Source organism: Podarcis gaigeae, assembly GCF_964106915.1.
Source record: "Podarcis gaigeae genome assembly, chromosome: 14".
NCBI classification, from domain to species: Eukaryota; Metazoa; Chordata; class Lepidosauria; order Squamata; family Lacertidae; genus Podarcis; species Podarcis gaigeae.
The window spans coordinates 17,925,834-18,189,762 of NC_139690.1; the positions used below are offsets into that span (position 1 = coordinate 17,925,834).

The window sequence follows — 263,929 nt, forward strand, 5'->3', positions numbered from 1 at the left end:
AACAAAAGTAAATAAAATAAATAAATAAATAAATAAAATAACAAAAAATAAAAAATAAAAAACGGTAACAAATGTAATAACATCCACAAACAAAGAAAATTATACATAAAGCCATACCACGTCCATAGTGGGATTTTCCCATGTTGTTAAGCCAGCTCAGCCAGACACTGGACTCAGCTACATTAGTAAAAACAACAACACAATTATCATTTTAAATGCAAAATAAACATGCAACACCAGATGCCACTCTAGAGCACAAAACTTTTCTATGCGATTTTACATAGAGCTTCTTTTTCCTTTGTTATAATGATTTGACTTGTGACTTATTTATAGTAGTTTTTCCTGTGTGTAGATCCACCCACTGGGCTGGCTGGGCAGGGGACCATGCTGGAGACGAGGGTGCATAGGGCTCTGCAACTGTTCTGGGCAAATCTCAGATTCTGAACCCTATCGGGCTGAGGCAGCTCTGGAATGGCTCAGGTCAGGTCAGGTCCGCCTGGAGCAATCCAGGTCTGTCAAAAGGGAGGTGATGCAGCAGCAAGGAGGAGAAAAGGCAAGAGAAATATGGCAGCTTACCTGCAGCTCCTTCTCCCACACTCTCCCAACTGCATGTTTAATTTGTTTTTAAGTCCCCAATTAAGCAGTGTGAAAGGTCCCAATTCAGTTCAGGGCTCAGGGAAAGGCTGGCCAGGCCTCAAATTGGATTGAGGATGCTCTAAAGTGCTGGACTAGGTCCAGATCAAACTGAAGTAGGGCTCTGCTCAGCCCTAGTGTGTAACCTTTTTCCCCATGAGCCACATGTTTAGTTAAAAAAAAAACAACCTCTTCCAATAGCACCTGACTTGGCTCAAAGATACCAGGTCAATTCTGTGTCCAGGGCAGCTGTCTACCAGCTCCATCTGGTACGCAGGCTGAGACCCTACCTGCCCGCAGACTGTCTCGCCAGAGTGGTGCATGCTCTGGTTATCTCCCGCTTGGACTACTGCAATGCGCTCTACGTGGGGCTCTACCTTTGAAGGTGACCCAGAAACTACAACTAATCCAGAATGCAGCTGCAATACTGGTGACTGGGTGTGGCCACCAAGACCATATAGCACTGGCCCTGAAAGACCGACATTGGCTCCCAGTATGTTTTGGCTCCCAGTATGTTTTCGAGCTCTGACCTTTAAAGCCCTAAACGGCCTCAGCCCAGTATATCTGAAGGAGCATCTCCACCCCATCATTCAGACCGGACATCGAGGTCCAGCTCTGAGAGCCTTCTGGTGGTTCCCTCCCTGCGAGAAGGGAACCAGGCAGAGGGCCTTCTTGGTAGTGGTGCCCGCCCTGTGGAGCCCCCTCCCATCAGATGTCAAGGAAATAAACAACGATTTGACTTTTAGAAAACATCTGAAGGCACCCCTGTTTAGGGAAGTTTTTAATGTTTAATGTTTTATTCTGTTTTTAATCTGTTGGGAGTCGCACAGAGTGGCTGGGGAAACCCAGCCAGATGGGAGTATAAAGAATAAATTATTATTATTGTTATTATTGTTGAAAACGGCCAAGCTCCACAATTTCACATCAATCTGGGGAGGAGGGATGGGAAAATCAGGCACTTTTGGTTTCTCTGAGTTTCTGGTTTTTCCAATAATATTTCCCTTTGTGTGTTATTTTAACAACATACGCATTTGTATGCATACTTTACCCTGGTATATGCTTTTTTGCACACATCACTTGGCTGGAGAACTGCACTACAAAATTCAGAAATGCGCAAATTTCAAAGGATGGGTGTATTTCAGTTCGTCTGCTGTTTTGGGAAGTGTGCATCAGGTAAGTTCACCTTAAAATGAAAACTGAACCAGATTTCACCCCTATCACTAGCTTCAAACTAGAGAATGCTTAGATGAGAAGTCCAATTTTTTTTGGAGGGGACTTGAACATTATTGGGGGGGGCTGTCTAGTGTGGCTAATGCTTGCCAAAATACAGGAAAATAGGATCAGAGGTTTTTGTTTGGGGCACCTTTAAACTTCTATTCGTGATGATCTAAAAGAGATTAGATATTCCCTGTAGAAATGCACCACTCTGGCATTATAATGTTATGGTGAGCTTAGAGACATTGCTTTTGCTCTTAGCAGACATTTGTCTGCAGCATTTAAAAAATAATATTGTGTGGATTACTATGAAACACTTTGAAGGTCCCAGTTTCTAGTTATTTTGCATTGTGCAAATCCCATTACATAATTGACAAACCCAAATGCCTCCAAGGCACCCCACTTCAGCTTGGGATTCATCTGAATTCAATGCACAACCTTATTAAATATGTTTTTCATCTCAGTGCATGCATTCCTGAAGGTATCTTTTCCTAAAATATGCATTTTGATACATTTATTGAGCTGAGAAGTGTGTTGCACAATTCAGAAAAGAGCAAAATCTGAAGGGTTCTGATCTGCCACATACCGTATTGGCCCGAATATAAGCCTCACTTTTTCCCCAGATTCTGACCGTGAAAAGTTAAAGTGCGGCTTACATTCGCAACCTTACAGTATGCAGCCAGAAGCGCAGGGCAAACAGCGCCAGGAGCACTGCAAAGCGGTGTCTGCCCTGTGCATAGTCCCCCATCCTCTCCCCCAAGGCTGGGAGGGGAGAGAGCGAGGAAGGGGATAGGCCACTGGCAATGCAGTGTGGCTCCTCCCCGGCCAGTATGCAGCCAGGAGCAGTGAGGAATTATATTAGGGTTATATTAGGGTTTTTTCCCCCTTTTTTTCTTTTAGCACCTCCAATTTTAAAGGTGTGGCTGATTTTTGGGTGCAGCTTATATTCGGGCCAATACAATACCTGAAGGGGAGTCTCCATCCACATTGTTTAGCTCAGACACTGAGGTCCAGCTCCAAGGGCCTTCTGGCGGTTCCCTGCCTGCGAGAAATGAAGTTACAGTGAACCAGGCATAGGGCCTTCTCGGCGGTGGTGCCTGTCCTGTGGAATGCTCTCCCATCAGATGTAAAGGAAATACAGTGGTACCTCGGGTTAAGAACTTAATTCGTTCTGGAGGTCCGTTCTTAACCTGAAACTGTTCTTAACCTGAAGCACCACTTTAGCTAATGGGGCCTCCCGCATGATTTCTGTTCTCATCCTGAAGCAAAGTTCTTAACCCGAGGTACTATTTCTAGGTTAGCAGAGTCTGTAACCTGTAGCATCTGTCACCCGAGGTACCACTGTAAACAACTATCTGACTTTTAGAAGACATCTGAAGTTAGCCCTGTTTGGGGAAGTTTTTTATGTTTGATGTTTTATCGTGCTTTTAATATTCTGTTGGGAGCCTTCCAAAGTGGCTGGGGAAACCCAGACAGACAGACTGGGTATAAATAAATTATTATTATTATTAGTCTGGAAGGTATGGACCAGGTCCATTCACATCTGAATCCACAGGAAGTGAATTCCTCCAGCGCTTGAAGCTGGGTGTCAGGGAGGGGCAGGATGCTGACAGGTGAGCACCAGGAGAAGGAGGGCTGGAGCCTGACTCAGAAGAGGGGGCCAGTGGTTTGTGGAGCCGTGTACCATCTAGGAGGCAAGAATCAGAGGCAGGGAAAGCTTCAAAGCTTGAGAAAGAGGAGGAAGAGGTAGGAGTTGCAAGTGAAGGGCCGGGTGCTTCCCCACCCTCTCCTGCACGACTGTCTCCCAGAACCAGGAGAGAATTGAAGGAGGGGAGACCAGAGGCAGTTTCCAGGCAGGTGAAGTCTCCAGCTACATATGGGAAGGTACATTAACTGGTGGAGGGAGAATGGTACCCGGCTGCTGCTACTGCTCCATACAGCCCAGACCTGGGAGTAGCTGCCTAGATGCTAGACTGATGTATGTGCATATCCAGAGCTGTAGAAGCTACTGTGCAAGTTTGATCTTTGACAATAAAGAGTGAAGTCTCTGCTATGTGCATTCCTTTGGCTGGAGGTGCCCTTGACACTGGGGGTGGCAAAAGGGGGTCCCATCAGGTGAGAAGAGGGGTGGTTGTGAAGAAAGTGCAGATATCCCCTTTGCCTCGTGAGCCATGGAAGCGGAATCTTCAACAAATAAACAGTATTCAAAAGCTGGTGATTGACACAAGTGACTGAATCCATCCTTATCTTTTTGTGTACCGTGCAACCCAAAACAAGATTAAAATTGTCTGTTTGTATTATTCTGAAATTCAAGAATGCTCTTCCATATTTATTTATTTCAATCTAATTTGGGCAACTCGTTTTCTTTTAATGCGATTGTTCACCTCAAATTCTGATGACAATCAGTGGTGACAAATGTTTATTCTCTTGCCTACAGGAAACCCATCTCCATAAAGGAAATCATCATACATTACTGATGAGAATAAACTGCTTTCAAACACCCGTTTGTTTTAGCCAAACTGGATTGGAATCACAAGGACAGGAGCTCTGTTTTAAACATCCCTAGATGTGCTGTTGAAGCACATCCAACAGGGATAGCCTTGTGCATGGTACAAGAATCATCATAGGACCCAGGACCCTCAGATTAAACTGAACGTTTGAATATTCAGGACAGACAAAAGGAAGCAAATATTCACATAGTACATACCGGTAATTATCTTCTTCTTCTTCTTCGGCGATCACTCGTAGCTGAGTATGATCATCTTCCATAAACACAGGTTGTGGTTCGAGGACCCGATCCCCGCGCAGTGGAATGAAACCACACGGACACGTGATATAAGGTTAATGGGCAAGAAAAGGCCACAATTTTATTGATTACAGCAAGTGAAAAGGTATTGGCTTAGGCATTGGATTACGTCAGTTGACTCCACCCACTCGGAGAGGGGGGAGTCTAAAAGGGGGATTTATTCGCCAGTAGGTGGAGCCTGTTGATGCTAATCCAACTATAAGCTCTCCCCTTTTTTCACCGAGGGAAAACTCCCCTGGGGAGCCCCAACAAACGTCCCACTGTCTCCAGCAACTCTGGAGAAATACTGCCGAACCCGCTGCTTAAAATGCACCCATCAGCTGTTCAGCGGGAGGCTTAAAAGTAGCGGGCGGATAAACGGTAGCGGCCACGTGGGCTAAGGCAAACGGAGTAAGAGGGGTAAGCTAATAAGAGAAGAGGTAAGCAGGTTTTGCGGTAGTATTAATAACGCTGCTGCAGCAGGGCGCAGGGAATAGCAAATAAACACACACTCCCCCAGCACACACAGTGGCGAAACCAAAATCGGACTGCTTGCACACGTGCGCGAAATGAGCGGGGCTAGACAGAAAGGGATAATTTGTAACTAGGCACTAGGAGTGGGGGGGGAATAGCAGATAGCAGATTTGGAAATATAAAATTAGGAACCCCTTGCTTAACAACCGAACACTAAAGGTGGGGGGGAAATAGGAAAGGTAGCCCAACGAAAAGTAAACTGAAGCAAGTTACAACCAAGCAAAGATCCAAAAACTCTCCCAGTACTCCAATCACAAAGAATTAGCTCCGATAGCAATAAAACAGCCACCTCACTCCAAGCCTTGAGAAATACTTCCCTGGCTTCTGCAGACAGCAACGAGGGTAGACCTGTTGACTCGCGACGGGACGACGAAGAGTGAGGCCGCGTGGCTGGCGCAGCAGCGATTTATGCTGCCGTCCACGCCCCTTCCAAGGCACCTGGTTGGGTTCCTGCCAGTGGGCGTGGTACACCAGCCAGGTGAGTGGGAGGCAGGAGGCTAACGCCCCCTGCTTGAGGCGGGGATGGGCTCCCGCCCACAACCCCTCCCCTCTTTTGCAGGAGGAGAGTATTTTTAAAAGTGAGTCCATAAGTGACTCTGGAGGCCAATTCTGGATTCACACATCCTTCCTTCCATAGCGGGGACACAGGTTTCTGGGTGGGAGTTGATCATGATGAGGGTTTGCCAAGCGTGCCTTCCTCTTAGCACATTTCTCCCTTTCATCCTGAGTTCAAGCATCTTCAAAACTCATGACAGCTTTGGTAGAGGCTGTTCTCCAACTGGAGTGCTGGCAGGCCAGTGTTTCCCAGTTGTCAGTGTTTATGCTACATTTTTTTAGATTTGCCTTGAGAGAGTCTTTGAACCTCTTTTCTTGACCACCAGCATTACGCTTACCATTTTTAAGTTCGAAATAGAGTAGCTGCTTTGGAAGATGATAATCAGGCATCTGCACAACATGACCAGTCCAACGAAGTTGATGTTGAAGAATCATCGCTTCAACACTGGTGACCTTTGCTTCTTCCAGTACACTGGCATTAGTTCGCCTGTCTTCCCAGGTGATGTGTAATTGCCAAACATAAGATGTAGTTGATTGTCACCAACTTGGGATAACAATTACAATAATAATTTTATTATTTATACCCCACCCATCTGGCTAGGTTCCCCCAGGCACTCTGGGCAGCTTCCAGCACATATGCAAACATAATAAAACATCAAACATTAGAAACTTCCCGATACAAGGCTGCCTTCAGATGTCTTAAAAAGTTTCCAGATGACCTGTCTATTAGACATTCATCCTGATTTGTTTGCAGGGAGGTTATATGATATTGTGTTGCAGTATTCTTTTCCCATACTTTCCAAGGCATTTCCCCATCACAGTTCTTATTCCAAAACGTCTGGATGAGGTGGGAGCAACTTTCATTAGGCAAGCTGAATTCCCCACCTCACATCCCACCACAAAATAGGAACTAGCCTTCATGGCTGCACACTCCGTCCTGGACCCTGAATTCCAGTTGTTGGGGAGCAGAAGTGGGGAGATGGTTGTTGCACTTGTATCCTGCTTGTGAATTTCCTGTAGGGTTAGGTTTTGGCCACTGTAAGAACAGGACGCTGGGCTAGACGGGCATTCGGTCTGATCCAGCCAGGCCCTTGTTGTGTTCTTAGACCATCTTAGTGTCATAATACAGTCAGACGTAGAGCTGGTGCCCTCTGAGAACTGGTTTCGGGAGGGCGGAAAAGGAGGACGGTACATTTCTTCATTTCCAGAACACAGAAGAGGCTTGCTGGATCAGACCAGACATATAATTAGGCCATGCAAAGGGAAGGAGGGTACTTTTCACCATATGTGGTGGACATCTAGACTGGTAAAGACTTCCTGGGAAATGATATACAATGAATTAAATAAAATGTTTAAAAATACATTTTTTTTAAAAAAAAAGAAGCCTTTCTGTTAGGAATAATTGTTGAAAACATACCAAGAGAGGATCAAAGACTTTTTATGTATGCAACGACGGCAGCGAGAATGTTACTAGCCCAGAGATGGAAGGAAGGAGAAATACCAACAAAAGAAGAATGGCAGACGAAACTGATGGAGTATGCAGAGGTGGCGAAACTGACGGGGAAGATCAGAAATCAGGAAGATCAAATATTTTTAAAAGACTGGAGTAAATTCTTAATTTATTTAAAAGACCACTGTAAACAGTTAAAATAATTGGCAGGGATGTAATGACACTTGTAATGTGAAATTAACTGTGGTAATTATGGTAATGTAACAGGTGGTTAAGGGTAAAAGATGCAGAAAATTTAATCTTAAATATAGAACCCATGTGGGGAGGGAAGGAGGTCTGAAGGTTCAAAAGAACCTTTTATTTTAATGTTTGAAATGGTTAAAGTTAAAATGTGTAAAATTGTGTAAAACCAATTGAAAATATTATATAAAAAACTACATGTACAGTGGTACCTCTGGATGCGAACGGGATCTGTTCCGGAGCCCCGTACGCATCCAGAGTAGAATGCAACTTGTGTCTGTGCATGCGTGGGTCGCGATTCACCGCTTCTGCGCATGTACATGACGTCATTTTGAGAGTCTGCGCATGCGCGAGCGGTGAAACCCGGAAGTAACGTGTTCCGTTACTTCTGGTTCACCGCAGAGCATAACCTGAAAACGCTCAACCTGAAGCGACTTCAACCCGAGCTATGACTGTATAACTAGGTCAGCGTTCTATTCCCACATTAGTGAAGCATCCCACAAACAGGGAGCCACCACTGAGAAGGCCTGTTTTCATGTTGCTGCCTTCTTCACCTCTCTTGGAGGTGGCACCTGGAGAAGACCCTAAAATTATGAAGGCAGGGTCCAGGTGGGTTCATATGGGGAGGGACAGTCCTTGAGGTATTGGGGTCCTGACCCGCATAAGGCTTTAGAGGCCCAAACTCCTGTTCCCCTTACAAGCAGACAGGGAGTCCCCCTGCAAGGACAACATGAGGTAGAAGAGTCAGTAAAGTTAAAAGTGATCAAAGCCAAGGATACCAGCATACCTCTGTAGGCATGAACAGGCCAAGAGTTACCTTTTTAACTTTGAGACTCCCCCCCCCCCGCAAGTTTATTAAATCAAAGCAAATTAAGCAGGTCGTTCAAGCCAACAACTCATTTCACTCTGTGGAATAAGCGGATTATGTGCACCGTATTTTTGTCTTCCTATATAAGACAAGCATTCTAAGGGCCCAAAAAAGTTGGCACAAAATGTCGCCAGGGCAATTAGGTTGTCTCTCTGCTGGCTCTCTGACAGATCTCAAGGTGTCTGTCTTGAGCTGAAAAGGACTTTCTTGATAAGGATAACTAGAGTTGCTTACAGAATCGACTTCAACCTGATTCCAGCCTGAATTTTGCAGTTTTGCATTTGTGACATCATTTCCAGATAGGAACTTGATGATTCAGAATCCATTTGGATTCTGAATATTTCTTAGAATTTTCTTCCAGGTTAGAATGTTGAAATAAATGTTTTGTTTATTTAATTTCCCCTTCGTTTACTATGGATGGGTTGATTATTATCATATAATTGTATTATTTAGCAAAATGACAATATGGGGCAATGGTGTAATTTGAAGAGAATGCAGACCCAACAACATCTGAGGGGCACAGGAGAGCAACACAGTCCTGAATACATTCTTGCCCCAAGGATCTTGAAAGAAGGGATTTTCCGAGTTACAGCCTCTTTTAAGCTCACTGTTTCTTGCATGGGAATACTGTGATAATGCAATTGTGGGATACACACACATGTACTTTTATGGAATTTGCACATGAGCAGAATTCCACCACCTATGTTCCAAAATCTAACTCCCTAACTAATCAATAACACTGATCTGTTTCCTCAAATGGTTTAACCTGAAGCATGAAAATATCCTCCTGTTATAGAAAGGAAAGGCACACATGATCAGTTCAGAATTGTGATTAATCAGTCAAAATTGTGATTAACCAGTCAAACATTCTATTGCATCAACAAAGGTACTGGCAGGTACAGAAGCTCTCACGGAGAAATTAAATTCATCTCGAGAGTACTACAGGTGTACACACAAATGACCAAAACATACCCCGTTTATGTGTCAGCAACTCCTTTGTCAACCACTGTCCCGAGGGTAACATTGCCACCTCATATGTAGTGTTTTACATTTCCCCAAATGAAAGTCATGTGCTAATACAGTGGTACCTCTGGTTACGTACTTAATTCGTTCTGGAGGTCCATTCTTAACCTGAAACTGTTCTTAATTCGAGGTACCACTTTAGCTAATGGGGCCTCCCACTGCCGCTGCGCCACTGCCGCATGATTTCTGTTCTCATCCTGAAGCAAAGTTCTTAATCAGAGGTAATATTTCTGGGTTAGCGGAGTCTGTAACCTGAAGCGCCTGTAACCTGAAGTGCCTGTAACCTGAGGTACCACTGTACAGGAGAAAATAAAATGGCCTACTCAATGACATCATTGGGGGTGGATGTCTAAACCTGCCCCCAGCTCCTGTTGATTTGGGCTGAAGGTTAATCAACTGTGGCCAAGATTACAATCCATTTACTGTGTCCTGTGAGAACTAAGATATATCTCTTTGTATAGCCATATGTAAGTAAATCGCTTTATTGTTGTACTAGCCAAAGGCCATGACAAATCGAAAAGCAGAACACAAGGATGGGATGCATTAAATACAACTGGGGCCGTCAAGCCATAGCCATATTGGTTGAATGGACGGCAAATCTCTAGGCTCACAAGTATTTTTCAATGTTGCTTCTTAGCCCCATCCAGCTTTAGCATGTGGCCTCCAGAAGAGAATGTGGCCCCCACGCTGCCCCCACTCTAGATGTTTCAGGGGGGAGAAGGAGCTTATTGTGATGACAGCTTCCTCTCTGTCTCTTTCTTTCATTCAATGTTTAAGAAACGGCACCCATGGAAGCTGCAGCAGCTCTTTAAAAAGAAGTTGAAAACTGTTGTGGGGTAGAAGTGAGCCAGAGCATAGCTCCAGTCACAGTGTCCCTCCTTAGTTCTCCACCAAATGCCTATGGAGTGATATATATATGCACCTAAACAGCATTATGTCATAAAATGAGCACTGACATAACGAAAGCACTCATAACGATGACATCCGGAATGAATCTCGCCTAAATATTTTATGGCTTCCCCTTTGAGTTATGAACTTCTTATATACGAAACAGCCAAAGAGTCTATAAATCATCCTGACCTGTCGTAATTTTGGGGGAAAAAGAAGTGGGGGGAAAAAAAATTTAAAAATTGGAGAAAACTTAACTTGTAAATTAACAAATCACTTTGTCATCTGGCCAGTACGTCTATGTCGATGAAAGGTGAGCCATTCATTTAAGTCTGATATTATATTAATTTTGACGTTGTATGTCATCGTTGCGCTACTTTTTACAGCTTCTGGCTTAATGGAACGAAACAACTTGGAGGATCTGGCTGTTTGTCACAGTTGGCATCTATGCATGACCTGCCCAAAGTGAGCGCTTGGCAATGCACTTTGTAATTCATTGAGGTAGTTGTCGATAAACATTTGCTTTGGAAGAGCGATGCACCACAGAGAAGGCCGACGGGAGCAGGGGACGTGTGACCATCAGGCTGCAATTGGTATAAATTACATACCGTAGAAAAGATAAATCCTGACTAGAGACGCTCAGCAGCAATATCTGCTCTATGACATATCAAACGCCAAGTCGCTCTGCAGACCTTGGAAAATTACAGATTATGTTATTTACAGTTCTCTCGCAGAGAGTCTTTGGTGACACCAGAACAAGCTATAATGAATAAAATTCCAGAAAATGCTCCGTTACAAGGAAGGCTTGGGTCAATTTGAGGTTTGCATACAATGGAACGAAAGAGGTAACAAAATACCACTGTTTCCCATTCAGGTTCTGAAGCCTGAAAGGACAGCGGAAAGGGTCAGGCAGGTTTCTTTGTAATATAATTACTTTGGCTGGCCAGTTAAGTACAGTTGTACCTTGGAAGTTGAACGGAATCCTTTCCGGAAGTCTGTTCGACTTCCAAAACATTTGAAAACCAAGGCCTGCGTCCTGGCCACCAGGCCTCCATAAGTTGGTTTTCACCATAAAAATGACGTCGTCCGATTCACTCGAAAATGGTGACGAACAGCTACAAATTGCCCCTGCAGCATTTGGCAGTGCAATTGCCACGTTTCCCAGTAGGTCAAAAAAGGAGCCCTCAGTGCCATGACCTGCAAATGGTGACAAACACCTTTAAATGGTGACAAACACCTGCAAATTGCCCCTGGGACATTTGCGGTGGAAACGCAGGTAGGCCACAAAACAAGCCCTCTAAGGTAAGGACGCTGAGGGCTCATTTTTTTTTGGCCTACCTGGAAACGCAGCGTTTGCACCAACAAACGTTGCAGTGGGCAATTTGCAGTTGGTCGGCACCATTTCCTAGTGAATCGGAGGACGTCGGATTTTGGCGAAAACCGAGACAGAGCACCGAGGGCTCATTTTTTGGCTTACCTGGAAATGTGGCACTTGTACCGCCAAACATTGCATGGGGTTTACGGTGCCAATCATCTAACATCTTCTGATTCACTCGAAAACGGTGCCAAACACCAACAAATTGCCCCTTCCAATATTTGGCGGTGCAAAAGCTGCTCTTTCAGCTTGACGAGAAAATGAGAGCCCTCGGCATCCTTACCTTGAGGCTCGTTGACATAATGAACAGTATCGGCATTTAGGCACAAGCTGCCTTTCGGGATTTTCTGCCCAGATTCTCCAAATGTAGGGAACACGTGGAAATGTAAACACCATCTCCCTCGTTTAGTCTCTCACTAGATTGCTTTGCATAACTTCCTAAGACAGTGACAGAGAATGTGTTGGATGCCACCTACCTACCTGGAGGCAGTATGCAAATTATTTCATTCTGTGAGCTCTCTGCTCAAATCAGAAAAGGCATGAGGAGTTCCCCAGTTCTATTCCATTATTATCCTCTGGTTTGCTCTGCTGGGCGTTCCACTCCTGCATTCTGGTTTACATGTTCTAAACTAAATTCCTGAACTGGAGCACATAGAGTTTCCTGCAGTGCTTGAGCACCCTGCCACGATGATCTAACTAGATTTCTGGGTACCAAAGGCAGAGCCTTTTTGAAGTGGCACCACACCTTTGTGCATACCCCGTCACCAGGTCAGGCCCAAGATATGTTGCTGCCTGCAGCAGAGGACTAAATGGTGGGTTCACAATTCAATGTGCAGAACATTGGTGAATCTTATTAGATAAGTCGGAATGGGACACTGTACCTGAAGGCAGCAAACTATCTTAGGATGTGCAGAGCAAGCTAGCTGGGAGGGATTCTGGGGGAAACTATTGCCATCCCTGGCATTGTCCTCCTGAGGCCGTTGTCTCACTCTGCCAATGAGCTGCCCTGCTCTTTCCACTACTGGCACGGTTGGCAGCAAAACCAAGCAAACAAAAAAGTCCCAAGTGAAAAAGGAAAGACTCACACGTGGTACTGCCAGATATGTGGTAAATGTGCTGGCAATGATGCTCTTCTCAGCAGCTACCTCTTGGCTGCTGCTGTTGTCCCCACATTATGTTGGAAGCTGAGGGTGTACATAGAGTTAAGAGAAAGTGGGGGACCTCCAGGCGCCTAAACTGTCGCTGTCTCTTTGGTCTCTGTGCTGACTTATCCACTGATGGCAAAGTGATGTGTTAAGCTGGATACTCTCTCACTTCTGCCTCGCCTCTCATGCTTTCTCTGGATCTCAAGTCAGGAGGTATCTTCTGACAGTGAAGGAGCAATCAGGGCTTCTTTCTTTCACCACCAAGTTAGTCAGCTGTTACTGCAGAATTCTGTCCTACAAAGAATGTACTGTAAGTAGGTACATGTAAGGTAAAGGGCAAAGGACCAGCTGAATTCAACTATGGGGTTGCGACGCTCATTTCACTTTCAGGCCGAGGGAGCCGGCGTTTGTCCACAGACAGCCTTCTGGGTCATGTGGCTAGCAAGACAAAACCGCTTCTGGCGCAACGGGACAACGGAACAGAAGCCAGAGCACATGGAAACACCATTTATTTATTTTAGTTTTTATTTCTTCAATTTATACACCGTCCTATACCTGGAGGTCTCAGGGCAGTTCACAAACAAGACCACAACATATAAAATCAAACCAAAAACAATAACCTAATAAAAAAACCCAAAAAAAGAGCCACATTCTAAAAGGGTGTTGGATGTCAATAAGATCAACCCAAGGCCTGGTTAAAAAGGAACGTTTTTGCCTGGTGCCTAAAGGTGTATAGTGAAGGCGCCTGGCAAACGTCCCTGGGGAGAGCATTCCACAGATGGGGAGCCACTGCAGAGAAGACCCCGTTCTCGTGTTGCCACCCCTCCGGACCTCTTGACGAGACGGCACACCAAGGAGGGCTTCGGAAGATGATCTCAGGGTCCAGGTAGGTTCATATGGGATTTACGTTCCTGCCACAGAGGTGCCTATTTATCTACTTGCACTGGTATGCTTTCGAACTGCTAGGTTGGCAGGAACTGGGGCAGAGCAATGGGAGCTCAGCCCATCATGCATATTCGAAATGCCAACCTTATGACTGGCAAGCCCAAGAGGCTCGGTGGTTTAGACCAGAGCCCATCCTGTTAAGTATAATTGCTTAATTGACAATGAAATGGTGAATGCCTATGTCTATTGCTGAAAAAGGTTTAATGTGGGGAAATTTCCCTGGAGTATACCGAGTCTCTCTGAGCTCCTCAACAGGTTGAAAATTCACTGTTAGTTGTTCTCTGGTAGCTAATATGTGAGTGTTTCACTTTACGCCACATGGGAAGCAGTTGAAGTGGAATCTCACCATCATGGAAGTGGGGTGGCTGAGTCTTTGTTCTCAGGCTTTGTGGGAGTAAAGATGTGTAAATGACCCTCTCTGTTGAGTAAATACAGCTCCAGGCAGAATGGAGACAGCAAGGAGAGCAGACCTCTGATTTTAGATCTGTTTGGAGTATTTCATACGTTTTAAGAAGCTGAGACTTTGCTGGACTGGCACATGATCTTATGGATATTTTGGGTGTATCATTTACTGTTTTTTGTCCCGTTTTGAAGAAAGTTCTGCAAGTAAAGCTATAATTAAACTTATGGGCCCCGACAATGTTTCTCTTCTTTTCTCTTTTTTATGCTCACAGTTGCTTCAAGATACACAATATTAATGTCTGCACTATGTCCTTCTTATAAGAAGCCTCAGCTTTCTTGTTTTATGCAAAGTCTCTTCCAGTTGAAGGTGTGCTCCAAGCAAGGATTCATTTCACTAAAATTAGCATATGGAGTTCTGCATGCAACAGCAGAATTAACACAATACGGTCGTACCTTGGTTTTTGAACAGCCTAGTTCTCAAAGTTTTGGATCTCGAATGATCGAAACCCAGAAGTGACTGTTCCGGTTTTTGAATGTTCTTTTGGAAGCTGAACATCCGACGTGGCTTCCGCAGCTTCCGATTGGCTGCAGGAGCTTCCTTCAGCCAATCAGAAGCCGTGCTTCTGTTTTTGAATGCTTTGGAAGTCAAATGGACTTCGGGAACGGATTCTGTTCGGCTTACAAGGCATGACTGTACCAAGTCAGCTCAGAGACGGGGGTGTGGGGTGTGGAAGAGAATGATGAGTTGAGGAGCTGCCCCCCTCCTCAATTGCCTTGGAAGATTAGCTGAAATGCCTCCACAATTCTCAGCCACTCAATGAAGGGGTATGTGTCTGTATATGCAGGGATGTTCATGCTCAGAACTAGCTTCTCCCACTACAGCTAGTCTCAGTCTTTTCATGTTCACTATAGCAATCCTGCACTCTTTAAATATAAATCGCTTGGCTAGCGTGGTGCCATTTCCCTGTAGTTTGTCAAGATTTATATCACATTTTAACATTCCACATTCTGTCCTGAATTGACCGATTTTTCAGTATTCTATAATAATCTCTCCAGGAAATGGCGATTACCTCTGCCTGCTTCCCTGCTGTTCCTCTGAAAATGCTGCCCCACCCTCCATTCTACTGCTGCTGTAGAGAAGGGAAGAAAATCCCATATAAGGCCCTGTTGACTTCCTTGCTTTCTCTTACTTCCTCTTATGTTTATTTTTTAATCATTTTGTTCACTTGTTTATTTAGATGCAACCCCTCCAAATACTCCAGGCAGGTTGCAAATCTTTGATTAAAAACCTTCCAAAAAACTAAGCACCACTAAAAACAAGATCCAAAAATCAAACTAATGGCAGATAGTGACAACATAACCTAGCTAGATGATTTAAAAACAAAACAAAACCTCAGAGACTGTGTGCAAGTAACTAGGCTTCTCTTCACTACCTTTTGGGAAATGAAAAGGAAGGAGCCCAGAATCCATCTTCCCTAGGTCAGTCCATAGCCTTGGGGCAAATGCAGAAAAGGCCCTGCTCTGTCTCAATTTTATTAGTGGGTGAAGTGTCAGGGTGGGGCCCTCTCCAAGCACACTGCTTGAGCCCTCCCTATCCTTCTTGTTTAGCACCATGGGACGTGACAATAACAAATTAAAGGTTTTTGGAATAAGTTTCAGATGACCTTTCCCTCGCAAAGAATCACCTGTAACTAAAGGTTTTGCGTCAATGCACACATTTTGCATGCAGAATGTCTCAGGTTCAATCTCTGGCATCTCCTGTTGAAAGAATCCAATTGTGCTGGGCCCGGGGGTAACCCGAGAATCGGGTCCAGAATTTGAAGCTTCTGCTGGGAAGAAGGGTTTGGATTTGATATCCCGCTTTATCACTACCCTAAGGAGTCTCAAAGCGGCTCACAATCTCCTTTCCCTTCCTCCCTCACAACAAACACTCTGTGAGGTGAGTGGGGCTGAGAGACTTCAAAGAAGTGTGACTAGCCCAAGGTCACCCAGCAGCTGCATGTGGAGGAGCAGGGAAGCGAACCCGGTTCACCAGATTACGAGTCCACCGCTCTTAACCACTACACCACACTGGCTCTCATGGGAGACAGTCCGACAGGGCGAAGGCGGGATACGAGGCAGGAAACCAGGCAAGGACAGGTACAGGATCTCAGGCAGGATCTAGAATACACAATGTTGCTCCCACAACCTGGGGCACGGTCCGACAACCTTTTATCTTTGTCAGGGTAACGGCCGGTCCTGATCCCCCGAAGGCGAGCACTCCTCCTGCGAGTACTCAGGTCTCTCCTTCTCTCAGACCTTAGTCTCTGCAGCTCGGGAGACGTCGGTGGGTTACTAGACCCAGGGGCCGCCTCAGCCTCCCCTGACCCAACCAGTAGTGGAGCAGCTGTAAATGATGGCTCAGAGGAAGGCAACGAGGCAATCCCCGCATCTGGAGCCAGGGCAGACTCAGGCCCCTGACTCGGCCCAGCTGGTGTTTGTTGCAGGGGAACCTGTGCAGACTGGGACTCTTCAGGACCAGGCCCCAGACTTGGTTCAGATGATGCCTGAGGCAAAGGATCCGGTGCAGATGGAGTCTCCTCTGGTTCCAAGTCCGAGCTCAAGTCCCAGGCCATCACACCGATAAGAGGAGATATAAAAGATCTCTACCTGAGGGCCTGGAGAGCTGTTGCCTATCAGAGTGGGGACTACTGGTTTACATGGACAGATAGGCTGACCTAGGAGGAGGCAGCTTCCTATGTCCTCACTAGAGGCAGAGGAATTTGTCACTTTTGTTTCTCATGTTTCCAGACTTAAATTTAGTTCTCTGCATTTCCACATCAGCTTAGTGGTTTTTTTAAAAAAATAAGTCTTTGTAATTCATCAACATTTTAGTACAAATTTTCCCCGATTGCAATTTTGCCAAATAGACACTGTTCTGCAAAGCATTTTTTTCCTTAATAAAATGCAATGTTGTATCTTACTTTCACTAATATATGCATTTTAACGCACAATTTAGTACATGCATTTTTGTGTGTATTGCCTGGGGGGACAACTGCGTTGCAAAATTCAGAGAAGAGGGATTTTGAAAGGGTCGTGTTTCCGTTTGCAGATGTGCAAATTGGGTAAGTTCTGCACTCATCCTCCATAATGCTCCTTTGACACTGCAGTGCTTAGAGTGGGTACCAAACATAATAATTAAAAATGCTGCCATTGTTTCTGCATTTAGAAGAAGGTCACTGCACCACTGCTTTTTTTTTAAATTCCCAGAACTGAAATTTGCACACAGTTCAAAATGGCACAAGGAGTTTTGCTTTGTCTCCCTAAAGAAATGGTTGTATGTGTGCGGGACGTGTGTGTGTGTGTGTTTCTTCCCACTAAGGAGATTGTCTCTGCTTAGTAATTACAAAATAGAAATGTCACTGCTGTCAAATGAGATAATACACCTCACGCATCAAGACACACACTGCTTAAAAATCAAAATGAGTAGAATAAAGAGGCTGCCGGGTGAATATGCATTGATTAAATTTACAGGCATTAATCACTTTGAATCAAAACTGAATCCCGTCAAGGAGGTGGTAAATGTGCAGGGAGAGATCAAAAAAATGGAAATGATCCCCCAACAAGGCTGTATTCAAATCACTACTGGGAACAGCTTTGAAAGTCACTTTGTTCAAGATCAGCCTGGGCTTTAATTTCATGTCCTTTATAATAGGAAACCCAGCTGGTGAGTGCCAGGGAAACCCCTGGGGTTTCCAGAAGTAGAAAAATATTTTTTAAAAAACAAAAGCAAAATGGCGGCGGGGGGGGGGGTTACAGGCACAAGGGTTGACTGAGGCACTCCACATCCCCTCAAATATTAACTTCAGATGAAAATAGGGACATATTCTACATCACAGCCCCTGCACATCCTCCTCAGAGCCAAGCGATCGCAACAGTCCTTTTTTATGACCCTCCTCAGCGAGAGGTCAAGAGAGCAGGCCATTTCTGTGATTGCTCCCTGCCTGTGAATGCTATCCAAATACATCCCTCTTTTCCCAGGCCTTTGGCTCATTAAACACTCTATGGCCTTTTAGACTGGATGGGGTAGGTGGGTATTGTTTTGTTTGTTGCTGTGGTATGTATTTTTGCGTTATTTTATTGTAAACTGCCCTGTGCTCCTCAGATGTCTAGAAATGTAATTAATTGATTAAAGCAGCTTCTAGACTGCTTAATTTTTTAAAAAAAATATTAAAAGATATTTATTAAAGTTTCAAAAAAGGTTACAAAATAAGAAAAAGAAGAAAAACAAGAAAAAAAACAAAGTACAGAAAAATAAAAAAACAGTTAAAAACAAATCAATTTTTTCATGTTTTGCCTTTCATTTGCTTGTTTCCCAGACCTCCTCACACCTCCCTTTTTTGTATTCCAGTTCAGTTAGTTAATTCAGCAAATCCTTTCCCTCCTTGTTTTTATCTTAATCCTTTACCTTGATGTATTATCACTTTGTATTCTCACCTAATAACAATCCATTTTTACATACTCCTTTATAACATTGCTGCTAAAACCACTTAACTTCATTCTAACATTCATTAATTTTGCAGTATTTATGTAAGTAATCTTTAAATTTCTTCCAATCTTCTTCCACCGACTCTTCTCCCTGGTCTCGGATTCTGCCAGTCATTTCCGCCAGTTCCATATAGTCCATGACCTTCATCTGCCATTCTTCCAGGGTGGTTAGATCTTGTGTCTTCCAATACTTTGCAATGAGTATTCTTGCTGCTGTTGTAGCATACATAAAGAAAGTTCTATCCTTCTTTAACACCAATTGGCCGACCATGCCCAGGAGAAAGGCCTCTGGTTTCTTCAGGAAGGTATATTTAAATACATTTTTCATTTCATTATAGATCATCTCCCTTAATCTTTGGGCACGTCCACCAGCAGTGAAAGAATGTGCCTTCATTTTCTTTACATTTCCAACATTTATTATCGGGCAAATGATAGATTTTTGCAAGCTTGACTGGTGTCATGTACCACCTGTATATCATTTTCATAATATTCTCTCTTAAGGCATTACATGCCGTAAATTTCATACCTGTGGTCCATAACTGTTCCCAGTCAGACAACATAATGTTATGTCCAACATCTTGTGCCCATTTTATCATAGCAGATTTCACCGTTTCATCCTGAGTGTTACATTTCAACAGCAAGTTATACATTCTTGATAATATCTTAGTTTTGGGATCTAACAGTTCTGTTTCCAATTTTGATTTTTCCACCCGGAAACCAATTTTCTTGTCCAAATTGTAAGCCTCCCTTATTTGATAATAATGAAGCCAATCTCGCACTTTGTCTTTTAGTTTCTCAAAGCTCTGCAATTTCAATTTATCTCCTTCTTGTTCCAAGATCTCCCAATATTTCGGCCATTTGGCCTCCATATTGAGCTTTTCCTGAGCCTTTGCTTCCATCGGTGATAACCACCTAATTTTTTTTTATTATACTAATTAATCTCTGCCTCAGTGTTCCTCATCTGTATAGTGGGTATATGTTTTCTAGTTGCCACTCCCCAGCACAAGGCTCCCTGAAGAGTGACAGCACATCATCAAGTAATGTACGAGAAGGACCATTGCTCAGTGCCAAGAGAATCTGCTTTGCTTGCAGAAGGCCCCAGGCTCAGTTTCCAGGTCTGGCACCCCCATCTTGAAACCTTGGGGAGCTGGTCCCAGTTACTGCAGGCAATACTGAACGAGGTGGACCAAGGATCTGTCTCATTGTAATGCACTGTCTTCTGTTACTATGGGGGCATTGCTACAAAGGAATGAGTTTGGTGGCAGTGATAGGAGCCCCATGCACTGGCTAGCCACTCATCTAGGTGAACAGAAAAAGCAGCTTTGTGTGTGTGTGTGTGTGTGTGTGTGTGTGTGTGAGAGAGAGAGAGAGAGAGAGAGAGAGAGAACGCTCCTTATGCTATTAGTAGGTCCATTCCTACCAAGGGAATGGGGAAACTTGAGTTATACTGTTCACAGGTTGCAGTCGTATAATAATAATAATAATAATAATAATAATAATAATAATAATACAGTTGTACCTTGGTTTTCGAACAGCTTAGATCCCGAACGTTTTGGCTCCCGAAGGTAGCAAACCCGGAAGTGCCTGTTACGGTTGGCGAACTATATTTGGAAGCCGAACGTCCGACGGGGCTTCCATGGTTTCCTGCAGCCAATCAGAAGCTGCGATTTGGTTTTTGAACTTTTTGGAAGTCAGATGGACTTCCAGAACGGATTCCGTTTGACTTACAAGGTACGACTGTAGTAGTAATAGTAGTAGTAGTTAGTAGTCGTAGTAGTAGTAATAATAATAATAATAATAATAATAATAATACACAATGGCAACTCGGTTAGACTTATTTCCAAGTAGACAGACACCCACGGGGCTGCTCTGCAAGTTCTTTTGCATTTGGATGAAGCCGCAGTTGTAGACAAGAGCCAGGATTTGGCATCATGATTTATTGCATCCGTCCCACCGCTGAATCCGATTTGCACACATGCCTCTGCAAAATGCTCACTTTGGCAGCCATCCCGTTTCCACCCCAGCCCGTCAGCCCCACCTCAACTGCAAATATAGCTAAGGACATCAACAGCCGGTGGAATTTGCAACATTGAGTTAACTGTCTCATCCATCTCCCTCACTATATTTTCATATCTTGTCCTGGGGTTCTTCTGCTCCTACCTCCTCTTTCTTCTTTGTAAATGTGTTTGGGGGGGGGGGAGCATTTGTAAAATATTTGTCAAAAGAGCAAAAAAACAAAAAACAAAAGGCCAGTGGGCACAGATAATAATATTTGTTCCCCATCAACGATGTACTTGAATGTACAAGTGGAGGCGGAAAGAAAAATGGAGCTTACAGCTACATTTCAACAAAAACAGAAAGACAAAAAGGAATAGGCGAAGGAAACAAAAGGTGCATCTGAATAAATGCTGTTGGGCTCACTGCACTAGACAATTAAAGCCGTATCAGAACACTTTAAGCAGTTACAGTGGTACCTCGGGTTACAGACGCTTCAGGTTACAGACTCCCCTAACCCAGAAATAGTACCTCGGTTACGAACTTTGCTTCAGGATGAGAACAGAAATCGTGTGACGGTGGCACAGCAGCAGCGGGAGGCCCCATTAGCTAAAGTGGTGCTTTAGGTTAAGAACAGTTTCAGGTTCAGAACGGACCTCCGGAGCAAATTAAGTATGTAACCAGAGGTACCACTGTATGGCTTCCCCCAAAGAATCCTGGGAACTGTAGTTTGTTAAGGGTCCCGAGAATTGTTAGGATGAAACCCTGTTCCCCTCATGAATCTACACTTCTCAGAGTCCGCTGGGATTGAGGATTGCTAGACACACACCCCTCAATCTGTTGCAGAAAACACAACTGTATGGAGGGACCTTAAAGACCCTTCCTTTAAGGAAACCTGTGTTTCTTTCAATGCATTATTGCATATTGCTTTATTTGGAAGAAGTTGTTTATTTTAAAGTTATTGTGACTCTTTATATAGGATCTGCTTGTTGCTATTCATGTTTGATGTTTTATTATTGTTGTTGTGTGTGCTGGAAGCCACCCAGAGTGGCTGGGGCATTATTATTATTATTATTATTATTATTATTATTATTATTATTAATTCAGGTACTGTTGAACCACAACTCCCATCAGCCCCAGCTAGCATGACAAGTGATAATGGGAGTCTTAGTCGTAGGATGGCCATGATGCTACTTTTAAGGTGGGCGTTTACACAACTTCCTGTTAGTCATACCTTTCAATGCATTTTCCCATCACTTTCCAAACCAAAGTATTACTACTACTACTACTACTACTACTACTACTACTACTACACACAGTATAAAGGTAAAGGAAAAGGGACCATTAGGTCCAGTCGTTACCGACTCTGGGGTTGCGGCGCTCATCTCGCTTTATTGGCCGAGGGAGCCGGCGTACAGCTTCCGGGTCATGTGGCCAGCATGACTAAGCCGCTTCTGACGAACCAGAGCAGCGCACGGAAAGGCCGTTTACCTTCCCGCCGGAGTGGTACCTATTTATCTACTTGCACTTTGACGTGCTTTTGAACTGCTAGGTTGGCAGGCACAGGGACCGAGCAACGGGAGCTCACCCCGTAGCGGGGATTCGAACCGCCAACCTTCTGATTGGCACGTCCTAGGCTCAGTGGTTTAACCCACAGCGCCACGCACGTCCTTACACACAGTATACAGGGTGGATTTAGGATAGCGGGACTGGTTCAGGCGCACTGTGCATGGAGCCTCAGGGGCAGCACAACTATGAAGTAGAATGGAAGGCGAGAGGCAGGGGGACACATTTTGGTGTTGCACAGGGCGTCACTGAGATTTGAGACTCCAAAGGCCACCTCTGCAGTACACTGTATAGATTCAAGGGGATCTGTTGAGCTAAGGCAGCAGTGTGCATTCATCTACTTTAAATGCATAAACCTGGTAGGTTTATGGAGCTCATTGTTAACTAAAGTGCTTGTACCCAATTCAAAGGCAGCTCCTTTTTCATTTCCCTCTGTATAGCATAAGAATCTTGGTGCTTCCCTGCAGAATGCATTTCTTTCACTTCCTTTTTAAACCAAATCCCTTAATAATCAACATTTTTGAAAAACCCTCTTAATTAATAGAGTTGCTAAAAGCCACTCCGGCACACGGAGCAAAACACAACAAGAGACATTAGTTTGGCGGAAATGTAATAATGCAATCACACACAAATTACAGCGTGGCTAGAAATTATAAGCCGCAGCTGGTTTCAATTTGTTGTTTTGACCTTTAACTGAAAAATGAATTTTAATTGGCAATTGGCTTTGACAATGTGTTTGGTTTCCAAAGCAATATCGGAACGCAACGGTTAAGTGGTTTAAATAATTGAGGTTCAGCCTAGTCTAATCTTTTGAGGTTCAGTTTAGATCTTGAGCAGGGGGCGAAACCCTTTTTCCTGCGGTCTTTCCGACGAGAGGCGCTCTCAGAACAAGGTAAACAGCATGGCAGTTAGGTCTTTAGGCATAAGAGAAGGGACTGGATTGGCATTTAGTGGAAGAAGGGCCAGAGCATGGTTTGGGTTCAATGGTTGGCCAACAATATAAGAAACGTCAAAAATGCTTTGTCAAAACCCAGTAAGCTTGCCCCACACTCCCACCATAAATGTACGCAGCCCAAAAATGTTAGGCTACACCAGGGTTTCCCAAATTTGGGTCTCCAGTGGTTTCTGGGCTACAATTCCCACCATCCCTGACTGCTGGTTCTGCTAGCTAGGAATGATGGGAGTTGTGGTCCAACAAAGCGTGTTCTCACTAATAGAGAGCATGTGTTACGGTGGGGTCTAGCAGGCCACCCCACTGTTGCTGGGCTGATCTGTTTGGATGGCCACAGGCTGTGATTGGGTACTTGTGTTTCTGGGGAGAATTTGATGTATCCAATTTCTGGGTTGGGCTAAAAGGTTTTAAATACTGGGCACGCAGCTCTGAGCATCCTCTTTTGCTGCGTGCATTGGATCACCCGCCCACCCTCCCTGAAATGGGGATTTTGCGCTTGACCTTGCTATGCCTGTCATGGAGTCACCTACTTTTGGGGCAGGGGCCTGGTAGGAATTTTGTCCATTTGGCCAATTGGCTGGAGCCATTTGGTTTTTGCCTACTGCGTAGCAAATCGTCACAACTTGTAAGGTTTGCGCTTAGGCATTGGTTAAAAAATTGGTTGGTGGAGGGGTAAGTGCCTACCCCTTCAATGCAGGTGTTGCAAGGGAATTCCGTTAAAGGAATCCGGGGTCTCTGCCATGTTTTTGTCCAAGTCCCTGGCATCGGGCTTGGGCTGCGCAAGGCCTCTGGGAGCATGCGGGGAGAGGTGAGGGTCTGGTGCCCAGCTTTCTCCCCAATATTGTTTTTCCTGACTGGCTTCCCCTGGAATCCAGGTCAGTTCTGTCCCTGAGCGGGGGGACAGATAGTCGGAACCAATGCCTAAGCAACCACTCACAGTTATGTATTTAAATAAAGTTGTGGCCAAAATTATGCCAAAAACCTTAAACAAAAATTACGTGTGATGTGTGAGTTATTGGGGTGGCTTGGGGATCTCAACATGCAACAGCTGGAGATTCAGCTGGGCTACATCGTTCATACACCAATTCCTGTCTTCCATCTTCCACCCCGCATGGTGTCAACTGAAGTAGGTTCACTTCACCCTGCTGCATGGCAGGGATGCTGCTGCTGCCATATTTTGGGTTTTTCCTCAGGTTCTAACTCGTATCTGGAGTCATCCTGGCAAAAGAAAAAAGAAGAAACAGCACAGCACAGCAAAACAAGCAGGCAGCAGCAACCACACAAGGAAAACAGCCATTTTTCTTCTCCTCCCCTCCCTTCTCGTCTTCCTACGGAGTGAAATGCTTCCCTAGTGACACAGTTTGAAGTGCGGACCAGGGTGTTTTGCACCACAGCTGTTCCTTTGACTTTTTATCTTGCATTGTGATTTCTTTTTCTCCTTTTCAAAGGCCTCACTACAAAGAAGTCTATGTAAACTAATGAGAAAAATATTACATCCCCCATCGTCGGGGAAGAGTGACAAACCGATCCCATTATTTTTTTTGCGGACTCCAGTCTCCCACTCCCAGCGCACACTTTCTCTGCATTCCTGAGCAAAATGGAATGATTTTATTACCCGTGTTCCGCATGAGTTCCAGGATCTCATCAGTTTCTGAAATGCTACCACACGGCCTTCTCGGGAACATAGATTAACCTGCCTTTTGCTTCAAGAGGGGGAATAATGAATACATTTTTCCCCTTTGGCAAACACAGAGTTTTAAGGCCATTTGGTAGAAGACCTGTAGTATTTATAAAATGTGAATGCTTGTTGGCTTTAAGCAAAGCCTAGCCAGTTCAGGGTCTGAAGGCCATTCCATGAATTATTTCAGGGAGAGGTCAATGTGGTGCTTTTGATATGTTGCAGATGATAATTCCCATCAGCCTCAGCAGAGTCAATTGTCAGGGATGATAGGACTTGTAGTTCATAATGATGGGAGCGTTATAGTCCATAAGGCCTGGAGGGCACCATGTTGATTACTATGGCTGTGAATACCCCACCTGTTTTGATTTGGGGCCTCTTCTGGTGCTTCAAAGTGGCCTCGATTTAACCTGGAATGATTCAGGACCGCCCCAACCTGAATCCAAACTCCGAATCAGACAATGCATTTTTTCCCCCTTCCATTTTCTATGCTGGTCTGTAACCAAAATAAAGTTTGATACCACATTCTCCTCCATTCTGCTTTTATCCACTATGGTTTTATGCCATGAACTGCAGTCTGTAAGGTCAACTAGGGTATGGAAGATGAGAGAGGGATGGGTGCAATGCTCTATTAATTTTCTGCATTTAAGGTCTTATGCTCTTATACTCAGGTGATGATGATGGTGATGATGATAAAGACTCTCCTCCCTGGAAGAGAGGGGAGTGGTTGTGGGCGGGAGCCCGAGCTCCGCCCCTAGCAGGGGGGTGTTAGCCCCGTTTCCTCCACTCACTTGGCTGGCGCCCACGCCCCTCGGCAGGCACCCAACCAGGTGCCTCCGAGGGGGCGTTTACAGCAACCTTTATGCTGTGGCGCCAGCCCCTCCTCAGCCTCATTGTCCTCTCTGTCGTCTCGTCGCGAGTCACCCACCCTCCACTCCCTTTGAGCTCAGGGTCTTAGTTCACTGGCCTTGCTATGGACCTTAGGTTGGTTGCCCTGGTTGTCCAGGGGGCCTGGTAGGAATTTTTCCATTTGGCATTAGGCTTTTTGGTTTTTTCGCCTACCTCGTAGCAACCGTCACAACCTTTGTGGTATTGGTGGGTAGGTTAGGCATTGGAATAATGTGTTGTGGTGTGTCGAAGGGCTAGGTGTGGCCATCGCCTATGCCTTCAATTTTTGGGTATTCCGTTAAAGGAATCTGGCGGTCGTGTACTCTGTCCGATGCCTGCTTGGCGGGAGGCCATGGCACGACCCTCGGTGACATGAGTGGAGAGCCTATAGTTGGATTAGCATCAACAGGCTCCACCTACTGGTGAATAAACCCCCTTGTTTTAGACATCCAATGCCTAAGCCAATACCTTTTCACTGCTTTAATCAATAAAGTTGTGGCCTTTTCTTGCCCATTAACCTTATATCACGTGTCCTTGTGTATTCATTCCACATTGCGGGGGTCGGGTCCTTGAACCACAATTTTATTATTTATACCCCGCCCATCTGGCTGGGTTTCCCCAGCCACTCTGAGCGGCTCCCAACAAAACACTAAAAACAGAACAAACAAAACACTAAAAGCAAAACACTAAAAACATCAAACATTATAAACTTCCCTAAGCAGGGCTGCCTTCAGATGTCTTCTAAAAGTCAGATGGTTGTTTATTTCCTTGACATCTGATGAGAGGGTGCCACTACCGAGAAGGCCCTCTGTCTGGTTCCCTGTAACCTCACTTCTCACAGGGTGGGAACTACCAGATAAATATAATGATAGATATAAATAAATATAAATAAAATAAAAGAGGATCAGAGATAAGAAAGCTCATTTGATCTGAAAATTTTTGTTTATGCTACAATACAGATTAAGGAGAAATAATTCACACTGAAGCATGCTTTCAGGTTCAATGAAAATCAGATAATCAGAAACATTAGCATTAGTTTTTTTAAAAAAGTAGACAAACTTTATTTTTAAAAAACAGCTTTTCCAGCCTTCTTGTGAAAAATTTCAAATCACATCATGAAAATTAATTCTTGTGGTAATGTTTGATTCAATACTTAGCCTGGACAAATCCACAAGACATTGCTGAGACATTGTAAACCTTAAATGATTCTTAAATGGCTTAGATCTGCTAAATGACCTCTCCCCAGAAGCTACTGTTGCTGGAATTTTTAATAGTATTCTTAGGATGACACAAACAATTGGAAACAGATCACCAAGTCTGTACTCTGTTAACAAGTTCAGATCTAATGGCTTTAACTGTGCATTTACAACATTTGCTTTACGTACGGAGGGTAAATGTTGCGTTTCTTTTCCAAAATCATCACCATTAAGGTCAGCAGGATATTGCTCTGATAAAGATTTCCTCACTTTCAAACATGGTGAGAGATAAGTATCTCAAACGAAAGATTGTTTTCTGCTGTGGAGTCTACTATTTCTGCAAAGTACTTCGCAGGTTGCCCCTCAAGCAAAATGTGTTGTTTCACAAGATTCGAGGATTCTGAAATAAATTCATTTTGTGAGTCAGGCGACAGATAATGAACTCAAGTCATTCCTTTTCCGTGACTCCTCTGCACTTAGCACCTGTTCCAGTTTAGGGAAGTTTTTAATGTTTGATAGCTTATTGTGTTTTTAATATCCTGTTGGAAGCTGCCCAGAGTGGCTGGGGAGACCCAGCCAGATGGACGGGGTATTATTATTATTATTATTATTATTATTATTATTATTATTATTATTATTCCTGACGGATGGGGCCTCACCTGGAGAGCAGTTCAATGAGTCCTAAATGTGTTGGGATAAACCATTAAATACTAGGCCATCTTCTCCCAAGAAGAATACAACATTTGATGATTCTTCTAAGATGATGTCAATTCCTGTCTCAGACAGCAGGTACCTTTCTAGTACCCACCAAGCTAAGTAACAGTCTGTGACTATTACCTTTTTCATGTTTTGGGATCCTGTAGGAATGCTTCTGCTGCTTCCCATTAGAATCCCTTGTTGTTGTTGTTTAGTCGTTTAGTCATGTCTGACTCTTTGTGACTCTACGGACCAGAGCACGGCAGGCACTCCTGTCTTCCACTGCCTCCCGCAGTTTGGCCAAACTCATGCTGGTAGCTTCAAGAACACTATCCGACAAAGACAACAGGCATTAGAATCCCAGTCTTCGGCAAATATCAGTGCAGATGTAGAGGCAGAAGTGCTAGTATTGACTGTTTGGTATCAAAACAATTGACGTGGAAAGCAATATAAGGCTATATCCATTGACTTCAGGCAAGCCACTGTGTTAAATGTACTTCTCCATTAGTGCTTTGAAATTTCAGTATGTATTTGCAGCGGCACTGTTGAGATGTGACTAGCCCTTTTATCTGCTGTAACATACTTCATGCTATAACTGATCTCCCTCTGTTCAACTTTAAAAATGCTCTCCGGGCTTCACCATTCTTTCTGTCAGGTTCAGCTTTGTTTGTAATCAATATTACAAATGTAAGTAAAAATCACAGCACCTAGCTGTGCTTGCTTGCTCAAAACAACAACAATGCAGCAAGAGAGCCCCTGAAAACTTTGCCTTGTTGCAAGTTGGCCAAAATAACTTGAGTTGTGCTTTAAAATTCTCCGTTCATTATATCTGAGCAACACCGTTTCTCAGATTAACCAATAATTCCAAATTAACAGAACAGAGATGAAAAATTATCCAGTTTTAACAGGGCCAGATTTAGGTTTGAGGAGGCCCCAAGCTACTGAAGATCATGGGGCCTTTTATATGTCCAGCTGTCCTTTGTCAACAAAAAATTGCCACTGTTGAGTATATGCTATATGGTAATTTATGGACCTAATAGGTATCTAAAGCCATTTTATTTGTTTTCTATCTTATATTTTGGAAATGTACATCCTTGGGGTTCTTTTTCTTTGAATTTTTTTGGGCCCCCAAGAGCGTAGGTCCCTAAGCTATAGCTTGTTTAGCTTATATGTAAATCCGGCACTGAGTCTTAATAAAGCAGAGCACTATGAGACGTCGTTGGTGTGTTGAGTGTAGAGTTTGGTTTTTGTTTTTATTATACCTTTACAAATAAAATTTGAATCAATGCAACTACTAACTATCTGCTCATCCTTAGGAGAGTTGTTTGGAAAAGATAATTTAACCAGATGTAGTCAGCACATCATTTGTTCATGATAGTAATGGTGGTAATGAGCTGTTTCACCCTCCTCTGCTTAAAGGGGGGGGCACAGGCAGTGCTGACACCTGCTGCCCTTCACTCTGTCCCCTCTTAGGTTGGGTGCATCGCCCACAAGAGAGGCAAGGCAATCCCACCTTTTCATCTCGCCTACTTCTGTTCTCTTTCACTGCCTCTCTGGAATGCCCATAGGAGAAGTACGCAGGGGCACGGTGTCAAACGAGGAAGCAGACTTACAGAAAATGTACCGTATTTTTCGCTCTATAAGAAGACCTTTTCCCTCCTAAAAAGTAAGGGGAGATGTGTGTGCGTCTTATGGAGCGAATGCAGGCTGCGCAGCTATCCCAGAAGCCAGAACAGTGAAAGGGAACGCTGCGCAGCGCTCCCTCTCGCTGTTCTAGCTTCTGGGCTTAGTCGCGCACAGCCTCTTCAGGGCAGGGGGAGCCTTTATCCCGCTGCCCTGAAGAGGTTGTGCAGCTATCCCAGAAGCCAGAAGAGCAAGAGGGGTTGGTGTGCACCGATCCCCCTTGCTCTTCTGGCTTCGGGGATGGCCACGCAAAGCCTCTCCTTGCTGTCTGACTGCTTTGGATTGCTTGGTGTGGATCTGATCCAATCTTGGGCTGCCTCAACCCACTCTGTCCAAATTCTGGGTCAATTCTGTTCAGGATCTGGGATTCGGCCAAAGCACAGCCCTATTGATGACCCAGTTTTCCATTAAGGTTACATTCAACAGTGAACTGCAGTCGCTTCTTGCTCTCCGATAAATGTAACTGCATGACTAAATTGTTACTAGGCACATTGTCTCATTGACACACTATGTTTTAGGTTTACACTTCTTTTTTTAAAAAAAATATATTGCTTGTTTTAAGCATTCACAGACAGGACAGGAAACCAAAAGCTGCAACGTGGAATGCTTCTCTTCATTGTTACAGCCAGCTAGTCAATGCCGCCATCTATGAGACTCAAATCCAACCCAACCCACCCCAACAATCCTGTAGCCACCGAGGATGGTCAGTCCTCATTGGGCAGTTTGGGGGGATTTTTAAATGTAGTTTTATAAATCTCCTCAAGCCCAGGGCTTTTTTTCTCTTTTCCAGCCAGAATGAGCCAGAACTCAGCTCTGGCACCTCTCAGGTGTGCGCTGTTGCCATTCTAAGAGAACGAGGGAGAGGTTCGTGGTGAGTCCCAGCACCTCTTTTTCTAGAAAAATAGCACTGCTTATACATAAGGACATAACTGTCATGCTGTTTACCACTCCTTGTTTAGAGAGTTTCTCTCACTAGAAAGACCAGAGGGAAAAGTGTTTCACTCCCCGCTCAAGGTCTAAATCATTACAGTGGTACCTCGGGTTACAGACGCTTCAGGTTGCATACGCTTCAGGTTACAGACTCCACTAACCCAGAAATAGTACCTCGGGTTAAGAACTTTGCTTCAGGATAAGAACAGAAATTGCACGGTGGTGGCGCAGCGGCAGCGGAAGGCCTGATTAGCTAAAGTGGTACCTCAGGTTAAGAACAGTTTCAGGTTCAGAACGGACCTTCAGAATGAATTAAGTTCCTAACCTGAGGTACCACTGTATTTCCCAAACTTGGGTCTCCAACTGTTTTGAGACTACAATTCCCATCATCCCTGACCACTGGTCCAGCTAGGTAGGGGTGGATGGAGGGAGTTGTAGTCCAAAAATAGCTGGAGGAGACCCAAGTTTGGGAAACATTGGTCTAAATTAAGAGAATTCCTGGTGAGTTTCGGCTCCTCTTTTTCTAGAAAGATAGCAATGCTCAAGCCTACATATACCTTCCTCTTTTGTGTCATTTTGACTTCATAAGCAGCGGCACTCACACCTGAACATGAGAAACAGAGAGAATGCTATATTTCTTTACAGCTTTATTGCCTCCCCCCAAGTGGTTCACAAAATGCCAATACACTTATCAACAAAGAAAGGATTAATACAGCATAATAGGGAAGCATGACAGAAAAACAACAACAGATAAACTCATCAGTCCCAACAAAGCCCAGGTGATATTTTTAAAAACACACTAAAAAGATAAGGGACTGCACCAGGTAAGCTTTCCTGGGTATTATGAAAGATGGAGACAAACTACTCCTTCGCTTTCTCTGTGCCGTGCAGAATATTATACACCTCTATCATTTCAAGAACTTCAAAGCTGAGAACTAGTGCTTGATTTGATGTTTTTCTCCTCTCTCCCAATCAATTTTCCTTTTCTGTTGTGTCTTTTGTATTGTAACCCTGAGGGCAAGGACTATCTTATTACTGGAGACTCTGGCTAAACATCAGGAAGAACTCTCTGGCAGTAAGAGCTGTTTGACGGTGGAACAGATTCTCCTTCTGTGGAGGTTTTTAAGCAGAGATTGGATGGCCACCTGTCATCCATGACTTAGTTGAGATTCCTGCATTGCAGGGAGTTGCGACTAGATAACCCTCAGCATCCCTTCCGACTCAGCAATTCTATGATTCTGTGATTCTATGATTGTTAAGAGCCATTTTTAGTTGAAGAGCGGGATAAAAATGCTTCATATCAACTGAGAAATAATGTTTTGAACTAAGAGAAATGGCCCAAGAAATAAAGAACACCAGAATTGTCCAATTCCCCCTGCTTCTGCCCTTTCTAAAACAATCACACATAAATTCATGTCCTGTCATCACAATAGCATATTGCCTGTGTCGTTTCAAAACTGTGAATCCCACCTCCTTGCCAAAATGCTTATCTTTCCCCCTTCATTCCTCAATAAACCATAACAGAAACTAAGCCAAACATACCCCACTGTTTTGCTACTTGGGCCAGGAACGGCAGGAACCAAGGAAAACATTGGCAAGTTTAATTAAAAACTTAGCTATGTGGTTTGGAGTGAGCCATAATAGTGCAGATAGCATTGCAATAACCCTTTCCCATATTAAATATGGCTTCAATATTGTTCAACAGAGAGTAGGGCATTAGCACAAGTAATCATCCCTGCCCAGTCAGGGTTAAGGGGAATTTGCTATAGCTAGAAAGGTTGTTTATATAATATTTCTTATATTTAACTTAATACCATTTCAACACCGCCCTTTGGCCCAATGTACAAGACAGAATTAAAATCGGGGGGGGGGGGGAGAGAGAAATAAAATAAAAAATCAAATCACACTGAAAGACAACAATTAAAAGCAGCAGCTACAATTGTACACATACACACAAATACAAATACAAATAACAGATAAGAGCACAAAGGAATTTCCACCCAAACAGACAGGACAATTGGAAAATGAAAATGTGTGATCAAATCTAAAGGCACATACAGTCGTACCTCGGCTCCCGAATGCCTTGGGAGTCGAGCGTTCTGGCTCCCAAATGATCGAAAACCGGAAGTGAGTGTTCCGGTTTTTTAACATCTTTTCGGAAGTCAAACATCTGATGGGGCTTCCACGGCTCCCGATTGGCTGCAGGAACTTGTGCTTAAAGATTTGGCTAAGTTCATGAAGATTTCAGAAAGTTTTGCTGATTTTCACAGCCAAAGGATAATCGTGACAAAGGCAAAGTTAGAAGCTTGTTAGCAGTCTTGTTGATTCTCAAGCCCCTATTTGCTTTCGATGTGGCAAAATAATGTTAGGGCAGGAGTGGGGAAATTTTGGCCTTCCAGATCTTGCTGAATCACAGCTTCAATTAGCCTGAGCAAGCATGGCCAATGGCCAAGGCTGATGGAAAATCTAGCTCAGCAACAACTGGGAGGCTAAAGGCTCCCAACACCTGTGTTAGGCAGGTTTGTGGGAAGCCCCTCAAAACCCTTCCCTCACCTGGGTTCTCCACAACAAGTCCTCTCCACAGCTGCTTTTCCTGCCAACCCAGGGAACTCATTTGGAAACTAAAGTATGACAAAGCTATAATTTGGTTTGCTATCCCCTTGCAGGCAATTACATGGCTTTAAGAAGGAAAAACCTCAGTAAATATTATGCCATAGAACCAGTGAGATGTGTTACTGAGAAGCTTGGTTCGGCTAGAACTCTGCACGTCCCCTGGAATTATGTAGCTATTTTGGCTGCGATATGAGCAATTAGTGTGGTGCCACTGCAAAGCAACAAAGCAGCATTTGTCTAAACTGGAAAATCTCCTTTAGCAGCTAGGCGTGGGATTGCACAGCAACATCAGTTGAAATGTGTGTGTGTGTGTGTGTGTGTGTGTGTGTGTGTGTGTATTGCCCAATTACACCCTGGAACTCTGCCATATTTAATGGAAGTATTTACCTCTCTTGAAGTATGGATTAACTCTGGCAAGAACAAGAGGCTTCCTTCCAGCAAGCATCTTCCACTAGCAATCAAATGGAGTCTAAATTTCCATTTTCTTCAATGTGGGGAACTTTGGCCACTTGGATCAGTGTCCTAATTAGCTAAGGAACCATCCATGACCATTCAGTTATTCTGTATTGTTATGCTTGCTGACAGTTTACCTGTGTCCATGGGCCAATGTCTCTTCCAGGCATATCGCCAACATTATTATCTATTGTCTTAGTTCTAATGCCCGTCAGGAAGATTCTTTCCTATAAATGAGAATCTCAGGGGTCCCCAAAAATGCGCACCTCATGAGTTTAATGCTTGGTAGGCTGCTCCACATTTTCCTTCAAGCCTGCTTTACTCCATAGATGAATCTCTCTGCCCCCCCCCCCAATAATCTTTATTAGTTTTCCGGTTACATACTCCACATACACATAATGTGTTGCATTTTACATTTATACTTGCTCCTAAGCGCTGACTTCCCTCCTTCCTTCTTCTGGTTTTTTATATCACATATAATTTTATCGCATTATTTTCATCCATTTTGTATATTGTTATTCATTTTCCATATTTGTCCATAGTATATCCATAAACAAATAAATCCTCCTGTTTATACAATTCTTGTTGCCTGTATTCATTTACAACTACTGTTAGTTATATTAATCTCCTTATACATTTTGCTTCTTATTCTTTTCATTATCCATCACTTTTCTTAATCTTTCCCGTTATGAGGTTTATTTCCAATTCTACTGGTTTCACTATTTCATCTTATCTTTCCTATATACGACATAATTTTTTCCCATTCTTTTTCAAATGTTTCCTTGTCCTGTTGTCTAATTTTCCCAGTTAATTTGGCTATTTCTGCATATTCCATTACCTTCTGTTGCCATTCTTCTACTGTTGGTATTTGTGGTGTTTCCAGACCTGGGCTAGGAGTAACCTTGCCGCTGTTGTTGCATATAAAAACAATTTCTGGTCGTTCTTGATTCCATGCATGACTCTCTTTAACTTAGCTAGATCCCTTCTCCTTGCTTCTCAGGTACGGTTGTTATTTTCTTCCAATTAGTCAGGGCCCTTGCAGAAATTACAAGCCAGGAAAGCTCTTTGGATTTCTGAACCACATTAAAAAGGGTTTGAAGGAACCTAGAACAGGAATCTAGTTATGGTTCAAGGCCAACCTATTCCTGGTCGCTTCATCCTGGCCTAAGGCTGTATATTTCTTTCTGAAAACAGAGGCAGCTGGGGCTGATTCTCTCTGGTGGAGGAACCAGCCACCCAAACAATTGAACTGCTGGCAAGAATCTATATATAGCCTCAACCTTGCACCCACAGATCATGGTGAAATTTTGGGAAGGGCTTCTTTTTGCACTCCCTTCCTGGTGATCATTAGCATCTCGCTTCTCTCTCCTACGCTTACTTATCTCAGTCTCAAAATGTTGCTGTCTTTCAATCCTTGCATTATCCAAACCAACATCTGAATTCAAGCATCGAGTGCTGGTTCTACAGAATCCATCTCACTGCATGTGTGGCAATTCTCCATCCTCCGATTGTTTCTATCACTACATTAGTAACTGTTCCAAGTATAAGTATACGGGTCACACACCTGGTTTTGGGTAGCCTGTGCAATAGCTTGCAACAACTACCCATCTCCCTGTTTTATGCTGCTGTACTGGCACTTCAAGCTTCAAAGCCGATTTACACAAAATGACAGACAATGAGTAACTAAATCTTTTATTTGCATTTATCTCGACATTTGTTGATTCTTGCCAAATCCTTCAAGTAATCAAGACAGTATTGGTAATTCTAAATTAATACTAACATATTGCAATAGCCACTGTGGCGTGAGACTGTCTCCAAATTCAAGATCCCCAAACATGATGTAATATATGGGTTCCTGTTTTTGTGTGTACAGAGAAACATTAAATCAGTTAACAAAGGTTTCCTAATCATCAACACTAAAATTCTACTCTGCAGGTCTTTTAGACTGGCAATTACAGGAATGCCCTTTAAAAAGTATCTCATCAATCATTTCTGCAGTGCTTCGTAACTGCCAGACGACCTTCTTGGGAGGTAGAACACAATTTAGAATGACTTTAGCTTTTATACTTGTTTCATGACAATAGAAAGGAAAATAACCCTATGTTCTAGCAGTGCATGGAAGCAACTACTCTAACAATGCGCTATCCAAATGAAAACACAACCAGATATTTTCAAAAGGCTGGAATGTACAAGAAAATCATGCGTGCATCTACTAACAAAATAATTACGCTGCAAGGAGACCCCTCTATAATGTTCAGAGGGGAAATGGATTTTAAAAGTCTCTTAAATGAAACTGCACTGAAAAAGCCAAATCACAAAGCAGGAGTTCAGATTCTGTTCCAAATAGGATAGGTGGGTTGGAGAACTTTAAATGGCAATGCTGGGATCTCAGTTTAGCTGTGCTGTTTTTTAATAACAAAAAAATCCCTTCCATTTGTGTCTTGCTGACAAATGGGTGTGCGTGAGTAGTTCAGAGAATGCAAGAAGCTTACAGTAACTGGGCTTTTGCTGCCTTTCTGCAGCAGTCCATGCCATGCAAGGTACTCTGTTATCTCTGTGTCTAGCAGATAGTGTATTCTGTGTATATCATGGTGGAGGGACTTTGTGGAAGCATCTCTCAACTCCCTATGCTTCGACTGGCTCCATTCATGCCTGGCTGACATGAGAGTGGGAATTCGCAGTGCTACCAAGGACACTTGGGTACGGATGGTACAGTTGCTTGTCGTGTGCTTTAGAGTACTTCTGTTTTCTCCTCACCTTCTGCACTAGAAATGCATAGTATCCCAACGTATGTCCCCTCCAGACCGTCCTCATATTGTGCATTCATGATGACTTGTGTGCATGATGGTATCAGAGAAGTTGTCCGCAATTCCGCTGTCGATACTGTTTGAGAACCGCTTCGTTTGCAATTAGTGCATGTCCTGTAGCTCCCTGCTAAAATCCTGTAACGTTTATGCTACAAATGTTCGGGGGTGGAGGGGTTGTCCCACTTTTGTTGGATTACAGCACAACGAGTGTCCCTCCAGGCAGTAATAATGTGATAACAGGGAAGCATCGCAGAATGATGCTTATAAATCCACTATTAATGATGCACCTATTATTGCATCAATGGCATGTTGCAGAACACAGCCACACACACAAAACACCAGCATCACATTGATGATGGCTGTTGGCTTGCTGTACCCATAGGACTACCAAAGCCAGGTTAATAATAATTGATTGCTACAATTATATGCTGATGTTGGGGGAGGATCTCCCTTAGGATGAAAGCCAAATTGTCCCATAAAGCGTCGCCCTAAGAGACAGCTTAACAACACACCAGAGGCCTACGGCTTATTCACATTTGTGGATTAAACTTTTAAGATGGTTGTCAGGAGTATTTCCACATCAACACACAAGATAAATATGCTGATGGTTTGTCTGCATTTTAAGGAAGACTCCTGAATCAGCTGCCTACTTTGGCTGTGGCAATGCAGCGCTCTCTAGTGGAAAGTTATGCTGTTGACATTCTGCTCGGAAAATACCTCTTAAACTCATAAGCAAGATTGCCAGCTCTCACAAGTACTACCCAACTGGATCGCTGAGACGCGGATTCAAGTTCACCAAAGCTTATTCCACAGTAGGTTTGTTAGCTTTTTAAGGAACCCCCGAGCCATTTTGTGAAAGGTTATTGCAGTCCCAAAGAGCAGGGTGTTTCAGACTTACAGTCCTAACCATGGTTTAGCAAAATGTGAACAAACATAAAGAAGCCTTGAGATAACGTGCTTTCGCCCTCTACCCTGGATGTGAAACAAACTATGATGTGCCATTTCATCCTATTAAGCGCAAATCCTTGTTCTGAGGCTCAGACTCAATGCCAAACTCTAATATGCCTCAAACCAGGATGAGAGACAGGTATGCAAAAAAAGAGGGTGTGCATCATTCCAAGGCTCCTATTCATTTGTCCACACAAACCGTGGATTGCCATTATGTTTGAGCCACCTTGCAGCCTGTGGGACCCTGGACCAATGAAGAGCGCTCCACTGTGATTTGGAAATACAACTAACTGCCAGTGGGAAACAATTGTGACTGTATCTCCACCACTAAAAGTACCTGCAAATAGAAGCAGCACAGACCACATTTTCTTGCTCCTCTGCAATTTATTTGCATGTAAGGTTCCCATATTAACAAAGTGAACGTAGTGTCTTCTGTTGTTATTTATTTGCTGTATTGTACTATTCATTTTTAAGATGTCAAATACTGGGAGGTGCCTTGCAAGAATTAAAAAGCAATCAAACCTAGGCCCTATCTATAGGTTCAGGTTCTGAGCAGATGAGGAGGCAGTGATGGAAGAGACAGTAGACTTAGCGCACTTGCAGAGATTTCTTCAATATTCTGTAGCACCACATATTCCAGTTTCCCAGTATCTTTGCCTATGTCTCCTGTATTTTGCTCCACTTCCCCCTTGCCCTTCTCTGACATTAATTACGTTTTAACAAGGTTTGCCCTTTAAGCTTGACAGTCTATTCCCGTTTTGGAACTCATTACCTATTGGGTTCAGAGCCTGAAGGCTTGTGATGGTGGATCAGGTGCTCTTTGAAAGGATCCAAAAAAAGGTTATGGGACAAAATAGCCAAGTTACGCTCACTGCTAGAATTCCTCAAAGTGCTCAAGCAAATGGCAAGGATGCTGTCCATACAGAATGTAATTCATTGACTCATCACTGAGTCCTCTGACTACTGTGCCAGCCGATGTGTCATGGCTCTTCAGTATCCCTGGGAAAGAAGTTAGAGCAGGAAAGCAGAATTAACTGCTGATTTAACAGTACCATATGCAAGGCTGGGAAGGAAATGTATGCAGGCACAACCACAGTCGCTATACCATATAAGCTTTCCAGAGGTCTCTGGGCTGGAGCAAGTGCAATGCATTGGAGCTGGAAGCAAGAAAGAACCCAGAGTAGGGTTTTGCAGCTAGAAGTTGGCTGCACTTTTAGGTGCTGTGCTCACAAGGGACAGGAAATGGGTTTAGCTAAGGCTGCCATATGCCTGGAATTTCCCATACATATCCGGACACAACTTTTGTGTCTGGATTTTCACTTAATGAAATATGGCAACCCTAGTTTAGCACAACCCTTCATGGTAACCCAAGAGTTGCCAATTATCCTACAGGACTCAGCTCAAAGGTTTTGATTTTATCATTTGAAGTCCTACACCTCTGTTTTTGGGATGCAGCTGGTGCTGTGGTCTAAACCACAGAGCCTAGGGCTTGCCAATCAGAAGGTCAGCGGTTCGAATCCCGACGACGGGGTGAGCTCCCGTTGCTCGGTCCCTGCTCCTGCCATCCTAGCAGTTCAAAAGCATGTCAAAGTGCAAGTAGATAAATAGGTACTGCTCCGGTGGGAAGGTAAATGGCGTTTCCGTGCGCTGCTCTGGTTCGACGGAAGTGGCTTAGTCATGCTGGCCACATGACCCAGAAGCTACACACCGGCTCCCTCGGCCACTAAAGCAAGATGAACGTCGCATCCCCAGAGTCGTCACGACTGGACCTAACTGTCAGGGGTCCCTTTACCTTTACCTTATCTCTGTTTTTAAGTTTTAATGTTTCACTGTGCTTATTGTTTCAAAATGCTTTCGATGGTTCTTAAATATTTAAAAAATGGGTCCCTCTAACTTCGTTTTGTATCACTGAAGTGCTTGCCCTAAACGGCCTCAGCCCAGTATCCCTGAAGGAGCATCTCCACCCCCACCGTTCAGTCCGGACACTGAGATCTAGCACCGAGGGCCTTCTGGTGGTTCCATCACTGCAAGAAGTGAAGTTACAGGGAACCAGGCAGAGGGCATAGAGGACCATGAGACACAGACATTTTTCTAACACTAACTGGTCAATAACATCCTTCCTAAAAAGGTAAAGGGACCCCTGACCATTAGGTCCAGTTGTGGCCGACTCTGGGGTTGTGGTGCTCATCTTGCTTTATTGGCCGAGGGAGCCGGAGTACAGCTTCTGGGTCATGTGGCCAGCATGACTAAGCCGCTTCTGGCGAACCAGAGCAGCACACGGAAACATCGTTTACCTTCCCGCCAGAGCGGTACCTATTTATCTACTTGCCCTTTGACGTGATTTCAAACTGCTAGGTGGACAGGAGCAGGGACCGAGCAACAGGAGCTCACCCCATTGCAGGGATTCGAACCACCGACCTTCTGATCAGCAAGTCCTAGGCTCTGTGGTTGAACCCACAGCACTACCTGCATCCAACATCCTTCCTAGCAGGAGGCAAAAGGGTAAAAAGCTCCTCATGTCAGTAAAATAACCTGCTTTAGGAAATCGCCTGGACTGGCAAAGGATGGATAAGCAGCTGCCATTAAGATAACAGGCATGGGTTGGTAAAAGATACGGCAACACGAAATCAGCCTCTGAGAGTGACCAACTCACCTAGTCTCCTCTTCCTCTACCACTTCTTGTGACTCTCCCTTTGCTAAGGATTTTGCGCAGTTCTTCAGCAGGCTCCAGCACTCGGGCATCTGTTGGCTAATTGTGGACAGCCGCTGCAAGCTGGCAATGAGACAAAGACAGAGATTCCATCTCCCTGGGCTCCTGCCTGAGCCCACTTTGCCATGCCTCATTCACTCAGTGCCAGATGGTTAAGCGATAAGGAGTTAAGTCAAAATGGTGCTCCCCAGCACTGTAAGTAAGGCTTATCCTTCGTAGTTCTCACTTTCAAGTTCTCAAAGTGATTCACATTCGTTCATTTTTATAACAGCCACATAAAAGTAAGTGATCGGGACAAATGTAAAAACGAGACATATAAAAACTTTTATAAATAATGCAATTAATCCTCATCACCTCCTCGTACCATTTTAACTGGTTTTGGTTGTTTCATATTATTGTTGCATTGGTTTTAACATGCTGTCAACCACCTAGAGGACACAATTGGATAAGTAGTATAAAAGCATGAGTAAATAAAATTACTATTACTATTATTATTATTATTAATTCAAATTATATCTTTCATCTCAAAGGAGACCAGGATGGCAGTTTAGGCCAGTTTAGCGCTCAGAATAGGGAATACTCAGGATAAGGAAAGGTTTCATGGTTCTCATCTGTGTGGATCATGTTGTACTGCCATCTGATGACATTACAAACAAATTGCACCCTGTGGAACGCATCACAAAAAATGTAGTATGCAATCTTCCCTGAAATTGGGGCTTGATACATAGTTTATCCAAGGAGATCACAAGTCTTCTCTACTGCACCCAAAATATACAATTCAAAAGTATTGAACTGTCAGGGCAGGTACTGATCTATAGGCATATGGCTGCTATTAAATCTGTAAATCTTGGGACCTGGGGTACACCACGTTGCTCCATTAACAGTGGCCACTATCCTGTGGATTGTTTATTTCATTTATGAATTGCTTCCCCTGAAACATCCTGAAGCAATTAACATCAGTTTTTACATCAGCGATAAAAACGTTTATGAAAACAATTTCAAGTCCAGTGCAAAGAAAGGCTGGGATAAAAGTATCCACATAAAAGGCTTGTTGGGAACAGAAGGTCTCCAAGAGGCACCCAAAAGTCAATAGAGACAGCACTTGTTGGACATTGAATGGGAGAGAGGGCAGGTGTTGTTGCCACACTATAAGCCTAAATCCCAGAATGGGCATCCTGATTATATGGTATCTGCCCTCCTGGAGACTGGTGAAGCAACTGGTTGGGTATGTGATGGGTGAGATTATATTCCAGGTATCCTGGGCCCCAAGATGTGTATAGATGTGCATGCCAATATCAGCACCTTGAACTCAGCTTGAACAGAATATATGTTTTCCTTATGTCCTTGGTGCTATGCCAGAGGAGAGTTGGGATGCTGATCTCTCCAGAGAACATTCCTGCTCCGGTCCCCTGTCGCAATCACATGAGCAAAAATGGCTCGCCAGCTCCAGGTCTTTTTCCGATTCAAGAAACTTACCTATCTTTTAGGAAGATGTTACAGCGCTTGTCCCAGGGTAGGACTACGGCTAAGGCTTCGGGTGGCTCTTCGGCTTTCAGGGCAAAAGCTTCCATGAATGGGTAAGTCGTGAAGTCAAAGATGAAAATAGTTTCAGTTTGCTGCTTGACCCCTGTGGGCAGAAAGAAAACAGCTTGCTAAGAGAGAAATACACACACACACAAGTTGGGATGGGCACTATTTTTCTCTTTTGGGGGCTGTACTCCCGTGGGAGAAATTTGTTAGGAGTCGCAAGCCACTAATGTGTTATTGTTTTTAAATCACATACAGTCGTGCCTTGGAAGTTGAACAGCTCAGCTCCCGAATGTTTTGGCTCCTGAACGTCGCAAACCAGGAAATGACTGTTCCAGTTTGCAAACTATTTTTGGAAACCGAACATCCGACGGGGTGTCCGCGGCTTCCAATTGGCTGCAGGAGCTTCCTGCTACCAATCAGAAGCCGTGCTTGGGCTTCCAAACGTTTTGGAAGTCAAATGGACTTCCGGTACAGATTCCATTTGACTTCCAAGGTATGACTGTATTCTACTGTTGAAAGTAATTTGAGTCTTTGTGGTTGACAGTGACAAACAGACAAACTCATTCATTCATTCATTGATACAATAGGCTTATCAGCTTGGCAGAGTGGTTCTTGGTTCTTGCCTCCAGGTGCAAGCAACAAAGTTTAATAAATAGGACCAGGAAACTTCTAGAGAGGAGGGAAGACACAGGGAGATTCCACATTAAACAGCGGGTGTGCTGGATCACTGCAGTAGGATATCTGAAAGTCCGCTGCCTGCTAATTGATACATTTCTCCCTTGGAGATTCCCTCAACTAAAAGGAACCTGATAAGAACTGGATAGAACCATGCGGGGGCGGGCAGGCTTTTTCGTGTCACTTACAAATGTGACGCTCACTTTCACTTCCCGTGGACCAAAAAAGCCCAGCAGTCTCAAAGTGAGCACATTTTGCATACAGAAGGCCCCAGATTCAATCCCTAGCATCTCCTATTGAAAGGATCAGGTAGCCAATAATAAGAAAGGCCTTTGCCTAAGACTCAGGAGAGTCGTTGCAAGTCAGAGAAGACCCTGCTGGACTAGATGGGTCAGGGGTTTAACGGTATATGCCACCTTCATTTGTTCATGAGGTTACAACAGTGGGAACTGTTAATTAGCCAGGAATTAGACCAGAAAGGAAGTCACTCAGCTTGTAAATTGCTGCATGCAAGCTTCATTGCCTCAGAAACAGGGTGGGAGGGCTACTTGCAATTTGACTGGAAATATTATGAACTACAATCTTGCACATGCATGGCATGAGTCTTCCATCGAGAGATGGGGAACCTGTGGCCTTTGAGATGCCATTGCCCTACAATTCTCAGCAGTCCTGGCTAGTTGGGGCTAATGAAAGTTCAGGCCTTGAACTATATGGTCAAAGGCAGCTGGAGCTGGGCTTGGTGCATGCTCACTGTTGAACCAAATGGGCCACATTTCAGCTAAAACCACTGACTTGGCAATCTAATTTCTCCTACGTAACCTGGCGGCAAGGCAATGGGGCCGCACAGGAAATTTTACATACCACAACAGTCTACAGTGCAGATACAAAGCAAAAAAAGTTGCAAATTTTGGAAGGGTGGGTTCTGTAATTACAGAAGTTTTAGTAGAAGCATCTGGTTGGCCACTGTAAGAACTGGATCCTGAACTCAATGGGCACATTGGCCTGATCTAGAAGGCTTGCTTTATGTTCTTAAACTGATTTTTGTGAACCACCAATCAATTAAAAAATTATTCAAAAACTCCAAATCGCCAAAAGAGAGGAAATACTTCAGCAAAAGAGGACTAAAGAAAGCAAAGATTTTCAAATGCTAATTGAGAGAGAGAGGTGCAAATCTAGAAGCAATTACTGTGATTTAAATAGAAATATATTGCATCATATCAGGGAAGACTCTGGGCAAGTGACCTGTGTCCTTGCTCTGTTTCCTGTTCAAGTGTTAACCACTATTGGGCAGCTTCAAAGCTCCTGCCCTCACTTCTTCTGTTTTTACCATTAACCAAACTTTAATTGGGCAGCCTTCCAAATAGAGGACTCCCTCAAGTTGAGGTCTGACCTCTGAAAAGTAGGGCACATGGCCACCCCATCTGTCTATCAGATCTTGGCCTTCTTCCCATATGTGTGTTGTGATATATAAAGTGGTACCTCAGGTTAAGTACTTAATTGGTTCTGGAGGTCCGTTCTTAACCTGAAACTGTTCTTAACCTGAAGCACCACTTTAGCTAATGGGGCCTCCTGCTGCCGCTGCGCCGCCGGAGCATGATTTCTGTTCTCATCCTGAAGCAAAGTTCTTAACCCAAGGTACTATTTATGGGTTAGCAGAGTCTGTAACCTGAAGCGTATGTAACCTGAGGTACCACTGTACTAGAGATTCCTGAAGAAAACATAAGCAATCCTTTTCTTTTAAACAGGACGTTAGAAAAATAGAATGGTAGAAGTGGGGGAAGGGAAAAGGAGAGAGGGCATGATGATAATTAAATAAAATAATAATAATAATAATAATAATAATAATAATAATAATAATAATAATAATAATTTTATTATTTATACCCTGCCCATCTGGCTCGGTTTCCCCAGCCACTCTGGGCAGCTCTCAACAGAACACTAAAAGCAGAATAAAACTTCAAACACTAAAAAGTTCCCTAAACAGGGCTGCCAAACAGTATTATGTTCTCCAGCCTCAATTCCCCCATCTTCCCAGGTCAGAGGAAGACTCAGTGGGAGGAGGCATCGCCCAAGAAGCAACTTTCCTTCTGCCCTCATAGAGTTCAGATTGTGTGACTCTTTACTTAACTCCTCAGACTCAGTTGCATAATAGGGGTTGGTGGCTGCTGAATCGGACAACAGCCCTTTTGAGAAACACTGACAAGCACCTCAGAGGTAGCAAGTTATCTGCAGGTCCAGACTAGTCAGCCTCCACCACAGGGCCTCAGCATGCTACTGAAATACAGTGGAACCACGGCTTAAGTACTTAATTCGTTCCGGAGGTCTGTTCTTAACCTGAAACTGTTCTTAACCTGAAGCACCACTTTAGCTAATGGGGCCTCCTGCTGCCACCGCACCGCCGGAGCGCGATTTCTGTTCTCATCCTGAAGCAAAGTTCTTAACCTGAGGTACTATTTCTGGGTTAGCAGAGTCTGTAACCTGAAGCGTATGTAACACGAAGCGTATGTAACCCGAGGTACCACTGTAACAGCTCTCCTTGGGCAAGTTTCAGCCGGCATCTGCCACAGCTACCTGTCCAGGGTCCTGAAAGGCCATGCTTTGCCTTGCCTGTTGTAATCCTGCATGGTCTCTTTTAACTTTGCCCTATCAGATGCGGCCCTGCAATGCCAGTAAGTCCCTTGCTTTAATCCATCATCTCCTGGATTGAGCCAAGCTAGGGCACAACAAGCAGGCATCTTAAAGAGTTCTCTGTGATGCTGCAGGGACCACAATAGAAAGACATTTGCTAACCACCTGAGGCATGTTATGGGGTCTTCCCACTTCAGGGGAAGGGCTTGAATGCCTTCAAGTGCTATTTCTGAGTTTTGAGTGCCTGCTCCCTTTTGTATCTAGGAGATCCTACCTTGGAGCAGCAAGTATTGGCCCTGAGTATCCACAGAAAAAACGGGCTGCCAGGAAGTTGCCACCTTGTAGGAGGGAGGCATGATGAACTGGGAAATATAATCTTCTGTGGTGGTGTCCATCAGAATGACCATGCCATCCCAGAAAAAAAGCAGCACCTGGAATAATGAAAGTTCATCACTTATGACAGAAACCCTCCTAATGAGCTGATAGTGTTTCCATAGCTACTTTGTTGGATGGGATCAGCAGTGGGTCTTGGCTTTTTCCCAGGTAGGTTATGTTTCACATTCGCAGGCACAGCTGAGCAGAAGATTTTTTCAGGATTTTAACAGTGCAACGTAACAGGGCCAAAGCCTACCAGTCTGACTTCTTCCTTCCCTCAAAATCCAGAGGATGAAAGATGTAGGGCTAGGCAGAAGTACAAATCCCACTTCAGCCAAAAATGTATTAACTGATGCTGAGAAAACTCAGTTTCTTAGCCTCAGTTCTCCACATGGAGAGAAAAGCAGTTCAACTCAATATAAACTGTAGACAGATGATCACTACTGTTGTTGGACTGGACAGCCCCTGTTAGGGCTACTGACCTTTTGGTTTTGTGTGCTTTTAAGTATACAAGCATAGTTTATGTGGATAGTGGGGAGTTTTTTAAGTCTGACAACTACTCTAGGCCCCAGTTTAGATGTGCTATGGCTGCCCACAGACTTCTATGGGCTAGCTGTCTATACAGCATCCATACTCTACCCACAAGAAATTGTAAGTCTTAACTGAAAATTTCATGCCCAGATACCTTAATCTTGGCGTGTTAATCTAACTAAAACAGTATCTCCTCTCTCCCCACCCCCCACCGGCCACCCGCAATACTGCTTTCACAATTCTGGTATTCAGAAGATGCAGAAGACATTATGGGAGGTAATCAGAAAACACTCACTGTATCAGGTAAGGAAGAAATGGTTGCTATAGCAGTGATGGTCTGATTGGGAGTCTCAGGCCTAAGAAAGAAACCCAAGTTTGTGTTACTCTTTGTGCATTTCTTCTTTGGGCATCTTGCGGAGAAAGCACATCAGTGAGAGCAGAGAGGTGGATTCACATAACTATTCTGGGGAAATGGTTTGGTTTTGCTTCATATTGCAAATGAGGCCAACAGAGTGTTCTACAATGTTCAAAAGTCATTGCTTCCAGCAGACATAGCCTGATGTGTTCTTTTATTTTATTATCATTTTTAAACAACACAAGTCTCAGATTTCCACTTTGGTTTCATTTCTCAAAAAACAAACACCCCCCCCCCCAAAAAAAACACACTATGTTGTCAGTCAGGATTGCTGGGTGAAATCCTGAGAATATATCAGGAACTTCCTCTAAATGCTTTAAAACTCTAGGAGTGGAGGTATTCATTTTAATTAATGAGAAACTGGACTTCCACATTTCACCCAGTTCCTTGGCCTTCAGGATTATCTTGTTAGAGGTCACTTAGTTTATCTGCACCTGCCTTTACCTACTTATGCTCTGTTTCCCTAACAATACCCCCTTGTATCCCAAGTGGCCTTCCCTTGTCCCTCTGGGTGGTATTTTCCAGCCACAACTATGAATTCCAACTCCCAATAATCTCTTGGAACCAGAGTAGTCCCAGCCAACTCCAATAAAAAGAGGACTAGAAAATGAAGTACCCTCTTCTTCCGGGAAGTACAGGAGTGGAAGACAAGGTATGCAGCCCTATTTGTCTTTGGAAGGCCTGGGCTAAAGAGTCCTCTCAATAGGAGAACCTCTCCCACCCTTCAAACAAGGTTCTGGGTCTGTAAACAGCCAGGATCCTGCCTCATCCGTACCCCAGCAGCTTGGTGTCAAATTCTTTGGCCCCCGATGTAATCATGTGGAGAGACCCATCTGTGCACAACACCAGAAGCTTCACTTTGGTGCTCGCAAGAACTTCACTGGAGCCAGGCGCTTTCTCGCAGAGTGAGGGTAAACCTGGCATGAACTGGATGCTTCGTATAACGTATCCATCCGGGAGCACAGTCACAGACAATGGGAACCCTAGGAAAGCATAAACATCACAGAGGGAGAACAGGAATGACAGCAGGATTCTCCTGGCCAAGGTAAGACTGATGGTTTCTACTAGACTGGCTGATAGGTGGGTGGGTGTGACCTGACAGCATCCATTCTTCACATCTGAGAGCCACACTTACCCAATGCTTGGATTTTGCAATTTGCTGGCCAGCCCACATCTATCACATGCTGTAGCATATTAGAAGATGTGTTTCTTTATATTTCTTAGTTTACCCACTTGTTTCCAGGCACAATTCAAAGTGCAAGGTTTTATTTATTTAAAGTGTTTTTTTATCCTGCTCTTAAGCTAAAAAGGCTCCCAGAGTGGCTGGCTTATCGTTACATGAGATTGGTAAAAACAAGAAGGGTGCTCACCTACAGTCTAATAATCTAAAATACATGATACGAAAGGGAAAAGAAAACTAACAAAGCCATGCACCAATTCTTAAAGTTACACAGGAGTTATTATAGTGGCTAGCGGGAATGGAAACAGTTCAGGGAGAAGAGAAATCAAACGAAGCTGGTCTCCTGTCAGAGCTGATGGAATGGCCCTGTTTTTCCCCTCATGCTGCTGAAGCCTGACCTACAAATCCTTAAGCAACCTGGATCCAGAGTACTTGGAGGTTCATGGCTGTTGCGTGTTTAGACCTTTAAACCTCCTCCTTAAATTAATTCAGACAAGACTCAAATTTTGGTTTGGTTTTTGGCAGAATTTAGGCCACAACTTTATTGATTGCAGCAAGTGACTGGTTGCATAGGCTCTGGTTCAACTAGCTCCCTACACCATTGCAGGTAGCGCTGACCCAGGGCACCAGCATAAGTCAGCCAAGGGTGAACACCTGGATAAGTGGAAAGCCAGGAACAGGCTATCTCCGCCACCCAAATGCTCCCCTGGACTGAGGCACGGGCACAACCCGCTCACAGGGGTTGACCAAACCATTGAGTCCCTGAATTCCTTTAACGGAATACCCTTCACATAGGGATGGCGAGAGCATTCTCCCATCCCTATCACCTGAACCAGAGCCTATCCGCAACCTTACGCTGTGACTATTTGCTATGCGGCAGGCAAAATCCAAATGGCAACAGCCAATCAGCCAAGTGGGGAAATTCCTGCTGTGCTCCTGTCTCAATGACAGACGACAAACAACGGCATAGCAAGGTTAAGCACACAAGCCCTAAATATAGGGAGAGGTGGGCGGGTGTTCCGATGAACGCACCGAAAGAGGAAGCTCTGGGTCACATGCATAGGTATATATAGGTCCCTTGATCCGTTTAGCCTGCGTCCCATTGGCCTGACTGAACCCTACATTAAGGAACCTACCAATCGGGTGTTGTGGCTATCCAAGCGTACCCACCCACAATACAGGGTTAGGTTGCCAGGTCTCCCTGCAACATGTGCCCTCTTTAAGGGAGGACCCCATTTACCACATGGATTGGTCCAATCATTAAGATCTTTGGACACCATGCTCAGGGTGCCACCACCACCAGGACGTTTTTGGTTGTGGTACCTCATTTCTGGAACCCCCCTTTTTTTAATTCACCAAGTGCCTTTGCTTATGGTTCGCGAGGGAATAGCCCCATGGCAATCTCATGAAAGCTGGCAAGGAAAAAGCTCACCAATAGATTTTTCCCAAACCGTAATAGTTCCATCTTCACAAGCAAAAGCCAGGTAACAGGAGCAAGGTGTGACAGCTGAGTACATGAGTGGAGAGGCACAGGGCCAAACTATGTCCGGTTTTGGATCAGAATCTGGAAAGGAATGAAAGAGCTTATGAATGATGGGGCCTGCAGGAAGGAAAGAGACAGTGCCTTTTGCTTAGTGCTACCCTTCATTTATGCAGATTGAACATATAGAAGAAGAGAGGAAGAAGAATGTATGGTACATTTAAAGAAGACTGGAAAACATTTACTGAATATCTGGAAAATAACTGTATGCAACTGAAAATGCTGGCAGCATTAAGATAAATTCAACAGAGTAAATAATTTTTGGTGGATGTAAAATGGAAAACTCATTTGAATGCTTATAGTAAAATATGCAGGGATGTATGATATGTAAAATGAACCATGGAAAGAGAAGAAGGGATGCCATTGTATATTTTAAAGTTTGTAAAATGTTTATTTGGAAATGTAAAATTAAAAATTTAATAAAAATATTATAAATAAAAGAATCCAGCCTCCTATGAGTTGCTATTTGCCCCTACATCTTTTTTCACACTGAGGGGGTACCCTGCCCATCTGACTAGGTTGTCCCAGCCGCTCTGGGTGGCTTCCAAAAGAATATACAAAACACAACAGTATGCCACCACCAAGAAGGCCCTCTGCCTGGTTCCCTGTAACCTCCCTTCCCGCAATGAGGGAACCACCAGAAGGCCCTCCGAGCTGGACTTCAGTGTCCAGGCTAAATGATGGTGGGGTGGGTGAGAGGTTCCTTCAAGTACACAGGGCCGAACGGCTATTGTGGACCCTCTTACATCAGGCCAAGGGTCAGAACTACACTGCCACACAGATTAGGCTTATGCCAAAACTGGCATCTCTGAACAGCAATATTGTATCATGGGAACACTAGACATTACAGTGGAGAAAGCAGCAAGGGGATGGGAGCCCACAAGTGGCAGGAGTAGGAGGCCGAAGCTCAGCTTAAAAATGCCACAGTTCCGTTGCAGATATGACGAGAAGAGTCTTTCTGGGATGGATCATGAGGAGGTTTGACAATGCACATAAAATTGCAGCTGTTACTTGCACACTGCATTACCAATTTTCTCCTTTGCTGGGCGACTGAGAAAGTAGTAGCAGAGGTTGTGGCTCCTGCTCCAGTGAATGCTGAGAGCAATGGGCATATCTGGAGAACAAGAGAAAGAGAAGGAAATAAATAAAGGGCCAACAGGGAAGATAGGCACTTCAGAACCCCAGCAGCTCCCCTCTCCCCAATTCTGGGAGCAAAATGAGAAAGCCAAAAACAGAGGTGGGTGGGCCATGCAAATTTCAAATCCCAGACACAAAGTTCCAGGTTCCCCACCTAGTTTTGTTCAGGCTTGCCTCTCTAATTCTGCAGAAGGAACTTCCGCAGTACAATTACCTGGCTCAGCTCTGAATTCGGTTCCAACAGGCAAAGTGCGGCCAGGCAAGTGAAAATGGAACATAGCATTGCTGAAATGGTGGCCAGGGGCGGGGAGGAGGGAGAGAGAGAGAGAAAGAGAGAGAATAAATCATTTTAAAACATATAGGATATATATAAAGGTTCGGGGGGGGGGGAGAGATAGTCAATGACACTGGTATAAGTAATGTTTGTGCTAAACCACCACAAAAAGCAACAACAAACATTGCAATGTGACTTCCTGTTAAAGTATACATTATACTAGGCGCTGCCACCCCTGCTCACTCCACATGTCCGGCCACCTACCTGCCAACCCCCACACCTGGCCACCTCCTCCTGCCTAATAATAATAATAATAATAATAATAATAATAATAATAATAATTTATTTATACCCTGCCCATCTGGCTGGGTTTCCCCAGCTACCCTGGGCGGCTTCCAACAAAATATTAAAAATACAATAAAACATCAGGCATTAATAACTTCTCTAAAACAGGGCTGCCTTCAGATGTCTTCTAAAAGTCAGGCGGTTGTTTATTTCCTTGACATCTGATGGGAGGGCGTTTCACAGGCAGGCGCCACTATTGAGAAGGCCCTCTGCCTGGTTCCCTGTAACCTCACTTCTCGCAGGGAGGAAAGCACGAGAAGGCCCTTGGAGCTGGACCTCAGGCTGAACGATGGGGGTGGAGACGCTCCTTCAGGTATACTGGGCCAAGGCCATTTAGGGCTTTAAAGGTCAGCACCAACTCTTTGAATTGTGCTCAGAAACGTACTGGGAGCCAATGTAGCTCTTTCAAGACTGGTGTTACGTGGTTCCGGCAGCCACTTCCAGTCACCAGTCTAGATGCCTTTGCATCTGACCAAACCCCATTCCTTTTACACCTTACCCACCACCTCACCTATCCCCCTCACAGCTCAACCCACTTCTCCTCACACATTTTAAAGAAGGGGGAGGCACTTCAGAGAGTAGTTTTCTGAAGCGTCTCCCTCCCTACATTAAACTACGCTGCAGCTGCATTTAACAGAAGGGGAAGGCACTTCACAGACTGGGTTGCCATACTGTTCTGTGAATCATCTCCCCCCGCCCCTCCGTTAAATGGCTCACCTGGGCTGCCGGCTGCCTGCACTTCTCACTCACCTGCATGCCGTCCCGCTGGAGCTGGTGTGGCCACTATCAGCAGCCACGTGAACTGCAGCGTGACGACAGCCTTACATTCCTATGTATATAGAAAGAAATCAAGCCACTGATTAATATATTGTCCCATGAACCCAGGGTGGGTTAGAGGTGAATCTTTCCAGCTTTACTACTGCAGCAGAAATAAACTCTGGGGGTCTTGCTGCTCCCAGGAGCATGAGAAGGATGGAAGATTAAAGTAAATGTTAGATGTAATCCAACCCCCCCCCCCCACTCACCAGGGTTTCTCCTCCTTGATCTCTAGCTCATCTTCTGTCTCCAGATACTGTTGGAAAGTGCTGCTAAATATTGCCTCCTGCCGCTCCCATTGGCTTTCCTTGAGCATATGGTTGTATCCCAAGCCAATCACACTGCCATCATCGCTCTTCATTAAGGCTTCATAAGGATGCTTAAATGTGCTTGCTGAGTTTAAATGTATACAAGACAGTGTTAGAATCGGTCATGGAGTCCTTGCCTTGAAGAATCCTTGTCTGATACGCAGCAGGAGCCAGTCACAAAGGGCTACGTCATGTCCTACTAGCCTAGACAGGAAACCTGTTGCAAATTTGCACATTGTATTCTCACTGGTCATTTTTTAGAGAGAGAATCCTCCCCTCCTAATGGCCTTTAATCAGGGAAGGAGAAACAGTAGGCATCAACTGAAAACATTCTATTTTCTTTCGGTGCACTAAATGTTGTTCAGTATAGAAGACCGGGTTCTGCAGGGATTGCAAAGACAGACCAGCTCTGGGCTCTGATGGCCTCTGCTGGTCAATGCTGGTAGTGCTCTCCATTTCTGACAAAGGAAACACTCCCTGTTAATGGTGGAAGAGGCACTTGAGAAAGTTGGAGGAAGTGCATGAAAAGTCTTAATATTTATGTCCCCACCTCCTGCAGGCTAAGGAGGTGCCATGAACATGCCTTGACAAACAACACGCACACCCCAAGTTCCCATTTCATTCCAACTCCCCTTGCTATTTTATTTTTTTAGATTGTGTGCCTGGAGGCGGGGGCTTTCTTTAAAAAATAAAAATAAAACTGTACCACTCCAAACATGCTTTACTTATCCTTTGTGTAAAGAAGGTGGACAGAAAGAACTTTTTCTCCCTCTCTCACCATACTAGAACCTGCAATCAGCCCATGAAATTGAACAGTAGTAGTACATTCAGAATGGACAAAAGGAAGTATTTCTTCAGTGTGCAAGGATAAGATAATGAAATTTGAATGACCATCCACAGAAATTGCTTTAGAAGGGGGTTGGACAAATACATGGAGAGCATCAGTGGCAACTAGTCACAATGGCAAAATTCAAATCCCAGGACCAGAGACAGCATGCCACTGAACACCAATTTCTGGAGAACCACTGCAGGAGAGGGTTGTTCTATTTATGTACATTTTAGTTGGTCCTAATACATGCATTTATCATACTATTTTTACATTTTGTATTTTTACTGTTGCACTATTTCAACAAAACACAGAAACAGAAAAGACAGGTAAACAGAAGAAGGTAAGGAGAGTTCATACGTGCAAATGGTTTGGGTGATCTGATCTTCAGCAACAGAACAGGGGGAATCAGCCTCGATTCAAGCCTGCTTAGAAGCACTTGAGGATCCTGTAATGAAGCAGAGAGGCAATTCTAAACAATTCCACTTCCAGAGTCCACTTCCCATCTCGCCCCATACACCGAGATTTTCCGAAGCCAAGCAATTTCTGGCTATCCTCTTTGGAATGTTAACCAATCACTTGATACGAAGACTGGGGGACCTCCTCTATCCTACAAGAAAAGTGGCTGGACTCCAAAAATAGTGCATGTGTCTCATAGCGCCACTCCAGGTCCAAGACACAGGACAATGCATGGTATAAGCGTTGCACTCATCTAAAGCAAAAATAGGAGCCAGAAATTAAGGCTGCAAAGTCCAAACCAGCCCTGTAATGGCTGCTGGCTGCCCCCCCCCAAGTTGTCAACCAAGAAGCAATAATGGTGTAAAGGAGTAGCATTTAGGAATATGATCTTCAAGTTTGTTGCAATTCTGCCTGTCTCAGAGCAGATAAATGGCTAATTCTTTCATAAGAGGCTTCCTTTACAGATAAGCTGCAGTGGGAATTGGCCGACTTCCACCTTGCGTGGTCTACTAATTTTGTTTACTAGCATTTCTGCTAGTAAACAGGGTTGTGTGTTGAGTCCCCTGCTCTATACTCTCTATACGTATGATTGTACAGCCATTTATTCCAGCAACAAAATCATCAAGTTTGCTGATGACACTACGGTGGTGGGGCTCATTTCAGGAGGGGATGAGTCCGCCTATCGGGACGAGGTGGAGCGGCTTTGTGCTTGGTGTGGAGAGAACAATCTGGCTCTTAATACGACTAAGACCAAGGAATTGGTGGTGGATTACAGGAAAAAAAAGGCGGACATTCAGCCCTTGTATATCAACGGGGAACGGGTGGAGAGGGTGGCAGAATTCAGGTTTTTGGGAGTGACTATCGATCAGGGCATGACTTGGAGCGCAAATACCACTGCTCTGGTGAAGAAGGCCCAGCAGAGAATTTATTTCCTCAGACTTTTAAAGAAGAACAATCTGAGTGAGAGACTGCTGGTGTCCTTCTACCGAGGCTCCATAGAGAGCATTCTCACATACTGTATTTGTGCCTGGTTCTCCAGCTGTACAGCTAGGAAGAGGAAGGTGCTCCAGAAGGTCATAACCACAGCCCAAAGGATTATTGGTCATCCCCTCCCATCTTTGGAAGAACTGTACGGTTCCCGTTGTCTTAGGAAAGCAAACAATATCCTGCAGGATGCATCTCACCCGGGACACAGTCTGTTTGTACTACTGCCTTCTGGCAGGAGATACAGAAACATCAAGTCAAGGACAAATAGACTGAAAAATAGTTTCTATCCAAGAGCTGTGGCCTTCTTAAATGCAGTAACTCGATAGTGTGACCTGGGAGTTTGATGGGTGTGGGTGTGGGTGTGGCTGGAATGTGGTTTGTTTGGTTGTTGTTGTTGTTTTGCTTTTGTTGTTTTTAAGGGATGGCATCCAATTTCGTCGCACTTGTGCAATGTTGCACTTGTGTAATGACAATAAAGAATCTATCTATCTATCTATCTATCTATCTATTCTGTGATCCGGCGATGTGTGTTGTGTTTTTCAAACAAGATGGCATGTTCAGAATCTCTCAATAGTTATGGCATAACTCATCTGTGTTAAAGGACCCTGATCACATCAACCAATACCCTTCACTTCAAGAACAGTTATATTGAAGAATGTTTTTGCTCAGCTACCAGCCAGGCCTCCGGACTTCAAAGGCCACATTCCAAAGGCTCTGAGCAACACGCAGAGATTAAGCAGCAGTAAGAGAAAGCTGGAAACTCAAGAGCTTTCCTTCAGTGTGCTTAAATAAAGTCCACTCAGGATCTTTGCAGCTAAAAGCAGTTTTTATTTACAGCAGAACTATCCATTATCTATCACAGCGAACAGCATCGTGAAAACACGTCCTCTCTGCTCAAAAGCGAAAGTAGAGAGAAAGAACAAAAGCTGGAGACTCTCAGAAATGACGCATAGTCTCCCCCCTCCCAAATTGTAGGCAGGGCGTAAACTCTGAGCTGTTTAACCCTGTAAGCTCAGGTTCTCCTCACATATATCACCTTAACAGTCATGGTTTCCTCCAAATAATGCTAGGAACTGTAAAAAAAGGTAAAGGTAAAGGACCCCTGGACGGTTAAGTCCAGTCAAAGGCGACTATGGGGTTGCAGCGCTCATCTCGCTTTCAGGCCGAGGGAGCCAGCATTTGTCCACCGACAGCTTTCCAGGTCATGTGGCCAGCAACATTCTGGCGCAACAGGACACTGTGATGGAAACCAGAGCGCACAGAAATGTCATTTGCTTTCCTGCCGCAGCGCTACCTATTTATCTACCGGCGTGCTTTTGAACTGCTAGGTTGGCAGGAGCTGGGACAGAGCAGCGGGAGTTCATCCCATCACGGGGATTCGAACCGCCAACCCTTCAGATCAGTGAGCCCAAGAGGCTCAGTGGTTTAGACCACTGTTAGACTACTTACCACCTCTTCAGCAACCAGTCCTTGGATTTCCGGAGCCTTCTTCTACAGAACCAGAAAAGGCAGCAATTATTATATACACACTGGAGTCCCTATAACATACAATGTGATCCAGGATACCCCAATTTCACCTAGGACCACTGCAGCGCCCTCAGCTCAACAAACCTTTAAGACATGCTGAGTCCTGCTCCCAGTGAAAGAAAAGGAAAACACACAGGGAGCAGGTGGTAATTCCTCCTTGAAAGAGGAGGAAATGGGGAACATGCAAGCCCATTTCTGAAAGGTTTGCTTGTGCTAACGTTACAAATGAAGGGGCAACACATTCATGGGTTTGTGGATCTCAGCATTGGTTTATCTGTTATTTTATCTGCACACCAGTCGAAGAGAAATATTTTTTGATCAAGTGGTTCATACAAATAAATAATTTCCAGGCATGCCTATCCACGATAGAAAGACTACTTGCTCATGAGAAGAGAACTCTGAAACATTGTCATTTGGCTTCACTGAATAAGTTTTTCTCTGAAAAAGTTTGGAACGTACACCTGTGTATAAATGGTATCGGGACAGAATTAACTAAAGACAAAACTCTCTTGAAGAACTACAGTGGAAATAGGGCACCCATTTCCCTTCAAATGATGTTGGACTCAGTAATGTTCATTACTGAGTTATTTGCAGATCACTCTCCTTCCCAGGCTGAGAGGGAAAATGGCGAAAACAGGATATTCAATGGGACGGTGTGATTTTTGCAGCTGCTTTTAAAGTTGCAAAACAGTGAAGCACGGGACGGAGCAATGGGGAATTTCTGAAACAACAATGGGATATTAGCTCTGCCCAAGGCATGATGGAGAACAGCAACAACTGGAAAAAGATAGATATAATATTTTACAAGGACAGGATAATTGCCACACACAGGAAGAACAAGGATATAGTTTGAATGCTTCACCTGCACGTTTATAAATCATTTGATGTGTTGATACGAATGGAAGTCGTTAACATTGCTATTTTGACTGTAGTGTAATTGAAATTAATAAGATTTTTGGAATGCAGAAATAAAGTAAACCATCAATTCTAGAATGCGGGGGGGCACCTAAATTACATAATTTGGCACCTGAATGATTGCTATTAGTAATTATATTATAATTTTGCCTTGTTATAATGAGGCTATTATTGGATTGTTGTAACTGAAAACTAATAAAAATTATTATCAAATTATGTCAGACTAAAACTCCCATCGTCCCTGAACATTGGTCATGCTGACTGATGGAAGTTGGAGTCCAACAACATTTGGAAGGCCACATTCATTCATTTATTCATGTGTTCATTCATTCATTCATTCATTCTAATGACAATTGAAAGGTCATGGAGGGGAGGGGCTAGATATGATCCATAGGAATTACATTTTTTTTATCCACCTCTACCCCAGCCTTCTCTGGCAGGGTTGCCTGGTTAACTTTCATGTCCTTGGTGTTTGCTGGAGTTGTAAGTGCGACATTCTGGGCATTTTCTGTCTCTTTTAGCCAAGAATCCTTAGGCAATCGGTAGATCTCCAGCCAAGCCTCCGAGCTGCCTGCTGTGAGGAAACAGAAGAAAACAGATGAAGCAATGGGGAATGAGAAGAAAGGTCTCTTAGTCAAGCAATCTTTCTAGTTTTGCTCCCTCAAAGGCAAATTCATGCTTACTCTTGGCCACTTATACATAGTATGTCGGGAGATACATATATATATATATATAGGCATGTAAGTGGCTCTTAAAGTTTCGAAGCATATGAGGAAGGGGGAGGAATCTTACCAAAACACACAAAAAGTCAAACACATTCAAAGTATCCATTACCCAATATCTGAAAGCATCCTATTTAGAAACCTCAAACCCTATTGAGAAAGTTTCCATGTCAGTGCCATAGCCTGGATTGTGTCACAAAAAAACTCTGCAACTAAGTTATGCAATATGCTGATGCAGTTACTTGCCAAAATTCTGGTCCTTTACCATCCAGATTGATTTATTCTTTTTGTGATAAAGTTCATACACGTAAATACATTCTACAAATATACCCAACAGTATAAAAAAAAACTATGCTGAGGATCAGAAACCCCTACGGTTTGATAAGGGGTGTTTTCTAAAGCTCTTTGAGGATGCTTCTCCTAATAGTTTTATATTAGCAGCGTCGTATATTCTCAGTGAAAGCCAAAGGAAATGGAATCGACCTCTGTAGGGAACAGAAACAACTTCCTCACCTTATGCTTGACTGACTTACAGTGCAACCCTATACATGTCTACTCAGAAGTAAGCCCCACTGAGTTTAACGGCGCTTACTCCCAGTAAGTGGATACAGGATTGCAGCCTTCAGGAATTAACAAGAAAGGCCCGTTGTATCCATATACCAGAGGTAGGGCCTTATTGGTGGTGACCCTATATCTCTGGAACGTCCTTTCTAGAGAATTCTATGAAGGCCCTTTCTCTAACTGGTCTTCAGTTAGACCTACCAGCCGCCAGTGTGGTGGGACAGAACCACCCCCCCCAAACAGCAGCATTGTTGCAGCTTGCCTTGAAGGGGCTGAGGCAGGGCAGAACTGAGTTTAAGCATGTGCAGATGTACCAGTGAGATCCCCAGATTGCTTAGAAACTTAATAATAATAATAATAATAATAATAATAATAATAATAATGCCCTTTCACATTGATTTTATGCAGGCGCCATATGTTTTAATTCAGCAGCAGGGAACCTGTGGCCCCCCATATGTTGTTGGACTTCAACTTACATTAACTCCAACCAGTGTGGCCAATAGCCAGGGATGTAAAGCGTTGTAGTCCAAGAACATCTGAAGGCCACCAGTCCCTTCCTCATATTTTAATTGATGAGGCTTTTTTATTGAGATGTACAGTATTGTGATTATAATGCCTATTTTTGTAAGCTATCTTCTGAGGACTTGGTTCCTTTTTATTTATTTTTTTAAAAGCTATAAATATGCATTTGAAAAGTTACTTGTCTGCGGAGGGTGGTCTGGATTTTTTATTTGGAAGATTAGACCGAGTGGGTGCAGTATCACAAAATGAACTACCCAAAACACATCGTGGTAAAAAGAGAGATTCCAAAGGGAAACCTGAAGGATAAAAAAAAATAAAAAGTGCCACACTCCAGCCCGCAGGTTGCAACTTGTCTGGCTAAGTTTGACAAATGTGGAGACTTGCCTTGCAGCAGAAAGCCTGCATAATCAGCCCCGCGAGAGAGTTCCAGTGCAACACATGTATTTCGCTTACTAATATCTTCCTGCCAAAAAAGAGATAAGAAGATGGTAAATATATATTCTGAAATTAGAGTGGGCTGAGCTTGTGGAAGCAGGAATGCCAAGCAGGGAAACCTGATCTGGCAGGTTTGTTGCAAAAGCTCTTTTGTCATTTATGTGTTTGACTCTGAGCACACCACCTACCATTAGAAGACTCTGATGAGGAAACCTTGATGTTCTGCCAGGAAAATGCACTATAAAACATACGTGGCTTTATCACATTCATCATTGCCTCCAGAGTTCAATAGACGTAACTCATTTTAACAGTTGGACTTGGCTGCAGATAAGGACTGTACAGTGGGGAAAGCTGTGCCTATTGATTTTCCGCCTGCTGCTGGACGGTTGTTGAACGCAGAGGACCTCATCCGGGAAGAAAGCTGGCATCGACAGGAAGGTGGACCATCAAAACACTCAGCCCACAAGTGACAGTTCTATGCAGGTAATGCAGAGTATAGGCTGGCTGCAAGAGGCTTGGAAGGATACGTAGAGTCAGGGCTGACACATCCAGTTTTGCTGCTTGAAGCAAAATGAAAAAGCAGCACCCCACCCTCTCCACTGCTAGTGGAGAAGCTAGCCAGCGCCGATTTCTGGTGAGATCTCTCACACTCTGCCAGATCTTTCAAAATTTCAGCAAAAACTTGCCAGAAATTGACAGCGGAGGCAATGGGGTGAGACTTTCTGCTGACCGAAGTGGCTGCTTCATCTTGCCTTGTAGGTGGGGCAGCCCTGAGTATAGCAGATATGTAAAACCTTGAAGCAGCACCAGTCGGGACTTTTAGCATGCATGCATAAAGTCAACAATAACTGCTGACATAGTCCAACCAAAATTAAGTCCCATTAATATTTACAGGAGAGGATATGCTAATGGTTCAATTTTATACAAACATACTAAGTAGCAAGCAACAACAACAAAAAATCCTTCCAGTAGCACCTTAGAGACCAACTAAGTTTGTTACTGGTATGAGCTTTCGTGTGCATGCACACTTCTTCAGATACACTGAAACAGAAGTTACCAGACCCTTATATATAGTGTGAGGGTGGGGAGGGGTATTACTCAGAAGGGTGGTGGGAATGGGTGATTGGGTGATAGGTGTGGTAAACCTGTTGGCGACTGTTAAGGACTGCAATTGGTCTTACAGGAAAAAGCAAGGGGTGAGATGGCTAAAAATAGCTTTATCGTGTATGTACCATGTAGCAAGCCCTCCTGTTCACAGTCAGACCTATTTTGGAGTAAAGATGCATAGGAATGAGTCATGCATCGCTTCCACTGGCATCTGTGAGACTTCTTATGGTTTAAGTTTGGCCACTGTCGGTCATTCACATTTAACCTCATTTTACATTCAGACCGAGCCAAAGCATGTTTACTCAGATGGCCTACTGAGTGAAATGGGACTTGTTTCCAAGTACCGTAATTTTCGCTCTATAACACGCAGATTTTTTCTCCTAAAAAGTAAGGGGAAATGTCTGTGCGTGTTATTGAGCGAATGTGTGGTCCCTGGAGCTGACTGGCCCGAGCGCAGGGGCAAAAATCAGGCAAAAATAAGATCGCGCAGGCGGAGGGAAGGCGGAAACTGCTGCTTTCCTGCATTCTGCCTCAGGGTCTTACTGCCCACCCACTTCTGTTTCTGTTGCTGCGTTTGCTCAAACTCAACAAAGAGCAGGGAATCCCCTGCCCTCCTGGCAAGCAGAGGGTTAAGGAAAGAATCACGTCCTTCCTTTTAATTCTTTCTTAGTCACACTGCGAGCAGGCTCTCCGTGCTCTAGGGACTTGCAGGCAGTCTAAAAACATGCAGGTGGGAGAGATAGAGAGGGCTGGCTTGGGTGGGTGGGGGAAAACTTTTGCGTTCCTTTCCTCCCTCCTGTTAAACCCCTCTCCTGCATTGTTAGCCAGCTGCTTCTCCGCATGCAGGAGAGACATGCAGGTGAGAGAGAGAGGGAGGGCTGGCTTGGGGGGGAACTTTTGCCTTCCTTTCCTCCCTCCCATTAAACCCCTCCCCTGCATTCTTAGCCAGCTGCTTTTCCGCACACCCCTCTCGTGCTCCTTGTCCCTTCTGTGTTTTTCCTTCCCTCCCCATTTAAAACATGGTGACAAAGCACAGATCCACATGGATCCTCAGGATTTTTGCATTGGGTCACCCCAAATTCACCATCAGATCACATTACATGTCCATGGCTACAGCCTGTACCAAAAAAATCACGCACCCACTGTTGCCTGGGGCTGCAATGGTGCAAAAACGTGGTTACAAAGCATGGATCCACATGGATCCTCAGGATTTTTGCATTGGGTCACCCCAAATTCACCATTAGATAACATTACATGTCCATGGCTATAGCCTGCACCAAAAAAAATCACACACCCACTGTTGCCTGGGGCCACAATGGTGCAAAAACGTGGTTACAAAGCACAGATCCACATGGATCCTCAGGATTTTTGCATTGGGTCACCCCAAATTCACCGTCAAATCACATGTCTGTGGCCACAGCATGAAGCACAAAAATGATACATCCACCGTTTCATTCAGAATTTTTTTTTTCTTGTTTTCCTCCTCTAAAAACTATGTGCGTGTTATGGTCAGGTGCGTGTTATAGAGCGAAAAATACGGTAAGCATGCAGAAAGTTGGGGCACTGTTATAGAAATAAACACCTCTGAAAGTATAGGTCTTACTCCCAAGTAAAGCATGTTTGTTATCAGGCTGTATATCACATGCTATGGGGGGAAAGATGTGTGTGTGTGTGTGTGTGTGTGTGTGTGTGTGTGTGAATAATTATACATAAGGGTGGATGGAAGTGCCTTTCTACTTAGAATTGCACCAATATGGGTACTGCACAATGGATTTGGGTAACTGGGTTTTCCAAAACTGAGATTCAGATAACCAGTAGCTATAAGAGATAGATATATAGTGGGGACTCACCACTTCATTTATGGCTTTTATAGACAGCAGATTCTCCTTGAAAAAGTAAAAAAGACGTGCAATACCTGGAACACAACAACAGAAGAAACTGCACTAGGATACCTTTTTTTTCATGTTCATTAGCACATCAGGTTTCCTCATTTCCATTATCCATTAAATGACAAGTCTTATAAATGATCAGTTTTCCCTTTGGAGAGCTCTGAGGGGTGCAAATACTAATTCCTGCTCATCCATGAAGTTCGCTAGTGACCTTGGGCCAGCTACTATCTTGTAGCCTAACCTACCTCATAGAGTTGTGATGAGGGTAAAATAGAAGCGGGAGAATCATGGATGCTGTGCCTTGAGTGCCCTGAAGTAAAGGCGAGATATAACATCTGCATAGCTGAGGAGAAGCCCTGCTCCTTTGAACCCTAGCATCTCATGCTACCAGGCTTGCTGCTTACCTGTGACCATCTCTTACCTGTGACCATCAGCAGTCCAGCAAGTCAACAACTGGAGAAGCAATAGCAAAAGGGGGGGGGGTTATATAGCAAAGGGATCGCTGTAAGTGGCAGAGAATCTGCTCTGCATGCAGAAGGTCCCAGGTTCTATCCCTGGCAACAGTTGAGATTAACTTATCTAAGTTAGCCATGGTCATTCCCCTCAGTGGGTTTACTCTGAGCAGGACTAACATTGGCTATGATCCAATAGAGATGGTGCTGGTTTGAAACACAATGGAAAGGACAGGTGCTGTCATACTAAAATCCCAATTCCAACATAGTAGGGAACAGGCCTCCTGATGAGATGGTATCTGCAGTTTCATAAGGGAAGAAACATTATTTCAGTTATCCTGGTCCCAAGTTGTATAGCGATTTCTGCACCAAAACCCGCACCCTGAACTTAGCTTAGCAGCTAACTGGCAGCCAGTGCAATTCTTCCAACAGCAGGGGAACATGCTGGTGGTATCCTGTCCCAAGTTCAGCGGCTGTATTTGCACCAGACGAACTTCAAGGACAACCCTACATAGAAAGCACTGCAATGAATTGCAGTAATCCAGCTGGGAGGTTACTACAGCATGGAAAAGAGTAATTATGCTATCTTGGTAAAAGGGAATCCTAGCCACTGAGGTCACCTGAGCCTCCAGTCACAGAAATAAATCCAGGAGCACCTCAGGGGAAGTATATATCTACAGTAGGCAATTGATCAATTATCCAGACTGGAATTGGTCAGGCAGTGCACCTCCATCTTGCCAAGATTCAGATTCAATTTGCTGACCCTCCTCCAGCCTACCATCAAGCCCAGGTGCTGGCCCCTGGCTTACACAGCTTTCCTAAATGAGATGATACACACAAAAAATAGAGCTGGGCATCATCAGCGTACTCATCACACCTTATTCTCTTATTTGAAAAAGAGAGTGGTTGCTAGCGTGGGGGCAGTTTCTTGCAAAATCCGAGTCATGCACCAGTTCTGGCACAGAACTGGCTGAATGTGGGTATCCAAGTAGCAGGACAACTCAGACATATGACTACAGAGCTGCTTCAGTTGCCAAAATTAAGTTGAAAAAGACAATAAACAACATCGTCTCAGGCAGAACTCGTGCTTCTTAGTTGTCATTAAAGCACTGGGAGGTTTTCAGAATTACAACCATGCAACGAGAAAAGGCATGGGGCCACTATGTCATTCCATGCAAGCCACTTTCTTCCTTTAGTTCTCCCTTCTGTAAAATAGAAACAATACAGATCCCTCTCACAGGGTTGATGGGACAAACATAACAGAGGCCTGAGGTCCTCATAAGACAGGTAGGATAGAAAATAGTGTAGAAAATATAATTAATTTGCAAATGGGTGTTAAATATACTTACCCAGCTCATCCACTGAACCAATGAGATAGGAGCTACTGCCAAAGTTTGAAACCTTGATGGCACAAATCTCAACGTTGGCTGCCTCCCAAGCACATACCTTCTCGCATGTGGGCTTTTCACATGTGGGTATGCTGAAGACAGATAGTCCCATAGAAAAGCCAATGAAGATGAATTCTCCAGCAGCTACCATGCAGTTTGCCCTTCCCTCAACCTGAGAATATGGAAAGTGAAGAAAGCACAATGCCCAGCTCAGCAATTAATCCCATTGCATGCATTAATGCACTGCTGATAAGTATTAGTGTTATTTTCAATGCTGCCATATTAATAACCACACTAGCCATTTTGCACACATGTAAGTAGCCTGTTAAATAACCACCACAGTCTGTGCTTACTGCAGTTCATTTCCCTCTTACCTCACCATCCCACCCACTAACAATCATGTGTATATATGCCTACCACCACAGAAAAACACTTCATACATATGGTGAAGTGGATCCTAGTCCACAAAAGCTTATGCCATAATAACTTTGTTAGCCTTTAAGGTGCCTCAAGACTCTTTGTTATATCCTACTGAATTCATTGAGGAGCTACTGCTAAGTAAGAACTACTCATCCCACAATTTGCCCAGGAATGAGTACCTGGAATTCAGATGAAGGTGAGTACTTTGGGGGCGGAAGCTTCGGCTGCCTGGTTTCCTGTAATGGTTGCGGCCCCTCAACAATTTCCCAGGTCCGCTCAAGCAAAAGATTCACCAGTTTATTGATCATCCGATAAGGCTGAGGCAAAGAATCAAGGTACTCATATGGATCTTTCAAGTATATGTCCTCCTCTTCGTCTTTCTTAATCCAGTCCTTTTCAGTGGGTGAAGGGATGTCCAGGGGCTGCTTCCGGAGGAAGACGGGCATTTTTGTGCCACTTCTATTGTCCCTCTACAAGCAGTTTCGGATATTAAGAAAGCCCTGTAGTAAAATATAATCTGATTATTGATCAGGTATTTCCCCCCACTCAAAAGCAGTTCATTATATTTTGAGAAGCAATACCTGCTTCACACCACGACAACCAAAAGGGAGAGCGAGGACAGCACTATGGTGCTGAGGTCCAGCATTTGGGCTTCCCATAGGCATCAAGTTAGCCACTATGAGAACAAGACGCCTAACTAAATGGGCCTTTCATCTGATCCAGCATAGCTCTTCTTATATTCCGCTCTACCAGAATGGAATTCAGTGTGTCTGTGTTCCTCACTAGAAAGCAAATATGCCCATGACTCCTCAGAAGTAAAGTTCAGGAGAGTCTTGCTTGATAAAACAGATAAAACAGCACTCTCCTACTAGGGATCCCCAGCAGATGTTATTCAAAGGCATGCTGTCTCCAACACTAGACTAATAACTTTATCGTCCAAATGGAAACTCACTGGGTGAAATCCTGGATCAGTTGCTTTCCCTTAGCTTACCAGTGTTTCCCAACCCTGGGCCTCCAGCTGTTTTATAATCACCTTATACACTAAAGGGCTCCAGAGAGTGTAGATGGTTCCTCCTCCCAGTTGAATCTGCACAACCACCCTATGAGGTAGATTACACTGGTTGTGCCTGTGTAAGCAGCCCAAGGTCACACAACGAGCTTTATGGGTACGTGAGGGATTTGAACCTGGATCTCGCTGGACCTAGTGTCATAATAAGAATTATTATTATTATTTATTTGTATCCCATGTATCTCACTGAGTTGCCTCAGCCACTCTGGGCAGCTTCCAACATATATAAAAACAAAATAAAACATTAAACATTAAAAAAAAACCTTCCCTATACAGGGATGTCTTCTAAAGGTGTTTTACACACACACACACACACACACACACACACACACAGAGAGAGAGAGAGAGAGAGAGAGCGCTTTTTTTCCCTTAAAAATGTTTAGGGGTACTCTCATTTTGACACAAGAAAATCCCCATTTTATAGTTCAAATTGGGAAAATTAAATACAGTAAATGGACAAAAGTACAAAGATTCACAAAATGTTTAGGGGTTTGTGTCCCCCCCCAGAAAAAGTACTGTAATATGTAATTTATACTTTTCAGATTTATACATTTTCACTGATTTCAAAACTTGACTTCCTCCCCCGACTTCTGCAGTTCCTTAAATTTATTTTTAACATCTTCTGCATATCCACATTAACTTAATTTGTTCATTTATTCATCTTCTTTAAATATATACACTTATGAAACTTCAGGTTATTGCAATAATCCCGCCCATGTTTTTAATCTCTTTACAATTTATCTGTAAATATTCGATAAACCATTCTAATGGTTATATAGTTCATCATCTCCACTCTTACTCTCAAACCAACTGGCCCCATTAAAAAAAAAGTGCATGTGAGAAAGATAAATGCGTGTGTGTGTATAGATACACACACACACACACACACACACACACGGTGCTGAGCTCCAGAGACATGTTAATGATTTCACAATAACAAATCACAACCCCTTACTCCGCTTTCCAAGCCCCAACCCCGCACCTATACACGTGTACACACACGCGCGCACACACACAAAAAAAGCCCCCTGCACCTGTTTCCGGAAGTTGACACGTTGCCATAGTAACCCAGACCCGGAAGGAAGGAAGGGCGGCCGTTTTTGAGGGGCTGGGCGATCTACGGGCGGGGAGGCGGGGATAACTCTGACCACGCCCACTCCCCGAGAGCCAGCTGATCGCACAGGTGGCGCGTTGCGGGAAGTTCCGTGTCGGGGTTCCGAGCTGCTTGGCCGCCGTCCGGCGTGGGGTTTGCCGCCGCCTTTGCAAATGGAAGCGTTTGTGCACTTCACCAACCAGACCCAGGGTCGGGATCGGCTCTTTCGGTGAGGGGGGAAGGAAAGAGGCGAGTGGGTGGGCGGGCGGGCTGAATGGCAGGTGTCCTCCAAGTTTTGTTTTAGCTTTATTTTGCATTTATTGCTAAAGGCACTTTTAAGGCGATGTTCAGATAGAGTTGTCGATTTCGCAAGCCTTTCCCACCACACCAAAAACAGAGAGAGAGAGAGAAGCAATTGTGTAATCCTATATACTCGCCGTGCTTTTTTTCTAAAAGTTTAGGGGTACTCATTTGGACTCAAGAAAATCACCATTTTAGAGTTCAAATCGGGGGGAAATAAATACAGTAAATGGACAAAAGTACAAAGATTCACAAAATGTTTGGGGGTATGTGTACCCCCAGGAAAAAAAGCACTGTATGCTCGGTAGTAAAAGGTAAAGGTAAAGGTACCCCTGCCCGTATGGGCCAGTCTTGCCAGACTCTAGGGTTGTGCACTCATCTCACTCTATAGGCCAGGAGCCAGCGCTGTCCGCAGACACTTCCAGGTCACGTGGCCAGTGTGACAAGCTGCATCTGGCGAGCCAGCGCAGCACACGGAACGCCGTTTACCTTCCCGCTGGTAAGCGGTCCCTATTTATCTACTTGCACCTGGAGGTGCTTTTGAACTGCTAGGTTGGCAGGCGTTGGGACCGAACGATGGGAGCGCATCCCGCCGCGGGGATTCGAACCGCCGATCATGCGATCGGCAAGTCCTAGGCGCTGAGGTTTTACCCACAGCACCACCCGCGCCCCTATGCTCGGTAGTAGCTCCCGTTAAACTCAGAAGGACTTACTCCCTGGTAAATTAGGTTGTAGGATCTCTGCCTTAAGTATTGCATACAACTTCATAGAAATGAAATGCAACTCTCTGAACCAGGCATAGGCAAACTCCACCCTCCAGATGTTTGGGGACTACAACTCCCATGATCTGACCAGTGGTCAGGGATGATGAGCGTTGTAGTCCCAAAACATCTGGAGGGTCGAGTTTGCCTATGCCTGCTCTAAACCATAAAGGGTGTCCCCTGCCTGAAACCCTGGAGAGGCTGCTACCAGTCCGAGTAGACAGTAGATTATTATAGAATCATAGAGTTGGAAGGGAACCCGAGGATCATCTAGCCCAACCCCCTACAATGCATGGTGCCTTCGTTCCATATCTTTAGGTGCCAGCCAAAAATATTCCTCTTTTCCTAGGCCTTTGGCAAATTTAACAATCTGTGGTCCACAGCTGTCCCTGGGTAGGTTCAAACTGCCAACCTTCTGGTTAACAGCCAGACCCATTGTGCCAACATACTGAGCTTGATGGGTCAGTGGTCTGACTCATAGAACAAACATAAAATACTGCCTTCTACTGAGTGTAACACTGGAGCTAGGAAAACTGAGGTTCAAATCAAGTCTCCACCCCCGTCATTCAGCCCAGATACTGAGGTCCAGCTCCGAGGGCCTTCTGGCGGTTCCCTCCCTGCAAGAAGTGAGGTTACAGGGAACCAGACAGAGGGCCTTCTCGGTGGTGGCACCCGCCCTGTGGAAAGCCCTCCCACCAGATGTCAAGGAAATAAACAACTCTCTGACTTTTAGAAGACATCTGACTTTTAGAAGACATCTCTTCCCTAAACAGGCAGCCCTGTTTAGGGAAGTTTTTAATGTTTGATGTTTTATTGTGTTGGATATTCTGTTGGGAAGCTCCCAGAGTGGCTGGCGAAACCCAGCCAGATGGGCAGGGTATTAATAATAATAATAATATCAACATGAAGCTCACTGGGTGACTTTGGGCCAATCATTAGTTCTCAGCCTAGCCTATCTCATTGGGCTTTTGTGAGGATAAAAATTAGGCATGTATTGTCTGAGCTTCAGGAGGCGGAAGTGGCTTATAAAAGAAATTGATTATAATTACTTTTGAAACTGCGGTGCTCTTGTCAGCAGCAGTTTAATCTGGAGCAATGAACAGCTGATCTCTCAATCTCTCTTCTGTGAAAACCCAATCATGTGAGGACCAGCAAAGCTAGTTATGTTTAGCCTGGAGAAGAGAAGTATTCACATATCTGAAGGGCTGTCGTGCAGAAGATTTGGCAGACTTGTTGTCTGTTGCCCTGTGTGGTGGATGACCCTTGCTCTGAAAAGCGTGGTCAAAATTAAAGGGTTCAGGAACTCAGACCAGACCGAATTTCATCAAATCATGCACAGACTTTACTGAAACAAAACTCTACAAGAGAGGATGGGGAAGCAAATCTGTTATGATTGCATGGAAACCACAACCAACTATTCTTCAAAATTCACACTCCTTTGATTTTTGCGAGGCTGGTCTCCCGATAGAAAATGTACACATCAATGCATATATCGGAGGAAAGTGTGCATGAAAATACATTCATTGGTGAAAGTAACACATAAGCATGCAATGCAGTGGTACCTCAGGTTAAGTACTTAATTCGTTCCTGAGGTCCGTTCTGAACCTGAAACTGTTCTTAACCTGAAGCACCACTTTAGCTAAGGGGGCCTCCTGCTGCCGCCGCACCACCGGAGCACAATTTCTGTTCTCATCCTGAAGCAAAGTTCTTAACCCGAGGTACTATTTCTGGATTAGCGGAGTCTGTAACCTGAAGCGTATGTAACCCGAGGTACCGCTGTATATTGGTGGGGGAGGGAACCGCTTGCAAAGATGTGTGTCTTGGTTGGAACGGCATACAAAAACAGGTAAAATTCACGTGGAAAATACTGGTGGATTTTTATGAGGATTAAAAAACAAAAAAAACAGCCACAAATTTCCAGAGAAATGTGGAGGACTCAACCTAAGGCTGGAAAAATGAGAAAGTTAATAGAAGTCAAAAAGGACAGGTTCATCCATCCCTAGTAGTGCTAGACAAACAGGAATGCAGCAGATGTGCAAAGCAGGCAGAGGGAGAATGCTGCCTCACTTAGTCATAACTCAGTAATGGGGCAAATTCTTTGCACACAGAAGATGCTGGATTCAGGCCTTGGTATCTTCAGGAAGTGCTGTAAAGATGCTCCTGTCTGAAATTCTGTAGAGCTGGTGCCAGGCAGCCTTTGCCAACCTGACGCCCTCCAGATATTTGGGAGGAAACCACAGTCCCTGGCTTAGAGTCGCACCTCAATTGGGGGCCATGGTTTGTTTTCTAAACAGTCCAGAAAGGCATGTCTACGGCACACATTAACCTTGGTTTAGCATGATGTGTGAACTGGGCCAGACTTTAGGAAAGAAATGGGAGTTAGGGAGATGCTTGCTTGCTCCAAGCCAACACATTTCAAGAATACCTGCTCTTACTCTTGGGTGTTTGCTAATAATATATATTTTTAATTTATATATTTTGATTCATTTACATACCACTTAATCATTTCTAGGTGCTGGACATAAAAAAAAAACAACCCACAGAAAATGGGTCAATAAAACAATACAAAGTTAGAAGGAAACCAAAGACCACCTTTCAATGCTTGCTGGAACAACAAGCCTATAACCAATAACCGTGTGTCTGAGGTTGAGCAAGGAGGCTGGCTGTTTGATCTCAATTGGGAAGGAGTTCCACAGGCACTGAAAGAATGGCTTCTAAAAGTTATGAGCCATGGGATACCATCAAGGGACTCCACAAAGATCACAATGAATGGGTCATGATATAAGGGACCAGGCTTAATAGACCCTGGACCCATATGAGCAACCAGTGTAAGTTTTTAATCACCAATGCTGTGTACTGGTGGTAGTCTGTCCTCATCAAACGCAGCATTTTGCACTAGCTGGAATTTCCGGATCAGCCACAATGGTCGCCCCACACACAGCATGTTGCAGTAATGGATTCTTGATTATAGTCCTTGTGTGCATGTTCACATTGCTTGAGTTGCCTCCTAAACCAGGAAACATAATTGTGTGCGTAAGGATATTTTGTGAGCAGTCGCTCCGAGGAAAAGGATAGTTCTGCCCCTTTGATGCTTCTGCCTTAATTTAATTGTGGGAGAGACAGTCCTGTCCCTCTGCTTTTGCCTGTGATGTGAATTGGGTTCTCCGTGTTTTTCCTCCCCATTCCAGAGCAACTCAATATGCATGCATGCTGCTTAGCTATATGTTAGAGCATAAGACCAGCCGAGAGGAAGTGATAATGAAGCTCAAAAACCTGGAGGCGAGCATGCGCTCCGGCCGCAAGTGTAAGTATGTTTTCTTATAAGAGAGAGAGAGAGGCACGTCTTTTGTAGGCATAATCTGGGCATGGGGAGCAGAAAAAAGGACCAGTTGCAAATGCACAAAAGCAATATATAATTGAAACAGATCACAAATGATGATGAAAACAGTAGAGCCTGTGTTGCTGCACTTGAGCTAGTTTGGAGTCCTGTTAATTGAAATGAGAAGAGCACATGCTTATAATTCTTCATCAGATCTATCCAAAATGGTCTGTTGTAGGGGTGGGGGACCTTTGAAAGCCCAAGGTCCACATTCCCTTCTGGGCAACTTTATGGGGGCCACATGGCAGTGGCGGGAGGGGCTAGAGGCAAAATGTATGTAAATGTATGTATGTAAATGTTATCTTTGTACCATAAGCTAGTTGGTACACACCCACACAACCCCACTCCAGCCAGCCAAGCACAAGGCATTATCAGAGTTCAAGGACACGTTCCAGACAGGCAAAAACAACCAGGGTGGGGGTGCAAATCAGGACCAGTGAGGGGTGTGGTCTGGGGACAGTATCAAAGGCTAAATAGAAAATTTTGGAGGACTGCATTCAGCCAATGGGCCTGAGATCAAACACAACAGAGGTTTTTGCAAGGTTTTTTTAAATTAAGTAATTTGCATTAATTATACGTGTGATTTCATTGAAGTAGACATGAATGGACATAGTGACTCAGGCTGCATTTCATCCACCCTTATACCTGGAAATGCTCCATTTGAGGAGGACATGCTTGCAAATAAAATCCTATACATCCTCCTTTGCTTTTGCACAGTTTCAGCATGTCACCTTAATTGGCTTTTAATAAATAAATTGCTCAACATGTAAGTAAGCAGTGTACACTGGGCGGGGGGGGGGGGAGCCAAGTGGTTGAAATAGTTTTAAAACCCATGACTGATTCCCAAGGGCAGATCTTGCCTGTTAGCTTCCTTCTAAAACTGTGTGGGAAAGGGGGATGCTGTACTCGCCTTGAAAATTTGCCCTGTTCCAGAGATCTGAGCCCAATTCTTCCTTATCTTATCTCCTCCAATATCCAGCGTTATCTGGGTGGGCTGTTGGTACCCAGTGTGAGGTATATTGATGGATCTTGGATTAAGTTCCTGTACCAGAAGCATCCATGTCTGTTGACTGGGTGATGAGGTTTGAGGGTTTTGTTGTTGTTTTCAATCAAACAGTGTATAACTTTTATGAAATAGGAAAACAAAAAATGAAAGCTGCTCTATCATTTGCTTGTTGTTGACAAGTCCACTTACCGTACCTTTAACAGTCAGGCGGCTTTTCGGCCTAGCCTCATCCCCATTCACAATCTGACAGTGACGGCTTGGTGGGGAGTGCCAAGCCAGCAAGTGTGGTCTCCTGGAGGATAAATTGAGGCCTGCCCAGCCTCTTCACCTTGTTCTCCTCGGCGGAATACTTTTTGTGCAATAGGTGTGCAAGTCTACCCATCTCATCACCTTTTGTATTGCTGAAGCCATGTAGTAAATCTGTTTTGTTTTTAAGTACTCTTCTGGTTCGCCAGAAGTGGCTTAGTCATGCTGGCCACATGACCCGGAAGCTGTACGCCGGCTCCCTCGGCCAATAAAGCGAGATGAGCACCGCAACCCCAGAGTCGGCCACGACTGGACCTAATGGTCAGGGGTACCTTTACCTTTACTTTACTCTTCTAAAGACCCTAACTTGCATTATGTGTTGCTGTTATATATTGTTTGCTTGCCTGCAACCATATCCAAGAAGCTGATATTTAGAAGACCGTAGAACCCTGTCCATCCAGCCAAATGATGGAGTGTAATTGGGATAATAAATGCGATTAACTCCAGCCAGTTCCAGGTGGGATTTTGTGGGTGGGATTCACTCGCAAACCAGCAAATTCAAGATGTGCAGTTAAAGTGGATTTGGCACTCTTGTGCAACCAGCTGGCTTCATGTGTGTGTGTTTTTGTAAGCACTTTCCTTACACATATGTACATTCACACAAACACACACACACAAACAAGATACATATATTTGTGGTAAGGAAAGTAATGGGAAAATCCCCTGAAAAGTGGGGGGGGGGGAGAGATAATTGCTTTACATTATGTCGTACAGTCACCCCCACAAAAACATCAGAATCAGTGAACGGTGGCTGTCGTATAATCTCCTGTGCAAACTTTGAGCAAACAAATTGGGATGAAAGCTCAGTAAACAGGCTGTCTGGAAACAAGGCCTTTCTAACAATTGTGGGTTTTCTTGCAGTATTCAGGCTTGGTAACATGCTGCATGCCTTCGTTTCGGCCAGACACGCCTCCCAGTTGCCAGATTTGGTTCCCTGCTGCTGCCTGACTGCCTCCAACCTCAACCGTGTCCTGTACTTCATGTGCGACACTGTCTTGTGGGTGAAGAGCGTGGGGCTCATCTCGGATATCAACAAGAAGAAGTGGCGCAGCCGGGCGACCAAATACTACTACTATTCCCTGCTGATAAACCTGGTCAACGACTTGTATGAGCTCTGCTGGCGCATGGAGCAAGCCGCACGGAAAGAGAAGCTTCAAGGGGACTCATCTCGGCTCCAGAGCTTAACTTCTCTGGCAACTAGTGGCCTGCAGCCATTTCTCCTCCTCCTCTACATCACACTGAAAAAACATCCTCCTTTGCTTCTGGACACGGTGAAGAACCTTTGCGATCTCTCTAGTCCGTTGGACGTGCTGGGAATCTACAAAACCAATCCCGGAATCATCGGGCTCTGTGGCCTTATCTCCTCCTTGGTGGGGATCCTCACCATCGCCGTCCCACAATTGAGACTGAAGCATTGACTTTTGACACTTCCCTGATGGCTTCCATTTTGCAGAGCAGTCCTTTGGATATCAAGCCCAATTGGGTGGGCTTCCTCTGTCCTGTCAGTGGACTTGTTCTCTGCCACTGCCTTCGTTTCCACCTCTTTCCTCATATGATTTTGCCGCCCTTCGATGGGAGAAGGCATCAATCAGTGATGGCATCAGAAAGAGTGTGCCGGATTTATGTACAAGCTAAACAAGCTATAGCTTAGGGCCCCACTCTCTTGGGGCCCCAAAAAAATTTAAAGGAAAAAAAACCACTGGGTGTACTTTGATAAAATACATACTTTGTTATGTGCAAATGGCTTTAAATACCTATTAGGTCCATAAATTAACATATAGCATCTATTCGGCACAAAAAACAGCGACAATTTGTTGTTGACAAAGGACAGCTGGTCATATAAAAGTCCCCATTACCTTCAGTAGCTTAGGGCCTCATCAAACCGAACGAATGTGAAATTGTACAGTCAAGATTTGGGTCTGAATGTAGAAAAAAATGGCCCGTGGCCCTCAAGAGACTAAAAGCTATGAAATTAAGCCATATTTGTATGACTTGGGACAGGGTGGAATCCTTTTCTTGGTGCCTTTTAATCTTGCATATTGGGAATTTTTTAACGGTGTTTATATTATAAGAGATTTTAACTTATGCTAATATTTTGAATATGTTGTAAGTTGCTTTGTGACCTTTTTCTGCAATGAGCAACTAACAAGTTTAATAACATGAATTTTAAAGAGCACCCATCACCTTGAATATCACATTATCTGGAATAAAAGCTGCTATACTGTACTTTCATTTTTTCCAGAAAAAAAAGAAAAGCAATTGCAAAATTCTGAGTTTGAATTTGAGTCTTGTGTTTGGTTTGCACATGGTAGGTGAAAAAAGTCACTGATAGAGAAATTGGTGTTTGTTCCTTTCTAAAAAGGGAATACAAGAATGGAGCCTTGCAATGTGTACTTCACTGTTCAGCTATAAAACTTCACCCGGCTGCTGGCTTTGCAGCCTAACCAGACCTTAAGAGGAATGAATTCCTGTGGAATCTCTCAAGAACAATCCGATTCAGCAAGATGTCTGTCAGTCTCCAGATTGTCACATCAAAAAGCAGATCCCCTGCTGCTTCCAATTTTTTATTGCTTCTTGTAAAACCATCTTAGAGGACATTTCAGCCTTCTTTCAGCTTTGCAACATACATTCAAAGGTGGTTGGAACTGAATAATGTAGGTCCGCCTTTCTCAACCTTGAGTTCCCAGATCTTGTTGGACTACAACTCCCATCATCCCTCCCCACTGGTCCTGCTAGCTACAGATGATGGGAGTTGTAGTCCAACAAGATCTGGGGACCCAAAGTTGTGTAAGGCTACTTTAGGTGGTAAAATGTGGTTTAAGCACCAGCTCACCCCTATGAATTCAGGCCTTGGAACAGGGATGGAGAACCTGTGGTCTTCCAGATGTTCTTGAACTACAACTTCCATCACAGCTGACCAATGACCATGTTTGCTGGGTCTGATGGGAGTTGGAGTCCAGCAACATCTGGAGGGGCCACAGGTTCCCCATCCTAAGTGTTCTGCAGCTTCATTGATAAACCGTGACGTGGCACCTAGCAGCGCTCCTGTGAAGCTCTTGAATTTTAAAGCCTATTCTTCAGCTGTTTATATTCCACTATTTGAGTTTAGCAGGTCTCACTTCATCCATCTCACAGACCTAATTGCAGGCAAGAATGTGTAGGACGGCAGTGTTGTACAATAAGATGAGTCAATCAAGTGTTCTGCTCTTGTCTCAAACAGAACAAGAGAACGGTATAACAGCCAGTGTTTGCATGTTGGATGGGAAAGAAGCAGCACATCATTCATTTGAATAGTTCCCTTCACATGAAAGGACCATGGCTCAGTAGAAGAGCGTCTGCCTTGCATGCAGAAGGTTGCAGGTTCAATCCCCAGTACCTCCAGGTAAAGGTAAAGGGACCCCTGACCATTAGGTCCAGTCGTGACCGACTCTGGGGTTGCGGCGCTCATCTCGCTTTATTGGCCGAGGGAGCCGGCGTACAGCTTCCGGGTCATGTGGCCAGCATGACTAAGCCACTTCTGGAGAACCTTCCTGCCGGAGCGGTACCTATTTGTCTACTTGCACTTTGATGTGCTTTCAAACTGCTAGGTTGGCAGGAGTAGGGACCAAGCAACGGGAGCTCACCTTGTCGCGAGGATTCAAACCACCGACCTTCTGATCGGCAAGTCCTAGGCTCTGTGGTTTAACCCACAGCGCCACCCGCATCCCTTTCTCTGGGTAGGGTTGGGATAAAACTCCCTGGCTGAGACCTGCAGCTTCTTCTGGTGTTCCTGTAAACTTAGCTGGCGAGCACTGGCAGAATTGTAGGCAAGGAGAGACAGACAGTGAAGAGGTAATTCCCATCTGCTTGGCATGAAATTTATTCCAGTCCCAAATGTCTCCCTGAGGAAGGACATGTTCTGAACCATATTGAGCCCAGAATCAATTTTGTTTTCAGCCCCTAGTTTATTTTATCCATTTGCCTGCCATTTGTACTTTCCCGGTTTTGCAGCCGGTTGTCTGACAGGATTTTAGCCAAAAGGGAGAAACGAGAGAGAGGTGACAGCTTGCCCTGGTGAACTCTGAAATGCAGAGCATCTTCAGGGGAAAAGATTAAGGGTACAACCCCTCCCCACACTCCAAAAGATGAAGAAGCAGCCCATGGAGGGCTGAGAATGCTCAATGGCCATACAATACTGACCAACGGTTCAATGGGAATGGAATAACAAGAGGGAGGAAATGGGCAGGGCTGGCAGAAATGCTGAACAGGAGCCCTCAACCCTGCACTTGACACTTCCTTAATGGCAGTCCTAAAGATACAATCACCCACAACGCTTTGATCTTATGGTAGCTATTTTAAATCAGAAATAGCCAGTGCGCTTTCTTTTTTTCTTTAAAGAAATGTTTAGGGGTACTCTCATTTTGACTCAAGAAAATCACCATTTTATAGTTCAAATCGGAGGGAATAAATACAGTGGTACCTTGGTTTGCAGCCATTTTGGGTTACAACCACATCAAACCCTGAAGTGTGTGTCCCTTTTTTTGGATTACAACCTATTTTTTGGATTGCAAGCCATTTTTATTTTTTTAGGGGGAGGCCCCATTGGCGAAAGTGCACCTTGGGTTACAACCTGTTTTGGTTTACAACCAGACCTCCGGAACAGATTACGGTTGTAAACCAAGGTATCGCTGTACAGAGAATGGACAAAAGAACAAAGATTCACACAATGTTTTAGGGTATGCATACCCTTGAGTCTCTTCCCACCCCCTAAAAAAAGCACTGGAAATAGCTATCCTGTGTGGGTCTATGGGTGGGAGTGTGAAAGTGTAACAAGGTGGCGAATAGGTGCTACAGTGGTACCTCGGGTTAAGTACTTAATTTGTTCCGGAGGTCCGTTCTTAACCTGAAACTGTTCTTAACCTGAAACACCACTTTAGCTAACGGGGCCTCCTGCTGCTGCTGTGCTGCCAGAGCACGATTTCTATTCTCATCCTGAAGCAAAGTTCTTAACCTGAAGCACTATTTCTGGGTTAGCGGAGTCTGTAACCTGAAGTGTATGTAACCCGAGGTACCACTGTACTTGCTTCACCTGCAAGTTCAACTGCAAAGGCAGGAGTTAGGGGTGCTGTGCATTTTCTTTCTATGCATGTGTTTCGTTGGGCTGAAAACCAAGTGGTCTGATTTAACCCCATTTCAGTCTAGGACAAGGAGCACTTGTGCTGTGGGATGGTGGCTGGTATCTCTCTCTCTTTTTTTCTCTCAAGTCATCTATGCCAAGCAGAGTGCCAAGAACCCAGCCCACTGTTGGGGAGCAACTGCTGCACTTTGGACTTCTGTCTGCGGAGAGGAATGATTAATTCCCAGACCTAAGGAAATAATTTCCACTTGGTTGCAGCAGCTTTGCTTCTTCACCTATATTTGTGGCAACAATGGATTTGAGGGAGGAGGAGGAGGAGGAGGAGAAAGCCATGCAGAGACACGGGCTGGTTTGAAGGGCCAGTTGACGCTGGAAATAAAGTCTAGGCCCTGTTGCCAAATTGCTTGGTCTGAGACCACTGGTGGTGATTTAGGGTCCCATCTGCACTATGCATTTAAAGCAATATCATACCACTTGAAACAGTTTTGGCTTCCCTGCAAAAAACTGGGGACTGTAGTTCGTTATGGATTCTGGAGAACTGGTAAGATACCCCTATTCTCTCAGAGCTACCATTTGCAGTGTGATTTAACAATCCATTTCCCCAGGAAACTCTGGGAACTGGAGCTATAGGAGGGCAGTAGGAGGTCTTCCTACCAGTTCTCAGAACCTGGAGCAAACTACATTCCCCAGGATTTTGAGAGGGAAGAAGCCATGGCTGTTTAAAGTGGTATACAAATAGAAACACTGGCTAGAGCATGTGCTTCTGAAGACAGCTTTGTTTAGGGAAGTTTTTAGCATCTGATGTTTTATTGTATTTTTAATATTTTGTTGGAAGCCGCCCAGAGTTGCTGGGGAAACCCAGCCAGATGGGCAGGGAATAAATTATTATTATTATTTTCTCCAGTGCCTATACTATTCATATTAGCCTCATCTCCCAACTACTCCATAAGTACCCAGGGCACACAGGATGTCATCCCATCATCCCTAGCTAAGAGGACCAGTGGTCAGGAATCATGGAAATTGTAGTCCCAAAACATCTGGAGGGCTGAGTTTGCCTATGCCTGGTTTGGATGAATCCCCAGCAGGGCTGGCAGCCCAACAGCAAGAGCAGGGCTCAGATCCGCCGCCTGAAGCAAATGGTTTCACCTTGCCTTATGCATTGCCTACCCCTGTGCACAACAGCAGCAATATACCGTATTTTTTGCTCTATAAGACTCACTTTTTCCCTCCCAAAAAGTAAGGGGAAATGTGTGTGCATCTTATGGAGCAAATGCAGGCTGCGCAGCTATCCCAGAAGCCAGAACAGCTGCTTTCACTGCGCAGCGATCCCTCTTGCTGTTCTGGCTTCTGAGATTCAGAATATTTTTTTTCTTGTTTTCCTCCTCCAAAAACTAGGTGCGTCTTGTGGTCTGGTGCGTCTTATAGAGCGAAAAATACGGTAATTCAGCTCTTACTACTCCTACATATATTCATAATCACACTGTCAGCCGTTGATATATTACAAGGCACAATTAGAATGCAATTTGAGCTTCAGGTGCTTATGGAATGTAACCAAAAATGTACACATTAACTTAAGCACTTTTTAAGCAAGGAAGCCAGAGACAAAAAGATATCCCAGAAGGGAAACTGGCAGCGCACCCCCCTGAAAGCACCTGATTTTTTAAAAAAATGTTTAGGTGCTTTCTGAAGATCTGGAGACTCTGACCCAAAGGGATATAATTTGTCCCTTTGGTTGTGTGATTTGCCTCTTGCAGAATTGGCCATTTGAAGATCACAGTTGGGCAATGTTTCGGGCATCCGCCTGAGTTTTACAGAATCCAAGGAGGCTCTTTTGCCCAATTTCCACAGCAGCTTGGCAAGACCCCTGACCCTATTAGCTGGAAGGTGGGGCTTGCTTGAGTTACTGTCTGGGGCAAGACTTGTCTCTGCCAGAGTTGAGACAGCACTGCTGCACGTTCTCCACTTCTGGCACCTTGCTAAAGGCGGTTTGACTTGTGAAGCCGGTGAGTAACGTTCTAATTTAGTTATTGCAAAAAGACTCCTATATAGTGAAGATGCTGATATATGTGACTTCTGGAGACTCTTTCCTGGAGCCATGTAGATTAAGGCTGCAATCTTTTCAGGCTCCCCAGAGGCATCTGGTGGTCCACTATGAAAACAGGATACTGGACCATATGTGGCTGCGGTCTGATCCAGCAGAATCGTCTTACTTTCCTATGCTCAGATGCATCTTTTTATTTAGATATTCAACTAAAATAAAATAAAAAGATGTTTGAGAACTTAGCCTGTCACAAATTCAGCACTGAGTGGTTAAAAAAAGAAAAGAAAGGTAAAATGTTGATTGTATCAAAATTCAGGAAGGAAGCAAAAATTGTGAGCAGGAATGGGTGAGAATTTTTTATTCGCTTTGCATTGCATTTCACTTATTGAAATAACATGCAAAACGAAACACAGCTTTCCTTCAGCGTTCTCACTGCTCTGTATTTTGCAGTGCAAGTAATGGTTGCAAAAAATACATCTATTAAGGTAGAATTAAAATGTATGTGTTTTGTAATTGTTGTTATATATTGGAAATAAGTAAAGCTATATATATTTATTTTTAAAAAGAAAGAAATGAACAAACCTGTCCCTCCCCAAGGGCTGCTTTTGATTCTATTAACAGGGAATAACTGCGACTTTAAATTTCTTAATGCAAATGTAATGTGTCTTGAGAGCATGAGAAAAAAATAAACTGTGTTTCCCACATTGTTTGAGGGATAATTGCACGTTTATTGCATGTGTAATTATATGTAAAGATCCCCAAGACAGCTGTTTTCCTTATTGAGTCCTGGCACCCAAAGCCGCTTTTCCTGTGTCAGGGTTGAAGTTCCAGGATTGTACAAGCTTAGACTCTTCTGAGGGCTTCCTAAGAAACCACACGGGAAGAATCTCTTGCCTATGCGCTGCGGATTAATTTGTTCTTTGCACTTTAGTTTACAGGCTAATGCAATGATGGCAGCCAAAAGCAAGCAGCTAATGCAGAACGGAACCCCTAAGGTAAGTGCGTGGGCAGAAATCAAGACGGAGAAACTTGTTCCCTAAAGTGAGAGGATTTATGACGGCTCAGTGCATTTTGAAACACAGGCTCCTTCAGAAGCAACCTTGAACTTTCAAAGTCTGCAGACTGATTGAAGCAGCTTCCACAAATGTTGCTGCTGGCCTGACAAAGCTCCAGTCACTTGTGGGACAATTGTTGTTCCTAAACTGCCCTCAGACGCAGGTGGCACTGTGGGTTAAACCACAGAGCCTAGGACTTGCCGATCAGAAGGTTGGCGGTTCGAATCCCTGCGACGGCGAGAGCTCCCGTTGCTCGGTCCCTGCTCCTGCCAACCTACCAGTTCAAAAGCATGTCAAAATGCAAGTAGATAAATAGGTACCACTCCAGCGGGAAGGTATACAGCGTTTCCGTGTGCTGCTCTGATTTGTCAGAAGCGGCTTAGTCCTGCTGGCCACATGAGCCAGAAGCTGTAAGCCAGCTCCCTCGGCCAATTAAGCGAGATGAGTGCCACAACCCCAGAGTCGGCCACGACTGGAGTTAATGGGGTCCCTTTACCTTTACCTTTTAAACTGCCCTCAACCTTCTACATTCATTCATTCATTCATTCATTGTGTTTACTGTATTGGCCCAAATATAAGCCGCACCCGAATATAAGCCACAAATTAAGGGAGGGGGAGAGAGAGAAAAATAATAATACCCAAATAGAAGCCACTTTATTCATTGCTGCTCCTGGCTGCATACTTGGGGTGGCGGGAGCCATGCTGTGTTGCCGGCGGCCTTTCCCCTTCCTCGCTCTCTCCCTTCCCGGCCTTGGGGGAAAGGATGGGAGACTACATGCGGGGCGGGCGCCGCTTTGCTGAGCTCCTGGCACTGTTTGCCCAGCGCTCCTGGATGCATACATCAAGGTCGCAAATATAAGCCGCACTTTAACTTTTCACGGTTGGAATTTGGGGAGGAATGAGGCTTATATTCAGGTCAATACTATATTTACTGCCTTTTCTCCAAGCAGAGTATATGACTGCTTCACAACAACCCTGTGAGGTAGGCCAGGATGAGTGTTTGAGGAACTGAACCTGGAAGCCTTCCCAGTCTTAGTCCCTTACCTTCCTTCCCCAACAGGGAAATAATAGTGCATTGCAGAGGGTCTTGCACCTACCGGTGGTCAATTCAGCATGCAGCAACCTCCAGAAGGCATATTCCGTCACCAAAGAAGTTCATCCCCTGATGGCGTCCGTGTGCGGGGCTTATGAGCGAGGCCTCCAGAATGCCGGCTCCATAGCTGCATCGAGCGTGAAGCCTGTGGTAAAGAAGCTGGAACCTCAACGTAAGTCAAAAGTGGGGGATCTCTGGCCTGGGGGGGGCAAATGTGGCTCTCCAGGCATCTCTATCTGGCCCCTGGAACTCTCCCTCAGCCACACCCACAGCTTTGCACCCTGACGCTTCTTGCCTGGCTGTCATTTGGCCTTGAACCTTTCTAACACCCCTTGCTTGGTTGGGTAGAGGATGGAGAGGAGTGTATGGTTGGGTGTAGAAACTAGCCCTGCTGTACAAAGGGGGAAGGGACGCGGGTGGTGCTGTGGGTTAAACCACAGAGCCTAGGACTTGCTGATCAGAAGGTCAGTGGTTCGAATCCCCACGACAGGGTGAGCTCCCGTTGCTCGGTCCCTGCTCCTGCCAACCTAGCAGTTCGAAAGCACGTCAAAGTGCAAGTAGATAAATAGGTACCGCTCTGGCGGGAAGGTAAACGGCGTTTCCGTGCGCTACTCTGGTTCGCCAGAAGTGGCTTAGTCATGCTGGCCACATGACCCGGAAGCTGTACGCCGGCTCCCTTGGCCAATAAAGCGAGATGAGCGCCACAACCCCAGAGACGGCCACGACTGGACCTAATGGTCAGGGGTCCCTTTACCTTTTACAAAGGTGAAATTTACATTCACATCATCACCCATTTTTGCTTCTGGCCTTTTCCACCACCAGGATGTGGCCCTTGGAAGGTTACCCTGGAGGGAACTTGGCCCTCAGGCAGAAAAGTGTTCCCCATCCCTTATGTAAATACTGTATTGTTTGAGGGATGGAAATGACACAAAGGAAACAAGTGCATTTGTTTAATTCCTGGCCTGGATTGGCCCCATACATTCTCAGGCGGATAATGGGACCACAAAATCCTGTGTGGGTTCACCATGACAAGGCCAGGGAAAGGGAAATATGGTGCCATGACAGAAGCCAACAGGAATGGCAGTTGAATCCAGTTTCCACAATGGTGAGGGAGTAGCTTCCTCCACTGTAACTAAGGGCAGCAAGCCCACAAATTTTGCTGCCTGGGTTAGAGAAGCAGTGATACACATGTGCGCAGACAAACATCTGCTCAAATCAAGGTGCATAAGTTTCAGCTAAGTTTCTTTTGAGGGAAAATGTCCCACAAGCACCTCTCCACATGTCTGACACTAAAACACACACAAATGCTAAATGAAATAAACATTTCTCTCCTTTCATGACTCCCAAAATCAGCAGCCAGAGGCATTTGCCCCTCTGTACCTAATGATAGGGCCAGCTCTGTACCGGCTCTGTTGGCTCAGCTATAATGCTTTTGGAGGAAATGTGTTATGGAAGGTCAGGCAGCAGAGCAGAAGGATTGTGCTTTTCACTTCCCTCTATTCATTATAAAATTAGATCTTCCCCTGCCACCTTGCTTTGTACATGAACCAGGAAAACACATGATAAAACAAAGATGGCTTCTCTGCCACATGTTTCTTATATAGCTCTGAGGATGTGGAAGGAAGACCCTGGGAATGAGGAATTGTGTGCAGGGTCTCCGTCCAACTACAACACACACACCTGCTTTGTGCTTTCAACTTTAACATGCAAGTATGAGATATAGGAAGGGACGCGGGTGGCGCTGTGGGTTAAACCACAGAGCCTAGGACTTGCTGATCAGAAGGTCGGTGGTTCGAATCCCCGCAACGGGGTGAGCTCCTGTTGCTCGGTCCCTGCTCCTGCCAACCTAGCAGTCCGAAAGGACGTCAAAGTGCAAGTAGATAAATAGGTACCTCTCTGGCGGGAAGGTAAACGGCATTTCCGTGCGCTGCTCTGGTTCGCCACATGCTGGCCACATGACCCAGAAGCTGTACGCCGGCTCCCTCGGCCAGTAAAGCGAGATGACTGCCGCAACCCCAGAGTCGGCCACGACTGAACCTAATGGTCAGGGGTCCCTTTACCTTTATGAGATATAGCAATTATACCCAGGCACCCCAGTCAAACAAAAGCCTCCTATTCACAGTATGCAACAGACCCTCCAAATGTTCCTATTTTCCAGGGATGTCCCAGTTTCTGATTTGATCCCGGAATATCCCAGGTTTTCTTAGGATGTCTCTATTTTCATTGGAGACATGTTGGAAGGTATGGAGTTATTCAACTCCCAAGCCATCTCAAGGCAATCCTATATAGGGAAGGTGTTTTTAAATGTTAAATGTTTTATTACGTTTTTATATATGCTGGAAGCTGCAGGGAGTAGCTGGGGCAACCCAGTAAGATGTGTGGGGTGTAAACAGTAAAATTATCTTTATGGAATGGGACGTCCCTGTTTTCATTGGAGAAATGTTGGAGGGTATGATGCAGAGATGGAGAATTTGGATGTTGGACTTGGAATCTGGCTTGTTTGGAAATCGTTCTGCATGTGTGTTCTGCATGGACTGATTGAATCAAACAATTTACAGCTTGCTCCTTCTGCCTGGCTCTGCCCTAGAACTGTGTTAGTATCTGTATCCTCTTTGATTCAGTTGCAGCAGCCAACATCCTGACTTGTCGAGGTCTGGACCATTTGGAACAGAAGATTCCTGCCCTCAACCAGCCAGTGGAGAAAGTAAGTTATGAGACTGCTTTGCTGGATGAGGCCTAAAGTATAGGTAAAAATGTAGAAAGCCAGCTCATTCAAATGTTGTTAAGATGCACCTCTTTGTCCAGACTTTGACAGTTAAGATATTTTGTTATGCACGACCCAGTTCTTTTTTTGCCAAATGGTTTTTATTCATTCTCCAAATTTTAACCAATCAATACCAAATTACATCAAATTTACTACATTTTCCCCCCAAATATGATGACCTCCCATTCTTCTTCCTAGATGTGTCCCTACTTCTCCCTATTTACTGCTTTTTCCCCCATTCTTATTTGTTTGTTTGTTTATACTTTTCAAGTTTATACATTTCACTCGTTTTATACATTTACAATTATTTTGACATTTCAAAACTTGACTTCCCCCTCTTTCTGCAGTTCCTTAAATTTGTTTTTAATACTTTCTGCATATCCAAATTACCATATTTTTTGCTACGTAAGACTCACTTTTTTCCTTTTAAAAACTAAGAGGAAATGTCTGTGCGTCTTATGGAGTGAATGTGGGGCCCCTGGAACTAAATTGCCGGAGTGTGGCACGCTCCTGAGCTGCTCGTTGGGGCTGGCAGGGGAAACCCAGGCTTCCCCCTCCAGCCCTGGGAGCAGCAGGCAGGCTGGGCTCAGATGCCCTATGCTCCTGAGCAGCTCTGGGGCAGCCTGCGAAGCCAGAACAGCTACAGGGAGCGCTGTGCAGTGCTCCCTCTAGTTGTTCTAGCTTCTGCCTAGCTTCATCCCGCTGCCCTGCGGAGGCTTCGCGTGGCTATCCCTGGCTTTTGCGGGCGGTGCGTCTAATAGAGTGAAAAATACGGTGACTTGATTTACTCATTTGTTCATCTTCTTAAATATATACTCTTATAAAACTGCAGGTTATTACAATAATCCTGCCAATTTTTTATCGGTTTATAATTTAAATATTCAATACTGTAAACAATTTCCATTCTTTTGTATATAAAAAATTGTTATCTTGATTTCTTCTTATTCTGGTAAGTTTTGCCATTTTTGCATATTCCATAAGTTTTTGTATCCATTCTTCCTTTGCTGGGACTTCTGCTTCTTTCCATCTGGGGACAAGTAACATTCTTGCCACTGTAATTGCGTACATGAATAAGTTTCTATACATTTTAGGTAGTTCTGTCCCTATAATTTCCTATTTACTGCTTTATATTCCAATTCACATTTCAACCCTTATATCTAATCTTGAACTTCACATCTTCCAATTTAATTCTTTCTCCTTCTCCCTCAGCTATCTAGTTTTCAATTCCTGCCTGTATTCTTAGCAATATCTGATACAGCAAAAGCAAAAACAAATGAGGTCTCCCAGTTCCTTGCCTCTCCCCCTTAAATCTTTACTTGTTGTTTCTGTACTAATTCTTTCTTTGTTTTAATCTTGCATGTGTGTAGATCTGGGATGCACTTCTTCAGTTGAATCTATTCTGTTGTGTTTCGGCCATTATAAGAGTTCTGTGTTTTACCTTTATAACTGTAATAGTTTTATTTGATTTCATAACAGTATACATTATGTTGTTGTAACCTGCCCTGAAACATTATAGTGACAGACAGGTAAGCACCCTTTTTAAAAAAAGTAAAATAACATTCTTCTTTCTCTGTTATCTCCTTCTGCTTTAGGTTACATCTGATCTAAAGGACTCCATCGTAACTTACATGCAAAGTGCTATGCGCTCAGTTATGCACACCTTGGACCGAGTCATGGGACTGGGTGTCAAAAGCTGCAAGCAGCCCAAGGGTAGCTTGAGGGACGCAGCAGAATATGCCAGGACCAGTCGAGTGAGCCAGCTGGCTGAAGCTGGAGTAGACGCGGCCATTGGCAAACTGGAGAAGCTGGTGGACTTCTTCTTACCAAAAGCTGAGCACGAGTCAGGTTAGTTAGTACCGGGACAGACTTTGGTAATCTTTCGTAATACGGCGCCCTGTGCCAAGCCAAAATTTGAGATCTTCTCAATTAGAGATCTTCTCAGACTTGCAACTTGCAATGCCCTGTGTGGGGAAACTGTCTACACCACTCTAAATCCAGCGCTGATTAGTACCATTGCAGTGGTACCTATGGTTACGAACTTAATTCGTTCCGGAGGTCCGTTCTTAACCTGAAACTGTTATTAATCTGAGGTACCACTTTAGCTAATGGGGACTCCTGCTGCCACCGCATGATTTCTGATCCCATCCTGAGGTAAAGTTCTCAAGCCGAGGTACTACTTCCAGGTTAGCAGAGTCTGTAACCTGAGGTGTTTGTAACCTGAGGTACCACTGTACCTGATTTTGTGGGTGGGTCATAGGGTTGCCCTATTTTGAAGAGCAAAAAAGAGGACGCGTTTGCCAACTTCTACTTTGAACTATGGATCACTAGGATGATTCTCATTTTACATGCCCCTGAAAAAGAGGACATGTCTTAGAAAAAAGAGGACATATGGCAACCCTAGCTGTTGTTAGGTCGCAGATATGCCAAAAGAGAACAAAGCAGCCCCGCTGTTGCAAGAACGGAGATGGTGGATTTGTGGTGGATTGTCTACCCATCTTCCTCAATGTTGCCAATCCCCAAATAGAAACAAAAAAACTGCTTTCTACTGTTTAGAAAGTCCACCTAGCTTGCAACGACTTTCACTAGGGGTTCAGGCAGGGCTGTCTCCCAGCCCTACCTGTAGATGTCAGGAACTGAACCGGAGATCTTCTGCATGCAAGGCAGATGCTCTTATCACTGGGCTACAGCCCTTTCCTACTACGCATCGCATATGGGAATTCAGTAATTACCACAAGGTGGCAGTGGAGATGCTTCTGTTTCCAGTACTCGGGGTACTTCATGGAACTATTTGGATTCAAACCACAGTTTATTATTTCTTTTTAACAGAAACTCATACTGCAAATTGCTTAACATGTCCCATCTGAAATTAATAAAAAGAACTGAGGTAAAATGGCCATTCAGACAGAGTATTATTAGCTGAAATTACATGCACCATTTTTTCTTCTTAGCAGCAAGTCATTAGGTCATTAGGTAAAGGATTAAACCCTTAAACTAATTAAAAACTAGGAGTTGTGTCCAATATTATCACTTGGATGATGTAAAGGTCTTTGATTCTAGTGGAACCTCCTATCAGCAGAATGGGGAAGGCAGGCAATGTTTGCATATTCATTCTCCCCTCTGCACCCCCCTTCACCCCCCTTTCCTCCAACCTGCTCCAGAGAGGGGGAGTTTACCCTTCAGGGCATCATGGGAGTTGGCATAGGGCTGTAGAGGGGAGGGTGAATCTGGAAAAATGGCCGCCCTCCATGTTCCACTGATGGGAACCTCCACAGAAACAATGGAACCTTTCTTCCAATACAAGGACATCATTGGTTTCAAGACAATCCCTTATAACTGGACACCAAAACAGACATTCATGATTAACCAGCAGCATATTATCTAAATTATTTTTAACATGAGTTGTTTTTAAAACTGTGGGTGACAGTAAGGATGCGGGATAAATTTTGTTTCCATTCACATTTAATGATGAACCTACCTAATTCACACTTTCTGAAACAATACTATGGTCTCTGCCACAACAAATACACTTTTGACAACATCTACAACAGACTTTTTGCAGGAAGGAAAGTGACTGGTAAATGCACTAAAAAAAAGTGTGAGATAAACAATTTGTTGATGGAAAGATGTAGAACTTCCAAGCAAACAAATAAAGATGGATGCTCAGTAAAGAATGGACATATTCTAACCACTATGGAACTTTGTGCAAAAAACAGATTGTCCAAAGGGAGCTAGAGGGAATGAGAGTGTATGCCCTATGCCAGTTTTTATGTGAACTGCCCTAAAAAGCTGGGGGAATTAATGAATGGGCAAGATTATGCAGATGTCATTCATTGATCAGTTCATTAAAACTAGTCTGATGGATTGGTTAACTATGCAACCTTATGCATGTCTAGCTAGAAGTCAATTCTTTCAAGTTCAATAGGACTTATTCTGAAGAAAGTGTGTGTAGGATTGCAGCCTAAAATTTCTTTAACCTTACTTTAAAACTGTCACCTTTGACAGCTATTGTGGAAATGTAAGGTGTAGCTTATACTCACTCCAAACTGTCTTGCCATTCTATTTAATTTTTGAGAAAGCAGGCTTGAGTCTGCTACTTGAAAGAAAATTGAAGCAGAAAGAGGAGAGATTATCTTACTTATATTTATAAAGATGGAACTAAAAAGAGAATGTGGGTTTTTCAGTCATCAGCTGCCTATAACCTGGCCTGTTTATTAGTAGGTAAAGGACCCCTGGATGGTTAAGTCCAGTCAAAGGTGACTATGGGGTTGTGGCGCTCATCTTGCTTTCAGGCCGAGGGAGCTGGCGTTTGTCCACAGACAGCTTTCTGGGTCATGTGGCCAGCATGACGAAACCGCTTCTGGCACAACGGGACACCATGACCGAAGCCAGAGCACACGGAAATGCTGTTTACCTTCCTGCCGCAGCAGTACCTATTTATCTACTTGCACTGGTGTGCTTTTGAACTGCTAGGTTGGCAGGAGCTGGGACAGAGCAACGGGAGCTCACCCCATCTCAGGGTTTCGAACCGCCAGCCTTCGAATTGGCAAGCCCAAGAGGCTCAGTGGTTTAGACCACAGCGCCACCATGGTTCCCGTTTATTAGTAGGGATGCTCTGATGTCTTAGAACGTGCAGAGGCATTTAACCTCTTTGTCTAATATCGCTGCTCTTGCTCCTTGATTGCATGTATATTCTCATCTCCCCACATTTTTCTTCTCTAGTACACAAGCCTCCGGGGAGGTGTGAGTCGAGCACCTTTGGGAGGATAAGATCTTTAGCTGTTACTGCTTTCCACCGTGCATACAAAAAGACCACCCTAAACATCCAGCACGTAAGAGACAAAGGGCAGGATTTGGCAACATGGATCCCAGGTCTGGTAAGTGTCTCTGCCTGGAATTCCCTTGGCTAAAATGAGCATGGCTGTTGTACCAAGTGCTGGATTAGCACGTAAAAGTTTAATTTAGGGCTTAGCATGTAATAGTTTAATTTAGGGCTTAACTACACATTCATTTTCTATTTTAAGCATCACTCATAATAACTTTCCCCATGGCTCCCACTGTTTTAGGACCGTTTTTGAATTCCCTGCCCAAAATTAAACGAGCCATCGTCAGGACATAGTCGTAAAAATCGTAACGCCTTTGTTTCTTTAGACCATATTTCCTTCTCAGTTCTTAATGCTCTCACTGTGCTCATGAGGACTGGAAACATAAAAATAAAGTAAACAGACAAGAAGTAAACAGAAATGCCATGAAGCCCATCTGGTGCATGTCAAGCGTGGAACTTTAAGAAAGAACCAAACCACTCAGAACTTACTATTATTATTATTATTATTATTATTATTATTATTATTATTGTTGTTGTTGTTGTTGTTGTTGTTGTTATTTTACTGCTCATCCTAGTATCACAGGACGGTTTACAATATAAGAATACAAAAATATGCAACATAATAACAAACAAACAAAATAACCCATCCACACACAGTTCAAAGGGCCATAGTTTGGTCCTTGGTCTCTTTTGGAGATGCTTTCTGGCAAGAGTAACATCAGGAGATTCTGAGGGCCTGATAGAGAGGCCTGGGGACCCTGGGCCTTAGCTTCTCCACCCTTGGTCTAACCATTGCACTACATTATTGGCCTACATAGACAAATAATTTGACCTATGTTCCTAAGTAAGCCAATTCCTAACTCTGTTCATAATTTATTTTTAGGATTATATAATAGTTTCCTGTGTTTCCTTTTAATGTGGGGTTCTGATCTCCAGTAAAGACTTTATCTCTGAGCACTAGGTTCACAAATGAAGATGAAAAGGCTGGTTTATTTTTAACTGGCTCTGTATTGATTCATGACTTTGATTAACATCCTTCCTAAAGCCATGAACTCTCCCTCGTGGAGTCATGGGAGCATGGGTTTTGAACAGGAGGAGGAAGACACACAAATTATCCCCCTTGGTACCTCCTTTCCAACATCCTGTTGAGTTTGTGCCTGGGAACCATCACATAGCTACTTCCCCTCCCAAGACCTTCTTTCCCCTCACTCCCCATGTATGTCTCCCATGGACTGGGTCCTCCTGGCTCCAGTCCCAATATAGAGAGATGTCTTGGGTGCCCAAGATTAAGCAGAACATGTTGTGGTTCCCTTGAGCTGGGATTTGCATGTGCAGCTTCTGGAGGAAGCTACCAAATACTCTGAAGAGTGTTTTCACTCTTGAGAGCTCATGTGATGTAGTAGTTTAGGACTGCAAAGAGGGAAACCTGGGTTCAATTTGCCCCTCTGCCGCACTCAGTTGATGGGCTTAGGCAGTGGGGTTTTTTATAGTTCAAATCAGGGAAAATAAATACAGAAAATGGACAAAAGTACAAAGAACATGTGTTACCTCATATTACACAGCTGCCAGCTCACAGTAACTTCCACATTGGCATGAGGTTGTGTGCACTAGCATCTTCCCGATTCCTCTGCTTGCTGTTGGTGTCTGTCGCCAGATGTCGTCCTTTCAAAAACCTTGAATTTACATACACTTGAAGGCTCAAAGGAGGGCCTACCAGTTTTATAAACATTAAGTTGGCTACAGAGTTTAAATGCAATGAAGCTCTTGTTGGAGTCAGTATTAAATTCATCTGAGAGAAGCCACATTCACATTCACTTGTTGAAATTGGGGTGTTCTTGTTTATGTTTAAAAGAGGCATAAGAGGTGATGGAATCTTCTTTTCTGAAAAGTACTCTCGAAAACCCTTTAGGATTTATCTAACAAGAAGTCCAAATCTGTCACACCAGTTCATTATTTCTGTTTCGCCAAAGGTTAAAGGAGGATTATCTGGCCAAGTTTTACAATCCAACACGGGGTAGCAATGGAACAGATGATTCACCGTGCTAGAGAAGAAACTAAAATTTTTAACATTTTTAGTTTCTTCTCCCGTTAGCTTCACAACATGTTTAGGGGTATGCGTACCCCCAGGGGGAAAATCACTGGACTTAGGTCACTTGCTATCTCTTAGCCTAATCTACTTTACAAGGTTGATGAGAAGATAAAGTAGAGTGGCCACATGACCTACTTTATAGAGGAAACTCCTCTATTTGAAGGTCTGCATGTTTTTAGGAGTCTTCTGTTTGAAGGGCTGCCCAAGCCAAGCTGGGTTAAAAGATAAAGAACTCTAAGAAGGGAGAGCAGGAGGGATCTTGAAGTTCACAAAAACATCGGTCACCTGGGCACATGTTTTCCCTATTGAGGTGAGGTGTATTGTATTCCTACATAAGATACAGTACTTAACCACCAACCTTTGTACCTGGTGACCTTTTCCTGTAGCATGAGTCATACTGGGAGGTGGGGAACAACTCCTTTTAGCTGCTCTGGTGGGGTAGTGAAATGCTTAAAAGTGAATAATGTGTAGCAAATTATTTTATTTATGGAAAGTGTTCATTATGAGTACATAAAAGCTTTCAAATATAAAAATAACTCTTCGTATTCAATTTATACATTTGTGACTCTAACAATTTATAGACAGTTAAAACACAGAGAGACACCTGAGCTTGATGATGGGGTTCTAGATGCTTGAATGAGGTGTGTTTGCCAGCCAGGGATAGCTCAGTTGGTAGAGCATGAGACTCAGGTCCATGAATTTGAGTCCCATGTTGGGCAACTTTCCTTCATTGCAGAGGGTTGGATTAGATGATCCTTGTGGTCGCTTCCAACTCTACAATTCTATGATTCTCTGATTTCTACACTTACACCAATACATAGAAATCACTGGCCCTGTCAGGGGACTGACATCGGAACAGGGGAGGTAAGCAGGGGGGCTGTTGGGATACAGAGAGCCTCCGAAACTCCTGAGGAGCAGGTCCTCTTCCAGCGGTGGGAAAAGCCACACCTCCAGTGGAGAAGAGAGGGAAGGGGCCAGCCAAGTGAGGAAAGGGCTCAAGGATGCTGCTGAGAGCCCCAGCGCCTCACCTCGCCAGGCTGGCCAGGAGGGATGCACACCACTTCCGTCGCCCAGCTTGCGCAGAGGGGTGAAACGCAAGGAGGGGAGGAGGAGGCTTGGGGTGCCAAAGTTCTTATGTTGGGGGAGAAGCCGGAAGGGGCCATTCCCGGATTCTGCAAGTGACTAAGATGGCATGAACTTTGTAGATCTGCACTGTAAATAGTTTGCACAATTGTTATTGTTTAGTCGTTTAGTTGTGTCCAACTCTTCGAGACCCCATGGACCAGAGCACGCCAGGCACTCCTGTCTTCCACTGCCTCCCGCAGTTTGGTCAAACACATGCTGGTAGTTTCGAGAACACTGTCCAACCATCTTGTCCTCTGTTGTCCCCTTCTCCTTGGGCCCTCCATCTTTCCCAACATCAGGGTCTTTTCCAGGGAGTCTTCTCTTTTCATGAGGTGGCCAAAGTATTGGAGCCTCCGCTTCAGGATCTGTCCTTCCAGTAAGCACTCAGGGCTGATTTCCTTCAGAATGGATAGGTTTGATCTTCTTGCAGTCCATGGGACTCACAATAAAACCTGTAAAAGACAGGTCGGAGTCCTGCCTGGTTACTCATGAGCAACCACCATCAGCGTCTGACAGACCCTTTGAAATTTGGACTTTGAGGTGCCCAAAGTGACAAGGAAATCATTTCTCACCCATGTCCAATTAATTTTAATCCGCATGCCTTCTTTGGGCCTGGAAACGCATGGACTCTTCACCATCTTCTTCTGTGCAGGTTGTCTTGGCCCGACAGAGCTCAAAGAAGGTCCTGAAGATCATCACTGGTGTTCAGAGCGCAGAAACTGGCTGGCTAAGCAAGAAGGTTCAGAAGGTGCCAAAGAAAGAGGAGGAAACCAAGAAAGATGACACTGCGAGAAAGGTACAACTTTTGAAATCATTATTCTTAGACTATGTGCCTGGTGCGTGTGTGGAACATAAATCAATGACAGAAACCATCCTTTGCACGCAGACCATCCCAGATTCAATCCTTGCCATGTCCAGGTGGGCCTGTAGGAAACCGCATAGAAAAATGTGTTTAAGATAAATTTGCACTAAAATACTAATGAGTTTTCATGGGGAATATTTTTAAGCACAAAATGCTGCAGATATGTGGTGGATTGAATTTAATGTTGGGAAAACGAGAAACTTAGAGAGCTGAAATGAACAGATCCTTCCACCCTTACATAGAATAATTACTCCCCACCAAGACTTTCATCTTTCTTAAAAGAAAACCTCAGGGACAAAGAAGAGTAGTTTTTAGTTTTATGCAAAAGGGGAGCAGCTTTCCAAATCTTTCAAACTCCCGTGTTCACAGAGAAAACTTAAAATGTGGAGATATATGATATCCACCAGAGTTCTGTTCTGCACTGGAGAAGCAGAGTTAGCTTTTTAGGAGATTAGCTTTGGCATGTAAATAAATGGTGTTAACCTGTTGAATCCAGCTGTTTTGGGTTTGAGGTAGCCAGGCATTTTGCTTTTTTCCTCCATTGGGTGCAACTGGGGGAGTCAAACCAGAGGCCAAATTTCCACAGGAAATTCATCCTCTATCCAAACAGCCAGGGGAAGGAAATGGCGGGAGCTCTTTCCCAAGGGGACATGGCATTAAAAAGCCACACACGGGGTCTTTGATTATATCAAAGACCCTGGAAATTCTGATGTTATTACTATTATGACCTCTGTTCAGTGTTGGGGACTTTCATGAAAACTTAATTTTACAATTTTTCCATTGTCCTAAATTGATGGAGCTCTGATTTGACATGTTTACCCAGAGAAAATTGAATGTGCCACTGTGTATTGGGAGCAGAAGGGTTGGGATGTGGGAGAAATGTGATTTTATTTTTGTTTGCATTTTAATGAAAAACTACCTAATTCACCCTTCTGCAAACCCAGGATGTGAGCTGACACACAGTTATGCTTTTAAATTTGTACTGCTCCGAATTCTGCAATTCAGTTTGACAACAAACCAATATGTACAAAAACGCACATATTGAGCGGAAACGTGTGTAAAAATGCATAGGTTAGTGGAAACAGCATACAAGAATGCATTGTAGCACGAAGAAATGCTTGAAAAAATGTGCATATTACTCAAAACAGAATTAAGAAATGTGTTGGTCAAGAGAAGTTTGCACAGAAATGCTAGAACATTTTCAAATTACCGCAGAAACATGGTAATATTGGGAAAATGTGAAACTGAGAGAAATTAAAATTGCCAGAATTCTCCATCCCTAGTGGTGGGAGAGATTCTGTGGGAGAGAAGCCATCACTTCCCCTAAAGTATGTGAGATCACACCAGCCAGGGCAAAGAGTTGGTGAGGGGAATAATTTTATTTGTAGCACACCCTGACCTGGTTCAGCCTTAAAAAAAAAGAAGTTTAAATCCTCATTGATACTAACTGGGTCCCGTTGACACTAGTTTTTCATCCTTCTTGTGGTTATGTCAGGGGTACAGTAGAGTTTGGGATCCATCAGATCCAAGATGTTCTCAGATTCACATAAGGCTCACCCTGCTTCTGGTCCTATTGCTCCACAAACCAGACCTAACGATGCTTAGCACCCTTAACAAACTACAGTTCCCAGGATTCTATGGGGAACTGGTGACCCGGAAACTACAACTAATCGAGAACGCAGCAGCTAGACTGGTGACTGGGAGTGGTCACCGAGGCCACATAACACCAGTCCTGAAAGACCTACATTGGCTCCCAGTATGTTTCTGAGCACATTTCAAAATGTTGGTGCTGACTTTTAAAGCCCTAAATGGCCTCTGCCCAGTATACCAGAAGGAGCATCTCCACCCCCATCAAACAGCCCAGATACTGAAGTCCACCTCTGGGAGCCTTCTGGCAGTTCCCTCCCTGTGAGAAGGGAGGTTGCAGGGAACCAGACAGAGGGCCTTCTCGGTAGTGGTGCCCACCCTGTGGAACACCCTCCCATCAGATGTCAAGGAAATAAACAACTATCTGACTTTTAGAAGACATCTGAAAACAGCCCTGTTTAGGGAAGTTTTTAATGTTTGATGTTTTATAGTGTTTTTAGTATTCTGTTGGGAGCTGCCCAGAGTGGCTGAGGAGGCCCAGCCAGATGGGTGGGGTGTCAATATAGTAGTAGTAGTAGTATTTAAAGTGATATGAAACCACTTCAAATGAATGGTGCAGATGTGGACATGGGTACTCATATGGGAAAGTCATGCTTGCTCAACCAAGATCCTTGGCTTTATTTTCTGCTTCTAGACAGCAAAGCAAGTTGAGGCACAGAGCTTGGTGGGCAGTGTGTCTCAGAACCTGCAGACGTCGTGCTTCTCCATTGCCTCAAGGGTGAAGGATGCCCCTGCTACTGTCTGGAATGCGGCTGGGCAGCTTCTGCAGGTTTCTCCACAGAGGGCCATGTCTGAGGCAGGAGACAAAGTGGACCTGTTGAAAGAGACCTTTCATAATATCACAGGCAACCTGCTGGGAACATTCTCCTCCTATGTACCTGTAAGTCACATCTCCCTCCTGTAGGATGAGAGGTGGAGTGGTGGGCATATTTGGAGTTTGGATCTGCGTAATTGGAGTGGGGGGTGTTGCAGCTTGAATTTTCATGAACCATTTGCCTATGCACAAACTAGCTTGTCATTTAGAATGGGGAGGCGAAATCCGATTCATTTCACATTTCAAAGTGGACCTACCTCTAACTGGCATTTTTCCAAAGCAATGTGTGAACCAAAACACAACCATCATTTGAAGTTTGAAACCCTCCGAATGTTGCAATGCAGCTCTCCAGCCAGGTAATAGGTACAAAAATGCAGATAAATGCATCTATAGCACACAGCAATGGCGTATATTACACGTACAAAAACGTATCAGGGGAAATTGCTTTGCCAAAATGTGTATACTAGGCAAAATTGCGTACAAAAAATTCTTTGGGGAGACATTTGTGCGAAAATGCTGATAAATTTTCATGAGGAATTCTGTTTGTTTAAAAAAATACAGATTGATGTGGTAACATGGAGAACTGAATTGAAGAATGAGAAACTGAAATTGATATAGTCACCATTCTCCATCCATCTCTCTTTCACAAACACAAATACACACAGACACAGACTTGCTGGTTGCCTTAGGTCTTTTCCCTCTGTGCCCAGGCCACATGGGAGTAGCTTTCCTGTGATTCTACCCTATGTGGATGTAAATACCACAACCACCTGGATGTAGCTCATTGAATGGGTCTTTCCCACGCTGCTGACACACACACACCCTCTTTGGGCCAGGGACATACTGGGCAGAAAGGCACTGCTCATGCAGGTGCAATGGTCATGCACATACAGCACAATGCCAAAAGTTGAACTGTAGGATGTGGCCTATATCTGTGTGGGCTGCAGCCTTTGCAGAGATCTCTAAAGCAGTGGTGGGGAACCTGTACCCTACAGATCTTGTTGTACTTCAGCTCCCATCAGCCTCAGTCAGCATGGCCAGTGGTCAAGGGTGATAGGAGCTGTAGTCCACCAAAATCTGGAGGGCCACACTTCCTCACTCCTGCTCAGAGGCCACACCTGTTGTTGGCATCAGTAGCGTGCCCCAGTATCGTAAGTGTTGGGAAACTGTATACGTGCAGCTACTCACACAGAGTCAATTAAGGTTTGGCAGATAGCCAGAAGGCAATCTGATGGAGTAAGTCTGCCTGGTGATAACAGAGACATGGAGACAACTCCCTCATTGGTGAAGCTCTCTCAAGGGAGTGATAATTAATGGCCTACTAACTGGGAGTTCAGCGTTCAGAGGTTTAGAGTTCTGTGTGTCAATGTAGGAGTTGTGAGTAGTGTATGAGAGAGCTAACAAAAGATCTGTGTTCTGTTCCTGTAAATAAAGGTAAAGGTAAAGGTACCCCTGCCCGTACGGGCCAGTCGTGTCCGACTCTGGGGTTGCGCGCCCATCTCGCTTAAGAGGCGGGGACCAGCGCTGTCCAAAGACACTTGCGGGTCACGTGGCCAGCGTGACAAGCTGCATCTGGCGAGCCAGCGCAGCACACGGAAACGCCATTTACCTTCCCGCTAGTAAGCGGTCCCTATTTATCTACTTGCACCCAGGGGTGCTTTCGAACTGCTAGGTTGGCAGGCGCTGGGACCGAGCAACGGGAGCGCACCCCGCCGCAGGGATTCAAACCGCCGACCTGACGATCGGCAAGTCCTAGGCGTTGAGGTTTTACCCACCGCGCCACCCGCGTCCCCGTTCCTGTAAATAGTCCACTGTATATAATACACACCTAACTACAAGTTCCTGGTTCCTGCTTCATCTATCCTGTCTGCAGCCAAGTTGCCAATTGCTTCCATGGATTCTGCGTGTACTCTGCTAGGTCTCGCTAAGGTCCTGCAACTAGTCAGAAAGTTGCGAAACACCAATAGGTTTTGCCAGTAGTAAGAATGTTTGTTCTGTCGTAAGTGCTTGAACCCATCCTGCAGAAACCAATCTCCAAAGGTTGAGTTGGGAGGAATTTCCTGAAAAATTATAGGGTCTGGGTTTACCCATCCAAAATTCACACCTCTCTCTCTTTCTCTCTTTCCATATCCACTCTCTCCCACCCCTGGTTTAGCTTCCAAAGATCTCGGTGAAGCAAGAGGAGACTGCAAGCGTGCCCGTGGCTAATTCTGAATCAAGTCAAGACCAGGAAGCTACCCAGCCTGTGAGCACAGATGCTGAGGAGGAGAAGAGGGGGCTGGCGTATCAGCTCCTAGGAATTCGGCGGTCTAGCCGAGGTCATCATCCCCTCTCCTTCCTCAATCTTGATGAGCCCCTTCCTCCCCAGCCAGCCCCCTCCCAACTTCGGAGCCCAGCCTTTGAAGCTGAGTATGCAGGATCCCGCAAATCTGCCTTCTCCCCTTACAAGAATTGGGCTGGCAGCAGGAGATTGAGTGAAGGGCTGTGCCGCCCCAGTTCGCAGGTTGTGTACACCAGGGCTCATACAAGCCTCTATAGCACCACGTTCAAGAAAGACTAAGCCAATAGCCCAAACCCTCTGCTTAATATCTTGTTCAGTCTCTTGAGTCTACTGCCCCTGCTGGCTTTGCAAGCTGTATAACATTAGAATATATCAGGTAGAGCCTGACCTCCTCAAAAAGAACATTGTGGGGTGAGGAACTGACTCAACCCCTAGGAGTGTGTGATCAGGATAAGGACCACAGTATGTGAGGCTAGTAACCCATTTCCCCACACCAGAGAAAAAATATTCTCCTCCAAACCTTCTATTCCTCAGCCAGTGATGAAGAGAAATAGCTTTGACAATTTTTATCAGGGCCACAACCTGAGGAGTTATGTGTTATCACTCCACATTGTGTCACAGTCCTAATCTTGTATTTAAAACAAACAAACAAACAAAACAAACCTCCAGACATGTTAAATCAGGAATGGGGAATCTGTGACCCTCTGGTAGGGATGGGTGACTCTATCAATTTCATTTCTCTCGGGGGATTTTTAGTTCCGTATTAGTTTTCAATTTTTCTTTTTTTAAAAAAAAACCTTGTGAAAATTAATCGGCATTTCAGGGCCAATTTCTCTTAACAAATGCATGATTTTTGCCTAATATGCACATTTCTGCCAAGGAATTTTCCCAAATATAATGCATTTTTGTAAGCTAATTTCACTAACATATGCATTTCTAGGACCACTTTACCCAAGCACATGCATTTTTTGAACACTCTAATTGGCTGGAGAACGACACAGCAAAGTTTGCAGATGTGCAAATCTCAAGGGACGGCTTAGTTTTGGCTCACGTGTTGTTTAGGAAAGTGTGAATAAGGCATGTTAACCTTTAAATGCGAACTGAATTTAATTTCTCCCCATTCTTACCCTCTTGAGTTTTGTTGGACACCAAGTTCCATCAGCCGCAGCTAGCACAGTCAGTGGTCATGAATGATGAACATTGGAGGGCCACACATTCCTCAGCCCTGCCAAATGCATTGACATGCTTAACATAATGTCTTGTTTGACCTTAAGAACCATAGCTAAAGACAACCTTCCTTACTTGGTTGGGCTACTTACATTCCCAGTTGGGGCTTTAAATGAATGGCAAATCAGTGATTTCCTCCTAGCTGACAGAAACATAGAACCATAGAATTGTAGGGTTGGAAGGGACTACAAAGGTCATCTAGTCCAATCTCTTACAATGCAGGGATATTTTGCCCAAATGTGGGGCTCAAAGCTACAACCCTGAGATTAAGAGCCTCATTCTCTACCAAACTGAGCTATCCCTGGTCAGCAAACACACCTCCTTCGAGCATCTAAAACCCCACCCTCAAGCTCATGTGTGTCTGTGTGTTTTTAGTGTCTATGAATTGTTAGTGTCAGAAATGTATAATATGAACACTTATTTGGAAGCTTTTATCTACTTTCCATAAATAAAATAATTTGCTACGCATTATTCCCTTTTAAGCATTTCACTACCCTATCAGAGCGGCTAAAAGGAGAGAGAGAGACAGAGAGAGAGAGAGAGTTTTCTGTTTTACAATTTAAAGTACTCATTTTTACATCCTTAAAATATCCATGACTTCCCTTCTTCTCGTTCCATGGTTCATTTCACAATCCCTGCATATTTTACAGAAACTATACCATTCAGCGTTCCATTATTACATCCATCATAACTTATTTACACTGTTGAATTTAACTTAATGCTGCCAGCGTTTTCAGCTGTACACAGTTATTTTCCATGTATTCAATAAACATTTTCCAATCTTCTCTAAACATGTGTTCTTCTTGTTCTCTTATTCTGTTCCACTGTTGAGCAGCTCTTTCAGTCAGAAAGTTCTTCCTGGTGTTTAGTCAAAACATCCTTTCTTGTAACTTGGGTCAGGTCCTACACTCTTGAGCAGTGGCATAGGAAGAGGGGTGCGGGCAGCCTTGGGTGTCATCACTGAGGGGGGAGACAAAAAATGACTCCCTCACCCACCGCATGCCAGTGGCGTAGCATGGGAGGTGCAGGGGGGGCCGGCCGCACCGGGCGCAACATCTGGGGGGGCGCATTCGCACTCGCAGCTCTCTGCCCCTACTAAAATCCACGGGTTAGGGGGCACAAATTACTTGCCTTGCCCCGGCTGCTGACAACCCACGCTACGCCACTGCCGCATGCCCCTTCCTACACCACTGCAGGAGCACTCTCCCCTCGAGTGATTTCCAAAAACCAGAAGCATTGCTGCCTCCAACTTTGCAGGCAGAGCACAGCCTTTATGGCTAGTAGCCTTTGACAGCCCACTCCTCTCCATCTTCCTTACCTGCTCGCTTTGGTACAGTAAGTCTTCACGGAACCGGGAGAGTCCCAGCGCAGCCAGCTGGGAAGAAAGCGAGGCTCCCCCTGGAGGCCAAGAGGGCTGGTGGGGATCTTCCTGACAGGTGTCAGCCGCCTGGAAGGTTTCCAAGGCTTGATTGGGTTGAAATGGGCTGAGGCTGCTTGGGACAGGTTTCCACGAGGGCTTTTCTGGTATTGTCGAGGGCGGTGTGGGAGTGAGTTAATACTCCCCCCCCCCCAATTTTTTTTATTGATTTTCACAAAATTATAAACAAACAGACAAACAAACAAACAAACAAACATAAATCATAACCTTATTAAAATTGCACTTATTAACGTTGTTAAATGACTTCCTCGCTTTCCCTTGGTTGAATTTCAATGCATATCCTTTTAACGGTTTTCCAAATCAGAGTTCTTATAAACTTAACGTAATCATTTAACATCCTTATATCTTCTCATTTCAAAATTAAACATATTAAACATCACTTAACTAGCATAAATTCCTAAGACAATCTGATACCTGCAAGCATTTCCAATTAGTTTAACTTAACAAATTTAACTAAATAATCGTTAAATTTTGTCCATTCTTCCTGATACTCCTCCTCCTTCTGGTCACGGACTCTACCGGTTAGGTTGGCTAGCTCGAAAAAATCCATCATCTTCGAGTGAGTTAATACTTTTTGCTGGGTCTGCGTTGCTCTGGGTTTTATGACTGCATGGTGGAAGCCGCTTTTGGAGGCTCGTTGCCCTAAAAAGCGGCTTTTGAATCTCTGCAGAAAGCCATAAACCCACCATCCAGCCGCATTTCTTCCCTTCTCCATAAGCAGGCTGCATTCCTCTCGCCACCATCAGCATACGTCCAGCCACAGTCCAGCCACTGGCTCCTATGGTAGGGAGCAAGAGCAATGGGGGGAGGGCTCAGGGAACTGAGGGGAAAGAGTTTGGTGATCCACACAGGTGAGCATGAAGGCAGAGGCATAGCTAGGTGAGGCAGGGGGGTACTGGGAGTCACACCACGGGGCCTGCAGCGTGCCTGAGCCATCTCTTGCAGGGGTGCAATTAGTGCCAGCACCGTCCGTTAAGAGTTTGGGTGTAATCTTCGACACCTCCCTTTCCATGGAGGTGCAGATTGCAGCTATAACAAAGGCGGGATTTTTTCATCTCCACCAAGCTAAGCAGTTGGCTCCTTATCTCTCTCTCCCTGACCTAGCCACTGTGATCCACGCGACGGTCACCTCCAGACTGGATTATTGTAACTCGCTCTATGTGGGGCTGCCCTTGAGACTGCTCCAGAAACTCCAGTGGGTGCAGAATGCCGTGGCGAGACTCCTTACGGGGTCCTCACTGCGAGATCACATTCACCCAGTGCTATACTAGCTGCACTGGCTCCTGGTGGAGTACAGGATCAGGTTTAAGGTGCTGGTTTTAACCTTTAAAGCCCTATACAGCCTAGGACCCTCGTACCTATGGGACCGCCTCTCCTGGTATGTCCCACAGAGGAATTTACGGTCTTCAAACAAAAACATCTTGAAGGTCCCAGGCCACAGAGAAGTTAGGCTGGCCTCAACCAGAGCCAGGGCTTTTTCGGCTGTGGCTCCGATCTGGTGGAACGCTCTGACACAAGAGACTAGGGCCCTGCGGCACTTGACATCTTTCCGCAGGGCCTGCAAGACAGAGTTGTTCCACCAGGCCTTTGGCCAGGGCACAGCCTGACTCCCTCCTTTGGCAATCTTCACAGAACTCTAGCCCAATGGTTTGAATTAATTTTATAATGAAATGATTTTAGAATGTTGTATTATTTTATTGTTAGCCGCCCTGAGCCCGGCTTCGGCTGGAGATGGCGGGATATAAATAAAATTTATTATTTATTATAATAAGAAATTTGCACTTGCAACTATATCTTATTTTTCCTTCTTTTAATCATTTCAATGTGTGTGTGGGGGGGGTGACAAGAAATTTTCCACACCGCGTACCACCTGACCTTGCTACACCACTGCCAGAGAGGAGTGACTGATGGAGATGATGGACTATGTCAAAATGGCGGAATTGACTGGGAAAATCATAGACCAGGAAGAGAAAAAATTCAAGAAAGAATGGGAAGACATTATAATGTATTTAAGAGAACACTGTAAACAACTAAAAACTTTGGCAGGATTAGAGTAATACTTGTAAGGTACAAAATACAATGGAAAAATGGTTAATAATATTTCTAACAAGATAGAGAAAATAGGATAAGCTGAAGGAAAAGGGGAAACCAGGGAAAGGCGGTGGGAAGTCAAGGGATTCTGAGAATCCTAAATGTGATGGTGAATGATGTATTTAAACTGAAATTTGTTATGTAAAATTTAATAAAAATATTTATAAAAGAGAATTGTAGTTAAGCAACATCTGGGAGGCCACAGGTTCGTGCTGTAGACTTTCTGCACCAAGCCAACAAGTCCTTCTCCAGCTTTATGAATCCTTGCCAGCTGGAATTTCTCTTTAACTGTTATCCTGCCACTCCCCTACATGCACACACTTGCTGTAATGAGCAGAAATTCAGAGATGCCACACAACAGGCAGGATACAGGGTTGATGTGTGGGAGATGCTGTGGCCTCTGCCTTTGGGAATGTCAAGGTAAATATACTGCATGTCTCCGGGCTGTACTCTGGCAACCCTTTGGAGTAGGAGAAGAAGCGGTGGTGGGGGGCAGAACAAATCTAAAAGCCAGTAGGATTGTCACTTTTAAAAAACCTATTAATTGCCCTCTTTCAGTGTTCTATTAGCCCCCAGGCAGACAGAAATTTGGAGCACATCAAGCTGCCAAGAAAGGCATAAAAATGCCAGTCTCGATCTATGTAAGACTTCCAGGCAAATGGTCTAGTACAGGTAAATTATTTCTTGGTTGGACTCAGGGAAGTATGCAGTATAGAATCATAGAATCATAGAGTTGGAAGAGACCACAAGGGCCATCGAGTCCAACCCCCTGCCAAGCAGGAAACACCATCAGAGCACTCCTGACATATGGTCGTCAAGCCTCTGCTTAAAGACCTCCAAAGAAGGAGACTCCACCACACTCCTTGGCAGCAAATTCCACTGTCGAACAGCTCTTACTGTCAGGAAGTTCTTCCTAATGTTTAGGTGGAATCTTTTTTCTTGTAGTTTGGAACCATTGCTCCATGTCCGCTTCTCTGGAGCAGCAGAAAACAACCTTTCTCCCTCCTCTATGTGACATCCTTTTATATATTTGAACATGGCTATCATATCACCCCTTAACCTCCTCTTCTCCAGGCTAAAAATGCCCAGCTCCCTTAGCCGTTCCTCATAAGGCATCATTTCCAGGCCTTTGACCATTTTGGTTGCCCTCCTCTGGACACGTTCCAGTTTGTCATTGTCCTTCTTGAACTGTGGTGCCCAGAATTGGACACAGTACTCCAGGTGAGGTCTGACCAGAGCAGAATACAGTGGCACTATTACTTCCATTGATCTAGATGCTATACTCCTATTTATGCAGCGCAGAAAAGCCAATGCTTGGACTTTTGGGGAATGCAGTACATTCCTCAAAAGTCCAAGAAAGAATATCAACAGGTTAGTATGGTAGCTATGTATCCTATTTTTCAAAGCACTATCCTTTATTTGAAAATGTCCCTGTTTAAAGGGTACTTTAGACCAGACTTGGACCAAGGTAAAGGTAAAGGGACCCCTGACCATTAGGTCCATTCGTGACTGACTCTGGGGTTGCGGTGCTCATCTCGCTTTATTGGCCGAGGGAGCTGGCGTACAGCTTTCGGGTTATGTGGCCAGCATGACTAAGCCGCTTCTGGCATACCAGAGCAGTGCACGGAAACGCCGTTTACCTTCCCGCCGGAGCGGTACCTATTTATCTACTTGCACTTTGACATGCTTTCAAATTGCTAGGTTGGCAGGAGTAGGGACTGAGCAACGGGAGCTCACCCCGTCGCGGGGATTCGAACCACCGACCTTCTGTTCGGCAAGTCCTAGGCTCTGTGGTTTAACCCACAGCACCACCCGCATCCCTAGACTTGGACCAAACTGCCCTTTAAATAGGGAATACATTCAAATAAGGTTTAAAAATACATAGGAAGGGATTGGGGGAGTCTTGAAGGAGGAAGTTACCTCTTGGCTGCCTTTCTGACTACGGTGAGATGTATTGTTTTTCCTATTTAAATTATAGTATTTATTTCTCAGTTTGTATCATGCCCTTTAGCATGTGCAAATTGTACTGTTGCCATTCTCATTTCTTTTAGTTATGTGTAAGTGGACACTATTAAATAACACGTTCTAACATTGTGCGCATTCTGTCCAGTCTGTTATACAGCTTTTGAATCTCTGAGTTGCCGTGTTGCACTTTCCTGTCTCCATGCCTATAAATAGAGCTGATTTGTGCTTTGCATGGTCCTGGCAGAAAAATTAGCATCTAAACCTTTGGAGCCAGCAGGTCACTTGATGGCAGCAGCAGCAGCAGGAGCAGCAGCAGCGAGGAAGGAACACTCGAACTGGAATAAATAATAACTGCCGACATCTATGTGAGGTTTCTGCTTGATCTAATTACTGGCTTCTCCCAGATTTCATGAGATAAGTCGGAAAGCTGTCTCCGCTGGGGCTACCAATCTTTCACCTACTAGGAGGCTGCTGCCTTCTGTGGCTTTGTGACAAATGGAAATCCGACTGATACAGCTTTTTCCCATCAGTGTATGAGAGGAAAAGTCACCTGTTCAATTCCTCGGAGCTGGACCTCAGTGTCTGGGCTGAATAATGGGGGTGGAGACGCTGCTTCAGGTGGACTTTCGTAATATGTTGCTTTGAGCAAGAACAAAATTTGGCACCCCTCCCCAAATATATATATTTATTTTCATACCCTCCTCCCTCTTGCCTTCCATTCTGTGCCCCCTCAGCTCGGTGCCCTGTATGGGGGAACCATGCACACTGCCCTAAATCTGGCGCTGCCTCTTCTCCCTTCTGATGGTTCAGTATGTGGTCACCCTTTCAAATAGAAGAGTCTTTCAAAAAGAAGACTGTCCCCTGTAAAGTTGGACAAATGTGACACTAAAAGAGCATCCTGAGCACAGCAAGCCCAAGGAAGACAAACGGCTGGTAGTTGTCGCTGTTGTTATTAAAACATTTCCCATAAGAAGAAGAGTTTGGATTTGATATCCCGCTTTATCACTACCCGAAGGAGTCTCAAAGCGGCTAACATTCTCCTTTCCCTTCCTCCACCACAACAAACACTCTGTGAGGTGAGTGAGGCTGAGAGACTTCAGAGAAGTGTGACTGGCCCAAGGTCACCCAGCAGCTGCATGTGGAGGAGCGGGGAAGCAAACCCGGTTCACTAGATTACGAGACTACCACTCTTAACCACTACACCACACTGGCTCCCAGAGTAAAGTTGGAGATAAACAAAGAAGAGAAAAAGATGCTAGAAATAAGGGGGAAAGAGAATGAGAGAAGAGTGAGATAAAGAAAACAAAGAAAAAAATCCTTAGCAAAAGATGCAAGAGAATACGAATACACACACACAGTGGTACCTTGGACGTTGAACGGAATCTGTTCTGGAAGTCCGTTCGACTTCCAAAATGTTCGGAAACCAAGGCATGGCTTCTGATTGGCTGCAGCCAGCTCCTGCAGCCAATCGGAAGCTGCGGAAAACGGGTCGGGTGTTTGGGTTCCAAAGAACGTTCGCAAACCGGAACACTCAATTCTGAGTTTGCTGAGTTCGGAAGCCAAAACGTTCAAGTCGTAAGGCGTTCATCAACCAAGGTTTGATTGTAAATAGGAATATGAGGCGGGGGGGGGAGGGGAATTGAATGGACAGCTTCATCCATCCCTATTTCTGACTCACAGTGATTTTAAAGGGCTGACAGAATGATGCATCACATAATTTGGGTTGTTTTGATCTCTCAGCATATCGTTGCTTTGCTTTGGAAACCACCTACAAGTGATGTTGCATCTAAAACCATTTTTAATTTCTGAATAAGGGGATCTTCAGCATCTGGCACAAACTTACTGTTACAGCAGCAAAGCGTGTGTTGTGTTTGTGTACACGTGCCTGGCAGGTCTTCTTCGCTCTGATCTAAGCCAGGGCTCACCTAGTATGTGGTCAGTGACTGGAAAGAACAGTTTATCCAGGGAGAAGCGGAAAGCTATATAAACAGCCACCTTAGCAAAGCGACGGGTGCTGATGAAAACAAGCGGGCAAAACAGGGAACATTCCTGCCTGGAATCACAGTAGCAGAAGCAGACCTCATATCTCTGGGAGTTCTGCAGCAAGGGAGGGGGACAGAGTTGAAGACAGGAGGCACTTCCAGATGAGTTGTCCTTGAGCATTCATCCTGATACACTCAAAGGGAGATCAAATGTTGGCTACTTATTGAACATTCACTCTGATTTGTTTGTGGAGAGGTTAGATGGCATTGCGTCAAAGCACGCGTTGTCCCACAGGTTCCAGTGCATTTTCCTGTCACTTTCCTTACTGCAATTAGCTTTGGGGGGAAAGTTTGTTGCGCAATACTATAGTATACCTGTGCGACATGCATGAGCCAGTGTGATGGACTGCTCGGATGCAGAGGAATGGTGGGAGAAACCGGTTGGGGAACCCCCAAGGAAGCAGGCTCAGAGCCTGGGGATCGGTGGTGGGATGAGGATGAGTGGTCAGAGGAAGAAAAGAGAGAAGAATGGGAGGAGTTGGTGTCAGAAGCTGAATAGGCAACAGGGCTTAGTGAGTGGGGGTGAGTCCATGCTAGAGAGCAGTCCAGACTCAAGAGGCAGAAGCTGAAGCAGGGGAAGAGGGAGGCCAAGAGGCAGAGGTGAGTCAAGCTGGTGAAGAGCCCCTCCTGCTCCCCTCCCTCGTGTAGTTTAATTCTACAGCAGGGAGCCTTTTTTCAACCTGGAGCCACTTTAGCTCTTATGCAACCTTCCAGGGGCCTCATGCCAGTGGGGGGCAGAGGCAAAAGTGGGAGGAGACCAAATGTCAGTGTTACCATTTTACCATTATGTAGGAGGCTGATTACTACACACAACCCTCTCTTATCTTTCATCCAGGCATGTAAAGGTAAGGGTAAACGGGCCCCTGAGCATTAGGTCCAGTTGTGACCGACTCTGGGGTTGCGCGCTCATCTCGCTTTACTGGCCGAGGGAGCTGGCGTTTGTCCGCAGACAGCTTTCCGGGTCATGTGGCCAACATGACTAAGCCGTTTCTGGCGAACCAGAGCAGCACACGGAAACGCCGTTTACCTTCCTGCCGGAGTGGTACCTATTTATCTACTTGCACTTTGAGATGCTTTCGAACTGCTAGGTTGGCAGGGGCAGGGACCGAGCAAGGGGAGCTCACCCCATTGCGGGGATTTGAACTGCCGACCTTCTGATCGGCAAGCCCTAAGCTCTGTGGTTTAACCCACAGCGCCACCCGCATCCCTCATCCAGGCATGTACCAGAGTACAAAAACATCCAAGGAGGTTGTGATCATGTGGTCTTAGGAGGGGGAGAATCTCAAGGGCCAGATAGAGAACCTAGAGGGCCACAATTGGGTTCCCCATCCCTGCCCTACAGCGTATTCCTTCTTCTAGCATGGACAAAAACAGAAATCCAGGTAAACAAATAAACATCTTGTTCTCTGCCCATTTTCTGGGCAGTATGACAGCTGCCCTGCCCCTTGTCAGCTGGCTCCAGGAATGTTCCCTTTCCCTCACCCTGTTGAGAACAAAAAATGACCCCAAAACTGCCTGAACAAGAGGTGCATTTGTGTTTATTTTACTCCCTTGTGCACAAAAGCAAAGTACCAGCACAGAAATGAGTCTAGAAACAGCCACATCCATCTTATTTACACACTCAGCCTTCTCAGCTCACCGTAGAAAGAGGAGCACATGGTAGTGACTTGAAATTACACTCATATATTCAGGAAGTGGCTATGCTTTGTGGAAATGACAGTTGTAGGCTGCAACACTAGAAAAGAAGTGGAGAATCCTGCACACACACCCCAAGGTACTGCTGGACAAAAGCTCCAATTCTTGATGACCGGCCATGGAGCTGATGGGAGCTGAAGTTCAACACCATGTATACCGCGATCTCATTCCAAAGAAACCAACTGCAGGTAGACCTTGTAACTTCTCTCCACTAGGCTGCTAACTGGGGACTGGTTTCCTTTGCCTGCAAAGGATTGCTTTTAACAGCGCATATCAAATGCGTCTCCCTCTGCACTGAACAGCCACTGCCCAACCCAACCTGTGCATCTGGGGTGAAAGGGCATATCATCTCCTTGCAACCTCCTTTCTCTGCCAGAGGAGTCGACTGCTCCCAATTCCTTGCACTTTCCATCGCTTCTTAGGGGCCCCGGGGACAATTTTCCAGCAGAAGACAAGCTCCAGCTCCTCTCTGGGATCGGGCTATTTAAGACCTACCACACCCACACAAGGCTCTGGAAGGAAGCCATGTCTCCCTTTGCACAGGCGTGTGCTGTACATCACTTTAAGAACAGCAGCTGCCTGGTGCCAGCCAACGGATCGGGAGGGAGGGGTGGCTGATTAGGACATGGAGTTCCAGGCACCTACTCACATCGCTGCAGCTCAGCAGTAAAGCAGTCAAGTCGAAAGCAAGCAAGACAGAACCGGAGGCTGGAGGAAGACTTGGCAAAGATTCTTGCCTCTTTGCTCAGAACACGCAGCTGACAGTATGCTTCTTCCAAGCTGCTGTTACCAAGGCGGGAGGAGCGAGGACTCGACAGCAACGTGTACAGGGAGAGGCTAAGATCATACCATATAAGCTTGCCCCATTCAGCCTCCACTGAGCTTAAGAGATGGGAATGCTTTGCATGAATAAAGTCCCAGGGTCTACTGTTCAGGTCCAGCATCACCAAGCAGCCCCACCAGTGTTGGAGACCGCAGCTGGGTTTTAATTTCCCACAATGCCCCATAACGTTGCTCGGGGGCACGACCGGAAATTAAAATGTCGGGGCACACCCAACCCCTGCCCCAGGGCCTGCAGCAGTCCTGATAAGTCTGTTGGGGGCCACCTGTGCAGAGGAAGGACCACCAGAGGTGACCGTGCTGAAGTCACCTGAATCCCTGGCCTCTCCAGTTAAAGGCTCTTGGGTAGCAGACCTGGGGAATCCTCGGTAAGAGTTGTTGCCAGCAAGCCAAATTAGGATGTACTGGGCCAGGTGGGTGACTCCATGTAAAATAGCTCTGTACAGTGTTATTCCTATTCCAGAGCTGACAATGAGATTTGCAATCCCATGCATTGAGTGAAATTCCCATCTGTGCCATGGGATGTAAAATGAAGATGTAGGACGGTTGCATCCACACATCTAAAGCATCTTTATGGCCCCCTCCCAAATAATAATGGGAGCTGCCGTTGCCCCGTCTCAAAAAGCTACAATTCCCAATACCCCTAACAAACTACAGTTGCCAGTATTCTTTGCAGGGTGAGGGCACGCTTTAAATGTGAATTAAAAATATGGTGTGGATGCAACCGTCGTCTCTTTCAGCCATCGGTCCAAAACAGCCTTTTTTGAACCTTGGGTTCTCAGGGGCTCCCACATCATCCCTGAATGCTGGCCATGCTGGCTAGGAATGACAGGAGTTGTGGTCCAACAACATCTGGAATCCAAGGTTGAGAAAGGTTGGTCTAGAGATATGGCCCTGTGCAAAAACCAAGGTTTTATAGCAGCTCTCGTGCATCAATATAGGAGATTGAAATGCAGGACCCCCCCCCCCAGTTTAAATCAAGGGTCTTGGGCAAGAAACTAGCTGCCCCTGATCCAATTCCTACTGTGTGAAAGTTCAGGGGGAAGGGAACATTCATCCCCCCTTAAGGGCAGCCTGGCACCTCTTGTATTTCAACACCACAAGGAATCACTTTATTGCCTATTGAGTTGCATTGCCCTGGAGACTCCTGCCTCTGGAGCAGGGTTAGAAGAATGAGATACCCTACTCCAGGCAGTGAAGGCTGGATGCCACAGTGTTTCTCATATTCTCAGTCCATCTCACTAGTGGTGGTGGGTCCCCATTGGGACTGGTAGGGCAGAAGGCAAGGAGACCAACAGTAGGTGGCGCCACAGCCACTGACAGTCTGAGCCTGTACTGATGGGTCGTACATAAGAAGGCAGGCAGGCGGGAGCTGGCTGACGGCAGACTGAGGTTGGTGGGGCAGTACCCTGTTCGCCCTGGTGGACCATCTTCCACCATGTCTCACATGGAGTCTGTTCTCTTCCGGGCAAACACAGCAGACACGCTCTTCACGATGCTGCGGATGCCAGTGCCCTTTTTCACGGCCAGTTTGGCCTCGCAGATGCGTTCCGCCAGGCTGTTGAAGACCACGAGGGCCCCGTGGTAGGCCTCTGCAGCTGACACCTCATAGAACTCACAGTCTAAGGAGAGAGCCAGGAGCCTGCCCTCCTCGCTGGAGACCGTGCGCCGGTGGTGCAAGTCTCGTTTGTTGCCCACAATGACAATGGGCACTTTCTCCTGGGCTGGTCCTTCCTTGGCTGCCTTGATGAACTGGATTTTGGGTTGCACACTGTTAAAGCTGGCTCGGTCACAGATGCTGTAGACCAAGACAAAGCCATCAGCCCACTGGATGCGTTTGTCCTCAGAAGAACTCTCATCTGTCCGCTCCTGAAAAGGAAGGAAAATGTAAGGGTTCCCATGTTTAGTCTATTGATTGGTTGCTCTTTTTTATTGATAAAAACAATGCCCTTATTAAACAGTTGGTCTGCAAATATAAAGCATTCCCTTGGCAGGGAGAGAGAAGGAAAGATGTATCTTCTAAGTTGGATTGGAGAACCTGGAGTTCTGCAATGCTGTTGGACTCAGCCTCAAGCAGGATTGCCAATGGTCAGGAATGATGGGAGTTGCAGCAACATATTGAGCCCTCCCAACCCAATATGAGAGAAATAATAATAATCATATCTTCTTCATCACAATTATTGTTTTTCACATATGCAGATTTATTCAGTTATTGACTGAAGCTCATGTGACTAAAATATAATCTAATTTAATCAGATGACAAATAAGTTGAGAACCCAAGAGATGCAATAAAATAACATTAACAAGGCTGGTCTTTCAGAGGAGCACCATAGAATCATATCCTCAGTTTGGTTGAGATACCATATCAGCTCAAGTCAAGAAACAAACGCCATTGGCCGGAATTCCCATAATTACGGTAGTCAGGTACTTCTCAAGAGACTAATCCTGTGCAACAGTCTCACACACGGCTTTTAAACTTGCTGCACTCTCGTCAAGAGGAGACTCCTATTCCCCTTGTAGAGCAATAACTCCCTGAGCTCCCTGGGAAGAGGGATTGATTGTTAAACCACTCGGGGAATTGTAGCTCCATGAAGGGGAACAACTCTCAGCACCCTTAACAAACGATAGTTCCCAGAATTCTTCGTGGAAAGCCACGGCTGTTTAAAGTGATATAAGAGGGCAGATGGGGCCTTAGAAAGTTGAGTTTTACACACACACACACACACACACACACACACACACACAGATGAATTTGGCACAAAGCTTGTAATTTATAGGTACTGATCATCTGCCAGACCTTTGGGAACTAACTGAGAACAACTGGGAATATTTATATTCTTAACTGTTGCTCGCTTTGCATTTGTTTTAAATAGTTTACTTTCTTATAATAAAAAAAAAATCCCCACCCCCCACAATCAGGGTACTGCCCATGAATCTCTTGTCAACCTTTTGTCATAGCTGTTCAAAGGTGGAGTATAAGTACTGGAAGTTGAATGAAGGTGATAGTGTGGATGGTTAAGTCCAGTCAAAGGTGACTATGGGATTGCAGCACTCATCTTGCTTTCAGGTCGAGAGAGCTGGCATTTGTCCACAGACAGCTTTCTGGGTCATGTGACCAGCAGGACTAAACTGCTTCTGGTGCAATGGAACACCGTGACAGAAACCAGAGCACACGGAAACACTGCTTACCTTCCCGCCACAGCGGTACCTGTTTATCTACTTGCACTGGCGTGCTTTCAAACCGCTAGGCTCGCAGGAGCTGGGACAGAGCAACGGGAGCTCACCCCATTGCAGGGATTTGAAACGCCAACCTTCTGATCGGTGATAGTGTAGGATAACCCCCTCACCTGCGAGCAAGGGAAATCCCAGATGTGGAAGAGGATCTCTCTGCCTTCCGCTGCCAAAGTGTGGGTGTAGATAGATTCTGGGTGGGGGAAAAGCATACAGTTCAGGTTTGCCAAAAAGCCACTCCCGATAGTTCTGTTCTCTTGCTTCCCCTCTCTGTGTCTGCTCCTCTGCCACTCCCTTTCCAACCTCTCCAGGTGTTAGCAACTGGCAGCCTCGTAAAGCAAGAAACGAGAACTGAAAAGTTTTATACAGTTTCGATCCCTGTATGGGACAGCGGCATATTCCTGCACTGCAGGCGGTTGGGCGAGATAATCCTCAGGGTACCTTCTAACTCAACAATTCTAGGAACCAAGATTTCTCCTTCCTCTTTAGTGGCAACTTTATACAGCCAAACCTCAGTTCCCAAACACCTCCATTTTGGAACGTTTTGGCTCCCAAACGACAAAAACATGGAAGTAATTGTTCAGGTTTTCTAATGTTTTTGGAAGCTGAACATCTGACACGGCTTCCGCTTGAGTGCAGGAAGTTCTTGCAGCCAATCGGAAGCTGTGCCTCGGTTGTCAAACATTTCGGAAGCTGAATGGGCTTCCGGAATGAATTACGTTCAGATCCGGCCAGATCCGGCCCAATCGCCTTCTAAATCAGGCCTGTGGACGGTCCAAAAATCAGTGTGTTTTTACATGAGTAGAATGTGTCCTTTTATTTAAAATGCATCTCTGGGTTATTTGTGGAGCCTGCCTGGTGTTTTTACATGAGCAGAATGTGTGCTTTTATTTAAAATGCATCTCTGGGTTACTTGTGGGCACTGGAATTCGTTCATTATTTTTTTTCAAAATATAGTCTGGCCCTCCACATGGTTCGAGGGACGGTGGACCAGCCCACAGCTGAAAAAGGTTGCTGACCCCCTGGACTAGGGTGTCCAAGCCCTACCTAGAGATGTCAGGAGATTGAACCTAGAACTTTCTGCATGCAAAGCAGACGCACTAGAGCACGGAGGTCCCAGGGCTGGTTTCAGGTTTGGAGAAGCAGGCATCAGCGCAGAGACAGACTCTGGCAGCTGCCTGAGAATCCCATATGCTGGCACTGGTTTTTCATAGAATCCCCTCACTGGATGGTATTCCGATCTACCCATCCCTTCCTGCTCCACATTTCACAGCAGAAGGAAACCACCCAGCCCTTTGCACAGCATCCATTTTTGCAATTGGGATTTTTTTCTTGTTTTTTCAACCATCCGGCCTCCCCAAGGGTGACATGAAATTAACAGGCACAAATCTGTCCATGCAATGATGCAATTATGACACTCACCCATGTCTCCATATTCCCCGATGAACCTTCTAGTGAGAAAGCGCACTGTCAAAGCTGTGAAAAAGAGTGGGAGTTGTAACTGTTATGTAGGACAGATATTGAGATGGGGGGGGGGAGGACCTTTGTTCTATTCTCAGAAAAACAAAACAAAACCACACCACCCCAGACACAAACTCAAACCTGCAAATATGAAAGTTATCAAAATTAAGTTTGCCGGATTTGTAGCTGATCTGACAGCTATTTTTTTCCCCCGAGGAGAAAATATTAAGTTTTACAGAGCCGAAAGCATAATTTTGCACATGGTTTATAACTATGTGCTTATGGCCATTTCCAATTAAAGATGTTTGCACAGTTGTAGGTCGCTACCCCTGTAAACATCTATAATTATAGCACAATCCCAATCATGTTTAGTTCCACTGAGCTGGTTTGCATGTAATGCTGTGCCAAACCATGGCTTAGCATGAACACATGAGGAGAATTGCAACCTGCGGAACTCCTCTCCTGGTATTGTTGCCACCATACGACCTGGGCCTAAGCCATGGTTTGGTTTAGCTTTCCATTTGAACCCGAGCTTGTGGTTTGTCTCATTCTAGACAGACCATTTATAGCTAAGGTTTGTTCATTCGTTTGCAGCTCACTGTTTGGAGGAGACAAATCAAGAATCGCAGCTCAAATGATACAGTAAGCCAAATTATGGCTTTGCTCACATAAATGCAGAAGGAGGAGAAATGGGCAAGGAGCACACACGATCTTCTTTCTGGGAACCTTCACACTTGTGCATTTGCACTAAACCATGGTTTGGTTTAGAGTTACATGCATAACAGCTCACTGCATTCTGTGGAGCTTGCTCCCTAATAATTGTATTCAGGATAACAGCCTTATTTCTAAGTTCAATTGAATTTTTGTGGAATTTCCTTCATACCGAGTTCCGTAACACTTGGGGAGCATATGACTGGGCTGTTATTTTTTCTTTATTTCTTACATTTCTGCTTCACCTTTCTTCCACCATAGAACCCAAGGTGACATAAATATAATTCCCACACAGTCACCCATCCAGGCATTAACCAGACTCAAGCCTGCTTAGCTACGACAAGATGGTCACTTTGTTTGCCTACAGGCCATTTGCTAGCAATGCCTCAATTAACATCCAAGTTAGTATGCAAAAACTCACACAAAAAAAGATGCAGCTATTGACAAATTATAGAATATATTTCATGTATGGATGCAATCATTATGCTTCAGATTTGAGTTTCTTTAAAGTAAGGCTGCAATCATTTGTACGTCTACTTGAGAGTAAGTCCCATTGAAATCAGCAGGATCTACTTCTGAGCAAACATGCACAGAAGTTCACTGGAAATATATACTGCGAAAGAGTTAAGAAACAAAAAATAATTTTAAAAAAGACATTTGAGTGAGCTGTGAAATACTGCAATCTTCCCTCTACACTTCATATCATTTAGCAAATCTGATGATAGGTTATCAATTGGCTCATACAAATGGATCATAGTGGATCATGCAACTTTTCTTGTGTACTGTAAATATCGAACTCACAAAACATTGCTGAGTTGATTTCCACCCTAGCTACCTTTTGTGAAAGGCAAAAGAGAACTCTCCACACGTTAAATTTAAGTTTTGCATGAAGATCAAGTTGAGAAGTCCCCAAAATAGAGGGTTTCTGTCTTTGAGGGGGTGTTTCGCAGCATCAAGTTTCCAGGTTTCCATCGTTTGGCTCACCTTTCGTTTACTTTCTCCCAGTGACAGAACTCACCTGATTTTCCCACGCTGTCTGCTCCAAGGACCACCACATTGGCTTCCACTTTGAGTGGCGAAGGAGTGGGTGCCTCCACCCCAGACTGGTGGTCTGGGGTGAAGCTGGCACTTCTACGCAGAGGGATTCGGAGAACCATTGGTGGATCTGTTCTCACCCAATCTGTCAACCACTGACTTGTCTCTTTGCTGCTTTCCTCTCTCTGTTCAGTCAGAAGGAGAATGACTCCCTTTCTCACTGCAGCTGGAGGAGTGATTTGCATGGATCATACCATTCCTAATGAACGGGAGGGGTTTCACTCAGGGGAGCTGCTAGGTGAACAGATCCCCAGCTATTAAAAAACAGACTATGACAGCAATGTAGCAGGCTAATTTTATTCACAATAAAATTGTCAAGAGGAACTAGTGGTGAGATTGACACCCCCCCCCCGGCATTGGAGTAGTGGGAGAATCCGGGTGGGGCTCATTCTTTCTATATAGATTTCACCTCCAGTATTTTCCAATTATCATACACACAGTCCAATATGGGATAAAATTAACCACAACATGTGTTCAAAGTGCATATGATTGGTATCTAACACTGAGTAAAACTGAGTAAAAATGTACAAAACAAGTTCAAATTGTGTTGGAAATGTAAAGAGAAGGAGGGTACTTTTTACCAGATGTGGTGGACATGTACATTGGTAAAGGCTTTCTGGGAAATGATATATAATGAACTAAAGAAAATGTTTAAAAATACATTTGTTTAAAAAAACCAGGAGCATTCTTACTAGGTATAATAGGTGAAGAGTTACCAAGAGAAGATAAGACTTGTTATGTATGCAACAACAGCAGCAAGAATGCTACTAGCCCAGAGATGGAAGGAAGGAGAAATACCAACAAAAGAAGAATGGCAGATGAAACTGGTAGGAGTATGCGAAGATGGCGAAACTGACGGGGAAGATCCGAAACCAGGAAGATCAAGTATTTTCTAAAGACTGGAGTAAATTTGTAGTTTATTTAAAAGACCACTGTAAACAGTTAAAACCTTTGGCAGGGATGTAATGGTACTTGTAATGTGTAATTACTTATGGTAATTGTGATTATAAAATAGATGGATAATGGTAAAAGATGCAGCAATTTTAAACTTAAACATGGAACCCATGGAGGGAGGGAAGGAGGTCCAAAGGTTAAAAGAACCTTGTATTTTAATGTTTGAAATGGTTATGTTTTATATGTATAAAATTATCAAAAACCCAATAAAAAATATTTCAAAAACCCAAAACAAAGTGCATATGAAGGCCTCTGTTTGAAGGTATTTTCTGTTCCAGGGGTTTCCAAGCAGAGGTTCACAAACTTCATCCAGGTGACCCCAGGCATGTCTGTGAAGAACATTTACAATATGAATTCTACAGAATTCACATCATACTGCAATACAAAGAAGAAGAGAACCAATAACATTGCAATCAAAAATCGCACAGCATCTAGCACAGTGCATTACAGTTGTTGCAGCAAGCAGAAAAATCGTGAAGTGGTCCTCTGGGGTCTTCAACCATTTTCACGTGGTCCATGGTGGGGAAAGTTTGCGAACCACTTGTGGTAAAAAAAAAAATTAGGGTTGTGTGTCCAGCTAAGTTCTACTCAAGAGTAGACTTATTGAAATGAATGAACCTAACTTCATGGTGTTTGTTAACTTCAATGGGTTTACTCTGAGTAGAACTAGCACTGGACACCACCCAATGAATCTTAAGAAGGGAGAGCAGGCAACATGAAGTTGCCCATCAGCAGTTAACAGCACCTAACAGTAGACTGGAAGACAGGAGTGCCTGGCGTGCTCTGGCCCAGGGGGTCACGAAGAGTTGGACACGACTAAACAACAACAACAACAGTAGACTGAGCAGGCCAGCACCCAGGTCACCTGGGCACAGTCTTGTTTTGCACTCTGGTATAATCTGTTGTATTTCTGTTTAAATGACAGTAATTATTTCTAAATCTGCATCTCAACATATAAATTAGGCTATGCAAATTAATAATAATTTCAAATTATGCCCTCTTTTGTCCTCTTTTTCGGCAACATGTAGCAGGCCACTTTAAGCATGGCATGTTCCAAAATAGGTAAAAAAGTAAAGGTAACTGACCCCTGGATGGTTGAGTCCAGTCAAAGGCGACTATGGGGTTGAGGCGCTTATCTCGCTTTCAGGCCATGGAAGCCAGTGTTTGTCCACAGACAGCTTTCCTGGTTATGTGGCCAGCATGACTATACCGTTTCTGGTGCAATGGGACACCATGACAGAAGCCAGAGTACACAGAAACACCATTTACCTTCCTGTCACAGCAGTACCTATTTATCTACTTGCATTGGCATGCTTTCGAACTGCCAAGTTGGCAGGAGCTGGGATGGAGCAACAGGAGCTTACCCTATCGCTGGGATTCAAGTTGCCGACCTTTTGATTGGCAAGTTCAAGAGGCTCAGTGGTTTAGGCCACAGCATCCAGAATGGCACCTGCCTCAGAAGATATAAGGTTATGAAGAGAGAAAAACCCTTCAAGAGAAGACAGGCCTGGTTTCTGTGAAAAAAGTTAAATATCTGGAGGTGAATTTATCAGTGAAAATTTTGAATTTATGCAAGGATAATTATGAGAAATTATGGAATGAAATCAAGAGAGATCTTGAGATTTGGTCAAATTTTAAATTGTTATTAATGGGCTGAATATCAGTGGTAAAGATGAATGTATTGCCAAAGATGTTGTTCTGATTTCAAGCCATACCAATTAGCCTTAATTTTGAATTCAGTAGCCTTAATTTTGAATTCAATTTGGAAGCACACACTCGTCAGGATGGAGGGCACACCTCCTACACCATCATTATTTTCAGGTGAGATTTAATCACATCCCAGCAAACCTGGGCTGTACAATTCAAGCTAATGCAGAGCTCTTACGAAACAAACCAACTTCCCAGCACAGACAGGACTTTGGGCGATAAGAAAAGAGACGGCGATGTGTACTAGAAAGTGTGAGATGACATTTGTTTGATATGATGTTGACTAATCTCCCCACAAGCAAATCAAGATGAATGCTCATGAAACAGATTGTCTCAAAGCTGGAGAAACTGGAGAAAGTGGTGTGCAGAAACGTCTGGCTTTTGTGTGGCTGGAATGTAATCTAATGTACAAAGGTAGGAGTCACATCTGTTGCTCCATTTATGATCGCCTCAGCCCTGGCATGTGGACCCTAGAAGGGGCCATCGGACAATGAGACCCTCAGGCTGAGTAAAGGTTACCTATCCCTGCCTTTACAAAGACCTGTAAAAGCAAATGAGTCTTCAGCGGGTGATTAGGGATGGGCTTTGCAGTAACTCACCCAGTCACTTGTTTTCCACAATTCCCAAGCACAAAATCAATTAGTTAAGTAAAATTGTTCATAAACCTATCTGAGCTTGGCCTGTCCTCTCCACTTGTGAGAATCCCATAATTGATTCTTGTTCTTTAGACTGGCTTGCCAGAACTCCTTGTGCACTATTCCTAGCACTACTTACAGTTCTGCTACTGTTAATTACAGTGGTACCTCGGGTTAAGAACTTAATTCGTTCTGGAAGTCTGTTCTTAACCTGAAACTGAAGCACCACTTTAACTAATGGGGCCTCCCGCTGCCGCCATGCTGCCGGAGCACGATTTCTGTTCTCATCCTGAAGCAAAGTTCTTAACCCAAGGTACTATTTCTGGGTTAGCGGAGTCTGTAACCTGAAGCATCTGTAACCTGAAGTGTATGTAACCCAAAATACCACTGTATTGCCCATTATCACCACCAAGTATTTATTTGCAGGCTTTTAGGGATACAGCAAATTTGCTTCTCTTGTGGTGCGTTTCTTCTCATCTGCATGCAATTCCAGCAGACCATATTGTGTTCACAATCTGTACCACTCTGAATCTTGACACATGGGTCACCTTTTTTGCATTTTTTTGGAAACCCAATTTCTTAGTCACAGTTTTATGTGTTTTTCAGAATCTTTAACGATGGACCATTTTTTCTGCATTGTTCAGAATCCTGACTCCACAGTTCAAGTTATTGTGCATTTTTTTCCACTTTGGTATTTCTAGAATCTTGAGCTGCAGGCCACATATTAGTGCATTTTCAAAATCCTGACTCCATGGGTCACATTTTTCTATTTTGCTATTGGGGCAGCCATATATTATCCTGCTCTTAACACCATTTGCACCCGCTAAAGTTTTGGGGCAATCACACAGCTTCATTTCCAATTAGTGCCTATTTCAGAACTTCCCATCGAAATCCCGTAACTTCTAATGTCACAAATGTTCTGATTTATTTTTGTCCCCCTTTGGTTGTACTAGCTCCTCCAGACTGGAAACTTTGGGGGGGGGGGGAACACATTAAAAAAAAACTATTGCCAATGACCTGCTTGCAACATCAAATATATCTGAATGACCCACTTGCAGTATTAAGTCCCTATCCGGAAGCACCAATGATTTTCATCTCTGCTGCTGCTACATTGTTGCTTTCTCATTTTGGAATTATGTTGCTGCTGGATTTGCTTTGTTTAACATGTCACTGGAAAGACAGTTGCTTTATTTCATAAGCAAATGTGATACAATAAAAACAAGCACTTTCCAGTTGCTTTTTTAAAACATAAAAGTCTTTCTTGTGGTATCACAAAAACCCCACTTTGCTGTTTTTTGGCTCTAAAACAGTATTTAAGGAACCACAAGACTCTGTAAAATAAGGCTTCAAGGTGCAACCGAAAACATGTGATTGGCATGCCAGAACTTTGATTACCGTTCATAAAGAATAAAAGAAAAGGCATTCAAGAGGTGAACAAGGCTCTTTCGTTGTTTGGGATGTTGAAGCAGGCGTCACCCTGAGTGCAAAATGATGGGATTTATTTTTTTATATAATAATCTTTATTTTCAATTATAATCCAATAATAGCCTCATTATAACAATACCAATTTATAACACAATTACCAATATCAATCATGGAACCAAATTATATAATTTAGATAAGGTGGCCCAAATCCGCGTGCAAGAATTGATGATTTTGTTTCTGCATTCCAAAACCTTTATTCATTTCAATTACGTTCCAGTCATCATCATAATCCCTTATACAACAGCTGCAATATTTACAACTTCTATTCGTGTTGACACATTAAGTGATTTATGCAGGGCTTGTTTGGGGGGGTGCAGGGGTACCCCTAAACATTTTGTGAATCTTTGTACTTTTGTCCATCCATTAACTATTTATTTCCCCTGATTTGAACTATAAAATGGTGAGTCAAAAGGAAAGTATCTCCAAACATTATTTTTTTTAGGAAAAAAGCACTGGATTTATGATTTTAGGAGTGAAGATCTCGAACTATATATCCTTGATCTTCCTGTGTGACAATTATTCTGTCTGTGGCGTTTCTTCCTGTGCTTGCAAAATGTTATGTCTTATCTTCTGCAAAGCATGCATTGACTGATTTTATTTTTTTTAACTATTTCTGGTGCGTGGGTCGTTGGGCTTCTGTGGGTTGCAAACATCCACACAACATAGCATCCTTTGGAGAGAAAAACAAAACCACACAGGGAGCACCAGCTTCCATGGCAGGGCCTGAAACGAGGCCTCCTCGACGGCGCCCTGAGGAGAAAGAAGGCGGCGGCGGCGGCGGCGGCGGCGGCTCCTCCTCCCTCACTTTTAAAAGCCACATCTCCCGCCGCCGCCTCCTTCTCCTCTCCAAAAGCCTCCCTCATTCGACGGCTCCCTCGCCAAAGAAAGAGGCGGAGCCGCCTGCCGACGCCATTTCCCCGCGCCGGCCTAGTCGGGCCCGCCCAGCGCCGACGCCTCGACTCTGGGTAGGTATCGCCGCGCCAAGGCTCAAAAGGAGGCGGCGGCGAGGTGAGGTGGGGAAGTGCACAGCGCTTCGTCAGCGACTTCCCTGGGAAGGGTGCCTCTGAGCATGTGCAGGGAGTTCGCGGTGTCCCGCTCCCCCGGGCTTGGTGTGCTCAAGACTTATTTCCCTGCAGGGGGCATGGAGCCGTTTTTTTGTCCCGCCTCATCTCCCATGCATGTCCCCCCCCTTCTTAATTTCCTCGACCCTGACTGTCTCCCCCTCCAAAAAACAAACAAACCCTCACCGCCCCCCTTTTTTGCTTATGCGACCTGTGCCCACCCCACATTTTCTCGTGGGGTGCTCAGGGGTGACTCCAGCTAGCCACACGCCTGATGCTTCTCTTTGGGAAAGTCTTTGGGATTTTGGGGCCAAGTTATTCGGAAAAAGTTACGCCTATAATTTCTACGTGCTCTGCTGCTAGTGCAACTTTTTCATAGGGCAATTAAAGTTGCCACTTATTATTATTCATTTATTGTGTTTCTAGCCCACCTTTTTTCTCTCCAAATGAGGCATACGTTGTTCCTGCCGCCTCATTTAGTCCCCACAACAACCCTGCGAGGTAGGTTAGGCTGACTGTCCCAAGTTCAGCCGTGAAGTGGCTGCATGGGGACTTGAACCCTGGTCTCCTAGGGTCCTAGTATGACACACTAACCATTACATCACACTGACTATAATGCCTTCCTTTAGAAACAGGTGCTGAGCTGCAGGTGGGCAACGCTGGGGTAAGGGAGAAGGGTTAAAATGATGAAATTTATTTAAAAACCTGTTAGATTTCTTTGAAACTGGCTGCTGTTTATGGGTGCTTTCAAGCTGTCACTATTTTCAGGTGGGATTCAATCACGTACCGGCCAATTTAGGTTGCACAATTTTAGTTGATTGAGAGGTCTTGACATTTTGTAGTAGGAAAAGTGACAGGAAGATGCCCTGGAAGGTGTGGGATGATAACACTTGCTTTGATGCAATGTTATTCAACCAGCTTCTGGGAATAGCAAGTGGGGAGATTTCTGCTGCATTTTTGGCCAGTCAGAACATGGTTCTGGACTATTTTAAGTCTTCGGCCTGATCCAGCAGGGCTCGTTTTATATTCTGTATTGTATTTGTATTGTTAACTGCTTTGGAAACTTTAGCTGAAAGGTGACCTAGATATCCAAAAATACATAACATATGCCTTAACCAGTATTTTATTTTATTTTTGCTTGTGCTGTCTACTCTAACTTGGCTTTTCCTCTTCTCATAGCATGTCAGGCATAGAGATGACACTCCTACTTAGTTCTCAGATATCCTGACTCTTCATTTGCTACCAGTCATGGGTCTGAAAGCCAAACTCCAACCACCAACAGTGGAGGTTCCTGTCAGGGTGGCTGTACGCATTCGACCTTTACTTCCCAAGGAACGACTGCATGGGCACCAGACCTGCCTACAAGGTGACCCAGAGACTAAGGAAGTTACTCTTGGGCGCAGCCGCCATTTCCACTTTGACACAGTCTTCACCGAATCCTCGGACCAGGAGTCTGTGTATGCTGCTTGTGTACAGCCACTGGTGGAAGCTTTCTTTGAAGGTTTCAATGTTACTGTGTTTGCCTATGGCCAGACAGGCTCAGGGAAGACCTACACCATTGGAGAAGCTAGTATCTGTGAGTTCCATCTTTTGCATGAATAGCATGTCCTGCATCCTCCTCTCCTCTCTACCCAGGGTACATGTAGCCCTATTACTTTTTATTGTAAAGGCAGGGACTGTATTGTATGTAACCCACTCTTTAAACAAATAAAATAAATCATAACCTGCATCTGAGCAAGTGTAGTTCACAAAAGGATCCAGCCTCAAGGGCCGGATTTCATAGGTGGGTGGAGCTGCCACCTGTCAGTCACTTGATGACACAGTGGTGGCAAGTGATTGCCTGCTTTCAAGTAATGAAGTTGAGACTTTAAAGCACACAGTGTAGCTGATTTACTCTCTCCAAAAATGTGAAGCCGATTTAAATGTTTGGGGAAAATTTTTCAGTCAGGTTTCTAAAAAAGCTTTCGTAAGAATGAATCACTCCAAGGGAGCTAAGAGGGTAAACTTTGGAAGAAGCTTGGTTCCTCGACACCCATACCACTGTGCCACTAGCGCTATTATATGTGTGTTTGTGGCAAGTGGGCTAATAAAGTACAGTCGTACCATGGAAGTCAAACAGCATCTGTTCCGGAAGTCCGTTTGTCTTCCACAATGTTTGGAAACCAAAACGCGGCTTCTGATTGGCTGCAGGAAGCCCCGTCAGACTTGGCTTCTGATAATTTTTCAGAAACAAACACTCACTTCCAGGTTTTGATCATTCGGGAGCCAATTTTTTCGGGAGCAAAGGCGTTTGAGATCCAAGGTATGACTGTACTTTGTGGGTTAGTAACTTTTGTGGGTTCCTTTTGCAAGGGGACACACTTTAAGAAGTGGATTGCTAAATTCATGCTGAACTGTTATTGAACCCTGTGTTCTGCAGCAAAGTTGCCTTCTGAATCAGTTTGGTTAAAAGCAAACAATAACCACCTTTGGTATAATAACTTTCTTCCTGGTGATTAAATTAGTTCCCCACACATCCATTACAGCCTGCAATTTCCCCCCAACAAATGTGTTTTCTTTGTTGCTTCCAGCTTCCATCAATGAGGATGAGCAGGGCATAATCCCACGAGCCATGGCTGAAGCCTTCAAGATCATGGATGAGAATGACTTGCTGGATTACACGGTCCGCATTTCTTATCTAGAAGTGTATAAGGAGGAGTTTCGGGACCTGCTGCAGGTGGAGACAGCTAGCAAGGACATACAGATCCGGGAAGATGACAAGGGCAATATTGGTAAAAACGAACAAACTGTTGCTGCTATTGCTCCCTGCATCTTTAAAAGCCTGACTTCTCGTTGTAGTTGGAATTGCTCCTTTTCCTTGCCATTCCTAGTTGGCAAATCGAGCAGGTAGCACTTTGGTTTGCTTGGTCAGCATTTTGTGGATTTAACAATCTTCCCTTTTTACCTCTTCTCCAAAACTGGAGTTTAGTTCCCTCTAGCTTCCCTGGTATGGCTGAAAACTAGGCTTGTACAGGCTTCTTGCCCCAGGATTTACCTCTTGAATCATACATTATTTCAGGATTTGGCTCCCTGTACACAGTGACCTTGCTGTGCTGTTATTAGCCCGAGTGTTGCTTTCATTACTTAATTAATCAAATGGGTTTTACTTATCCTCTTGTTGCTCAGCTGTTTAACTCACCTTGATGCTTTCATCAGCTGGGGCAGAAAAGCTTCATCAGCTGGAGCTCACTTTAGCTCTTGATTTTCCCTCTTTGCTATCCCTCTCATTGCAGTGCTGCATGGGGTGAAGGAGACCGAAGTGGAAGGCCTGGATGAAGTCCTGAGCCTACTGGAAATGGGCAACATGGCCAAGCACACTGGGGCCACCCACATTAACAGAAAGTCAAGCCGCTCGCACTCCATCTTCACCGTGACCATGGAGCAGCGCCGCAGTGCCGGGCGTCTTACTCGCCTCACCCTTCAAGAAAAGGTCTTGGTTCCAGCCTCTGGCCAGGTTCTTTCCTCCAAATTTCACTTTGTGGATCTGGCAGGCTCCGAGCGGGTGGTGAAGACGGGGAACACTGGGGAGAGGCTCAAGGAGAGCATCCAGATCAACAGCAGTCTTCTGGCTCTGGGCAATGTAATCAGCGCATTAGGAGATCCCCGCCGGAAAGGCAGCCACATTCCTTACCGGGATTCCAAAATTACCAGGTAAGTAGTATGCTGTTTTTTTTATCCACAGTGGCCTGCATTACGGCATAGTCCTGTGTGTCATCCTTGAGCAGTTTGCTCATGTCTGGACTGTGCTGTCTTTCCACTTGGGGGTTCTTTTCTTTCTGTGTTTCCTAATTTGGATTTGTTGCTTGGAATCTCTGCTAGTTTTGTCCCGATTGCTGCTTCTGAGGCAGGCTCAGTGGTCAGAATGTTCACTTTTATTGTCCTCCTTGTCTGTTAAGCTTCAGCCTTGCTAACAGATGTACGGTAGTATCTTGGTTCTCAAACTTAATCCATTCCGGGAGCCCGTTCGACTCCCGAAACCATTCGAAAACCAAGGTGCAGCTTCCTATTGGCTGCAGGAGCTTCCTGCGTCGGACATTCCTGCGTCGGACATTCGGCTTCCAAAAAACTGGAACACTTACCTCTGGGTTTGCTGCGTTCGGGAGCCAAACCGTTTGACAACCAAGGTACCACTGTACTGATTCCTGTCATATTCCTCAGGATCCTGAAAGATTCTCTTGGTGGGAATGCCAAGACCGTGATGATTGCCTGCCTCAGCCCTTCCTCCTCTGACTTTGACGAAAGCTTGACCACGCTGAATTACGCCAACCGTGCACAGAATATCAAGAACAGGGCGGTGGTGAACTGCTGCAAGGAGACGGAGCACATGGAGCAGCTGCAGCTGCAGATAAAGAGCCTGCAGAGGGCGCTAGAGCAGCGACACCGCTCCGAGACACGTATCATCAACCGTTCAGAAGCTCCCGTCAAGCGGCCTTCGCAGGATAATACCACCCGCTTGCATGCAGAGTGCAGCCGCTACAGGACCTGTACGGACGCAGCGTACCAGCTCTTCATGGAATTGCAAGGAGAAGGCAATCTGACTGTGGACCAGATCCTGCGAGTGAAGGAGTGGTTGTGTGCTGTGGAGAGCGAGAGGAGCGAGCTGAGCTCAGCCTCTGGCTTAGACAGTGGCATTGAGAGCACTTCAGTGGAAGATCAAAACCATAAGGCAGCAAGTTCCAAGCCAACTAAGTCTCAGGTACTACTATTCGCTGCTATTATTTTTTCAGATTTCTTAGCCACAAGGGTGAGCCACTACCATTTTTTAAAAAAACAACAACAACACACACCTTAAAATAGATTACAATCAAGAAAGTAAAGTAGGTTCTAAATATTTATTTATTACAAAGAAAGGATAGTACTGCGGGCAAGAATCCGCAGGTCCTTTGGGGTGGTGGGGTTCACATGGGAGATAAGATTCTTCTGCAAAGGTTGTCAGCTGGTCTTAATCTGGACCCCTTTTAGGGTATGCAAAGATTCCAGATCCAGGACAGACTTCAGTACAATTTGTTGACATTGCCAATGAAGAGTGATGCTTAGTGGTAGAACACTCTGTTCTCCTTTACGTTGGCAGATGTGGCAGTAGGCGTGTAGGGCCTCAGTGATGGACTGGATGGGAGCCCAGAAACTGATCCTCAATGGGGATACGACTGAGGCACTGATGGTGGGTAGATCCTTTAACCGGATAGGTGGGGTTCAACCAGTCCTGGTTGGGGTTGCACTCTCCCTAAAGGAGCAAATGCACAGTTTTGGGGATACTTCTGGATCTATGACTGTTCCTGGAGGCACAAATGGCCTTGGTGGCACAGAATTCTTTCCATCAGTTGTGGCTGGTGGCTCAGCTGCAACCCTCTCTGGACAGGGATAGGCTACCTTCTGTTGTCTACATCCTAGTAACCTCTAGGTTAGATTGCAGCAATGCATTATACACATGCATGCTTTTGAAGATAGGGCAGAAACTATTGCAGAGTTCAGTGGCCAGATTGTTGGCTGGAAGTAGGAGGTTTGATCATATAACACCGATCTATGTAACATATAACACCAATCATGTAACCCTGACAATGGTGGCTGCCTTCTAACTTCCTGATTCAATTCCAAGTGCTGTTTTTTACCTATAAAACCTCAGGACTCCAGTACCTTAGGTAGCAAGTGTCACCCTCCTTTCTCTTTGGCAGAAGCAAGAAGACCACATGGAAGAATCTGAAGTTGTAAGAGAAGAACACATGGCAAGGTTGGAGAGGCAGGTGGAGCGTTTAGAGGAGGAGAATCGGGATTTTCTAGCCGCCCTTGAGGATGCCATGGAACAGTATAAGCTGCAGGTATCACTTAGGCCATGTGCAGACTTCCTCTCTTGTGGGCACAATGGTGATCTTCAGACAGAGAAATCCATATTTGCAGCCAGATTCTTCTTGTCCTCCCTTTTACTTTCATTAAGGTTTCGTGCTCTCTTCTTTCCTTCACTCCACTAGGAAGACAATTGGTTCATCTTTTGAAAATGAGTCCACACCAGCATTTTTACAGGTCACCTTTCCAACCTTTGAGTTTCGGGATTTTTGCTTGCAGTCTTTGTTCAGCTAAGCTGTCACTGGATGGGGTACCTAGCAGTATCTGCTGGGCTCTTAATACATGGAAGAGTCAATCTTCTATCATCTTGTGTATTGTTACTCTAAGGTAAAGGGATGTGGGTGGCGCTGTAGGTTAAACCACAGAGCCTAGGACTTGTTGATCAGAAGGTTGGCGGTTCAAATCCCCGCGATGGGGTGAGCTCCCATTGCTCGGTCCCTGCTCCTGCCAACCTAGCAGTTCGAAAGCACATCAAAGTGCAAGTAGATAAATAGGTACCACTCTGGCGGGGAGGTAAATGGCATTTCCGTGCGCTGCTCTGGTTCGCCAGAAGCGGCTTAGTCATGCTGGCCACATGACCCGGAAGCTGTACACCGGCTCCCTTGGCCAATAAAGCGAGATGAGCGCCGCAACCCCAGAGTCGGCCACGATTGGACCTAATGGTCAGGGGTCCCTTTACCTTTACTGTAAGGTAGGTCTATCCAGATGCTGTTAGAATCCAGCCTAGCCAGCAGCCCGGGATGATGAGAGCTGCAGTTCAACATCTTCTGGAGGGCACCACATTGACTACCCTGTGAGGCAACCAAAACTTGTTTCCCCCTTCCCCCACAGAGTGACAAGCTGCAGGAGCAACATGACATCATCTGCAAACTACAAACATACCTGCAGACAGAGATGCCCAGACTTGGTGTTCCTGAATTGCTGCAGAACGTCTTCTTGGTACAGCTTGACCAGAGGCCTCACACAGCTCCTGTGGATGTTGCCCAGTCTCACCACCGGCTTAGGCTTGCCCGTGATAAGCACAGCAAGGTTTGTGAGCTGCCCTGGGGTATTCTATCATGATACATTGAGTTTTGCTTCCTCTTGAGTGTTGTCTAGAAACAACCTATTTCACCTTCCCCCAGCCCATCAATTTAAGCAAGCTGGATGTCCTGGAGATTTGAATTTAAAGTGGTGAGTGATGTAAATATCATATTGCTTTTATTCGAGGTGAGGCAGAGAAGACAACGTAGACTTTGTGTGTAGGAAATATTTCTGATGCAATGTTTTTGGGAGAGCTTTTCCTTCATTACTTTTCTTCTCTCAACAACTTTTCGTGTAAATTGGGAGGTGCTTCCTCACACAGTTTTAGCATAACTCTGGAGTGAGTGAGTGAGTGGGAGGAGCCATCCAGTATATCATTTGTCCACCCACTGAAAAGAATTAACAGCACAGTAAGTCTAATGTAAGACCACGCTGTAGTCTAAACCACTGAGCCTCTTGGGTTTGCTGATCTGAAGGTTGGAAGTATGAATCCCCATGACGGGCTGAGCTCCCGTTGCTCTATCCCAGCTCCTGCCAGCCTAGCAGTTCGAAAGCACACCAGTGCAAGTAGATAAATAAGTACTGCTGTGGCAGGAAGGTAAACAGCGTTTCCATGCGCTCTGGTTTCCGTCACGGTGTCCCATTGCGCCAGAAGCGGTTTAGTCATGCTGGCCACATAACTCGGAAAGCTGTGGACAAACGCCGGCTCCCTCGACCTGAAAGCGAGGTGAGCGCCACAACCCCAAAGTCACCTTTGACTGGACTTAACCACCCAGGGGTCCTTTACCTTTTACTTTTTTGCCTAGAAATATTAAGAAGCTATTTGCGGATCACAGGTATTTTGTGTGTACTTTTGCTGGATATATCTGCCACAATTGCATCTTCAGGTAAGGGAGTGTCGGGGGTAGAAAACAGGTTAGATAATCTGGTGAACCTGTTACTCTTTCAGACTTCCTTGAAGGAGTTAGAGCTAAGGATCTGAAGTTTCCCCTTCAGAGGACAAATAATTTCAGGGTGCAGGCAACAAGTCAGGGGTATTTCACTTAGTATTCCTTTCTCTCTCTCTGAACAGCTGTGCAGTGCCCCAACCCTCAATGGTAAGAACTTGTTGATGTACCGCCAAAGACTGCCTTGTGGCTTGATGCGCAACTTGGAGGCTAACAATACGATACAAACACAGGAGATTGACAGGACTCCAGAGCAGGCAGCGGAGCCATCTGTGGAGAAGGGAGACCGTGAACAGATAAGGTCCCTTTACCGACGCAGGTGAGTGAAAAGACTGATGCTGGACTTACAGACCCACCTACTTCGCATAACTCTGGTTCAGTCTCTAGCATCTCCACCTGGCTATCTCTTCCTGAGACTTTGGAGCAGTGTTTCCCAAACTTGGGTCCCCAGTGGTTTTTGGACTACCAACTCCCATCATTCCTAACTAGCAGGGCCAGTGGTCAGGGATGATGGGAATTGTAGTTCATTGCTAGGAGATGCGATGAAGTTGGGGGAACGTTCTTTCTTACGTGTTGGACCTGTAAAAGGGTAAAAGAGTTTGGGGAAATAATCCATAATGAATTGGAAATAATTCATAATGAGTTGGGGGGAAATGTTTAAATATACTTACTAAAAAAAACAACCAGAGTTCTTTTTTTCAGATGGAAATTCCCAGGTGTCAAAAAAGGTTATTTATGTATGCCTCTACTGCAGCCCCCAAAGGGAGAACGAGTGAGGTCCCAACTAAAGAAGAATGGCAACTTGGAATATGTGCAGCTTGCAGACTTAACATATAGAATAAGAGAACAAAAAGAACATACGTTTAGAGAAGATTGGAAAATGTTTCTTGAATATATGGGGGGGAATTGTGTACACATGAAAATGTTGGCAGCATTAAGATAAATTCAACCGCGTAAATAAGTTATGATGGATGTAATAATAGACTACTGAATGGTTTAAGTTTGTAAAATATGTAGGGATTTATGATATGAAAAATGAACCATGGAAAGAGAAGAAGGGAAGTCATTGATATTTTAAGGATGTTTAAATGAGTATTCTAAATTGTAAAACAGAATTTAATAAATATAAATATATAAAAAAGAAATGTAGTTCAAAAAGCTGGAGACCCAAGTTTGGGAAACACTGTTTGGGAGGGATACTGCTTGTGTGGGGTACCTTGCCTTTCTGCCAGACTCAGCGACTTACTTGTATCAGGGTCTGAAATTGGAATGTCTGAGGCCCAGCTCTTGCAAACACCCAGATAACACAAGTGGGAGAACATTTTATGCATGAACTGCCCTTAACAATATAGGGGAATGTTACTGACTGGCTGAGCAGGTATGCAAAAGCTGCCAGCTTGGGACAGGGCAGTTCAGATGATGAAATAGAACATTAGCCCTGTTGCAGAAAGGATGCTGCTCTGTGCACAAAAACTTCTATTTCTTGTCAAAATATATATAAAAATTGTCCAGTGGCACTTTAGAGACCAACTAAGTTTGTTCTTGGTATAAGCTTTCGTGTGCATAGTTGGTCTCTTAAGGTGCCACTGGACAATTATTTTTTTAATATATGTATTGACTATGTCAGACCAACACAGCTACCTGCCTGATTCTATTTCTTGTGTGATCCCTTCACTTTAATTCATCAAAGGTGATGAATTCCGTACAACGAAGGGGAAACTGAGTGAGATGGCTGGACTTCTGTCTGGACTCAGGGTGGGGTGTGTGCTTTATAATTTCAACTTTTCTCTCCCGCATTGCTTATGCAAGCCCTCTGGATAAAGTGACCAATTTGGTTGCCGTTCTAGAAATGGGATCTACAGCTGCAGCCAGGAGGAGGTTTCGGAGAAGAGGAGCAGCAGACAATGGAATAAGAGCAATCCAGCCCTGATCCAGGAGGAGCCTCCAGAACCCTCGAGAGGTAAGAGGAGATTCAGTTGCTCCTCTCAAAACTCTAATGGGGAGCCATTGTGGTGTAGCAGTTAAGAGCGGTAGTCCTGTGATCTGGTGAACTGGGTTCGCGTCTCCGCTCCTCCACATGCAGCTGCTGGGTGACCTTGCGCTAGTCACACTTCTCTTAAGTCTCTCAGCCCCACTCACCTCACAGAGTGTCTGTTGTGGGGGAAGAAGGGAAAAGAGATTGTTAGCCGCTTTGAGACTCCTTAGGGTAGTGATAAAGCGGGATATCAAATCCAAACTCTTCCTCCTCCTCTTCTTCTTCTTCTTCTTCTGATGATGATAGCAGTATAAAACCAGGACACCCTTGATGCTTCAAGCTGTACCTGGACTAAGCAACTCTTTGTTATTATTATTTTTATTAAATTCAATTTTACGCTATACATTTTACTTCAAAAATTAATCATAATCATCAACATTTAGGATTCCCTGAATCCTTAGACTTCCCTCCACCCTTTTGTGGTTTCCAGTATGAAACTTTTTCTGCTGCATCATATATTTTCTCAATTTTTCTTAAAATAATCCCTATTTACTTTAGTTTTCAATACATTAACAAGTGTTACGCAAATCCTGCCAAAGTTTTTAGTTGTTTACAGTGTTCTCTTAAGTAAATTGTAAATTTTTCCCATTCCTTATTAAAGTTTCTACCTGGTTTCTGATTTTCCCGGCAATTTTTGCCATTTCTGCATAGTCCATCATCTTCATCAATCAATCGTCTCGTCGGGACTTTATCTTTTTTCCATCTCTGGCCAGTAGTATCAGCGCTGCTGTCGTTGCATGCATAAATAATAGTTTCTGCCCCTTTGGTATCTCTGCATCTAAATTCCTAGTAAAAAATGCTTCTTCCCCCCCACAAATGTTATTTTAAACATTTCTTTCAACTCATTATATATCATTTCCCAGAAAGCTTTGTTATTTTGCACATCCACTGCATATGGTAGAACGTGCCTTCCTTCTCCAGCATAAATTCAATACCAACGATACATCATTTTAATATACTTCTCTTTCAACGAAAATTTTAAGTCCTTTTTTCATAACTTTTCCTAATATGAAAATTGGATATTATTCCCAGTATCTCTTTTAAGCAACTCTTGCCTTGGTGCCTTCTGTCCCTTCACCTATATGGATTGGATTCTTGCCAGGGCACTTCCATTTTTTGCTTCTTTTTTTCCGCAGAGGACTGCAGGAGGCCAGAGCTGAGCAGCCTTGGAGAAGGCTTTTCAGGGAAGGATTCAGAGTGGCGGCTGCTTCAAGCCCACCAGAAGATCCGTGAATTGGCAATCAACATCCGCATGAAGGAAGACCTGATTGTGGAACTCATCAAGACAGGTGAGGAGGACTCTTAAGTAGAGATGTAGCTTGGGTGATTGACTTGAGGATAGGGGAGTTTTGGGGCTCTGCCTGGCCAACCCCAGGGCCTCAGGAAGCTACTGCATCTTTGTATCCCAGCAGAGACCCTTCTTTCCTGTGTCCTCCATATTTTTATTTACTTTGAAAGCATTTCCCCCTTTACATAATATTCTCAGAACAACTGGAAGGGACAATGTTATATTTGATTAAAAAAAATTTTATATAAAAAAATCTTGGTTGTATGGCTTGAGGAAAAGCATTCACCTCTCTCCAAGCCGAATGAGAGCCATTTGGCAGTCTTCTGCCGTGTGTATGTCTACAGCACATAAAGCCAGAAAGGAATTACTTGGGTTTTCTTTAAAGAGTAGTAGCTGTATTGTTTTGTGTTCCCAAAATAAATGCATCCTCTGTATACTTACTTGAGAGCCTCTCCATCAAACCCAGAGGGACTAACTTCTGAACAGGCTTGCAATGAACTGGAAATTCTTATCTGAGGTATTCTTAGTGAAAATTGAAGCAAGACAAGGTGGTTTTTGTGTGTGTGTGTCAATATTTTATACATGAAAAGTGGTGCGCAAGTTTTTAAAATACTCTGGTTTTATCCAGAACACTTTTGCCTCTGGCTCTGCCCCTTCCAGCATGCAGCCCCCATAAGGAAAAAAAGGTTGCCCACCCCCTGTGGTAAAGGGATAATTAATTATTATCTGTGTCATGCTGCAATAACAAATATTTACTGCCATTCAGCCTTCTTATTCCTTTCCTTTCCTGTCCCCCAGCACAACTTCTGCTTGTCCTCTCTTTTTTTCTGGTCTAATTTTAATTTCTATTATTCCCTTTTTTAAAAATTGATTTTTATTGGTTTTACAAAATTAATCTCACAATTAATAAAATTAAATTATAAAATAAAAGGTGATTCTTCTGAATCATAGGACATCTCTCCTCCCCTCCCCTCCGTGGGTCCTTTGTATAGCTTAATCAACTGGTTCCAAACTACAAGAAAGAAGATTCCACCTAAACATTAGGAAGAACTTCCTGACAGTAAGAGCTGTTCGACAGTGGAATTTGCTGCCAAGGAGTGTGGTGGAGTCTCCTTCTTTGGAGGTCTTTAAGCAGAGGCTTGACAACCATATGTCAGGAGTGCTCTGATGGTGTTTCCTGCTTGGCAGGGGGTTGGCCCTTGTGGTCTCTTCCAACTCTATGATTCTATGATTCTATGAACTGCATATTATAGTTCATCCAAATTACAATCCTCCAAAGTATCCAAAGTCTTTGTAACATTGCAAGAGTTATTCCTTCTCTCTTATTCCCATCCTGGCTTACAGTTACTATTACATCCTTACCAAACACTGAGCTGATAAGATTGCTGCTGTCATGTCTTCCTCTTCCTAATTGCTAGTGGAAGAAGAGACTGAAGTCTGTCTTGGAGTGTCTTGATTTTGACCTGCAATTGATCTCCATGAAGTCCCCCCCCCCTCCTTAAAATGATGTTCTTTTTGCTGCTCCACTCCCCACCACCACCACTGACTCCCCCCCCCAAGACCACCCCAGGTGCCAGACTGGCCTTTTGTGGTGATGCAAAGTGTCTGTGTCTTTCAGGGAAGCATGCGCAGACGATGAACAAGCAGTATTGTCAGAAAATCCGCGACTTGGAGCAGGAAGCAGAGCTGGTGCGAGTGGAATTAAACGATGGCCAAAGGCAGCTTTCGGAGCTGGAGGGCAAGGAGCCCCGAAACCCCGCAGAGAAGCGGAAGCTCCAGGAATACCGTACCAAAGTGGCAGCAGCTCAGAGCAAGGCAAAGGTGAGCCCCGGAGCACTACTTATATTGGGGGGTGGGGTGGCAGAGTGCCAGGGTGTCTCAAAAAGGCCTCTTCCGTTTTGAGAGCCTCCTTTCGGTCCCTGGCATTAGCTGTCCTGCCTTATTGTCCATCCTGCAACAGATCCTGCAAGAGAAGAAGCGAGCGACGGAGAAGCTGGCCTCTCTCTCCGCTCAGAATGAGAAGCGCTTGCAGGAGCTGGAGAGGAACGTGCAGCTGATGCGGCAGCAACAGGGGCAGCTGCAGAGGCGGCTGCGGGAGGAGGTGGACCAGAAGCGGCGCCTGGAGACAGAGATGCACAAAGGGCAGCACCGTGTCAAGGTAGGGGTGGCTGGGCTTCGGTGCCAAGGCCAGAGAGTATTCAGGAGCAGCGATGGCCCTAGCTGTTCACAGAATTGTAGAGTCGGAAGGGACCCTTTTAAAGAGAACCACACTGGTTGCTGGCATATTCTACCTCAGGTTAAAGAGGCTAGTTTTAACCTTGAAAGCCCTTCAAGGCTTTGGGATCCAGGGCCCCCTTGTATCAACCTGTGGGAGAATAACATTTTCCACTGAGGCTCCTCTGACTGCCACAACCAGTAATCAAGTAGGTGGAAACAAGAGAGGGCTCCTTCATTGGCCATGTAATCCATTCATTTGGTACCCATAAAAGGTAATATAAAGGTAAGGTAAAGGACCACCTGGATGGTTATGTCCAGTCAAAGGCACCTGTGGGGTGCGGCGATCATCTCGCTTCAAGCTGAGGGAGCCGGTGTTTGTCTACAGACAGCTTTCCAGGTCATGTGGCCAGCATGATGAAACCGCTACTGGCACACAGAGGACCGTGATGAGTTCCAGAGGGCACAGAAATGCTGTTTACCTTCCTGCTGCAGCGGTACTTATTTATCTACCTGCACTGGTGTGCTTTCGAACTGCTAGGTTGGCAGGAGCTGGGACAGAGCAATGGGAGCTTACCCTGTCACGCAGATTTGAACTGCTGACATTCCAACTGGCAAGCCCAAGAGGCTCAGTGGTCTAGACCACAGCTCCACCTGCGTCCCATTTGGTACCTAATTATAATTTGGTACCCATGTTATCTTTGTCACCAGGTTAAGACTTTTTTTATTCTCGGGGGCATTTTAAATCAATTGAAGTTCTAGTTTTAATGGAGACGAACCGGGCTTTTTCTGGCACCTCTTTTTCTAGAAAAACAGCACTGGAGAACAATATACATAATAAATATAACTACCTGGAACTGAGTTACCCATTTGGCTTTCTGAATATGTTTTGATGTTATGGAGTCTTTAGAAGGTGGTCTGTTGTTTGGTATTGCATCTTAATTGCATAGTTGCATTTTGTGCCATGAGCCCCCCTGGTATATGTTGCTATGAAGGGTTGTGCATAGAAATGCCTTTAAATAAATGATACCTTGCGGGTCTGAGAATTTCCCCTCCACTCACCTTCAGGAGTTGGAGCTGCAGCATGAGCAGCACCAGAAGATCTTGCGCATCAAGACCGAGGAGATAGCAGCATTCCAAAGGAAGCGCAGGAGTGGCAGCAACGACTCCATGATCAGTTTAGAACAGCAGCAGGTAATGGGGCAAGGGCTGACGTGCCTTTCAGCTTCAGCAGCTTGAGGCTGGTGTGTGAAATGCCCTTCAAAAGGGCAGGATTGGGAGCAATAAGAGATGGTGCTTTTTGAAGAGTTAATACAGTTGTACCGTGGTTGGCGAACGCCTTGTGAGTGGAACGGTTTGGCTCCCAAACGCCGCAAATCCCGGTAGTGACTGCCCTGGTTTGCGAACTATTTTTGGAAGCCGAACGTCTGATGGGGCTTCCGATTGGCTGCAGGAGCTTCCTGCAGTCAATGAAGAAGCCCCGCTTTGGTTTTCGAACGTTTTGGAAGTCGAACATACTTCCACAATGGATTCCCTTCGACTTCCAAGGTACGACTGTATAATAGTTAAATCGTTTCCTGGGTTTACATGTCTTGTCTTTATTTTATTCAGTTGTGTTATGTCCTGAAATTGGGGGAACACAGGAAGCTGCATTACACTGAATTAGACCATAGCTTCATTTAGTATTGCCTACTCTGGCTGGCAGTGGCTGTTTAGGGCTTCAGGCAGGAGTCCCCCTTTCCCAGCCCTTTTGGGAGATGCCAGGGATTGGACCCTCTGACAGCCTGAGTCCCTCTGACAGTCTCTCCCTCTGCCTTGCCTTCCCATCAGAAAATCGAAGAGCAGAAGAAATGGCTGGACCTCGAGATGGAAAAAGTCCTTGAGCAACGCCGTGCCTTGGATGAGCTGGAAGACGAGCTGACGAAACGGGAAGCCATAGTGGCCAAAAAGGAAGCGCTCCTTCAGGAGAAGAATGGCCTTGAAAACAAGAGGCTCCGCTCTAGCCAGGTGAGCCTTGGGTATGGAAGGTGAGGTCCTTGTTGTCATTGTTTTCTTTGTGGCAAGTATAACATAATCCATTCTGAATGTTTTTTCTTAGTAAATCTGGGGTGGGGGAGTACAAAAATGAAGCTTACATTAACGAATCTGTTCATGGAGAAGGTGTAAATGAAAAGAGGAGGAAACACTTCATTGCAAAATTAAAGCTCATTGACTTTTTTTTTGGGGGGGGGGCTTAATTTACAAGTCAATATTTATAGGATTAGGGGACGCAGGTGGTGCTGTGGGTTAAACCACAGAGCCTAGGACTTGCTGATCAGAAGGTCGGCAGTTGGAATCCCCGTGACGGGGTGAGCTCCTGTTGCTCAGTCCCTGCTCCTGCCAACCTAGCAGTTCGAAAGCACTCCAAAGTGCAAGTAGATAAATAGGTACCGCTCTGGCAGGAAGGTAAACGGCATCACCGTGCGCTGCTCTGGTTTGCCAGAAGCGCCTTAGTCATGCTGGCCACATGACCTGGAACCTGTACGCCGGCTCTCTCGGCCAATAAAGTGAGATGAGTGCCGCAACCCCAGAGTCGGTCACAACTGGACCTAATGGTCAGGGGTCCCTTTACCTTTATTTATAGGATTGGGCTGTAACAACCAAAATGTGCTGTTGGCAGAAGGAAGCCGAAGGAAGAGAGGGGTAGGGGTTGCTGCTTAGGAGAGGTGCAGTGGGGAAAGGTGGCTGTGTGGTGGAAGCAGCCCATTTCACTCCCTTGGTCATTGTTTGGGGCCCACCTAGCAAAATGAGGCCTGTGCAGAGACTCCTCCCCATTACAGTGTATAGTGGCTGCTGGGGACGAGACCTGAGGAGAGAGTTCCTCCTTGGTTTTTGCCTTTCACAACTCATTCTACTTGAGGGGGGGCGGACACAGAATTCTCTGCTAAAATCTGCATGAAAGCAGAAAATTGCCTGAGGGTTGAAGGGAGGTGACCCTCCCTCTTAGGATAAATAAATTGGGTCCTCCTTCGGGTACAGGGGACTCAGTCAATGCTAGCTGCCACCCTCCCTTCAAGAAGATACAGTGGGACCTCGGTTTAAGAACAGTACTGTTTACAAACAATTTGGTTTATGAACTCTGCAAAACCGGAAGTAGTGTCCCGGTTTGCGAACTTTACCGCGGTCTAAGAACGGAATCTGAACGGTGGAAGGGCACCAGCGGTGGGAGGCCTCATTAGGGAAAGCTCGCCTCAGTTTAAGAACAGTTTCGGTTTAAGAACAGACTTCTGGAATTGATTAAGTTCGTAAACTGAGGTACCACTGTAATTGTTTTATTCTATGCTAAGATGTGTTCCCTCTTTCCCTTATAGTTGCTATGCTATTCCTTCTTTGAATAGGGTTAGCTCTATTAGCTCCCACCCCTGAGGAATTAAAACCAAGCGATGGTTGATAAACCGCAAGGACATAAGCTGCAACCGGCGGACTTGCCATCCTAAGGATCTCTCCCTCCCCCCACCTTTCCCCATCCCTCGATTCTTTCTGGCTTAGGCCCTGAATGATGACATCATGCGGGTGTCCAGCCGCCTGGAGTACCTGGAAAAGGAACTGACGCAGAAGAATGGGCAGCTTTGCCACAGCAGCACGCATGATCAACAACAGATCCGGCAAGAAATTAACAACTTGCGGCAAGAGAAGGACCAGTTGCTCAAACAAAGGCTGGAGATAGACAACAAGCTACGCCAGGGCACCTTGCTGTCCCCAGAGGTTCATTGGCAGTTTTTCTTGTTGCAAGTATAGTTGATGTACTAGAGATGATTTGTTTCTTTTTCTGTGATTTGTAGGTTCTTACTATAAACAGTCTACACAGGTATATTTCAGCGGGAACTTTCTCTTAAAGTGCTTTGGAAATGACCTGTGTGCATCTTCGTTTATTCATTAATTTATGCTGTACAGTTCCTCTCATCTTTAAACAAGGGTGCGATTGCCATGAGTGCAGAACACAACTGATCAATAAGGTGGAACAAATGAGTCTCCGTGGAGTGCGGGAATCTTAAAACTAGGTCATTAGTGGAACTGGGACATGACACCCTGGGTTCATTTGGGAGGAAGTATGGGATGTAAGTTTAATAAAATGAAAATATATCTGGTCTTGACTCTTGGGGCACTGTGTCCATGAGTGCCATCCTATTTCTTTCCTAGAGGCTAAATTTTAAACTCAGGTCCCTGATTGTCCAAGGACTCGAGCAAAAAGGCTTCGAGCAAATTATGATCAGCCTTTGTACGCCAAGTGGGAGTCACACTAAACTATATTTCAGGTTTATGAGAGCAGCTAAATGTAAGGACTGGGAACCTCTCTGCCCACCGGAACTAAACATTATTAGCTGCAAAACAATTGAAATTATCCTTTCCCTCTCAGTAGTTTTCTTGCTTTCTTCCTCTCCATTCAGGAGGAACGGATCCTTTTCCAGCTAGATGAAGCCATTGAGGCTCTAGATGCTGCCATTGAATACAAAAACGAGTCAATCACTTGCCGGCAACGTGTTTTGCGGTCCTCAGCCAGTCTCCTATCCCAATGCGAGATGAACCTGATGGCCAAACTCAGCTACCTCTCATCCTCCGAGACCCGGGCACTGCTTTGCAAGTATTTTGATAAGGCAGGTGTCGAATTGTGGCTCTGCTCCGTGGAGCAATGCACTGTCCAGTATGAGCACATCAGAGGCCCAGGCCCTTACCCAGGGATGCAAAACTTTTAGGCAAGCTTAGGTCTGTCTCAGTGGTTTTCCTGGTTCTTAAAATATAATAAATATAATACCTTTATTGTCAATGTACAACCTGTGTACAATGAAATTAACCAAGCCTCCTTCCCCCCTCCCCACACTCAATCTCATTGTGTGCTTGTCGCACAACATACCAACCCAGAAAGTCAGTTGCACTGTATTATTTTCCATTCAGCAGCCTAACAGCCCATGGATAGAAACTGTTTATTAGCCTGTTGGTACAACTGATTATACTTCTATATCTCTTGCCCGAGGGTAGAAGATTAAAGAGGTGCTCGCCCGAGAATTTTTCTCTCTCCTAAGGCATCGATCCCTTGCAATGTCATCTAGTGGGCTCAGGGGACAGCCCATGATATCATGTGCTGTATTAACCACCCTCTGTAAAGACTTTCTGTCCACGGCTGTCAAGCCAACGTACCACAATGTGATACAATATGAGAGGACACTTTCTATTGTGGACCGGTAGAAGGAGTTCAGTTGTTGTTTAACATTGTTCTTTCGCAAGACCCTGAGCAAATGGAGTCTCTGTTGGGCCTTTCTGACCACCTGAGTTACGTTGATTTTCCAAGTGAGGTCCTCACTAAGGTAAACTCCCAGGAATTTAAAGGAAAAGACTCTCTCCACACAACCCCCCGATATACAACGGGGCTAGTTCCCCTCTCTTCCTCCGAAAGTCCAACACCATCTCCTTTGTCTTGCTAATATTTAGGTGCAAGTTTTTCTCTAGGCACCATGTAGATACTTTTTGAACCTCCCCCCGTACACTGATTCATCTCCACCTGTAATTGGACTCATTATGATAGTATCATCTGCAAACTTAATAATTGCAGTAGATAGATCAGATGAAATACAGTCATAAATATATACGAGTACAGGTAGGGACTCAGCACACATTCCTGTGGGGTACCAGTGCTGAGCTTCAGGGAGGTAGATGTAAAAACAAGCACAATACCGTAAACCTGCATTTGGACTGCCACCATTTTGGGCAGTAGGTTGCTTAGGAAGGGAGCAAGAAGGCATCCCTACACATAGAAAACTAGGATGTCGGGGGTTAGACTGGAACCCTTCTCCCTGAAATACCCATTTTCTGTGTGAGGGGATTTTTCATTTATGTTTTGCGCAGAGGAGCTTCCAACCTCCATCTGCAGTGGCTGTCCAATCCAGACCCAAGTAAAGTAGGATTACATGGCTTCCCACATTGTCACTGGGTCACCTTTTTCACCTTCATGAATCTGTCAGTGCCATACGCATACGTTGTTTCAGTTTTCTTAACAAGATGATGCCTTAGTTGCGAGAAGACCATGCAGAAAGTTTGTGTTTTTGGCCAGGTGGTGACTCTGCGAGAGGATCAACACAGGCAGCACATTGCCTTTTCCGAACTGGAGATGCAGCTGGAGGAGCAGCTGCAGCTGGTATTTTGGCTGGAAGTAGCACTGGAGCGCCAGTGCTTGGAAATGGACCGCCAGCTCACCTTGCAGCAGAAGGAGCATGAGCAGAACATTCAGCTTCTGCTCCAGCAGAGCCGGGGTAACAAAGGGCCTTTGTAGTCATTGGCGCATCACTTGGCATGTTCAATCTCCAGTTGGACTGCGCAGCAGACTGCGTATTTAATTCCCTTCTCTCACACAGAGCACATGGAAGAGGGGCAGGCAAACAGCAGGCTTCAGTACCAAGGAAGGATCCAGGCATTGGAAAAAGAATTGGCGCATTACAAGTGGGCCAACCACGAGCTGACTCAGAAGCTGAGCGCGAGCGATTTGGAGGGACAAGGCAAAGGTGAGGATAACCTCGGCTCTGGAGGCTTAAGTCTTTTTATCACCGCCACTGATGACGGTTCAGATGTGACTATTCTTCACAGCAAGCCAAGCACACAGTCCCAAGCATGTCTGAAAGGCAAAGCGGTGTACTGGGTTCCTTAGAACAGGGGTGAGCAACCTTTTTCATTCAGAGGGCCAAATTCCTGTGCTGAGTGGGGTCAGGCAAAAGTGGGCAGGGCATTTGGAGTAAATTTCACCTTAGCACTGTAAACTAGTTTCTGCAGACATTCTCACGTGCCCTTTTCCGCTCTCCATCCAAACAAGATACATTATCAGAATTCAAGGACACATGCCAGCCGGGCAAAAACACAATGTGAAGCTGAGCCACTGTGTGGTGTGGCTTGGGAGGGCTGTATTTGGACCTTAGACCTACCCGTGTCTTAAAAGTAACAGAGGCCAAAATAGACTGGTGCCTGCTGCCAAAAAAAAAAATTAAACCTGTAAACAGGGAAGTAGAGGTGAATGAATGGGGACCATTGTTGTTACACCTACTTGGTTACAGTTGGAAATGATCATTAGGCTTTGGAGAACAATGGAGTTATGGACTGGAGCAGCTTTTGAAGGCAAGTTGCTCAGATGGTGGCTCTACGTGGTTGTTGTGGGCCATCAATCTTAAAATGTTTTGGAACCTGCTTTGTAGAGAAATGTACACTGATGTTGGAAGGGCTGTAGCATATATGCCCAGCATGGAAAAATGCTCAGCTTTAATCTCCAGGTAGGGAAAAGGTGAAATCAACACAACCCATTTTAATATATTTTTTCCCCTTCAGCCCTGGCATTCTCAAAACCAGCATTGTTAAGAAAGCCATTTGCAGGGGCAAACCAGTTGAGCCCACCAGCACTGTATTTATGAAAGAGATAGGGTCCAGTCTCTCTGAAGCCATATTGACCAGGGCCACATTATCAATCTCTGCCTTCAGAAAAAAATATATGTATGCTCTTGTCTGCTCCACAGCTTTTTCTCTGAGCACGTGAACAGAGATTGCAGAGGTGGACAGACTTCAGGCTTACTTTGGGTCTTTTATTAGCTCCCAAGATCCACAATCCAGAGGCAAATGCAAAAAGACATGCACTAAAAATCAAAAGAATTCTAAGACCAGGAATGGTCCCCCATACCCTGGCACGATGATTGTTCCTGGTTAGGTCAAGCTTTCTTCGCTTAAGTATAATTTGGGTGTGTTGTTTAATGGTAGTAACAAAAAAGTGGGATTTGGAAACCCTTGCTGATCTACTTCATATCACCCAGAGGTCTCTCCTGCAGTACCCAAAGGTGGGCAGAAAACAGGCAGTGTTGAGCTCAATGATCAAATGGCTTAATTTTACTATACTCCTATTGGTTTTCTCTGTACAGGGAATTGCCAATTTTTCGGGCCATTTTTGTTCATTACACAGCACAGACCCTAGGAAATTACTGTCTAAAATGTTCTTCTCTTCTCATATAGGTATGGAAAGAATCACTTGTGCAGCCGAGGACAGACCTGGTTCAATTAGAATACATGGTGACTTTAGTGCAAGTAGCATGTTGGATCCCGTGCAGATAGAGCTCTCTGAAAGAACCCACAGAAGTGGGGATGAACCCCGGGACCTGGTGCATGCAGCCTTGCCATCCACCTGGAGGCGATCTTCATTATCCAGTGCCAACACCTTAGTACCAGAAGACTTTTGCCAGAAAGAGACAGACTTCTTATCCAGAGGTGGCCAGATCAAGGAAGCATCTCTGCCACTGAGCTTAGCTCCTCTGCTGAAGTCTCACATGGAGCTGTACAGGACTGGGCTGTCATACCCAGAAATCATTGATGTCAGGAAAAACCCATTCTAGGTCCCAGCTTCTGCCTGCTACTCTTGCTCAAAGCTTGAGGGGTATTGCCTACAGAACAAGTGTATTGTTACAAGTTGCTACAATTAGTAATTGATGGCTATGCTTAACTTAAGGTGCAAATTAGCCTTCTGTCATACTTAGAGGGGTTTTTTGGAGGACAGAAAAGCAGTATGTCAGACTTTTTCCTCTACAGCAGTGACCTTTGTATTTAGCTGCAGTACCTCCCAGAGGGAAGACCACTACCTCTGGCAAAATGCTTGTCTCTGGAGAGATAGGAAAGTCAGAAATATTTGCTGCTGTAGGCCTAGAAACATGTAAATAGTTTAACTAGCCTTTTATACTGTAGCTTCTAATAAACTAGAGTAACTTTTATAAGGGCTTGAAATACATTGTTTCCTTCTTGTTCACAAAAATATTACTATTTATACTCTCTTCCTAGCAGTATTCAAGTACCATAGAGCTTTGGCGGGTAGACTGATGCTAATTACTTTCAGTTAATTTATGAGCTTTAAAACCTAACAATAAATATTAGTTTCCTTCGTTTCATGGCAAGGAAGATGTGAAATTGCTTTTTGTGTGGTGCATAAAAGATATTCAGTTCCCTAGTATTTAGCTAGCACAAATAAAGAACATTCTTTCAGTACCATAAAAGCAACTTATCATATTAATTTATTTTACAAAAGTACTTTTTAAAAGCAGTCAGTTTCACCCATCATTTATATCCTTTAGTGCTTAAACCCTGGGAAGAGCCCTATGATGACACGCTCATAGCTTAAATTTATATGGAGACAGTACAGCTTTTCCTCACAGAACACAACTGTGAGTTCATGAGCAAGAGGTGCTTCCATTGTGGCTGGCAATATTATCTTCATTTTGGTTTTAAAGTCATCCAAAATGGCTTTGTCATCAGGCTCCCAAGTATTTTCACCATCTTTTCCCCAGGCTCAGCTGAGCAGCCTTTTCCGGGAGTAGGTCCTCCTGATGGAATGTTGTCTCATGGTTGTACTGTGAAAGGGGGAAAGGTCTTCAGCTGCAGCTCCAAATGCATCACTGTTGTCTCCTGTGGAGGAAAGCAATAATATGAAAAATACTGGCAGGCATAGACAGGAGAGGCAAGCAGTTGTAAGTCAGCTATTTCCCTCCGTGGAACAGCAACTTTCTGTGAGAGAGCAAAATATCGAATAGATGGTGAAAGAACCCAAAGCAGTTTAAGAATAGGTTCTCACAGAACAGGACATGAAGGCTATAAAGGGAACTGGGTATTTTATTGCTACAGGAAGGTCTTACAAGAACCATTGGACTATATATGTGTGGGCAATTTGGCTCTTTGCAGTTCAGGCTTCTTTTGAAACACCACTCAGGGGTTCAAATAAACTGCATTTACCTGTGGACCATTTCCTCAGGGATGTGGTGTGGCCTTGATAGAGCAGCGGGGACTGCGTCAGTGCCCGAAGTCCAGTAGCAGAGATTGTGCTCTTCCCTGAAGACGTTGGTGGAGTCATACCTAGGAGACGTGACAAAAGATATTAGACACAAACCCCGGTCGGAGGTTCCAACACTTCTGGTAGCTATGTAGTATTCATATGTGCAAAATGGCAAAAACAGGGCTTGGGTTAAGGTGAATAGATTAATCAACTACAGCTTGATCCTTCCTTTGAGCATGTAAGTGCAACCTTCTGTTTACTAAATTCTAAAATACTGAAGGAAAGTTAAGACATACCTAAACGACTGGTCGACATTTTGGTAATATGCAAATTGACTGTTTAGTTATCTGCCTTTAATTAACAGAACAATCCTATGCAAATTTACTCATAAGTCCCACTATGCTCGATGGAGTCTACTTCCAATGAAGTGTGCATAGGACTGCATCTTAAAAACATCTGATCCACTGATAGCCCTTGACACAAGATGTGTGTTGCTCCCAAACTGCTGGGGGGAAAGAAATACCACTAGCTCATTAGGAAAGCAATTAGACTTGTTTGTTAACCCTGTAAATTGCAATGCAGATTAATGGTGCTGTATAAATTTGGCATAATAGTGGAAGTATTAATTAAAAAAAGACAGTAGTAAGTAAGTTGAAAGTTCATAAAAACAGAGCTGGAAGAGATTAAGTTTTGATTCAAGGCCCTTCTCAAAGGCATGACCTTTGGATCTACCATGCCACAACCAAGCAGGTACACTGTTGAATGGTTCCTGCAGCTGGGATTTTTTAAAGACTGAGCCATGCTTGGTGTGTTGGTAGGGCTGGCCAGAGGGTAATTCTAGAGCAATAAAGGTATGTGTGGAAAGATGCAAAGGAGCCTTTTCTCTGTTTGTATCCTCTACTCTTCCTTTTCACTGTAGCTGAATTTCAGTCCAAAATTACCTGAAATGCTGAAGACCTCCTCTTGCTCTTCCAGTATTGTCTTGTTTAAGGATGCTACACCTTTTCCTGTACTCAGCAGTTCGGCTGCATACACTGCCGTGTTTGGGTTGCCTCTCTTTGCACAGTGCCTTTTTTTCACTTCCTGGCTGACTTCCTCCTCAGGAGACATATGGCCAAAGGGCCTTTTTTTGAACTTAAGGCCAGGGGTCCCTCTGCAGGTGCTCTCGTCTCCACTGGGCTCTGCATCGCTGCAAGGCGACTGGTCCTCAAGCCTACAGATGCCTTCAAGTTCAAAGTCCCCCAAAGGCAGTGCTTTATTGACGCCAAGAAGGTCGGAAGCTCTAGTTTCCCCAGCCACCTCCACATGCCTCTCGCTTTTGCTGCAGCCCACAGTGGCCCTTTTCCTTCGCGGCCAGTCCTTGATTGCTTCAGGGGTCACTTTCCCTTTATGCTTTGGAGAAGGGGTCCATGGAAGGCCTACATTGCCCTGGGATGGGGAAGTGGAGTTGGGGGTGCAATGAGTTGGAGTGTACGACTGACATATATAGGTCTGCCCCCCGCCCCCAAACTTCGCAGGGGTACTGTGAGCGGATCGATTACAAGATGGCGAGATGGAGACGGTTTCCAGTTTCCCAGAGTGCCTGCCGCACCAGGTCACGGAAAGATCCCCTGCAGCAAGATCGCTTTCATCTCCTTTGGGCTTTCCAGACTTCAAATGAGACTGAGGATCCAAAGCTGGCCCAGAGCCAACCCTTTTAATTCGGAGCTTGGGCAGGCCAGAAGCTTGCATCTCGAGCTCAATCTCGTAAGTTCGTGGGCTCGTTGCAAGAGGCAGAGTGTGAGCAGTCCTAGGTGTGCTGAATGTTGCCCCCTTCTCGGGCTTCCCCAGCCGCGCTGCAGCCTCCCGCTGCCTTCTGTCTGGGGTGTGACGCAGTGAATAGGCACTCGAACCAGACTTTGGGGTTTCAGGCAAGGAGGCCTGGTCACACGCAGGAGGGCTCTGGAGGAGCAGAGGCTGCAGACTGACTGCCTTCTCCCCTGGCAAAACTGTACCTGGGCCACCTTCTGCTTCAGAACTGCCAGTGGCGAACACACTGGTTAGAGAGGAAGCATCTAGGCGCTCGCACAGAACCACAGCATCTGGGAGAAGCATGTGGTCCTTTGTGGAGAGCTCAGGAGGCAGGTGCCTTTCTAACCCCCTCCTCTTACTGGGAGTCCTCACTCCACGTCTCTTCACAGAGGGGGTGCTCTCTGCTTTGGTTTTAGCAGAAAGATTCAAGTTGGTATAGCATGGATGCTGCTCGGCAGGCAGGCAGGCAGGCGACTGGAGGGCTTTGGCTGGGTACATGTTTGTGACCCTCTGGTGTTTCAAAGGAGTCTTTTGGGGAGTACAAGATTTCCTGCGCAGATCCCAAGTCCCAGCAGGAGAAAGTGTGGATGTCGCTATGGCATTTGGGGGTGGGCTATATGGCAATGAGTTAACATCGGGCATCAAAACAGGATCACCAGGTGGGGAAAAGGTTTCACTAAGCTTGGTGTTCTTTGGACTTGAAGACGGTTCTGAAAGTCTGCCTCTGAATACCGCAGGTGTCACTTCTGACACCGGAGAGTCCAGCTCCAATGCTGAAAGTGGCTCTGTAAGTTCTGCTTCAAGAGGCTGTTTCTGAACAGAAGCTGGAGAAGCAATTCTCCAGGCAACTCTCAAGGAGCGCCGTGGGGACTGCAGTTGTGAGAGCCACGTTCCTGGTGAATTTGATGGCAATGGAGAGAGCAGAGCAGCTGCCGAACAGGAACCACTTGCAGGCGAAGCAAATACATCATCAGGCCCCTCATCCCCTGCCTGCTTTCCAGAAGAGTTCAGCTGTGCTGCCTTGTGTGGGGAAGAAAAGATTTCCTTCATCAGAGCCGTGTGTGCAAAACAATCCCCTTTCTTTTCAGTGGCTTCAGGCAAGGACTTGCTCTTCTGTCTACAAGGTGAGAAGAGATTTCCCAAACTTTTGGCTGCACTATGCTTTGGGGCTTGGCTCTTTTGGGGGGTCTGCTGTAGATTCTCCAGAAAAGTTCTTCTCGGTGTGTTATTAGGGGGACTTAAGAGCTTCAGGGAAGACCGAAGAGATGCTTTCCTTGGTGTCTGTGGAAGGAGAGTGAAAATGAGTAACTGCTTTTGTCTAGGACTACAGTAACAGAACAGACTACATATTGAGCTTAATATCATTTCTACTTACAAAATCACTTATGTATTAACTATTGACATTACATATTAAGGCTGTACACTAGTAGTGGGAAATTAAGAAGGCATGTAGACTAGATAAGTAGGTATGGAAAGAAACATAAGGCAACAATTTTACCTGATAAACAAGCTCACTGGAGGCTAAAGCTTTTCTTCTTGTTCTGGGTGAGTCCATCCCTTCAGAACCGAACACATCAAGAACTGCTCCAAAGAGAAGGCTCTTTGGGGACTGGATGGCTTTTTTCATAAGAGGAGATGCCAAGCCTGTAAAACAAAAAGATAGCAAACAGTCCACACAAGTGTCAGCTGCTTTTAAGTGTCAGCAAGCTTTTAAGGCAGCATGTTCCTGGCTACCCACATTGGCATGAACTAATTAGTAACTACAAACCAAACATTTCCAACTTGTAGATATCTGACTAAATGTATTTTCAACTTGTAGATGTCTGACTTGCTACACTGAGACCGTGCCATACAAACCTTGGTCTCTGTGGTGACAAAGTGGAATAATTACTTTCAGCAGCTACAACAAGAAGTGGCAGGTATCTCCTACAACTGCAACTGGAGGGACACGTTAGCATGCAGGGACAGGTTAGACCTCCCTTTTACTATCTGCTTCAAATTGCCCTCTATCATGTACAGTGGTGTCTTGGGTTACAGACGCTTCAGGTTACAGACTCTGCTAACCCAGAAATAGTACCTCGGGTCTTTGCTTCAGGATGAGAACAGAAATTGCTCGGCGGCGGCAGCGGGAGGCCCTATTAGCTAAAGTGGTACCTCAGGTTAAGAACAGTTTCAGGTTAAGAACGGACCTCCAGAATGAAGTTCTTAACCCGAGGTACAACTTTACTTATAGCAGACATATGAATATCACTAGCGGACTAGGAGACCTGCAGAAGGAATGAATGAAAGTAGGGGTAGGACCCAGGTGACTGTTAGATAGACAGTCATTTTCTGTACCAATCCATCTACCACTGAGAAGTGGGGCTGTCCGCCTCCCAGGAAATATGGGGAGAGTAGTTTTAGGTTGTGGTACTGTACCTGTGGAATACCCTACCCAAGGAGGCTTGCTTACCTCTCCCTTCTATATTCTGAAAGAAAGGATATAGCAAGCTCACCACATGTTGTTGTGTGTTGCTGATTTTGTGTGAAAATCAGTCTGTTTGAGAAACGAGTATCTATCATTTATTATTATTATTGGGTAATCAATTTGTTTTGATGGAGAAACATAAGGGAGCTTGAACATCCAGCAGGTGTATATTAACGTCTATTTTGTCTTTAAAAAGACCTTTTATTTATAGAGTTTTTCATGACAGTACAACATCAAACAAGCATTAGAAGAAAAGTACAAAATCTCCCAGACAAATAAACAATAGAAAAGTTGCAGGTAGCGCAAATAGCACAGTAGGAACACTCAGGTAAAATAAAGCAGCATCTACTTTGCCTCTGACTGAACTCTCATGTGTTTTCAAGCCAATCTTGTAATCAATCCCTGGAACCAAAAGCAATCTCTTGCTTGCTTCCATACCTGTTAAATTGTCTTGTACATCTTGTGCTTCCGACTGCATTTGCTGTACACTCTTCTTGCTGGGTTGAGAGCAGTAGAAGGAACCAGAGACTGCTCTATCCTGTAAAAGTTGCTTGATCCGTGGACTTCTTCTTAATCCACCTTTGGGTTTGTATGTGGGAGAAACAAGGTTTGTCTTTAAACTCACAGCCATATAGTACCAAGTCAGTGCGACCAATAAAGGGGAACCTAAGAACTGGTGCTGCAACTCAGCATTTTGTTGTTGTTGTTTAGTCATTCAGTCATGTCCGAGTGTTGAGATGATAAAATGGAGGGAGAACCAGTGATCTTCCCAGATATTGCTGGACTACCACTGGCCATGCTGGATGGCTGTGACTGATGTTGGAATCCAACATGTTCCCCATACTCACTGTAAACTGTCCAGAACTCCTTGAACAAAAGGTAGGATAAAAATGAAAAGGGGAAAAAAAATGGAATTCTTGCCACCTTCTGCTCTGTTAACAAGTGAATTTAAGCTACAGCCAAAGGAGCCAGAGCTCCCCAAACATGCAAATAAAAAGGTCACATAAAATCAATACCTACATGGTATGGCTTTTTCAGGAGATTCTTCTACAATGCCAACTTCAGATCCAGGGTCTGAATTCCTATGAAGGAAACACCGCTTTTAGAAGTTCAAGCACAATGACAAAGGACAGCCAAGTGCAGAAAGCTACCCAAAAAAGTTCCATTTTCTACCAAAAACAGTAAGTTGCTTGATCAGTGAATCTGGTGCCTTCACTCACCGGCCTTTAATCTGCTTGTGCAGCAGCCGCCTGGAGATCTGCTTGTGCAACGGTGTTTCTGCCACACTCTTGGTCAGCAGTTTGAGATTATCTGAAAAAGACCAAAGAATAATTATCGTAAGGTAGCAAGTCTGCACAATGACTTGTGTTGTGTAAGCCAGGTGAGGATAACATATTTAAGGTTTGAAGTTTAGAAGGAAATACTTTTTCAGATTGCAAACAGCTTCAGCTCCCCCCCCCCCCAAGTTTTTCCCTTCTCATCACTTCCCAAATACCCTTTGACTCTCTGGGGTGGGAAGTCCTCTTGACTCCTCATTCACTTAATCCCTTCCATAGTAGACACCTTCCCTGGTGTTCCATACTTTCCCACTTACTCCTTTTGCCCTACATAAGCCAAGACAAGCAGTGGGAGTTACATTCCAAGGCACCACACATTTAAGTGAAATTGTGTACTTCTGAAACACTATTGAAAAAGCCTGCAAACACCCTGTTCTGCCCATGCCTCATCCCCTTTTGTGATGTTTTTGGGTCACTTCTGGGTTTGGAGCAATGAATGTGTTGCACACAGATGGGACGCACGCACAACAGTTGCTGCCTGTACAGCAAAGCACTCATTTACCGTATTTTTCGTCCCATAGGATGCTCCGTCCCATAGGACGCACCTACTTTTTTTTGGGGGGGGGGGGAATAAAAGAAAATTTTTTTCCCTTTGTTTTCCCCCCAAAACCAGGTCGGGGAACAGTGGGATGGCGGCGCTGCGCCTCCCCGCTGTCCCCCGAGCTTGTGGGGCTGGCCGATGTCTGTCCTGCGCGCGGGGCGCCCTGCTTCAGGGCACCACGCGCACCGGGCGGCAAGCTGCTATCCGCAGCATGGGGAGCCCTGCGGGGAACTCCTGCAGGGCTCCCCACGCTGCGGATGTCTGTCCGGCGCACTCTGCTTCAGGGCGCCCCGCCCACCCGCCGGGCGGCAGGCTGCGGACACCTGCGCGAAGCACGGGGCGTCCTCCAAAGGGCGCACTGTGCTCTGCGCTGCCGCCCGCAAGCCCTGCGCGCCGGAGGGAGTTCCCCCGGGCGCGCAAGGCTTGCGGACACCTGCGCGAAGCACGGGGTGTACTCCGGAGGGCGCCCCGTGCTACCGGCTGCTGCCCGCAAGCAGTGCGCGCCCGGGAGAAGTTCCCCTGGGCACGCAAGGCTTGCGGATAGCTTCCTGGAGCCTGGAGAGCGAGAGGTGTCGGTGCGCACCGACGCCTCTCGCTCTCCAGGCTTCAGCGAAAGCCTACATTCGCCCCATAGGACGCACACACATTTCCCCTTCATTTTTGGAGGGGAAAAAGTGCGTCCTATAGGGCGAAAAATACGGTAAGTAACCTCTCACCTAGAGTCATTGACACCGAGAGACAACGGGACTGCTCAAGGTGCCCCGACTATAAAATTGGAGAAATTGGAGAGATATAGCTGCCCTGGCAGCATATCTCTTCTTTCTCATATCTAAAAATGCAAGAAGGGCCTTTACACTGGCCAGAAGCCCAGCTCTGCCCTCGCCGGTCCTGGAAGGAGCCTTTAAAAAAGTCCCATAAGCTCAGAGACTTTGCGCCTGTTCATTGGGGGAGATAGGAAGCCCAGAGCACCTGTTCTTTAGATGTCCCTTTTATGAAGAGGCACGTAGCAAGACCACTGATCCCCTACTGTTGAGGCTCGCTGACCTCCTGGAAAAGCAAAAATTCAACCTTCTCCTGTTAGGCAAAGATCGGAAGACACCCTGGATGGTCACCAGATCCTGTGTACAAATCTGTAGGGGCAGACCATCTCTCATCTCAAACTAGTTAAGAAAATCCCCAAACTCGGTTCTATGGGTGACTCTGGGTCAGCTCCCTGCGGTAGTTTATAGTTGTACATTGTTTTTAAATTTATTGTTGTACATTGTTTTAATTGCTTGTTTTCCTTCTGTGACTGTACTGCAAGAGTGTTTTATAAACTGGTCTCCGACCATAATAAATTACCTATCTATCTAACCTCTCACCTCTTGCACACTCCTTAGCTCGTTTCCGCCTGTTTTTTAAACCTTCTACAGCTGATACAGACTGGCTTCGAGGAATCTTTGATAGGGATCTTTTGCCTGGAGGAAGCATTTCTTCATTGAAGAGGTTCCTTCGTACCTTTGTCACTTCTGGAAGCATCAAAAAGCCAAAAGAAGTTTTTATTGCTGTTCACAAGACAAAACACTCTGGAGAAAATATGATCTTTTTGTGCAGTTCAAAATCCAAGAACTCATATAAACAGTCAGATTAATTTTTTTCATACTTAAATATTTTTTCTTTGTTTTAAATCCTGGACACACAGAGAACCAAAAGAGAGATGCTAGGTTGTATCCAACTAAATTCTATCCTAAGTAGACCCATTGAAATTAATGGGCTTAGTTAGTCATGTCCATCAATTTCAGTGGCTCTACTCTGAGTAGGATTACCATTGGATCTAACTCTCAAGAAATTAAGAAGATCCAGAATATGAATCACACAGAGCCCAAATGCATCGCTGCTGAATTGAATCACATATCCTGTTGAACGCAGTGGAAATACGAATTGCTTCTCTCCTCAGATTCCAGCAAGATTTTACACAGCATTTATACTTCACAATGCACAACCTGAATTCAGTGATACATTCTGGATTACTATTGATAGACACTAGGGACTCTGGCAATAAATACACATTTCATGGCACTTATTGTTGGATCAAAAGTTTGGTAAATATAAAATTATTTCCATCCTCATAAGCCTGGACAAAGCTTTTAAAACATATATATGGATATTCTTTAAATAAACCAATAAAGGGCAAGCACTGTGCCAAATTTGAGAAAGTCAGCTTTAGTGGTTACAGTTTTGGGATGGATTAAAAAAAAGGAATAATTGAATTTCTCCTAGTGTATTGTGGGCAATTGGTCTGAAAATTGAGGACAGGAGAGATGCCTCTGGGGAAGAAACTCACCAAATTGCAAACTAATAGGTCCACGAGTAGGTGGATAAATGCCACTTTATACAGACCTCTTGCTTCACCTCTTGACAAGCCTGAAATCCCTCCAAGGGGTTAATCTGAATCAGATCACATCCCTACCATCTAGTTCTCTAATAAGGAAGGAAGAAGCAGCTTACCTTGCACTGCCACTTTCTGTACAGATGGTACTGATTTCACATCAAGGCACACATGAGAGCTGTCCTAAATTATTAGAATATAGTATTAGAATGATTTCAAGATTACATCTATTTATAGGTACAGTGGTGCCTCGCAAGACGAAATTAATCCGTTCCGTGAGGCTCTTTGTATAGCGGTTTTTTCATCTTGCGAAGCAAGGCCATTGACAGCTTAGCAGATTAGCGCTATTAGCGTTTTAGCGGATCAGCTGATAAGCGGCTTAGGAAAAGGGGGAAAAAAGAGGGAAAAACCTGCAGGAACTCGCAAGACATTTCGTCTTGCGAAGCAAGCCCATAGGGAAATTCGTTTTGCAAAGCGCCTCCAAAACGGAAAACCCTTTCGTCTAGCGGGTTTTCCATCTTGCGAGGCGTTCGTCTTTCGGGCACCACTGAAATGGGGAAAATATAATGCCGGAAACTGAAATCCATTTATTTAGAAAAGGACTTCCCTTCGTTCCAGTGAAAACTAAATTAGTGCAACAGCTTTCCATATAAAGGTGTTTAACAACTGAATTTCAGAAAGGCTATTCAAACAGGCATAGAGATGCAGGAGTTTTACAGCTGCTACATGCATTTTCTGGTTTTCCAGAAAGATATTGCCGGGGGGGGGGGGCATTACCTTCCTAGTACGGTTTCTGGGTACTTGAGGAATCTCTATTTGGCGCAAGTTCTGTGATGCTTCTGTTACACTCCGGTGTCTGGCCAGCGTATTCTTTCTAGAAGTACAAAGTAAAATCTTGAGCAAACAATTTTTAAAAAAAGTTGAGGCTTTTCATGCGGTCACCTTGAAGGAAGGTTCATTGTTTTTAACACGAAGTGACATTCTCCCACGCTGCCCTCAAGGTAATCTAACACCAACAGGAAGCCCACATGGACCCACCTTTGAAATGTTTGCAATCTCCTTTGATAAACCTCAGAAGGAATTTCCTTATTCAGAAAGAAATTGCAACCCAATCTAATTTTAATTCAATGCCATTTACGCCTTGCAATCACCTTTTCTTGGCAGATCTGGTGCGTAGTTCTTCCAGTTGTTCTGCATCGGTACTTAAGGAAGCTGTTCTGGAAACAGGAACTGAGGATGCAGAAGGAGGCAGGGATGGGGTTTGGCTCTCCTGACTGAGGGAATCGTCACTGAAGAAGTCTGCTGGCAGGACAGAGGCCAGCTTTGGGGGAATCTGTGTCCCCAGGCTGTAGTACAAATCCCCAAGGGTCTTTGGCATAGATTCCAGGTACCTACAGAGACATTGTAACACAAGCATGCATCAGACAAGCTACTTACCAAAGACTCTAACCTCTGTGAGATTTTGTTACCAGATTCTGCACCCGACTTTATTATTAAACTTGCAAGCTCTTGCTTTTAAGCCTATGGTTTCAGTTGAAGAAGAGGGGTGGTTGTGGCAATAATGGAAAGCATACAAATCTGGCATAAAAATAAATCAATCAGAAGGCATGTTCACTCACTACCAGCCCAATCATCCCCCTTTCCCAACTGAGTTATGTTTCCTTCATTTGACAATTTAGCCCAGCCAGGAAGTTTTCACACAACCAAGTATCCAGCTGAGCAACCAAAATACTTCTTCTGCCTTCAGTGGATTAACAGTGCAATCTTAGAATCATAGAACCATAGAGTTGGAAGGGACCCTGAGGGTCATCTAGTCCAACCCCCTGGGTGGGCTCGAACCACCAACCTTCTGGCTAAGAGCCAGACACACTGACCCATTGTGCCACCTGAGATCTTCTGTATGTTTGCTCAAAAGTAGGGCCAATTGAAATCGATGAGTAGAAATCTTAACCAGTGAAATAAAGCAATATACCACCTACAGATTTGTTACACACTGCTCTGATATCTCTAATGAATTGATGGTATATAAATATGCTTACAAGTGAATAAACAAATTTACTACACTCTATCAAGTAACAGTACTGCCCAAGTACTCTGGTCTATATTTGGAAACTTCAAACAAACATCAACCAAAAGAAACCAAAGTATTATTTAGATTAAACTCAGTGAAATTCATGGGCCTAAATTGGTCATGTCTCTTAATTTCAGTGGACCTACTCTGAGTAAGACTAACGTTGGATGCAACCCCAAATAAATTTGTAGCAGCTAGAGAAGAAAAAACACACCCTAAACTTAATTTGAAACATCCCCAGCTATTTAAATAGTGAGAAGTTGAAATACAGTCAATTTTGTTTTAATTCTGGTTCAGGAAGGCTGCAATGAGCCTAAGAATGGTAAACATAAAATACTGGCAATTCAGACAACCAGCTCTTTAGCTAATGTTCTGCATTAATAGTCATGCAGCTCTCAAGTCCTCTGCATAACAGAATTTGTTCAGCCTTCCCTGCTCCACTCATCGGTTTGTAAATGAATGAATAAAATTAGTCAGCACACAAGTGCACTTACGTTTCTACAACTTCTTCCAAAAACCTGGCGAGGTATCCTGGGTCTTCAGTCAAACACAAAATCCGCAGCATCTCTGTCATCTGCAAGCAAATTGAGTGGCAAAAAATTGGTCAAGGGTTAATGATAGCAGGCCAGTTCACATGTAATGCCAGGCCAAAGCATGATTTAGCGTGAACAAACAAATGTGCAGTTCTGCTGTTTCCACTATGGCCTCATTGACCTTTGTTCAGATATAACACAAAGCTAAACCTTGACTTAAGCACAAATGAGCAAACATGCAGGTTCCTGGAGTGAACACTATGGCTGTTGTGCTCCTTTCCTAGACCCATGCGATCCAGTCAATGTTTGTTTGAATACATTTTATCGAGGCTTATGAAGAAAAATAAAAAACTTAGTATCATTTTTTCCCTCCTTTTGTCCAAACTAAGACTTAAATCTTACAATAAAAAACATAAAGAGAAGTGGCGAGGGAAGGGGAGAAAGGAATAAAGAAAGAGAAAGAGAGAAATAAAGGAAAAGAAATAGAAAATAGTTTTTAAAAAATAAATAAATCAGAAGGTAGAGGACTTCGTCTGTCAGCTATATATAAACAATCTTCACTTCATCTACTCCAATATAAAACCCAACAAAGCCACTTTCTAAAAAACAAACCTTATCCTCATCCCTCAAATCCAAATTTAATTAATTCACTTTCTTTTTCATGCAAAATAGTCTTTAACAAATGTTAACAATGACTTATCTCCAATTAAACATGTCAACTGACATGTTTAATCGATTGGCATGGTTACGTCAATGTTTAAATTAGCAGTGCATCCCAAACCTAACAGACAAACGAAGAGTGGTACACTAAGAACAAACTTTGGTTACAAGCTTGTGACTTGTCTGGAATGAGATAAACCACGAGCCCAGGTTTGGACATTAACCCCGAGACAAACAACAGCTTATCCCTGCAAAGTCCAGCAGCAGCAAGACCAGGGGAAGAGTGCAATGGCAGTGATCTTCACACCAGGAAGCAGCACTTTTGTTCATTTGTGCTAAGCTATTGTTTGGTTCCATGTTATATGCTGGCCAGGTCACCAAGACCATAGTTGCTGCTCAACAACAACTGAGATGTGAAGATTTCACAACTTCTGGAACCCAGAGGCAAGGCTTGTTCATCTACCTCTTCCACAAGCTGTTCCATCCCATCTGTGCTGTTTTGCAAAGAAGGGCACTGCAGGCACATTTCAAGGCGCAGATAGACCTGAAGCTGACACCTATTAAAGAGAGGGAGAGGGAAATATGAATGGAAGAGAAGGTATGCCCTGCTGCTAATTTTATATCACCTGCTGAGAGTACAGTGGTACCTCGGGTTAAGTTCGTTGCAGAGGTCTGCTCTTAACCTGAAATTGTTCTTAACCTGAAGCACCACTTAAGCTAATGAGGTCTCCTGCTGCTGCTGCGCCACCGGAGCACGATTTATGTTCTCATCCTGAAGCAAAGTTCTTAATCTGAAGCACTATTTCTGGGTTAGCGGAGTCTGTAACCTGAAGCGTATGCAACCTGAAGCGTATGTAACCCGAGGTACCACTGTAGTAGCAACATTAGCAGCAGGAAGAGCTACAAATGTTTCCACCCAGTGCCTTCCTTGCTGCCACCATCTTCCAAAAAGATGAGCAAGGAGCCACACGTTATTGTTAAGATACCATGGATATTGACTGGTATTCAAGTTTGTTAGTGCAAGGGTGATATCTGCTTATCAAAAGCAGTATACAAACATTGTAAAACAATTAACATAAAGTGATTTTGCAAGGTTGTTTACACATTCAGCATATTATCTAGATGGTACACACCACCACACAAAGCTATCCTTGAAAATTAAAACAAAGGGTAATTGTTATTTTTGTAGGAAAGCGTTCACTAGTGAATTCCTCCACTACTGCACAAGAGAATTTGGTAAGGCAATCTCTTCAGCACTACAGCAATCTATTCCACAATTATCAGAACAACCTATCTGGGAAAGTAATAGCGTCTCGTACTCTCTGACTTTGATTTCCTTATCAGGATCGTTGCCAAGCTGCTGACGGAGGGCTTTGCTGGTTTTCAGGAGATTGCTTCGGATTGTATCCACACCAGCTGCCTGTAGATTTAAAATCAGAAAGCATGTAACGCTCCGAGGACAGACAGCAACTTTAGAAGCAATGCAATGAAATAATAGCTGAACTGTATAATTGCAAGGGCAAAATGAAATATTTGAGCAGACAGAATGATCAGTGTCAAGGAGACATTCAGGAGCAACAGGGTTAAGACTTCTAGGGGGTTTTGTGTTAGGATATAAAATGTTAACACTGGATCTTTACCTTCAGGCTTCCTACCAACTTCAGTTTTTTAAAGTATTTCCTAGGTTCAGTGCAGTTACACCCAGCATGTAAACTCAAATAGCAATGGACAAACAACTAGGTTCAAGGATTAAAAGTTTTTAATTGATTTATTAAGAAATGGGCATGTACAACACAAAAATGTTTATTTGCCACTGCTGGCAAGATTTAGCACCAAACCAGATGAGACATTAAGCGCAGCCATGCATTTAACATGTCATCTAATTTGACCTTAGCAAACACACTGATTCTCACCAGGAAATATATCCCAACACTGGGAATGTTGCTACTGTGCTTGAAGCACAATTCCTGCAATTTATTGCTCTGGATTAGGGTGGGGAACCTTTGACCCTGCAGATGTTGGCGGATCACAGATCCCATCTCCACCAACCGTGTGCCATACTGGTTGGTGCTGATGTGAGTTGTAGCCGAGCAACAGATTCCAAAACCCTGCTCTGGATGAATAATCTAGGACTGAGCTAGAACACATTCCTTGTTTTGATTACTAGAGGGGCGGGAGGGAGGAATGCAAACCGGCAAAAAAGGAAAGAAAAAAACACAGCAAAATTTCCCCAAAGCATGTTGCCAAAAGAGGTCAGTGGATTGTATGTTTTACAGCAAAAGACATCTGTATCCCACAAAGATTTGCTCATTGCAGGCACACAGAGATCTGTAAAGAAAGGCCTCATTGGTGCTGCTGCCTGAATATCCAGCATTTTCTTCCATTTCCATTCCAACTCTAAAATGGCAATGAAATCACCTCATGTTTTAAGAACCTGTTGTACATTCTCCCTACCCCCAAAACCCTTACGATACGTTTATATTTAAATGGAAAAACAGGCATGTCTAGCTACCCTACCTCATTTGATTTCTGCAACGCATTAACAGCTGCCACCGTCTCCTGGGCATACGCAAACAAATTCTCTCCGCTTGTCACCGCCTTCTGGTAGTTTGTAGATATAAAAGAAAGCATCTCCTCCTCAGTCCTGAAGCCTACAAAACAAATGCACACATAGGTAAACCAAAGTGTGTGTGTGGGGGGGGGGGATAAAGAACTTGCCATGAACAGTTCATGCAATCAAACACTTAAAGAATAGTGCTAAAGGATTATTTGAAACACATAGCTCTTGTAGGTAAAAGAAAGGAATGGCCAGGGGTAGCCACATGGTGTCCTTCAGGTGTAGAAGGGACTTCAACTTCCATTACCCCAACCACTGGGCCATGCTGGCTGGGGCTAAGGGAATTCAAGTATGACCACAGTGGGAAGACACCGTGTGGACTACCTACAGGGTAGGCAACCATAAATGCTTTCTCCATTTTTAAAAAAAGTATTTTTATACAACCTTAAAACATAAGTGAATTCCCTTCTTTTCTTTCCATGCTTCATTTTACACAGCATAAATCCCTGCAGATTTTATATAAACTAAACCATTCAGTATTCCATTATTACTTCCATCAAAACTTGTTTACACTGTTGAATATTTCTTAATGCTGTCAGTGTTTTCAAGTGTACACAATTTCCCCCCATATAGTCAATAAACATTTTCCAATCTTTTCTAAATTCATGTTCTTCTTGTTCTCTTATTCTGTATGTTAGGTCCGCAAGCTGCACATATTCCATCAGTTTAAGCTGCCATTCTTCTTTGGTTGGGACCTCGCTCGTTTTCCATTTTGGGCTAACAAAACATGGGCTGCAGTAGTGGCATACATAAATAACCTTTTATGACACTTGGGAATTTCAGTCTGAATTATCCCCAACAAAAAAGACTCTGGTTGTTTTTTTTTTTGAAAGGTGCTTTTAAACATTTTTTCAAATGCATTATAAATTATTTCCCTATACTCTTTTACCCTTTTACAGGTCCACCACACGTGAAAGAACGTTCTGTCATAAATGCTTTTTCCAATGAGGGAGCAATAAAAAAGCAATTCTACCATTGCAGGTTTCTTATACCTTGGCTCACAGATTGCAGTAGTCCCCATACTGGTGCCACCAGTAGCAAGAAATACTCCACAATTCTACTACATTTAGAACAGTGCCTTCTACTCAGGCTCTTATAGCCAGAATATCCTAAACATTTTTCTTCCCCCTCTACTTCCAAATCCATTGCAAAATCCATTGCTTCTCCTACAAAGCCTCTCTGCACTCTCCAAGAGACAGGGCAGGCAGAGGACTTTATCTTGTACATACCTATCTTGGTTTTCTTTGCTTCCCCCCTTTCTTCCACTTTATCATTCAATCTTCTCGGTAATAGCTTTTGGGAAACATTCTCACTGACTGGCATCTCTCCATCTGGCTGGAACTTTTGAGCCTTTACATTCAGCCTTGCAGCGTTTAGCATTTGAAGGGAGCGAGGCATGGTCTTCATTTTTTGCCTAACGGGAGTCCGGGGAACTCCGCCTGCTCAAATCAATAGACACAGGCATAACTTGGAGTTAGAGAAATCATAGTGAACCACATCCAACAGAAGAAAAGAATACCACATGCATATAAAGCAGAGCTTTTTAAAAAATCAAGTAGAAGCAGTGTGTTTATTAAAGCACAAGAGAGACAGCTATCTTGAAGAATGGAACAGAGGGTGGACAAGTGACAGTGGAATGTGCATACGTCTCTTCCTGTGATCCCGCTGTTGGGATGTAGTAGAGATGCCAGAGGCTTTCTTCTGGTAAAATTCAGACAGACAGTGGGTAAGTTCCCTTTCATGATTTGGAGCCTCCTTTTCCTCAGCAGAAGACCCTGCCTGCAGCAACCTGTGTAGGGAAAGATTGCTTCTGTTTATAAATCTTATTTTGACAGCAAAGGCAAAGATTTTCCTTTCCACTACAGTTGAAAGCTTGCAATATGTAGCATGTCTAACTAGCTCCGCTGAACTCTGCAAGTCTTCCTAGTCATTCTAGACCCGAGGCCAAACTCTTGTCTGAATAGGACATATTCATTCATGTTGAAATGTGAAGCTCTGAAAACCGTATATTTTTTATTCAATTTTAAATTTGGTCTGTATTACTGAGTAAATATTATTTTTGCTCATTACTTCATAGCTCAGTCTCTACAACGAGGTTGGGACCACCTTCATGGAATGCTTGCTAATTCAGTCTAGGCTGCTGCATTGTCATTTATTAAGCTCATGTTAGACTTTGAAAAAATTAACCGGACACCCGTACCCAGGTACCCAAGCCCCATTCTTATCAGCCAAGTGCCACTGGGGAACTTTGAAGAGTTTTTGCCAGGGAGCAGGCACAATAAAAGCCTTATGTTTCCCCCCACTCCGACTCCCTGCAATCTTGATGCCATAACCCAAGGCAAAAATGGGATGGGACCATTTCTCATAAGAACCCTCCCTCAGCCTGAAGAAGTTGTCATCAGAACCTCCCTCATATATCTGTACCCTCACCCATCGAACCAGGCAGTAAAGGGACTGTTTACTGAGTAGGTCTATTTCACCACTCAAAACTAGGTATTCATTTCAAAACCACTGAGACAAGCTATAACAACGTAACTGTAACACAGAAAATAATCTATGTGTTTTGATCCTCACTAAGAAGCCTTCATGTTGTCTGTCGCCCAGGCTTTAATAGATGCTTAGGATTATATAATGCTAATTTTGCATTTATTTAACATGGAAAGACCATGTGAAGAAGAAAAAAACTGATAAGGCATAGCCAATGCAAATACAGTAATACGTTGGTTGATGAACGCCTTAGCAGTTGAACGTTTTGGCTCCCGAACACCGCAAACCCGGGAGTGTTCTGGTTTGTGAACGTTCTTTTGGAAGCTGAACTGCAGCCAATTGGAAGCTGCGCCTTGGAAGCCAAACGTTTTGGAAGTCGAACAGACTTCTGGAATGGATTCCATTCAGCTTCCAAGGTACAACTGTATATTTTGTAAGGCTGATTATAGAATCCTCCACATCACAGATCTGCTCTTCCCAAAATTAAACTGGCTTTGAAGGCAAAGCAAAAAAGAATCACCTGAATGATTCCATCAAGTGAGAACTTGCTCCACAGAGGTTTGAGAAAGAGTACCAGCCTTCAATCACAGCAGGACTCCAGGGGTGGGTGCAGGACAGCTCCTGCTGTGCCCACTCTGGAATCAGAGTTTCTGCTGGGTCTGCAAAGACAGAATAAAAGCATCCAAGAATGATATCGGCCGCAGTCTATCCCACATTTAGGAATGAAGTTGCTGCAAATGTTATGCACGTTTATTTAGTTATTTAACTATTTATTACACCATAAAGGTAAAGGTACCCCTGCCTGTACGGGCCAGTCTTGCCAGACTCTGGGGTTGGTGCGCCCATCTCACTCAAGAGGCCGGGGGCCAGCGCTGTCCGGAGACACTTCCGGGTCACGTGGCCAGCGTGACATCGCTGTTCTGGCCAGAGCCAGAGCCGCACACGGAAACGCTGTTTACCTTCCCGCTAGTAAGCGGTCCCTATTTATCTACTTGCACCCAGGGGTGCTTTCGAACTGCTAGGTTGGCAGGCGCTGGGACCGAACAACGGGAGCGCACCCCGCCGCAGGGATTCGAACCGCCGACCTTTCGATCGGCAAGCCCTAGGTGCTGAGGCTTTTACCCACAGCGCCACCTGCGTCCCTCCCTTATTACACCATACTTTTCTTTAAAAACAATACTTCAAGGTGGTATTTTATTTCATTTACTTAGAAATTAATCCCCCAGAGTTCAAAAGAGCTTATTTTCCAAGTCATCTGCATACAATTCTACTTTCCAACAATATGGATGGGTCTATAGCAAACTAACCAGAGCAAAGATTCAAACACCCCACCCCCAAAAACACACCATAGACATTAGATACACAAAACTGCTTTAAACAGGCAGGGCATCGCTGTTTTAGATCAATGGCTTTAAAGCTATATTACAGCAAACACTGGAGTTTCTTGGATGGTTATCTGGGGTTTCTCAATGAGAAGTTCTGATTAAAGATGCCTTTCTCCTCGTTACCAACTTTCCTCTGCAATGTGCAGCTGCAAGAGAAGGTGGGTTATGTTTTAAGGGCATGTTTCTCAATTCAGGTAGGGCACTGGTAGTGGAGCACTGAAGGGAAGCAACTCTGGTTGATTTCTGTTGGAACTATGGGACCAAGGGCCATTGGGAGACTGCATCCCCTTCCACCCAGGAAAAACATCATGGCAAGGGGAAGACCACTCTGGCCCCATCCACTGACCAGAGAAGGAGCAGCTGTAGGGAGCTTGCTCTCTCCCCACCCACACTCTCCTGGAAATCACTTAGCTCCAACTGAACAGCTGAAGGAAGTGTGCCTTGGCTCCAGCCAGAGAGAATTGAGGGCTGAAAAGTTGTGTGTCTATTATGTGTGGTTATAATCCATTGTAAACCAGTTGATTGAAAGGTAGGCTACAAATCTAAATAAATATATAAAACAAAACAAGAGGCACAGCAGGCCTGAGGATTCCTCAGCAGATGAAACAATATGGGTGAGGTTCGCTGGAAAGTTCTAAGCAAGCAAACATGTAAACGTACCAGAATTTGCCAGATCAAAGTCATCACCAACTTGATTTATCACGCTGCTCACGATTTCTGGAAGGCTAGACTCCTCTTTCGAAAGATTCCCTTCTAGAGTTGTTTGAAGGAAGGCTCTCTCAACTTCTGGTGCTCTCTCGGCACAGAGTAAAGAAAGAACCGCAGTGCTATTCGAGGTGGGAGAGAAAATCCCAGTACAGGGACAATAGGCCCCAGATGGAGACACTTCAGCAACCTTTTAAAAAGGTAAGGAAGAAAAATATATATATATCATGTAGGCAGCTCTACCTTTGCTCAGAAAGGAAACACTATTCAGTATTCAGAACAACCCTCAGTATTTGTAGTGCATAGACCAGAAAACATGGACCACTTGAAAACTGTTCAGAATCTTAGTAAATCACTTAATGACTTTTCTGTCTGTTGTGGAAAGGGTAATGCACTCTGTGCTAGATGCTGTAGGATATGTAAATGTATTTTTATAGATACACCACACACTACCTGAATGAAGGTCTTGGATCACTAGCAGTTCACAGACCACAGTATAATCCCTGGACTAGAGAATGGTGCCAAAATATCTGATTCAGCTCTATATCTGAGGTTTTGCAAGGTGCAACTCTGGCTAATACAAGATATCCCCTGGAAAAAGTGATACATGTACTACTGAACGCTCAACAAGTAGAATGAGTCATAAATGTGACAAATAAATATTGAAAACTAGTTAGCTCTTCACAGCTAAATGAGAGTTGCTATTTTGAACAGACACAATCCTTACCATGTGTAGCCCTTGTGCTTGGAGGGATTTTACAAATTGCTGAAACAATGAAGTCTCTTGGACTGACAGTCCTGACAGTGTGCTCCGCAGTATCCAGCTCTGTGTATGAAAGCTCCCAGCATGCACTGCATTCCAGCTGCTCATAGTGCATTTCAGAGTAATAGTGACTGGACTTTTGAGGTGCCTCTGGCTTAGAGTTAGAGGCTCTAAGACCACACCACAGCTTTGTGCCTCTTCAACTCCTGTTTAAGGGAGAACACAACCGTTAAGGTTTAAGAGCTTTTAAAATGGAAAAGAAATAGTTAATTAAAGCAGGAAATAAATTACTAATTAACTGAGAACTCAACGACAATGGAAAAAATAAAGAGATTTACACTTTATTTACTAGGTTGAGAAGCATAGAACTGATCCTTATACCAAGGAATAGCTTCTCACAACTTTAGTTGAGACAAATGTTAGTTTAACACACCAAGCCCCTTTCAAAAATAATACTAATGCAGGTATTACATTTGCTGTCTCTCAATCTTCTTATAAGGATGCTCTTAGCAACAAGCTACATGTTTTAGCTAAAAGATTAACAATCTCACATTTAAGTTAAGGCTCAAAACAGCAGCTTTCCAGAGTTCATTGTTACCCTAATTGTTTGCTGAAGAATTTAGAAACATCTGCAGTTGGGAAACGATTTAATTGGTCAGTTTGAAAGTACAACTACTTAAAAGAATAAAGCAGGGATGGAGATCCTACAGCACATCTCTGGCCACTTGTCATGCTGGTTGGGGCTGTTGCAAGTTGGAATCCAACAACATCTGGAGGACCACAACTTACCCAGTGCTGGAATAATGTATCCTTTTCACAGCACTTGAGCTGTACAGAAAAGGAAAAAGAAGTACTTGCTGGCTATAACCAGGCGTTACTTTCATTACCATCATTATTGATTATCATCTTCCAAAGCAACTACTCTATTCCAAACTTAAAAATGGAAAGTGTCATGCTGGTGGTCAACAACTGGGAAACACTGGCCTGTGAGCACTCCAACTGGAGAACAGCCTTTACCAAAGGTGTCATGGGCTTTGAAGATGCTCAAACTCAGGATGAAAGGGAAAAACGTGCTAAGAGGAAGGCACGTTTGGCAAACCCTCACCGTGATCAACACCAGCCCAGAAACCTATCTCCCCACTGTGGAAGGACGTGTGGATCCAGAATCGGCCTCCACTGTCACTTATGGCCTCACTGTTAAAACCGTGTTTATGGAACACAATCTTACTCGGCTACGAGTGATTGCCAAAACAGACTTTCATTACCATCAGATTTGAGGTACAACACTCCTTCTACATGAGGGAAGGACGCTTGCAATGAGGAAGGCGAGGTAAAGAGGCAGTTCAAAGTTGAATCAAAAGGAAGGGTTGTAGTCCATGGTGTGAATGGTTGCCCAGAGGACACAGGCTCCATAGGAAAGTCAGGGGTGCCCCCTGTACAGTGGTGACTCAAACACTGAATTAAAGTTTCAGATGGCAAGATGTTGCCCCCCAATAAGCGCATAAGTTCAACCAACATCCAGTAGCCAATGTGGTCTGACGTTCCAAGAAGCTGAAAGAAGGCAACAGAAAGGCTCAGGTTAGTGATATTAGTAAGATGACCAAAGGCTAATGATAAAATGTATTCTGTCTACAAGCAGAGAGAAAAGAAATATTATGGTCTGAGAAATTTAAATTATGCAATTTTTGTTATTAAATATTGCTATGAAAACAACTGTTCAGTGCTGGTTGAACATTTGCCTCTGGTGATTTGTTTTTGTTTTTAGCAAAGAACCAAGGCATATATATTAAAAGCAGGCTTCTAAAAAGTTACCTCCAGGCAATCAGGGGAAGCATCTGAAAGACCACCTGCTTCCCTACACACCCTAATGGGTCTGAGGTTCAGCAGGAGATAGCTCTGTGCATGCGTATTTGTGTATGTAGCCAAGTGCTGTCATCTCTGTTGAAGAGAACGGGTAATCCACATGAACAGAAGCTCTATGCACATCTCGTAATGTGGACTGCACACTTATACAAGCACACCCTTGTAGTGTCACTATCTGTGAAAACCAGAGCAGCATAATGGGTTGTAGAAGATATTATTGGACCCTGACCAGTGAGATCTGGGTTCAAATAGTAATTGAGGCATAAAGCCCACAACATCACCATGGGACCACTAATCTCTCTCTCTGCCTAACCTACATTACCAAGTTTGGGAGAGGATAAAATGGCAAGCCCAGCATTTGACACCATGTGCTTCTTTGGGGAAGAGAGGGAAACAAACACAATTAGCAACATGTCACATAAGATGGCAGGGTAATCATTTGCGATGCAGCATTCCTAATGATTAATTCTCTCACATTACCTTGAACCAGTCAGCAGTGTCCACCCAATACAATGAGATTTTCTGGCTAGCCATCATTTCCTGGATTCTCTTAGGGATGAACTTTTCTGTCAGATCACGTGAAGCAAGCAGTTCATCAGACAAATGAGTAGGACTTCCAGAAACAAATTGCAGCAGCTCCCCCTGGGAATGAGGGCAAGGAGAGAAGAGGAAAATAGCATTCACGAAGCCCTCAGAAGGAATATAACTCCCTGGAGGTTTGTTCAGGGTCACAGTTAACTTGCTTTTCTGGTTTCTCAACACTGGTTTGGATGGAGAAGCAATTTCAGGCCGGTCCCACTGATAGTCAAGTAACGATTCTTTCAGTATGTTCTGAGTGAGTGTGGCTCGGGGTACCGAGCCAGATGACTTTGGGTTGCAGTCCTGGTTTCCAAACTTTGCATCCAGCTCCTCCTCAAATTCTTCCCAACTGCGGGATCCAAGCTCACGAAAATTGCCCACTCGCGAAGTTCTGCCCCGGGCGCCTGAGGAGTCAAAGAACTTGAAGCCCCACCGGATTTTAGCTAGGCCAAACTTGCAGCCCAAGTAGTTCAAGATCCTCAAGGTGCCCAGTTGAAGGTGAATCTTCCGCTCAGAACTGGCAGTGTCCAACAGGAAAACCACATTGTAGGAGCAAGTCATGACGCTACAGAAAGTGCTTTTTTTTGTATGGTGCCTGCGTTCCGGCAGCCCAGGGCGGCGCTCACGAAAATGCAGCAGATTACGTAAACCAGCCGGCAATCTAATGAGAAACCCAGCTTAGCCTCCTTGCCTTAGCATCCCAAGGCTGCTCCTGGATACACTTCCTTAAGAAAGATTAGCCCCACTGAAGAGGCAACTGGGGGACCTTACTTCCAAGCAAGCATTCTTAGGGCTAGGCTTGTAGCCAAACTGAGTTTTCTATTCCGCCTGGGACGCCAAAATACGTTTCCCTTAAGATTTAAGCCCTGTTGCCCCTCCGCCACCCCCTGCATTAACAAACCTCCCCAGCGAATTCCTCTCACGCCCCTCACTGCCACCTTCTCCCCCCAACCCTCACTAATATGGGGCTCTTAACAAGAATAACAGCTTAATACTAAAGGAGCACTTGGTTAACTGCTATTTTCGATTCTTAAAAGGGCCCCACTAGCTTCTCTAAGCCCCCTCGGGGTCAACCGCTCCACGGCTTCAGAATAAAAACAGGCCCCCTGCTTCTTATGCAGCCGCCGCCATTATCTCCTGCGCGCATCCTTCAGTCGAACTGCTGGCGCGCTCCCCTCTCCGCTCTTCTGATTGGCTTCAAGGCGCCTCGCGGCCTCCCTCGCCATTGGCCCGGGTGGCTTCCTAGGCTCCGCCCCGCTCTCGCGAGCTCCTTCGGACTCCTCTTCCTTTTACTCGACAGGGCTCGGCTTCTTCTGATTGGCTAGCTCCTTGAGTGGCGGAAGAGCGGATTCCTTCATCTAGGAAGACGTCGAGGCCGAACTTCCGGCTAAAAAATAATCCTGCCGCTCTGGATTTCTCTCTATGGAAAATCAGTTCTTAGGCCGGAAGTGCCGCTGCCCAGGGGGTTTTGCCTGTGCCAGTTGCACGCTTACCTAGGAGCAAACCTCACTGAAGATCTGTATAATTTTCTATCCCTGTTATTGGCCCTCCAGATTACTGGGTCGTCGGTTTGCTTGGCAATGTTTTGCCTCTAGGCTGTTCTAGGCATTATATTTCTTTGGTTTTTCTCTCCCATGCCAGCTTCCTGCTTCACTTTCATTGGCCAATAGCTCTGGGACGCGTGCTCCCATTGGCTGGCTATGGGGAGGCACAGATTGGACTGTGGGCGGAATTTTTTTGAATTTAAATGTTAAAGAGTTTGCATTGGAGGGGAAAGGAGGTGACTGGTGGGTGGGGAGTAATAGCTGAGTCTGTTAAGAATAAGCTCTTGGAAAGGAGCCCTGACCTAATAAAGACAGTGATAGTTTGTTAAACAGAACACACAATTACTGGTATTCAAAGGAGCATCTCTGCTAGCTTATAAGGCAGTAAAGCCAAGATAAAGTGCTATAATCTTCATTGCACACAGCTCTGCAATGGACAAAGAGAAAGAGGGCCTTGCACCACCTTGGCAGATTACAGTGCAGTCTTGTAAAATGTTTACTCAGGAGAAAGCCCCACCGAGTTCCATTGGACTTACTTTCAGACAAGTGTGCTTAGTATTGTAATTCTGGGAGGGGTTGCATTGTAGGATAAGCTTTGATTCCCGTCTATTTTCCCGTCTATTTGGACCAGGGACTCGCCTATAACCTGAACCTACAACATAACAGCAAATTTTAATTTTTGAACAGTGCATATTTATCTCTTCTTGTCTTCTACAATCTTTCTCTTTTCCCCCTCCACTTTTTGGGTCCCTCTCCCTTGTCTTAGTAAAATAACGATAATAATAACCATCCTGAATATATTTTTTGTTTTGTTTTTGTTTTAAAGTTAAATGGTGGTGTTTCCTATTGTGAAACCCATTTCTTGGTCCTAGTCTGTCAGTTCACTAATCTCTCATCAATTTCCAGGAATCTCGGGGGAACAGCAATGCCAGAACTGTTAAGACGGTTATGAAACCGATAGAAGTTTGTCAGGCAAATAATAAGCCTTACTGTTTCTTTCTCTTTCTTACCACTAGATGTCAATATAGGCTCACCTATAAGGAAATGACTGCTTGTTCTGATAGAGATAGGTTATTTTCCACTCAAGTAAGGCTGCATGCTAATTGTAATAAATTCTTTATTTGATTTATATCCCACCTTTCTTCTAAGGTGCTCAAGGTAGCTTACATACTTATACTTCTCCTTGCCATTTTTATCCTCAACAACATCCCTGTGAGGTAGGCTAGGCTGAGGGTGAGATATTTGCCTAAGCTCACCCTGGTGAGCTTCATGGCCGAGTGGGCATTTGAACCCTGGTCACCTAGGTCCTAGTCCAACACTCCAACCACTATGCCACACTGGTGTTATAAGAATTCTAAGGTCTCAAATATAAATTAAACATTCAGAAATGTACAAGGCAAACACATACATATATAAACCATGTGTCTGAAATAGAACAGGAGAGCAATCCTGAAGCCATGTTGACTCTCCCAATGACCTCAAATATTCCTCTGCAGTAAGGGAGGAAAATGGGGAAAGCCTTCGCATTGTCTTATGCTTGCAAATCCTGCCTTAAAGGGCGTATTTGTGTATGAATAGGGTGAGCCTGTGATCTGGATTCAGGAACTAAAGTATTTACCATCACAGAACAGGTAAAGCAATCAGTGACCATTATCAGGTATCCTGGCAGACAGGATTTCTGCTGTAGGCTGCCTCCTGTGATATATTTCTGCTGTACACTGCCTCCTTCTGTGATGTATGTATGATGTTTTGCAGGTGGTCTTGAGCTACAGGGTGGGCAATTTCAAAAGTCTATATAAGGGCTTGTGCACCATTCTTTCTGGATTCTGTCCTCCCTCCTGTGTGTGGGGAGTGGGGACCCTGTTGCAACAGTTCTTTTCTATTGCAATAAATATCAGGCTTACTAGCTGCTTTGCTTCTCAATATACTCTGGTAGGCCTCTGTTATTTTCTCCTACCAATAGGAAACTCACTTAAGGACTATACAGGCTCTTGGATACCTCATAAGGGAAAGGGAGCAGTTTTTTCTTATAACACTGGCTTTCAACACTTGCGTGAGACTGACAGTCCCATTGAACATGTTGTTGTTGTTGTTTAGTCGTGTCCGACTCTTCGTGACCCCATGGACCAGAGAACGCCAGGCACTCCTGTCCTCCACTGCCTCCCGCAGTTTGGTCAGACTCATGCTGGTAACCTCGAAAACACTATCCAACCATCTCGTCCTCTGTCGCCCCCTTCTCCTTGTGCCCTCCATCTTTCCCAACATCAGGGTCTTCTCCAGGGAGTCTTCTCTTCTCATGAGGTGGCCAAAGTACTGGAGCCTCAGCTTCACAATCTGTCCTTCCAGTGAGCACTCAGGGCTGATTTCCTTCAGAATGGAGAGGTTTGATCTTCTTGCAGTCCATGGGACTCTCAAGAGTCTCTTCCAGCACCATATTTCAAAAGCATTGAACGTAGTGGGACATAAATCCAGCAACACATGAAATGGGAGTTTCATCACTGGAAATTGAACCTTTAAACCTTTTAGAGTTGCATTTTCTAAAAACAAGTCACTAGTTTATTTATTTTTAAAATCACCCCAATACACATGTAGCAGTTGTGGACTAAGGCTGGGAAGATCTGGCTTAAAATTTTCACTCAGCTATGGAGCTCCTGGGTGATCTTGGAGCAATCACTAGCTATCAGCCTAAAGGATTGTTGTGAGGGCAAAATGGGGTGGGGTGGGGTCAGCTATGCAGTTCTGCGCTCCTGGGATGCAAAGGCAATTTCTAAGTATCTATCTTTTATGCTGTTTTTTGATAACTGTTTAGCAAATTAGAAATACTGGTACAGTTTCTTCCTTAGAGAGCCAGTGTGGTATAGTGGTTAAGAGCGGTGGACTCATAATCTGGTGAACCGGGTTCGATTCCCCGCTCCTCCACATGCAGCTGCTGGGTGACCTTGGGCTAGTCACACTTCTTTGAAGTCTCTCAGCCCTACTCACCTCACAGAGTGTTTGTTGTGGGGAGGGAAGGGGAAGGAGAATGTTAGCCGCTTCGAGACTCCTTCGGGTAGTGATAAAGCGGGATATCAAATCCAAACTCTTCTTCTTAGAGCTTTGGAGTGGGGAATTTGTGGCTCCCTAGATGTTGTTGGACTCCAACTGTCATCAGCCCCAGCCAACATAGCCAATGGCCAGAAATGAAGAAAAGAAATACCTGGAGCCCCTCGTCTTGACAAATAAAATTTTCACCCTATCAGCTGTCCTCTCCTTTCTGAAAGATAATCTGTCGCACTTAATAAAGTTTTTATTGAGTTTTCATAATTGTGTGGTCAATAAGAAAGAAGGCATCATCATTAACAACAACAACAAAAACCCTGTCTGCCAATTACAGATTAATATAAGGGAAAGGAATATATCAGCACAACTGATAGCGTCCACAGAGATCATGTTGATGAATGGAGGTAACCCTGCCACAAAGTTGTCTGAGTCAATGGGAGATGAAACATGTAAGTTCTTATGAACGGCTGTTTTTTCTCAGTAATAGTTGAAGCCACCTAAAGTTAGTAGCCATAGTGGGGTAGCGGATTCTACCTATGTGATAGAGGAATGGGATGGGTAGTGACTAAGGGGAGAGCCTTTTCAGAGGTGGCATCATGTAGATCAGGGGTAGGTGGGGCTGCATTTCCTGCTGACCAGAGATACATAATGATATGGGACCAGAGATAAAACAGGGAGGGGAGTATTAAAGGTCAGGATAAGGAGTTTTGCAATGATCTCAGAATGGACAGGGAGCTGGCGAAGAGGTGAGATTTAAGGAAGGAACTTGTATATTCAGAGCAACGAATGAGAGAAGATAAGTTTTTGAAACAGACTTCTGGATAGAGGTGAGTATAGCTGTGCATGGCTGGACAGGTGGACTATTTATATTATTATTAGAAGGCAACTTTCATCCTATACCCTCTTGATTATGTCAAAGATAAATACAGTGGTCGAACGTAATCCGTTCCGGGAGTCCATTCGACTCCCAGAACCAATCGAAAACCAAGGCTTGACTTCTGATTGGGTGCAGGAGCTTCTTGCACTCAATTAGAAGCTGCATCGGACGTTCGGCTTTCAGAAAACGTTTGCAAACCGGAACACATCTGGGTTTGCGACATTTGGGAGCCAATTTGTTCAGGAGCCAAGCTGTTTGACAACCAAGGTTCCACTGTAGAACTCTTCCTGGATCATCCATGCACATTTATTTATTTTTAAATTACTACACTGGCTTTCATTACGGCAGATAACCAAATGAGTTTATAACACAGAAATCCAATGAAGCTGAAATGTAACATGAAAACAGCAATAGCCAGTGGCCTTCAGAACCTGGTACTAACAGATAAGAGGAAACCAGAATGAAATCACCAGCCTCGAGCATTAGACTAGCTGCTTTCAGAAGGATGCTTACTTGATGGCCACTCGATGACTCAGAAAGAGCCGTAGTTCAGTGAGAGAGCACATGCTCTGCATACAGAAAGTCCAAGGTTCAATCTCCTGGTAGAAGAAGAGTTTGGATTTGATATCCCACTTTATCACTACCCTAGGGAGTCTCAAAACGGCTAACATTCTCCTTCCCCTTCCTTCCCCACAACAAACACTCTGTGAGGTGAGCGGGGCTGAGAGACTTCAGAGAAGTGTGACTGGCCCAAGGTCACCCAGCAGCTGCATGTGGAAGAGCGGGAAAGCGAACCCGGTTCACCAGATTACGAGTTCACCGCTCTTAACCACTACACCACACTGGCTCTTGGTAGGGCTAGGGAGAGAATCCAGCCTGAAACCCTGGAGAGCCTCTGCCAGTCAGTGCAGGTAATACTGAGATAGATGGACTCATTGAACAACATGTAGCAGACACAGAGCACCAATTGGATTAAGCCCGGACCCGACCTTTAATTGCCAGTGAATCCACCAGGTGCTCTGCCTCCCCCATGGCATATCTAGCTAAACTCAAAGTCCCTAAGCTCTGGAGGGCTTTTACCCCGGCATGATGTCACGCCCTCCCCTCAGCTGTCATTGTAGGTCGATACAGGAAGATTGCTTACTCGGAGACAGAATGCCCCTGTGACTCTGGTCAGATGGAAACAATAGAGCGTGTGCTTCTCCAGTGCCTATACTATGGAGACATTCATATTAGCCTCATCTCCCCACTACTCCACAAGTACCAAGGGCGCACAGGACAACTTTATTTTCTACCTCCCTGCTGCTGTCAGATACCAATCCTGCTACAACGTACAATGCTGCCAGATTCTGCACAGCAGCATTCAAAATTCGTCGGGTGATGACCTGTGCCACAAACTAGATTGAATGAACACTCACATCAGAGTGCTCTCTGCACTGATAGTTGTAGTCTTTTATATACTAACCTTTTATGCTCTTTCATATCCGTTTAATGTGGCAAGAGTTGCAGGGTGACCTTGGGCTAGTCACACTTCTCTGAAGTCTCTCAGCCCCACTCACCTCACAGAGTGTTTGTTGAGGGGAGGAAGAGAAAGGAGAATGTTAGCCGCTTTGAGACTCCTTCGGGTAGTGATAAAGCGGGATATCAAATCCAAACTCTTCTTCTTCTTCTTTCTAACCCTTCTTTTAGATTCTTTTAGATTCTTCCTATAGTCTTTTAGATATAGATATAGGTAAAGGTAAAGGGACCCCTGACCATTAGGTCCAGTCGTGGCCGACTCTGGGGTTGCGGCACTCATCTCGCTTTATTGGCCGAGGGAGCTGGTGTACAGCTTCTGGGTCATGTGGCCAGCATGACTAAGCCGCTTCTGGCAAACCAGAGCAGCGTGCGGAAACACCGTTTACCTTCCCGCCAGAGCGGTACCTATTTATCTACTTGCACTTTGACATGCTTTCGAACTGCTAGGTTGGCAGGAGCAGGGACCGAACAATGGGAGCTCACCTGGTTGTGGGGATTCGAACCGCCGACCTTCTGATCGGCAAGTCCTAGGCTCTGTGGTTTAGCCCACAGCACCACCCGCATCCCCTTTTAGATATACCTTCTGTTTTAATACTTTTTTAGCTTTCCAAAACATTTTACACATGATTGTACCCCACCCTACTTATGCTGTTCTATGACCGTAATAAATATTTGATTGATTGACTTAGATGGACCAATGGCCAGCCATGGTGCAAGATGGGCTCCCTGTGTTCTGACAGGTGTTTGAGTGGCCCATGCCAGAATGGACCTGTCGAAGCAACCTGAAAGGAACATGTAGGAAAGGTGAAGTCACAACCTGCCTTATCAGCAGTGGCAAGAGAACAGAAAACAACAAAAGAGCCTAGCGGAGTTTTCTAACTGACTTCTGATGGAAAGATACGATCCATAAAAATCTGTCGGTTGACAACCACCAGGTTAAGAGCTGATAACGTCAAAGCCTTGGGGTTGGAAGCTGATCCAACTGGGTTGTCCTGCTCCAGGCAAGTTGCTGTGGCTCTTTCGTTCCTCCCTTGCTCTTTGCAGTCTCCTTCCTTCACTCCTTCGTCAGCAATGCTGCTTGCTGCGAGCGTCACCTTTTTGCGCGCTCTCGTCACCCGGGAGTCCAGCGTTAGCATGTATCTAAGCTGGCAAGTAGGGATGGGTGACCCAATCAGATCAGCTTCCAACCCCAAGGCTTTGACGCTATCAGCTCTAAATTACGGTTTCTCATTTTTCCAATCTTCAGTTCTCTGCATTTCCACATCAGTTTGCAGTTTACGTGTGTGTGTGTTTTCTGTTTTACAATTTAGAATATTCAATTAAACAATCTTAAAATATCAGTGACTTCCCTTCTTCTCTTTCCATGGTTCATTTTACATATCATAAATTCCTGCATATTTTACATAAACGAAAGCATTCAGTATTCCATGATTACATCCACCAAAACTGTTGAATTTATCTTAATGCTGCCAACATTTTCAAGTGTACACGATTCCCCCCCCATATATTCAACAAACATTTTCCAGTCTTCTTTAAACACATGTTCTTCTTGTTCTCTTATTCTATAAGATAGATCTGCAAGCTGTGCATATTCCATCAGTTTAAGTTGCCATTCTTCTTTAGTTGGGACCTCACTCATTTTCCATTTTGGGGCTAACAAAACACCAGCCACAGTAGTGGCATATACAAATAACCTTTTTTGACACCTGGGAATTTCGATCTGAATTATCCCCAACCCAATGGACTCTGTTTTTTGGGGGGGAAGTACTTTTAAACATTTTTTTCAATTCATTATGGATTTACCCCCAATGCTCTTTTACCCTTTTACAGGTCCACCACATATGAAAGAATGTTCCCTTGTGTTGTTGTTTTTTAATGCTTTCTGAAAATTCACCAGCACTTTATTGTAAATAACACCTAACATACACATTTTTTTGTAGGCCATCTTCCCTAATAAGCACAATTATGCTGGGAAGTCTAGAGAACAGAGAGTGTGATTTCTCAGACCGTTATCATTCATGAAGCTTGGTCCTCAGGCCGTGTTATGTCTCATTGAATTAGCTGAGTCTCATTAAATAAAATGCATAAGGAACCATGTACAATACCTTCAGCTCCTTGGAGGAAAAAGTAGGATATAAACACAATGAAAAGTATTCTTTCTGCAGGAAAACTCCTTGCTGAAGATGTCAGTGATGGGGCATCGTTTTGCCATGGAGAAAAATCAAAATCGTACATTTAATTTTGGGGGGTTTGCCAAAGGCTGGCAGTCGAGAATGTAATGCTACAAGCTGTAAGAGTGATATGCTCTTGAAACCTTTCTTGGCATTGCCTGAAGTGAATGGAAACCTGCAACATTTGCGCTCCCTGAACTGATGTGCCATTGTATTCAAACCACCAAACAACATCCCATTCTCCTGAAACTGAAATTGATACCAGAGTGACCTCCTTCACTTGCCTTATCAGAGGACAGAGGTGGGTGGAAATGGTCATATCTCCCTTGCACTTTGCTACTTTTTATACTCTACTTTTTATATCATTTTTACACAGTGGGAAGAACTCTGGGTGTTGTTATCATTTATAAGCATGGTTGTTGTTTTTTTAAATAGAAATCACATTTCTAAGTTTTGTTTAAAGACCGCACATTGCAAACAATATGAAGCATATCATTAATTGTTAATTGTAGTTACCAGGTCACCTTCAAAGGTAGCCCCATGTAGAGCGCAATGCAGTAGTCCAAGCAGGAGATAACCAGAGCATGCACCACTCTGGCGAGACAGTCCATGGGCAGGTAGGATCTCAGCCTGTGTACCAGATGGAGCTGGTAGACAGGTGCAGTTCACTCCTGGGTGTGAGGTGCCCTGCCATACCCTCCAAGTGTCCAGATTTCCAGGGACAGTCCCGGAATTATGAAAGCCACCCCAGCTTCTGATTTTATCCCCCGCCAGTGCCACTGCTGCCGAGCTCGGGGGAGGATGAGCCAGCACTTGTCCCAAGTGATGGCGGTGGTGGCAGTGCCAACTGTGAACAAACATCCCGATGCCTCTCCATGGCTGCTGCCAGCCTGCTTCCTTGGGCAGCTTGTAGTGGCTGCTCGAGAGCAGCAGCAGGCAGAGAAGAGGCTGTGGTTGCCAGGAGTTTGGCCTACACTTGAGTAGGACCCTGGCAGAGACACATGTCCGACTGGCATGTTCTCTCCCTTCTGGTCAATCGTTTGGGAACTTCAAAAGCTTTCTTCAGCCCGAACAGCACAGCGAACAATGCCAACTGACATCGGCACACTTAGGGATCCGCCGAGTATGCACATAATGTGTAACAGACCTCAGTAACTCAGCATTTTGGCTAATCTACTTTATTTACATATAAACACACATGGAGCACTGCAACATGGCTCTCTCTCTCTCCAGCATCAGACAGCAAAGAGAAAAGAACAAAGGACAATAGTCCCACTTCATGGAACACAGTAACATAAACATCCTGTCTCTGTCACTTCCCACTCTGTGGAGTCAAAACATATACTGTCATGTGATAGATAAAAATCCCATGACTGCAGTCATGGAGCAGGAATTCTAACAGTGGTAACTGAGACCCAGCCCCATGTAATACACCAGCTCTGAGGGGCAGGCAGAGGGCAGGAAGAAAGGGGGAGTGGAGTGAAGCTCAAGCAGTCTTGATTTTTTGAAAAAACTTTTTGTGCCTCCGTGTCTAACCTTTCTAAAAAAAAAAAAATATTGCCCCTTTCTACAGAAAATATTTATTGGTGTATGCTTTTCTTTTTGCAAATCTACCGAAGAATAAAATATTTTTTTAAAATGGGATTAATGGGTTTTCTCAGGATGGTGGAGGGCCTGTGTGCTTTGTCCCATTGGTGTTGTGGTGGTGACACTTACCCTTCTTCGGATAGGAAATGCTCTGTAAGGGGCGGGGAGGAGAGAAAAATGGGGGGAAGGTCGAGAAGAGTCAGTTGGGGAGACTGAGAAATGTCCCTATTTTCATCTGAGGAATGTTGGAGGGTATGCAATGAAACGTGTACAACAGGGTGAGAAAAACCTTGGAAAGGAGATTATTCCACATATCAGGGGCCACCACAGAGAATATCTTTTTATGACCTGCTGCCCCACAAACTTGCTTTCAATTCGTGGAAAGGCTGACACTTGTCCATTCAAGAATAAAGGTGTGTGGGTGTATGGGTGTGGGTGTGGGTGTGGGTGTGTGTGAGAGAGATTATGTTTATATCCAGGGATACAACTTGATCAGTGCCAGATTTACATATAAGCTAAACAAGCTATATCTTAGGCCCCACTCTCTTGGGGCCCCCCAAAAAATTTAAAGGGGAAAAAATGGATGCACATTTCCAAAATATAAGATAAAAAACAAATAAAATAAAACCTACATGCAGCAACAGTGTTTTGTGTTGTGTAAGCTCCTCCTTGCTATGTGCAAATGGCTTTAGATAGCTACTAGGTCCATAAATTACCATATAGCATATATTCAGCACAAAAAACAGTGACAATTTGTTGTTGACAAAGGACAGCTGGACGTAGAAAGGGCCCCATTACCTTCAGTAGCTGAGGGCATGGATCCGGGCCAATCGCCTTCTAAATCCGGCCCATGGACGTTCCGGGAATCAGTGTGTTTTTACATGAGTAGAATGTGTCCTTTTATTTAAAACACATCTCTGGGTTATTGTGGGGCCTGCCCGGTGTTTTGACATGAGTAGAATGTGTGCTTTTATTTAAAATGCATCTCTGGGTTATTTGTGGGGCATAGGAATTTGTTCATATTCCCCCCCTCAAAAAATAAATATATAGTCCAGCCCCCCACAAGGTCTGAGGGACAGTGGACTGGCCCCCTGCTGAAAAAGTTTGCTGACCACTGGCTTAGGGCCTCATCAAACCTAAATCTGGCCCTGAACTTGATAGTGGTTGATGACAGGGCAAAGTCCTGCAAGCCAATCATCTGCAAAAGCCATGAACTGGGATGCCAAGGAAATGAAAAAGAAGCTATTCAAAAGTTGAACAAAGAGAAGGGAGTGGCAAAGGCTATCCTCGCCCGGGGAACCATGTGGTCTAGAGACAGCCCTGGGTTTTTTCCTCTTCCTTACAAGTGAAGCAGTGAGCAACATGTTTTCCTTTAACCTTGATTGGCATTTGCATTGTCCCATTCCTTGGTGATACAATGCTTTCAAATGAAAACAATGTCAAGATGTGTTTCAAAACACGGCGTACAGGAAAAACAAACCACTTGTCCCTTAGATGACTGTCCTTTCATGTTGCCCAGACTTCCATTCATTCTACCAGGATCTCCTTGTAACCATTTCAAATTTCAGCTGTTCTCTTTCAACCTTTTCCAGCAGCATTTGTCTTTCCCTTAGACATTCCCTTAGGGATGGAGGACCCTGTGGCCTTCTGGATGTTGTTGTAATCCAACTCCCGTCAACACTAGCCAACAATGGCTGACAACCGGGAAAGCCTCTTCTCTTCCCAGAGGGGAAGTGTTATGAGCGGGAACCGTTCCTGCATCGGCAGGGGGGCGTGTTCGGCCCCCAGTGTCATTTCCCGGCTGCCGTGCCGCCCCCATCAGGCCAGCCACTAGGGTTGGCCTGGGGGCGGGGTTTAGCTGCATTCAAGCGGCCGCTGCAGCCCCCACGCCACATTCTGCTTCACGGAGACGTCGGAACACCCGCCTCCCTCCCTCTAGGTCATCTTTATGCTCTTGACCTTGCTATGGACTTTGGTTGGCTGCCCTGGCTGACCAGGGGGCCTGGTAGGAATTTTTATCCATTTGGCAAAGTGGCACCAGCCTCTTGGTTTTTTGCCTAAAGGTAAAGGTACCCCTGCCCGTACGGGCCAGTTGTGTCCGACTCTAGGGTTGTGCGCCCATCTCACTTAGGAGGCCGGGGGCCAGCGCTGTCCAGAGACACTTCCGGGTCACGTGGCCAGCGTGACGAAGCTGCTCTGGCGAGCCAGCACCAGCACAGCACACGGAAACGCCGTTTATCTTCCCGCTATAAAGCGGTACCTATTTATCTACTTGCACTTAGGGGTGCTTTCGAACTACTAGGTGGGCAGGAGCTGGGACCGAAAGACGGGAGCTCACCCCGCCGTGGGGATTCGAACCGCCGACCATGCGATCGGCAAGTCCTAGGCGCTGAGGTTTTACCCACAGCGCCACCCGGTTTTTCGCCTACCTCGTAGCAAATCGGCACAACTTTTCTGGCATTGGCGGTTAGGCATTGAAATATGTATCGTGTGTTGGTGGGCAGGGTGTGGCCATCACCTACCCCTCCCCTTGTTGGGTATTCCGTTAAAGGAATCTGGCGGTCGTGGATCCTGTCCGATGCCTTGCTGGTGGCTAGGGCCATGGCACGACTCCCGGTGACACCAGGGGAAGCTTCCAGTTGTATTTGCATCAACAAGCTCCTTCCACTGGTTGTTAACCTTCAAATGACCCCTGGGTGGGGTCATATATAGGTTGTTTGATCCAATGCCTAAGCCAATACCACTCACATGCTGTAATCAAAAAAGCTGTGGCCTTTTTTAGCCCATTAACCTAAAATACATGTGTCCTTTTGTCTTATTTACCACTACGCGGGTTTTGGGTCCTCGACTCACAGAGATAGGGGTTGTAGGATGCTTCCGCAACATGCACAGCAAACATGCTTCTCCCCACCCCACAAATCAAGACTTTTTGCAATAAGGAAAGTGACAGGGAAAATGTGGGATAACACCTGCTTGACACGGCATTATATAACTACCCTGTAAGGAAATCAGAGGGAATGCTTGATAAAATGGCTGACATTGTCTAACCACTCTACAAGCCTGTGCAAACATATTGTGACTTCTTCTTCTTCTTCTTCTTCTTCTTCCCCCCCACCCATCTGGCTGGGTTTCCCCATAGGTTGTTGGGAAGAAAACAAAGCATCTGAAGATAGTGTTGCAAGTAATGGCGGTGAACCTGTGGCCCTCCAGACATTGTTGGACTCATCATTACCAATGGCCTGGGATAATGGGAGTTGTAGTCCGACAAATATCTACATGGGCGTAGGTTCCCCTTCTGTGTCTTAGTTGATGACTGGAAATATTATTATTAATTAAATGTGTATACCATCCATCCTCCGAAGATCTCAGGGCAATTCACAACATAAAATTAAAAGATGATAAAAAGAACAAAACAACAGCAAACACAGACCAATAACCCTCTCCCTCCAACCACTCCCATAAACACATTTAAAATAAGAGGAGCATTTTTGCCTGGCACCTAAAGGTGTATCATGAAGGCGCCAGCCAAACCTCCTTGGGGAGAGCATTCCACAAACGGGGAGTCACTGCAGAAAAGCCTGTTCTCGTGTTGACACCCTCCAGACCTCTTGTGGAGGGGTCACATGTGAATGATGATTGCAGGGTCCAGGTCAGTTCACGTGAGGAGAGGCAGTTCTTGAGGTATTGCGGTCCTGAGCCATTTAAGGCTTTATAGTTCAAAACCAGCCCTTTGAATTGGACCCGGAAACTAATTGGCAGCCAGCGCAGTTGGGCCATGACTTTTAGCAGCCAACTGTGATCCTCACAGTGGGGTGAGAAATGGGAGAGAGGTTGTGTTTAGACTAGAGGAGAACCACTGGACCATGCAGGCAACTTCATGGTTTGGAAGACTGCCCACAAAGTTCTGATCCCAAAGACCGATAAGGTGAGAAATGGTGGAAAATAAGGCAAGGTGAGAGAGTCTATTGCTTCAGTGGAAAAGACGTTATTTGGTTCCCATAATGGGTGCAAACAAGGAAAGAAAGACTCTTTGCTTTCCTTCCAGTGGAAAAAAAGTATTTGCTTAACTCGATCTCTGCCACCCTACAGATGTTTTGGGTTACAATTCTAATCGGCCACAGCTGGATGGTGACCGATGCAAAACAGAGGCAGAGCAAGATCCCTGCCAGAGCTACATGAGTCCCAAATGGGATAAAAGAAGTCTGGTGCCCATAGAGACTCATGGGGTGGGGGAGAGAGAGACAAAAACCCCAGGGGTAGTTGGAGTCAGAGCCAATGACAGGAAGAGGCAAATACTTCTACTTTAGCCTCTGCAGAGATCCAAAATGACATTGGCGACACTACGTCTAAAGAGGACTGGATCCCTGGACTGGATGTAAGTAAGGAGACAGGCAGGTGACCCCGAAAAAGCACAAGATTGTGGCCCTGAAAAAGCACTTTCTTTGGGACCGCTGTGCTCTGAAGGGGGGGGGGGAACAGGCTGTCCCAGTTTTTCCAGGACACTTGCAGGGGTGGCGCTGTGGTCTAAACCACCAAGCCTCTTGGGCTTGCTGATCAAAAGGTCGGCGGTTTGAATCCCACAACAGGGTGAGCTCCCATTGCTTTGTCCCAGCTCCTGCCAACCTAACAGTTTGAAAGCACACCAACGCAAGTAGATAAATAGGTACTGCTCTGGCGGGAAGGTAAACGGTGTTTCTGTGCACTCTGGTTTCCGTCATGGTGTTCCGTTGCACCAGAAGCAGTTTAGTCATGCTGGCCACATGACCCAGAAAGCTGTCTGTGGACAAACGCTGGCTCCCTCGGCCTGAAAGCGAGACGAGCTCTGCACCCCACAGTCGCCTTTGACTGGACTTTACATTTTTACCTGTTTTACTGCTTTTGGCAAATGCTGAGGACACATCTCTTTACTTTGGCCTTTGATACCTGAGACGTGTGTGGGTTTTTTTTGGGGGGGATGCACTTTCCCCTGTTACTGTAATTTGTTTTAACTTCTTAATCTTAAACTGTTGTAACTTGCCCTGGGACCTGGTGGTAAAGGGCAGATAATGCATTTAAAATAAAATAAAATAAGTAACAAAAATATAAAGCAAAACATCACTGTGCAACTTGCTACTTGAGAACGATTGCCCAGGAGTCAATTACATCTTGCCCCCAGGTGAACGGCAACTTAAAAACCTGCATTAGTAGTTCTAATGGTGAGTATAAGGTTAGATAACGGCTAACAATGTACACCGCAGTGCCCCAGTGGCAGTTGGGGGTTTTTTACTCTCAGTGACCAAGCCAGACGGTTTACATGCCATCCCCATAGAGACAGCTGCAGGCAATTCTGGAATGGCCTTCTGTGTTCCTTAGGAGGTTAGGAAAGAAAACGGGAGGAGAGAAGAGGTGAAAGGGAAGGGCAGCAAGGCCTGCTGTGAGTTGGAGGAAAACCAAGAGGCCAGAAGAAGATAAAATGAGCCTGCTGAATGGCCCATCTAGTCCAGCATCTTGTTCTCACAGATGCTAACCAGATGCCTGTGGGAAACCAGCACGGAGGACTCAAGCACAAGAGCAACCTTGCCTCCTGGGGAAGACCAAGCATAGCCATCATGGGTCATGACCTTCATGAATCTGACTCATCCTCTTTTAAAGCCATTTTAAAGCCATCTAAGTTAGTGGTGGGGATGTGGGTGGCACTGTGGCTTAAACCACAGAGCCTAGGACTTGCCGATCAGAAGGTTGGCGGTTCGAATCCCCGCGACGGGGTGAGCTCCCCTTGCTCGGTCCCTGCTCCTGCCCACCTAGCAGTTCGAAAGCACGTCAAAGTGCAAGTAGCTAAATAGGTACCACTCCAGCGGGAAGGTAAACAGCATTTCCGTGCACTGCTCTGGTTCACCAGAAGTGGCTTAGTCATGCTGGCCACATGACCCAAAAGCTGTATGCCGGCTCCCTCGGCCAATAAAGCGAGAAGAGTGCCACAACCCCAGAGTCTTCTGTGATTGGACCTAATGGTCAGGGGTCCCTTTACCTTTAAGTTAGTGGTCATCACTGCCTCCAGTGGGACAGAGTTCCACAGTTCAACTATGCACTGCATGAAGAAGTACGTTTTTTGATCTGTCCTGAATCTTCGAACGTTCAGCTTCATTGCTGAGAGCAGCAAGAGGTAAGGTTTTAAAATGATGGAATATACACAGCTTGCGGACTTAACATATAGAATAAGAGAAGAAGAAGAACATACGGTACTTTTAGAGAAGACTGGAAAATGTTTATTGAATATGGGGGGGGGGATTGTGTAGACTTGAAAACGCTGGCAGCATTAAGATAAATTCAACAGTGTAAATAAGTTTTGATGGACGTAATACAGTGGTACTTCGGGTTAAGTACTTGGAGGTTCGTTCCGGAGGTCCGTTCTTAACCTGAAACTGTTCTTAACCTGAAGCACCACTTTAGCTAATGGGGCCTCCTGCTGCTTCCGCACCGCCGGAGCACGATTTCTGTTCTCATCCTGAAGCAAAGTTCTTAACCCGAGGTACTATTTCTGGGTTAGCGGAGTCTGTAACCTGAAGCGTATGTAACCCGAGGTACCACTGTAATGGAATACTGAATGGTTTAGTTTATGTAAAATATGCAGGGATTTATGATATGTAAAAAGAACTATGGAAAGAGAAGAAGTCATTGATATTTTGATGTTTAAATGAGTATTCTATATTGTAAAACAAAAAACATTAATAAAAATTATATATAAAAAATAAAATAAAATGGTGGCTTTTAATGACAGGATCAAGTCCTAGGAGTTTAAAAGCTACATTAGAAGAGAATTCCTCTGAGCATATGCAGAGTCTATTTCCCCATGCTACACTTAATAACTACAGCCGGCTTCCACCCATCTAGAATTAGAGAGTAATATATAATAAGGTGCTAGTTCTGCATTTTATATGCCACAAGAAAACTCCTGTGTAACAGCTAGAGTTTCAGACTAGGCCCGGGAGAAAGCAAAATCCATATCTCCATACCCAGCCATAAAATCATTGGGGGATATTTGAACTGAACACTTCTCTTTAACCTAGCCTACCTCACAGGGTTGTTGTGCTGATGACTGGTAGGGGGGGGGAAACCATGTACACCATCGTGAAAGGTCAGAAATGTAATAAGTAAATAGCTCTTAGTGTAGTGCAGGAGATGAAAGAATGAAATCAATGAAGGATCCTGTGGACCCAAAATACAGATACACAGGGGAGGCTACCCACTGCTTCTCTAAATCATTCCCTGCTCTGGCCTTGGTTCTTTCACACCATACATTTAAAGTGGTGTCGTAGTGCTTTAAATGTATGCTGTCAATACACAAACACACACGCACGCACACACGTGTGCCCGAAGCAGCTCACACTACACCGCACAAAGGACAACCACAATTCAGAAATCATGTTAGGAACCATTACAAATAACCCATAATGTCAGTCTTTAAATATATCATTAAAAAATCAACCTGTGCAAGCAACTTTGTACAAATCAATAGACTGTTTTAACAGCTTGAAACTAAACAGGTGCGAGGATCAAGCTTAGCGCAGAAATAAAACAGCAGTATATAAGGCCAAAAAGGGGGGGGGGGAGATCTCCGTTTCAAAAAACCAGTCTGCATAGATTCACCACAGTTAACTTACATCCCTTGAATGTCAGCCTTCCTTCCCGACTCTCTCACCTGCTAAGTCCCTTCCCCATCGCTCACCTGGGAAGGTAAAGATTGTCACTCCTCCTACACTCACGGTCTTGATCCAACTCGCAAACTGAAACAGTGAGTCCACATGAGAACGCAGTGCAACAGGTACGGTTCCTAAGCAGAGTGCAAATGTAGATGAGATACATACAGTGGTCATCTTCTTAGCTGTGATGGCACTGCGGCTGCCTCCCCGCACCAGCACAAACTCAGCCACTGTGTGTACCCCACAGATAACCCTGGCTTATCAACCTCTAGCCGCTCCCACCTTAGGGTGCTGTGATGCTAATCATGGAATCCATCCAGCCGTGATGCTGAATCTATTCATCTGTGATGCTGAGCACACAGAATGCACTCAGTTTCTTAAGGCAGCCCGACACATGTGCCTCACCCCTTTGTTTGTGGCTGGTTATATGAGAGGGTGCCCTGATCTATTAAGCGAGCTCTGAAATGGGACCGGTTGCCAGAGTCCTTGAGTGTCTGAAGTGATGACTGACAGCCGCACGGTCACACCCACATCTCCCCAGATGACATAAAATGAATGAACTTCCCCCAGCAGTTGGGACTGTAACTTCGCACTTGCCAGCTCACACACAGCTCCTCTTTCCCCTTCACCAAAGAAGCAGGCAAATGACAAACTGATTGCGAGGACTATGATGGCAAGGAACACCGACATGCGCTGGCGGCTGCCGCTCGTTTGCCTCCTCTGGGAGCTTGCCATGATCATCCTTTTTGGCGTCTTCGTGCGCTTCAACGCAGAATCCGATATAGCCGGCTGGGAGAAGGCGAAGCAGGAGAAGAACATCACAAGTGACGCCGAGAATGACTTTTACTTCAGATACCCATGTAAGTAATGTTGACATTTGGCCATTAACGTTACGGGGGCCTTTCCAGATTGTCGGGATTTTTGAAGGAGGGGTTCTTCCTGCATACCAGGAAATTTAGGTTTGGGTGACTGATGAGGATCAAAGCATTCTGTCCTTCTGGTGCAACAAAGGCACTTTTTAAAGAAAAGAAACAGACTGTTTGCAGTTAGGAAAGTGGCGGGAGAGTTGACGGTGTTCGAAAGTGAGGGGTGCACAAATGGTTTAGCAGAAAGCTGCATAAAACCCCTGCAAGAAAATCAGGATGAATGCTCATTGTTGTATAAAATTCCTGCAAACAAATCAAAATCAATGCTCAAGAAACACCAGGTATAAACTAGCCTCTGTGTAAGCTTTGTGCAAGGGAATCAGGATAGCTGCTGAGTAAACAGGTGATCCAGAGGATCCCAGTGGTTCTTTATTTCTCCCATTGGACCCCATCCATGGGGCACCATCTATATGTAGACCTTGGGACCCCAACCACTGCACACCGGGTGTTGGCAAGCACCCAAAGGAAAGGGGTTAATCGGGAATCATGATCCTGCATTGGTGAGGCAAGTTATCACAGAGGAATGATTTCAGTCCCAGATCAGTTTAATTTCAGTGTTCTGGTCATATACAGCCAGCCCTACCATTGGACAAAGTGCCGTGGCTGTTTCAGGCAGCTGATCTTAGATGCTGTGAAAGGGCAACAATGATCAGATATCTATTTTTTATTGTATTTTGAGGCAGGGATTTTCCTCTGGTGCCAAAATACTGTATACCCTGACTCAGGGAGAGGTTTTCTGTTTTCTGTTCTGCTTCAGGCCAAAAAGAATTCTGGGCCAGTCCTAGCTTTAGACAAGACTAGTTTCCTCCTTACTTAGGGGAAGGGGTGGGCAGTGTGCTTCGGCATTCTGATACAGAAATAAACTATTTCTAGCAGCAAAAACGTAACTTCAATGCAGTTTTGCACAAATGAGTCTTGATATAGTGAAATGCAGAGTGCAAAGCCTTTCCTGCAGGGTGTGGGGAACCTTTAGTTCTCTCCCTCAGATGTTGCTGAACTGCAACTCCCATCATCCTTAGTCATTGACCATGCTTACTGGGGCTGATGGGAGATGTAGTTCAGCAACATCTGGAGGGCCAAAGGTTCACAGGTTCACAGAATTGTAGGGTTGGAAGGGGCCACGTCCAACCCCCTGCAATGTAGGACTCTTTTTGCCTAACGTGGGGCTAGAACCAACAACCTTGAAATTAAGAGCCTCATGCTTTACAGACTGAGCTATCCTCACACCTGATTTACGGAAGCATTCTGAGCCAGTGACCATCCTTGAGCTTATTCGGTTGAACAATTGGTATGGTTAGGTTAGGTAGAACTGTGGACTTGGTGTTCTTATGGGATAGTGCTCTTTGGGTGGGAGACCATGGTAAGCCCACCCAACTGACTTTTGAGGGTCCTTCTGCTCCTTCTGCTGAAGTGGGGGCTAGACTCCTGCCCTACAGGCATCACTGCAGCTAAGTGTGCATATTGGAGGGCAAGGGCAGCTTGAGAAAGGAATAGATGGCCCTGCTTAGGGAAGAGATGTTGAACTAGGACCAGACCTGAGAGACCAGGGTTCAAAGGCTAACTTTGCCAGGAAGCTCACCTTGCCTCTCAGCTTAACATACTTAACAGGGTTGTTGTGTGGATTCAGTGAGGAAGGGGAAAACCATGTACCCCACCTTGTGAGCTCCTGGAAAAGTGGGATATAATCATCAGTGCTTTATTTCCTTTAAAAATGTTTAGAGGTACTCTCCTTTTCCTACTCATATTGAAATACTGTCTCTCAATGAGGCCAAAGTTAGATTCACAAAATGTTTAGGGGTTTGTGTACCCCTTGTGTAGCACTAATAATAATAATAATAATAATAATAATAATTTATTATTTATACCCTGCTCATGTGGCAGGGTTTCCCCACCCACTCTGGGAGGTTCACAACAGAATACTAAAAACACAATAAAACATCAAACATCAAAAAGTTCCCTAAAAAAGGGATGCCTTCAGATGTCTTCTAAAAGTCTGATAATTGTTTATTTCCCTCACATCTGGTGGGAGGGCATTCCACAGGGTGGGCACCACTACCAAAAAGGTCCTCTGCCTGGTTCCCTGTAACCTCACTTCTTGCAATGAGGGAACCATCAGAAGGCCCTCGGAGCTGGACCTCAGTGTCCAGGCTGAATGATGGGGGTGGAGATGTTCCTTTGGATACAAATGCAACAAACTAACTAAATAAAACCAAGTTAAGAGGATGAGGTCACATCCACACTACATTTAAAGCACATTTATAGCACTTCAACAGTCATGGCTGCCCCCTGAGAATCCTGGGAACTGTGGTTTGCTTACCGTTTCCCAGCCCCCTTTACAAATTCAGTTATTCTTTGGGGTAAGTCTTGAGTGTGGATGAGGCCTGAGTCAAGTAAGAACCTCTATGGACAGCGGTGAAGAACCTCAAGCCTGAAGACCAAATGTGGCCCTCTAGGCCTCTCTTTATGGCCCTCAAAATCCTCCTCATTCGGACCCCTCACTGATTGTACCATTCACTGGCTTTACCATTATGTCTAAATGGGAATCCTATGAGGAATGTTGGGCTGAGGTGGTAGTTTCTGTCCAAAGTTTATGCAATGACCTTTCATGGCCAAACACGCTTCCTTCTCAGTTCAAGTGAATACAGTGGTACCTCAGGTTACATACGCTTCAGGTTACATACGCTTCAGGTTACATACTCCGATAACCCAGAAATAGTGCTTCAGGTTAAGAACTTTGCTTCAGGTTGAGAACAGAAATCGTGCTCCGGCGGCACGGCAGCAGCAGGAGGCCCCATTAGCTAAAGTGGTGCTTCAGGTTAAGAACAGTTTCAGGTTAAGTATGGACCTCCGGAATGAATTAAGTACTTAACCCGAGGTACCACTCTACTCTGTTCAGGACACCACACTGGGCCTCCACAAGTTATTCTGCTTAAACAATCCTAGAGGCAACTGTAATAAATAATAATAATAATAATAATAATAATAATAATAATAATAAATAATAATAATAATAATATGGGCAGCTCTCAACGTAATATTAAAACACGATAAAATGTCAAACATTAAAAACTTCCCTGGCAAAGGCGTTTTGGGATGCTGATTTTTCTCTCTCCCTTGTGCCATCATGTAGCAGCAATGCCCATCGGTATTCTACATAGGACAGATGTGCCAGTCTCTATGCAGAAGAATAAATGGGCACAAATCTCGACATTCCTCCCCATCCCCCCAGCCAAAATGTGAAAACAGCTAACAAGCTGAAACAAAGGAAAAAATGTTACATTCATGTAATGAGATTGCACTATTCATGAACCAGTGGGAGAATCTTTCAAACTCCCAGGACACTCTGTAACTGACCTCAAGGTTGCCATTCTGAAATAAAAGGATCACAAAGCAAGAATACAATACGGGTGTTCATATTCAATGGGTTGCTATCCCTCTGCCTGGGTACACAGACCCTGAGCTGTACACATGCGCAGTTATTCACATGTAATATTCACAAAGTATATGGTCTGAGTACCTTTGTACACAAGCTGTGCAAATCAATAAATGTACACTTTTTCTCACAAACACTTCCACATGTGTAGAACCAGCATGTACCTGTGTTCAGTGCGAATACTGTTTCAGTGTGAAACAACAGAATTACAAAAATTCCTTCCAGTACACGGAAGCTCATGCCAATAACAAACTTAGTTGGTCTCTAAGGTGCTACTGGAAGGATTTTTTTTATTTTGTTTCGACTACGGCAGACTAACATAGCTACCTACCTATAAACAGAATTACAATTCATTGAGATAAAGGTTTTTAAAAACCACCCTATGTATACTAACTTTGCATTGTTATTTGTATTTAAAAATTGTATCCCACGGTTCATTAAAAAAATAGCAGAGTGGGTTACAACAATTATGCACAAAATCATACGATAGAACCATATAAAAATGTTAAAATCAGAAATCAGCTAACTGTTAAGGAAAGATGCGTTCTTGATTGTCTTTGTGAGCCTAATTAGCTGCCAATGCCAGGATACAGTGGCGTAGCATGGGGGGTGCAGGGGGGGCCGCCGCACCGGGCGCAACATCTGGGGGTTAGGGTTAGGGGGCGCAAATCCACGGGTTAGGGGGCGCAAATTACTTGCCTTGCCCCGGGTGCTGACAACCCACGCTACGCCACTGCCAGGATACCTCTTGTTATCAATGGTTATCTGTATTGGTTCTTGCCTCAATACGGGTGTTAATACAATCATCTTAGCAATGCTGAGTACATTATCACTAATCTGCTACACTCTAGTTACAACTGACTTGTTGAGGTGGGGTTGTATCTCATTGTTGCCCAACTCCCAGTTTTCTCCCTGCCAACTAAGATTTCACTTTGCACATCTTACAAAGTGGCCTTGAGTCCACGAAAGCTTATGCGATAATAAATTGGTTCATCTTTTAAGGTGCCACAGGTCTTTGTTGTCTATGCTGCAAAAGACTAACAACCTACCTCGAGAGAGCTAAAACAGTAGCAGCCAAAGGCAGAAATCTTCCAACAGCCACTTATTAAGTAAGTTTCACGCAAACTGGAAAATGGACAAGCTAGGAGTTTGGAGTGGGATCCAGATCTCTGCTTCAGCAGCAGCCAAATGTGTGAATTGGTTAAATGTGCAATTGACACATCCATTCCATACCTTTAAAGCATGTGACTCTCCCCAAAGAATCCTGGGAACTGTAGACTATAGCTATGTGTGGGGTAAACTACAGTTCCCGGGATTCTTTGGGCTTTAAATTTGTGGTCTGTATCAATTACACTCTAATGGAGAATTCAGGAACATCTGCATTACTAATTTATATTGGTTTTGTATCAGCTTAGCAGGCATGGCTCTCAAAATAAATAAATAAGTCCTGTGAACTGTAGCTTGGTGGGGATGCTGAGAATTCTCTTATAAATCTGTATGCAACACACAGGACCACAGCTCTTAGAAATCCATGTGGGGAGAGAATGATGGTTTCACCAGTTTAAGCACTAAGAGGAAAGACCAGGGTGGTTTTTCAGATGTTGATGAACTACAACTCCCATCATTACCTGACCATTGGTCATGCTGGCCAAGGATGCTGGGAGTTGAAGTCCAACAACATCTGAAAGGCCAAAGGTTTCCTATTCCTGTACTACAGCCTGGGTGCTTTAACATTGCCATATGTAATGGGTAAGGGACTGGGTGGGGTGGAAATCCACAACAGTGCAATACTTGTGCGAAGAAAAATTTCAATAAGTCATCAACAAATGAGTAAGCTTCTGAGTTCCACAGAACTCTGAATCTCTTATCAGAGAGTAAATCAATGGGTCTTGCTTTGACATGAATAGGATTGCACTGTCAGGCTCACTGAGTTCAAGGGGCTTCCCTTCAGGTAAATGTACATGGAAATGAATACTGAATTTGATTAGGCTGAGGTCGGCAAAACAAGACTTTCACTTGAACCAAAGGCTATGGGGGAAAAGGAAATGTCAAACCTAAATGTCAGCAAGTCTTTGTTTCTTTTGCTATTCTTTTGGGAGAATAGGGAAGAAAAGAGCAGAGAAAAACTGGCCACTGTTAGCAAGCTTGAAGATAAATCTTAGGCGGTGCAGCTGTTCTCCACATGTGTTAAACAACTCCATTATCGGAGAAACTGTCCATTTAAGTTTCTCAATTTTTTCAAATCTTAAACTCAAGTTATCTACATTTCCATAGCAGTTTGCAATTATTAAGAAATGCTAATGAAAATATGTCAACGTTCTAGCACTAATTTCTCCTAATGATATGTTTTTGCAGGCAGTTTTGACTAACATACTCATTTGGGCAAGCAGAATGTGCATGGTTTTTTGTTTTTGTTTATACTAATATATGCATTTGTATGCACACCTCCCCCTAATATATGCAGCTTGGTTGGAGAATTGCACTGCAGAATTCTGAAAAGTGGACCTTACAAAGGATAAATGTCTTTTACGTTCATGTATCAGTTCGAGAGGTGTGAATTGGGTAAAGGTAAAGGTAAAGGGACCCCTGACCATTAGGTCCAATCACAGATGACTCTGGGGTTGTGGTGCTCATCTCGCTTTATTGGCTGAGGGAGCCGGCGTACAGCTTCCGGGTCATGTGACCAGCATGACTAAGCCGCTTCTGGCGAACCAGAGCAGCACACAGAAACACTGTTTACCTTCCCGCCGGAGCGGTACCTATTTATTTACTTGCACTTGGACGTGCTTTCGAAATGCTAGGTTGGCAGGAGCAGGGACCGAGCAACGGGAGCTCACCCCGTCATGGGGATCCGAACTGCCGACCTTCTGATCAGCAAGCCCTAGGCTCTGTGGTTTAACCCACAGCGCCACCCGCGTCCCACGGTGAATTGGGTAGTTTCACCTTAAATTGCAAAGGAAAGTAAATTCCTCTCCCATCCCTCTTTGTAATGTTTGGAGCGCTTTCCCCGTTCTGTGCCCATCGCCCCTGAGCAGCCCATCCTCTCCATTCCTTCTCATCTTGGTTCTTGTGCCTGGTTCTTCCCTGTATACAACCATCTGGGGATGGAGGTTAATGGGTGTATCAGAATGTGTGTTGTTTTGCCCAATTTGGATAGGTGCCAAACAGAGAGAAGGTGAAGCCTGACTCAATTCAAGCGGTATAGGCTGGAGGAGAAAAGCAGTCACAGGATTGGGGAGAAACTGTGCGCTGTTTCTTAGGTTTCAAGGAAAGAATTACTACCACCCTTTCTCAGATACATGCAAACATGCATTATATGCACTAATTCATTGCACCTCTTTTTATAGAAAAATAACATTGACTAGTAGTATTGTTGTTGGTCTTTGCAGCCCTGGGGGTTCCACAGAATATGAAGGGACTGAAAAGGAGTCATTAGCTCTTTTGGTTGGGCCAACTAGTTTGCTTTAAAGTCAACTGGGATCCCTGGCTAATTTGAAGGAGATTGGCAAGGACAGTGAAGCTGTTGTGGACTGGAACTCCCATCATCCCTGATCATTCACTATGCTGTCTGTGACTGATGGGAATTATAGTCCACACAACATCTGTAGGGCAGCATGTTAGTTTTTCCTGGGCCAGGTTTTCTGACTACCAGTTGTTTAACAGTAGCAACAAGCTGACTTTTTCCACCTAAAGTAGGCTGCTGAACGGAAGAAAGATAACCAGGAGTGGAATTTTGTGTGAATGGACCGTAAGCTTAGTTCAGTTCTGGTACTGAAAACAAATTGCAAGTCTAAGCATCTGCTCAGAGGCACCCTGTTTTTCAAGGTCACACGCATTTCATACCATGCACTGAAAACACATAGCTTCTCCTAAGGAACCCTGGGAACTGTGGATTACCCTTCAGAGAGCTACAGTTCCAAGTACTGTACCCTTGAAGGAAATGGCCTACATTTCCCAGAGTTCCCTGGGAAGAGGGATTGATTGTTAAACTACTCTTGAGGACTGCAACTCTCACACCCTTGAACAAACTACATTTCCCAGGATTCTCTGTGAGAAGCTACGACTGCTTAAAGTGGTATGCTACTGCTTTAAACATATGGTGCAGATGGTAACCTTCCTTCATTTCAGCTGGGTGTGATGTCACTGGATGTCTTCCTCATTCACGAACTGCCACCACTTTGGGAGTATGGCAGAGCCTGGGTGTTTTGTTTTTTCTCTATTACGCAGCCTCTCCCAAATGCTCCCACACACCCAGGACTTTTACAATGGCATTGATATTAACAGAGTTCCGATGCGACGTGCTTGGGGAAAATCACACACTCTTCACTTGGGTTTCATAAACAAAACACCTCACTTCATTAAACATGAGTTTGAGATGAGAATCTCGGCTAGTTCCCTCAGTCCCTGGAAAGCTTAGCTGCTCAGTCTCACCCTCACATCAGTAGAAATCCTGGATTAAGCCAGACACTGTTTAATCATTAAACTTCCTCTACTGGTGGCAGTAGTAGCGTTACAACATTTTCTCCTTCTGAGAGTCTACATGAATATATTATATTAGGGATAGAATATGTTGGTTATGACTGACTCAGCTGCCAGAGTTCTTCATTTGTGTCGGTTAAGGGATACAATCCGAACTGGACAATCCTGTTTCCTACTGACGTGCAATTTTATCTCTTTCCTCCTCCACTTTTGCATAGGATTAACATTCATTTGTATTCTGCTAGGAGACCAGACAAAGCTTACTTTATTCTTTCTGTACTTATTGTACTAACTTGAAATTTAACTGACACATTTTAACTTTGCCTCTGAATCACACGAGTTCCCAAAGCAATCCCAGGAGGTTTTCCACTCTCCAAGAAGAGGGGGTGCCATGACTGTTCATAGATTCATAGAATTGTAGAGTTGGAATTGAACACCAGGATCATCTAATCCAACCCCTTGTTATGCAGGAATCTTTTGCGCAACGTGGGGCTTGAACTCACAAACCTAAGATTAAGAGTCTCAAGCTCTATCAACAGAACTATCCCAGCTGTTGGCTTCAAATGTTACATCAAGTAACAGCCAATCCCTGCAGAAAGGACTGTACCACCTTGTGGGGAGTCCAGTGCTGTTGGGTCTGGGTGTATGAGAAAGCTCCCTGTGTGGAAATCTTTCATGTACCTGAAGAAAGCTGGTTGGCGCCCACTGCCCATCATCTCATGAATGGGGAATTCTTTTTAATAAAACCAAAACAAAACATTTTATTAATTTTACAAATAAAAAATACAAATAAACACACATCAATAAAGTAATACTATATGTGGAGATTCTCCAAATCTCACGTCTTTCCCTCATCCTGTCCAGGGGGTCTTGTTTTAAAACATCTACAACTGCACATTAGTCTGTAGTCCAGTTTTTATATTGAACCATATTGCCCATAATATTTTTCACACTACAAGTGTGTCAAAATCCTGCTCTTGCTTCCATCAGCTTACAGTGGTCTCCTAGATAACTTGTAAATTTTTCCCATTCTTCTAGAAAGTTTTTATCCTCTTGAGCAGGGGTCAGCAAACTTTTTCAGCAGGGGGCCGGTCCAGTGTCCCTCAGACCTTGTGGGGGGCCGGACTACATTCTGAAAAAAAGAAATGAATGAATTCCCATGCCCCACAAATAACCCAGAGATGCGTTTTAAATAAAAGGACACATTCTACTCATGTAAAAACATGCTGATTCCTGGACCGTCCGTGGGCTGGATTTAGAAGGCGATTGGGCTGGATCCGGCCCCTGGGCCTTAGTTTGCCTACCGGTGCTCTTGGGGAATTCAATCCTGCTTGGTCCTGCTGCCATCCTTTCCATCTCTGCAGGTTAACTTTGACAAGGCTTCTCTAAATACATTGGTAGATCCAGCCTGTCTGGTAGCAGAAGCAAACATTAGTGAAAACAAAGCAAGATTTTATGGGATTCATTGAACAACCCCTTGCCCTTCCTCTGACAGCCTTGAGGTACATCTTTCACATACTTTTTGTGAGGCTTCTGAATACCAGTTGCTGGAAACCACTGGAGGGGAGAGTGATCTTCTGCTCAGATCCTGCCTGAGTGTTTCCCATGAGCATCCAGTTGGAGTTGGTCACTGTGAGAACAGAATGCTGGGATAGATAGGGCATTGCTGCCATCACTTCCAGTCTTAGGGGTTGTTACACCTCTGCTTCAGAGGCCAAGTTCCCTTTCTGGGGGAGAGATCCCTGCCAGTCTCCCACAAAGGCCTGACTCCCCCTTTATTGTTCTGGGCTGTTTCTGAGGGCTCCAGATCCTACTTGACCAGATCTCTGGGAGATTGTGTAGTCAGACACAACTGCATGATTGTTAGTATATGAAAAGGGTCAAGGACCACAGAGTTCTAATTGCTAGAGAAGGTTCAGTTAGGTCATGTCCCCTCACCCCCAGTGGGGAAGGAAATGCTGTATATCTTATCTTCTTTTCCCCTTCTCCTTTCTTTAAGATGTAGCTATGGAAGCAGCATGTGTCTCTCAATAGCTTCCAGCTCTAGACACCTGTCTGAAGCTATCTTGCTGCTTTCTTTTTACCCATATGCCTGCATTTCTTATCGTTGCTGCATAGAATAGTGCAGGACTGTGACATCAAATACGTAAGTAAAGTATTTTAAACTTACTTCAGTGTGTGGTCTGCTTCATTGCAAGAGGGATAGAAAGGGGGGTCAGCTGCTTTACACAGCTAAACGGAATAAATAAGGTTTAACAGCATATTCCCATGCATCACTATTCTGCCTAAGGATAAGAATGAAATTCTGTTAGGGGTTTTCTCCCCATCAGAGAGACTGCTAAAGCCCCACACTTTGGAATACAGGCTTGCTGCCACTTTCCTTTGTTATTAACACACCCACACAGGTCTCTGTAGGATTAAATATAATTAATATATCCTTTTACCAATTCCCACCATTAAATCCTCCATGGAAGAAGAAGCACATATGATCTTGGGGGCACAGAGTGTGTGCTTTTTACCTTTTTCAGCTGGTTTGCCAGCTGTGTACCCATTCCCTTTGAAAAAAGTTTTATTTATACTTTTCAAATTTATACATTTCATAAATTTTACCGTCATTTTAACATTTCAAAGTCTGACTTCCTCCCCGCTCTTTCTGTGGTTCCTTAAATTTATTTTTTAATATCTTCTGCATATCCAAATTTGTTTAATTTGCTCATTTAATTATCTACTTTAAATATAAACTGCTACGAAACTGCAGGTTATTACAATAATCCTGTCAATACTTTTATCTGTTTGCAGTTCATCTGTAAATATTCAATAAACCATTTCCATTCTTTTATTTAAAAAAGTTTGCTATTTTGATTTCTTATTCTTCTGGTGAGTTTCGCCATTTCTGTATATTCCATAAGTTTTTGTACCCATTCGTCCTTTGCTGGGACTTCTGCTTCTTTCCATTCTGAACAGGAATATGCTTAGCCCAGTGATTCATGTTCCATTTCTCAGGGATGGGCCAGATTCGAAATGCAAGTACAGTGGTACCTTGGGTTACATACGCTTCAGGTTACATACGCTTCAGGTTACAGACTCTGCTAACCCAGAAATAGTTCTTCAGGTTAAGAACTTTGCTTCAGGATGAGAACAGAAATTGTGCTCCGATGGTGCGGCGGCAGCAGGAGGCCCCATTAGCTAAAGTGGTGCTTCAGGTTAAGAACAGTTTCAGGTTAAGAACGGACCTCTGGAATGAATTAAGTACTTAACCCGAGGTACCACTGTATATAATCCACAGTGCATATGCCCTTTAAATACATGAGGGCAGAATATGGGCTGATTCATGCAAGTTTACTTGTTTGTGTATGGTGGGAATTCCCAGGCCAAATGATGGAGGAAACATAACCCTCATCTTGGTCTTATTCAGCAGCCTAAGGACCTCCTGGACCACTGATAATTGCCGAGTGTCATTTTACATCACTGGAGCTGATTTCTATCTCGAGGACATGATGGATGGCAAGTGGCTGGAAATGTATAGACTTGTTTTGCAATGCAGACAGAGTTGCAGAAGCCCAAGGGGGTGGGTGGGAAATTGCTGTGCGCTGTGTACCGTGTGTAGTGCAAATGGCAGTATATCAGTGTGTGATACACACACACGAAAAAAGAATATTTCAATGGCAACATCAAATAACAGGATGTTTCCGGTCTCTTCTAGCGGTTTCTGAATGAGAAGTCCATAGTTTGGGGTTTCACAAATCTGCTTGCTTTCAAATAATAATAATAATAATAATAATAATAATAATAATAATAATAATAATTTATTTATACCCCACCCATCTTACTGGGTTTCGCCAGCCACTCTGGGCAGCTCCCAACAGAATATTAAAAACACGATAAAACATTGAACATTAAAAGCTCCCCTAAACAGGGCTGCCTTCAGATGTCTTCTAAAAGTCAGATAGTTGTTTATTTCTCTGACATCTGGTGGGAGGGTATTCCACACAGCGGGTGCCACCACTGAGAAGACCCTCTGCCTGGTTCCCTGTAGCCTTACTTCTCGCAGTGAGGGAACCGCCAGAAGGCCCTCGAAGCTGAACGAAGTCTTGATGAGCCCAGAGTTGTTCTGTATGTCCCAAACCTAAGCATTTAGGAACGAAACTCCAGCTGCTTCAGTTTCAAGAGAATGATATGCAAATTCTGCTACATGCAATGGAATTTCATGGGAAACACAACTTAAGTCACTCTGAAAGAAGATACTGGATCATACCAAATCATTTGTCGCATATGTGCACAGCAGTAGATGTGGCTGCAAAGCAAGACATGGGGTCTGCACTGGTCATTGCAATGCATCGCTAGTTATTATTATTGTATAATTATAAGATTACCATAGGATAAGCTGTCCTGCCCAGCTTAACTGGGTCAAACCCCTTCACCTTGGCAGAAAAGGTTACCAAACTCTGTTCTCTCTCTTCCACTCTGTAAATCTGACTAGCAAGGAGATCCAAGCTTAGACCGTGTGGCTTAAGCAAATAATTTAGAAACATTTACCATTCAGCAGCATAAGTTATACCGGCTGTCTTTTCTTGCTGCTGTATGAATCTCACCTTTGAAGAGTTGGTAAGTAAATCATTTTTTAACTTACCAAACATGTGGTCTCTTTCTATGCTAAGGGAAGTGGGGGGCTTTGGAAGCAACTTAGAAGGGGATATTTTAAAGGTCTAACAGCCTATATTTCTTTGCTTTACTTTGCTGCATGTTTGTGATTTTAAATATCTGCTGGTGCTCTCTCATCAAAGAGTGCTTGCCCCAAACCTTGATTTAGGCTCCCAGGGAATTCTCCTTTTTAATATATCTAAAGTATTTCCCCTCTAACCGAAACAACAAACAAAATTTTAAAACCAACACAATTTGGTGGTCCCCTGGTCTGATACTAATCAGGAAAGGCCATAATTCAGTGGTTGAGCATCTGTTTTGCTTGCAGGAGGTCCTAGGTTCAGTCCTCAGCATCTCCAGCTGGACTAGGAAAAGGCTGCTTCCTGAAAGTCATTGTCATTGGACAATAGTATGCTAGATTGGCCAATGATCTGACTTTGTATGATGCAGTTTCCTAAGTATATTCCATTGATCCAGCAGAGCTCTGCTTATGTTTTTGTATTCTTAAGGCATCATTTGATGCCACGTGTGTGATAGCAGAATTTAGAGATTTTTAGGGATTTTTAGGTTTTGGGATTTTTTAAATAAAAAAATAGTTTTATAAGTTGTGCATCTTTGTTTCTCAACTTGATTCTTTTACATGGTTTTATAGGTACTGTGGTATTTTATGCATCGTGACACAGTTATTTTTATTGATCATAGTTTAGCAATTATTTATTGACATTGTTAAGAGTGAATTTCTGTTTAATTATTATTTGCTGGTATTTTGAGAGTTGATTTTATTGTGTACACTTATATTCTAATAGATTATTGAATATTACTTTGTTTGATTTAAGCCGTTCCATTTTAAAGTTATGTTTTGTTATGACTTTTTGTATTGGATCAGATTATCATCTGGTGTGTGTTCTTTGTTGCATATTCTGTTGCTGTAAAGCGCCTTGTGCATAGTAATATTGAAAGGTGGTGTGGGAATTGAAATAAAACAGGAAGCGAGCATGGTTGCTAGATATGCAGATAAAGTGAGATGAGGGTTGGGGTGAACACATACTTTTGTTTTATATATAATTTTTATTAAATTTTCTGTTTTACAATTTAAAATACTCATTTTCACATCCTTAAGATATCAGTGACTTCCCTTCTTCTCATTCCATGGTTCTTGTTACAATCCCTGCATATTTTACAGAAACTATACCATTCAGTATTCCATTATTAGTAAAGGTAAAGGGACCCCTGACCATTAGGTCCAATCGTGGCCGACTCTGGGGTTGCGGCGCTCATCTCGCTTTATTGGCCGAGGGAACCGGCGTACAGCTTCTGGGTCATGTGGCCAGCATGACTAAGCCGCTTTTGGAGAACCAGAGCAGCGCACGGAAATGCCATTTACCTTCCCGCCAGAGCAGTACCTATTTATGTACTTGCACTTTGACATTCTTTCGAACTGCTAGGTTGGCAGGAGCAGGGAGCAAGCAACGGGAGCTCACTGTATTTGATTTGAACTGCTGACCTTCTGATCGGCAAGTTCTAGGCTCTGCGGTTTAACCCACAGCGCCACCCGCGTCCCATTCCATTATTACATCCATCATAACTTATTTACACTGTTGAATTTATCTTAACGCTGCCAGCGTTTTCAGCTGTACACAGTTATTTCCCATATATTCCATAAACGCTTTCCAATCTTCTCTAAACGTTATGTTCTTCTTGTTTTCTTATTCTATTGAACACACGTTTTTGAACCAACGTCAATGAAATTTCTTTCCTTAATGCAGCTTTCCAAGATGTTCATGTGATGATTTTTGTGGGCTTTGGGTTCCTCATGACATTTCTTCAACGCTACGGTTTTGGGGCTGTCGCGTTCAACTTCCTCCTTGCCGCCTTTGGGATCCAGTGGGCTCTCCTGGTTCAGGGCTGGTTTCATACCTTTGAGAATGGGAAGATACTCATTGGAGTGGAAAGGTAAGTTTGCCCATATGGAACCTGGCTGGGGTGGGTGGGTGGGGGCAGGGGCGCCGACTTATAAAAAAAATTGGGGGGGCGGGGGCCCATACCGACTTATAAAAAATATTGGGGGGGCCAAAGACCTCCAAACCGCTGCTGCTGGGGGAATGAAAGGGGCGAGCCCCGGGCTGCCCCGACCTTAAGTGAACCTGTGAGGGCCCGCCCTTTGCGGCAGCCGATTGGCTGCCGCCGTGGGCGGTGAATATTAATGAGCTAGGGGGAATCCCCGCTTCTCGCGGAGCTGATGCCAGCCCCGCGAGATTGTTGATGGGTCGAGAGCCCGCAACCCCACCCCCTCTCTAGATCGGGAGTGGCTTTGTTTTAACTCATTACTGAATGTATTTTAAAAGGTAACTATCGTCAAACAAGGAAAATAAAAAATACCAACATAATTTTGTGATTTTACAAAGCATAATATAACTAATAATTTTCTTAAATTATTGGGGGGGCAGAGCCCGCCCAAACGAATTTTTGAGGGGGCTCTGGCCCCCTCAGGCCCCATGGAGTCGGCGCCTATGGGTGGGGGTCCCGTATTTCTTGGCTGGACTCTAAGGTTAATGCGATACACTGGTGAAAAGAACCAGTTTGTTGTACAGTGGTACCTCGGGTTACAGATACTTCAGGTTACAGACTCTGCTAACCCAGAAATAGTACCTCGGGTTAAGAACTTTGCTTCAGGATGAGAACAGAAATCGTGCAGCGGCAGCGGGAGGCCCCATTTGCTAAAGTGGTACCTCAGGTTAAGAACAGTTTCAGGTTAAGAACGGACCTCCAGAACAAATTAAGTTCTCAACCCGAGGTACCACTGTATTTGAATGTAAAGATACACACAGGGAAGGAGGGCTGGCGAGTGAGATGGAATCCTTTCGTCCTATAGGGAACCAGAAAGATATGGAAACTTTTGAGTTTCACAGAATTGTTAATAGGACAAAATGAATGCTTAGAGCATTAAAATATGGCATTAAGAGTCTGAATAGTCAGAAGAATATAAAATGAGCCAGTTGGATCAAGACAATAGCCCAGCTGTTATTTACTATATCTCTGTAGCATACCACCACAGGGTCAGCTAAGTCAGAAATACAGGTCCATGCCGCAAGGAATCTACAGTGGTACCTCGGGTTAAGAGCTTAATTCGTTTCGGAGGTCCGTTCTTAACCTGAAACTGTTCTTAACCTGAAGCACCACTTTAGCTAATGGGGCCTCCTGTTGCCGCTGCCCCGCCAGAGCACAATTTCTGTTCTCATCCTGTACACTATAAAACAGGCATTTAGAAAACAAATACAGTGGTACCTCGGGTTACATACGCTTCAGGTTACATACTCTGCTAACCCAGAAATAGTACCTCAGGTTAAGAACTTTGCTTCAGGATGAGAACAGAAATCGTGCAGCGGCGACGCAGCAGCAGCAGGAAGCCCCATTAGCTAAAGTGGTGCTTCAGGTTAAGAACAGTTTCAGGTTAAGAACGGACCTCCGAAACGAGTTAAGTACTTAACCTGAGGTACCACTGTAACAGGAAAGTAAAGTAAAGGAGAGGCAAAGGGGACCAGGAAAGATGGAAGATCCACACGTGGTGTTTCTGTCCTCCCTGTGACTCTTGAGGGCCTCCTGATACAGATTCAGTGTATACCAGCGTTGCTTCATCCTTGGGTCCTAGATGTTGGACTACAACTCCCATCATCACCGTAGCCAGCTTAGCTAATGGTCAGGATGATGGGAGTTGTGATCCAACGCAGTAGCAGGCGGCATGGGGAGGCAGTGGTGATTGCCTGATCTCCAGTCAGTCATATGGGTGGAATTAGAGGCAGAAGGACAATGGTGTGGTGAAAATGACACGGTGATGTGCAGCAGCAGAGCCCATCCAGGGCTCCCGCAGGTCTGTTTGCACCATACCTGCTTGTCATCCAACACACGATCCGTACTGATCCAACAACGTCTGGGAACTCAAGGTGGAAGTACACTTGTTTATACAGGTTTTTATATACAGTGGAACCTCGGGTTGCAAACGTGATCTGTGTGGGAGGCTTGTTTGCAACCCGCAGCACTGTGTCTGTGCATGCGCGGGTTGCGATTTGGCCCTTCTGCACGTGCGCAAAGCGTGATTTAGCACTTCTGTGCATGCGAGAGCGCCGATACCCAGAAGTAACCCGTTCTGGTACTTCCAGGTTTGGCACGATGTGCAACCGGAAAACTTGTAACCTGAAGTGTCTGTAACCTGAGGTACCACTGTATATACTGTATTTTTCGCTCTATAGGGTGCACTTTCCCCCCTCCAAAAATGAAGGGGAAATGTGTGTGCGTCCTATGGAGCGAATGCAGGCTCCTTGGCTTCAGTGAAAGGAACCTGAAGCCTCCGAAGCTCAGAGGGAGTGCTCCCTCCACTCTCCAGAGGCTACACGTTGCTTGCGCTGAAGCCTGGAGAGCAAGAGGGGTCAGTGTGCACCGACTCCTCTCACTCTCCAGGCTTCAGGCAGCTATCTGCAAGCCTTCGGAGCACAGCAGGAGTTCCCGCCACGCTCCGAAGGCTTGCGGATAGCAGCCTGCAGCCTGAAGCCCGGGGAGCGCAGCGCCAACTCCCGCTGCGCTCCCCGGGCTTCAGGCAGCTATTCACAAGCCTTATGAGTGCGACTCCAGCCCCGCAAGCTCCAGGAGCGGCGGCAAGGCTGCGCGCAACCTTGCCGCTGCTCCCGGACCTGTTCTGGGGGCTGGGGTCAGGGGAAGCTCGGGCTTCCCCCACCACAGTCTCGCGGCTAAAAACGAAGCCAAGACAGTGAGCGGGATCCATCCGGCTGGCTGTCTTGGCTTCTGCCAAAGCCACACGCAGCCTCTCCCGGCTGGAGAGGTTGCACACGGCTAAAGAGGAAGCCAAGACAGCCAGCCGGATGGATCCCGCTCACTGTCTTGGCTTCTTTGCTCTTTGGGGCTGAAATAATTATTTTTCTTTATTTCCCTCCTAAAAACTAGGTGCGCCCTCTGGTCCGGTGCGACCTATGGAGCGAAAAATACGGTATATAAATGTGCTTCATTTCTAACCTTCCTCTTCCTCTTCCTCTCAGCATGATTGGTGCAGATTTCTGTGTGGGTTCTGTCTGCATCGCCTTTGGCGCCGTCCTGGGCAAAATCAGTCCTGTGCAGCTGCTGATCATGACACTGTTTCAAGTGACTCTCTTCTCCGTTAATGAATACATCCTACTGGACCTGCTCCATGTAAGGCTATTTAACTCTCTCTCTCTCTCTCTCTCTCTCTCTCTCTCTCACACACACACACACACACACACACACAAAAACACACAGGCTGGATCCAAGAAGCGTTTCAGTTAAACGCGCCGTAAGCTTTGTATGAGAAATCTGGTTGGCAAAAATGGAACTCCACAGCGCCACCTGGTGTCACAGTGTTATAATGCATATACAGTGCATATGAGGCGCTTTTTCTTTGCCAATGTAGCTGAGTCCACAGATACTTACTAGTGCCTGAGTGGTTTCACAATTAATTCTCCTTCCCAGGAAACTTTGGGAAATATAGCTCTGCACACAAGTGGATTTAGGGCAGCATGACTGGTTCGCCCACACTGGGCGCCAAGCCTAGAGGGTGCTGAAGGGACGTTGTAACAGTGACAAACAAAGGAAGGTGAGAGGCCAGGGGGGAGGCACCAAATTTTGGTATTGCATAGGGTGCCACTGAAATCTGGAAGCCCAAAGTCCTCTGCTGCTCTGTAAGGAGAATAGGTGTCAGGGACTGGGCAGAGGAGGAATGGTGGAGACCGCTTCCCCAGCCTGACCCTTCCAGGGAAGAGGAAGAGGAAGACAGTGCAGATTTACAACAAGCGGTTGAGGGAGGTCTCAACTCAGAGGCAGATGAGGGGGAAAGTTGGGAAATCAGGGGATTGGAGGAGCAGGCAGGGCCGGAGCAGCAGCTGGCTGACATGTTATCACTAGAAAGCATTCCAGACCCACCATCTCCCAGAACCAGGTGAGACTTAAAAGTAGGAGAGCAAAGAGCTCAAAGACAAAGGGCATTTATCAGCACCCATAGAAGAGATGACAAATGAAGAAGTGGGAGAGAAGGGGAGTGGAGATTTACTCAGGACCATGCCATTATCCAAGAGGCTGGGTTCTACGGACTCTCTCTGTAAAATATGAAATAAAAAAGGACTGCATGAAGCGCTTCCTTGTCTTTATACCTTCCTGGGCAATCAGCCGGGAGCTGCTGACGGTTCTGAGAGATTGGCTCCCAGTACATTTCCGAGCACAATTCAAAGTGTTGGTGCTGACCTTTAAAGCCCTAAACGGCCTTGGCCCAGTATACCTGAAGGAGCGTCTCCACCCCCATCATTCTGCCCAGACACTGGGGTTCAGCTCTGAGGGCCTTCTGGCAGTTCCCTCATTGCGAGAAGCAAAGCTACAGGGAACCAGCCACAGGGCCTTTTTGGTGGTGGCGCCCGCCCTGTGGAACGCCCTCCCATCAGATGTCAAAGCGATAAACAACTACCTGACATTCAGAAGACATCTTAAGGCAGCCCTGTTCAGGGAAGTTTTTAATGTGTGACATTTTAGTGTATTTTTGGTCTCTGTGTAAGCCGCCCAGAGTGGCTGGGGAAACCCAGCCAGATGGGCGGGGTACAAATAAATTATTATTATTATTATTATTATTATTATTATTATTATTATTATTATCATCATCATCCTGGCAATAGGGGATTTCCTTCCAACTCTCAGCACCCTTAACCAGCTACATTTCCCAGGATTCTTTGGGGGAAGCTATGACTGTGTATGATACTGCTTTAAATGTATAGTGCAGATGGAGCAGAGCGACTAGCAGGGGGAAGAGTGGGGGCCCAGCCAGCCAAATAACCCACCTGTGTGGGAAGGGGAGGGATGAAAGGAAAACTGCTTGAGGAACAGAACTGAACAGAACACCACTCATGGGATTAGCAATTGCACAATAGTAGTTGTTTTAATGGGTGAGTGGGCACAGGCCCTCCCCAATTTAGATCAGGAGACTGGCAAAACAAAGGGGGGAGGCGGTGTTGGGGAGCTTTATCCGCAGGTCTCTTATCAAAAAACCTGGAGTCAGTCCTGGCCTTGTGGAATGTGATTGCACAAGTAGGGCAATGGTGTGTAAAGGCCCCCAGAGGAAGACATTCCTCAGACCATCAGATAGAGGAACTGGACGGTGCCCTGAGGGAGGCAAGCTCAAAAATAGATTTTTTTGTCACTGTGTGGGATGCAAGGACAGCCTTGGGCTTCACTCAGGCCCACCAATGTTGCAAGCGCTAGGAAATATTACTTGTTTGCCAAATTCATGTCAGTTGCACCAAATAATATTACAATGAATTCACTCCATAAACGGAAAGGCAGATTAGTTTCCTATATTTTCGCGTATAACGTTCTTCTTTTATCAGCTCCAAAACGCTGTTTTTATGTGCCAAGCTGAGAACCAAACTGGACAGAACACCATTCATGGGATTAGCAATTGCACAAATCGTAGTTGTTTTAAAGCAGGCGTCAGCAACCTTTTTCAGCCATGGGCCGGACTATATTGGGGGGGGGGGGGAATGAACGAATTCCTATGCCCCACAAATAACCCAGAAATGCACTTTAAATAAAAGGACACATTCTACTCATGTAAAAACATCAGGCAGGTCCCACAAATAACCCAGAAATGCATTTTAAATAAAAGGACACATTCTACTCATGTAAAAACATGCTGATTCCCAGACCATCCGTGGGCCAGATTTAGAAGGCAATTGGGCCAGATCCGGCCCCCGGGCCATAGGCGCCGACTCCATGGGGCCTGAGGGGGCCCGAGCCCCCTCAAAAATTCGTTTGGGGGGGCTCTGCCCCCCCAATAATTTAAGAAAATTATTAGTTATATTATGCTTTGTAAAATCACAAAATTATGTTGGTATTTTTTATTTTCCTTGTTTGACGATAGTTACCTTTTAAAATACATTCAGTAATGAGTTAAAGCAAAGCCACTCCCAATCTAGAGAGGGGGTGGGGTTGCGGGCTCTCGACCCATCAACAATCTCGCGGGGCTGGCGTCAGCCCCGCGAGAATCGGGGATTCCCCCTAGCTCATTAATATTCACCGCCCACGGCGGCAGCCAATCGGCTGCCGCAAAGGGCGGGCCCTCACAGGTTCACTTAAGGTCGGGGCAGCCCGGGGCTCGCCCCTTTCATTCCCCCAGCAGCAGCGGTTTGGAGGTCTTGGGCCCCCCCCATATTTTTTATAAGTCGGTATGGGCCCCCACCCCCCCCCAATATTTTTTATAAGTCGGCGCCCCTGCCCCGGGCCTTAGGTTGCCTACCCCTGTTTAAAACAGTGAGTGAGCACAGGCCTCCCTCAATCTAGATCTGGACTCTGGCAAAAGGGGTGTGTGTGTTGGGGAGCTTTAAGCCTTTGACTTCTGCTGTGGTCCTGAGCTTGGGGAGGGTGCCTTGACTACATTGGAGAAAGCTTTCACTGTTGCCAAGATTCGCCACATTCACACCGTATGTTTTACATACCACTCAACTGCCCCGATTAAATGGGAACATCCCATTTGGGGGTTCTGTTCTCTCACGTGAGAGCATGGCACCTGAAAATGAGTGAGATAGCGATATCTCATGAGATCACGGAGCCCCCAAATGTGAGGTGTTTTGGCTGTGTACTCTCGCACTGGTCACGTGACTTGCCTGGGAGCGCAGCCTGGAAGATGAACATCCCAGTTTTCACCCTGAACATGTTGGAGGGCATGCATTTTAAACACCACACATTCAAAACACTTTTAACCGTCATGTCTTCTCCCAAATAATCCTGGGAGTTGTAGTTGGTAAGGGTTCTGAGAGTTGTTAGGAGGCCCTTATTCCCCTCACAGAAATATAGTTCCCAGAGTTCTCTGTGAAGAGGGATTGGATTGTTAGACCGCTCTGAGAATTGTTGCTCTGTGAGGGGATTTTCTCATTGTGGTCTAGCTGCTTGTGGGACAGTCATGGAGACCCTCCCATTCCTTCCCAAGGCTGACCCCTGTTCTCTCCCATCACTGCAGGTTAAAGATGCTGGTGGATCCATGACCATTCACACATTTGGCGCTTATTTTGGGCTAGTGGTGACCGCCATTTTGTATCGCCCCAACTTGGAGCAGACCAAAGATAAGCAGGGTTCTGTCTACCACTCAGATCTCTTCTCTATGATTGGTAAGATTTGCCTTTGGTTTTTGATGTTTTCCGCCTTCAGCTTGCAGAGTGGCCAGGCTTAGGGAAGATCGGGCCCAGTTGCTAATGAGAAGAATGTCCCTTCTCTCCACCCTTAATCCTGCCAAAGTAGCTCAGAGACTGATAATGGTTACTGGCAAGGCTTGAGTCTTATATTTTAACACTTGGAGACCACTCACTGGTGGCAAAGAAGAACTACAGCCCAAAATTCATGTTACAACGAATGAATGGGTCATGAACCCAAGTAAAATTGAATTTGTGGGTTGATATACTGAAAAAGTTGGGAACCACTGATCTAGATGCTTCCGTTGATCTGATGTTGCAAGTTAGTTCTTCCCTCCTCCTCCTCCAGGCACCTTATTTCTATGGATGTACTGGCCCAGTTTCAACTCTGCCATTTCTGATCATGGAGATGCCCAACACCGAGCTGCCATCAACACCTATTGCTCTCTGGCAGCCTGTGTCCTCACGACTGTGGCCTTCTCGAGCTTGTTGCAGAAGAAAGGCAAGCTGAACATGGTGAGCAAAGACTGACGATCTTCACATTGCCACCACTAGCATGGGGTGCATAAGTACGCTCCCTTCTTTGCTCCTTGTGTTTTGTGGGCTCATAGGAACTGTAGGGAGATGCAGATCCACACACGCCTCTGGCAAGTAATTATTTTGGGAGGAGTTGCAGGGAAATTAAAGGTTTCCAAAATTCGTGGGTGTAGTGGTTTCAAACCACTTTTCCAAGGACCACCAATGGTCATTATGGAAGAGCAAGGGGGGGGGATGCTAACGTTTTCCGCTAAATGTTGAAGAGGCAAGCCACTATTCAGTGTGCCTTTTAACTGAGAAGGCTTATCTCTTCAGCCGTGCAGCTGGCACCAGTGGGAAATAAAGAACGGAAGGGTAATCAATGGAACCAAGTAGACAGAATTGGGTTCTGGAGAGCAAGAGGAGGAGGGTCACTTTCCCTTGATAAGGGTATAGGCTACTGAATGCAGGAAACTCCACTGTAATGAGACCGTCTATAGTTCATTATTGTCTGCTCAGACTGTCAACAACTCTCCAAGGATTCAGAGAGAGGTCTTTCTAATCCTGAGATTATTTGAGTGCAGATGTAGGGCAAGATCACCAAGCTTTTGAAGCTGGTGGAGCAAATCCCATGGGCACCAGCCACTACCACGTTTGTCCACCGAGAGAACCTCTTTGCATGTCTCCTCTTTTCAGAAAGGAAGTGAGGGTAGGTAGGTTCCTAATCCTGGTATCCAGTGAAATCTGGATATGTCTGAGGTGGTGTGTTCAGCCTAGGAGGGGCTGAGTCAGTGCAAGCAGGATCTGAGCAGGAGGAGCAAATAGCCTCTCATATTTATTGAAAAATATTTATGGAGACCTTTCATGGGTGCTATTGTGGAAATGTTGTAAATACTAGGAGAGGATATATTGATTTCATAGTATCCTTCCTAAATCATGCTTGTGAGTCAGCAGCAGAGCGACATTCCCCAATATATAGCAGGGAGGTAGTTGGTAAATTCGTTTGAACCTCTTTACTTAAGCAATCCAATCTGGCTTTGTTCAGATTGGGTTCTGTTCCTGGTGAGTCTCCTTTTATCCCTCCTAAAAAGAATAAAGACCCAAGAAGCTTCTTTTAAAAGTAATAAGAAGTTTACTCACATTCAGTTCACAGTTGGATCCCTGAGGGCAGGCTTTAGCTTACAGATACAGATACAATGTGGCTTACACCCTTGTAAGGATGGGACCATGTGCTGCTGGCAGAGAGCCAACAGTGCAGTCCAAGAGAAGAAAAGGAATCAAAAGAGGAGGATGGCTGCATGGCTGGACCTTTTGTGGGGTCTGCCTGGGTCATGCCCACCTCCCTGGTCACATGCAGGGGGAGGATGCTCCAGACCAGGTGGGACAGGAAGTTCAGCTGGCTGGTTCAACATCCCCCTGTCTGTGTCCACTCTAGGCAAACAAGGAATGTTGCATTTGACTGCTCCAATGGACTACATCCCACAGCCATAAGTGGTAGGGGCAGCATACCGGTCCCTTCCAACTCTACAATTATTTGATTCTGTGACTTTGATAGGAACTGAATTCTACAAAGTTGGAGAACAAACACATGCTCTACCATTGAGCTGCAGCCCTTCTCACCTTCCTTGGGTAGCCAAGGTGGTCCCCCTCCAGATATTGTTCCAACTGCAACCTCCATCATCCCTGATCCTTGACTATATACTAGCTGGGTCTGATGGGAGTTGGCTAGCCCTGATCCAAGGCTTGGAATTCTGTTACTTAAGCTGCTCAGAATCTTCTGCATGACAAGCTCATTGAGCAGTCATTCTGATTTGCTTGAAGAAAGCTCATGGGGTTAGATGATCATATCTGGTGTTGACTGAGCTTTCATTCTTATTCATTTCCTGGTAGGCTATATATGACAATGACCATTCATCCCCATTTGCTTCTTCAGTATTTATATCCTGTGAATCATTGTTTCATCATACACTTTTCAACGCATTCCCCCAACACTTTCCTAACCACAAAAGTTGTTGTTGTTGCCGTTAAGTGATTTTATTGAGGTCACCAAAGCACTTTAATCCACTTTAACTGCACAAAGCTCAGTTTCTCAGTGTGCACTTGAACCCACCCCCTACTGACAGTCTGGGCACACCTCAGTTTATTTATTTATTCTATTTAACAACATTTATGTGTCACTTGCTAGAACAGGGATACCTCCCAGGGATTTACAAAATGTGATCTAAAGTGGTGATTTTAAAAATATAAAAACAAACATAAGAAATCAAGTTATATAAAATAAATTAAAATATAAAATGAAGCCATTATCATAGAATTGCAAAGTTAGAAGGGACCCTGAGGATCATCTAGTCCGAACACCTGCAATGCAGGAATATGCAGCCGTCCCATAGGGGATCGAGCCTATAACCTTGCCGTTACCCGCACCATGCTCTAATAAAACACTTATCCTCATTAAAACCACATGTCCAGGCTTCATATTACACGCCTGCATTTTAGCAGGCATTGAAAACAATTCAGTGAGGGTGGCTGTCGAAGATCCATGGACTGCGAAGGCTCCAATCTCAACTACAATGAGTGCAAAACAAACAATATGTGCAATCATATGTGCAATGGGAAGGTTTGGTTGGCTTCCAACAGTTTGTAGAAGAGTGATGGAAGAAGACATCACCACAGGATTCCAGAAAGGGTGGCGACAGAAGGAGAATAAGGCAAAGTACACACACTTTAAAGCCAAACTTGGCCCTCCAGATGTTTTGGGACTACAGTTCCCATCATCCCTGACCACTGGTCCTGTTAGCTAGGGGTGGTGGGAGTTGTAGTCCCAAAACATCTGGAGGGCCAAGTTTGGCTATGCCTGCTTTAAAGTACATTACTTCCTTCAAAGAATTCTGGGCCCTGTAATTTTCTTTTAACAATTGCCAGGAATTGTAGCTGTGAGGGGTAAAGTACAGGGCCCAGAATTTGCTGAGGGGTACAAGGTGCTCTGATTGTACTTCAGAAGTATAAATGTACACAGCCTAAGATTGTATGGACCAGCATGTGAGAGATAAGGGATGTGAGTTTCACTTCCATCCTTTGTAAAACAGGGATGGGGAACCCATGGTCTTACAGATGTCGCTGGACTCCAGCTCCCATCAGCCCCAGCCAGCAGTGGACAACCATCAGGGATGATGGGAGTCGGAGTCCAAAATGTGTGAAGGGCACCACTCCTGGCCTAACTGCACCGCAGTAAACAGGAAGCCTCGTGCTATAAATGGTGGTCCTTGTGGTTGTTCCATGAACGCAGCTAGACAGTCAGGGTACAAATAATAAAATTATTATTATTATTATTATTATTATTATTACTATTATTATTATTATTAAATACTGAATTTGCTGTTTTGTGCAGGTCCACATCCAGAATGCCACCCTGGCAGGGGGCGTTGCTGTGGGCACTGCGGCAGAAATGATGCTCACCGCATATGGCTCCCTCATTGTTGGGTTTATCTGTGGCATTGTGTCTACCGTTGGGTTTTTCTACTTCACGGTAAGGGCACCTCTGAGTCTTTTTAGCAAATATTAGATCTAGCTTCAAGGCAACACATGGAGATCTGCATTGATCATTGCAGTGAGGAAGCTCCAGCTGGCTGAGGGGGGTGCAATACAATTTCTCGAATAGCTGAGGCAGAGCCAAATGTCCTCTGAAAATTGAAGGGGCCTGGCCCCCTCAAAAATGGATTGGGGAGGCAAAACCACCTCGGCCCTTACAAATGGGTTCCTATGTTGCAATGTACCCCTTATTATTATTGCACAATTATCAGATTATTGTATATGTTTAGAAGCTTGTGTGGCCGGCACTTTCTTGATCTCCTGCCCTCAGGCAGAAGATATAGAAGCATGATTAGTCGCACCAACAGGGTAAAGAACAGCTTCTATCCGTGGGCTGTTAGGCTGCTGAATGAAAAGATAACAGCAGGGCAACTGACTTTCGGGTTTGGTGGGTGTGCGTCAGTAAACAAGGGGAATTAAGGCTAAGAGAGCTCGTGTAATCTCACTAGATACAAGTTGTACAAGTGACAATAAAGTATTTCAAATTTCAAATATTAATTGTAGAAGGGGCATGGCTGTGAGGGGGCATAGCTGTGACTATCATGAAAGCACCCTGCACTTCCGAATATGCCACTATATTGTGAAATGTCCCACAAGTGACACGATCCTTTGGTCCTACATGCTTTATGGCAGCTTTTCAACTGTACTTGTGGATTGGGAATCTCTAATATTCTGCACACCGTAGACCTATAATATGTGCCAGAGTCTTCGGCAAGGCGTGTGAAATATACTCGGAGTCGAGAGTGGATTTCATGCTCTTTATTCAGCTCATAGTGGTGAGGAGGAATGAAAGTTCCCCCAAAATATCTGCTTTATATACATTATTTACACAATGGGCTGCATGTGATTGGCTAATTCTGGGATTCTCCTGTAGGCCAATCAGGTTGTGGATTGACTTCTACCTGGAGCTGGATTAGGTGGCTTCTGCGGACCAATCATACTGCTGCATTGTTCTAGGACCAATCAGACTGCTGCATTCTGAATCCTATTGTTCTAGGACCAATCAGATGGGGCCTATTTATTTCTCCACTATGTTTATATCTTGGCTTCCTTTCTGGGAGCTCAAGGCAGAATACATGGCTCTCCTCCCCCTCCATTTGATTCTCACAACAAGCCTGCAAGGTTGGTTAGGCTGAGAGATCCCAAGTTCCGCGGTGAGCTACTTAGCCAAGTGGGGATCTGAACCTGGGTTTCCTAGTGCCTAACCTCTACCCTGCTCTAGGCACAGAGAACCTAGATGTTGTTGGACTACATCTCCCATCAGTCCTGGCCAGAATGACCAATGGTGAAGGATGATGGGAGCTGCAATCCAATAGCAGCTGGGGGGGAGGAACGACAGGTCCGACTCCCTATGTAGCCAGAACAGCACCTTCACCACAAGCAGGCAGTACTGGTAGGCTTGAGGGAACCTCAAGGTTTGCTGAAGCACAACATTACAGTGGTACCTCTGGTTACGTACTTAATTCGTTCTGGAGGTCTGTCCTTAACCTGAAGCACCACTTTAGCTAATGGGGCCTCCAGCTGCCACCGTGCCGCCGGAGCACGATTTCTGTTCTCATCCTGAAGCAAAGTTCTTAACCCGAGGTACTATTTCTGTGTTAAGGGAAAGGTAAAGGGACCCCTGACCATTAGGTACAGTCGTGGCCGACTCTGGGGTTGCGGCGCTCATCTCGCTTTATTGGCTGAGGGAGCTGGCGTACATCTTCCAGGTCATGTGGCCAGCATGACTATGCTGCTTCTGGCGAACCAGAGCAGTGCACGGAAACGTGGTTTACCTTCCCGCCGGAGCGGTACCTATTTATCTACTTGCACTTTGAGGTGCTTTTGAACTGCTAGGTGGGCAGGAGCAGGGACCGAGCAACGGGAGCTCACCCCGTCACAGGGATTCGAACCACCGACCTTTTGATCGGCAAGTCCTAGGCTCTGTGATTTAACCACCCACGTCCCTATTTCTGGTTTAGCGGAGTCTATAACCTGAAGCGTCTGTAACCTGAAGCGTATGTAACCCGAGGTACCACTATATTATTTCTTTTTTAAAAAGACAAGCATCCTGAGGGAGGGGGAACCTTGAAACAGCTGACTGAGCAGTGACTGGCTGACTATTTGGGAATAGAAAACCAGTGTGTGGTGGCGGCCATGAAATGGAGTATTCTTAAAGAGGGTCATGGCTGAACAGGAGCACCCCACATTGCACAGTGTTTTTCGGGTTCTGCTTCTAAATGCTTTGCTCTCCCCTCATGCCTGCCAGCCTTTCCTGGAGTCCAAGCTGCATATTCAAGACACATGCGGTATTCACAACCTACATGGGATGCCAGGACTGATTGGAGGAATTGTGGGGGCCGTCACGGCTGCTGCTGCGACTGAAGGAGTCTACGGGAAAGAAGGGTGAGCATCTCTGAAGGGTGGTGTGTTTTGTTTGGGGTGGGGGATGAAGGGGATATAGAACTTGACTCTATGGCGGTGATCCACCTGCATTTTTTTTTTTTAATGCCTGTTACTTAGCAGAAGCTGGAAGACTTTTTCAACTCAAGAGCCACATTCCATTCAGGGTAATCTTCCTAGGGCCGCATACTAGTGGTGGGTGGGGCCAGAGGCAAATATGGGCAGAGCAACAAATGCAAATTTCACCCTAGTACAGCAGGCTAGTTTTCGACGCACACTCACCTCTCTCATTCCCCCTTCCTGAGATTCAAAGAGGCATTATTGCTCAGTTGTTCCGCCTGGCCTTTGACTTGGAATCAACTTGATCACCTCCCCCTCTTTCCTTTTTCCTTTCTCCTTCTGTGTTGGAACTCCTATTTGGGGACTTCCCTGGCTTTTTTCTGGCCCACATAGGAACAATCTGGATAGTTGTACTTGGTGAAGACTTGACGTTTTCATCCTCCAAAAAGTTTTTGATTTGAGTTTCTACTGAAATGAGGCTGCATTTTAATGTTGCATTTTAATCTTGTTTTTAAGTTGTATTTTAATCAATTGTTTTTATACCTGGTGTTAGCCACCCTGAGCCTGGTCTTGGCTGAGGTAAGGTAAAGGTAAAGGGACCCCTGACCATTAGGTCCAGTTGTGGCCGACTCTGGGGTTGCGGCGCTCATCTCGCTTTATTGGCCGAGGGAGCCGGCGTACAGCTTCCGGGTCATGTGGCCAGCATGACTAAGCCGCTTCTGGCGAAACAGAGCAGTGCACGGAAACGCCGTTTACCGGTACCTTCCCGCCAGAGTGGTACCTATTTATCTACTTGCACTTCGTGCTTTCGAACTGCTAGATTGGCAGGAGCAGGGACCGAGCAACGGGAGCTCACTCCATCACAGGGATTCGAACCGCCAACCTTCTGATCGGCAAGTCCTAGGCTCTGCGGTTTAACCCACAGCTCCACCCACGTCCCCTGGCTAGGGAGGGCGGGGTATAAAATTATTATTATTATTATTATTATTATTATTATTATTATTATTATCATCATCATCATCATCATCATCATCATCATCATCATCATCACCAGAGTTCAAGGGTGCAGTTCAGCCAAGTCAAAACATTCTAGCCACAAAACAGGGCTGGTATGGGGCGTGGCACAAGGGCCAGGCAAAAAGGCCAAAGGGGCCACATTTGACACCGGGCCTGGGATTTCCGAGCCCTGACTGAAGTGTAACCGTATTGTCACGTGTTAAAGAAAAGCTCACAATTCTGAGGAAAGTATGGGCTTTGCTTTGGCAAAATAGTGATGAATCTGAAAGGACTTTGTGTTGCTCTCTCTGAACACGTGGGAAAGCCTGACACCCCTTCCTTTCCCCTGTTGCTTCCCTTCCACACAGGCTCATCCGTGCTTTTGACTTCACGGGAGACTTCAGCCACAGAACGCCCAGCGTCCAAGGCGGCTTCCAGGCAGCTGGCATCGCTGTATCGTTGGGCATGGCTTTGGCAGGAGGGGCCATCGTAGGTGCGTGGTAGAACCACAGCTTTGCATGCTGACGGCCCCAGGGTTCAATCCTTGACATCTGCAATGAGAAGAATCAGGAAGCGAGCGATGGGAAGGACCGCTCTGCCTAAGACTCTGGAGAATGCCAGTCATGATTGAGTTCAAATGTGCCTTTCCATTTTGACTCAGAATTCAGGCTGTGCGTCACAATAGTCTTTTTGTCTCTTTCTCATCTGCCAGACAGGAATGCCACCTGCATTATTATTATTATTATTATTATTATTATTATTATTATTATTATTATTATTATTATTATTTACTCCCCAGCCACCCTGGGCGGCTCCCAGCAGAATATAAAACACCAAACAGTAAAAACTTCCTTAAACAGGGCTGCCTTCAGATGTCAGATAGTTGTTTATTTCCTTGACATCTGGTGGGAGGGCGTTCCACAGGGTGGGCGCCACCACCAAGAAGGCCCTCTGCCTGGTTCCCTGTAACCCCACTTCTCGCAGCAAGGGAACTACCAGTAGGCCCTCGGAGCTGGACCTCAGTGTCCGGGCTGAATTATGGGGATGGAGACGCTCCTTCAGGTATACTGGGCTGAGGCCGTTTAGGGCTTTAAAGGTGAGCACCAACGCTTTGAACTGTGCTCAGAAATGTATTGGGAGCCAATGTAGGTCTTTCAGGACCGTGTTATATGGTCTTTGTTTTATGTGACTGACCCAGGGAGCCCAGGTTGTGTTAAGTCAGATCAGGCTTTGATCTGGGCCTACAATGGCAAATGTCCTTCTGCTCCCTTGGTATTCAAAGTCCAGCCTGCGCCACCATCCTGAGTTCTTTACTGTCTTTTCCCAGCAACTGCCTACAATTTTAGCCTCATGGTTCTTTGTGGTGTTTCACTACCTCCATCTTGTGGCATGTCGGGGTATGATTTTTTTATTTTTTTAAAAAAAAACCTATTTGCAATGTTTCCAATAATTCAAAACAAAAAATTCCTTCCAGTAGCACCTTAAAGACCAACTAAGTTAGTTCTAGGTATGAGCTTTCGTGTGCATGCACAAGCATGCACACGAAAGCTCATACCTAGAACTAACTTAGTTGGTCTTTAAGGTGCTACTGGAAGGGGTTTTTTGTTTTGATTATGGCAACCAACACGGCTACCTATCTGTAACTCCAATAATTCAGTTTGCTGTTACCTGTCACACATCAAACAGTCTTGGGCCCAAAATTAGTTTCTTGAGGAGTTTCTCAACTCATGATCACTTTTTTCCCCCTTTCAGTTTTGACAGATAAGACACATTTTGGTAAGCAGTATATCCCCTAATAAAATACATTTTATTTCCACTCATATATTCAGTTCTATCTATTCCCCTAGTATGTTTTCTATGTTTGTAAACATTGATTGAAAAACTGCACCGCCAAATTCAGGTAACTGCAAATCCTGAAGGGTGGCTGCATTTCAATTCAGGTGTGCCTTTAAATGAAACAACAATCAAACTGAATCAAATTTCTGCTGCATCTCTGATTCCTAGTTGGCCTGTCCCACCAAACTGCAGCCAGGGGCCTAATGAAAAACCATATTGCCCTGAGGTGCGTGTCATATTGCTTTAATTATTTTTAACTGCTTTAATTGCCATGCTTTTTAACCGGGTCCCTCTTTTATTTTTTAATTAAAGCTGTTTTCATAATCCGTGTGTTTTAATTACACAGTTGTTAACCACTTAGAAGCCATTTTGGCACAGAAGAGGAATATAAATATAAATAAAAATAATAGAATGAACTCTTTCCTTCAGGTGGCATTTTGAAACTGCCTTTCTTTGGAGACCCCACAGATGAAAACTGCTTTGAGGATAATGTTTACTGGGAAGTAAGTGATTTAGACCTCTAGGTTCAGACAGCTGAAGGATTCTGCCTTTGTGGAGTTTGATTCAGCTGACTTGATCCACAGCTCTAAAGTGTGGAATAATCTTTTGTCTTGCTGAGTATTTAGAACATGGGGCATCTAGCACAGGATGGGAAAAGCTGTAACTCTCCAGATGTTGCTGGATTCAAACTCCCATCAGCCCCAGCCAGCCTGGCCGATAACCAGGGATAATGGAATTTGTAGTCCAACAAAATCTGGAGGCCTACAGGTTCCCATCTTTGATGCAATGCAAGTCAAATCTTATCTGGAGCAATGCTAGATTATGCAACAGACAGATTTAGGACGTGCTCCTGCTAAACCTCTGCCCCTAAACTGGGCCAGCTGGTTATTATAAGAACAACTGTTCGGAAATTGGTGCCTGGATTTTAATTTTCCTCCTCCCTCCCTGTTCCTTTTTCTTTGTGCGTTGTGGTAGGGACTGTCTTGCTTTCATTATACATAAGCCACTCTGGAAGCCATTTGTGGTTAAACAGTGGGATAAGAGCTAAATAAATTTGCCCCGATACAAAATTCTCCCTTTACCAAAAATATGACCAAACTCAGTCCATATTGCAGGTTATCTAGTAAACAAAACTGAATAAATATGTAGATTATTGTTCATATTATCCATTCTTATCCATACTAATAACAACTACAATTCTAGGCAGACTATATTGGTTTGGACCAGCCTTTTGACAAGCTTTTGCCCTCCAGATATTTTTAGGACTACAACTCCCATCACTCTCGGTTGTGCTGACTGGGACTGATGGGAGTTGTAGTCCGAGACATCTAAGGCTTGTGTAGACTCTGTGGTGAGGAAAGTAAAGCAAGCCTCTTTAAGCCACGAGATGGTGCTGTTCCCTGTCACATGAGGACTTCATTGTATAACAGTTTTGTTTTGTTTTCCCTCTTTGTGCATCTTCTGGGCCTCTCCTTTCTCCAGGGCCATAAAAGCTACAGAAAACCATGATAAATAAATAAGTTGGGACCTAACAGATGTTTTCATCTTATCAGGTACCTGGGGATGAAGAGAGCAGCTTGTATTGTATGAACGACTCAAACGCGAAGCCTGTGACAGACCCTTAATCCACTGGAGTCTATGCCAAGGGTAAAATGGGACCCCTGTTTTGGGGACAAATGAATCTTGACAATTTCAGATTTTTCGAGACTTGAGTTCAGTTCACCTGCAGGAAATTTTATGTGTGTGTTTTCATCTGGGTTTCTCCTAGTACACGATCTCACCTAGTCCCACCTTGCACACACAATCTCACCTGATCTCGTCTAACAGTTTGGGACCAATTTACATGAAAGTTCACCTCACCCATATATATTCACTCAGTCCCTTCAATTTGCAGACCCGGCACCATTACAAGTGCCACATAATGCTTTCCCCTCATTTGTAGTAAACTGATATTTTAGTGTGACAGAACCTGCACTTCAGAAGTGCCTTCAGTGTGCTCTTTGGTGACTGCTAAAAACCATTTTTCTTTAGGCAAGTGTGTCTAGACATGGAGAACATTGACATGTGTTCTAGTCTGACTTTTTAGCTTATTGTTGGCTTTAATTGTTTTAAAAAGGTTTTAATTAGTTCTTTATAACTGTGTGAATTTCTCCTAATGCACACTTTTTTGGATGCAATTTTGCCTAATGGACTCATTTTTGCAAATCAGTTTTCCCGCAGTGCTTTTTTCCTTAAAAAAAACGTACTCTCATTTTCCTACTCATATTGAAATACTGCCCCTCAATGAGAGCAAACTTTCGATTCACAAAATGTCTAGGGGTATGCGTACACCTGCGTCTCCCCAGAAAAACCCTACTGATTTCCCCTAATATAATGCATTTTCATGCATACTTCACCCTAGTATATGCAAATCAAATTAAACACTTGTTGTTCAAGCCAATGGACAGCATTTTTATGCCTTTCTGTACACATTACTTTGAGATCTACCCTGAAAAATTCAGAGAATTTCAAAGGATGGCTGTGTTTCTGTTTTGGTATTATTATTTTTTTGAAAGAGTGAATTATAAATGCAAACTTAATAGAATTTCTCCCCTGTCTTTACACATGAGCCTTTCATTTTCTTTTCTTATAGGACAACTCAGACAACCAGATCAGTATAATCAGCTTCTCCTTTTGGAATTCCTTGAGTGGTTTTTGTTTTGTTTTGTTTTGTTTTGTTTAATCTCCTACACTCTCAAGTACACAAGAAGTTTGTGGTTTTCTGGAAGCTGTAACATTTTCTACCATCATTTGTCTGGATACAAAGATTCTTCATGGAATAGATTATGCCATTATTATTATTATTATTTCTCTTCCTGCGTCTTGCACCATTGTGAGGTTAGCCTGGAAGAAAGAGTGTTTACATCTTCCTGCTACATGCAAAGACAAGTGGAAATCTATAATATCATGTGATTAGAAGTGGCAGCAAAGTTCCCCCAAGTTCAGGACTTGGATACGAGCTGCAGAGCTTGTGAAAGATCACCTAAAAAGAAGTGAGCTTTGCAAGCCCCAAATGTATTCACCGTCTCAGTTTGAAATCTCAGCCGGAGAATTACTGGCCTCCCCTGCTTGTCCACAACAGCTCCCCTGACTAGCCCCATCTAAAGATGCCTAGAGCAGAAATGGTATGAGCAGAAGAAAGAAGAGGGGAAGAATATTGTCCTTTCCTTCTCTCCCTCCCTCATCATCCAGGCATTCTGCATTGTTAGGCGGCAAAGCTTGAAAAATGATGGAATATGTAGCTATCCTAAAAGTGGCTTGTAATGCATTTTCCCGAACTATCAGATTGGCTTGGGATGTCCCTTCTGATTCTCGCTCTGCCCCCTTTTCTGGGAAATTCCCAAGCTGGAGCTGATCTGAGAAGAGCTTGCAATGCTGTGTTTCGGCCCCTTCATATTCCTCAGATTGGTCTGAGATTCTCTGCTTCCATCCCCCACCCCCTAGGAAGCTTCTGAGCCAGAGGCAATCTGGAAGAGAGCTTTCGAATGCCCTCTCATCTCTAAGTGCGCGGTGGACCCACTCGTGGCAGCGTCTGGGGTCAGGAAGACTAAAATGCTCAAGGCTCCGAAAGCCAGCATGTGATTAGCGTGCTGAAAGATCTGTGATAACGCAGCTGGAGAAAGGGAGGCTTGAAACGCATGCTGTCGAAATCCCTCCTGTTGGAATCAGTGGATATTAAAAGCGCTTAATGCTAGACTGTACTCTCAAATTTGTTTTTCCTTCTTTTCCTTTTAATAACCAGCAACGGCACTACCTTAGCTCAGTGGTACAGCACGCAGATGGTTGCAGGTTCGGTTCCCAATGGCTTCTCCAAATAGGGCTGCCAACGCGCAGTCAGAGGCATAAATGCTTCTGAATGCCAGTTGCTGGAAGCCGTAGGAACAGAGAGGTTTTTATGCGCTTGGGTCCTGCTAGGATGCTGAACTAGATGGGCCATTGGCCTGATCCAGAGGGGTCCTCCTTATGTCCTTATGGTTGGGAGAGAACCTTGCTTGAATCCCTGCAAAGAGCTGCAGGATGGAATTCACTTGCCAGAGACCTTTGGAAAAGGGGACAATGTGTAGCTGTTTATTTACTAATTCTTGAAACCTCTGAGCCAAGATTGGGGGAAATGGAGTGCTTTACTGTAAACTAAGAACATAGATGTAGTGGACACAGAAGAATCCTGATGGTATGGAGAGAACCACTGGAATGTTTTTTCCTGGTTACAAGCTCTATAGAAAGACACACTGGGGGAACTTTAGCACTGTATGTTAGAGAGGGCATGGAGTTCATTAAACTATATTTGCTTCTAGGCCAATGCTAGTCCTATTCAGAGTTTTCCCATTGAAATTAATGAATGCAAGTTTCTAATTTCAGTGGGTCTATATTGGATATCACACATTGCTACCCCGCTCTTTAGTTACAAAAAGAGGCCCCCAGAGCAGCTTGCAGATATGATTCTTTTAAGACAGCTCCTTCCATCAGGTTTAAATATAACAGACATAACACAAAAGGAAAAGGGATTGGGAGGGAGGAGGAAACTCACTGATGACTACACAATGCCAGGTGTCTCAGGAACGACTGCCGAGTTGGAAGCCAGCACCAGAGCTCTGTGCTGCTGAAGGAAGCATAACACTCAAAAGAAGAATAAAGGCCACTTAGCCATGGTGTTGCTTGGATTTTGGGAGTTCCCTGGCCTGGGTGGGTCCCTCTGGGATGGACAGGGCCCCAGACTGGCACCCACTAGTCCAGCCCTAACGACACCTTGGTGGTAGGTGATCGCAAGCTTGAAAAGTATACGTTATACCTGAGAGAAACTGTTGCCGTCCTGGCAAAATAGTGAGGATGATCTTGAGATAGAGAAATCAGGGTGGCATCTAGAGAAGAAGAGTTTTAGTAATGCGACTTCAGTTATCGCTATGTAGACTTATTTCACAGGCTGTTTCCAGTAAGGTGGATTTGGGGCAACAGACAAGGGAGTGTTTGGAGCAAGGAAACAGGCAAGGGGAGGCGATGCTTATAAGAAGTGGAGTGGGAAAGGAGACCAGATGCAAAAGAGAGAGGGGAAAGTGGCTGTTCTTCGCTGCGTCTGCATGTACTTTTCACACCTGAGGAGAGAGAGAGAGAGTTGAACGTCAGCTGTGCATGTCCCCTTAGGATACAACACCCTCATTTCTCCTGCTGGATAAAGCCACACACACAAACACCTCTTTAAAACACGGTCCTGGGATTTGTCAACTGCTGCCAGCAACCACATCTTAATTAACTGTCGGCAAAGATGGAAGCAAAGAGACCCTGTTCTAATTGGACAGTTTGCTTTGTGAGGATGGGGAGGGGAGGTGGCAGCAAAGGCGACAAGTTCCCACCGCATGGCATGGAATTGGAGATGAAGGTGATCCGGCATGCTGTGATCAGCCAAGACGGTCTGGCTTCAGTTGACCTGAGGTAACTTTTCTTTAAGGGTGCAACAGTCAGGAAACTGCCAAGATCCCTGGCTAGCAGTTAATTTTGGCTGCATGGCAGCTATAGCATGGAAGAGATGCCGTAAGGCCCCGTCTGCACTACTACATTTAAAAGCCATATCACGCCACTTTAGAAAGTCATAAAGGTAAAGGTAAAGGGACCCCTGACCATTAGGTCCAGTCATGACCGACTCTGGGGTTGTGGCGCTCATCTCGCTTTATTGGCTGAGGGAACCAGTGTACAGCTTCCGGGTCATGTGGCCAGCATGACTAAGCTGCTTCTGGCGAACCACAGCAGTGCACGGAAATGCCGTTTACCTTCCCTCCGGAGTGGTACCTTATTTATCTACTTGCACTTTGACATGCTTTCGAACTGCTAGGTTGGCAGGAGCAGGGACTGAGCAACGGGAGCTCACCCCGTCGTGGGGATTCGAACTGCCGGCCTTCTGATCGGCAAGCCCTAGGCTCTGGTTTAACCCACAGCGCCACCCGCGTTCCCTTAGAAAGTCATAGCTTCCCCCAAATACTCCTGGGAAGTGTAATTATAAGGGAATAGAATCAAGGGATGGTTTGCTTGCTGAACGGCTTGCCCTCAGGTATCAAAGTTGGTCTCTTGGCTCTTAAGTCTTACGTGAATTTTGCAATGCTGTTCTCCAACCAAATGATGTTTACAAGAGTGCATTTATCAGGAGAAGCCGCTTGCAAAAAGAAAGTGTGCATTGGCCAAAGCTGCGCAATAAAAAAGCAACATCACATCTTTCCCAGAGGCATTCTGGGAGGTGTGGACAGTGGGAAGCAGAGTGAGACTATTTACACAGGCTGGACTTCCTCATAAGTATCAACCACCTCCTCCACACAGATCAAAATGAATGCCTCCACTTCCCCAGGAATGAAAGTTGGTCCCTGTTTCTTTTGCAGGTGGGGACCATACTTTGGGTAACTGGGGAGGGAATATTGGCTCAACCTTACACAAAAGAGTATCTTTCCTCCACTCTTTCCAGGCATGGTTGGTGCTTTAAAGTTCTGTGTCCAAGTGCCTTTTTGTTTCCTCCAGAGCTTTCTCCATGAAAAACCTGCTCTTTAAAGCTCAGTTGGAGCAAACAGCAAAAACCCGAATCGACATTTGCTCCGATTGAGCGCTAAAGAGCAGGTTTTCATGGAGAAAGCTCTGGGGCTTGGACAGGACACTGAGCTTTTAAGTGCAGATCTGTGACTGGAAAGGGATGCATGGATAAGCTCTCAGCTTTGCTTACTGAATTGAGGAGCAAATCAGTGCCTAGTGATTTTTTCAGTTAGGAAATGTGCCTCCGGCTAATTGGGGGCTTTACCTCTGTCATCTTTGGAGGATGAATGCCAGGCAATTCAACAACACATTATTAATCAGTTTTGGGTTGCCCTCACAATTCTCAGTTAATAAGACCTCAGAAAGTGGATGCATGAATGTGGCCTTGGATCTGGACTCTGCTCAGGCAAGAAAAGGCCAGCCAATTTATTCTAAAATATTACTAGCCAAGGAACTAGTCCCCCTCCACACCAGGGAGCTCATGAACCCCTGAGCGTGCCCACTACAGTGGTACCTCAGGTTAAGTATTTAATTCGTTCCGGAAGTCCGTTGTTAACCTGAAACTGTTCTTAACCTGAGGTACCACTTTAGCTAATGGGGCCTCCTGCTGCTGCCGCGCTGCCAAAGCACAATTTCAGTTCTCATCCTGAAGCAAAGTTCTTAACCTGGGTTAGTCGAGTCTGTAACCTGAAGCGTATGTAACCTGAAGCATATGTAACCCGAGGTACCACTGTATCAGCGAGGAAACTAACACAGAGAAAATAGAGTTTTAAGCCATATATCCACATATTTAAAGCCCTATTATACCACTTTTAGCAGTCAGCCCCCCCCCCCCCAATATCCCAGGAACGACAGTTTGTTAATGGTGCTGAGATTTGTTAAGAGACCCCTGTTCCCCTCAGAGAGCTACATTTATCAGAGAGGTTTAACAACCAATCCCTTTTCCCAGGGAAGAGGGGCTTCTTAACAAATTTCAGCACTCTTTACAAACTACAGTTCCCAAGATTCTTTGGGGGAAGCCAAGACTGTTTAAAGTGGTATGATGCTGCTTGGGATATATAGTGCTACTGGGGCCTTTAATTTCAATGGGTCTACTCTGAGTAGGACTAGTGTTTAATAGCACTTAGTGCATACCCCTCAACTGTCCCAGGATAACCCGGACATCCCATTTTTTCCCCACATGTCGCCGTTTCTTTGACAGTGGCTCCAATAAAGCAAGGATGGGAGACTTGCGCTCCAGAATATTGTTGAACTCCAACTCCCATCAGCCCTGGCTAGCATGGCCAAAGGTCAGAGATGATGGGAGTGGTAGTCCAGCAACATCCTGAAGGCCACAGGTTCCCAACATCTTCCTGATATAGCAGTGCTGTTTTCACAATGAACTCTATTTCCCTTTCCACTCTTTCTGCCTCATTTCCATCTGTAATTTGACTGCCACCCTTAACAGGGTTTAGAATGTAAATTTGGTTCAAACCTGCCTCTCCTCTGCTTCCTGTCCCCACACAAACAACATTATGCCCTGTTTGCTTTTAAAGGATTTTATCAGCTGGCTTACTCAAAGGCCAGGAGAGGTCAGTGGTCAAAAGGTTGGACAAGCCAAGTTGGTTTAACAATGTTGCTGAGTTGTTTCTCACCAAAGGGGAGACATTAGAGCAGAGGTTTATTATGAACCCATCATGCCCTCTGCACATGCTCTCTCTCTCACTCTCTCTCTCTCTCTCTCTGTGTAAGAGAGAGAGAAAGACAAAAAAGCACTACTATTTTCTGTTCTGATCCTCAATCTGGGCAGCTGCATGTCAGACCTGGGCAAAGTGAGACACAGGCAAGGCGCCAATGAAGAGTCTCTTATCTAGCCTGCAAGTGCCGTCAAACGAGGCTGCAGAATCCTGAGGGAACAGAGGGGACTGTGTGCTAATTCAGCTGGCAGGTGCAAAATGCCATTTTTGATGTGTAAAATTCCCTGGAAGTAAAAAAAAAGGGGGGGTAGGGAGAAGGTTCTGCTGTGCTAATTTTCTGCTTGCATAGAAGTCTTATTATTATTTTTGAAAGAAGAAAGCATTCAGAAATATAATTCCCAGCTAGGGATGGGGGAGCAATTTGCTTCAGCTTGCATTTTAATGCAAAACTCCCTAACTCACACATCCTGAAACAATGCATGAGCCGAGGTGACCCTATCCTTTGAAGTTCTCACTTTTCACAATGCAGTTCTTCAACCAAATGATGTGTACGTGAGGGGAAAGTGTGCTTTTAATTGTACATAGTTGTGATAACAGCATAGAAGAATGTATATTAGAAACAAAGGAGGGCACAGATTTATAATTTGCACATGCTAATTTATATGCACCCATATAGAAGTAATAACTATAATTCAAATAAAACTGTAGCACATCACACCTTAGTCGGGAAGATTGCAACCAATGGACCTTTATACCTGCTCGGTCTGCAATCCCACCTGCTCCCTGCTAAAGGGCAACTTCAAGTCCTGTTCCCAGCCAGTCACCCTCCCTTCTTCAGGTTTTTATCTTGAAACTTGACTTGAACTGGACAGCCCTTCCAATACAAGACATGCATCATTCTTGCTGTTGTTCAACAAGGGGGATTCACAAATCCTTGCTGATCAGCTTCAAATCACTCTGAAATATGCTTGATCTACCTTCTGCCCATCCCTGAAATAGGTGGCTTTGCCAGTAAGGTAGAAATATGTTTCAGTTTTGCGTTTGAAGGCAAATCACCTAATTTGCACTTTACAAAACAATACGCAAACCAAAACACAGCCACCCTTACAAATTCTGCAATGCAGGTCTCTGGCAAAGTGCAGTCAAACCTTTCTTGCTGAATGGCTTAGTTGCCAAACAAATCAGCTCCCAAACGCCGCAAACCCGGAAGTAAGTGTTACGGTTGGGGAATGTTTTTCGGAAGCTGAACATCCAACACAGCTTCCACTTGAGTGCAGGGAGCTCCTGCAGCCAATCGGAAGTCGCGTCTTGGTTTTTGAATGGTTTTGGGAGTCAAATGGACTCCCAGAATGGATTAAGTTCAAGAACCAGGGTACCACTGTAATGTGCACAAAAATAGGTATGTTGGGGGGTAAAGTGTGCATAGAAATGCATAGATTAGTGAAAATAACATACAAAAATGTGTATGTCGGGAGAAATTTGCACTAAAAGGTTGATCCATTTTCACAAGGACTTGTTTTTAAATACAGTTATACCTTGGTTGCCAAATGCCTTGGTACTCATACATTTTGCCTCCTGAACAATCAAAAACTGGAAGTGAGTGTTCCGGCTTTTGAACAATTTTTGAACGTCCAGCACGGCTGGACGTTCCTGCAGCCAATCAGAAGCCACACCTTGGTTTTTGAATGGTTCCAGGAGTCGAACGGACTTCCAGAACACATTCTGTTTGAGAACTAAGGTACAACTGTGATTCACAAGCTGATGTGCAAATGTGGAGAGCTAAACTTAAGGTTGTAAAGCGTGACAGATGCACGCATCCCAAGTTGCCAGAGGACTGTCCCCTGTAAAGCTGGACACACGGCTGCTTTGTCAGCAGCTCCTTGCATAACTGACCAGTGTGACCCAGCAAAGAATTTGGGAGCCGCTGGGTCTAAGAGAAGCCATTTTAATATTTCGTCGAGGGTGGGAAATGCCCAGGCTCTCAAGTCACAGGAAACATTTGATGAATGTGCGTAATTATGAAGTCAGCCTCCGCTAGTTCTTGCCTTGAAGGGTTCCCTTGACCCTAGCGAAGGAAGGAATTTATCCTCAATAGTCAAGGTGTTTTCGCGCCGAGCTGACCGTGGAGTTCCATTTGTTGAGGCTTCAGTCTCCTTTGGGCACTTCCCCATCAACCTTCCCCCTCTTCCCTAGCAAATGCCAGTCATGAGCCTAAGTGGAAAAGCAAGTATCCTCCCCGTCGAGGGTTGTACAGAGCAAAAGTCTATCCTGTTTTGGAGGGCAAAGTGCATGCGGGGAGGGGACGGGGGGGGGGACCAAAGGCATGTGGGAAAAGGAGCCATTGAAACCTTGGGGCCTAAGTCTTTGTGGGGGATTAGGAGGTACAAATTGAATGCAAAGGGATGAACCCATTGACCGAAGCTGTCCTGAGACAGGTTCCCATGGGGGGGTGTGGAGGGTGGCTGAAGCAAGCCACGTTGAAGGAGGCTCTCGGGCCCAGCCTAGCAGCTAATCCCCTGAGAGCGGCAGGCCAAGAAGCAGAAATGAGGTTAAAAAAATTATCATGTAAAGATGGTAGCTTACCCCAGGGGATGATGTTAGTTAGCAGAGGAACGGGAAAAGAGGCGGGCCAGAGAACAGCAGCCCTTAATCCTATGGTTAGTAGGCAGGCGGGTGGGCTTAGATCATGATCCAATCCCTGCAGAGCTACTTAGACAGAGGAGGCCCTCATTCAGATCAGTAGCCTCCCTTTAAGAACAAGGACTGAGCTATGGGGGAAGTGTCGCTGCATTCATCCCTGTAGGCATGAGAGTAACGGGTTAGATATTCACACACGTTTGCAAGTGGAGGCTGGCGCCCATTGGGGCTGGTTGAGCGCAAGGCAGGGAGTCCAACAGTAGGGGGAGCCAGAGCCGACGGCAGGCAGAACCACCAAGTCTTCGTTTTGCCCCCACCCTCCTCCCTGCTAAGTTCTAATAAGGGCAACACGGAGACTAAGGAGGAGGAGGAAGCTCATAGCTAGTGTCACCCTTAGAGATGGGGGAGAGGTTCAGTTCAATTCACATCTCAAGCTGAACCTGCTTAATTAGCAGCCTCCAAAACAACACACAAATTGAAACGTGGGCATCCTTCAGAATGTGTGCTTCTTAGAATTTTGCAGTGCCATTCTCTAATCAAGTAACGTCTGCAAAAATGCATAAAGCGTGCAGATAATTGCCTGCTTTAGTGAAAATAACATGCAAAAATGCATTGTATTTTGCATTGCAAAAAAGTTAGGCGAAATTGCATCTAAAAATGTGTATTAGGAGAAATTCGAACTGAAATGTTGATGAATTTTCATGAGGACGTTTGTCTAAAAAAAATGTGCAAACCGATGTAAAGAATCAAATTTAAGATTGGAAAAAAATGAGAAACAGAGAGAAATTGAAATGGGTATATTTTCACATCCCTTGCCATCCACTGGATTGGATGCAAATAAGGCTAGCAGGTGTGTCCTAATGAACCACCCTCCACTAAGGTATGCATGGTGCTTGGGTCTACTTCAGGGCTCACAGGTGAATGTGCAAATGACCCCCACTGCATTTGAGGAGGTGATCTGAGCTGGTAGCTATTGGTACTTGATCTGTGATGACTCTTTCACGCATGGAAGTAAAAGTTGTGTCCTGCACAGTCCTCAAGTAGCTGAACACACCTATGTCCAAGATAATCAAATATTTGAGGGGGGAAGCCCCCCCACAAAGGTGATGGGCATTCCAGTTCAAATGGTGTGTGTGCACCGCGTCATGTCATTGATTGTGTGGGGCGGGGCTTACCTGGGCCCCCACAATATTCTATTCAGGTTGGCGCCCTAGGCCCAGATGGTCCTTAAGGTATCCTGGACCCAAGTTGTTCAGGTCTTTGTGAACCTGACTCAGTAGGATATGGACAGCCAGTTTAGATATTTTAGCAGATGTGTTACATGCTGTTGTCCATTTGCCCCTAACATTCTGCATTAAAACTCAGGGCTTGCATGGCGTGGGAGAATAATTTCAAAGACTTTTGACTACAGCCTTAGGAGGCAATCCTATATCCACTTACCTGGTAGTAAACCCCATCAAATTTATTGTAACGCCCCTCTGACTAGACATATATAGGATCCTGCAGCTAGTATGTGAATTTTTCATTGTGGAATGCCTTTTATTATTTCCCTTCATGACAAAATGTCATTATACGTTCAATGAGTTTTCATGCACCTTCAGTTGTTCTATGTGAGGTCAAATATATGGCATGTATGGGGTATCGATGTGGTGAGTACACAGGTACGTGGTGAGGGACGCAGGTAGTGTTGTGGTCTAAACCACTGAGCCTCTTGGGCTTGCCAATCAGAAGGTTGGCGGTTCAAATTCGCATGGCGGTGTGAGCTCCCGTTGCTCTGCCCCAGCTTCTGCCAACCTACCAGTTCGAAAGCATGCCAGTGCAAGTAGATAAATAGGTACCACTGCGGCGGGAAGGTAAACGGCATTTCCATGCTCTATGGCTTCCGTCACGGTGTTCCATTGCGCCAGAAGTGGTTTGGCCACATGACCCGGAAAGCTGTCTGTGCGCAAACGTCAGCTCCCTTGGTCTGAAAGTGAGATGAGCGCCGCAACCCCATAGTCGCCTTTGGCTGGACTTAACCGTCCAGGGGTCCTTTACCTTTTACCTTTTTTACATGTCTGTGTGAGTTTCTTGGGAACATAAGGCACTGCCTTATACTGCATCAGACCATTGATCCATCATGCTCAGTGGTTGTCCACACTGACTGGCAGCACCATTCCAGGGTTTCAGGTAGGCATTTATCCCAGCTCTACCTGGCAATGCCAGGGATTGAACCAGGGAGCTTTTGAATGCAAAGCAAATGCACTACCACTAAGTTATAGGCCCAGTGAGAATGTGCATATATGTCAATATATCTATGCTGCACCTCTCCTTCAATTTATGTGCATTATGAAGGGGGCATGTCTAGATTTTGCATGTGCTTCTGAGTGCACATTAGGTGTGTGGTCCACAATATCATCCTTGTGTAACATTTATGTAGATTTTGCTATAGAACTTTGAATGTTAATCTCTTTTTGCCTCCATCTCTTTGTACCAGGTGTTGATTTACATATACAGCGAGCGAGCTCTGTCTCTTGTGTCTGGGTGGGCACACAACTGCATGTATGCTCATGCTTAATTTATGTGTAGGTGTACACATGACAGTTGCCTTGGGCTTGCGTTCATACCTCTTTTTGTGTGCACAACTGCAGGTGTGTATATGCATAAATGTACACGTGGGTCTAGGGACGCGGGTGGCACTGTGGGTTAAACCACAGAGCCTAGGACTTGCCGATCAGAAGGTCAGCGGTTCAAATCCCCGCAACGGGGTGAGCTCCCCTTGCTCGGTCCCAGCTCCTGCCAACCTAGCAGTTCGAAAGCACCTCAAAGTGCAAGTAGATAAATAGGTACTGCTCCGGCAGGAAGGTAAACAGCGTTTCCATGCGCTGCTCAGGATCGCCAGAAGTGGCTGTCATGCTGGCCACATGACCTGGAAGCTGTACGCCGGCTCCCTCGGCCAATAAAGCGAGATGAGCACCACAACCCCAGAATCGGCCACGACTGTACCCTTTACCTTACTTACATGTGGGTCTGAATACATGGATGTACATGCACATGCTCGGTTGGTAGAGCATGAGACTCTTAATCTCAGGGTTGCTGGTTTGAGCCCCACTTTGGGTGAAAGATTCCTGCTTTGCAGGGGGTTGGACTAGATGATCCTCATGGTCCCTTCTAACTCTTCTATGATTCTATGTCAATTGCCATGTTCCTGTGTGTGTGCGCTCGGCTTTGCGTCTCTGCATGGGCCCTTGCCCGTGTGTCCACCTCTTGCTGAGCCTCCCTCAGCAGTGTGTCTGCAAGACTCCCCAGGCCTTTTCAGAAGAAGCTCTGTTAAAAAAAAGTGTAATCAGATTAAGGCAGCCAATCACTTAGAGCCCTTGAAAAGGACATATGCTTTCTAATCAGTACCTAGCACCATGGCTCACAAAGGGTCTAAGTAACTCAGTAGGGGTCAGGCCCTCTAGAGCACAGAAGAAGGGGGTCCTTTCCCCCTTCTCTCTCGCTCCCCCCTTGTAATTATGTCAATTTACTAGCCAAATTGTTTGCTTGAGTGGACAGTGGGGGCTTGTCCCTTCTGCTCCCACCCAACCACCCCCCTTCCCTCCTTATTCATGTGCTAATGGAGTGAGAAGCACGGCCTCCTCACTTCAGGAGATGCTGCCGGCCCTTGGAGCCATTGTGCAGATCTGCTGCTGGCAAATCCCACCTCCCACCCAACCACAATGCGCACACGTACAAAACCGGGCACGAGAAATCTGGGCAGGAGCAGGGGAGCTTCAGGGCCACAGAGGAGCCATGCACCGTCTCAGGCAGTGGGTGATGGGTAACCCTAAAAAGCAGCACAGTTTGACAGCTAGATTATCTGGCCCTACAGAGAACCGGGCAGGTCTTCTGCATAAGGTAAAGGTAAAGGGACCCCTGACCATTAGGTCCAGTCGTGCCCAACTCTGGGGTTGTGGTGCTCATCTTGCTTTATTGGCCGAGGGAGCCGGCGTACAGCTTCCAGGTCATGTGGCCAGCATGACTAAGCCGCTTCTGGCGAACCAGAGCAGTGCACGGAAATGTCGTTTACCTTTCTGCCAGAGCGGTACCTATTTATCTACTTGGACTTTGACATGCTTTCAAACTGCTAGGTTGGCAGGAGCTGGGACCGAGCAACGGGAACTCACTAAAATAAACAGGAGCTGTGCAAGAGAGTGGGAGGGGATTGCACTGTGGATTCCAACCGAGGGGGCCATTTAGATCAAGAGTGGGAAACCTGAATGTGGCCCCCTAAACCCCTCTTTCCAGACCTCAGGATTCCAGGGGGGCTCCCCACTTCCCTAGCCACTGTCCCTGCTTTGCATCCTCCTTTAGTGTAACTGCCAATCTCGGTTGTATCCTCAAACTTTTGCATCCCAGGAGGGGGACTGGTTGAGGTGCAGAAAGTAGCCTACTGTACAAACATAAAATTTGTCTCTGTTGCTCCACCCATGTTTGCCTCTGGCCTCACCTGCCATGGGTTATGTGGCCCTTAGAAGGTTGCCCAGAAAGGAATGTGGCCCTCAGGCTGGAAAAGTTCCCCCGCTGCTGCCTCAGGCTGGTGTGCCCTTGAACTCTGATAAGACCTCTTGCTTCCCTGAATAGAGGAGAGCGGCAGATGTGTGAGCAAGTTCAGAAACGAACCTCTTGTCCTCTGCCCACTTTGGCCTCTGACCTCTAGAAGTTTGGCCAAAAAGGAATGCAGCTATGAGATGGGAAAAGGTTCCCTATCCCAGATTTAGATTTTCTGCCTCTGGAGTCTCTTAATCTGAAGGTCATGGGTTCTAGCCCCACACGGGATGAAAGATTCCTGCATTGCAGGGGGTTGGACTAGATTATCCTTGTGGTCCCTTCCAACTCTTCTATGATTCATCAAAATGCCTGGGTGTAATGGTCCAGCAATCAGACTCCTCCTTAGCCAGAGTGGTGCATGCTCTAGTTATCTCCCACTTGGACTACTGCAATGCGCTCTGTGGGGCTACCTTTGAAGGTGACCCGGAAACTGCAATTAATCCAGAAAGCGGCAGCTAGACTGGTCAATGGGAGTGGCTGCTGGGACCACATAACACAAGTCCTGAGAGATCTTCATTGGCTCCCAGTACATTTCCGAGCACAATTCAAAGTGTTGGTGCTGACCTTTAAAATCCTAAACGGCCTTGGACCTGTATACCTGAAGGAGCGTCTCCACCCCCATCGTTCAGCCTGGACACTGAGGTCCAACTCCAAGGGCCTTCTGGTGGTTCCCTCATTGCGAGAAGTGAGGTTACAGGGAACCAGACAGAGAGCCTTCTCGGTGGTGGTGCCTGCCCTGTGGAATGCCCTCCCATCAGATGTCAAGGAAATAAGCAGCTATCTTATTTTTAAAGGACATCTGAAGGCAGCCCTGTTTAGGGAAGTTTTTAATATTTAATTCTGTATTGTTTTTAACACTCAATTGGGAGGCACCCGGAGTGGCTGGGGAAACTCAGCCAGATGGACGGGGTATAAATAATAAATTATTATTATTATTATTATTATTATTATTATTATTATTATTGAGGATTTTTCAAGGAGGGCTTTTAGGATACAGGGGAAGACTGGGCTTCTTTTCCTGCAACATACAAATAAGGTTTCTGTTATGGAAAGTCAACAAAGTCCTTTCTAACTTTCATGTACTGTACCCATGCAGGTATTTGTTTATTTGCTTGAATTTACATTTCAACCTTCATCACTTTCGCAATCTCTGGATTGATAGCAATGATTTTAAAAGCAATAACAAAAAAACTATAACCAAAAATAAAATAAAATAATCAATCAAACACAATGCAAAGCAGCAGGCGACAGTAATTATCGACACTTCTGCCAAGAAAATGACAGCAGCAATTACCAAAACTATCTATAGGCAAGCTTATTGCAAATTCTTAGTGGAACTGTGCTGCCTGGGTAGTGAGGAACCCATCAGAAAATCCTGCAGCTGACCTTTGACTTCTGGGGAGTTTTGCTTATAGAACTTTTTATATATCTGCTCTTCGAAGCTGTGATAAAACAAGACTTGCGTTGTTGCTGTTGTTGCCCCCCAAAGATTCCTGCAAGATAGTAAACTGGCATCTTTGTAATTGCTTTTGCCAGAAGTTTGTCATCTGGGATCACTGAGGGTCTTGGGAGTGGTCCAGGGTAACAGAAGGAGGAAGTGAATGTCCAGCATTAATATTGCAGGGCTGAAGAAGACTATAGAATTCCTACTGAGTGAGAGAAGAGGTTCTGATTTATGGTATAATAGCCCATTAATTGCCACCTACTCTCTTTCCTTGGTCTGGTCCAGTTCCACCATCTTGAATGTTAATGCATTGTGTATACACACACACACACACACACACACACACAGAAGGAACAAAGTATGTTAATATGGACAAAAGGGAGGAGAAGTTTGATTCAGTTTGCATTGAAAGGCAGATCTACCAAATTCACACCATTAGAAACATGTGAAGAAAAATCACAGCCATCCTTCAAAAAGTTGCCCTTATCTGAATTTTGCAATACAGTTTTCCAGTCAAGTGATGTGTAAAAATATATATATATGCACACGCCAGGGGCTAAAGCGTGTGTAAAGACTCATGAAAAGAACACACAAAGGTGCATTATAATCTGTTCTGAGTTTGTCACAACTGTTTCTGTTTCTGTTTTGCTACAGTTTTGCTTCTGCAAGAAACAGCAATATTCATATTGCTATCTGTTATGACCAAATCTTTGGTAACTAATTATGCAATTCACTCAATTTTAGTGAAAAGGAGGTGTCAAAAACAATGCTGTAAATTACATAATTATTTATGAAACCCGACCTCTGATGAACAAGTGAATTGTGGGGATTTTCACTCCTGTTTCTGGCTCCAATGGAATTCTCTGAATCCCTGTTGTTGTTGTTGTTGTTTAGTCCTTTAGTCGTGTCCGATTCTTTGTGACCCCATGGACCAGAGCACGCCAGGCCCTCCTGTCTTCCACTGCCTCCCACAGTTTGGTCAAACTCATGCTGGTAGCTTCGAGAACACTGTCCAACCATCTCGTCCTCTGTCGTCCCCTTCTCCTTGTGCCCTCCATCTTTCACAACATCAGGGTTTTTTCCAGGGAGTCTTCTCATGAGGTGGCCAAAGTATTGGAGCCTCAGCTTCAGGATCTGTCCTTCCAGTGAGCACTCTCTGAATCCCTAGTGGTGACTTATCCTTTGCTCCCGACTACTGCCTTCATCTCATGACTCCGAGCACTCACTCACCGCAGTCTGTTGCCTCTAGCCTAGTCCTGAACCTAACTGGTTTTATTGCTTGACAGATATAAAGATTCTCTGGTATATTAGGTTGTTCATAGGGTGGGGGATGGAGAGAAAGAACAAACACTTTCCCATCATGTTGGGCTTTCAAGGCAGCTGAGTCTGTGTGGGCATACCTTCCCTAAAGTCAACTTCCTACATGATTTCTATGTTCAAATTGCTGGGGGGTTTTGAACCTAGAGAATGGTGTCACAAGCCCCATCAATGAGCTCAAGACTTGTAAATAGCTGCTTGTATGTTTGCCTAGGGTGAATAGAAACATGCTGTAGGCAACCAGCTTTGGAAAGTGTTTGTAAATGGGAAGGGAGTTTGTTCTTCCATACGCCCAAGCACTTAATAGTCAAAGATAACTTCAGCTGGTGTGTTAACAGCTTGAAAGTACGAAACAAACATCTTTCCCATCAGGAAAGATGAGCTAGAATGTTCTCAGGAAGATGAGCTAGAATGTTCAGACTAATCACTTATAAAACCAGCCATCGTATAAGCAGCTGAGGCTGCCCTGGGACTGAAGTAAAACTCAGTGAACTCCAATGGACTCACTTTTGAGTCGAGATGTATGGGATTGCACCATTGCACTCAGTGGGGCTTACTCTCAGGCAAGCATATATATGATTGCTGCCTTAGCTGCCATTTTTAATACAATTTTTGCAATGCGATTTTTGGAGCAATTTTTGTAATGGCAGCACACACAGAGAGATAGAGTATTTCACATGTGAGAGCGACATAGGTTTTTGATTGCTTTCATTTTTGTTCTCAAGACTAAGACTGCCTTTATTTTAACATCGCACTGAGCTCCCTGAAGGAATTTGACGCTTTCATGGAGTGGGAAAGTCTACCTTTGTGGGAATGGAATGGAACAAAACAGCTGTTCCTCAGGGAAGGAGCCTTATCAATCAAAGCCTGGAAGTTTCTAACTGGGTTCAAACAAATTGTTATTCATGGCAAGCCTCCTCACAGATTCCTTTTTATGGTCATTGGGGAGAGGTTGGGAAATTGCACCCACCCACCGACCCCCAATACCAATGTCTCCACGTTCCCTTCTCTAGCCCCATAACTCAGGAAGCTGTTGTGATTATCTGGGTTGGAATTCAAGGCGAGATGTTATCTGCCAATCAAACACCAAGGAAGAAAGAAACTCTACAAAACAAGATGTTTGGTCTGAATCTCCTTATCCCGTTAACCTGAGGCCTGCCAGACTAGGCCCTGGCCTGCAACCGCCTCGCCTAGCAACCAGCCGCCGAAACAGCCTGAGAGAAAAGGCCCATTCTTGTCTGTGAAAGATTCATCGTTTGGGCTGAAAGTGGTCCCTCCCCTCTTTCAAATACTTGTCAGCAGGGAGAATACAGCTTAGATACGAAGCCGATCAGATCATTGCTAATGGGTTATTCGTTGCCATTAAAACTGCCAGCAGACTTTCAAACAACTTTACTGAGAGAGAAAGTGTGTGTGTGTGTGTTATGTCTGGGATGGAGACAGAGGGAGGCAAGAACGAAAGACAATAACGTCTGCTGAAGCCATATTCTGATTCTCATTTATTCCCTTCGGTGTCTACATTTCCAGATTGTTGGTCACCCACTGCATGAATCTTCCAGTGAGATATCGCCATGATCTTGCCTCTGGCTTGCAACGTAAATCATGACCGGTTAACGTGTATTCTTGATGCTACTTTAATGAAAAATGGAAAGGGGGCTGAATATTGTGGCCCAATACTACCAAAGCTAGGAGGAAACAGAGTTATTAGTCATGAAGTTATTAGTCTGATTAACAGTCATGGCTTCCCCCAAAGAATTTTTGGTGTGTAAAATTTTGTAAAAGGTGCTGAGAGTTGTTAGGAGACCCCTATTCCTCTCACAATTCTCAGAGTGGTTTGGCATTTGATCCCTTTCCCCAGGGAACTCTGGGAATTGTAGTTCTGTGAGGGGAATGGTGTGTCCTAACAACACCCAACACCATTAACAAATTACAATTCCCAGGATTCATTGGGGGAATGAATGTCTGTTAAAAGTGGTATGATGCTCTGCAGATGGGACACACACATACACCCTCCCAAGAATCCAAGACCATTGAGTGACATTGGCTGGAAATAGATGCAGGACAAAGAAAAGGAAACACCAACATATCAACTTATAGAATTCATTGCCAGATGTTGTGATGCCCATTAAAAGGAATTAATAATAATAATAATAATAATAATAATATCTTTATTGTCATTGCCCCCTCTCAGGGACAACGAAATTACTTGGCTGCTCCATCCACCCAGATAGGGCACTCCACTTAAAATCAGAACAACTATAAAAACACTAATTAAAACAATATAATATAATACAGCAAGGAAGATTAGATGACTTCAAAGTCCAGGTTTCCCATTCAGGGCCGGGATCGCTCTGGAGAAGAAGCTGTTCTTGAGACGGCTCGTTCTTGTCTTCATCGTCCTGTATCTCCGTCCCGACGGCAGGAGCTCGAAGAGACAGTGACCAGGATGCGATGGATCTTTTACTATGTCCAGTGCCTTCCTATGGCACCTTGTGGCATAAATCTGCTCTAAGGTGGAGAGTGGGCAGCCAACAATGCTCTCTGCTGCCTTAACAACTCTGCACAACACCATCCTGTCCCGGGTAGTACAGCTTCCGTACCACACACATAAGCCATAAGTGAGCACGCTCTCAATGGCACAGTGATAGAAGGCAAGCAGCAGTTTCTGCGGAAGATGGTTTTTCCTTAGGATTCTTAAAAAGTACAGTCTCTGCTGCGCCTTCTTCACAAGCCCCCTTAGACAAATTCACAGAGCACAGGTCTCTTAACCATTAATACCGCAATATATGAGACACCCAAAGCTGTGAAGAAAATCCAAACGACCAAAACTGCCCCAATGAGGACTGAGCATGCTCAGTGGACCATAGGGTGAAGGCTTAGTAAAAAATAAATAAGTAAGTAAATAAATAAGCCAGTGAAATCTATGCCAGTTTAAGATAAGTCAATGTAAAATATGATTGTATCAGGAGTGAGGCTACTGCCTGCTCAGCCAACTCAAATCTGGCAGAGGGAAACAATCCTTTAAACTTGAGTTTGATACACCACCCATTTTGCTGGTGCTGATTTTCTCTGGGTTGTTAGGTCATATGGCTGAGCTGAACCAAGATAGGATCCAGTGTAAAAAAAAACCCCGCTGCCACCTGCCTGGTCGCATCCCCACCTCTCCCCCAGAATGCCAGTTTTCAGGGTTTACACCAGCATAAAATTCGACCAGGTTCAACTCAGCTGGCTAAGCCCCAACTGAGCCGGCATGAGAGAGTTACCCTGGTGTATCTGCAACTGAGCCAGTATATGGGCCAGCATAGTGCCAGGAATTGGCCAACTGGGTCAGAGATCCACAGGATCCCAACTTGCTCATGCTTGTGAATATTCAGTTTGGATTGCTCCCACAATTGGAAGTCATCCAGTCTGACTGCCATATTTGGGATTGGGAAGAAGTTGTCCTTTGACTGTAGATTCTGCCCCCATCCTTTTTTGGTTTGTAAATGCACATAAGCTAGTGTCTGAATTTAAAAATTTGCTCTCCTTAATTCAACCACATTAACGACATAAGCTGTGATTTCTAAATATTCTAATGAGCCCAAGGACCCAAGAGGGTGAATATGAAAATCAGAAGAATATAGCACCCTAATGTCTATAGCTCCAGGCAACACTGGAGACGACCCCTTTCTACTCTCTCCTTTCATTTACTCTCTCACCCTTCACCCTCGAAGTTTCAAGACTGTCGCCTCTTCCACAGCTACGGACTCTTGTTCATTTGCATTCTTGCCAGCCTCCATTAATACTGGGCTTGTTTATAGAGTTACAATCTCCAAATTAGGTTGCCAAAGGCATCCTTGGCTAGCCTTAGTTTTTTCAAAAAAATCTCTGTGGGAGAAAGGGCCATAACTAAGCCTTAAGCAGACGTCTTTATCCAGACATAATTGACGTTTAACAGACGTCTGTAACTTCGTCTGTACTTAAAAAAAATTAAAATAAAGTTCTCCCCCATTCCTTTATGTCCCCTACCTTTTATCCAGCAGTCAAAAGTGTAAGAAACCAACACAGAGGCCTCTCTCTGTCACTGTTCTTCAGGGACCGTGACAATAGAAGTCCGGGAACAAAGGGGAATCTCCTCATGGCTCACAGTAGCTGCTTGTATGTCTATTTACCTCCTAGAGTGCTTTATGCTAATCCATTGGCGTGGCTTCCACTTCTGCATACTGATTTGGCATTACTTTAGTCTAGGCCAGAGCGTGTTGTCTGGAGCCTGGGCAATGAAGGGCCCCGTAGAAAAGGATATCTACGTTGTTTGTTAGTGTTGGAATGAAAGGCAAAGTCTCAACCTGCCTGCCGCTCTATTGGGATCGCCATTCTGACTACATTAAGGCTTAAAAAAGAAAAAGGGGGGGGGGGGGAGAATTCCAGTCAACTTTGGTCAAGTCACAATGAAGTTGACAGGAACAGACCGGTCAGACAAAACAAGGGATCCCAGTCTGGGATCCTGCTACTGGGAACTCCCACTGAGGAGCAGATAAACTACCAATGGAAGAAGAAGGTAAAAGAAAGTCATTATATACCATTTGATTCTAGACTTCCTTGTATGCATTCACTGACGGGTTTTTATCTCCACAGAGCCTACCTTCGTCTACCCGCTTCATAGAGTATGGTGGCCACACACTCACTGCCCCCCAAAAGGAAACATATCCCCAAAACAGGATGAAAGACAACACAGATGTTCATAAAACTGTCGTATGTTGCTTTATATATATAGGTGCAAATTTCAAAATAATTATTGCAATTGAAAGAGAAATGCATTGGTTCTCACCATGGTGTGCAAACTGTGACCAGGTGGCCTGCCTGCCTGCAAGAGATGGACAGATCTGTCAGTTTTGCTTCTAGCCATTTCTCATTTTCCCAGTCTTAAATTCAGTTCTCCACATTTCTGCAGCACTTTGTGATACATATATCTTCCTCATAAAAAATTATCAGTATTTTGCTGTGAATTTCTCCAAATAAACACATGTTCGTATGCATTTCGTATGCATTTTTGCAAAGCAGCTTTACCTTGCGGTGCCTGTTTGTGAGACTTTCACTAAAATGTGCATTTTTATGTACGATTTCCTCTAGAATAAGCATTTTTGCACACATTACTCGGGGCAGACGTTGGTAATATGTTGCCCTGAGTGAGGACAAAATTAGGTGCCTAAATATTTCTTATTCTTATGCCTTCCTCCCTCTTGCCTTCTGTTCTGCACCCCCTTGGCTCAGTGCCCTGGACAGGAGAACTGCTTGCACTGCCCAAAATCCAGCATTGTGTCACTTGGCCAGAGAGCTGAATTGCAGAATTTTGAAAAGTGCAACACTTAAAGGATGGCTGTGTTTCAATTTGCATGTTGTTTCGGAAAGTTAAAATTTGGTACGTTCATCTTTACATGTGAACTGAATCAGTTTTCTCCCCCATCTGCCATCCAGAGGATAACCATTGATGGGCAACTTCAAGACCTTCCCTGCTTTCCCTTTTAATGGGTTTTTATCTGTAAACTGGACTTGACAGCTCTCCAAATTGAGGGCTCCTTCAAACAGAAGGCTGCCTTCTGGAAGTCAGGACACATGGCCACCTTAGCAAAGATCCAAACAGGGTCTCCTTAAGGGAGGACATTCAGTTGGCTCAGTGCTTCGCCTCTGAGGTTTTAGAATATTGGGGGGCAGACCCAACTACCAAAATATAGGGGGGGTGGGCTCGGATCCCTGGAGCTGGTGCCTCTGCTATGGAGCAGCAGGAAACTAATGGGGTCCATTTTTTTAACTAAGGTGGGGGAGAAATGTGATTCAGTTCACCTTTAAAGGTAAATGTACCTAATTCACAAAAATATTCCTTCAAAATTCATACTCCTTCAAATTTTGCAATGCACGTCTCCATTCAGGTAATGTGTACAAAAAATGCATATGCTAGAGTAAATTGAGCACCACAACACACACATTCGTGAAAATAACATACAACAAATCACAGTATTTTAGCGGAAATTGCTTTGCAAAAAATGTGTCTGTTGCACATGAACATGGCTATTAGGAGAAATTTCCACCAAAATGGTGGTGAATTTTCATGAGGACTTTAAAAAGCAGCAACTGCAAACTGAAGTGGAAATGTGAGGAACTGAACGAAAGACTGGAAAAAGGAGAAACTGAAACTGACAGATTTGTCCGTCCATGTACGTAACAGCCCTTCAAATATTTGAAGATGGCAATTCTATTACCTCCCAATTGTATGTTTCCTAAGCTAAGTATACATAGTTCTTCTGACTTTTCCTCAAAGGACTCAGTCTCCAGGCCCCTCATCATCTGTCTTGCTCTTCCCTCCATGTGTCTTCAGTTTGTCAATATCCTGCCCAGACAAGTTCAGGAAAATACAATAAAGAAAGCTTGCAAACCCTGGTCCTGTCTCAAGTTGTGTCCATCAACGAACCAAGAGGTATGTTTGGAAGGAAAGGCGTGTGGGGAAATTCAGCGGAGTCCATCAAACGCAGCAGATGAATCATGCAATCAAATACCCTTCAAAATGTATCCAGCAGCATTTTAAAGCTCACGAGCCTCTTTATTCCCATGACAGTTTGAGAGAGGCTGTTTCAGAATTGTACTCCTTCGGGAGAGAGAGAGAGAAATCATTTTTAGAACTCCAGCCTATAATTACAGAGCTTCTTTCTTCTGCTCTATGAATATCACCAATGAATTTATTGATGTATATGTTTCATATACACAAATACGGGGAATGATTCTTTTCAGGCTGTTTCACAACATATCTGACTATGGGGAAATTGTTATGGAATGAGAGGAGGTTAGAGTTTAGGATGAACTTCAGATCAGGCTGGCCCTATCATTAGGCAGATTGCCTCAGGAAACAGATGCTGGTTGCAGCCGCTCCTATCTTCTTGACCCCACTGCCCAGTGACAAGTGATACGTGTTTGCTGCTGGTCTGGACTGGTTGTCTCACCTAGTAACCAGACTGTCACCTAGACAGGTCCCCTCCAGTCTGGTGGTTTTTTGTTTAAAGTAGATTCTGGTGGTTCCCTTCCTGTGAGAAAAGAGGTTACAGGGAACCAGGCAGAGGGCCCTCTCGGTAGTGGTGTCCGCCCTGTGGAATGCCCTCCCATCAGATGTCAAGGAGATAAATAACTATCTGACTTTTAGAAGACATCTGAAGGCAGCCCTGTTTAGGGAAGTTTTTAATGTTTGATATTGTATTGTGCTTTTAATTCTGTTGGGAGCTATCCAGAATGGCTGGGGAAACCCAGCCAGATGGGTGGGGTATAAATAATACTAATTTATTATTATTATTATTATTATTATTATTATTATTAGCACTAAAGTGTAGAGCATACAATCCTACAGCCAATTTCTTGCAAGTAAGCTCCACTCAAGTCTTACAGAGGGCCTAGAAACACAGCTATATAGGATTGTGCTCTTATTCATTTGAGTGCACTTGGCCAAATACCGACTTTTAATTTTCAAATGTACTCAAAGCACTAAAAGTTTGTTCCGGATTGGTTTGTAATTTTATTATTCTTATCCTTACTATTGGTCTATAGTAAGTTGCCTTAATCATAGTCACAAAGGACCAAATTTTCTCAATACATTCAGATATAGTAGGAGATATGCTCCCCTCAATTTTTTTTAAAGCTATTCTCAGACTGCTGCATTTGTTGGTCTGTGTTCAGCAACATGTCATTGATGCAATAATGTGTTGGATTTATACTAGACTGCCCACTTATTATTGTTAACAGTTTTTCTGTCCCACCTTTCTCCCAAGTTGGGAATCATGGCAGCTTCCGACATTTGAAAACATTTTTTTAAAATAAAAAATAATAGGGGGGGGGGGAGGTTAAAATACATTAAAACACATTTAGAACCAGCAGTGACAATTTGCCCTGACAGCAGCCCAGTGATCAACATCATCTGCACCTCAAAGGTCTGCCTGAACAGGAAGGTCTTAGCTTGCCAACTGAAGGATAGCAAAGAAGGAAGGAATCTAACCTCTCTTGGGAGAGGAATTCGATAATATTTGTTGTTCTGAGATGATTGCATTACTGCTGTTTGGAGGGCCGCTCTGGCACCACAGCATCACAAAAACAGGACAATCCTCCAGCCCTCTCCACCCCTGGAACATCCGAGGTATAAAAAGTTGCAGTTTTTGATCAGGAAGTTATAGGTCATGCAATGACTGGGGGGAAAGCAGTATGAAACAGGTGCAAACATGAATCATGGAATTGTAGAGCTGGAAGAGACCAGTGGCATGCAGTCGGTCAACTAGGGGGACTAGGCTAGTCCCCTAAAAGTTCCCGGTAAATTAGAGTATTAAAGTATTAAAGCCTGGAGCCTGCTTCCTAAAGCCCAGGAAGCTTCGGCCTGGTTTAGGGAGGGAGGTGTGATGCTCTGATGGGGACCATCAGGAGGGATCCAGCATCTTGTCAGAGGCCTTGCATCTCCTTCCTAAAGCCCAGGAAGCTTTTGTCCGGCTTAGGGAGGGAGGTGCAATGCTCATGTGCCTTAGGGCCCTCGTATTTATGGGACCACCTCTCCTGGTATGTCCCGCAGAGGAACTTAAGGTCCATGAATAACCATAGTTTAGAGGTCCCGGGCCCTAAGGAAGTCAGACTATCTTCTACCAGGGCCAGGGCCTTTTCAGTGATGGCTCCGACCTGGTGGAATGCTCTGTCCCAGGAGACTAGGGCCCTTCAGGATTTAACCTCCTTCCATCGGGCCTATAAGACAGAGATTTCCACCTGGCCTTTAATTTGAATTCAGCCTGATCTTTTATTTCCCTTCTCTTCCTTCCACCTCCCCTCTTATGAAGATTACCTGCTCTAAGACTCCACAGCTAATTCTCCCCTGGCTTCCTCGCTGGCCCAAGTAGGACTAATTCAGCCAGCTAGCCCTGGTGACTATCTAATGCTTATTAGATGGATTTCACCCAAACTGATTTCTGAATTTTATTGTTATTTATGTTTTTATACTGTATTTTATGCTGCTTTTACAATTAAGTGTTTTGAATTTGTTGTTAGCCACACTGAGCCTGGTTTCTGAACCGGGAAGGGCGGGGTATAAATAAAAAAATATTATTATTATTATTATCATATGTGCAACATCACCTCCCCACCCCCCACCAATTGCTCTTGCAAGATAGCAACTCTGACCTTAACTGTTCCCCTATGAAAAGTTTCTCTGCAAGCCACTGGAAGAGACCGCCAACCCCATGCAATTCAGGTTCATGTGGAACTGCCCCGATACCATAATGAGCACAAACCATCATGCACACACGATGAAAAGGAATTTGCAGGGGCACACAGAGGTGTTGGGAAAGTTCCCCCAACGGAGTAAGCAAGCAAAGTGGCAACTTCCATCGAAGTACCTCCACTCTAGCAAGCATGGCCTGTGTGCATGCTTTGCTCCGCTCAGATAACACACACTGGTCAAATGGCAGGACCACTGGTACCTCTACTGCCGCACTGAAGCATTTGTTTGAGTGAGGATCAAGCAGATGCCAGGCAAAGCAGTGAGTGAACAGAGGTGTGATGCTGGAGAATGTGTGCCTCAGAGCCTGCCACCCTTGAATGTGCGTGGCAGACCTTGGAGGCAGAGCATAGCCACCAAATGCCACTGATAGCCTTATCCTATGTGGATTTGTCTAATGTTCTTATAAAGCCATCCAAAGCAGTCGTCATCACTACCTTTTGAAACTGCCACCTAACTAGTTCTCTGCTTATAATCTTCTGCTCCAAGTGGGTCCTTCTTCCCTTCCCTTCCCTTCCCTTCCCTTCCCTTCCCTTCCCTTCCCTTCCCTTCCCTTCCCTTCCTGTATTAGTTTTATGTTATTCCCATTAGAAGCCAAGTGAATCTCTTACTGATTGATTGATTGATTGATTGATTGATTGATTGATTTTCTAACCCACTTAATATTTTAAAATCTCTCAGCGGTGTACAGAAAAATGCAACATAGAAACAGTAAAATATTATCATTAAAAAACAGAGCTACAGCACAAAATCTCATAAAACCACACTCCACCCAATACTCTAAAAACACAAATTCATTAATGGCAGGGTTCAATCTTATGTGTCTGGGAAAGCCTGGGCAAAAGACCCCATGTCATTACACATCGTCTCAAGCAACTGGCGAATGATGGCCTTGGTGCTCCTTGAGGTGGCTCTCACCAGGGGGCGCTCTTGCACACAACCCAGCCAGTTCTGTTGCAGGATGCATTCCATGTTCAGTGAGGTCACAGGATGCTAAGTCAGACAGATTTGGTTTCTGTGCGGTTTCAGAATGCTTGAATGAGGACATGGCTGCTATTCCACCCCTTCCCCGATGTGTCTTATATGTATGAGTTATGACAATGTATTGCTCAATCTTTAAGACGCAACAAAATCCTATGCCCCAATATTTTCGTTGGTCTTTATCGCAGGACAGTGCTCTTGTTGTTGTTTTTTAAGTACGTGCATATGCTGCAATCTTTCTGTCCTGCCTTTTCAGATCAGCAAATTAAAAAGCAAACAAATTCAAAACGAAACCAGACGGGGAACATCTGTTAAAAAATACATCACAAAGGAACCAGGGAAGATAGACTGAAAGATTGATTCAGCCAAGGACTCATCTGGTGAAAGAAGTCTTCAAAAGGCACTGAGACTCCACCAGGTAAAAAGCTGGTTAGATCTTCCAGAGCATGGAGTCCTACATCCTAAGAGAAGCAATATAGAAGGCCCATTCGTTAGTTCCAACCAACCTCACCCAATGCAGTGGTAAAGGTAAAGGATCCATGGACAATTAAGTCCAGTCTAAGGTGACTATGGGGTTGTGGCACTCATCTCACTTTCAGGCCAAGGGAGCCGGCGTTTGTCCACAGACAGCTTTCCGGGTCATGTGGCCAGCATGACTAAACCGCTTCTGGCACAATGGGACACTGTGATGGAAATCAGAGCACACGGAAATGCTGTTTACCTTACCACTGCAGTGGTACCCATTTATCTACTTGCACTGGTGTGCTTTCGAACTGCTAGGTTGGCAGGAGCTGGGACAGAGCAACAGGAGCTCACCCCGTCATGGGGATTCAAACTGCCAACCTCCTGATCGGCAAGCCCCAGAGGCTCAGTGGATTAGACCACAGCGCCACCCGCAGTGGTAGGAGGCACAAGAGGGGCTCTCCAGCCAATGGGGATGGTGGTGGTGACACCCTGGTTATGGAATGCTCTCCCCTGAGAAGCTCACCTGGTGACCACAATATGGTTTTTCCGGCACCAGGTGAAGAATACCTTTTTTAAAAAAAAAATTACCAGGCATTGGTCCTTTTCAGCTATGGTTCGCTGCTGCTGAATTTATCTCTTAACTTTTTTATTGACTGGGACTAAGATCACCCAATGAGAGCTTCATGGTGGATTGGGGATTTGAAGCCTTGTCTCCTAGGTCAAAGGACAAACACTTTAATCACTGCTCCACATTAGCTCTCTTAAAACTTAAGGAGATCTGTGTCATTAGAGACCAAACTCAAACCAGGACTGGCTTACCACATTTTGAAGTATCGTATCGTAAAACCTTTATTGGCATCACATACAACATCCAAAACAAATCAAGACAAAATGACCACTTCCCTGGTGGCACAAAACATTTGCTAAAAGAAAGGAGGTAGAGCTGTCTATCATCACATCTCTTGGTCTCCAGGAAGATCAGACGTCTGCATTGTATTTCGATGACAAAAAAAACAAATAGAGATATTTAGCCACTAACTTGGTGAGCTCCTGATCATTCCCCAGTAATAGAAAATGTATGACCTCTGACTCTGGTTTCCATTTGGGGATACAGAGTTGATCTAGAAATTGCTGTCAGAGATCAGCATATAGTTTACAACTGAAAACCATATGTGTAAGGGTTTCCACCAGGTGGTCTTCACATGGGCAAGTTCTTTCTCCTTCCACCCTGCCTGAGAACCTTCCCCAAAGGAGGTTTGATGGATTTGAATTAAGCCTGGCCAGCAAAAACGCCCTTCTTTCTTGAGGGTCAAGCAGAAATTCAAGGTAATTATGGTTAGTTTAATGTGCCCAAGAAAGTTGAAAATAACATCTTGAAGTAAGTGAAGCAATGAGAAACATTACCATCTGAAGCAGCAGGGCAGCATGTGTTATGGTTTGAGCCTCTTGGTTCAGATATTAGGAATGCAGAAAGCTGCCTTATATTGAGCCAGGCCAATGGCCAATCCAGTTCAGTGTTGTCTACACACCGAATGCCAGTAGTTTTCCAGAATTTCAGACCAGGGGCATTCCCAACCCGACCTGGATATGTCGGGAATCGAACCTTCTGCATGCAAAGCAGGAGCTCTACTGCTGAGCTCAGGCCCTTCCTCCCAGAGCAGCTGAAAACAAAATCCCTCAATCAGATTTACCTAGGGAAGGGAATTCTCATGCCCGCCCCCATTATTTTTCATGTCGCATGATGGAGAACTGCTGGCTACCACGAAAACAGAGCGACGAGCCCATAGGTGGGTCTCCCATTTGCTAGCACAGGCTGAGCCTGCTGACACGACACCTCTCGCTGGGTGCTGCTCAGACCCCCTTCTGCCTTGTGATAACTGGACATCTGGAGAGACTGCCACACAGAAGGACAGCTGTGAGAGATATAATTGCTCCTCCAGTCTGCAGCCATTCTCCTCAGCTCCCTCCCCGCCTCTCCGCACCCCCCCCCCGTTTTTCCGATCTGCATTTCAACGTGTGAGGAGAAATAAGTGGGAAGCTGCTTGAAGGGGTTAGAATGATTAATCATTTAAAAAGCAAGATCTTAATTACAGTGTGCAATTTTTGCTATTTAAGGAGTCCATTAGTTTCTGGAAAGGGGAGGGAGGAATACTACAGGTTATTCTCCTTCAAAAGGAAACTGAAGAGGGATTAAGGGCAGGGAGAAGCTATGGGATGGGCCAGTGATGTTTTGGGGATGAGTAACCAGGCTTTTCATTCAAGACTACCAAAATGTAGTTGTTGTCCCGTCCCCCCCCCACACATTTGATACATAACGCACACATGTTTGTGGCGAGTGGAGGCACAGAATTTCAGAATTCTTTTTCAAAAGCAATATTCTGTGCCTCCTGGTTGCGGCATAAATATTCTTCATTTTGTTATAGTGTGCTTTACCTTGTGGAGGGCGACTTTGCAGCAAGTCTCTGAAATTTCACGAGAGATGTAAATGGGCGATGTGTATCCGTTGGTGTGCCCAGCACTCCCAGTGAGGTTCAAAGGGCTCTTTCCTTAATCTGTGCACAATTTAATTGCAATAAAACTGTTTACTCGAGGAGCATTGTTGTGGCTGTTCCCCCCTTTCATGAAACACCTTGCAACATTTATAGTGATATTATTAATAAAGGTCAAGCAGGCACCTTCTTTCCTGAAGAAGAAATTATTCCAGGTGTGTATACCCAGCTGCTTAGAGAGAAAAAGAGAGAAATACTCACAAAGGTTGGAACACGACACTGGTGGGTACACTTCGTTCCCAGAAACCCAGTTTGCGAAGGTAATATGAAGGCAAGGGCAGAAGGGGAAGAGTTCTAGCTCAAGGGTTGAGCATCTTTTTTTGCATGCAGAAGGTCCCTGGTTTGATCTCCAACATCTCCAGGTAGAGCTGGGAATATAATAGAATTGTAGAGGAGGAAGGGAACCTGAGGATCATCTAGACAAACCCCCTGCTATGCAGGAATATGCAGCTGTCCCCTACGGAGATCAAACCTGCAACCTTGGCATTATTGGCAACGCACTCTCACCAACTGAGCTCTCTCCTGCCTGAAACCCTGGAGAGCTGCTGTCAGCCAGTGTAGACAGCACTGAACTAGATGAATCAACAGCCTGGTTCAGTATAAGGCAGGTTACTATGTTCCTAAAATAAGAGAAAATGAAAGAGAAGAGGTGAACATAACTGCCTCCACCTCCTGCCCTTCAGATATGGGAAGACCTCTGTCGTTTCGCCCCTTTGTCTCCTCTTCTTCAAGAGAAGCATTCAATTTTTTTAAAAAAACATTCTTCATAGGATTTGCTTACCTCACCCCATCGCCAATGTGGACACCCTCCCTTGGGTACCCTCCAATTGATCAAATGTTCTTCTTAAAATATGGCGAGCATGACTGGACACAGTGCATAAGAACACAGGAAGATCCCACAAAACTGAGCTAGATGAATCAACAGGCCAATGGCCCATCTAGTCCAGTCAATGGCCCATCAAGTCCAGCAACCTGTTCTCACAGTGGCCAACCAGATGACTGTGGGAATGCCATAAGTGGGAGACAAGCACAAGAGTATTCTTCCCTCCTGTGGCTTCCAGCAATTGGTATTCAGAAGCATTCGGAATGGTCCAACATTCTGAATCTCCCAAAATTCTATGCCCATCCCAGCAATGTCACTTTTTACATTCATGCTACGATCCAGTTTAGAACAAAGCAATGACAGAGCCACACACTCCCATTGGTCTGTGATTTTGCATAATGGAGGACCAGTTATTAGAGTTGCCCTTTCTTGTTAGAAGTGGCATGGTGGGCAGAAATGCCCTGGGTGCAGGTTTCCCTAACAACAAGATGTGGTTAGGGAATGGCGAATCTGTCTAGTTCTCTCTGTTTCTCATTTTTCCAATCTTAAATCCAGTTCTCCATATTTCCACATCAGTTTGCATTTTTTAAAAAGTCCTCATGAAAATTCATCAGCGTTGCACTGCATTTTTTTTCATACAATTTTATACAATTTTCATATTATGCACATTTTTGCAAAGCCATTTCCTCAAATGCAACACTTTTTTGCATGCTATTTTCGTGCACATTCCAATTTTCCTGCGCATTTTACCCTAGTTTATGCATTTTTTGCACACATTACTGGAGAAGTGCATTGCAAAATTCAGAGAAGTGCAGATTTTGAAAGACGGCTGCATTTCAATTTGCGTAGTGTTTCGGAAACAGCTAATTTGATAGATTCGCCTTTAAATGTGAACTGCATTGAATCTCTCCCCAATCCTTAGATGTTGTGACCAGTAAGCTTTCTTTTGTTGAAGTGTTTCCTTTCTCTCACAGCTGTGAACGTGTTCTCCATTGAGCACTGAGCTTCCATAACATTAATTTCCTTTTCTCTGCCTCACCATGTGGGGGGATGAATTTCATAGTGCTGGGATAGGGACAGGCAAGGGGTCATGATGATGATGATGATGATGATGATGGCAGAACAAGTCTCCACAAAAGAAGGTTGATTTCATGACCGGTCTGCTAATAAGGAGGCAGATTGCAATTGCTTACGGACTGTAGATGCCAAACCCTAGGAAAACAGATCAGTTAGCTCTTCTGCTAACTTATATTGCAGACAGCCATCAGAAGGTGGCAGCTCTTGCTTAGCAGTAGAGGCTAAAAGCAATGCTTTAGACTTGATGTTTCCCCACCCTCTGGCTTAACATTTGCATCTGTTTTTCATCAGAAAGGCAGACAAAACCAGTGGTTGGCAAGAGTATGGAGAAGTAAACTGCCTTAAATGAAGGAAAAACAGAAGCATTTCAATGGTGGCTTGTACATGGAAGGGGGCCACACGAAGGAACATAGGAATCTGTCTTGCTCAACGTTATCCACACTGAGTGACAGCAGCTCTCCTGGGTTATCAGACAAGGGTTTCACCCATCCTTTCCTGAAGAAACCAGAGACTGAACCTGGGATCATCTGCAAGCAAGGTAGATCCACCATCACTGAGTGAGGATGGTGCTTCCCTGAAGACATAGGAAGATAGGAAGCTGCCTTGTACTCAGTCACACCAGTCAATCCAGTTCAGTGTTGCCTGCCCTGACTGGCAGCAGCTCTCCAGGATTTTAGGCTGTCCCTTGAGTCTGCTAGATGACATCGCAAGGGATCGTTGCCTTAGGAGAGCGAGAAGAATTCTCAGGGATGAGAAAAATTCTCAGGGATGATTCACACCCCAGACATCACCTCTTTTATCTTCTACCCTCGGGCAGGAGATAGAGGAGTATAATCAGCTGTACCAACAGGCTAAAAAATAGCTTCTATCCATGGGCTGTTTGGCTGTTGAACAAAAAATAACATAGTGAAATTGACTTGCGAGGTGGTGTGTTGTTTGATAAGAGATTGAGTGTTGGGGGAGGGTGGAGGCTCATTTAATTTCATTGTACACAGGTTGTACAATGACAATAAAGGTTTATTTTTATTTTTTTTATTATTATTATTATTATTATTATTATTATTATTATTATTATTATTATTATTATTATTTTCCATCTTGCTTCCCCTTGTGGTCATTCCATGGGCCTAGGACAACCACAGAGGGAGTCCTTATTGAGATGTTTCTTTGTAGAATTTCTCCCACTTTAATCTCCTCCTCCCCCAATTATTATTATTTTTGGCGGGTAGTTCTGCAAACCTTGGGCGTTCTCCCTAGCCTGCTGATCCCTCCTCCTCCTTGAGCACAAATGGTGCTGCTTTGACTACATAGGGACCCACACCAAGGGAACCAAATTTAGGATCATTCTTATTGCCCTCTGACTCATGCTGTTATTAACCTCCTCTTCTGTTTGGGTCTTGCTAGTGGCTTTCCAACACACACCTATTTGGCTGCTATGAAAACAGGATACTGGACTAGACTGGCCATTGGCTTCCTCCAGCAAGGCTCTTCTTCGTTTTCCCCATTTCACCTGTTGGCAAACGCTAGTCCTGTTTCCCCAGCAGTATCTTGGCTCCTGGTCAGGCCCTTTGCCCTAGCAACGGAGAGGTTAGGAGGGTTAATCGCCCACTGCATCCTTTATTGACCCCTATGTGGGTTTTTCTCTTTGTACGGTCATTTAGCCACTGCAGTACACAAAAGAGGGCGATTAAACACAGCTCAGGCTCTTCATGCTTTAGTGGCTTAATTTACTGATCCCTGTGGATTAAAGGTCTCTACGGGGTTGTCTCCAAGCCCAACAGAGTGAGCCAGCGATAGGGCAGGGCAGCCTGATGACGAGGAGAGCAATTTATCCCCGACCACATCCTCGCTCACATCTCCTTTCTGCACCGCTGAGCTGTGACAAGGTTCAGATAATCGATTCGAAAGCTGAATTAAAGAGCGTCCCTCTGAAAATCTTCTTGTTCACTTAGCAAAACAAACAGCCTGTTTCCCTTTGCGAGAGGAAAGGACTTGCTATAAGATGAGAGGGTGGCCTTCCCGCTTCCACCTTTCCTTGTGATATAGGCTGATCTGCAAGTCTGTCTGTGCTGCAGGGAATTTCAGCAAAGGTTGCCTGGTGCTGATTTGAGAACAATTTGCAGGGAAAAGAATTAATCAGTGGGGAACGAGAGTGAAGGAACTGGGTCAAATTGCACCCATGCCGGATTTGAACCCAAAATGATTTCTTGTTCGGGGTTAGACCCGAAACAAATTTCTGCAAATTTTGCACATTTGCCAAAACACACCATTTCCTCCATTCATATTTGAAATTCAAGCTCATATTTTGAATGTGATTTGTTGTTGTTGTTGTTTTAAAAAAGCCTTCTATGAAATCTCACAAACTGTTGACAGTCACATACTATTACCATTGCGTGCCAACTATCGAACAAATGCAAATGTTGCAAGCTCTCAAACAGAGTCAGTTGCCAAATGCAAAATACCATTGCACATCAGCTGCGACATTGTTCAGATCAGCAGGCATAAAAAGTTACACCCATGGCAGAGCAGTTGTCTTGCATGCAGAAGGTTCCAGTTTCAATCCCCAGCATCTTCAGGTGTGGTGGGAAATTTCCCTGCCATAAAACCCTGGAATAATGGGGAATAATGAGCTTGATGGACCAATGCTCTGATTTGGCAACAGGCAGCTTCCTTTGTTCCTAAGCCCCACGTTTACCCATAAATTATTCCATCATGTTTCTGTATTAATCTCTGATATTATTACTATTGATAGTAGTAATAATTCTATTCATTATCCCACCTTTCGTCCTCCACGGAGCTCAAGGGGGCTTACATAGTTCTCCCCCTTTTATCCTAACAACAACCCTGTGAGGTAGGTTAGCCTGAGAGACAGTGACTGGTCCAAGGTCACCTAATGAGCTTCATGGCCAAGTGAGGATTCAAACCCTCGTCTCCTAAATCCTAATCTGACACCATAACCACTATACCAGTGTTTCTCAACCTTTTTCCGGCCATGGCCCCTTCTGACCTTGTTTCCTTCCTGTGCACCCCACCTCCGTCCTACCGGTAGAAAGGTAGCTATTTAAATGTTTTCTTTGTAAATTGAATGTGTTTTCTTTATTGTTTTTATAATTTATAATTTATACAAAATACAATTACATAAAAATTTATACTTTAAGTTTTTTTCCGATCAATGTGACCCTTGTGCTTGATGACCAGAAACAAGCTTCTTTTATATATCTGGTTCTATCGCTGTGAGGGAATAACTGAAGTCCATTATGTTAAGGCGATTCCGCAATTGGCTGAGTGAATGTTTCACACAACTGAAACCTGATTCTACCAAATACAAAGTAGGAAATGCCATTAAAAACTATTTCACTTTACCTCAAAGCAGGAGAAACTTTTTTGGTATTGTACTCTTTATCAAAAAAATGGTGTTTTCCTTGACTGAAAGTTACTTTGGCTGCTATGTCGCTGTGTAGCTCTATCAATGCTTCTTGCAAAGAAACATCTGCGTCATTTTTTCTTTTCTGCTTTCTTTTCTCGGTTACTTCTCTGTTTCCTCCCCTTCTCACTTCCCTCTCTGGCCCTCTAGTCTCTTTAATTTTGTAATTTTTATTGAGTTTTATAAATACAGAAAGCGGGGGGAGACAGCATAGACATACAGAAAGTAAACTGCTATTTACACAAACAAAAATCGTACCCACCCCCGTGACTACCCATCACAACAGTTTCCCTCCACCCCATCTTGACTTCTGTATGTTTTAAATTTGATACCAAATATTGCAATCTTTTGGGTTGTTGCATTTTGTTCTCTTTATAATGTGATTTATTACTTGGTTCTATTTCCCTTTACTCCTTTAATCTAAGCATATCGGCTTCTTGTTGTTGTTTTTGGAACAGTATTTATCCATATATTCTTCAAAACATTGCCATTCTTGTCTGAGGTTTTGGTTTGTGGTCGTCTAGTCTCATGCCATGCCCCCCCCCCCCACTTATGACATTTTCACCTGTATCCCCCTTGGAATATCCTTGGGCCCCCCGGTTGAGGAACACTGCACTATGCCACAATGACTCTCTCTTTTCACCTCTTTCAGCTGTTTTGGTGGTCCCTCTGCCATTGGCGCTGTGGGTTAAACTACAGCGCCTAGGACTTGCCGATCAGAAGGTCGGCAGTTCGAACCTCTACGACGGGGTGAGCTCCCGTTGCTCGGTCCCTGCTCCTGCCAACCTAGCAGTTCGAAAGCACATCAAGTGCAAGCTGGCGGGAAGGTAAAAGGCATTTCTGTGCACTGTTCTGGTTCACCAGAAGCGGCTTAGTCATGCTAGCCACGACCTGGAAGCTGTACACCAGCTCCCTTGGCCAATAAAGCGAGATGAGCGCCGCAACCCCAGAGTCGGCCACGACTGGACCCAATAGTCAGGGGTCCCTTTACCTTTAAAAAGGTAAAGGTACCCCTGCCCGTACGGGCCAGTCTTGACAGACTCTGGGGTTGTGCGCCCATCTCACTTAAGAGGCCAGGGGCCAGCACTGTCCGGAGACACTTCTGGGTCATGTGGCCAGCATGACATCGCTGCTCTGGCAAGCCAGAGCTGCGCACGGAAACGCTGTTTACCTTCCCGCTAGTAAGCGGTCCCTTTACCTTTACCTTACTGCTATTCATCTAAAGTTTTTCTGTGCTCCTGAAACCTTAATGTCCCTCCTAAGCCTGCTGATACTGTACCTCTTCCCTTGTACGTAGCTGGTGCCATTTTACCGAATGAGGATGCTCACTCAGTAATCTGGGCTTGCTATGCCTATATCGTGTGCCTGAATATTAGGGACAAAGGCAGCACTGGCATCAGCAGCTGCCTCTAGAGCATTTCAGCCCTCTGCATGTTTTAAGGATGCTCTCCCCTTCTCTGATTCCTCCCCCTGCCTCCCCCAAAGCATCTGCCTTTAATTACTCTCTCTCTCTCTCTCTCTCTCCATACATATCAGATGTGCTTTGCACCTTCTTCACATGAATGCTGATTAATTGCAGGGTTAGGCTCCAAGGCAGGCTGGACCACATTATTTCTGATGTTTGCTCTTTTCACTGGGAGAATAAATGCCATGAATCCACAGTAATCAGTGGCTTTTAGCTTGTCACTCTTATGACACTCTTTACTTAGACCAGGAAATGGCAAATGTGCTGGAAATAAGAACTTTATTATCAGGGTTGTTCTCCCCCATTTTTTCCCTCCCCCAATGAGGGAGGGTATGGAAAAAACAGAGTTGGTATCTTTTCAAATGCTTGGGGCAAGGGGGAGAGAAAGCGGCCACATGAACAGCTAAGGTATACGTTTTACAGCTTCTGCCTAACCCTGAAGATCTTATACCCGGAAAAGGCCTCCATTTTCGGTGGGCTAAAGCAAGCAAGTGCAGGCATTCCATTATTATTATTATTATTATTATTATTATTATTATTATTATTATTATTATTATTTAATTGCTTCTCTCTTGCTTTTGAGGACATACAGAGCAGCTAGTGGAATCATTAAAAACAATACAGTAATTCTTTTTGAATGAAATAACTTTGGTTAAAACAGCTACCAGCTTAAAAACACCACATAAGGAAAAGAGCTATCCCATAAAATCCCAGGTCAGCTGCTATTACAATTCAGATGTGGCAGCAAACCATAGTTTTGTGGGGATCCGTTTCAATTTTTATCAATTTGTTGTTTCCCCCCATTTTTGAGTTCAGTTCCCTTCGTTACCAGATCACGTTACAATTTCTTTTTAAAGTCTTCGTGAAAATTCATTACCATTTGTGTGTGAATTTTTCCTAACATGCACATTCTTAATATGCAATTTTGCCATACACATATTGGTACAAAGCAATTTCCCCTAACACAATGAATTTTTTTGTATGTTCCTTTCACTAAAATATGCGTTATTATACACAGTGTATGCATTTTTTGACCTATTACTTGGTTTCCAAGGCTGGAAAACTGCATCGTAAAATTCAGAGAACTGTGAATTTTGAAGGATGGCTGTGCCTCGGCTTGCTTATTGTTTTGCAAAGTACAGATTAGGTAGGTTTGCCTTTAAATGCAAACTGAATTTAATTTCTCTCCCATATCTAGTTGTCACAAGCTCGAGCCTTCAAGAACTTCCTTCTCATAATCTCCCCGAGCTTCTCCTCTGTCCTTGAGAAGAAGTGACTGAAAGCTTTCACTTTTGAGCAAACCACTGGAAAGTATGGATTATTGCAACTCCGGTTAGTTCAAACAAACCTGGATCAAACTGGTTTGACATCCAGGCTTCTTAACCAACCATAGTTATGACACAGGTTTTTTGTAATGATGGTTATTTAACAGGCCAGGGTACTGAATCCAGATGTAATGAGAAGCCAGGGTGGCTATTACTCATCACCAAAAAACAGGAACAGGTTGTATTAGCAGCTGCCTGCCTCATTCATTAACACCCTTGCACCCTTCACAGCTGCCACCACTACGTCCTCTCAGTCTAGGGAAGCCACTTACACATCACTAAAAAGGACAAAACCCATCAACAAAAGACACCAAAGAAGACACAAATTTGCATAAAATTGCATGTGCTAATTTATACATATACAGTTATATCTTGGATCCCGAACGCCTTGGTATATGGATGTTTTGGCTCCTGAATGCCGCAAACCAGGAAGTGAGTGTTCTGGTCCGATGGGCCTTCCCTCGGAAGCCACGCTGCAGCTTCTTCAATGGCCATTTGAGGAAGTTGTAGAACCATTTCTCTTTTGTATGGGTTGAGCATCCGTCCCCTCTTGTGAAATCTTCTAGCTAGTAGCTTGAATTTTGTTCTTTGTCTGCACTTTTGTACTTTATAGCAGCCATGGAGAGCCATCTGGGCCAGAAAGCAGGGTCATAAGAGTAAGATAAACAGACCCAATGGGCAACTTTCTGTCCCTGGGCCTGAGGTTCCCCACCCCTAATCCATCACCTCAGGCTACACTCCCTCTCCCTGGCCACATCCCTTATCAGCCCTCCTTTGCACCCTCCTTGGGTGTTTTTGCCTGACTGGAATGTGTTCTTCAGCCCTGCTAATGCCCCTTACTTGCCTGGATGGAGGACAGTGGGGGGGGGTATGAGTTGGGGGGGGAATTGCCTACTGTAGCAAGGTAAAATTCCCCAACGCTGAGATAGGCTGTGTTGCAGAAACAGCTTGCACACCCCTCGCCTCCTAATGTTTATCAGGGAGATTATTTTTTTAAATGCCACAATTCATTACCATTATTTCTGGAAACCGATCTTTAAAAAATTCTGATAGCCATCCTGAAAACCAAAATAATTTTGGTGAACTAGTATTATCCCACATTCTCTGGACAGATGTGTTTTTGCAGCAGTAAAAGACCATCCATGTCTACTTCCATGGAGACTGCTTTGGCCCTAAGATAGTCAGTACTGTCCCATCCAAAAAAAGGTGTGGCTGGAGAGAGTATTCTGCTATGAGGTGTGTGGCGATCACACAGGGCCCCCGGACATTTGATGGCCTATTGACCCTGTGCCACCACTGTGATAGCTTTCTTCGCTGCCACCACCCTGCTACTCATGGGGACACACAGAGTCCAGACAGTTTGAAGGAAGGTGAGGACAGAGACCTCACCTAGGCCCGAAGTCACCCCCCACCAAAGCAGGCTCAAAGCTTCTCAGAGCTTTTCAAAATCATTTTTCTCAGCAGCTAAAAGGCATTAGCTAAGCATCAGAAACATTCCACTTGCTGTAACTAAAAAGATTGCAACAAAGGTAGGGAACACAGTCCATTGTTTCTCAGGCCTTTCTGATGCCTTCTGGCCTTGCTAAAGCACCACATTGCAACTTACTTTCTGTCCGGGAACCATGCCAGAACAAGAGATTGAAACATATCTGAACACTCTGAAACCCCTTTCCTGGGAAGGGTGCCAAGAGTCCCAATAGTCCCAAGACAGCTTTCTGTTCATGCTCAGAGGACTCCTGAGGGAGGAGAAAGGAGGAGGGAACTGGAAAGGGGTATATATGCTTGTGCGCATGACTGTGAATTTCGTGCATGCTTTTGTGAACTATCACACTTGCTCCTTCTACCAGTTCATGGATGGTAGAAATAAAAGCCTTTTCTCTGAAACTATTCCTTGAGTGTCTGTTGACTCCCACTTCCCTTTCCCAGGTGCAATATTTTTCCCACCTGAGGGCAAAGCCTCATAAGGCTACAAGTTGTTAACATTAACAAATAATCAAGTTTATTTTTAAATGCAGGAACAAGCGTATGGTTTCAGTTTACTTTTCTCTTGTCAGTTTCTTAATCTTAGTTCCTAACAACTCCAAACTGATTATTCCAACTATCTATCTGACTCAACCTAACAATTCCTCTCACTCTCTCACAATACAACTTGACCAACCCACTGCCTATTCCTCCCTCTTCCTTCTCCAACTCCCAAACCTCAACTGACTTTCAAAACCTCCCACTCTAACTTTTACTCCCCCCCTTGCATTCTCACTGGCCAATCACAACACACTCATTTTAACCCTTTCCTTATGACCCATCTAGGAGGCAAACACCACAAGGTGTATCTGTTCAGAACAGCACAGCAGCTGATACCCAGTGTGAAAACAGGCCTAAATACTGAATAGACAGGACAAATGCATTCATATCAGATGCCCTGCCAGTTGTTCCATACTGATAGCATGTCGTTTTCAGGCCTGGGCCAGCTCCATCAGCCCAGGTGGGGGGGGGGGGCTTTGGTTGCACCTTTCAATGTCTGGCTAGTGATCTGATTGCCCCATTCTTAGACAGAAAGGCTCCAGCTTCTGCCTCCCACCACCCCTCTGCATCCATTCGGTCCATGACATCAGGGCAGTCACTGTTAGTGGTTCCCTCATGGCTCAGATGCATGGCTTGCATCCACCAGGAACTGTGTGTTGAACACTGTGGGCCTAATTTCACCTCTTCCACTTGCATTCAGGCTGGCCTCCTCCCCCTCTTGAACTTCTGGCACATCCTGACATATATATATATATATATAATCTGAAGTTTGGTTTTAAAGTTTTAGAGACTGATTTTTTTAAAAAAAAACTTTTTGTGTTGTATTCTTGTAAACCACTTAGAGACGGTTGCAGGTAGGTGGCATGTAAACTGCTTAAAAATAAAATAAAATGATACAGTGTTGCCTATCCAATTGTTATCAGTTCATTCTCAGTGCCTGCAAACCCCCTTTGGCCCAGCTGCGTCTTTACCTGCCCCACACCTGATGTCATCATGTAAGATAGGCATAGGCAAGCTCGGCCCTCCAGATGTTTTGGGACTACAACTCCCATCATCCCAGTGGCCGAGTTTGCCGATGCCTGATGTGAGATATCAAATGTAGAGGCAGGTGGGCATGGCTTGGCCCAAACAGCCTCTAGAGCCAAATGGGGAGGCCTGATTAGGCACATGGGCCAAAGATTCCCCACCCCGACCTAGTGATTGGAAGTGATGTAACACTCAACATGCAAAGTCCACCTTCAGGGGTTGGGAAATCATCTTCCTCTGGTTGTGGATTCTGCCATGAACTGTTATGTTCTGGTATTCTTCAGGGTCCATAAAAAGAAATGGTAGTTGTATAACTGAGTGATTGATTGATTGATTGATTGATTGATCAGTCAATCAATCAATCAATCAATCAATCAATGCTATCTTCCTGTTCTGTCGAGTAGCACCACACAAGGCTGGCCGAGGGCATGCCCATGATGAAGATGTGGCTCCCCCTCTCACCCGACTTTCATTGAGAGCCAGTGTGGTGATGTGGTTAAGAGAAGCAGACTAGGACCTGGGAAACAAGGGTTCAAATCCCAACTCAGCCATGAAGCTCACTGTGTGACCTTGAGCCAGCTACTGTCTCTGCAACTAACCTACCTCACAGAGTTTTTTCGAGGCAAGAAGGGAGAGGAGAAGAGCCATGTACTCCAACTTGGGCTCGCTGATGAAAAGGTGGAAGTTCATGTCTAATGACAACATAAATAATGGGTTGTGCCCAACGCTAGTCCTACTCAGAGTTGAAATGAATTGACTTGGGCCATTCCCTTGAATAATGTAGGACTTAGAGACAGCCCAAAAGGAATGAAGAGAAAATCCACACAGCACCAGTCCATCTGCCAAGTCAGCTCCGGGTTTCAAGAGACCCTGAGCAAGGTGTCTTCTCCCGGGCCTTCTCCTCTGTCGGTGGATGTTGGTGGCCTTGCCTAAACCTGGCTAGGAAAGCTGGAAAAGTTTGTCAGGTGTATTTCAGGCCTGATCTTAAAAAAGGTAGAGGACCCCTGGCAGTTAAGTCCAGTCACAAACGACTCTGGGGTTGCAGCGCTCATCTCGCTTTATTGGCCGAGGGAGCCAATGTTTGTCCGCAGACAGTTTTTCAGGGTCATGTGGCCAGCATGACTAAGCCGCTTCTGGCGAAACCAGAGCAGTGCACGGGAATGCCATTTACCTTCCCGCCGGAGTGGTACCTATTTATCTACCTCCCAAATGGCAGCCTTTCTATCTCTCACTCCCCCTACCCCTTTCTGGGTTCTTTTCCATGATGTGAGAAGATTCAAGCTTTTGTCTCAGAAGCAGGCATAATGAGAATGACATGCCCCAGCAACCTTGTGTCAACAGATGTGGCATAGTGTCTTCCTTACTGACATGCCGCCTCCATCAGGGCTCTCGGATTCTCAGCGATTCCTTTTTCAGGGAGAATGACAGTGACTGGCAGAGACCTCCACTGCCACTAGATGCTTTTCTTTCCCACACCCAGTCTCTGAATTATGCGGCTCCCTCCACCACCCAGCCTCCTTGAGCCCCCTTCTCCTCCCACCCACCCAGCTGCCCACCCCACCCACCCACTCCCCACTCTCTCTTCCAAATTTGCCATGATGTCATCATCATCCCAGGCCCTGGGAACGTGCATTGTTAGCTCAGCAAATAGAGAAATCCCCACTCAAGCATTGCAAATGAGGGCAGGAGGCGATTGGAGGTGGGGGGTACACATGCCATTGGGTCTGTCTGCGGGTCTCTCTCTCTCTCTCTCTCTCTCTCTCTCTCTCTCTCCAACTTGTCAGATGAATTCAGCGGTTAACAAATAATGGGGGTGGGAGCTTTGCTGCCGTTGCAGCTGGTGAGGATTTGGAGGTCAGAAAGTGGGAGCTGGGGCTGCCAGCTCTGCCTGTCCGGTGCCTCTGAGAATATGCAAAGATGGTCCTTGGTTGTCTGGCAGGATCTGAGGATGGAGAGCTCTCCCAGGCATCTGCTGGGCCCAGAATCCACAAAGGAACCCACTAGGCCTTTTAAATAGGGTGGTAGTTGTGGATGGCCACGTAATACGTTGCAAGAGGAAAGGTAAAAATAAAATAGATCGAGTAATGCAAATTAAATCAAAACAGAACAAAAGGGAGCTACTCACATCTAATGTGCACAGGTTGCCACCTGAACCCGTTTTTAATTTGTAGGGTAATTAACTAAAGGCTGCAATCTTGTGCACAGCTACCTGTTTGCAAGCCCCATTGAAGCTCCTTTGCAAAAGAGCATCAACCAGCACAGCACAGAATCAAATCCTCTGCTTTCCCCCTGATAAACAGGAGGATTTGATCCTGTGCAGTGAAGCTTCGGTGGGGAGGAAGAAGGTAAGGTTAGGCAGGGAAAGCATCCACCCACCCCTACCTCCCGTCTGTGAAGACTTGGTAAAACTCTACTTTTATGGATTTTCCTTCTTATCGGCCATGCCTGCCTCTGCTTCGCATTCCCCTGATCTCACCGGCTCACTCTGGACCGTGAAATCTGACCCACAGCAATTGGGGGCTAACTCAACTGATGCCCCGAATCCCCTGAATTGGTCTGATTCAGTTCAGGACTTGGCCAAATGCAATGTACGGCCCTAGTACAAACTTAACTCAATATACAAAGGTAAAATTGGCATCCATTGCTTCATTCGCTTTTACCTCTGGCCCTGCCTTCATTGGCAAGTGGCCCCCAGAAGGTTGCACAAGAGGGAATTTGGCCCTCGGTCTGCAGAAGGTTCCCCACTCCTGATGTGAGTGACTAAGCGAGAGTTTCTCAAGCCCCAGCATCAGAGCTGGAATTAATAAAGTACAAACCTATCAGAACTCAGTCTCTGATGAATAAGCTTCTCACCGCTGCTCTTGGGAAGCAAACAAGGATGTGAAATGGGAGAAGTAAGGGGCACACAACCACTTATTGCTTAGCTGCAGCAGCACAAAGCTGCATAAGAGCCAACTCCTAGGGACTGAGGTCTCTTTGCCCCTCCATAAATTATTTAAGGGGGCTGCCCCCTAAGTTGATGGGCATTACCATTAAAATGGTGTGTGTTCACCATGTCATGTGATTGATTATGTGGGTGGGGCTTACTTTCCCCCTCCCAATATTTTGTTTAAGCTGGCACCCCTGCAAAGCTGTGAGGATGTGTGAGGGAAAATCTCCTGTGCATTTATCTTTCTTCATACCTTGCCTTTTGGTGCTATATAGAATGACATAACTGCTGTCATGCAGACCCCAAGGCTGAGTCAGGGCTGGACAGAGAGGGACACAGTCTGCAGTAAGCCAGGATCTAGGAACCAGAACCCATAGGAAAAGCCAGTAGGCAGGACTAAAGAGGAACTTGAAGCCAAAATATCAATCAATCAATCAATCAATCAATCAATCAATCAAATCAGGAGGCTGAACTGCAAAGCAAGCCAGAAGTCAGACCAAAGGATAACCAAGGAAACAAGAATACGCCAGAGCTCAGGAAGACCAAGCAGGGCTCAACTGCAACAGGAAGCCCTCTTATACTCCTTCCTGTGCAGGATGGTTTGATGGACTGTCTACCTGGGTGGCTGAAAAGGCGCTTCACCAAGCAGCTGCCACCTGCAGTTCACTGGCTCGCCACATGAGGCAGCACAGGTCCCAACAGCTCCAAATGCATAGCCATTGAAGCTTGTATAAGCTTCACTGGTCATTCATCAGCCCTGATGCGGTTTGATCGGCACTTTCTGTTTCCAATGAAGCATGGCCATTCGAATAGTTCCCATGCCAGGCAAATAAGACTTGCCCCGTAGAGAAATGGGGCAGGGATGGGCAGAGTGTCCCTTCTTTGTCTCGTGGTCCTGACACCCAGATTATGTTTTTCAAATGGGATTGTGAAAGTAACAAAAGGAGGTCGGTGAACTCAGGGACCATATGCTGGAACAACAAACAACAACTGAAATTTTGCAGTGCAAAATAACAGAATATGTGCATGCAATTGTGTAACAGAATTAATCCAAATATTATATACAGATTGCTGGTAATTCGGCCCAATAATGCATTTTTATTTAATATTTCTTTTCCACTTTGTATCTGTTTGGTCTTCTTGGACATTATGATATAATTGGATGAAGATAGATAGATAGATAGTTTATTACGGCCATAGGTCCATATTCAATAAATCATACTGCAAAACAGGTATAACAAAGTAAAATTAATAAATTAAAATACGTTTAAATCAAGTACATCTCAAACCTTAAATTTCTAAATTCCATTAAAATAAGAGCAATATAGCGCTTAAAATATGAAATTATCAATATAAATCAATATTTTTAGGAAAAATCAATAATCATAGAGTAATCCATTTTTCCTCTTATAAGCTAATACTGTTATCAGAAATCTGGCATGAAGAATTGGATGAAGAATAATCCATGCACGGGCGAATACATCACAACCTGAATCCAGTGCTGCTGTCAGGACTTAAGGGCAGACTCCAAGGTCCCACACCATAGAATGAAAAGGAGGGCCACAGATGCAGCAGAGCTGGTCTAAATGTTAAGAAGTAAGTACAGTAATGTGCATTGCCATCT

The 263,929-nt window shown here is 44.8% G+C and overlaps 7 protein-coding genes and 1 long non-coding RNA gene across 22 annotated transcripts; 4 read left to right on the forward strand and 4 right to left on the reverse strand.

Moving 5' to 3' along the window:
• Nucleotides 1–34,001: 34,001 nt before the first annotated feature.
• Nucleotides 34,002–99,574, reverse strand: LOC310831850. Its single transcript, XR_014558024.1, has 2 exons — nucleotides 99,511–99,574; nucleotides 34,002–35,930 (listed from the first exon to the last, which is right to left on the reverse strand). It is a non-coding gene; the product is annotated as an uncharacterized lncRNA (long non-coding RNA).
• Nucleotides 37,355–65,837, reverse strand: WDR93 (WD repeat domain 93). 3 transcript variants are annotated; one of them, XM_083712636.1, is made up of 18 exons: nucleotides 65,768–65,837; nucleotides 63,844–64,164; nucleotides 63,206–63,416; nucleotides 61,366–61,430; nucleotides 58,358–58,436; nucleotides 56,570–56,742; nucleotides 55,176–55,217; nucleotides 52,641–52,728; nucleotides 51,356–51,539; nucleotides 49,926–49,996; nucleotides 49,602–49,688; nucleotides 48,467–48,598; nucleotides 46,630–46,837; nucleotides 45,735–45,795; nucleotides 44,808–44,964; nucleotides 41,177–41,327; nucleotides 39,644–39,763; nucleotides 37,355–37,989 (listed from the first exon to the last, which is right to left on the reverse strand). In XM_083712636.1, exons 2-18 carry the CDS (start codon nucleotides 64,108–64,110, stop codon nucleotides 37,971–37,973), a joined length of 2,115 nt encoding a protein of 704 aa, XP_083568762.1. In that variant the 5' UTR covers nucleotides 64,111–64,164; nucleotides 65,768–65,837; the 3' UTR covers nucleotides 37,355–37,970. The 3 variants fall into 3 exon arrangements, with proteins under 3 accessions (XP_083568762.1, XP_083568764.1, XP_083568763.1); XM_083712638.1 differs by having other exon boundaries at nucleotides 56,585–56,742; nucleotides 65,768–65,804; XM_083712637.1 differs by having other exon boundaries at nucleotides 56,570–56,735; nucleotides 58,354–58,436; nucleotides 65,768–65,804.
• On the forward strand, nucleotides 58,589–73,461 carry PEX11A (peroxisomal biogenesis factor 11 alpha). 3 transcript variants are annotated; one of them, XM_083712916.1, is made up of 4 exons: nucleotides 58,589–58,891; nucleotides 59,797–59,855; nucleotides 70,076–70,191; nucleotides 72,440–73,461. In XM_083712916.1, the coding sequence occupies exons 1-4, from the start codon at nucleotides 58,886–58,888 to the stop codon at nucleotides 72,994–72,996; spliced, it is 738 nt and encodes a 245-aa protein (XP_083569042.1). In that variant the 5' UTR covers nucleotides 58,589–58,885; the 3' UTR covers nucleotides 72,997–73,461. The 3 variants fall into 3 exon arrangements, with proteins under 3 accessions (XP_083569042.1, XP_083569044.1, XP_083569043.1); XM_083712918.1 differs by lacking the exon at nucleotides 59,797–59,855 and having other exon boundaries at nucleotides 58,599–58,891; nucleotides 72,440–73,459; XM_083712917.1 differs by lacking the exons at nucleotides 58,589–58,891; nucleotides 59,797–59,855 and adding an exon at nucleotides 65,923–66,055 and having other exon boundaries at nucleotides 72,440–73,428.
• PLIN1 (perilipin 1) lies at nucleotides 77,052–99,305 on the forward strand. 3 transcript variants are annotated; one of them, XM_083712732.1, is made up of 9 exons: nucleotides 77,052–77,235; nucleotides 79,667–79,730; nucleotides 80,851–81,055; nucleotides 83,505–83,587; nucleotides 85,240–85,492; nucleotides 88,367–88,521; nucleotides 92,336–92,479; nucleotides 94,827–95,072; nucleotides 97,162–99,305. In XM_083712732.1, the coding sequence occupies exons 2-9, from the start codon at nucleotides 79,683–79,685 to the stop codon at nucleotides 97,564–97,566; spliced, it is 1,539 nt and encodes a 512-aa protein (XP_083568858.1). In that variant the 5' UTR covers nucleotides 77,052–77,235; nucleotides 79,667–79,682; the 3' UTR covers nucleotides 97,567–99,305. The 3 variants fall into 3 exon arrangements, with proteins under 3 accessions (XP_083568858.1, XP_083568859.1, XP_083568857.1); XM_083712731.1 differs by lacking the exon at nucleotides 77,052–77,235 and adding an exon at nucleotides 78,500–78,697; XM_083712733.1 differs by lacking the exons at nucleotides 77,052–77,235; nucleotides 94,827–95,072 and adding an exon at nucleotides 78,498–78,697.
• Nucleotides 99,575–107,562: 7,988 nt separating the features above from the next.
• LOC310831746 (ras-related and estrogen-regulated growth inhibitor-like protein) lies at nucleotides 107,563–115,237 on the reverse strand. Its single transcript, XM_083712914.1, has 4 exons — nucleotides 115,007–115,237; nucleotides 113,239–113,292; nucleotides 111,933–112,009; nucleotides 107,563–110,454 (listed from the first exon to the last, which is right to left on the reverse strand). The coding sequence occupies exons 1-4, from the start codon at nucleotides 115,143–115,145 to the stop codon at nucleotides 110,029–110,031; spliced, it is 696 nt and encodes a 231-aa protein (XP_083569040.1). The 5' UTR covers nucleotides 115,146–115,237; the 3' UTR covers nucleotides 107,563–110,028.
• Nucleotides 115,238–120,337: 5,100 nt separating this feature from the next.
• On the forward strand, nucleotides 120,338–143,090 carry KIF7 (kinesin family member 7). Of its 5 annotated transcripts, none has more exons than XM_083712462.1 (19): nucleotides 120,338–120,829; nucleotides 122,113–122,501; nucleotides 123,496–123,696; nucleotides 124,198–124,615; nucleotides 125,123–125,660; nucleotides 126,637–126,780; nucleotides 127,637–127,834; nucleotides 128,901–129,094; nucleotides 130,623–130,735; nucleotides 131,947–132,099; nucleotides 133,717–133,919; nucleotides 134,059–134,256; nucleotides 135,381–135,506; nucleotides 136,143–136,319; nucleotides 137,841–138,056; nucleotides 138,740–138,946; nucleotides 140,398–140,596; nucleotides 140,699–140,845; nucleotides 142,329–143,090. In XM_083712462.1, the coding sequence occupies exons 2-19, from the start codon at nucleotides 122,174–122,176 to the stop codon at nucleotides 142,703–142,705; spliced, it is 4,137 nt and encodes a 1,378-aa protein (XP_083568588.1). In that variant the 5' UTR covers nucleotides 120,338–120,829; nucleotides 122,113–122,173; the 3' UTR covers nucleotides 142,706–143,090. The 5 variants fall into 5 exon arrangements, with proteins under 5 accessions (XP_083568588.1, XP_083568590.1, XP_083568591.1 ...); XM_083712464.1 differs by having other exon boundaries at nucleotides 120,393–120,877; XM_083712465.1 differs by having other exon boundaries at nucleotides 120,393–120,829; nucleotides 122,105–122,501.
• Nucleotides 143,091–143,348: 258 nt separating this feature from the next.
• TICRR (TOPBP1 interacting checkpoint and replication regulator) lies at nucleotides 143,349–185,120 on the reverse strand. 5 transcript variants are annotated; one of them, XM_083712396.1, is made up of 23 exons: nucleotides 184,994–185,120; nucleotides 184,738–184,842; nucleotides 165,120–165,405; nucleotides 163,819–164,060; nucleotides 163,047–163,281; nucleotides 161,522–161,660; nucleotides 160,161–160,303; nucleotides 159,744–159,953; nucleotides 158,415–158,548; nucleotides 157,217–157,317; nucleotides 156,361–156,454; nucleotides 155,199–155,278; nucleotides 153,785–154,024; nucleotides 153,411–153,507; nucleotides 152,753–152,816; nucleotides 151,627–151,773; nucleotides 149,608–149,698; nucleotides 149,408–149,469; nucleotides 148,826–148,966; nucleotides 147,419–147,564; nucleotides 145,071–147,201; nucleotides 144,090–144,209; nucleotides 143,349–143,765 (listed from the first exon to the last, which is right to left on the reverse strand). In XM_083712396.1, the coding sequence occupies exons 3-23, from the start codon at nucleotides 165,370–165,372 to the stop codon at nucleotides 143,650–143,652; spliced, it is 4,986 nt and encodes a 1,661-aa protein (XP_083568522.1). In that variant the 5' UTR covers nucleotides 165,373–165,405; nucleotides 184,738–184,842; nucleotides 184,994–185,120; the 3' UTR covers nucleotides 143,349–143,649. The 5 variants fall into 5 exon arrangements, with proteins under 5 accessions (XP_083568522.1, XP_083568521.1, XP_083568523.1 ...); XM_083712395.1 differs by lacking the exon at nucleotides 184,994–185,120 and adding an exon at nucleotides 168,377–168,492 and having other exon boundaries at nucleotides 184,711–184,985; XM_083712397.1 differs by lacking the exons at nucleotides 184,738–184,842; nucleotides 184,994–185,120 and adding an exon at nucleotides 173,222–173,459.
• RHCG (Rh family C glycoprotein) lies at nucleotides 185,053–220,499 on the forward strand. Its single transcript, XM_083712776.1, has 11 exons — nucleotides 185,053–185,571; nucleotides 199,957–200,143; nucleotides 203,239–203,389; nucleotides 207,213–207,360; nucleotides 207,731–207,897; nucleotides 211,286–211,423; nucleotides 213,734–213,870; nucleotides 215,292–215,416; nucleotides 217,189–217,262; nucleotides 218,313–218,406; nucleotides 219,392–220,499. Exons 1-10 carry the CDS (start codon nucleotides 185,379–185,381, stop codon nucleotides 218,382–218,384), a joined length of 1,392 nt encoding a protein of 463 aa, XP_083568902.1. The 5' UTR covers nucleotides 185,053–185,378; the 3' UTR covers nucleotides 218,385–218,406; nucleotides 219,392–220,499.
• The last annotated feature ends 43,430 nt before the right edge of the window (nucleotides 220,500–263,929 follow it).

Excerpts from the sequence above, each read along its gene's own strand:
- PLIN1 (XM_083712732.1), top strand. The coding sequence starts at position 79,683 with ATGATGGCAGCCAAAAGCAAGCAGCTAATGCAGAACGGAACCCCTAAG. Across the intron at positions 92,480-94,826 it reads AAGATGACACTGCGAGAAAG|ACAGCAAAGCAAGTTGAGGC; the intron begins GTACAACTTTTG and ends TTCTGCTTCTAG. Across the intron at positions 95,073-97,161 it reads CATTCTCCTCCTATGTACCT|CTTCCAAAGATCTCGGTGAA; the intron begins GTAAGTCACATC and ends CCCCTGGTTTAG.
- KIF7 (XM_083712462.1), top strand. The coding sequence starts at position 122,174 with ATGGGTCTGAAAGCCAAACTCCAACCACCAACAGTGGAGGTTCCTGTC. Across the intron at positions 130,736-131,946 it reads GCCTCCAGAACCCTCGAGAG|AGGACTGCAGGAGGCCAGAG; the intron begins GTAAGAGGAGAT and ends TTTTTTCCGCAG. Across the intron at positions 134,257-135,380 it reads AAGGGCAGCACCGTGTCAAG|GAGTTGGAGCTGCAGCATGA; the intron begins GTAGGGGTGGCT and ends ACTCACCTTCAG.
- LOC310831746 (XM_083712914.1), bottom strand. The coding sequence starts at position 115,145 with ATGGTTCTCCGAATCCCTCTGCGTAGAAGTGCCAGCTTCACCCCAGAC. Across the intron at positions 113,293-115,006 it reads AGACAGCGTGGGAAAATCAG|CTTTGACAGTGCGCTTTCTC; the intron begins GTGAGTTCTGTC and ends TCTTTTTCACAG. Across the intron at positions 110,455-111,932 it reads GGGATTTCCCTTGCTCGCAG|GAGCGGACAGATGAGAGTTC; the intron begins GTGAGGGGGTTA and ends CTTCCTTTTCAG.
- TICRR (XM_083712394.1), bottom strand. The coding sequence starts at position 166,857 with ATGACTTGCTCCTACAATGTGGTTTTCCTGTTGGACACTGCCAGTTCT. Across the intron at positions 163,282-163,818 it reads AAGCACAAGGGCTACACATG|GTTGCTGAAGTGTCTCCATC; the intron begins GTAAGGATTGTG and ends CCTTTTTAAAAG. Across the intron at positions 152,817-153,410 it reads CCAGAAACCGTACTAGGAAG|GACAGCTCTCATGTGTGCCT; the intron begins GTAATGCCCCCC and ends CTAATAATTTAG.
- RHCG (XM_083712776.1), top strand. The coding sequence starts at position 185,379 with ATGATGGCAAGGAACACCGACATGCGCTGGCGGCTGCCGCTCGTTTGC. Across the intron at positions 207,898-211,285 it reads AGAAAGGCAAGCTGAACATG|GTCCACATCCAGAATGCCAC; the intron begins GTGAGCAAAGAC and ends TGTTTTGTGCAG. Across the intron at positions 213,871-215,291 it reads GGAGTCTACGGGAAAGAAGG|GCTCATCCGTGCTTTTGACT; the intron begins GTGAGCATCTCT and ends CCTTCCACACAG.
- WDR93 (XM_083712636.1), bottom strand. The coding sequence starts at position 64,110 with ATGCCCGTCTTCCTCCGGAAGCAGCCCCTGGACATCCCTTCACCCACT. Across the intron at positions 61,431-63,205 it reads TGGTTCAGTGGATGAGCTGG|GTATTGCACGTCTTTTTTAC; the intron begins GTAAGTATATTT and ends GTTGTGTTCCAG. Across the intron at positions 51,540-52,640 it reads ATCACCCAAACCATTTGCAC|CAAGCACATTTAAGCATCCT; the intron begins GTATGAACTCTC and ends ATTTAAACTCAG.
- PEX11A (XM_083712916.1), top strand. Across the intron at positions 59,856-70,075 it reads GAAATGGGACTTGTTTCCAA|AGCAACTCAATATGCATGCA; the intron begins GTACCGTAATTT and ends TCCCCATTCCAG. Across the intron at positions 70,192-72,439 it reads CATGCGCTCCGGCCGCAAGT|TATTCAGGCTTGGTAACATG; the intron begins GTAAGTATGTTT and ends GTTTTCTTGCAG.